Source organism: Oncorhynchus gorbuscha, linkage group LG04, assembly GCF_021184085.1.
Source record: "Oncorhynchus gorbuscha isolate QuinsamMale2020 ecotype Even-year linkage group LG04, OgorEven_v1.0, whole genome shotgun sequence".
NCBI classification, from domain to species: domain Eukaryota; kingdom Metazoa; phylum Chordata; class Actinopteri; order Salmoniformes; family Salmonidae; genus Oncorhynchus; species Oncorhynchus gorbuscha.
In genome coordinates, this window is record NC_060176.1 from 38,105,181 (window position 1) to 38,393,538 (window position 288,358).

The following is a 288,358-nucleotide window of genomic DNA, read 5'->3' on the forward strand; positions in this document are numbered from 1 at the left end:
ACACAAAAGAACTGTCAATCTCCCTCGGCCTGGGGCTCCATGCACGATCTCACCTCGTGTAGTTGCAATGATCATGAGAACGGTGAGGAATCAGCCCAGAGCTACATGGGAGTATCTTGTCAATGATCAAGGCAGCTGGGACCATAGTCACCAAGAAAACAATTGGTAACACACTACACTGTGAAGGACTGAAATCCTGCAGCACCCGCAAGGTCCCCCTGCTCAAGAAAGCACATATACATGCCCGTCTGAAGTTTGCAAATGAACATCTGAATGATTCAGAGGACAACTGGGTGAAAGTGTTGTGGTCAGATGAGACCAAAATGTAGCTCTTTGGCATCAACTCAACTCGCCGTGTTTGGAGGAGGAATTCTGCCTATGACGCCAAGAACACCATCCCCATCGTCAAACACGGAGGAGGAAACATTATGCTTTGGGGGTGTTTTTCTGCTAAGGGGACAGGACAACATCCCCGCATCAAAGGGACGATGGACGGGGCCATGTACCATCAATCTTGGGTGAGAACCTCCTTCCCTCAGCCAGGGCATTGAAAATGGGTCCTGGATGGTATTCCAGCATGACAATGACACAAAATACATGGCCAAGGCATCAAAGGAGTGTCTCAAGAAGAAGCTCATTAAGGTCCTGGAGTGGCCGAGCCAGTCTCCAAACCTTAATCCCATAGAAAATATGTGGTGGGAGCTGGGAGAAGATCTGCAAAGAGGAGTGGGACAAAATCCCTCCTGAGATGTGTGCAAACATGGTGGTTTGCAAGAAACGTCGGACCTCTGTGATTGCCAACAAGGGTTTTGCCACCAAGTACTAAGTCATGTTTTGCAGAGGGGTCAAATACTTATTTCTCGCATTAAACTGCAAATCAATTCATAACATTTTTGACCTGCATATTTCTGGATTTGTTGTTATTCCGTCCCACTGTTCAAATAAACCCACGATTAAAATTATAAACGGATCATTTCTTTGTCAGTGTGCAAACGTACAACATCAGCAAGGGTATCAAACACATTTTTTCCCTCAATGTATGTTCTACTTGAGAAATACTTCAATACTACTTGAGAATACCATCATACTCATGTTTTAATATATTGCTATCGTTAAAAATACATGTGCATTCCGTTACTCTACAATGTTTGTTTGTTGGTTGATAGTGGTACTCTAACACGTAATATTCAACAAAACTTATTTTCTCAAGTATTTTCCTCAACTATCATAATTTCCTTCCATTACATTCTAGGGCTTTTGTCATAAAATCAAATCTGAGTAAGCTTTGGGAATTTTGTGGAGCCTCCTGTCTCCCAGAACCACAGCTGTGCCTGTCGCCCTCTGATCCTCACACGATTCATACCTGATATGTAGTGGAAACGCTGGAAAGCTGCTGCCCAAGGACGGATCTTTGAGGCGTTTGTTGGAGTACTGCACTACAGAATTCACTCTCTCTTTTTCTCTCTCTCACTCTCTCTACACCTTAAAGATGTTGTTTACAGTTGTCAATCTAAATATGTTAAAGGCCACCATTCTGTCTTAAATGGAATGCTTGAATGTTAGTAATTGTGTTTTAGGATATTGTGAAGAAATGATCAATCTATGCTGTAGGTGATGGAGGGTGCATTGGCTCAATCTTCTCTCTCTCACTCACACACACACAAACTGCAGCAAAACCACCAACACATCCCACAATCAAAATTGTTACAGATAAATTGAAATAAAAACACGAAATCCACCCTCTGTTCTTTGTTCCTTGTAAACCAGCAGGATATAACTCACCCCTTTCAATTTCTCAACATACTGCTTTGTCAAATTCTTATTAAAAGGTAATTTGATTGGGTTGTCGAACCCATTCCCTACCATGACTTTATAGAATTGAAATAGCTCAAAAGCATAATGCAGCCTGATGGCATGCCGCGCACATCCTCAACCATCGTCTCTCTTCACTTGTTCTCTCATTAGAATTTCATGCCGTGACGGTAAGATTCTGTTCTTTCCCCCTCGATTCCTTCACTCAGAAGAGAACATGGATTTTGCCCCTTCCCACCTCCCTCCCCCTCTTCTCTCCCTCCGCCTCACCCAGCTAGTTATGACTACAATTCACCCTGTATCGACATTGAGCCTCCTCTCATATTCCTCTGAAATTAAAAGTTGAGTTATATGGGAGCTACTTGGCTTTAACAAACAGAAATACAGTACCAGTCAAAAGTTTGGACATATCTACTCATTCAAGGGTTTTTATGAATTTTTACTATTTTCTACATTCTAAAATTACAGTGAAGACATCAAACCTATGAAAAAACACACATGGATTCATGTAGTAACCAAAAGTATTAAACAAATCAAAATATATTTGAGATTTGAGATTCTTCAAAGTAGCTACCCTTTGCCTTGATGACAGCTTTGCACATTCTCTTAACCAGCTTCATGAGATAGTCACCTGGAATGCATTTCAATTAACAGGTGTGCCCTCTTAAAAGTTCATTTGTGGAATTTCTTTCCTTCCTAATGCGTTTGGGCCAATCAATTGTGTTGTGATAAGGTAGGGGTTGTATACAGAAGATAGTCATATGTGGTAAAATACCAAGTCCATATTATGGAACAGCTCAAATAAACAAAGAGAAATGACAGTACATCATTACTTTAAGACATGAAGGTCAGTCAATGAGGAAAATTTCAAGAACCTTGGAAGTTTCTTCAAGTGCAGTCGCAAAAACCATCAAGCGCTATGATGAAACTGGCTCTCATGAAGACCACCACAGGAACGGAAGACCCAGAGTTACCTCTGCTGCAGAGGATAAGTTGATTAGAGTTAACTGCATCTAAGATTGCAGGCCAAATAAATGCTTCACAGAGTACAAGTAACAGACACATCTCAACATCAACTGTTCAGAGGAGACTGCATGAATCAGGCCACATGGTCGAATTGCTGCAAAGAAACCACTACTAAAGGACGCCAATAAAAACAAGAGACTTGCTTGGGCCAAGAAACACGAGCAACAGCTATTAACCACCGGTCCTGGGATTCATCATTACGCACACCTGGCATCAATCATTACGCACACCTGCACGTTATCATGATACTCACCTGGACTCCATCACCTTCCTGATTACCTCCCCTATATCTGTCACTCCCTGGTTCTTTCCTCAGTCAGTATTGTTCCTGTGTTTATGCGTAGAAGGTACTGTTATGTGAGAGAGTGAAGGAAAAGCAGCGTGAAGGAAAAGCAGCCAACAAGTGCTCAGCATATGTGGGAACTCCTTCAAGGCTGTTGGAAAAGCATTCCCCATGAAGTTGGTGGAGAGAATGCCAAGAGTGGGTGGCTACTTTGAAGAATCAAAAATATTAAATATATTTTGATTTGTTTAACACACTTTCATAGTTTTGATGTCTTCACAATTCTACAATGTAAAAAATAAATAAAAACTCTTGAATGAGTAGGTGTCCAAACTGCAGATGTCCAGAGTATGACAGAGACTGTACAATTGGGGATCAAATATAACCTGTAATATTGAGATGGACGCAAGCACTCCAGCTGGTAATGTTGTGTTTTTCTCATTTTAATTGAGTACCTGAGTACAGAACTGAAATACAGTACTTGTATAGTAACCTCAACCTAATTGCTGCGTGCATTAAAAGTAAGCCGGCTGGTGGACGAGACTACTTCTACAGTTATACAGCTACATTCCCACAGCACTGCTTCCTTTATGTAGGTAGAAAATTATATACAAAGTACTCAACATTCATCCCCCTTATGAGAGCAATCTAGTTACATAATGAGTAATTATTAGCCTGGTCCTGTGACACAAATACACCGTGTGTTAACCTGGTGGAACTAGCCTGATCGCTGTGTATATTGTCATTAGCGGAACACTGTTTCATAAGAGGCCATCTCATTGGAGAGAGAAATTATCTTCTGGTGCCTATGACCTCTCGACTGGGCCCCTCAATGGCACATCAACACAACCCACACAGCCTGATGAAAAAGAGAGTGGTGAGGTTTTAAAGAGTGGTATGTTCTGTGGGACTGACCTCGAGGGTGAGAACTTGGATCAATAGAAAGGGAGCTGCTTACATAACCAACAGAGCAGTCACCAAGGTGGGTATAGCTAGCTAGAGTACAAACCCATAACCCTACTCATGGTGGGGAATCATTTGCTCAGCTGGATTTGTCCTGAGGAAACACATTACCACGAGAAAATGCAGCTTTAATAATGGGAACGATTGCTCATGGCCCCTCTTAAGAACTATACCCTGGCAAATCCCAGACTCGTCTTTGATGGGCTTTAACTGAGCTATTTTGGACTACTTTAATGGAAGCGTAAGACAAAGTATGTCCAGAAAGAAAGCAAGAGTTACAGCCGCCCCTGTGCTATTTATGGTTTCACAAATTCCATTAAAGATCCTGCTATTTTCCTTCCGTGCCTTGAGGTTTAAGAGGTTGAGAATGTAGCAGACAACAGAAGCAAATACTTAAAAACAGCCATTGGCCTTTCCTATTTCTTGAATCAGTGAGGGCTACTCTGAGCCTAATGTGTGTGCCAAGTGCCTCACAAATTGTACCCTATTCCCTATATAGTATGGGCTCTGTTCAAAAGTATATTGGGAATAGCGTGTCAATTGGGATTCAGACAGAGTACCTCAGGAACACTTTTAAGCTGCTCTGATTGACAGGAACAACTGATCTGGGATCAGATAACAACAAATGGGACAAAGATAGTTCTCTAATATTTTAACTGCATAGTTATTTCTTAAATAAGAGAACAAAACAACTATTCATCTATTCGGTATTGAATAATCAGAATGAATGATGAGAGTTGGGAACAGATGTTGTCGTAGGGACTAAGTTTGATGAACTTTTTAATCCAATACTGCCCATCCCCAAACATGCTTTTTCACTGCAGTCTCTCCCCACTGGGCACTTTAGTTTGGATTTAGGATAAAAGTTGGGTAAAAAAAAGATGGGCCAATTTATTGCCTACCTCTCTACTCTTCTACATTTGCACACACTGTACATATATATTTTTCTTTATTTTCTTTTGTGTTATTGAGTGTATGTTTGTTTATGTGTAACTCGGTGTTGTTGTTTTTGTCACACTGCTTTTCTTTATCTTGGCCAGGTCGCAGTTGTAAATGAGAACTTGTTCTCAACTGGCCTACCTGATTAAATAATGGTGAAATAAAAATGAATAAATAAAACATGTTTTGACCATGACAGTTTACAATCCAGGGTTACTCCAAGCAGTTTAGTCACCTCAACTTGCTCAATTTCCACATAATTCATTACAAGATTTAGATAAGATTTAGCGTTTAGTGAATGATTTGTCCCAAATTCAATGCTTTTCGTTACTTATTTCTTGCCATCCATTCTGAAACTGACTGCAGCTCTTTGTTAAGTGTTGCAGTGATTTCACTTGCTGTAGTAGCTGACTTGTATAGTGTTGAGTCATCCGCATATATAGACACACTGGCTTTACTCAAAGCATTTACTAATGGCATGTCATTAGTAAATATTTTAAAAAGTAAGGGGTCTAGACAGCTGCCCTGAGGAATGCATGATTCTACCTAGATTATACCTTTACCTGATTCTATCTCTGTGTTCTGTTAGACAGGTAACTCTTTATCCACAATGTAGCAGGGGGTGTAAAGCCATAACACATCCATTATTCCAGCAGCAGACTATGATGGATAATGTCAAAAGCCGCACTGAAGTCTAACAAAACAGGTCCCACAATCTTTTATTCATGGATTTCTTTCAGCCAATCATCAGTCAAAAGTGTAAGTGCTGTGCATGTTGAATGCCCTTCTCTATAACCGTGCTGAAAGTGCTGAATGACTTTTGCTTCCCTCCAGGCCTGATGGCACACACTTTCTTGTAGGCTTAGATTAAAGGTGTGGCAATATTGTCCACTATTATGCTCAGTAATTTTCTATCCAAGTTGTCAGACCCTGTTGGCTTGTCATTGTTGATAGACAACAATACTTTTTTAACCTCTTCCACACTCACTTTACGTAATTCAAAATTACAATGCTTGTCTTTCATAATTTGGTCAGTTATTCTTGGATGTGTAGAGTCAGCGTTTGTTGCTGGCATGTCATGCCTAAGTTTGCTAATATTAGCAATAAAAAAAACATCAAAAAGCAATTTCATTTAAGGTACTTCAAAGCTTTTTTTTTACTACCATTCTCTATATAATTGATCTTTGTTTCATAGTAGTTTGTTCTTTTCATTCAGTTTTAGTCACACGTTTTCTCAATTTTTGATCTGAGAGACTAGATATAAATGGCAGAGGTTTCACTTGAACATGGGAGGGGACAACAAGATTAAAGACAATATGTAGGCTTCTAGCTGCTTCATATGATCATGTGGGATGATTTTTCACGCTTTGTTTTCTATTGCAAAATGCTGTAAGTCCTTAAATCACAGCATAACTCAAACAGCTTATGTAGCTATTGGCCTATAGTTACTTTATACAGTATCATCGTGGGATGAGCCCCATTTGTTGGTTTGTCATTCTATTGTAAACTGAAAATGCCCTCTCTTTGCTGTAAACAAAATAAAACATTTTGGTCATTCAAGTGATTAACAGGAACATTAGAGATATGAAACACACTAAACTAATCTGGAAAGACTACAGCTAATCGGCTTGCTGTGTTGTGTTTGCAAAAACACAAGTGCCTAACATGTTTGGGCAGCCGCCACTGCTAACACTAATACACTGAGTGGTCCGATTGTTATTTTGTTGCTTTGTGCCGTTTTCTGTCCCCATCTCTGGCGGGAGATAAAAGCTCTCATTTATGAGCAGAAAGAGAGAAAAAAAGTGTTCCCGCTCATCTCCAGAGCAAACAAATCAAATTATAAGAGCCTGTTACTTTGTCAAGCATTTCCTCTTTTATCTTGCACTGATTAAAACTCCCGTTGGAACCGTGCGAAGACACACTCGGCTGCGATTGTTGATAATGTTTTGAAGTCGCTGCAGTGAGTTAGGAAGCAGGGAGTAGGGAGGGGGCAATGACTTCAAATGGCAATCTAACACGAGATTTATGTTTTTGTCCCTGTAGGCAAAAGGAGAACGCTTAGCTCATGTTCATGAACAATTGCAGTTCTCATTCTTGGTAGCAGAGCAAAATACTTGACTATGTCACGCCCTGATCTGTTTCACCTGCCCTTGTGATCGTCTCCATTCCCTCCAGGTGTCGCATATTTTCCCTGGTGTATTTATCCCTGTGTTTCCTGTCTCTCTGTGCCAGTTCATCTTGTATGTTCAAGTCCACCAGTGTGTTTTTCCCGTGCTCCTTTTCTAATTCTCTCTTTACTAGTCCTCCTGGTTTTGACCTTTGCCTGTTTTTCTGGACTCCGTTCCCGCCTGCCTGACCATTCTGCCTTCCCTGAACTCGAGCCTGCCTGCCATTCTTTACCTCTGGAACTCTGAACTGGTTTTGACTTATTTCCTGTCCACGACCATTCTCTTGCCCTCCCCTTTTGGATTGTTAATAAACATCTTGGACTCTAACCATCTGCCTCCTGTGTCTGCATCTGGGTCTCGCCTTGTGCCCTTATAGACTAGCTAGACACCATAATCCATCATGCATCTTTAGGCTATTGTTAAGCAGGGAGTAGAGTGCTCTAAACAAAACACAAAATCTACATTTGACAGCATGGTTTACTTATCTCAACTAAGTTTGAGTCTGTTATTGCATAAGCATTGTATCTCTTGAGAGAGTTGGGGGGGGGGCAGAGACAGTAGGCAGGTTTCCATTGACCCAGGTTTATTCTACAAAAGCAATTTTTCTAAAGATCAACAAAATGTTGAAAGGGGTGGATTTTAATTTTATCGAACCTTCTTTATTGTGACAAATTATGATGGAATGGTGTTTATTGATTTTTGGGGGGGCTGAATTCATTTAAAGTGGGTCATATGATGTCAAACGTAACTATAAAGCCCCACTCCACATTTAACTCTAAATGCCTACTGCTTGCGAAATACATTTTTTCAACTATGAAAAATAAAAGTTTCCTTGCAGGGCAAGGATTGTCCTGACTTTCAAGAATGCCGGAATTACTTTGTCTTTCTTTTCTGGTTGGTTGGCAAGTTTCACCATCCAATTATTTCAGATCTAGAGGAGTGCAAGTTCCTTTGGCACATGAGAATTATTAGAATATGGCAAATCTTTGTCAATTATTGCATTCTATCCTTGCTGGCTTTCGCAGGCTACCTGAGATATGGAACAGAGAGGTGGGAGGGCATACAGGCTATGGACAATTTTTTAAATGCGTAATTTGCCTAAATGGGTCATGGAAACTCTTCAACCACTACATTTCTATTTGACACTAGGTGTTTTTTTTTATAGGTGTGACGCCATTATGTCCAGCTGTTTTGGTCGACACAAGATAGTTACATTTGAAACACACCCTAGCAGGGAATTGTTGCATCTATTTTCTATGGGAACTTTCTAAATGTCGACTAAAAATCACTGCACAAGTGAATGGAAACAGCTACTGACAGAGATAGCGAGAGACACAGAAAGAGAGGGAGGGAGAGAGAGAAAGAGAGAGAGACAGACAGAGTGCGAGAGGGGTGGGGAAAGAATGACATTCAGTCACTAATAATGTAATAAAAACAACATTTCTCTGTGATTTACTCTCTGCATATCATGTGCTATTGTTTGAAGGACGAAAAATGCAGCGACCTGTTTGTAGAAAACATAGCGATATATAGGCCTACAGTAGATACACAACACATTATAGATGTTATAGTCATTTATAAGACCATGCAGATGGGAGGAACTCTAGTTACATCTCCTACATGCCTCGAGTGTCTCGGGACTCGGGAGCAACAGCTGGTGCCGGGTCATAAAGTTGATCCATATGTTGTGTATAAGCACTCAAGGGAGAAATAAACAACGCAAGCTGATTGCAACAGCACCATTGTCCTTGGTGCTGAAATGCGGCTGAGACTTTGGCAGCGAGAGATCTGCGTTTATCTATCAACACACAACACTTCAAGGGTGTTAACTATGACTTTAGGGAGTTATCAGGGAGCACATTTTTTATTTTCATGGAATATGCAGTTGTTGAAACTGTTGCGCTGGGTTCTAAAGAGGCTACAAAGACACACACCAATATCCGACCTAAAACAAACAACGAATTCAGCTAAAATAGTGTGGCAAATTGGTGTATATCTACACATTTAGCTACCCCACTCTTACAGAGTAGCTAAATGGACTAGGAAATTGTTGTCAATTTAACATGGCTGTTTACTCGCATTGTCTGCAACAACAAATATATTTCTGAAACTTTCAATCGAGTTGTCTGAAAATGTTTTAAGATGTGGTCCTGCTTATATTCAAGTAATGCAAAGCTTCAGATCTTAATCAAATACTTTGTGCTACACTTTCAATGATAAAATACCAATCTGAAATATTACACATGAATATATTATTTCCCTCAGGGTTGTGCATGGTGTTTTTTTTCTTCAAAGTGATAATTGCAGTTATCAAATATGAGAGATTATTTGCCTTGATCTTGTTATTCTTAATGGCATAATTTCAGAAAAACTATCATGCCAGTGTTCAATGTTGATTACATTGTACGCTACATTGATCTATATGCTGCCATAGGCATACATGTGGTGTTCTTTGAATACATCTTGCATGTATTTTTAAAGATCAAAGAAATATACAAACAAACAGGCTAGGTCTAACTACATAGGTCTAACTACATACGGCTAAATGCTAGTTTAGAGGCACATATATGGAGCAATTTCAGTGCCAACAGAAATTGTGTTTGAATTTTATAATTTATAATTTGTATTAGGATATTGAATTTTAATTTAATATGTTTGAATGTTTAATGCACAAATTTATAAATATCATAAATTTGACTAGTATTTCATCATTTGAGACTGAATTGAATTAATTTTGCATTCAGTTTTCAAAATCTATATTTGATTGAATATTCAAATTTGATATTTCTATATTCAGTTTCAATATGGTAATTATTGCATTCATTGTTTACAAACCATCATGGGGCTAACACAGCCTAGTGACATGCAGGAGACCTGGTTCGAACCCAGTCAATCACAAGAACAAGATTAAATAGGTAGTGGAGAGGCTATCCTTAGAAGGACTATAACTGGGCATTTCAACTATATTCTTATAGGGGCCAGATTTGAGTTTTCTAACGCAGCATGCCATCATAGAAGGGAACAGAAGGCACGTCCTTGCTCCAGAGAGTAGTAGCTTTCAGGAATAGTTCCTAGCCAAAATGTATCAAACACTAGAGCCAAATTAATTGAAGGAAAATAAATTGAACATGCCACCTTGGCTTCAGAAACTTACGACAGTGAGCGTTTGAATCTATCTGTTCTCCTCTACATGTCCTGGCTTGCAAAGTACCGGGACGTTGTCTCTGGCTTTGAATCTGAATTTAGAGAACTGAATTTGAAAACTGCATCTGAGAAGTTGAATTTGAAACTTTGATAAACATGAAATGATAGTTTGTAAACTTGATACACAGACAATGAAAGCAATATCTACCATATTGAAACTGAATATTTAAATATTGAACTATATTGAAAGATCCTTAAATGAATAATCTTGCTCTTCTGTTACACACACACACACACACACTCTTTAGTCTGGTGAGTTAGTGACAAACTATAATGATGCTGACGCTAGCTTTTCTTTTCACGGATAGTTGAGAAATGGACCAATAATGTGTGTGTGATTAGGAGGCCCTGGGAGCCTCTCTGCCATGCCATCAGTCCTGCTAATGTCCAGGCTGGGATGCTTACAGGCCCCGGGTGTATTCACATGGGAGGACCGGTGGGAGGGGACAAACACTGGTGGTTTAAGAGAAGGAGAGAGAAGGAAAAAGAGACAAAACAGGTAGCCTGCTGGTTCCATTACCATATACTGTAGTCAACTTTTCTGCGAATGAGATTTGTAGACTGAATCATAAATAGACTGGATTATTAGGCTAGCAGAGTAACCAGGTGTAAAGGGGGAAGAAGGTCAAAAAAGAGAGGGGTTAAACATACTAGTATATCTGTCTGTGCTATAACATTTACACTTCAGACAGAGGCTTCCATAGGGAGTGTTTTCATAGCACACTACAATCACAACCAATTTATTTCTAATTATTATGGTGTTTGCTTTTCCAGATGTGTCTGAAGGTGAAATAATGAGTGTGCACTGCACAATCAACTTATCTTACATCCATGCAAGAACCGTGGCTTTCCTCCTCGATTTGATGCAAGAGTTTGCTGAGATTTATTCAACATAATCTACCACGTTTTCCAAGATAATCATCAGCTGCCTAAAATGACAGAGCGTCTATTGTATCATCTTTATATACAAAATATCAAAAATGAGGACATTTGGCTAAGAATTAAGACATGGCATATGCTCTGCCTGTAAATATATGGCAATATGTTTGTTTGAAGTGCTTTGTTCACAGGCAGTGCAGCAGACAAGCTGGTTGGTAAGAACACAAACACCAGTGAAATATCCCTGAGTAAACTCATCCAAGTGCTTACACTGCATATAAACAGCACAATTTTGCAACCATGTCAACAATAATTACACAGCAGTATCATTAAAACAGCCTCAATCAATAGTTTCAACAGACGGATGGTGCCAGAAACAGACACCTCACAAGTCCTCAACTGGCAGCTTCATTAAATAGGACCCGCAAAACACCCGTCTCAATGTCAACAGTGAAGAGGCGACTCCGGGATGCTGGCCATCTAGGCAGAGTTCCTCTGTCCAGTGTCTGTGTTCTATTGCCCATCTTAATCTTTCATTTTTATTAGCCAATCTGAGATATTGACTTACAAGATGGCGGAGCAGTCCTGTTTTGTTTGTCTTGTCCCGTCCCCTGTATATATCGCTTTCTTCGTATGCATTGTCTACTGCCGTTTTGGTTAGTGATTGTCTTATTTCACTGTAGAGATTCCAGCGCTGCTCAATATGCCTTAGCTAGCCATTTTGTTCCACCCCCAACACATGCGGTGATCTCACCTGGCTTAAATGGTGCCTCTAGAGACAAAACCTCTCTCATCCTCACTCAACGCCTAGGTTTACCTCCACTGTACTTACATCCTACCATACCCTTGTCTGTACATTATGCCTTGAATCGATACTTCCATGCTCAGAAATGTGCTACTTAGACTCTGTTCCGAACGCAATAGACGACCAGTTAATATTACCTTTAGTCATACTCTTACCCTACTCCTCCTCTGTTCCTCTGGTGATGTAGAGGTTAACCCAGGCCCTACAGCCCCCAGCATCACTCCCATTCCCCAGGCACTCTCATTTTTTGACTTCTGTAACTGTAAAAGCCTTGGTTTCATGCATGTTAACATTAGAAGCCTCCTCCCTAAGTTTATTTTTCACTGCTTCAGCACACTCCGCCAACCCGGATGTCCTAGCCGTGTCTGAATTCTGGCTTAGGAAGGCCACCAAAGAATCCTGAAATTTCCACCCCTAACTATAACATTTTCCGACAAGATAGAACCGCCAAAGGGGGTGGAGTTGCAATCTACTGCAGAGATAGCCTGCAGAGTTCTGTCATACTATCCAGGTCTGTGCCCAAAAACTTTGAGCTTCTACTTTTAAAAATCCACCGTTCCAGAAACAAGTCTCTCACCATTGCTACTTTTTATAGACACCCCAGCTGTGCCCTGGACACCATATGTGAATTGATGGCCCCCATCGATCTTCAGAGTTCGTACTGTTAGGTGACCTAAACTGGGACATGCTTAACACCTCGGTTGTCCTACAATCTGAGATAGTTGTCCTCAATCTCACAAAAATGATCAAGGAACCTACCAGGTACAACCCTAAATCCAAAACCATGGGCACCCTCTTAGATATCATCCTGACCAACTCGCCCTCTAAATACACCTCTGCTGTCTTCAACCAGGATATCAGCGATCACTGCCTCATTGCCTGCATGCGTAATGGGTCCGCAGTCAAACGACCACCTCTCATCACTGTCAAACACTCCCTAAAACACTTCAGCGAGTAGGCCTTTCTAATCGACCTTGGCCCGGGTATCCTGGAAGGATATTGACCTCATCCTGTCATTAGAGGACGCCTGGTTGCTCTTCAAAAGTGCTTTCCTCACCATCTTAAATAAGCATGCCCCATTCCAAAAAATGTTGAACTAAAAACAGATGGTTCATCCCAGACTTGACTGCCCTTGACCAGCACAAAAACATCCTGTGGCATTCTGCATTAGCATCGAATAGTCAGGAACCATTATACTCAGTCAGTTAGGAAAGCTAAGGCTAGTTTTTTCAAACAGAAATGTGCATCCTGTAGCATTAATTAGTTTTGGGACACAAGTCCATGGAGAATAAGAGCACCTGCTCCCAGCTGCCCAAAGCACTGAGGATAGGAAACACTGTCACAGAAAAAAAAATTCAGATAAATCTATGATAATCAATCATTTCAATAAGCATTTTTCTACAGCTGGCCATGCTTTCGCCCTGGCTACCCCTACCCCGGCCAACATCTCAGCACTCCCTACAGCAACTTGCCCAAAAGTCCCTCACCGCTTCTCCACCCAAATCCAGACAGCTGATGTTCCGAATGAGCTGCAAAATCTGGATCCCTACAAATCAGCTGGGCTAGACAATCTAGAACCTCTCTTTCTGAAATGATCAGCCAAAATTGTTGCGACCCCTATTACTAGCCTATTCAACCTCTCTTTCGTATCGTCTGAGATCCCCAAAGATTAAAAAGTTGCCACGGTCATAACCCTCTTCAAAGGGGGAGGTACTCAAGACTGTTATACTGTTATAGACCTATATCTGTTATCTCCAAACTGTTATAGACCTATATCCATCAGGCCCTGCCTTTCTAAAATCTTCATAAGCCAAGTTAACAAACAGATCACCAACTATTTAGAATCCCACTGTACCTTCTCCACTATGCAATCTGGTTCCCGAGCTGGTCATGGGTTCACCTCAGCCACACTCAAGGACCTAAACGATATCATAACCGCCATTGTGCGGTTCTTCCGGCGCCGAGAGAGATGGCCGCCTCGCATCGCATTCCTAGGAAACTATGCATTTTTTTTTTTTTTACATGTTATTTCTTACATCGGTACCCCAGGTCATCTTAGGTTTCATTACATATAGTCGGGAAGAACTACTGAATATAAGAGCAACGTCAACTCACCATCAGTATGACCAGGAATATGACTTTCCCGGAACGAATGCTGTGTTCTGCCTTTCACCCAGGACAACCGATTGGATCCCAGCCTGCGACCCAAAACAAAGACGTCGTAAAAGAGGTAAACGAAGCGGTCTTCTGGTCTGGCTCCGGAGACGGGCACATCGCGCACCACTCCCGAGCATACTTCTCGCCAATGTCCAGTCTCTTGACAACAAGGTTGATGAAATCCGAGCAAGGGTTGCCTTCCAGAGAGACATTAGAGACTATAACGTTTTTTTTGCTTCAAAGAAACATGACTCACTCGAGAGATGCTAACGGAATCGGTGCAGCCATCTTTCTGGTAAGAAGAGGGGCGGGGGCGTATGCCTTATGGTTAACGAGATGTGGTGTGGTCACAACAACATACAGGAACTCAAGTCCTTCTGTTCACATGATTTAGAATTCCTCACAATCAAATGTCAACCGCATTATCTACCAAGGGAATTCTCTTTGATTATAATCACAGCCGTATATATTCCCCCCCAAGCAGACACATCGATGGCTCTGAACAAACTTTATTTGACTCTTTGCAAACTGGAAACCACATATCCTGAGGCTGCATTCATTGTAGCTGGGGATTTTAACAAGGCTAATCTGAAAACAAGACTCCCTAAATTGTATCAGCATATCGATTGCGCAACCAGGGCTGGTAAAACCTTGGATCATTGCTATTCTAACTTCCGCGACGCATGTATGGCCCTCCTCCGCCCTCCTTTCGGAAAAGCTGACCACGACTCCATTTTGTTGCTCGCTGCATACAGGCAGAAGCTAAAACAAGAAGCTCCCGTGCTGAGGTCTGTTCAACGCTGATCCAACCAATCTGATTCCACACTCCAAGACTGCTTCCATCAAGTTGACTGGCATATGTTCCGCATCGCGGTGAACAACAACATTGACGAATACGCTGATTCGGTGTGCGAGTTCATTAGAACGTGCATTGAAGATGTCATTCCCATAGCAACGATTAAAACATTCCCAAACCAGAAACCGTGGATTGATGGCAGCATTCGCGTGAAACTGAAAGTACGAACCACTGCTTTTAAATCAGGGCAAGGTGACCGGAAACATGACCGAAGAGAAACAGTGTAACTATTCCCTCCGCAAGGCAATCAAACAAGCTAAGCGTCAGTATAGAGACAAAGTAGAGTAGCAATTCAACGGCTCAGACACAAGAGGCATGTGGCAGGGTCTACAGTCAATCACGGATTACAAAAAGAAAACCAGCCCTGTCACGGACCAGGATGTCTTACTCCCAGGCAGACTAAATAACGTTTTTTGCCCGCTTTGAAGACAATACAGTGCCACTGACACGGCCCGCTACCAAAACATGCGGACTCTCCTTCACTGCAGCCGACGTGAGTAAAACATTTAAACGTGTTAACCCTCGCAAGGCTGAAGGCCCAGACGGCATCCCCAGCCGCACCCGAGCATGCGACCAGCTGGCTGGTGTGTTTACGGACATATTCAACCATCCTTATCCCAGTCTGCTGTTCCCACATGCTTCAAAAGGGCCACCATTGTTCCTGTTCCCAAGAAAGCTAAGGTAACTGAGCTAAATGACTACCACCCCGTGGCACACTTCCGTCATCATGAAATGCTTTGAGAGACTAGTCAAGGACCATATCACCTCCACCCTACCTGACACCCTAGATCCACTCCAATTTGCTTACCGCCCAAATAGGTCCACAGACGATGCAATCTCAACCACACTGCACACTGCCCTAACCCATCTGGACAAGAGGAATACCTATGTGAGAATGCTGTTCATTGACTACAGCTCAGCATTTAACACCATAGTACCCTCCAAACTCGTCATCAAGCTCGAGACCCTGGGTCTCGACCCCGCCCTGTGCAACTGGGTACTGGACTTCCTGACGGGCCGACCCCCGGTGGTGAGGGTAGGTAACAACATCTCCACCTCCGCTGATCCTCAACATTGGGGCCCTAAAAGGGTGCGTTCTGAGCCCTCTCCTGTACTCCCTGTTCACCCACGACTGCATGGCCACGCACGCCTACAACTCAATCATCAAGTTTGCGGACGACACTACAGTGGTAGGCTTGATTACCAACAACGACGAGACGGCCTACAGGGAGGAGGTGAGGGCCTTCGGAGTGTGGTGTCAGGAAAATAACCTCACACTCAACGTCAACAAAACTAAGGAGATGATTGTTGACTTCAGGAAACATCAGAGGGAGCACCCCCCTATCCACATCGATGGGACAGTGGTGGAGAGGGTAGTAAGTTTTAAACTGAAGACAGCATCGTGAAGAAGGCGGCTCTTCAACCTCAGGAGGCTGAAGAAATTCACCAAAAACACTCACAACCTTCTACAGATGCACAATCGAGAGCATCCTGTCGGGCTGTATCACCGCCTGGTACGGCAACTGCTCCGCCCACAACCGTAAGGCTCTCCAGAGGGAAGTGAGGTCTGCACAACGCATCACCGGGGGCAAACTACCTGCCCTCCAGGACACCTACACCACCCGATGTCACAGGAAGGCCATAAAGATCATCAAGGACAACAACCACCCGAGCCACTGCCTGTTCATCCCGCTATCATCCAGAAGGCGAGGTCAGTACAGGTGCATCAAAGCTGGGACCGAGACTGAAAAACAGCTTCTATCTCAAGGCCATCAGACTGTTAAACAGCCACCACTAACATTGAGTGGCTGCTGCCAACACACTGACTCAACTCCAGCCACTTTATAATGGGAATTGATGGAAAATATATCACTAGCCACTTTAAACAATGCTACTTAATATAATGTTTACATACCCTACATTATTCATCTCCAATGTATATGTATATACTGTACTCTATCATCTACTGCATCTTTATGTAATACATGTATCACTAGCCACTTTAAACTATGCCACTTTGTTTACATACCCTACATTACTCATCTCATATGTATATACTGTACTCGATACCATCTACTGCATCTTGCCTATGCCGTTCTGTACCATCACTCATTCATATATCTTTATGTACATATTCTTATCCCTTTACACTTGTGTATAAGGTAGTAGTTTTGGAATTGTTAGGTTAGATTACTCGTTGGTTATTACTGCATTGTCGGAACTAGAAGCACAAGCATTTCGCTACCCTCACCCATCTGCTAACCATGTGTATGTGACAAATAAATATGATTTGGATTTGATTTGTCTTCAATGACCTGGCCAAGGCTTTCGACTCTGTCAATCACCGCATTCTTATTGGCAGATTCAATAGCCTTGACTTCTCAAATGATTGCCTCACCTGGTTCACCAACTAATTCTCAGATAGAGTTCAGTGTCAAATCGGAGGGCCTGTTGTTCCGGACCTCTGGCAGTCTCTATGGGGGTGCCACAGGGATCAACTCTTGGGCCGACTCTTTTCTCTGTATACATCAATGGTGTCGCTCTTGCTGCTGGTGATTCTCTGATCCACATCTACGCAGACGACACCATTCTGTTTACATCTGACCCTTCTTTGGACACTATGCTAACAAATCTCCAAACGAGCTTCAACGCCATACAACAATCCTTCTGTGGCCTCCAACTGCTTTTAATGCTAGTAAAACTAAGTGCATGCTCTTCAACCGATTGATGCCTACACCCTCCAGCCCGACTAGCATCACTACTCTGGACGGTTCTGGCTTAGAATATGTGGACAACTACAAATACCTAGGTTAGCTAGCCAGCTATTGTCGTTCTTTTAACGCAACGTAACGTAAACAACACTACTAGCTAGCCAGCTAGCCCCCGAATAGCAGCACTGTAGAAACTATTACACTCAACGGAACGACTCGATTAGTGTAGTGTCAACAACGCACCCACTGCCAGCTAGCCTACTTCAGCAGTACTGTATCATTTTAATCATTTTAGTCAATAAGATTCTTGCTACGTAGCTTAACTTTCTGAACATTCGAGACGTGTAGTCCACTTGTCATTCCAATCTCCTTTGCATTAGCGTAGCCTCTTCTGTAGACTGTCAACTATGTGTCTGTCTATCCCTGTTCTCTCCTCTCTGCACAGACCATACAAACGCTCCACACCGCGTGGCCGCGGCCACCCTAATCTGGTGGTCCCAGCGCGCACGACCCACGTGGAGTTCCAGGTCTCCGGTAGCCTCTGGAACTGCCGATCTACGGTCAACAAGGCAGAGTTCATCTCAGCCTATGCCTCCCTCCAGTCCCTCGACTTCTTGGCACTAACGGAAACATGGATCACCACAGACAACACTGCTACTCCTACTGCTCTCTCTTCGTCCGCCCACGTGTTCTCGCACACCCCGAGAGCTTCTGGTCAGCGGGGTGGTGGCACCGGGATCCTCATCTCTCCCAAGTGGTCATTCTCTCTTTCTCCCCTTACCCATCTGTCTATCGCCTCCTTTGAATTCAATGCTGTCACAGTTACCAGCCCTTTCAAGCTTAACATCCTTATCATTTATCGCCCTCCAGGTTCCCTCAGAGAGTTCATCAATGAGCTTGATGCCTTGATAAGCTCCTTTCCTGAGGACGGCTCACCTCTCACAGTTCTGGGCGACTTTAACCTCCCCACGTCTACCTTTGACTCATTCCTCTCTGCCTCCTTCTTTCCACTCCTGTCCTCTTTTGAACTCACCCTCTCACCTCCCCCCCCTACTCACAAGGCAGGCAATACGCTCGACCTCATCTTTACTAGATGCTGTTCTTCCACTGACCTCATTGCAACTCCCCTCCAAGTCTCCGACCACTACCTTGTATCCTTTTCCCTCTCGCTCTCATCCAACACCTCCCACACTGCCCCTACTCGGATGGTATCGCGCCGTCCCAACCTTCGCTCTCTCTCCCCCGCTACTCTCTCCTCTTCCATCCTATCATCTCTTCCCTCCGCTCAAACCTTCTCCAACCTATCTCCTGATTCTGCCTCCTCAACCCTCCTCTCCACCCTCTCTGCATCCTTTGACTGTCTATGTCCCCTATCCTCCAGGCCGGCTCGGTCCTCCCCTCCCGCTCCATGGCTCGATGACTCATTGCGAGCTCACAGAACAGGGCTCCGGGCAGCCGAGCGGAAATGGAGGAAAACTCGCCTCCCTGCGGACCTGGCATCCTTTCACTCCCTCCTCTCTACATTTTCCTCCTCTGTCTCTGCTGCTAAAGCCACTTTCTACCACGCTAAATTCCAAGCATCTGCCTCTAACCCTAGGAAGCTCTTTGCCACCTTCTCCTCCCTCCTGAATCCTCCTCCCCCCCCTCCTCCCTCTCTGCAGACGACTTCGTCAACCATTTTGAAAAGAAGGTCGACGACATCCGATCCTCGTTTGCTAAGTCAAACGACACCGCTGGTTCTGCTCACACTGCCCTACCCTGTGCTCTGACCTCTTTCTCCCCTCTCTCTCCAGATGAAATCTCGCGTCTTGTGACGGCCGGCCGCCCAACAACCTGCCCGCTTGACCCTATCCCCTCCCCTCTTCTCCAGACCATTTCCGGAGACCTTCTCCCTTACCTCACCTCGCTCATCAACTCATCCCTGACCGCTGGCTACGTCCCTTCCGTCTTCAAGAGAGCGAGAGTTGCACCCCTTCTGAAAAAACCTACACTTGATCCCTCCGATGTCAACAATTACAGACCAGTATCCCTTCTTTCTTTTCTCTCCAAAACTCTTGAACGTGCCGTCCTTGGCCAGCTCTCCCGCTATCTCTCTCTGAATGACCTTCTTGATCCAAATCAGTCAGGTTTCAAGACTAGTCATTCAACTGAGACTGCTCTCCTCTGTAGCACGGAGGCGCTCCGCACTGCTAAAGCTAACTCTCTCTTCTCTGCTCTCATCCTTCTAGATCTATCGGCTGCCTTCGATACTGTGAACCATCAGATCCTCCTCTCCACCCTCTCCGAGTTGGGCATCTCCGGCGCAGCCCACGCTTGGATTGTGTCCTACCTGACAGGTCGCTCCTACCAGGTGGCGTGGCGAGAATCTGTCTCCTCACCACGCGCTCTCACCACTGGTGTCCCCCAGGGCTCTGTTCTAGGCCCTCTCCTATTCTCGCTATACACCAAGTCACTTGGCTCTGTCATAACCTCACATGGTCTCTCCTATCATTGCTATGCAGACGACACACAACTAATCTTCTCCTTTCCCCCTTCTGATGACCAGGTGGCGAATCGCATCTCTGCATGTCTGGCAGACATATCAGTGTGGATGACGGATCACCACCTCAAGCTCCCGGGGAAGGACTGCCCGTTCCATGATCTCGCCATCACGGTTGACAACTCCATTGTGTCCTCCTCCCAGAGCGCTAAGAACCTTGGTGTGATCCTGGACAACACCCTGTCGTTCTCAACCAACATCAAGGCGGTGGCCCATTCCTGTAGGTTCATGCTCTACAACATCCGCAGAGTACGACCCTGCCTCACACAGGAAGCGGCGCAGGTCCTAATCCAGGCACTTGTCATCTCCCGTCTGGATTACTGCAACTCGCTGTTGGCTGGGCTCCCTGCCTGTGCCATTAAACCCCTTCAACTCATCCAGAACGCCGCAGCCCGTCTGGTGTTCAACCTTCCCAAGTTCTCTCACGTCACCCCGCTCCTCCATTCTCTCCACTGGCTTCCAGTTGAAGCTCGCATCCGCTACAAGACCATGGTGCTTGCCTACGGAGCTGTGAGGGGAACGGCACCTCAGTACCTCCAGGCTCTGATCAGGCCCTACACCCAAACAAGGGCACTGCGTTCATCCACCTCTGGCCTGCTCGCCTCCCTACCACTGAGGAAGTACAGCTCCCGCTCAGCCCAGTCAAAACTGTTCGCTGCTCTGGCCCCCCAATGGTGGAACAAACTCCCTCACGACGCCAGGACAGCGGAGTCAATCACCACCTTCCGGAGACACCTGAAACCCCACCTCTTTAAGGAATACCTAGGATAGGATAAGTATTCCCTCTCACCCCCCCCCTCCCCTTTAAGATTTAGATGCACTATTGTAAAGTGACTGTTCCACTGGATGTCATAAGGTGAATGCACTAATTTGTAAGTCGCTCTGGATAAGAGCTTCTGCTAAATGACTTAAATGTAAATGTCTGGCTAGACTGTAAACTCTCCTTCCAGACTCACATTAAGCATCTCCAATCCAAAATGAAATCTAGAATCGGCTTCCTATTTCACAACAAAGCCTCCTCCACTCATGCTGCTAAACATACCCTTGTAAAACAGACTATCCTACCGATCCTTGACTTCGGCAATGTCCTTTACAAAATAGCCTCCAACACTCTACTCAGCAAACTGGATGTAGTTATCACTGTGCCATCCGTTTTATCAGCAAAGCCCCATATATTATCCACCACTGCGACCCGTATATGTAGTGAGGCCTTCACTACATATTCGTCACCATACCCACTGGCTCCAGGTCATCTACAAGTCTTTGCTAGGTAAAGCCCTGCCTTATCTCAGCTCACTGGTCACCATAGCAACACCCATCCGTAGCACACGCTCCAGCATGTTTATTTCACTGGTCATCCCCAAAGCCAACACTTCCTTTGGTCACCCTTCCTTTCAGTTCTCTGCTGCCAATGACTGGAAGGAAATGCAAAAAATAAATAAAAACAAATCGCTGAACCTGGAGTCTTATATCTCCCTCTAACTTTAAGAATCAGCTGTCAGAGAAGCTTACCGATCACTGTACCTGTACACAGCCAATCTGTAAATAGCACATACAACTACCTAATCCCCATATTATTTATTACGCTCTTGCTCTTTTGCACCCCACCATCTCTACTTGCACATTCATCATCTGCACATCTATCACTCCAGTGTTAATGCTAAATTGTAATTATTTCGCCACTATGGCCTATTTATTGCTTATATTTTTTTCTAATGTATTATTGAATTTACATTTGTTTATGTGTAACTCTGTGTTGTTTTTGTAGCACTGTTTTGCTTTATATTGGCCAGGTCGCAGTTGTAAATGAGAACATGTGACGAGTTTCAGAAAAAAGGTATTTGTTTCTGGCCATTTTGAGCCTGTAATCGAACCCACAAAATGCTGATGCTCCAGATACTCAACAAGTCTAAAGAAGACCAGTTTTATTGCTTCTTTAAATCAGCACAACAGTTTTCAGCTTTGCTAACATAATTGCAAAAGGCCTTTCTAATGAAAAATTATCCTTTTAAAATTTCTGAAACTTGGATTAGTTAAAACAACGTGCCTTTGGAACACAGGAGTAATGGTTGCTGATAATGGGCCTCTGTACACATATGTAGATATTCCATTAAAAAGCTACAATAGTCATTTACAACATTAACAATGTCTACGCTGTATTTCTGATCAATGTGATGTTATTTTAATGGACAAAAAAAGTGTTTTCTTGCAAAAACAAAGACATTTCTAAGTGACCCCAAACTTTTGAGCAGTAGTGCAAGTATTCAGACCCTTTACTCAGTACTTTGTTGAAGCACCTTTGGTAACGATTACAGCCTTGAGTCTTCTTGGGTATGGCACACCTGTATTTGGGGAGTTTCTCCCATTCTTCTCTGCAAATCCTCTCAAGCTCTGTCAGGTTGGCTGAGAAGCAGAGCATTGCTGCACAGCTATTTTCAGGTCTTTCCAGAGATGTTCGATCAGCTTCAAGTCCGGGCTCTGGCTGGGCCACTCAAGGACATTCAGAGACTTGTACCGAAGCCACTCCTGCATTGACTTGACTGTGTGCTTAGGGTCACTGTCCTGTTGGAAGGTGAAATTCCACCCCAGTCTGAGGTCCTGAGCGCTCTGGAGCAGGTTTTCATTAAGGATCTCTCTGTACTTTGCTCCATTCATCTTTGCCTCGATCCTGACTAGTCTCCCAGTCCATGCCGCTGATGCCACCACCATGCTTTAACGTAGGGACGGTGCTAAGTTTCCTCCAGATGTGACGCTTGGCATTCAGGACAAAGAGTTCATGGTCTGAGAGTCTTTAGGTGTCGTTTGGCAAACTCCAAGCAGGCTGTCATGTGCCTTTTACTGAGGAGTGGCTTCTGTCTGGCCACTTAACCATAAAGGGCTGATTGGTGGAGTGCTGCAGAGATGGTTGTCCTTCTGGAAGGTTATCCCACCTAAAGCTCTGTCAGAGTGACCATCGGGTTCTTGGCCACCTCCCTGACCAAGGCCCTTCTCAAATCAAAATCAAATCAAATCAAATTTTATTTGTCACATACACATGGTTAGCAGATGTTAATGCGAGTGTAGCGAAATGCTTGTGCTTCTAGTTCCGACAATGCAGTGATAACCAACAAGTAATCTAACTAACAATTCCAAAACTACTGTCTTATACACAGTGTAAGGGGATAAGGAACATGTACATAAGGATATATGAATGAGTGATGGTACAGAGCAGCATACAGTAGATGGTATCGAGTACAGTATATACATATGAGATGAGTGTGTAGACAAAGTAAACAAAGTGGCATAGTTAAAGTGGCTAGTGATACATGTGTTACATAAGGATGCAGTCGATGATGTAGAGTACAGTATATACATATGCATATGAGATGAATAATGTAGGGTAAGTAACATTATATAAGGTAGCATTGTTTAAAGTGGCTAGTGATATATTTACATCATTTCCCATCAATTCCCATTATTAAAATGGCTGGAGTTGGGTCAGTGTCAATGACAGTGTGTTGGCAGCAGCCACTCAGTGTTAGTGGTGGCTGTTTAACAGTCTGATGGCCTTGAGATAGAAGCTGTTTTTCAGTCTCTCGGTCCCAGCTTTGATGCACCTGTACTGACCTCGCCTTCTGGATGATAGCGGGGTGAACAGGCAGTGGTTCGGGTGGTTAATGTCCTTGATGATCTTTATGGCCTTCCTGTAACAACAGGTGGTGTAGGTGTCCTGGAGGGCAGGTAGTTTGCCCCCGGTGATGCGTTGTGCAGTCCTCACTACCCTCTGGAGAGCCTTACGGTTGAGGGCGGAGCAGTTGCCGTACCAGGCGGTGATACAGCCCGCCAGGATGCTCTCGATTGTGCATCTGTAGAAGTTTGTGAGTGCTTTTGGTGACAAGCCAAATTTCTTCAGCCTCCTGAGGTTGAATAGGCGCTGCTGCGCCTTCTTCACAACGCTGTCAGTGTGAGTGGACCAATTCAGTTTGTCTGTGATGTGTATGCCGAGGAACTTAAAACTAGCTACCCTCTCCACTACTGTTCCATCGATGTGGATAGGGGGGTGTTCCCTCTGCTGTTTCCTGAGGTCCACAATCATCTCCTTAGTTTTGTTGACGTTGAGTGTGAGGTTATTTTCCTGACACCACACTCCGAGGGCCCTCACCTCCTCCCTGTAGGCCGTCTCGTCGTTGTTGGTAATCAAGCCTACCACTGTTGTGTCGTCCGCAAACTTGATGATTGAGTTGGAGGCGTGCGTGGCCACGCAGTCGTGGGTGAACAGGGAGTACAGGAGAGGGCTCAGAACGCACCCTTGTGGGGCCCCCGTGTTGAGGATCAGCGGGGAGATGTCTCCCCCAATTGCTCATGATGGTCGGGCGGCCAGCTGTAGGAAGTTCCAAACTTGTTCCATTTAAGAACGATGAAGGCCCCTGTGTTCTTGGGCACTTCCAATGCTGCATAAATTAAATTAGGTATTAGATGAGGGGACAAAATACAATTTAATATATTTTAGAATAAGGCTGTATGGTAACAAAATATTTTTTTTAAAGTCAAGGGGTCTGAATACTTTCTGAATGCACTGTATTCTGAGGCAGAGCAGAGTGGTTGTAAAATAGACTAATGGCAACAGATGTGGTGTTCCATAAGACATTACATTTCTAACATCTACCACAGACTGCCAGCCTATAACAGGACGTGATGGGAGAGGAGAGACATTGTCTTGATGCTTCAAATAAGTAACAACTGCCCTCCCTCCTGATTCCACAACAAATAGATGCATTTCCTGAACAAAGCAGGAAACAATACCTCTCATTGATAACAGAGGGGATGTGCACGACAAGTGAGGTCCTGTAATGTATAACACACACATTCACAAGCAGGCACAGAAACACACACACACTGCCTTCTGCAATAGCCCTGACATAGCTGTGCACCAAATAGCCTTTGAACAGCCAAGAGGAGAGGCAAAAACAATTACCTGACAAGTGAAGGAAAGGAGGGAGACATATAATATCATTAAACGGTTGGCGTGTGGTCTTGGAAAAGATCATTGGAGTTCATTTCGCTCAATTTTAATAAAGGTAATGAAGGGAGCAGTTGTCGCATCACACAACTCTTCTCTTCCCATTATCTGGTAACTATAGCAGCGGGATGGCAGCGGTGTGTGCCTGTGTGTGTGTGTGGGCGTGCAGGATGGCGGTGTCTGGATGATGCAGCATGTAGATTTGATGTAGGAGAGAGAGTGAGTGTCACATGTAATCATTAGGAATGGGACAGGAGTGACAGACGAGGACACACACAAACACAGTCATTAGGACTGGGGTATGGTGGGAGTGACATGCTGAATACGGGGAGCAGAGCCATTTACATACGACTCCAGTGGGGACCATCAGTAAGCGGGCAAGGCCCTAGGAGTCAAGCGACACCAGCCAGAGAGAAGGAGCGGACACTAGGGTGTACGGGGAGGGACGAGGAGAAAGAGGAGGAGGAAGGGGAGGACGATAAGAGGAGTCACAGGGAGGGAGTTGGCCCCTGTAGGAGCACCAGCCAGAGAGAAAGAGCAGAGATTAGTGCGTATCGGGAGGGAGGAGAAAGAGGAGGAGGCAGGAAGAAGGAGGGGATGGTGGAGGAGGAAGAGAGACACAGGGATGGATGGGTCCTTAGGAGGAGCAGTAGCACCAACCAGAGAGAGAGGAGGACAGTCACAGCAAACAGAGTAAGAGAAGAGCCACAACTCATCCCGCCCCGATAGGACGGAAGCAACAAACTGACATCCAGCCTGTCTGTCATGAGGGTTCTGGAACCATTATCACCTATCAGGATTGAGGGAATGCAGCATCAGCAACCAGCCCGACAACCAACACACTGCTCTCACATTCACACAGGCAGACATTCTCCCAATCAATGGGCTTTAATGACGTCCATTTTCCCTCTTTCCCCTTCAATAAAGCCAGGAAAATGTCCCCAGGTCAATAGCTGCTAATAGCGGTATGTGAGAGGGAAATGTTTCATGCAGTGTCTGGGGAGCATTGAAGAAGGAAGAGTGTCGTTAGTTTGGTGTCACACTCGTCTATTACCTATATAATAGCCATGAGAGGGTGTAGATGGTCCCTAAATATGTCTTCTAGGGCCGGGGATTAGCTGTATTTAGCAGACTAATCTCAATTTATTGCCTTAATTACATGGTATTTTCCCCCCGTTATTTAACCAAGTCATTGAGAACACATTCTCTTTTACAATAACGACCCGACCAAGACAAGGCAATAACCTGTGCAGCAAAGAAGAAAGGTGAGGAGATTACAAAGCACCCATTTCCTTAAAAAAAAAACAGAAAAAGCTAAATACATATTTACAACACATTTCATTAAAACACAGGGGACACAACTAATAGCTACTGACCCTAAAAGCAGTCACAAGGCTAGATAACCAGGTCATGTAACACTGTTAATGAAACTGGGGGTGGAGATGAATTGGTTGGGTTTGAAATCCTGCCAGACTTTATTCCAGTCAGTAGCACCAGTGTTGAAATGTTTAGGAGCCAGAGTTGGAGCAGGATATGGTTCACGTTTTACTTTCACCCACCCCTCCACCTTTAGTATCCATTGTTAGTAAAGGACGGTGGTGTTGACATTGACATAAGAGTGTTCTAGGAGTGTATCGATTATCCTTGACGCTGCCATCCCTCACAGTCATTCAACGAGAGAGGCTTGACCCTACGGTAAACTAGTCTCCATAGGCAGACTGGTTGCCTCCCACAAAGTATCCAATGTTCCAGCATACGTGTCTGCACATAATAGAACATCAGTTTGGCATAAGAGGAACTAAGTCACTGCCGTAGCTGTGTGTATCCCCACACCACATTTTCATTATTGAATCAGGCAAGTCAGTTAAGACTAATTTCTTATTTACAATGACGGCCAACCGGGGAAGAGTGGGTTAACTGCCTTGTTCAGGGGCAGAACAGATTTTTACCTTGTCAGCTCAGGGATTCGATCCAGCAACCTTTCAGTTACTGGCCAAACGCTCTAACCACTAGGCTACCTGCCACTAGTTTGCATCAATTATCTTCCCTAAAAATCACTGCCAATGCTTTGCCTACCAACTTTGGTTTCGAATTGCGACATTGTTGCATGTCTGCCTCATGATTTGTTGGGACAGTGGTCTGTCTGAAGAGGACCCACCTTTTCCTTAAAGTTACCAAAAGAGTATGTATGTCATATCCACCAGACCCTAGTCACTGCTGTTGCCTAGGGTCGTATTTATGAGATTAATGGTAAACAACAAAGAGTCCTGTCTGTCATGCAGTACTATGATCTCAAATGATGACACTATCATTTATAACATACAATGACTGAGGCTGGAATTCAATCCGATATGCCATCTTAAAAAAGAAAGAAAGAGGAGGGAGTGTACCTGGTAGCAGCAGTAGTAGGTTAGCCCAAAACCCCTATGTGACTTTGGTGAAAAACAGCTACTTTTTTAATATGACGACTGTATGGGTTCAACTGAATCAAGCCCTACGTCATCAGCTTGCTTTTATCATTTTTTTTTTTTAAAGAGTGAAAGAGGGCAGATTTCCTGTCTGTCTGTCACTATGTTGAAAGCAGACGCAGGCTTTTGAAGGACATTTATAGAGAACATACTCCATATGCCCGCGCCTCCCAAAAGGCCAGACCTAATCTGTCTTCAAAAAGCGAGAGACCTTTACTGAAGGGCCCCTGAAGACCCCTGTGGTTTCTGCAGTGCTGCTAGTGTGTGTGTGTGTGTGCACAAATGCGAGTATGTGCTGGTACAAGCTCATTCAGACTGATGACTCCATGAGAGAGGCTGTCATCAAAGACATCTGTACCGACCTAACATCTATCCCTCAACACTATGACAGTGTCTATGTCCCAATGGCACCCTATTTCCTATTTAGTGCATTGCTTCTTTTGACAGGGGCTCTGGTCAAAAGTAGTGCAATATAGGGAATAGGGTGCCATTTGGGACACTGCCACAGTCTCTCTCCTGCTCTCACCCCTGGCCTTACTGAATAATATATGGAGGAAGCTGAGACGTGGCCGCTGAGGGGTAGGGTGAGGAAAGGAGTTGGTATTCTGATTCCATTTGGGTGCACAGGGTTCCTGGTGACAAGAAAGCTGTCCAGATATCCCTCCCTGCCCCATCAGATCAAAATCAGAACAATAGTGATCTCACTTTCTCCAACAGGACCCAAAGTCATTGCTAAGGTTATTTCTTAAAGTGGCATGCATGCTCCAGAACATTGCAAGCTGAAGTATGTCTAGGGCAATGTCTGAGTAGAGGTTAACTAGTAAAATCACTGGTCAATTTATGCCCAGTTTAAGACAGTTCTGAATAAATGAAAGTATGAGGAGAACAGAATAGTTACCTACTTTATCCTGCAAACATAAATCTTACAAATAGCTTTCTGGAAAACGTACTAACCTTGAAATGACAAAAACCTTGTTCAAAAGACTATTATTTCACTCTCAAATGGAACTATTCTGAATGCCACGACATGTACTATGGCAGAATTTTCTACGGGTATTTATTTATTTTAAAAGAATACTGTATACAGGCACCAACATTATGTTCTGCTGCCAGGCAACCAAATGTGAATTCTGTCCTCTTCTGACTTTTCTTTGATCTCTATTCTCTCCTCAATGAGTTGTTTTTGTTTTGATGGTGACATATTATTATAAACCAAGCCAAGCTCTTGAGCATGCTTTAAATATAAAATAAAATATGCAAATTAATATAGTCACACTAAGAGAATAGACTCCCACTCAATGGACGATACAGAAATGTAATGCTTGTATTTCGCACAACATACCACCAGCTTCCATTAGAATCTAAAGATGATTGTTTTTAAATCTAACAAAAATAACTGTCTCAAAATAGGGTGTGAGTGTGAAAACACTGCACATGTATCAACTCAGACAAGGTGCAAGGCATAGTACTTGATAGTAGACATTAAACTTGTTGATTATCATTAGGCATTTCTCTTTGATTTAGAACCTCTTCACACTTAAACTTTTCATAAAAATACCATCAGCTTTTCTATTACTCAAATGCAAACTTGCGTACTTTCTACGTCTCGACTACCATCTCTGGAAGAAGCGCATGACACTCGCCCAACAGTTGCACCGCTTGAAGCAGGGCAGCATAAACAGAATTGTCCAGTTGAGCCAACTATCCTACATGACATGAATGGTAATAGTAGAGCAATGTTTTTGAAACAGCTGAAATGTATAGATATTTTCCTGATATTTAAAGAATTGTGTTTCATTGAGTTAAGTGAAATTGCAGAAACAGCCTGTTATATTCTGAAATTGTCGCAGTAGCTGCCTGCTGGACTGAGTCACTTACATTATGGAAGCCCATCCCCCACCACCAGAAACATGTCAAATGTAGATCATACAAATAGGATATGGTTTTCCTAGGGCCATAGTAATACATCAGCTGTGCTGTGCTACGATGGGACCAGATTTGTTTTCTAATCAGGTCATAAGGTTCAAATTAAACTCCTGGCCCTAGGCAGGATGAAAACAATAAAACAGTTTACAGACAAATCAAAATCAAATTGTCACATGCTTCGCAGATAACAGGTGTAGACCAACACTGAAACATGAGAAATAAATAGTAGTCCGGGTAGCAATTTGATTAACTATTTAGCTGTCTTATGGCTTGGGGGTAGAAGCTGTTGGTTCCAGACTACTGCGATTGAACAAAACTAACAGGGCTGAGCTCACAGTATGCAGGGTTGCATTGTGTAGGCCTTCCCAGCTAGCACATTTGGTTCCTTGGAAGTTGTGGGATAGAATGTTTTTGGTTTCCCATTGGTTCTGGGAACAAAGCCATACATTTCCTGACCGGTAAATTTTTTTTTTTTCATTCTGAGAACAAAAGTGAACATTGCCTGTTCTGAGAAAACATTTTTTAGATTGCAGGTAGGTACTGTTTTTCTGTGCTCCATTTGATTTACTTAACAAATAAGAAACACTCAGAATGTGCACTTATAAATCATAAATTTTAATCAAAATACAGCTGTAGACAGAAGTCAAAGATCAAACATCACCCAATACAACTGATGTCTCTCATGAGTTCTGCCCCATAGGAAAAGTCCAAGTTGCTTTTATCATGCCTGTAGTCAACCCCCTGTGATGTTATTGCATATGTCATTACCTGCTACTCCTCAGACCAAGCCCATGCATACACAGCTATACTAACTTGCAAGAGATACAATAGTTCCAGTGTTTTCTAAGGCCTCGGCAGTAAATGTCCACTCCTCCAAGTTGATTTATAGAGGTATGTCTGACTAGCCTCTTATCTCTTCTACTCCCCTGCAGGGCTCTTTGTTCATCTTTGTAATGCTTTCTCACAGACCCCATTTCTTTATAAGAGGCAGAGACTTAGAAAAGATTGGAACAATTCTTAAACCATACAATGAATATATATATTGTTCATCTGTAGTCTAGGGCCCTATAAATGTAGAGGGGTCCCATAGCCCCGCTCCTTCTATTAATACAACATACGAATAACCAATTATTATAATACATCAAACATTTGGTGCAGCCCCTATCATGACCCCATCAGTACTGTGAATGTTTTACGATGGTTCCCTGAATGTTTTCCTAGGTGGTTTTAATCTTCTGAGAACATGTTTCAATCAGTATTTTAATAACCCTCCTAGCTTAGATTAGAAGCAGAGAAATTTAGCATGTTGACAAATGAGGAATTTGATTTAATATTTTGGGTGGCAGGTATTCGACTTTCACTTATACCCACATTTTCAGTCGCAATTTGCTTTTACCACATGTAAAGACTTGCACGATATTAATTAAAATGAAGCCTGGTTTGTTATAATGTTGTAAGTTAAGCCTGTACTTTTATATTCAGATAAGAGGGTTAACCGTTAATTTTTGATAGGCTAACGTTACTTGATGAAGACACACTGTAATATCCTCTGTGCTTTAGTCTTGAAGCTGAAATGTAATATGTAGCCTACATACGAGAAAATAAAGCCTTTAATTGCTAGCACATACATGCTTGTGAATGGTTGCATTAGTCAAGAGTGTAATATGTTGTGTTTCATATGTAATATGAAAAGTCTGTCATTGTTGGATAGTTTATGATTACTGGCTAGTAGAGGCTACTGTGATATTTATGGTCAATCTGAGATTTGGACCAAGAATGTTTAGTTTCCAGTCATAATAAAAGGCAAGGCCAGGTTGTAATGTGAATTGAAAAGTAGAATTATCTTTCGCCACCAAGCTCCTCAGACTCTCCTTCATATCTCGTAGCGAGAATAGGGTTAGAGACATACACACACAGACGGATAGGGAGAGCAGTGGTGTGTATTCATGGATGCCAAGGGAGCCAGGCTGCCCCCAAAAAATGTATCAAAAGAGATTAACTTTAATTTATTGTTAGTCCTCTCTGTGTTTCATAATTTCCCTTCAATTCACAAGAGGCTGAATGTATTTCACCGGAGAAAGCATCTGAGCGAGCGAAACAGCGTCCCTCTGTCTCTGTATGTGTAGCCCATCTATCGGATTCTGTCTGGTCAAAATTAGGAGGACATTGTTGCCCCCTGTAGGCTTGGATGCAAGGGAAGCCAGTGAGCATTTGGCCTCCATTGCTAAAAAGTATCAAATAATATCCAATCGGTGTTGGGCTAAACTGAATGAACTCAACTTTGAATGGTCCTGGCGCACCAAGATAAAGTGTCAAGGGAAACTTGAATTGTTGCATCTCGTTGTGTCATTGTCCTCCGGTGGCTAACTAACTAGTTAAAATTAGCCCCTTCCTAAATTAGCCATGAATGGAGATACAGATTTGGACATGTGGAATACTTAATTCTCCGTACTGGCCAATGATAAAGGCGATTTTGATCCAAACATAAATTCATACATTGTTGTGCCCCTGGCCTGAGATAGGAGATCAATATGTAGCTAGATGTGGTAGGCCAATGTTAACTAGCTGTCTTATTGTTGCACATGAAAAGGAAGTTAAGCTAGCGAGCAGGCACTTTAGCCAAGTAGGTTAGGACAACAAAAATTAAAAGCGTGCACTGTATGACAGAGAGACTGTTTTGCCAACATGAAAGAAGATGGCATTGGCGTTTCTCTGCAAGTAGGGTGAGTCAACATGTTTTTTCTACTTGCACGAACGCACACAGAAATCAGAACCATGGCCAGCCACATCATATTTAGCTTATGTTGGACAAAAGTACTTTTAGTATCTTTTAGTTGTCACTGCATTAGACTAAGCATAGGTGATTTGATGTTGAAATGGTGCTGGAATAGTAGAGGCAACTCATGTTTTCTTTGCAACTTGAGTTAACTCTCCATGGTTCTAAATCAAGAGTTGTTTAGTAGTCCGAAAATGTCAGAAACATCACCCACGTACAGCTACTTAGAAAGAGGCGGGGACAGAGAGGAGGGTGGAGAACAGGGAGTGGTGAGGGAGGGAGACATTTTCTCTGGAATGTTGGAAGCTATCAGAACTGACATGTAACCATAGACATTCTCAAATCTTTATCTCTGTGCCTGTTGACCTGCATCTGTTGATATCTACCATCTGAACCCTAGCAGCGCATTGGAAAGAGGTGCCTCTCTGTTACTTTAACAAGAGGAAGATATGGTCCGTCACGTTTACAAAATGGTCCACTAGGCCATGGATTGGCTGTTTTCTTCAATTGGTAGGAGACATATTTTGGTTTTGGTGACAGCTGGATTGGCACTGCTTTGTAATTCCTTTGTAAGAGCAAGCATCTATACTGTCTGCCTTCTTGACAATTGCTTGTTGCATAATAACCAAGGCCCTTGTGATTCAGAGAGAAATCTGCTTCTCAAATGGTACTCTATTTCCTATATAGTGAACTACATAGGGAACAGGTTACCATTTGGGATAAAAATATGACTCGATGTGCAGGAAAGTCAATTGAGGGGAAAATCAGTCACCGCAAATGACAAGTGCAATGATCATCACTCTATCAAGGATGCCCGATTTTGTACTGTGTTGTACAAAGGTTTTCAGGTACATGTCAGTGAGTTGCTAATAAAGGAGAGTTTTCAAATGGTCTGTTTACAAACAAATCATTAAGAAAGTGTAATCATAAATGGAACAAGCTTCATGATTTGCTGCAATCACAGTAACCTCTGGGGGAAAAATATTATAATATTTATGCTGGGAGTACACAGGTGCCCAGCCCGTGTACTCCCAGCAGAGGGAGCCAACGTCATGGCACGTACCTCCCCCCTATCACCAACCCCCGGTGTAGACCTCCCGGGATACCACTATGTGGTATCGACATTGGCTCCCTCTGCTGGGAGTACACGGGCTGGGCACCCCGACACGGATGACTCCAAGTAGAGGTAATTAGGGGAGAGTGCCAACCAGCTGTGGAGGCCACAAAGGGAGCCCCGTGGCACACTGCGGGAGAGAACAGAGAGACAAACACAGAACAGAAGCTGAGAAGAAGGACCGAGCCAAAGCTACGTGATTTCATTATGTTAATTGTATTGCCTAGTAAAGTCGTGTTTGCTGAGTAGAACCTCCCCCTCGGTGTTAATCTCTGCACGCTCAACCCAACACCCCACAGTTTACCACAAACGGTGGAGAATGCAGGCAACGCAGTAGCTTTGGGTGCCGTGGAGTCAAGCGTACAAAGGAACTGGTGGCTCAGTTTATCCTTAGCCAGCATAAGTAACAGGCTCCCCAAGGGGAGAGTGCCAGATGCGCGTGGGGCTGTTTCTATCCTGCCCGTGCCCATTCTCCCCGGTAGAGATTTCCCTCTTTTCCAGGCACTGTGGAGGAGGGACCTGGGGAGGCACGCACACGAGGTAGGAAGGAGAGGAAAAAGGACTGTCACCTGTGCAACCCACGCCCCGCAGCGAGGTGTCCACTGGGCCCGAGATGAACCCGGATGAAGGAGATGAGAATGCGCCGGGAAGCGAGCCATTGTCTGAGGACCTCAGGCTCCTCTTCTTGGAGGTGGAAGCACCAGACGGACCTCCTGACATGGGAAAGTCTCACGGGTCAGTTCGAGATGGGCCGTTCGAGAAGACCCCAACCTCCAGAACGTGAGGGGCCAGGTGATTGCGGTGGATGGCATGCTGTTACCTGGGGTAAGGGAGTGACGCTAACCCAACTTCGCCATCAAGCATAATTTATTGTAACAGGTAGTAAAGCACAAAGGGGAGACAAAAGAGTTGTTACCCATACCGACCCTGTATGTTAGGACTGTCTAGCAGATCGGGAAACGGTTCCACTGGCCCAGAGTCAAGCACGCCTTGGAGGACTACTGCCGTACCTGCCCGGAGTGCCAGATCACAGCTCTGAGGGCACATTATAGAAACCCTTCAGTTCCCTTGCCCATTATAGGGGTGCCGTTTGAGCGGGTGGAGATGGATTTGGTGGGAGATGGATAAAGCAGATGCTGAAGAAGGTCATCGAGAGACGGGAGGAACTGGGACCAGCTGATACCCCACGTGATGTTCTCGGTGCGCGAGGTACCCCAAGCGTCCACTGGGTTCTTCGACATTGAGCTCCTGTATGGCCATCAGCCCCGTGGACAGCTGGAAGAGCTCAGAAAGTTGGTTCAGCGGAATACGGCCGTGTTCTCCGAGGTGCCAGGGCCCACGGATCTTGTGGAACATCATATCACCAAACGTCCGAGTGAAAAAGTGAGTAAACGGCCATACCGGAAGCACAGAGAGCAGCGGTCAAGTGGGAAGTGACAACAATGCTAGAGATGGAGGTACTGGAGGAGTCACAGTGAGAGGTCTAGCCCTATAGTGCTGGTACCGAAACCGGACTGAACCGTCCGCTTCTGCAATGACTTTCGGGGCCTGAACGAGGTCAGTAAATTCAACGCCTACCCCATGCCCCGGGTGAACGAACTGATCGACCGCTTGGGGAAGGCAAGATAAGTCAGCACCCTGGACTTAACGAAGGGGTACTGGCAGGTTCCGCTGGCAGCGACCTCCTGTGAGAAGACCGCCTTCTCCACCTCAGGGGGTCTATACCACTACCGGGATCTTCGTTTCGGGCTCCATGGGGCCTCAGCAATCTTTCAGCGACTCATGGACACCGTCCTGCGCCCGCACTTAGTAAGCTGCTGCTTATTTGGATGACAATCGTGCATAGTGACAGTTGAGAGTCCCATCTCTGTAGGTTACAGGCAGTGGTGGACGCGCCCTTGGGATGCGGGGCTAACTGCAAACCCCCACAAGTGAAAGCTGGGCTACGCCGAGCTGGAGTCCCTGGATTATCAAATCGGAAGGGGAAATGTGAAGCCGCAAGAGGAAGAAAAAAAACGCTGCCATTAGGGAATGGCTGGTCCCCCGAACCAAGAGGCAGGTGAAGTCATTCCTGGGGTTAGCAGGCTACTACAGTCAATTTGTACCGAACTATGCCACAATAGCTTCTCCCCTCACAGACCTAATGAAGGCACGTCTACCCCAAACAGCACCGAGGTGGTGTTCCACTATGTTCGCAACCGGTACTCATCACCTTGGAATTCTCAAAACACCTCCTGGTCCAGACAGACACGTCTGACACAGGGGTAGGGGCTGTCTTGTCCCAAGAGCAGGAAGGTAAGGCGCACCTCATGTATGTCAGCAGAAAGCTCCTCGATTGTCGAGGAGTGCCTCGCCGTGAAGTGGGCACTGTACACCCTCATGTATTACCTCAAGAGGAAGTTCACCCTGATCACTGACCATGCCCCCCCTTATGCGAGTGGCAAGAGGTAAGGACACGAATGACAGTGTCACCCACTGTTTCCTATCCTTATAGCGATTCTCTTTCATCTACAGTTCTGGGGCCCAGCACGGCAATGCGGACACCCTCTCCAGGAGGGATGCAAACCAAGCCCTGAGCACGCCTCCCTCCTGGTCCATAACACCATCTCCTCCATGCTTTACGGTTGGAAATACACATGCAGAGATCATCCGCTCACCCACGTGTCTCACAAAGACACAACGGTTGGAACCAAAAATCTCCAATTTGGACAAATGTCCACCGTTCTAATGTCCATTGCTCATGTTTCTTGGCACAAGCAAGTCTCTTATTAATGGTGTCCTTCAGCAGTGGTTTCTTTGCAGTAATTTGTCCATGAAGACCTGATTTACCCAGTCTGCTCTGAACAGTTGATCCTGAGATGAGTCTGTTACTTCTCCTCTGTGAAGAATTTATTTGGTCTGCAATTTCTGAGGCTGGTAACTCTAATGAACTCTGGGTCTTCCTTTCCTGTGGCGGTCCTCATGAGAGCCAGTTTCATCATAGCGCTTGATGGTTTTTGCAACTGCACCTGAAAAAAAAAAACGTTCAAAGTTATTGAAATTTTCCATATTGACTGACCTTCATTTCTTAAAGCAATGAGAGACTGTCGTTTCTCTTTGCTTATTTGAGCTGTTCTTGACATAATATAGACTTAGCCCTATTTGGTAAAAGACCATCTTCTGTATACTACCCTACCTTGTCACAACACCACTGATTCCAACACATTAAGGAAAGAAATTCCAGAAATGTACTTTTAAGATGGCCCACCTGTTAATTGGGCCGCTCACGGACATTCAGAGACTTGTCCTGAAGCCACTCCTGCATTGTCTTGGCTGTATGCTTAGGGTCGTTGTCCTGTTGGAAGGTGAAACTTCACCCCAGTCTGTGGTCCTGAGCGCTCTGGAGCAGGTTTTCATCAAGGATCTCTGTACTTTGCTCTGTTCATCTTTGCCTTGATCCTGACCAGTCTCCCAGTCCCTGCCGCTGAAAAACATCTCCACATTATATGCTGCCACCTGCCACGCCAGGTTTCCCTCAGACGTGAAGCTTGGCATTCAGGCTAAAGAGTTCAATCTTGGTTTCATCAGACCAGAGAATATTGTCTCTCATAGTTGAAGTTTAGGTGACTTTCAGCAAACTCCAAGCGGGCTGTCATGTGCCTCTTACTGAGGACTGGCTTCATCTGGCTACTCTACCATAAAGGCCTGATGTGGTAGAGTGATGCAGAGATGGGGAGAACCTTCCAGAAGGGAAACCATGTCCACAGATGAACACTAGAGCTCTGTCAGAGTCACCATTGGGTTCTTGGTTACCTCCCTGACCAAGGCCCTTCTCCCCCGATTGCTCAGTTTGGCCAGGTGGACAGCTCTCAGATGAGACTTGGTGGTCCCAAACTTCTTCCTTTTAAGAATGGAGACCATTGTGTTTTTGGGGATCTTCAATGCTGCAGAAATGACAAGTGTGTGTTTGCGCCTTTTCAAATCATGTACAATCAATTGAATTTACCATGGGTGGAAGCATCTCAAGGATAATCAATGGAAACAGGATGCACCTGAGCTAATTTGAGTCTCATAGCAAAGGATCTTAATACTTATATAAATAACTTATTTCAGATATTTAATTGGCAAACAAATCAACCATTTTTGCTTTGTCATTATGGGGTGGTGTGTTTAATACATTTTAGAATAAGGCTGTAACATAACATTAAATAGTACACGCAAAACACCAGTCTCAATGTCAACAGTGAAGAGGCGACTCAGGAAATCTGCCAAGAAGGCCAGCATCCCTATGTCCAGTGACTGAGTTCTATTGCCCATCTTAATCTTTTCTTTTTATTGGCCAGCCTGCAACTCTGCCTAGAAGGCCAGCATCCCAGAATCACCTCTTCTCTGTTGATGTTGAGACTGGTGTTTTGCGGGTACTATTTAATGAAGCTGCCAGTTGAGGACTTGTGAGGTGTCTGTCAAACTAGACACTACTGTACTTGTCCTCTTGCTCAGTTGTGCACCGGTGCCTCCCACTCTTTCTATTCTGGTTAAAGACAGTTTGCGCTGTTCTGTGAAGGGAGTAGTACAACGTTGTATGAGATCTTCAGTTTCTTGGCAATTTCTCACATGGAATGGCCTTCTCAGAACAAGAATAAAGAGACAAGTTTTTTTTTAAAAGGGTGTTTATTTCTGGCCATTTTGAGCTTAATCGAACCCATAAACTGCTGATACTCAACTAATCTAAAGAAGAACAGTTTTATTGCTTCTTTAAATCAGCACAACAGTTTTAAGCTGTACCAACATAATTGCAAAAGGCTTTCCTAATGAACAATTATCCTTTTAAAATGTCTAAACTTGGATTAGCTAACACAACGTGCCATTGGAACACAGGAGTGATGGTTGCTGATCATGGGCCTCCGTAGATATTCAATAAAACCCTTCATTTTAAATCAGCCGTTTCCAGCTACAATAGCCATTTATAACATTAACAATGTCTACACTGCATTTCTGATCAATTTGATGTCATTTTAAAAATTGACATTTTTTGCTTTTCTTTCAAAAACAAAAGGACATTTCTAAGAGACCAAACTTTTAAAACGGTAGTGTATATCTCCACACAGAGGTTGGAATAATACTTTTGAGACCGCCTAAAATTAGCCTGCTTTTTGGTGGGGTGGAGTTTTGGCCTGCCTGGTGGCATCAAGGCTAAATAAATAACCAAGTGCTAAACTAGTTAATAGACCAATAAGAAAGAGTTCCAACCCTCTCCGCCAGTAACAGCTAGTTTTCAGTTTTCCCCTCCCCACCCAGACAGCTCTATAAAATTTGAGTGGCAGAAAACATGGACAGAATCATGTAATGCAGACATTAAATCCAAATTCAGCAACATTCAAAATATGTATTGAACTTAGAAAATCAAGTAAATGTATTGAACTTCATTATTTGCCCATGTTAATCATAAGACATGAACAAAATGTACACAAGAATTCCTGTGTGCACGTTGTGCGCCTATGTCTAGTCTACTCTTTGTGTAGCCGTTAACGATAATGCAAATGATAACTGTCTGCAAATAGATGGAAAGGCTTTCCTAAAAACCTTCAATTAAACATTAACAAAAGAGAAAACAGAATGAATTTTCACCCTGAAATACTTAAATCTGATTTTATAGGACCTCTCTTAAGACCAAAGGCAAGTCTAACAGATAGCACTGAGCAAGAGAGCTTTGGGTTGATGCGCCACACACACACACACACACACACACACACAGGGTGGAGTGAATACAGTTTAAGGAGAGGAAGAGGCTGCCACATACAGACACACAGTAGGAGGCTGCTGGGGTAGGGGGGGTGAAGCTGATGGATTTTAATGATGCCTTGGGTGTGCCTTTATGCACACAAGCAATAACCACAGTGCAAAATGTCTAATGACGGTTTCCCAACACATACACAGTGGGTGGAAGTGATGCTGATTTTCATTTACTAGCCCATTTATAGGCCACTTGGTGATAGCGCAGTCAATATGCATTTTCAACAGCCAGCTCCTTAAATCAACATCATCCATGAGAGCTTTCAGTGCTGCAGAGCAATATGTAAATATATGGCTCTGGCCTAAAACAATGGTCCTGTACTCAACACATGTGGATTTTTACACTCACTGTCTGCCCACGTAGCAGATTCTATTGTCCTCAACCAAAGTGTCCATGTCGGTTTCCCTCTGAGCCAGCGAGTGTGTGTACGTGTTAACAGCAGCAGTCACATGCAGGTTTGGTCAGATAGCTCGCTGAGATTAGGCTACAGAATTTAATCAGACGTTTAGACACATCACTCCGGTTTCAGTTTTAGGAACCATGTGGTGTAGAGCTCTGTATCCAACAAAGTGTCTCAGAGTAGGAGCACTGATTTAGGACCAGCTTTGCCCTTCAGATCATGAATACGACAGGAGGAAACCTGGTCCTAGATCAGCACTTCTACTTTGAGAAGATATGTAATACAGGTTCTGAACAGGTAATTACACCAATTTAGAGAAGACTGACGTCAGTAGTACAGCAGGGGAATGGCAATGTCAATATTCACACTCCTGCTCAAAGCCCCCTTTACACTTTGCTCTGAAATATCTGCAAATCACAGAGATGAGCCATTGATCCAGGATCAATTAAAAAATGGCTTGGGTGAAAGCGAACATGCGGTAGTTAGATTTGTGACTGCAGACACGCGCCAACAGTAGATTTGACTGATGGTGCGCACAGAGAAAGGCCCAGCCAGCAGAAAGATGTCCACAGTAACAATGGCTATCAAGTAAATGCTCTGCCATTAGCATTGCTACCCCATCGCAATCCACGAAGAGACAAATTCTTGATTAAAACCAACTAGACAGGGGAAAGCCATTTGTTACAGGCTCATTTAAAAAAGGACAGAGACACTGAGCACTCTGATCACATATGGGGCTTCCACAAACAGAGGTCAGGGCCTTGCATTTAGCGCAGACTAAGCAGCAAAAACACATTAATTGCCGATCCTTGAAAGGACGCTCCATTATGCGAGGCAAACAAACCTCTCATCGGGTTTAATTCAGATGAGGGGTGTAACGGAGACATGAAATAAACAACAAAAAGGCACTGAAGACATTGATGAATATTACTCCTGGCAAGGGGAGACTAATGCGCAGGGCCTATTGATTCAGAGTGTAAAGGTTGGGAGAGGGGGGGGGACAGACATTGGATTCTAGTGGGGAAGGACTTGTCAGCCATTTCTACCTCAACAATCAGGGTCATAGATTTGAGATGGTGAGGCAACAGGTAAGGTAGAAACTGAATATGACTGTGTTGGACTGTTCCCCGAATAGCCATACATTTAAAAACTAGAAAATGGTGCTGTTTTGCTTTTCCTCAAGTAGTATTTTACTTGGGGACTTTTACTTGAGTCATTTTTTTATTAAAAAGGTATTTTTACTTCTACTCAAGTATGACAATTGGGTACTGTTTCTACCACTGCTCAACAGTAAGTACAATGCATTCGGAAAGTATTCAGACCTCATGAGCTTTTCCATATGCTACATTACAGCCTTGCTCTAAAATGTATTAAATAGATTTTCCCCCCTAATAATCTTCACACAATACCCCTTAATGACAAAGCAAACATATGGTTAGAAATTTTAGCAAATGTATCTTTAAAAAAATGACCTGCAAGATCACATTTATAAACAGTACTAGTCAACCTTGGACAGGAATATTCATTCAAGGGTTCTTATTTATTATTGATAATTTTCTACATTGTTGAAAAATAGTGAAGACATCAAAATAATAAAATATCACATATGGAATCATGTAGTAACCAAAAAAAGAAAAGATATTTCAGATTCTTCAAATAGCCACCCTTTGCCTTGATGACAGCTTTGCACACTGGCATTCTCTCAACCAGCTCCATGAGGTAGTCTGGAATGGAATGCATCAATGAATGCATCAAATAGGTGTGCCTTAAAAGTTATAATAATAAAATGTATTGTCACAGACATGGTTAGCTGATGTTATTGCATGTGAAGCGAAGTGCTTCGAATTCAGGCAGTGCAGCAATATCTAACAAGTAATCTAACAAGTAATCTAACAATTCCACAACAACTACCTAATACACACAAATCTAAGTAAGAGAGATGGACATATAAATATTGGAGGAGCAATGACTGAGTGGTATAGGCAAGACCCAATAGATGGTATAAACACACATTTGTGGGCCTTGTATGCATGACTGAATTTAGAGTAGCAGTGATCCAGTGTTTTGCCAGCCCGGGTACTACAATCAATATGCTGATTGACTGACATTTGATTTGTTAAAATCTCCAGCTACAATAAATGCAGCATCAGGATATGATTTCCAGTTTGCATAGAGTCCAGTGAAGTTCATTGAGGGCCGTCGTGGAATCAAGCTTGAGGGGGGATATACACGGCTATGACAATGACCGACGAGAATTCTTGGGAGATGATATACAGTCGGCATTTGATTGCGAGGAATTCTAGGTCAGGTGAACAAAGGGACTTGAGTTCCTGTACATTGTTACAATTACATCATGAGTCGTTCATCATGAAACATACAGCCCAGCCCTCCTTCGCAGAGAGATGTTTATTTCTGTCGGTGTGACGCACAAAGAACTCCAACAGCATTACAGTTTCCGTGAAACAGAGTATGCTACATTCCCTGATGTCTCTCTGGAAAGCAAACCTTGTCCTAATTTTGTTTACCTTGTTATCTAGAGACTGGACACTTGCGAGTAATATATTCAGAAGCGGTGGGAGGTGTGCACGCCATTGAAGTCTGACCAGAAAGCCCCTCAAGTCTACATCATCTGCGGCAATGTTGTTTTGGGTCAGCCTCTGGAATCAGTTTGAATGCCATGGTTGGTCAGAACAATGGATCAACTTCGGGAAAGCCATATAAATGGTCGTAGTGCTGGTAAGTTGACGCCTCTGATATCCAATAGTTATTCCCGGCTGTATCTATAAACACTTAAGGTTACCTGGGCTGAAAATATAAGAAATAATACATATAAAATACTGCAAAGTTTACGGACAAGCCAATCAGTTGTTTGTGACAAGGTAGTGGTGGTATACATAAGATGACCCTATTTGGTAAAATACCAAGTCCATATTATGGCAAGAACAGCTCAAATAAGCAAAGAGAAACAATAGACCATCATTACTTTAAGACATGGTCAGTCAATGCGGAAAATTAAGCACGTTGAAAGTTTCTTCAAGTGCAGTCGCAAAAACCCATCAAGCTCTGATGGAACTGGCGCTCATGAGGACCGCAACAGGAAAGGAAGAACTCGAGTTACCTCTGCTGCAGAGGTTAAGTTCATTATCGTTACCAGCTTCAGAAATTGCAGCCCAAATAAATGCTTCGGAGTGTTCAAGTAACATCTCAACATCAACTGTTCAGAGGAGACTGCGTGAAATCAGGCCTTCAGGGTAAAATTGCTGCAAAGAATCCACTACTAAAAGGACACCAGTAAGAACACTTGCTTTTGCCAAGAAACACGAGCAATGGACATTAGACAGTGGAAATCTGTCCTTTGGTCAGAGACCAAATGTAAGATTTTTGGTTCAAACCAGTCTTTGTGAGACGCCAAAGAGGTGAACTCTGCAAGTGTGGTTCCCACCGTGAAGCATGGAGGTGGTAGTGCTTTGCTTGCGACACTGATTTATTTAGAATTCAAGGCACACTAAACCAGCATGGCTACCCCAGCATTTTTCAGCTATACGCCATCCCATCTGGCATGCACTTAGTTGGACTATAAATTTGTTTTTCAACAGGACAATGACCCAACACACCTCCAGGCTGTGTAAGAGCTATTTGACCAAGAAGGAGTGTGATGGAGTGCTGCATCAGATGACCTGGCCTCCACCTCAACCAAATTGAGATGGTGTGGGATGAGTTGGACTGCAGAGTGAAGGAAAAGCAGCCAACAAGTGCTCAGCATACGTGGGAACTCCTTCAAGGCAATCCAGGTGAAGCTTGTTGAGAGAATGCCAAGAGTGTCCAAAGCTGTCAAGGCAAAGGGTGGCTATTATGAAGAATCGAAAATGTATATTTTGATGTGCTTAACACTTTGTTTTAACACGATTCCATGTGGATTATTTCATAGTTAATATCTTCACTATTATTCTTCAATATGGAAAATAGAAAAAAATGAAGAAAAACCCTTTAATGAGATGTCAAACTTTTGACTGGTACTGTTAAGTTTTCCGACCCTTTACTCAGTACTCTGTTGAAGCAACTTCAGCAGCGATTACAGCCTCGAGTTTGACACTACAAGCTTGCCACACCTGTATGAGGAGTTTCTCCCATTCTTCTCTGAAGATCATCTCATACTCTGTCAAATTGGATGGGGAGCATCGCTGCACAGCTATTTTCAGCTCTCTCCAGAGATGTTCGATCGGGTCCAAGTCCGGGCTCTGGCTTGGCCACTCAAGGATATTCAAAGACGTGTCTTGAAGTCCCTCCTGCGTAGTCTTGGATGAACCTGAGCTCAATTTCTGGTCTCATAGCAAAGGGTCTGAATACTTTTGTAAATAAGGTGTTTCTTTAAAAAAACACAATTTCAAAATTCTAAAAATCTTTTCACTTTCTCATTACTGGCTATTGTTTGTAGATTTGTCAACTCAAAGGCAATAACATCTTTAATAAATGGAACGCACAAAACGTACAATTAGAAATTGTTAGGTTTCATCTTCCCAGCCAAGTCCAATAGCTATTCCACGAGTGAATTAGACTCATCTAATGTCAATATCACAGATACAAATTAAAACCTTAAGTCAAGTCAATACATTATATATTTTTTTATAAGCAATAAAAAGGTCAATATAACAGGAGCAAAAAAACTATAAACAGACAATTTACCAGATGAAGAGACAATATGAAAATGTTGTGTCCATTTCCCCCTCCTCCACGTATTGATGGTGCAGTTCAGATGTCGCTCTTAGAAAATATGGCATGATTCCGGCTGAACGGCAGAGCAAGGAAACTGTTACAGAAATGTGTTAAGTGTAGAAAGAAATGTTAGTCCTATCCATCAGCTTTGAGCCCCTATGCACTTGTGTAGATCTGAGAGGAGTGGATAGTGTACACAAAATGGAAATAGTTCAGAAGTCTCTCAGGCATGGTGGAGCTATTACAAAATGTCTTATACCAGGGCAATCCATTCCTTTCAGCTCTACACAAAGCCTACAGGCTATTTGTAACAGGGCTTGAATCATGACAATAGAATAAAAACCTCTAGGTAAAATGGTTCCACCTGTGCTGGAAGATGGCCAAAAATTTAAAAAGAAATTTTAAAAATGTTCAAAAAAAATATAATGGACAGAATGCTTGGTTACAGTCTTGCTCTTCCCTTCCAGTGGTCCTGATTGGTTGCAACTAGGGATGCAAGATAGATCTGTGAGCATATCAGAAATCTACCGATATTAACTAAAAATGCCAACATCGGCATTGGCCCCATGTCTAGTTTAACGACGATGTGCAAAACCGATTTCAAAGCTGACGTGTATACCTATATAATGTAGGAAGATGACGTAATGACACCACGAAAAACACAGCGCTACACAGAAAAGAAGAAAAATACTAAGCGCACACTTCCAACAACTAAACATCTGTTCCAAGATCGGCTTCACCCAATGTGGTATGGATCTGAATTTTTTTATACTTTAGAACTGGAACTCCAAATCAGTAGCTAGCCAGCTAACTAGTTAGTAATCAGTTAGCTTGGACATAAGCCAGCCTCGTCGGGACAGCCTCAGTCTCTGTCCCGAAGCAAGCACCAGTTAGCCTGGAGCTAGCCTCCAGCTAGGACCATCTCCCGGCTAGCTGAAGAGATCCATCAGCCAATTCCTGGGCTTCAATACCTCTTTTGCCAATTGGCCTGGACCACTTTACTGCCGACACGGAGCACCGCCGATCCATCACGACTGATCTGCCGACGACAGCGTTCGAGGGGGTTTCTACAGGCTCTTCCGTTGATGTCCCCCGCAGGCCCATCTGCTTGCCCCGGCCTGCTAGCTGTCTGAATCGCCATGTCTCCAGCCTAACTACTCACTGGACCCTATGATCACTCAGCTACACATGACTCTCCCTAATGTCAATATGCATTGTCTACTGCCGTTTTGGTTAGTGATTGTCTTATTTCACTGTAGAGCCTCCAGCCCAGCTCAAAATGCCTCATCTAGTCATTTTGTTCCACCCCCAACACATGCGGTGACCTCACCTGGCTTATGATGCCTCCAGAGACAAAACCTCTTATCCTCACTCAACGCTTAGGTTTACCTCCACTGTACTTACATCCTACCACACCCTTGTCTGTACAATCTGTTCTTCCGTGCTCAGAAATCTGCTCCTTTTACTCTGTTCCCAAACGCACTAGACGACCAGTTCTTATTGCCGTACACTTACCTAATCCTCCTCTGTTGATGTAGAGGTAAATCCAGGCCCTTACAGCCCCCAGCATCACTCCCATTCCCCCAGGCGCTCTCATTTTTTGACTTATGTAACCATAAAAGCCTTGGTTTCACGCATGTTAACATTAGAAGCCTCCCCCCTAAAAAAAAACACTACTTCAGCACACTCCGCCAACCCGGATGTCCTAGCCGTGTCTGAATCCTGGCTTAGGAAGGCCACCAAAGAATCCTGAAATTTCCACCCCTAACTATAACATTTTCCGACAAGTTAGAACTGCCAAAGGGGGCGGAGTTGCAATCTACTGCAGAGTTCTGTCATACTATCCAGGTCTGTGCCCAAACAAATTGAGCTTCTACTTATAAAAATCCACCGTTCCAGAAACAAGTCTTTCACCGTTGCCGCTCGTTATAGACCCGATTCAGCCCCGAGCTGTGCCCTGGAAACCATATGTGAATTGATCACCCCCATCGATCTTCAGAATTTGTACTGTTAGGTGACCTAAACTGGGACATGCTTAACACCCTGGCTGTCCTACAATCTGAGATAGTTGCCCTCAATCTCACACAAATTATCAAGGAACCTACCAGGTACAACCCTAAATCCGTAACCATGGGCACACTCTTAGATATCATCCTGACCAACTCGCCCTCTAAATAGACATTTGCTGTCTTCAACCAGGATCTCAGCGATAACTGCCTCATTGCCTGCGTGCGTAATGGGTCCGCTGTTAAACGACCACCCCGCAACACTGTCAAACACTCCCTTAAACACTTCAGTGAGCATGCCTTTCTAATCGACTTGGCCCGGGTATTCTGGAAGAATATTGACCTCATCCTGTCATTAGAGGATGCCTGGTTGCTCTTCAAAAGTGATTTCCTCATCATCTTAAATAAGCATGCCCCATTCCAAAAAAATGTACAACTAAGAACAGACATAGCTCTTGGTTCACTTCAGACTTCACTGCCCTTGACCAGTACAAAAACATCCTGTGGCGTTCTGCATTAGCGTTGAATAGGTCGCAGTTGCAAATGAGAACCTGTTCAACTAGCCTACCTGGTTAAATAAAGGTGAAAAAAAATATTATAATAAATCAGGTCAGGAACCAATATACTCAGTCAGTTAGGAAAGCTAAGGATAGCACTAATTCCAAAAAGTTTTGGGACACTAAAGTGCATGGAGAATAAGAGTGCCTGCTCCCAGCTGCCCACTGAACTGAGGATAGGAAACACTGTCACAGTCGATAAATCTAAGATAATCGAGAAATTCAATAAGCACTTTTCTACAGCTGGCCATGCTTTCCAACTGGCTACCCCTACCCTGGCCAACATCTCAGCACTCCCTGCAGCAACTTGCCCAAGCACCTTAACCACGATGAAGGTCTTAAACGATATAACCTCCACCGATAAAAGTCAGTACTGTGCAGCCGTCTACAACCTGGCCAAGGCTTTCGACTCTGTCAATCACCGCATTCGTATCGGCAGAGCCAATAGCATTGGCTTCTCAAATGACTGCCTCGCCTGGTTCACCAACTACTTCTCAGATAGAGTTCATTGTGTCAAATCGGAGGGCCTGGTGTCCGGACCTCTGGCAGTCTATGGGGGTGCCACAGGGTTCAATTCTCGGGCCGACTCTTCTCTGTATATATCAACGTTATCGCTCTTCTTGCTGGTGATTCTCTGATCCACCTATACACCATTCTGTATACATCCAACCCTTCTTGAGACGTTGTGCTTACAAAACTCCAGAGCTTCAACGCCATACAACATTCTTCCGTGGCTTCCAACTGCTTTTAAAATGCTAGTAAAAATAAGTGCATGCTCTTTAAACGATGTCTGCCCGCACCCTCCCGCCTGACTAGATTCACTATTCTGGACGGTTCTGACTTAGAATATGTTGACAACTACAAATACCTAAGCGTCTGGTTAGTGTGAACTCTCCTTCCAGACTCACATTATGTATCTTCAATCCAAAATTAAATCTAGAATCGGCTTCCTATTTCGCAACAAAGCCGCCTTCACTCATGTCGCCAAACATACCCTTGTAAAACTATAATACCGATCCTTGACTTCGGCGCTGTCATTTACAAAATAGCCTCCAACACTACTCAGCAAACTAGATGTAGTCGATCATAGTGCCATCCGTTTTGTCACCACCACTGCGACTTGTATGCTCATTGGCTGGCCCTCGCTACATATTCATCACCAAATCCACTGGCTCCAGGTCATCTATAAGTCTTTGCTAGGTAAAGCCCCACCTTACCTCAGCTCACTGGTCACCATAGCAACACCCACCCGTAGCACGTGCTCCAGCAGGTATATTGCACTGGTCATCCCCAAAGCCAACATTTCCTTTTGCCACCTTTCCTTCCAGTTCACTGCTGCCAATGACAGGAACGAATTGCAACAAAGGAAATGACTGAAGCCTTATAGCTCCCTCTCTAAATTTAAGCATCAGCTGTCAGAGCAGCTTACCGATCACTGTACCTGTACACAGCCAATCTGTAAATAGCACACCCAACTACAGCATCCCCATATTATTACTTACCCTCTTGCACCACCAGTATCTCTACTTGCACATTCATCATCTGCACATCTATCACTCCAGTGTTAATGCTAAATTGTAAATATTTCACCTCTATGGCCTATTTATTGCCTTACCTCCTCGCCTGACTCTTCTACATATGCACACACTGTACATTGATTTTCTACTGTGTTATTGACTGTACATTTATGTGTAACTGTTGTTTTTGTTGCACTGCTTTGCTTTATTTTGGTGTGTGTAACTTTTAACTAGGCAAGTCGGTTAAAGAACAAATTCTTATTTACAATGACGCCCTACCCCGGCCAAACCCAGAAGACACTGGGCCCTATGGGACTCCCAATCATGGCCAGATGTGATACAGCCTGGATTTGAACCAGGGACTGTAGTGACACCTCTTGCACTGAGATAGACCGCTGCGCCCGTTTGCGTGTTAACTATTTAACTGCACTAGAATGCTTAAAAGGCCGCAAAAGTGTTAAATATCGGGTATCGTTTTATTTGGCAAGGAAAATATCAATATTGGGCAAAAATGTTATATCAGTGCATCCCTAGTTGAAACATCAGGAAGTCATTGAGGAAACTTCCTCAGGCACACAGTAGGGCAGGGGATCAACATGAGGGAAGCCACATAATTTACTTACAAAAAGAGAGAATGAGGGAGATGCTATAGAGATGGATGGAGAAACAGAAGGAAGGGGCATGTGTTCTATGCCGCCGACCGCCGTCGGATGACAAACGCTCCTCTCTGCAGTTGTCCCAGGTAGATCCTCATCTTTGTGCTGTCAGTGGTCTTCCTCACCCAGATCTGTGAGGGGGAAACAGAACAAATTACTCATTACCTCGCCATGCAATAAGAAAGAGCATCTGTAGGGGAAAATCACAAGTTCAGTGGATGAAAAAGCAGCAAAAATCTAAATGTCACACAATTCCTAACATTCCACCGCATTTTAAATCATGCAGTCTAAGATTCCAAAACTGTAGAAGACATACGCCTAAAACGCATAACTGTAGCTGTGTAGCCTGGCATCAGATCAGTTTGAACTTGAACTACACTGAACAAAAATAAAAATGCAACAATTTCACAGATTATACTGTGTTACAGTTCATGAGGAAAAATCTGTCCATTTCTATCAATTACACCCTGACCTATGGATTTCATGACTGGGAATACAGATATGCATGTGGGTCACAGATACCTTAAATGTAGGGCCAAAAACCAGTCAGAATCTGGTGTGACCAACTCTTGCCTCATGCAACATCTACTTCAAATGGAGTTGATCAGGCTGTTGATCGAGGCCTGTGGAATGTTGTCCCGCTCCTCTTCAATGGCTGTGCTTAGTTGCTGGATATTGGCGGTAACTGGAACACGCTGTCGTACATCGATCCAGAGCATCCCAAACATGGGTGACATGTATACAGGCCATGGAAGAACTGGGACATTTTCAGCTTCCAGGAATTGTGTACAGACGCTTACGACATCGGGCCTTACATTTTATGCTGAAACATGAGGTGATGGCGGAGGATGAATGGCACGACATGGGCCTCAGGATCTCGTCACAGTATCTCTGTGCATTTAATTGCCATTGATAAAATGCTATTCTGTTCATTGTCTGTAGCTTATGCCTGGACATACCATAACCATGGGCACACTGTTCACGTTGTTGACATCAGGAAACCTCTCACCCACACAACGCCATACAAGCTGTCTGCCACCTGCCCGGTACAGTTGAACCGGGATTCATTGTGAAGAGCACACTTCCCCAGCCATCGAAGTGGCCATCGAAGGTGAGCATTTGCCCACTGAAGTCTTTTAGGTCAAGACCCTGGTGAGGACAACGAATACACAGATGAGCTTCACTGAGACGGTTCGTGCAGAAATGATTTGGTTTTGTAAGCCCAGTTCTATCAACTGTCCGGATGGCTGATCGCAGGTGAAGAAGCCCAATGTGGAGGTCCTGCTCTAATGTGGTTACACATGGTCTACGGTTGTGAGGCTGGTTGGACATACTACCAAACCTTCTAAAATGACATTGGAGGCAGATTATGGTAGAGAAATTAACATTACATTATCTGGCAACAACTGGTGGACATTCCTCAAGTCAGCATGACAATAGCACACACCCTCAAAACTTGAGACATCTGTGGCATTGTGTTCTGTGACATTTTAGAGGGGCTTTTCATTGTCCCCAGCAAAAGGTGCATCTGTAATGATTGTGCTGTTTAATAAACTTATTGATATGCCACACCTGTCATGTGGATGGATTATCTTGGAAAAGGACAAATTCTCACCAACAGAGACGTAAACCAAATTTGAGAGAAATAAGCTTTTAGTGAGTATTGATCATTTCTGAGATCTTTTATTTCATCTCATAAAAGATGGGACTAACACTTTAAATGTTGCGTTTATATTTTTTGTTCAGTGTAGTATGCAAGGACTAAAGACAGCCGGTAGCCTGGTCTAAGATATTTGTGCTATAAGGGTCTGACACCCACCTCGTTTGTTCCCACAGAGCTGATGACACAGCTGATCTTGGTATTCTCCTTTGACTCCAGGTAGATGGCTTGGCCCTTATGGTACCTGACAGGGTCAAGACAAGAACAAAACTACATGAGCCAAAAAAAAACTGTAGCAATTAAACACTTCATGCTGGAAAAGAAAGTATGATCATTATCTTACCTTGTTTTCAGTGGCCATTTCAGACATTTCTAAGCAGTGTCCTTAAAAAAACGGACATTTAAATTAAAAAGGCAAAATATTTAAATGTAGTTCCTCTAATGTTTAATCGACTGACATTGAGTGAGGGGGTAAGAGCAGGGATCAGTCCATTCAGGTAAGAATGTCATACAGTACCAGACAAACGTTTGGACACCTACTCATTCAAGGGTTTTTCCTTTATTATTACTATTTTCTACATTATAGAATAGTAGTGATGTCATCAAAACATATGGAATCATGTAGTAACCAGAAAAGTGTTAAATATAAAATATATTTTGATTTGTTTAATATTCTTCAAAGTAGCCACCCTTTGCCTTGATGACAGCTTTGCACATTCTTGGCATTCTCACAATCAGCTTCACCTGAAATGCTTTTCCAACAGTCTTGAAGGAGTACCCACATATGCTGAGAGCTTGTTGGCTGCTTTTCCACCACTCTGTGGTCCTACTCATCTCAATTGGGTTGAGGTCGGGTGATTGTGGAGGCCACGTCATCTGATGCTGCCCTCCATCACTCCTTGGTCAAATATTCCTTACACAGTCTGGAGGGGTGTTGGGTCATTGTCCTGTTGAAAAACAAATGATAGTGGGACTAAGCACAAACCAGATGGGATGGCGTATAGCTACAGAATGCTGTGGTAGCCATGCTGGTTAAATAAATCAGACAGTGTCACCAGCAAAGCACCATCAGACCACCGCCATTCTTCATGGTGGGAACCACACATGTGGAGATCATCCGTTCACCTACTCTGCTTCTCACAAAGACACAGTAGTTGGAACCAAAAAAGTCAAATTTGGACTCAGACCAAAAGGACAGCTTTCCATCAGTCTAACGTCCATTGCTCGTGTTTCTTGGCCCAAGCAAGTCTCTTCTTATTGGTGACCTTTAGTAGTGGTTTCTTTGCAGCAACTCAACCACGAAGGCCTGATTTATGCAGTCTCCATTGAACAGTTGATGTTGAGTTGTCTGTTAATTGAACTCTGACACTTATTTGAGCTGCAATTTCTGAGGCTGGTAACTAATGAACATATCCGCTGAAGACGAGTTAACGCTGGGTCTTCCTTTCCTGTGGTGCTCCTCACGAGAGCCAGTTTATCATAGCGCTTGGTTTTTGCGACTACACTTGAAGAAACTTTAAGTTGAAATCTTCCAGATTGACTGACCATGCTTAAAGTAACGGACTGTCGTTTCATTTTGCTTATTTAAGCTGTTCTTGCCCAAATATGGACTTGGTCTTTTACCAAACAGGGCTGTCACAATACAATTGATTGGCTCAAACACACTAGGTAAACAAATTCCACAAATTAACTTGAGGCACACCTGTTGAATGAAATGCATTCTAGGAGACTATCTCATGAAGTTGGTTGAGAATTCCAAGCGTGTTGCAAAGCCGTCAAGGCAAACGGTGGCTACTTTGAAGAATCTCAAATATATTTTGATTTGTTTAACACTTTCTTGGTTACTACTTTATTCCATGTGTTATTTGATAGTTTTGATGTCATCACTATTATTCTACAATGTAGAAAATAGTAAAAAATAAAGAAACCCTGGAATGAGTAGGTGTGTCCAAACTTTTGACTGGTACTGCACACACATTATCTATTTAATGTAATTTTAAAAGGTAATCTAACAGAATCTGCTTGTCCTGTATGACAGCCAGCCAGGTAATCTTGGATTATCATATATCTGTCTGGGGAGAGTCATCCTGAGGTAAGAGCAGAAGCAGGTGGAACAGACTAAACAGACAGTAATCACTTTGAAAGGAGATGTAGATAGTACATTTCCCCATGGACGTGGTATATCCAGTATCCTCACCAAAGCCATATAGTTTCACGGTTAACAACAGAGTGAGACTGATAGCAGCAAGCACTACTTAGTGGTCCATCACCTGAGCCCCTCCTCATTTCAAAATTTAGAGGCTACATGAAAGTCATGGAAAAGGAACACATTTCAAATTTCCACTCTTCAAAAGGAATTATTCATTGACGTTTGATGTCCTATGCAGAGAGCACTAGACTCTCCATCTCTACCCAAAGGGCCTGAGAGGACAGATTATCCAAGTAAAGCCAACATTCAGTCCTTTCTGTCAGAATGGCCAATGCCATGTTCATGCTTCATGATAGTGGAATGTAAATCCATGGTAGCAGATAACCTTTCTCTACTGACCAGAGGGCAGATAGTATTTTGTAGGTAAGTTCACTAAAACCTTTGCAGACATGCCAGAAATACAGCCAGTAAAGGCTACAATTCTTGTTGTATAGTATTTATACGGGTGTGTGGCCATCTAGTGGCTAATAAGTCAACTGCATCATGGATTAAAAACTCAATATTCTATAATAATAAACAGTTTAGTAGGTCACATGTTTCGCCCCATTTTTGGGGATTTAAAAAAAAAAAAAGTGTGAATAAAAAGGACCACAGTGGACCTAAGTTTGACTTTATCAACCTAAATGAAAATCCCCTTTTTATTCTGCATTTAAAAAAAAGTGTAATAAAACAAATTAAAGTGAAAATAAACAAAGGCCATTGTGATTGAACAAGCTTCGCATGCAATTACATTAAACTTAAATTAAAAGCAGCCTCGGATAGCCACCGGTCCCTTTTAAAAAGGGGTGGCAGGTAGCCTAGTGGATAGATTGTTGGACCAGTCAGTTACCGAAAGGTTGCTGGATCGAATCACCGAGCTGACAAGGTAAAAATCTGTCGTTCTGCCCCTGAACAAGGCAGTTAACCCATTGTTCCTAGGAAGTTATTGTAAATAATAATTTGTTCTTAACCGACTTACCTATTAAAAAAAATAAAAAACATTTCACTGCAATTACATGAGATTCAAGGCGTGAGAGTGGTGCTGAAGCTCGAAAATCAGGGGTGCATGATTGGCAGCCAAGTCTGACTTTTGATGGATTTGTCATTACAAATGTCTATACTGTCACAAACAGTGTGGTAGTATTGAGTTTTCAAAAATGTATTAAGCAAAAGCTGTGTGCATTAAGGAAAGATGGGCTTCTATTTTAGCCACACGTCTCCAATAACCGCTGGTGTGTTTAGTAAGTGCAGAAACTACTGGGCTATTAATCGAAGTTTTAAAGTATGCATGTACCGTGCATTCAGAAAATATTCTGAGCACTTCAAATTCCCCAAATGTTCTGACGTTACAGCCTTATTCTAAAATTGATTGAAGACATTTAATTCCCTCAAATCTACACACAACACCCCATAATGACAAAGACAAAACATGTTTTATTATATACTGCTCAAAAAAATAAAGGGAACACTTAAACAACACAATGTAACTCCAAGTCAATCACACTACTGTGAAATCAAACTGTCCACTTAGGAAGCAACACTGATTGACAATCAATTTCACATGCTGTTGTGCAAATGGAATAGACAAATTATAGGCAATTAGCAAGACAGCCCCAATAAAGGAGTGGTTCTGCAGGTGGTGACCACAGACCACCCACTTCTCAGTTCCTATGCTTCCTGGCTGATGTTTTGGTCACTTTTGAATGCTGGCGGTGCTTTCACTCTAGTGGTAGCATGAGACGGAGTCTACAACCCACACAAGTGGTTCAGGTAGTGCAGCTCATCCAGGATGGCACATCAATGCGAGCTGTGGCAAGAAGGTTTGCTGTGTCTGGAGCCGCTACCAGGAGACAGGCCAGTACATCAGGAGACGTGGAGGAGGCCGTAGGAGGGCAACAACCCAGCAGCAGGACCGCTACCTCAGACTTTGTGCAAGGAGGAGCAGGAGGAACACTGCCAGAGCCCTGCAAAATGACCTCCAGCAGGCCACAAATGTGCATGTGTCTGCTCAAACGGTCAGAAACAGACACCCACTCCATGAGGGTGATATGAGGGCCCGATGTCCACAGGTGGGGGTTGTGCTTACAGCCCAACACCGTGCAGGGCGCTTGGCATTTGCCAGAGATCACCAAGATTGGCAAATTCGCCACTGGCGCCCTGTGCTCTTCACAGATGTGCTCAGTGTGAACCTGCTTACATGTGACAGACGTGACAGAGTCTGGAGACGCCGTGGAGAACATTCTGCTGCCTGCAACATCCTCCAGCATGACCGGTTTGGCAGTGGGTCAGTCATGGTGTGGGGTGGCATTTCTTTGGGGGGCCGCACAGCTCTCCATGTGCTCGCCAGAGGTAGCCGGACTGCCATTAGGTACCGAGATGAGATCCTCAGACCCCTTGTGAGACCATATGCTGGTGCGGTTGGCCCTGGGTTCCTCCTAATGCAAGACAATGCTAGACCTCATGTGGCTGGAGTGTGTCAGTAGTTCCTGCAAGAGGAAGGCATTGATGCTATGGACTGGCCCGGCCATTCCCCAGACCTGAATCCAATTGAGCACATCTGGGACATCATGTCTCGCTCCATCCACCAACACCACGTTGCACCATAGACTGTCCAGGTCTGGGAGGAGATCCCCCAGGAGACCATCCGCCACCTCATTAGGAGCATGCCCAGGCGTTGTAGGGAGGGCATACAGGCACGTGGAGGCCACACACACTACTGAGTCTCATTTGGACTTGTTTTAAGAAAATTATATCAAAGTTAGATCAGCCTGTAGTGTGGTTTTCCACTTTAATTTTGAGTGCGACTCCAAATCCAGAACTCCATGGTTTGATAAATTTGATTTCCATTGATAATTTGTGTGATTTTGTTGTCAGCACATTCAACTATGTAAAGAAAAAAGTATTTAATAAGAATATCATTCATTCAGATCTAGGATGTGTTATTTTAGTGTTCCCTTTATTTTTTTGAGCAGTGTATTTCAGCAAATGTATTAAATATATATACACTTTTTTTTTTTAATACCTTCACTATTCAGACCCTTTGCCATGAGCCTCAAAATTGAGCTCAGGTGCATCCTGTTTCCATTGATTATCTTTGAGATGTTTCTACAACTTGATTGGAGTCCACCTGTGGTAAATTCAAATGATTGGACATGATTTGGAAATACACATGCCGGTCTACATATTGTCCCAGTTTACAGTGCATGTCAGAGCAAAGACCAAGCCATGAGGTTGAAGGAATTGTACTTAGAGCGCCGAGACAGGATTGTGTCAAGGCACAGATCTGTGGAAGGGTACCAAAACATTTCTGCGGCAATGAAGGTCCTCAAGAACACAGTGGCCTCCATCATTTCATAAATGGAAGAAATTTGGGACCACCAAGGCTCTTGCTAGAGCTGGCAGCCCATCCAAACTGAGCAATTGGAGGAAAACGTCCTTGGTCAGGGACGTGACCAAGAACACGATGGTCACTGACAGAGCTCCAGAGTCACTCTCTGTGGAGATGGGAGAACCTTCCAGAAGGACAACATCTCCGCAGCACTCCACTAATCCGGCCAGATGGAAGCCACTCCTCAGTGAAAAGGCAAATGACAGCCGCTTAGTTTGCCAAAAGTCACCTAAAGGCCTCTCAGACCATGAGAACGAAGATTGTCTGGTCTGATGAAACCAAGACTTAACTCTTTGGCCTTAATGCCAAGCGTCACCTGACACCATCCCTACGGTGAAAAATGGTGGTGACAGCATCATGCAGTAGTGATGTTTTTCAGCAGCAGGGACTGGGAGACTAGTCAGGATCGAGGGAAAGATGAACGGAGCAGGGAGATCCTTGATGAAAACCTGCTCCAGAGTGCTCAGGACCTCAGCCTGGGGCGAAGGTTCACCTTTCAACAGGACAACAACCTTAAGCACACAGCCAAGACAACACAGGAGTGGGCTTCTGGACAAGTCTCTGAATGTCCTTGAGTGGCCGAACCAGAGCGCAAACTTAAACCCGATCGAACATCTCTGGAGAGATCTGTTTTTGCTTTGTTATTATGGGGTATTGTGTGTAGATTGGGGGGGGGGACAATTTAAGCCATTTTAATACGGCTATAACGTAACAAAAAGTGGAAAAGTCAAGGAGTCTGAATACTTTCCGAATGCACTGTATGTACCATCTCTTGTCATAGTAGAGCTTTCCTTCTTCGATGCGGGCTTCATAGCGCTGTGAAGGGGCCTCTACTGGAGTGGTGGGCATATGGTCTGGAGAAGACGGAGACACTGGGGGAGAAAACATGGCATGAGAACACAAATCCATCTATTCATTTCAATGTAAATAGTTAACTTACTAACACGGCCTGGACAGGTTTTTATATTAAACAATGGTATCTAAAATTAAAATAATATTTTCTGAGCTAAAATCCTTTAATAACTTGATGTACTCTCATTTTATCTGAATAGGTCTTCAGACTAACTGAAACAATCATAAGAGTAGTAAAACCTGGATGCTTGGGGGACTTCAGCTGCTTGTTCAGTGTTCGCAGATCTTCCATTATCTGTTCGTCTGTTAGCAAATAGTTTAACTGAGGTGTGTCTAGTTAAGGACAACTCATATCATAATTTGTACCCAGATACTCCAAATAATATTTCTTTAAATAACATCTGTTATAACAGCTGTGCAAATTAGAAATGGGAAATGTACTGTAACTAAAGAATAAGTAAAGACAAGATTGTTATTGAAGACAGATGGATTCTGCACAGCGCATAGCTCGGGTCAAACCTTATATAAACAAGCAGAGAGTTGTAAAGGATATCAGGTGCAGGTTTCCTTCTTTTGTCTGGAATGGGGACTGGATCGTTGGGTCTCCTCCTCAACTTCCGGGTCATGATGGTTTTCACCTCCATAGAATCTAAAGGGAAACAAACCATGAGCTCACTGCAGCTGACACTCAAAGAAATAACTAAAACAGATTAAATGTATATCAGTATATTGATAACTATAATATATGTAAAGTATTTTCATTACGTAAAGTTACATGACCTTACAGGTTTTAATAACATTACTGCACAGTAACAAGATCATCAGCTGAGTGATTAGAATGAAATATGCACATTTTGAGTAAGAGAACACAATGCATCTAAGACTAGGCCATTTTAACTGGCACCCATGTTAATACCAAGGCTGTGAGATCTGAGATTGGCTTAAAAGCTCTCCCTCTCATCTCTAAAACACTTCCACTGCATGAACATAAATAAATTAGCCTACATAGTCTTCTTTCCTCAAATTTTTTCTCTTTCTCTCATTCTTTTTAATCCCCACATGAGGAGGGGGAGATTTCTCTGTTATCTTTTTCAGTGATTCTCCTTACCGCCGGTCAACTCCATTGTTAATTTCTCATTCTCTATCATCTTCTTCTTCTCCTCCAGCTCAGAAATTAAATTTTCCTTCAGCTCAACCTTCTTATCATCAAACTCCTTCACCGCCGCTTTTTTCTCTTTGATGTGGTTCCTTTCCACCTGTTCTGTCTGTGATAGACAGAAAAAGAGAGGAGGAGAGGTCCAGGGATGTTCACTGTGTCAAAAGGACATCATGGCAGGCTAATTATCCAATGGAATTACAATGTCAAGTAATAATATCAAACATGTCTGACCTCGAGTTGGAGGAAGAGATCTGTAGGAAACAGACAACACAACGGTAACGCTCATGTTAACTGAAACATTAGTTACTCCCTATATGTCACATTGACTTGTCACAAAACCTGCACATCCTTGGGTGAGTTTCAAGATCAAATTATAAAGAATATGGACTCTACACGTGGAAAACGACTACAACACCCATCTAGTTCAAAAACAGTGCACAGAGATCTTACCAGCATTGCGAAGTCTCTCTTTATATTGCTGGTCCAGCTTCTTCATTCTCTTCTGGTACTCCTGAAGTGTTCCTGCAGAGATGAGAAAACAGCATGTAACGTCCAACGTTCAACCAATTTTTGCAAGGAACAACACTACCACTGAAGTGTCATCGTAACAGTTGTGTCAAATGATAAAGGTCTGTGAAGCTACTACTTCAGCATGTTGAGGGATTTATGACATTGCATATCAAATAGATTGTTATTACAGTGAGGATGATTAATAGAGTATAGGATAGGCCAAATTCATAAATAAAGTAGCCTTGCACATGCCTTAGCTTGCGCGAGACAGAACAGCTCATAGGAGCAGGAGCCTATTTCTGTAGCGTGAGGCAGCTTTATGTACAAATATACCCCATGGACAGGATACTAGTCTATCACAGGGATTTACCGCCAATCTATCTCCGAGATGCATCGGGTCCCATTTTTACAGTCTTGGTTATGACTCAGCTAGGACCCAAACTCCCAATCTCAGGACGGACACTAACCACAGGGCCACGGAGTAGGTTGAATTCATAAATTAAAGGGCTCCCGAGAGAGGCAGCGGTCTAAGGCACTGTATCTCAGTGGTAGAGGCGTCACTACAGACCCTGGTTCAATATCACAACCGGACGTGATTGTGTGCCGCTCTATGGGACTCCCAATCGGCCCAGTGTCTTCCAGATTTGGATGGGGGTAGGGCGTCATTGTAAATAAGAACTTATTCTTAACGGACTGGCCTAGTTACATTTCAAAAACAATAAAATAACTGCAGTGAGGATAATTAGAAAAAGTGACATTACCTTCTTGGAGTTGCGTCAACTGCCTTTTCAATGATACCAACTTGTCTTTGTACATCCTGCAACAAAACAAACATGATTATCACAACCAACTACTGTATCTGTACATTTAGTCCTTCAAGATGAGGCTACATTATGAACATCCCATTTGGTCCATGTTGTCATCTATTCCAGGGCTCTCCAACCCTGTTCCTGTACAGCTACCCTCCTGTAGGTTTTCACTCCTACCCCAGTTGTAACTAACCTGATTCAGCTTATTAACAAGCAAATTATTAGAGTCAAGTGCTCTACATTAGAGTTGGAGTGAAGGACCTAGCGCTCCAGTAACAGGGTTGGAGAGCCCTGATTAATCTATCCAGCGTAACCATGCATTTTGGGGAAAACTCACTGTTCTTTAATTTCCACATAGTCATCCTCGTTGTGTTTCGCTAGGTCAGTTTCACTGGCGTCTTCAGTGTCTGAAAAAGGGCAAAAAAGCCTGATGTCAGTTATTAAAGTATACTAGCTATAAAGTATACTAGCTATAACCTTAAACCTAAAGTACCAAATTAGGCAATATCATATGGCATGCCAAGACATTTTCAGAACACGTTGGTCAATCACATTCCCAAATCAATGATATGAATACTTTTAGGACATGCGGTCCTCCATAAAGAGACCGGAAATCGTAGTAACGTTAGACTAATAAAAACATATGCACACAGTAAAGTTAACATTATTTGCGTCACCCATGACTCGGATACCAGCCATTTGTTTAAACTTACATAAACGCATACCAAAACACAGAAAAACGAGGTGCGGAGGCTGATAAAAGGGCACAGGTTCCCCCCCACTGATACATTCAAATATAGCTTGGGTAGTAGCTAAGTTAGTTTATGTCATAAGATAAACTAGGTAGTTCGCTACCTAACTGACTTAGCAGGCTACTACGGTCACAAGCAAAGTGGTAAACTAGCACGCTAGACATTCCGCGAACAACCTGGCTCGTTTGTATCAACAACTTCTCGCTGAAACGTCGCAGAAAGAAATGTACCACGGCAGAAAGCTACCGAATCGAGTAATTGGCCGTTTCTCATTTGATCATCCAACTAATTCTCAATGACGAACTGTTTACCTTGAGCGCCGAACGTTTGCCGCATGTTGACTTGCTAGCACAGTTGCTATTGCGTAGCTGATGGAGCCAAGTTCCAGGCGTGTGGTGTGATGTGGCAAGCTAACGTTAACTAGCTTAGCAACGACTCACTCGGAAGACTTGGTTAGCTAGCTAATTAAGCGAGTTTCTTTAGATTCAATCTCGTGAGCTTGACCTGTGTTTTGCAGAACGTTGCGTGACATTACCTACCTAGCCACCCTGACTCGTTAGTCAACTAGCAAACGTTGGTTGCCAAGCTACTGAGCTTGCCAGCGCAAAGGTTTTGCCGGTTACTTGTCAGCTGATTGTACTTGAACGTTAGCTAGATAGCTACTAGTCGACAAAAATTACGCTAGCTAGACAGTTTAAAAATGGATACCTTACCTTTGACAAAACAACTATCCATCAAAGTCAGTTAACATTGTTGGCTAGCGTCATTGCTGAATTTTTGAATGAGTTTGGCCGGACCTCAAAATCTAACTATCCAACCACCTTCATCGACATGCAAGGATAATTACAAAAATAAAACACGTTTCATATATTTCACACCAAGAATGTGTCAGAACAGGCCAATCAATTAAATCATAGGTGGTAAAGCCATTTTCTTGTCACATGTCAATGTTCTAACGTTACTGAGAATTACTGCCTGCCCTGACTTGTTCCTAACTTTTCTACTAATATTTTTAACATTTACATTTAAGTCATTTAGCAGACGCTCTTATCCAGAGCGACTTACAAATTGGTGCATTCACCTTATGACATCCAGTGGAACAGCCACTTTACAATAGTGCATCTAAATATTTTAAGGGGGGGGGTGAGAAGGATTACTTTATCCTATCCTAGGTATTCCTTAAAGAGGTGGGGTTTCAGGTGTCTCCGGAAGGTGGTGATTGACTCCGCTGTCCTGGCGTCGTGAGGGAGTTTGTTCCACCATTGGGGAGCCAGAGCAGCGAACAGTTTTGACTGGGCTGAGCGGGAACTGTACACGAATCAGAAGCCTGTGGTGTAGTGATGGGTCGTTCGCGAACGAGTCGGATCTAGAGCCGGTTCGCATATCAGAAGAGCCTAATCTATTTATACACATAAACAAATGAAGATATGAATAATCAAAATATTTTAATTAATATAATTAACTAATTCAAAATACGAAATAAACGAATAATAAGCTAAATGCTCAAGCGCACACAAATTCGTTCTGACCCTCTGCTCAGACTAACAACCTCACCTGTTCCGGTCAAATCAGACACAGTGTCAACCAATGACCAAATATGCGTGAGGGAGGGCCGAGCCAACTCACTCAGTCACACACTTAGCAGCAGAGGAGAGAGGAAGGACAGCTGGAAAAACAACAGCTGGAAAATTAGTCAGAAGCACAGTAGCATTTGGATGCATTTTAATAATGTAGACAATGTTAGAGCACGGTGTAGAATTTGCCGAAACAAAATCTCATAAAGCCAGTTCTACGCACAACCTACTGTGAACTGTGAAGCTAGCTTTAGCGAAGCTTCGAGAAACTAGCGAGCCTGCTAGTGATAGTGTTGGAGCCAGTACCTCCACACGTGGAGATGTATCCACTCAGTTAAGTAGGCCTACTCCGCAACCCACAGCAACACAGTCTTCTATGGACCTGTTTATGCCAAAGTCTGTAGCAAAACACGGCCAAATTGATATTGCATTGGCTAAAATGATTGCCACCAATTTCCAACCATTTTCGATCGTGGAGGACCGCGGTTTTGGAATTGTGAACATTGGATTTAGACTATTGCTATCATTTCTAAGCAGGAAACCCTTTCAAAATCACTTATTCCACAACTGTGGCTTCAGTGCGGGAAAGAGTCCAAAAAGCTACTGCAGTTTGCCTGACTGCTGGACATCAAGGGTAACCAGTTCTTACATGTTGGTTACATGTCACTTCAATGAAGATTTCTCGATGTCTAGCTGTCTTGTGGACTGCTTTGAGTTCAGCGACAGACACCTCAGATAACTTGGCAGAGGAACTGTTGAGTGGCCAGAGAATGGCAAGTAGATTGAAAAGTCGTCTGTTGTGTTAGCGACAATGCAGCAAACATAACCAAAGCCATAAATGTTCAAATGGACCCACCATCCATCTCTTGACCACACAATCAACCTGATTGTAAGAGATGTTCTGAAGGTGATGAAGCCCACTGTGGACAAAGTGTAAGCAGCTGTGGAATACTTCCAAAGGAGCACAGTAGGTGCTGAAAAACTCATATCTACACAACGCCGGATGGGGATAGCTGAGCTAAGGCCTAAACAAGACTGCACTACAAGGTGGAATTCAACATTTTATATGTTTAAGCGGTTTCTTGAGTCAAAGGATGCCATCATCTCTACTCTGGCCATTGTCAATGCACCTGTCGATGCTCTGACCCAAGAGGAATGGGAGGTGGTGGAGGAGGTGTGCAGAGTCCAGGAACCATTTGAGCAGGTCACTGTGGAGAGGTACAGTAAGCACTTATTACTACATCATTATTTAATCCAGTATTATATGTATGAGCAGTAGATGACAATGTAGTATCAGTAGACAAAACATGAACTAATAAGTTACTGTTCTTTTTTCAGCTATGTGACAGCCTCAAATTATATTCCTGTGTCTGCAGCGAATCACACCCAGCCACTAGACAGAAGCAAATGTAACCACAGGACATGCGACAGAGTTGATGGACACCCTATTTTCATCAATGGACAGAAAGTTCCACAGAATGGAATATAATCACGTGCTATCAGAAACCGCTGCACTTGACCCCAGGTTTAAGAAGTTAGCCTTCAGTGATGCCAGAGCGATTGATACGGCTCTTCAAAGAATAACCTCAGCAGCAGGGAGGGACAGCCCCAGCAGGCTCAGGCACCAGGAAGAAGAGTAATCAGATGGAGCAGAAGCACCAGCAGTAGTGCCACAAATGTCTGCTGTTTGGATGCTGTTTGACGAGAGAGAAACTGGGGATGCAGCACGAAGGAATCCCTCAGCAGATGCCATAATGGAGGTCCGATTTGGAGGAGCCCATCCTACAAAGATCTGCAGATCCTCTGAGCTGGTGGAAGAACAAAGCCTCCATCTACCCACGGCTTATGAAAGTCATGACAGGGAGACTGCATAGTGGCCACATCTGTTCCATCTGAGATGGTCTTCTCGAAAACGGGACAAATAATTACTGAGAAGACACCGCATCAGCCCCTCAAGTGAGGCAGCTTGCATTTCTGAATGCAAATCTCTCATAAAAGCAAAATATGGTCAGCATTGCTGTGTGCTGCTGGTTATAACATGGCACTAAAGAAGAGATAAGAGGGACTAGTTTAATGTTTTAAGTGGGTTGCTGCAGTTATGCACATTTATTAATTTCTCTTTAATATGGTGCAATATTCTATTATGTTGTTCAGATTGTATTTGTTTTGAATGGTTAGATTTCTATGCACTTTTTATATACATTAAAAGTTATACTTTAAATGCAAATGTTTAGTAGCATTCTTTTTCATAAACCAATGCATTTTTAAATAGAAGGTAGAATATAATTTCATTTAGTTCATTTACATGAACTGCAAGACTCAATAGAAGACAAAACCAGGAACAAACCAAAAAAGACGGGCTTTTGAAAAATTAACTATTTTTCATAAAATTGTACAGTTATCTTAGCTAGTTGAATTGCTAGCAGAATTGTTTACTTGTTGCTAAGCAGTTGCTAGGGACTCTCCTGTAAGAAGCTAGCTAGCTTACAAAGAATAACAACAAAAATATCTAGTTAACAGAAGAAAGGAAGACAAAATAAGGATAAAAGAAGGACAGAAGAAAAAGGAAAAGAAAGAGGACAACAAAGTGAAACAGTCAGCACTTCTATTGCAACTTCGTATTTCGTCGTCCTAACGTAGTCTACACTGCTATCTGCCCAGCAGCTAGCCAGCTAGCAAACGTCCACCGTCTACCGAATAGCAGCACTGTAGAAACTATTACACTCAACTGAACGACTTGATTAGTGTAGTGTTAGCTAGCTACATAGTTGTCTTTGCTGTCTTCGTATCCAAGATAATTGTGTAGTTTAGAGCGTGTAGTCTTAGAGTGATTATCTTAATTTACCGAGGTTAGCTAGCCAGCTATTTGTCGTCCTTAACGTAGGAGACTCTGCTAGCTAGCCAACAGCTAGCCAACGTCTACTGAATAGAACTTCCGCACTCAACAACCCGGTCGCATTCCGCTTCGCTCCACAGGTAGTATCACATTTTTCATTTTTTTTCAGATTTGTTTGATCGTAGCTAGCTACATAGCTAGCTACATAGCCGTCTGTGTATCAAAGATAATTGTGTAGTCTAGAGCGATTTTCTAGGTTAGCTAGCCAGCTATTGTCGTTCTTTTAACGCAACGTAACGTAATCAACACTGCTAGCTAGCCAGCTAGCCCCCGAATAGCAGCACTGTAGAAACTATTACACTCAACGGAACGACTTGATTAGTGTAGTGTCAACAACGCAGCCACTGCCAGCTAGCCTACAAAGTCAACAACGCAGCCACTGCCAGCTAGCCTACTTCAGCAGTACTGTATCATTTTAATCATTTTAGTCAATAAGATTCTTGCTACGTAAGCTTAACTTTCTGAACATTCGAGACGTGTAGTCCACTTGTCATTCCAATCTCCTTGCATTAGCGTAGCCTCTTCTGTAGCCTGTCAACTATGTGTCTGTCTATCCCTGTTCTCTCCTCTCTGCACAGACCATACAAACGCTCCACACCGCGTGGCCGCTGACACCCTAATCTGGTGGTCCCAGCGCACACGACCCACGTGGAGTTCCAGGTCTCCGGTAGCCTCTGGAACTGCCGATCTGCGGCCAACAAGGCAGAGTTCATCTCAGCCTATGCCTCCCTCCAGTCCCTCGACTTCTTGGCACTGACAGAAACATGGATCACCACAGATAACACTGCTACTCCTACTGCTCTCTCTTCGTCCGCCCACGTGTTCTCGCACACCCCGAGAGCTTCTGGTCAGCGGGGTGGTGGCATCGGGATCCTTATCTCTCCCAAGTGGTCATTCTCTCTTTCTCCCCTTACCCATCTGTCTATCGCCTCCTTTGAATTTCATGCTGTCACAGTTACCAGCCCTTTCAAGCTTAACATCCTTATCATTTATCGCCCTCCAGGTCCCCTCGGAGAGTTCATCAATGAGCTTGATGCATTGATAAGCTCCTTTCCTGAGGACGGCTCACCTCTCACAGTTCTGGGCGACTTTAACCTCCCCACGTCTACCTTTGACTCATTCCTCTCTGCCTCCTTCTTTCCACTCCTCTCCTCTTTTGACCTCACCCTCTCACCTTCCCCCTACTCACAAGGCAGGCAATACGCTCGACCTCATCTTTACTAGATGCTGTTCTTCCACTAACCTCATTGCAACTCCCCTCCAAGTCTCCGACCACTACCTTGTATCCTTTTCCCTCTCGCTCTCATCCAACACTTCCCACACTGCCCCTACTCGGATGGTATCGCGCCGTCCCAACCTTCGCTCTCTCTCCCCCCGCTACTCTCCTCTTCCATCCTATCATCTCTTCCCTCTGCTCAAACCTTCTCCAACCTATCTCCTGATTCTGCCTCCTCAACCCTCCTCTCCTCCCTTTCTGCATCCTTTGACTCTCTATGTCCCCTATCTTCCAGGCCGGCTCGGTCCTCCCCTCCCGCTCCGTGGCTTGACGACTCATTGCGAGCTAACAGAACAGGGCTCCGGGCAGCCGAGCGGAAATGGAGGAAAACTCGCCTCCCTGCGGACCTGGCATCCTTTCGCTCCCTCCTCTCTACATTTTCCTCCTCTGTCTCTGCTGCTAAAACCACTTTCTACCACTCTAAATTTCAAGCATCTGCCTCTAACCCTAGGAAGCTCTTTGCCACCTTCTCCTCCCTCCTGAATCCTCCTCCCCCTCCCCCTCCTCCTCTCTGCAGATGACTTCGTCAACCATTTTGAAAAGAAGGTCGACGACATCCGATCCTCGTTTGCTAAGTCAAACGACACTGCTGGTTCTGCTCACACTGCCCTACCCTGTGCTCTGACCTCTTTCTCCCCTCTCTCTCCAGATGAAATCTTGCGTCTTGTGACGGCCGGCCGCCCAACAACCTGCCCGCTCGACCCTATCCCCTCCTCTCTTCTCCAGACCATTTCCGGAGACCTTCTCCCTTACCTCACCTCGCTCATCAACTTATCCCTGACCGCTGGCTACGTCCCTTCCGTCTTCAAGAGAGCGAGAGTTGCACCCTTCTGAAAAAACCTACACTCGATCCCTCCGATGTTAACAACTACAGACCAGTATCCCTTCTTTCTTTTCTCTCCAAAACTCTTGAACGTGCCGTCCTTGGTCAGCTCTCCCGCTATCTCTCTCAGAATGACCTTCTTGATCCAAATCAGTCAGGTTTCAAGACTAGTCATTCAACTGAGACTGCTCTTCTCTGTATCACGGAGGCGCTCCGCACCGCTAAAGCTAACTCTCTCTCCTCTGCGCTCATCCTTCTAGACCTATCGGCTGCCTTCGATACTGTGAACCATCAGATCCTCCTCTCCACTCTCTCCGAGTTGGGCATCTCTGGCGCGGCCCACGCTTGGATTGCGTCCTACCTGACAGGTCGCTCCTACCAGGTGGCGTGGCGAGAATCTGTCTCCTCACCACGCGCTCTCACCACTGGTGTCCCCCAGGGCTCTGTTCTAGGCCCTCTCCTATTCTCGCTATACACCAAGTCACTTGGCTCTGTCATAACCTCACATGGTCTCTCCTATCATTGCTATGCAGACGACACACAATTAATCTTCTCCTTTCCCCTTCTGATGACCAGGTGGCGAATCGCATCTCTGCATGTCTGGCAGACATATCAGTGTGGATGACTGATCACCACCTCAAGCTGAACTTCGGCAAGATGGAGCTGCTCTTCCTCCCGGGAAGGACTGCCCGTTCCATGATCTCGCCATCACGGTTGACAACTCCATTGTGTCCTCCTCCCAGAGCACTAAGAACCTTGGCGTGATCCTGGACAACACCCTGTCGTTCTCAACTAACATCAAGGCGGTGGCCCGTTCCTGTAGGTTCATGCTCTACAACATCCGCAGATTACGACCCTGCCTCACACAGGAAGCAGCGCAGGTCCTAATCCAGGCACTTGTCATCTCCCGTCTGGATTACTGCAACTCGCTGTTGGCTGGGCTCCCTGCCTGTGCCATTAAACCCCTACAACTCATCCAGAACGCCGCAGCCCGTCTAGTGTTCAACCTTCCCAAGTTCTCTCACGTCACCCCGCTCCTCCGCTCTCTCCACTGGCTTCCAGTTGAAGCTCGCATCCGCTACAAGACCATGGTGCTTGCCTACGGAGCTGTGAGGGGAACGGCACCTCAGTACCTCCAGGCTCTGATCAGGCCCTACACCCAAATAAGGGCACTGCGTTCATCCACCTCTGGCCTGCTCGTCTCCCTACCACTGAGGAAGTACAGTTCCCGCTCAGCCCAGTCAAAACTGTTCGCTGCTCTGGCTCCCCAATGGTGGAACAAACTCCCTCACGACGCCAGGACAGCGGAGTCAATCACCACCTTCCGGAGACACCTGAAACCCCACCTCTTTAAGGAATACTTAGGATAGGATAAAGTAATCCTTCTCACCCCCCTTAAAATATTTAGATGCACTATTGTAAAGTGGCTGTTCCACTGGATGGCATAAGGTGAATGCACCAATTTGTAAGTCGCTCTGGATAAGAGCGTCTGCTAAATGACTTAAATGTAAATGTAAATTTAATAATTTAATTAGAATTGTTTTAACATCAATTATAGTCAAACTATCGCAAACTGTTTTGACTTGGAAAAAAATACAAAACATGTTTTTTTAAAGAGCCGTTAGGGAGCCGGCTCTTTTTGGTGAGCTGAGCAGACTCACTGAAAAGAGCTACTGTGTTGTTGTTGATTAAACTGGCCAGTCTTTTTTTGTTTTGTATTTTTTTCTATTAAGTAACAAAACAAATACAATCACAGAAATATACAAACAACCATAAACCTAACAGTGTTACATATCGAGATTGTCATGTCTCTTGTCAGAAGGCACGAACCAAGGTAAGTGTTCATGATAAATGTATTACTCAAAATACTCAAACAAAATAACCAAGAGTAGAAACAGTCCTGTCAGGTGCAGACACTAAACAGAAAATAACTACCCGCAAAACCCAAACGAAAAAGGACAACTTCTATATGATCCCCAATCAGAGACAACGATAGACAGCTGCCTCTGATTGGGAACCACACCAACATCGAAATAAAGAAACTACAATGCCCACCCTAACCATGATAGAGAATAAAAGCCTCTATGGCCAGGATGTGATGGTGATACATTTTCAATTTGTCAAAAAGGTTTGATACCAATTGCTTTTTGGTTTTTACACTTACTGATAGAATTTAAATGTAATTTTGAAATTTTCTTAGACAAATGTGTAAAGGGGTTTGTTCTCCACCCACTTCATTTCATGGATAAATTGTCTGCCATGAAAAATACACAAAATACCAATTAAAGTTAAATCAGGGTCCATATCATTTGGATCAAATTAAAACAATATAAGAGTCTTTCAAATGAACATTAATAGTAGCTAGTTTCTTTTAAAATAAAATATTTTAACTCAACCCAAAATCTTCTGACATAAGAACAATCCCAAAATAAATGGTCAAGAGTCTCTGGGCTACAACCACAAAATACACGTTATCAATAGTTATTTTGAAACTGTATAATAAAGGTTTTTACAGGGTAGATTCTTTGAATTAGTTTATGATATTTCTTTCACCTTTTTAGATACAGTATTTCCCAGAAAACAACAAGACTCTGTTCAAGTTCACTTGTCCTAGGGTTACATTCTAGTATATTCTAGCAGAGGGAATAGTAACATTTGACAGTTATCTTTTATACACGTTATTACATGTATAGTTTAAAATGTCAATTCATTATAGTCGTACAGAGGCTACAAAATCCTCAACAGTAGCACTTGGAGTACTGTTATATTCTCATAAAAGAAGAATAGCACCTTTAGGGACAGCTCTAACAACTATTTGACACTCCTCTGGATTTGTGTGTTCTCATAAATTCTGGATAATCATATAGTTGTCCATCATTATTCAATCATTGTTTAACCCAGATAATGCTGTTGTCAAACCAGTTATGGAAAAACAAAGACTTGTTTTTGTATCTTATGTCTATTATTCCAGATTGTATATCTATGTGGGGGGAAATTGTGTTTGTACATGAGGTTCCAAGTTAGAAGTACTTGTTTATGAAAGTTAGCAAACTTAAGAGATCTAACCACATCAAAGTTGCATTTGAGCAAGAATTCTAGACCACCAATCTTTTGGAATATTACATTTGGGACTATATTCCAAATGCAATCCTTATTTCTTAAATAGTTTTGTATCCATTTAAACTTAGATTATATTATAGGTTTTAAAATCCAGAGCATTCAACCCTCCCTCACTTTGGGTTCTACATATTACCGTTTTTCTTAAATAATGAGGTTTAGTCCACCATATGAAGTAAAATAATTTAGTATCAGCCATTTTAGTTAGAGGAACATCCAAGGCAAGGGAGGTAAACACCAACCTTGATAGACCTTCAGATTGACAAAAGTACACGTCCAGATAAAGAAAGCTATCTTAATAACCAGCAGTTAAATCTCTTTACAATTTTCTCTACAATACGAGAAACATTTAAGTTGTCCCTTTCTTTCTGATCGTTGCTAACTTTAATACGAAGATATATGATCACATCTTTTACAAGGATATTACATAATGAGTTTAAGGTCACATTTTTTCAACGCAAATAAATCGCATGTTCTAATATTCAGGGATAAACCAGATACACGTGAGAAGGCATTAATACATTCAATAGCTTTCCTGACTTCAATATGTTATTTTTTTATTTAAAATGTAGTGTCAACAAATTGTGAATATTCTCTCTTTATCTTGTATCTGAATACCCCTAAAACTATACATATTGATATTTTGCCATAACTTGTGTGACCCCAAAATATAAAAGCTGGGCATCCTTGTTTAATTCCGCGCCTAATGTCGAATCTCTGTGAAGTTCATTGGGATAATTTAACAGAGTTGTTACTATTATTGGAAAGTGTCTTAACTACACTTCGAAAATAGACCAACCCCCAAAATCGAAGTCTCAAAAATAAAATGTTCAACTGTATCAAAAGACGTAAAATTGTACAAATAAAGCTATATTCCATAATGTGTGGTTAGCTAGTTAGTTAACTACGGTACTGTAGCTATCGTTACATCGTTGCTCACGCTATCGTCAGCTCAAACGTACTGCCTTTACAGTTCAATGGGAATGAGTTTATAAAAATATTAAAAAGTTAATATATTTTTTTTTAAATCCAACGTGAATTAATGTTCCTTAGAAAATAAAACATGTGTAACGCGTTAGCCAGCTAAAGCTAACTAAACGAGTCAGTGAACCTAGCTAGTTTAGCTAACGTTACCTTCTTCCGAGTCTATTCCTCTGAAGCTTCGATCATCGTCCTCGTCCACACTATCAAGTTCTTCTTCATCATTGTAATAATCTACCATCGGTGATAGTAAAGTGGAAGCCATATGATGGCTAGCTAGTAAAATTGTAAACAAACGTTAGATAAACAATCGATTTGAATTGCTGTACATAACAAAACAGCGCCTACGTCTGTTAAGACCCCAATATATGTGAGATGGCCGCCAACGCGCCTGACCAAAATCTAAAATTCACAAAACTAAATTTATATTTTTTGGGGGTGATTTTATCACACCGTTGTGGTTAAAACATGTACTAAATGAATCACGTGTACGTTAAATAGCCGTTTTCCCTATAACTGCACCTGATGTGTGTTGTCTAAGTAGGCATTTACGAGGTCACTCCTCGTGTAGAGCGCCACGATTTTCGAGGTGTTGTTGTTGTTGTTGTTGTTGTTGTTGTGATTGTTGTGATGATTCTTCTTCTATAGTATTTAGAGGTGCATGCCGCCACCTACTGCGTGGGGTGAAAACTGGGGAACTTTAACGCAGAAAACACAGGGGGAAAAAATAAAACATAATGCATTGTTTCAGCCATAAAGTCCTTGAGATCCAAAAGTATTTTTGTTGCATTCACAATTATGTCAAGTTTCTTCGATTTCTTGCTAGTTTTACTTGTACAATGTATCACCTGCACAATAAACACAACAAAATAAACCTTCTAAACTTTCAGCACTTCAGGATCCCTCAACTGATGAACAACACTTTCTGCAGGCTGCGGGGCATCCATTGACATTTCTTACTCATTTGCACTTGCTCCTTCTGCCATTTGCCTGCCTCTGTATAGGAGACTTGGTGAAAAGCTCAGATTCTTGCTACTTCGACCTCCTTCACCAATACAGGGCATTCCTGGAACTCGGGAACGTGGTTTCCACTTGCCACAAGGCCCAACTTTTTAAATTCAAGACACTGTAACAGTCCCTTCCAGACTCCTACCACCCACCAAAGGACGTTGGAGTACAAAAATGTGTTAACCACTTAACCAAGGATCTAAATTTAACCTTGTGTAATACCCTAGATGCAGTCACACCTCTAAAAACAAAAAACATTTGTCAGAAGTAATTAGCTCCCTGATATACAGACAATATCCGAGCCCTAAAGCAAGCTTCCAGAAAATTGAAACGGAAATGACGCTCCACCAAACTGGAAGTTTTCCGAGTAGCTTGGAAAGACAGTACCATCCAACTTTTTTTTTTACTGTCGCGTAGCTAACTAAAAAGTAGCATTCCCAAGAGAGGATGGCCTTCACTTCAGCAGTGATGAATTCATGAACATTTTTGATAGCAAATTACGGACTCCTCTTTGAATCTGCATATTTCTCCAAAACTCTGTTGTCCTGAGTCTGCACAGAACTGCCAGGACCTAAGATCAATGGTGTCCCTCAAGTTTTTTAATCCTGTATCTCTCGACACATTCACGAAAATAGAAATGACCTCTAAACCTTCCAGCTGCCTACTGGACCCTATTCCAATGAAACTACTGAAAGAGCTACTTCCTGTGCTTGGCCCTCCTATGTTGAACATAATAATTGGCTCCCTATCCTCCGGATCTATACCAAACTCACTAAAAGTGGCAGTAATAAAGCCTCTCCTGTAAAAATCCTAAACTTGACCCGGAAAAAAAAGAAAAAGATTGGCCTATATCGAATCTCCCATTTTTCTAAAACATTTTGAAAAAGCTGTTAAGCAGCAACTCACTGCCTTCCTGAAGACAAATAATGTATACGAAACGCTCCAGCCTGGTTTTAGACCCCATCATAGTACTGAGACGGCACTCGTGAAGATGTTAAATTACCTTTAAATGGCATCAGACCAAGGCTCTGTATCTGTCCTCGAGCTCCTTGACCTTTTTGCCGCCTTTGACACCATCGATCACCAAGTTCTTTTGGAGAGATTGGAAAGCCTAATTGGTCTAAATGGACAAGTTCTTGCCTGGTTTAGATCTTATCTGTCGGAAAGATATCAGCAGTGTTGTGTTCGATTCACCTGAAGTGAGACAGATTCAAGACCGGAGGGGGGGGGGGAGACCGAGTCAAAACCAAGTCTGGGAGGGGGACAAGGGGTCCCTAGACCGAGTCAAGACCAAGACCCGAAAAATGCCAGAGTCCAATTTAAGAACATGATTGAATTTTTGTCAAATCGACACAGTAATAAGAGTTCAAAATGTCCAGTATTTCTGTGTTCATATTTCAGAAAAAAACATATGGAAAAGACATTCAGAATGGTGAAAAAAGGCATGCTGAGGGAAATTATTATTATTATTATTATTATTACTAACTCAAACCCAGTGGGAAACAATGAGGGCCTTTAAAATAAAATATGAGTAACTCCAATTCTATTATTATTTTCAATGATGTTCTGATTTAATCTCTTCAGTTTTTATTGGAAAGGAAATGGTTAACACAGAAGCGAGGCAAAAATATCCAATCAGGATTTTTCTTTGGTGGTCTCTGGGGAGAAAATTCTATCTAGCTAAATCAGCCATTGGCTAGGAAAGAGGGTGGGAAGAAAAGCCGATCAAGGATGGGTGTGACGGGGAGGAGATGGCAGAAACTTAAGTTTTGTTTGAAATTGCTAGTGAGTCGGGTGAAGCTAATAGTACAGAAAGTAGGAATGAGTGGGTTACATTGGCAAGAAAAAGAGAAATGAGAAGTAAAAGCTGTAGTGGGAAAATAGGAAACCACTAGACATGTTTTTAGTCGGAGTGAAGGTTTTGGATCAATGCTACTTGGGAAACATTCCAAGGAAAATCTGAAATGTGTTGGAGGAAAGTGTGGTGTCGGTGAGAGACTTCAGAAGAAGTCTCAAAAAGATGGAATGTTTCTTGTATGGATTTTCGTAGCCGGGCACCTATCAAGGGGGTTATTTCTGGGGTTGCGTAAGAAATAAAGGCAGAGTATATTACTGAAGACATTGATGGAGTGGTTGGTGCACGTCAACTGACCTGTATGGTAAATAAATTCACTTCATCCATGCTACTGCTCTTTGAAGAGTCTCTCCCTTCTCATATAGAGTTAGGATTCATGTCCTGTAAGATTTTTTGTTTTTTTGTGCACAATCCCCTTCAGTGTCATAAATCTCAAGTGTGTGCAGAAGGGAAGAGTATTGTATGCCAGATGAAGTGAAATGCTGCAACTGTGGAGGTGAACATTCACCTGAGTTCCTGGAATGCTCCGTTAGGGTGAAGGAGAGTGAGGTGGCAAGGGTAAGGAGTGTCCAGCGTGTCTCCTTTTTTGAGGCGGTGCAAAGATTGGAAGGAATGAGTAGCGAGGAAGAAACAATTGTAGTAGTCATCACCATGAGCAGTAATGGGTTTTCATCAAACAAGGGATAGTGAAATACTACATGTTAAAAAGGTGGACTCTTTACGTTTTTGGGGTCTTTGTGATTTCAGAGCCGAGGCTGTGCAAGAAATCCTGTCGGTGAGTCTTCTGCCATCACAGGCCCATGAGCCTGTGTAGGGATGTATTTTGGAGTGGACTGTGATTGAAGAAGTGGGATGGGTTTTGTCAGTTGATGTGTTTAATTTTGAATTTTGTATGGTGTCATTTTCCCCCTTTCCTGCAATGTTTTTTGTTTCTTATTCAATCCCACGTCCAGCTGGTGGCGGTAATGCACCATTAACATTGGATGCCCATCATCGTTAACCCGCATCGAAGAAGAAGCCATTGATTGGCTAGGCCATCAGAAGCTAGATAGAAGGCATCTGCCATTTAACTGTATTAGGGCAAACTTTGTGAGGGAATAAACCAATCACATTGTGACTTCTGAAGGGTGGGACCGTTTTTACAAAGACAAATGGAAACTTCTGCCTTCTCAAAGGCCAACAGGTCACTGTGCAATTGCAAGCTGTAGTTTTCCCACAGACTAGTAAAGCCATCTTTTGTTATAGGCTAGGTTGCAGTGGCTGCAGCAGGTGTTATTGAAGAGGATGTTGTTTGTCATTTGTTAGCTTCTCCCTTTTCAAGAATAACTTTCAACAAGAAGTTCATTTTCAAATTATTGTCATCTGTTGAGTGGAACTGTGTTTGTTATTGGAGCTAGCCATCTCTTTGAAAATAACATGTGTGAAACATTGTTGCATTTAAACTTTAGGTCCCTAGTTACTTTGTGCTTAATGTGAAATGTTTTGTTGTAATGGAAAGTAATAATTTAGATCAATTGGTCAATTTTGATTGGGAAATGCTTAGCCTAATGGTTGTGTTTTGTATTCTTATTATAGGGACCTACTGGCTTATTATGTCCGAAGGAACGGACTGCTTATCCTTTAACATCATGCTGTGTTTGACTGCTGTCTTTCCATCGGCCCTATGCAGTGGTGTCGTGGTGCCTGGAGAAGTGGGTATACTCAAATTTTGGCTAAGATTTCTCAAATGGCCCACCCAGTGAAGGAAAGGCTCCTTATGTGAAAAGTTTTCCTATATATTTAAACACTCAATCACACAAAAAAAAAAAATACATTTGTTGTTTTTCTAACTAAGTCCACAACAATGCTTAAACCAAATAAGGAGACCATTTTGGAGAAGTGAGGAGTATTTTTGTAATAATAATGTATTCTTTATTTGTTTTTGCTCAATCTGATTTAGTGGGCCTGGCTGACTAGTGTGTGGGCATGTGTCCAGGCCCACTCACGCCCACGCCCCTGATGCAAACAGTACATGATGACTGACCTGTGCATCACAAAAAGCCTTTGGACCAAACTCATTCAATACATGGTTTGCATACCCATTGTTGCCTTAGTTAGTGTTTTCTATCTACCCTACCGATGACATTCTTCTGTGAGCTCCATGCCAAATCCAATTGGTCTTGCTGCCTGCAGATGATATTCCGCTGAAACTAGGCTACGTGTGCTTTGCGCATGTGACTTTATTTCACGTACTTTGTGATTGTGTAGGTTAATTTGTGCATGATGGTACTACATAGATTGTACTACATAATTGATAAGTCATATACCTACACTACTTTGATATGCATCAGTGGGGATTAAGAAGTGAGTATAAGCAATGCTCACTGGGAAAAAAAGGTGGTTATATGATATATACAGTTGGAGTTGGAAGTTTACATACACATAGGTTGGAGTCATTAAAACGTGTTTTTCAACCATCCCAAAACTATAATTTGTTAACAAGAAATTTGTAGAAGGTTGGTTAGGACATCTACTTTGTGCATGACACAAGTCATGTTTTCAACAATTGTTTACAGACAGATTATTTCACTTATAATTCACTGTATCACAATTCCAGTGGGTCAGAGGTTTACATACACTAAGTTGACTGTGCCTTTAAACAGCTTGGAAAATTCCATAAAATTATGTCATGGCTTTAGAAGCTTCCGATAGGCTAATTGACATCATTTGAGTCAATTGGGGGTGTACCTGTGGATGTATTTCAAGGCCTACCTTCAAACTCAGTGCCTCTTTGCTTGACATCATGGGGAAATCAGCCAAGACATCAGAAAACAAATTGTAGACCTCCACAAGTCTGGTTCATCCTTGGGAGCAATATTCAAATGCCCGAAGGTACCACGTTCATCTGTACAAACAATAGTACGCAAGTATAAACACCATGGGACCACGCCGCCATCATGCCGCTAAGGAAGGAGACACATTCTGCCTCCTAGACATGAACGTACTTTGGTGCGAAAAGTGCAAATCAATCCCAGAACAACAGCAAAGGACCTTGTGAAGATGCTGGAGGAAACAAGTGCAAAAGTATCTATAGCCACAGCAAAACGAGTCCTATACCGACATGACCTGAAAGGCCGCTCAGCAAGGAAGAAGCCACTGCTCCAAAAACCGCCATTAAAAAAGCAGACTATGGTTTGCAACTGCACATGGGGACAAAGATCGTACTTTTTGGAGAAATGCCCTCTGGTCTGATGAAACAAAAATATAACTGTTTGGCCATAATGACCATCATGATGTTTGGAGGAAAAAGGGGGAGGCTTGCAAGCCGAGCGGGGGTAGCAGCATCATGCTGTGGGGGTGCTTTGCTATACAGGAGGGACTGGTGCACTTCACAAAACAGATGGGCATCATTAGCAAGGAAAATTATGTGGATATATTGAAGCAACATCTCAAGACATCAGTGAGGAAGTTAAAGCTTGGTCGCAAATGGGTCTTCCAAATGGACAATGACCCCAAGCATACTTCCAAAGTTGTGGCAAAATGGCTTAAGGACAACAAAGTCAAGGTATTAGAGTGGCCATCACAAAGCCATGACCTCAATCCTATAGAACATTTTTTGGGCAGAACTGAACAAGCGTGTGCGAACAAGGAGGACTACAAACCTGACTCAGTTACACCAGCTCTGTCAGGAGGAATGGGCAAAAATTCACCCAACTTATTGTGGGAAGCTTGTGGAAGGCTACCTGAAATGTTTGACCCAAGTTAAACAATTTAATGGCAATGCTACCAAATACTAATTGAGTGCATGTAAACTTCTGACCCACTGGGAATGTGATGAAAGAAATAAAAGCTGAAATAAATCAATCATTCTCTCTACTATTATTCTGACATTTCACATTCTTAAAATAAAGTGCTGATCCTAACTGACCTAAGACAGGGAATTTTTAAAAACTGAACGTATTTGGCTGAGGTGTATGCAAACTTCTGACTTCAACTGTACCTGCACATAGCATCTACTACACCACTAGCCCTTTGTGTTTTACAAAATTGCACTTCTGCGTTGGTATTACAGTTGCTGTTCTTTCAGTATCATGACCTAAGACCTAGGTCCAATAGATATAAAGACTGTTCAGGAATGAATGTATCAAGAAGTGTGTGTGTGTGTGTGTGTGTGTGTGTGTGTGTGTGTGTGTGTGTGTGTGTGTGTGTGTGTGTGTGTGTATATGTATACAGTTGAAGTCGAAGTGCATCACGTCATGCCAGGGTTTTTTCCGCTATACTCGACTTGAGTGGGTTGAGTCACTGACTTGATCTTCCTGTCCGGTTTTGCGCCCTTTCGGGCAAGTGAATTGGAGATCTTCATGGGCTATACTCACTCTTGTCCCAGGGCAGTAAGTTGGTGGTCTGTTGATATCCCTCTAGTGGTGTGGGGGCTGTGCTTTGGAAAAGTGGGTGTGGTTATATCCTGCCTGGTTGGCCCTGTCCGAGGGTATTGTCGGAAAGGGCCAAACTGTCACACCTCCTCCTCCTCTATTCTTCTGTAAATTTTGGCAGCTAACTTTAAGGTGCATTACTGCCAATAACTTAACTGGAGTGTGGACCAGAGACAGGGAAGGTCTAAATCCTGGAGGCGAAAGAAACCCACACCTGTTTAGGCGAGGTGCTGGCTAGTAGAGTAGAACACTTGAAAAAGAAAAGGAGCTCCGCACACTCTAGGAGCTCAGATGCAATAATTTAATAACCTAATAATTTTAATAACATATTAAGGTCTAAATGTTACCCAATATTCTTGTCTCCCTAAGGAAACAAAATATATAATTAAATACTACACCCCCTGAAGATTTCTCCAGCAGTTCATTTAATTTTGGCTCTTCAACCTCATTACGCCTCAAATCTAATAAATCGCTCCTTTTCCCTCCCATACTTCTGGCACTGAAACAAAACATGTTCCACTGTCCATCTCCTCCTGACAATGATCAAACCTCCCAGTCGGATGTTTCCCCACCAATTTCAATGTACTATTGAGCCTTGTGTGTCCCAGTCTCAGCCTTGTGATTACACTTTCCTCCCTTCTCTCTCAGCCTGATGACCTCCCTGCCCCCACCTGTTCCTGAATCTTATACAAGTGTCTTCCTTTTCCACAACCCTTGCCATTTTGTTTTTAACCACTATTTTTAATTAACCTCATGGCTTCACTGATTTGACAATTCCATCTCAACATTAGGATATTTAAGAGCCTGCTTGGTGATAACTTGCCATCCTCATTCCCCTCTACTCCCACATGAGCTGGTACCCATAGGAACATCACAAATACCCCTATCTATCTCACCTTATACAAGCACTGCAAAACTTCATACAACACATCCTGTCTGCTAAGAGGCAAATTAATTTAAGCTCATCAGTGCTGCACAGGAGTCCGAGCAGATGACTACTCTGTCTGACCTCACCACCTCCACACACTCTGCAGCCAAGAGTAGGCCCATCAACTCCATTGTGTAATCAGATAAATTACCTGTTGCTCTTTTTATCACTGCCACCTTAAAACTCAGGAACACTAAAAGCTGCACCTGTCCTTCCTGCTTAGGGTCCTTAGATCCATCTGTGAATATATTCAAGAAAGTATAGTATTGTGTTCAATGTTCACGTACAATTGAATCTACTCCTTCCTCAACAGCTCTTACCCTCTCAATCAACCCTAGATATATCACTGGCTTAGGGAGCAACCAAGGTGGGATAGCAGAAAGAACCACAGAGGGGCTAAACTCTCTCTCTCTCTCCATGCCATTTGCCTATCCACCCAAAACTTGTATTCAGATTTTGTTCATGTTCCCAGCACTGTGAGCACCTTTTTCTGTAGACTGTGTAACAATATGTTGTTGTAGATTTACTCAATATGTCATGGTTAGCTGTTGTCTTCTTAATTTTAACAGCATCACTCCCAACTCTACCTGCACCGCTGCCACTGGAGAGGTCCTGAGTGCTCCTCAAAATATTCTCAAGGCTTGGGTCTGGATTACATATTGCTTTTTTTAAAGATGCCTGAGCTGCTGATCTATATGCTACACTTCCATAATCAGTGATGACCTTAACAGCGCTATATATAGCATTTAACTCCATTCTATCTGCCACCCACTCCATTCCTGATGGGCAACACATCACATTCAATATTTTTTTTCCCTTTAACAACTACTCTGTTAATATGCTCTGTCCATGTCATTTGAGTGTCAAACCAGACCCCCAGGAGCCTAAACACTCCTATCCTCTCCAGATTCCTTCCATACAACTTCAAGTATATTTCCACCCCAATATCCCTTCTAGAAAACTTCAACTGAAAACTTGAAGCCCCACCCGAGGGACCACTGCTCAACTTCACTGATTGCTTCTTGAACTTTCCTGGCTGTATGGGCAAAATGTATTTAGCTCTTCCACAGTGCCCCGTCATCCACAAACAATGACCTCTCAATATCAGGTCTCACCTGGTAGAATACATCATCATTATGGAGAACAACAAAAATTACTTGACACTTCCCTGGGGGTACCATTATCTACCTCATAGCTTTCTGACATAGAGCTCCCCATGTATTGATTGCCCAAAAATGAAATCATTTATCTAGTTAAAAACCCTTCCACCATCCCCCATCATATCCAGCTTTAAGTAGGCCTTCCTTCCAAATCATAGGCCTTCTTAATAATGAAGAAAACAGCTACAACCACCTCCTTATTTGCCTGTGCCTTCTGTATTACTGACTCAAGTTACAGTACAGGATCCATCGTTCCCCTGCCTTTCCGGCACCCACTTTGATTTGGTGATATTAGTCGTCTACTCTCCAGAAAGTAAGTCGGCTTTTCCGTTATCATCCTTTCCATAAGTTTACATACACGAGATGCCAACGCTATCGGCCAATCTCTTGAAGGACTAGTAGGTTCTTTCCCTGGTTTCCATATCGGCACTACAGCCTGCTTCCAACTCCCAGGTAGTTTCCCTTCCTGCCACACCTTATTGTATAAAGGCCCAATACTTTCCCCATTCCCCGTCACTGAACTGAGCCATTATGATGTAACACATCTCATCATTTCCAAGAGACGATAAAGAGTGCAGTAGCTTAAACTGGGTTATCTCAGCCAATGATCCTCCTCACTACTGATTATGTTTCTTTATACTGAATCAGGTGCTGGTAATTATGGGACCTTTTCAACATTCTGAAAGCCCTGATACTATTCTTCACAGCTTCTCTACACTCTTCAGACCACTAGGGAACTGTGTTACTCTTTCTCCCCCTTATACCTATAGGAATCACCTGCCTTGCGGCCCCTACTATTGCTCCTCTTACGCGATCATTTACTGTGTCTATATTTGAATCCTGATCAAATATCGCTTAACTCCTGAAACTGACCCCACTCCGCTTTCCCAAATATCCATCTCCTCAATCCATTTCCTACTGAATCTTCTAGCCTCATTCCTACAATACACATGATATGATAGTGATCACTACCCACTGTAGATTTCTCCCAAACACATCTGCCTGCCGTTGAACTTCAGTTAGATCCAGAGCAGATGAATTTGTAGTTACTGGGTCAGTCCTTGTTCACATACCATCACTCACAAGCCCTTTCTCATCAAGTAGTTCCTCCAACACTTGTCTATTGACATCAGTCTGTAACCCTCCCCAGAGCGTACTATGAGCATTAAAAACCCCACACCACATCATCTGTCTCCGATCTTGACCTTCTACATTCCCAAGGGCCATCAACTCTCTTACACAGGTTGTAAAAGTTCACTATACCATGTTCCCAACCACACCTCTACCTGTTCAATTCCCTCTCCCACATGCCTACACTACCGGTCAAAAGTTTTAGAACACCTATTCATTCAATGGTTTTTCTAAAATGTTACTATTTTCTACATTGTAGAATAATAGGGGAGTGGCGCTAGTATGTTGGAGTGAACGGCTGTTTGAGAGGCTCCTACAACTACCTACGAAACAATCTGACTTAACCTACTTCATCGCACTTTTTACATGCATCTCTTTTTAATACAATAGTTTAACTTTTTATGTCAACATGTTGAGTAATAGGCGACTAAAGGACAAGAAATCTCCACCGGAGGCCTCCTCCCCACCAAACAACGAGACGGCCATGGCGGAAGGCACAGGTAATAACATGACACTTTCAGAACTTACCCTGGCTCTGGGAGAACTATGTGTTGCCATAGCTGAGGATTTCAAGGCTGCTATTGATGAACTGGGCTTAAAAATCGAGAGCACCATTCGAAAAGTTGCTTCGCAGGGCCAGAACATTGTCGACCTTGAAGGCTTCTGAATTCAATGCTGGTAGGATCGACAAGTTCGAGAAGCTATGCACATCTTTGCAGGACATTGCACAGAGGCTTTCCGTGAATGTAGTCGACTTGGAGGGCCGGTCAAGAAGTCATAACCTTCTCATTGTTGCTCTGGCAGAGGGAGTGGAGGCTGGCTCTCGACCCAGCAACTTCTTTGGCAACCTACTGAGGGATACAATGGAATCGGAAGTTTTGGCTTCTGATCCGCAGCTGGATGTTCAGGAGTCTTATGGCTTAGGGGCAGAAGCTGTTTAGTAGCCTCTTGGACCTAGACTTGGCGCTCCGGTACCGCTTGCCGTGAGGTAGCAGAGAGAACCGTCTATGACTAGGATGGCTGGACTCTTTGACAATTTTTAGGTCCTGGATGGCAGAAAGCTTGGCCCCAGTGATGTACTGGGCTGTACGCACTACCCTCTGTAGTGCCTTGCGGTCGGAGGCGAGCAGGTACCACGCCAGGCAGTGATGCAACCTGTCAGGATGCTCTCGATAGTGCAACGTTTTGAGGATCTGGGATCTGACCCATGCTAAGTGTTTTTGGTTTCCTGAGGGTGAAAAGGTGATGTCGTGCCTCTTCTAGACTGTCTTGGTGTGCTTGGACCATGTTAGTTTGTTCGTGATGTGGACGCCAAGGAACTTGAAGATCTCAATCTTCTCCACTACAGCCCCGTGCTTGGTCCTCCTTTTCCTGTAGTCCACAATCATCATGATGAGAGAGAGGTTGTTGTCCTTGCACCATACGGTCAGGTCTCTGACCTCCTCCCTATAGGCTGTCTTGTTGGTGATCAGGCTACCACTGTCATCGGCAAACTTAATGATGGTGTTGGAGTCGTGCCTGGTTGTGCAGTCATGAGTGATCAGGGAGTACAGGAGGGGGGGGGGGCTGAGCACGCACCTCTGAGGGGGCCCCAGTGTTGAGGATCAGCGTGGCGGATGGGTTGTTACCTACGCTTACCACCTGGGGAGTGGCCCGTCAGGAAGTCCAGGATCCAGTTACAGAGGGAGATGTTTAGTCCCAGGGTCCTTAGCTTAGTGATAAGCTTTGAGGGTACTATGGTGTTGAACGCTGAGCTATAGTCAATGAATAGCATTCTCACATAGGTGTTCCTTTTGTCCAGGTGTGAAAGGGCAGGGTGGAGTGCAATAGAGACGGTATCTTCTGTGGATCTGTTGGGTCGGTATGCAAATTGGAGTGGGTCTAGGGTTTCTGGATTAATGGTGTTGATGTGAACCATGACCAGCCTTTCAAAGCACTTTATGGCTACAGATGTGAGTGCTACGGGTCAATAGTCGTTTAGGCAGGTTACCTTAGTGCTCTTGGGCATAGGGACTTGGGTGGTCTGCTTGAAACATGTTGGTATTACAGACTCGGTCAGGGAGAGGTTGAAAATGTCAGTGAAGACACTTACCTGTTGGTCAGCGTATGCTCGGAGTAGACGTCCTGGTAATCAGTCTGATACCGATTATTGGAGGACTAAAAAAAGCCGATACCGCCTCCCGGGTGGTGCAGTGGTTAAGGGCGCCGTACTGCAGCGCCAGCTGTGCCACCAGAGACTCTGGGTTCGCGCCCAGGCTCTGTCGTAACCAGCCGTGACCGGGAGGTCCGTTGGGCGATGCACAATTGGCCTAGCATTGTCCGGGTTAGGCCTAGCTAATCTCGGGAGTTGATAGGCTTGAAGTCATAAACAGCTCAATGTTTGAAGCACAGTGAAGAGTTGCTGGCAAGCGCACAAAAGGGCTGTTTGAATGAATGCTTATGAGCATGCTGCTGCCTACCACCCCTCAGTCAGACTGCTGTGAGCGGACCAAGTAATTGGGCATCACTCTAAAGCGGGAAGGTGGAATAAACGAGTCAGGAGTAGGTTTTCTTGATTTAACACAGTTCTCTATTGAGGGCATTTGGTCAACAAAAACATTTCAACATAATCAATGAAAATCTTCCAAGGAAAAAAACATACATCTTCTTCTCCAGATGAAACAGGAACACAATAGGATTATCTTTAAGCTACAACAAAAAGTCACGGGATTGTCACCGTCTTAGTGGTTCTTCCTGGATAGCTCCTCTCTCTCGGTGGCCATCTTCCAGAGATAGTTTCCCCCCCCCTCTCTGCTGGTTCCATTCTCTCTCTTATAGGGGAAGGAGAGTATGTCATTAGTACCGTCAGCTGTGCTTAATTGCCTCTGGTTACCTTGTCTCCCATGTCTTGTTGGGCTACTATCCATGAGCCCAGCCTGCCCTCTGGTGGTCCTTCCACATACCTTCCCCCCCAGGACCGAACCGGAGGGTCGGGCGCTTTGGATAAAAGCGTCTGCTAAATGGCATATATATAGATATATATATACATCTATATATATATCCTTGGCTAAGTCGAGGATTCCTCGACAGGGTCTGCCATAGAGCAAATCAAACGGAGAGAATCCAGTGGATGCCTGGGGTACTTCTCGCAGGGCAAACATTAAGTGTGGGAGAAGCATGTCCCAGTTTTTCCCGTCTCGGGACACCACTCTTCTCAACATGCTTTTAATCGTTTTGTTCAAGCGTTCACACAACCCGTCTGTTTGAGGGTGGAATATGCTTGTACGTATCTGTTGAACCTGATATAACCGACACAAGTCCTTCATCAACCGGGACATGAACGGGGTTCCTTGATCAGTTAAGATAGTCTTGGGGAGGCCCACACGAGAGAACATCAGGAATAACTCCTTGGCAATTCCCTTTGACGACATGTTACGCAGGGGTATGGCCTCCGGGAACTTGGTAGCGTAATCTATAACCACTAGGATGTATTCGTGTCCTCTGGCGGATTTTGGGAGGGGTCCTACGAGGTCCATAGCTATGCGTTCAAAGGGAGTCTCTATGATGGGGAGAGGAATCAAAGGGTTACGTAGGTGTGGCCGTGGGGCTGTACGTTGACATTGATCACAAGTGCTACAATACCTGGCCACATCCCGGGTGACCCGGGGCCAACAGAATCTCTGCATGATTCTGTCAATAGTCTTGTCTCGTGCCAGGTGTCCTCCTAGGACGTGGGAATGGGCTAACTGTAGAACTGTATCCCTGTATGGCCTAGGCACCATTAGTAATTCCTGGTTTTCCCCCCTTCGTTGTACGACCCAGTATAAGAGATCCCGTCTGATTGCATAGTAAGGAAGAGGGGGCTCACCTGATCCGTCGACGTTCCTCCCGTCGATCACCTTCACCTTCCTCATGGCCTCCCTTAGGTCTGGGTCTCTATGCTGCGAGGTGATAAACTGTCCCTTTAATTCCTGGGGCAGGTCAACCTCGGTAGAGGGATATGGAGGTTGTTCCACATCCCCATCAGGGGTGACCGAGGAGAATCCCTTCCAGGTTCTCTCCTCAGATGGAGCTTCAAATATATCCCTTAGCGCCTGGTTGCTCCTTCCTTCCTGCGTTGTGTATAGCCCTTCACATGTGTCTTCATCGGTGGTTTCTTGGAATATCTGTCGTAAACGTTGGGTCGCTATTTCTTCCTCTGCTGCAGAGGACGAGGACGTGGCTACGTCTCCTTGTAGGACTACTACCTCGGGCTTGGATTTTCTCTTCTTTCCTGTCCCCCTTCTTCCCGTGCATAACGTCATCTGCCGAAGCTCCTTATATAGGGGACAGTCTCTCCTGATCAATAATGGCACCTTCAGCTGCGGCACTTTCCCTGCCCTGACTGTACACCTTCCTTTTGGAGTGAGAATAGGCAGATTCATAGTGGGGTAATAGTGGGTGTCTCCATGGATACAGGATACGGCTACTTTGTCTGGTAGCAGTGTTGCGGAGGTCACCATCCGCTCCTCTACTAACGTAACCATACTTCCCGAGTCGAGAATAGCTACCACATCTTGTCCTTCGACTCGCACCGGAATCTCTGAGGCTGGGGCTATCTCTGCTAACCAACAGTGTTGATCCTGCCCCCTCAAAACGGGATGTGTGGAGGTAGGCAGTGATGACTCCGTGACCATGGGCTCATCCTTGCTAGGACATTGTGGGGCATAATGGTTGGGAGACTGACATTTATAACACCGAACCTGCTGTGTGGTGGCTGACTTCTCCCACCTCCGGGGGGGGCTTGGACGTTTCGGTGACGGGCGCGCCGGGGTAAGTCATGGTACGGGATTGGAAGACTCCTTCCGTTCCTCCTTGTCACTTTTTAACAACTCCCCTGTAGACCGATATGTTTCCACCGCCTGGGCTATGTCGTCGGCTGACAACGGGTTGGCTTGCCCCACAACCCTTTTTAAGTCACTGGGTAATTCTCTCAATATCTTGTCCACTACGAGAGTCTCTATCACATGTCCTACTCCCTTTCCAGGTTCTAGCCACTGTTTCGTCAGTCGTATTAATGCGAAGATCTGGGCACGGATGGGTTGATCAGCTGTATAGGTCCATTGATGGAACTTTACAGCCCTATCTCTGGCAGTCAGCTGGTACCGGGACAGGATCTCGGTTTTTAATCGCCCATAGTCCGCAGCTTCGCGGGAATCCAGGTCAAAATAGGCTTCCTGAGCGACCCCGGTCAAAAGAGGGGCTAATGCGCTCGCCCATTCTGTGGGCGGCCACTCTTCCAAGGTGGCCGTCCTTTCGAAGGTCATGAGGAAGGCCTCAATATCATCCTCCTTGGAGAGACGAGGTAAGATGGCGTGAGCAGCCGCTCTTGGCTTAACTCTAGGTGCTTCTCGTCGGCTCAGCTGTTGTTGCAGGAGTTCTATGGTTGTCTGCTGTGCCGTGATCAATTGTTGTAGTAGGGCGTTATCCATCGTTCTTGAATGGTTCCTCCGGGTCTACTGGAAGAATCTTGATTTACTCACTTATCCTTGTGTCACTCGTCCACCTAATGCCCGCATCCTCCACCAATGTGAGCGGACCAAGTAATTGGGCATCACTCTAAAGCGGGAAGGTGGAATAAACGAGTCAGGAGTAGGTTTTCTTGATTTAACACAGTTCTCTATTGAGGGCATTTGGTCAACAAAAACATTTCAACATAATCAATGAAAATCTTCCAAGGAAAAAAACATACATCTTCTTCTCCAGATGAAACAGGAACACAATAGGATTATCTTTAAGCTACAACTAAAAGTCACGGGATTGTCACCGTCTTAGTGGTTCTTCCTGGATAGCTCCTCTCTCTCAGTGGCCATCTTCCAGAGATAGTTCCCCCCCCCCCTCTCTGCTGGTTCCATTCTCTCTCTTATAGAGGAAGGAGAGTATGTCATTAGTACCGTCAGCTGTGCTTAATTGCCTCTGGTTACCTTGTCTCCCATGCCTTGTTGGGCTACTATCCATGAGCCCAGCCTGCCCTCTGGTGGTCCTTCCACACTGCTCTATCAAATCAAAGACATAATTATAACATAATAACACACAGAAATACGAGCCTATGGTCATTATTATGGTCAAATCCGGAAACTATCATTTCGAAAACAAAACGTTACGTATTTTATCTAATGGGTGGCATCCATAAGTCTAAATATTCCTGTTACATTGCACAACCTTCAATGTTATGTCATAATTACGTAAAATTCTGGCAAATTAGTTCGCAATGAGCCAGGCGGCCCAAACTGCTGCATATACCCTAACTCTGTTGCACAGAACGCAATAGAAGTGACACAATTTCTCTAGTTAAAAGAAATTCATGTTAGCAGGCAATATTAACTAAATATGTAGGTTTAAAATATATACTTGTGTGTTGATTTTAAGAAAGGTGTTGATGTTTATGGTTAGATACTCATTGGTGCAACAACTGTGCTTTTTTGCAAATGCGCTTGTTAAATAACCGTTTGGCGAGGTAGGCTGTGATTCAATGATAAATTAACAGGCACCGCATCGATTATATGCGACGCAGGACAAGCTAGATAAACTAGTAATATCATCAACCATGTGTAGTTAATTAATGACTATGTTAAGATTGATTGTATTTTACAAGATACGTTAAATGCTAGCTAGCATCTTAGCTTGGCTCCTTGCTGCACTCGCATAAATAGGTAGTCAGCCTGCCACACAGTCTCCTCGTGGAGTGCGATGTAATTGGCCATAATCGGTGTCCAAAAATGCCAATTTACTGATTGTTATCAAAACTTGAAATCGTCCCTAATTAATCGGCCTTTCCGATTAATCGGCAACCTCTATGTACGTACAGTCCCTGTGGGGATGACGTCATCAATGCACTTATTGATGAAGACAGTGATTGATGTGGTGTACTCCTCAATGCCATCGGAAGAATCCCGGAACATATTCTAGTCTGTGCTAGCAAAACAGTCCTGTAGCTTAGCATCTGCTTCATCTGACCACTTTTTTTTATTGACAGGTGCTTCCTGCTTTAATTTTTGCTTGTAAGCAGGAATCAGGAGGATAGATTCATGTTCAGATTTGCCTAATGGAGGGAGAGCTTTGTACATGCTCTTGTCACCGTGCCTGTATGGGCCAACGTCCTCAACCAGTAATCATCTGTTGTCACAGTTTCAAGACCAAGAATCTTATCCTGCATGAGGCTTGAAAGAGGGGTAACTTGTTACATAAAGGACATTCCTTCCGTGTCTATGATAACACGCCCGGTGTGGCAAAGCAACTTGCTGGCTACAGGGAAGTCATGACCAGTGGCGACCCGGCATTCAGGGCAAGTGGGGCTGAGCCCCACATTTTTAGGTAAAATAATATTTTTGAGGTGGGTTTGCCTGTTTTGCTTGTTAATTTGGCATTAATACGTGTTACACATCAGTTTGCCAAAATAAATACATATAGTGTTCACGGTCGTCATAATGAGGAGCGTGGTAAGCGTACATAACGTACATAACTCTTTAATGAAAGAGAGAACACTGAACTAAACGAACCGTGAAGCTATATGGCTAGTGCAGAACAGGCAACTAAACATAGAATATAACCCACAAAATACCCAAGGAATATGGCTACAGGCTAAAGTTAATAAAGCCGCATACAAACATGGTCTCATTTTTGCTTTCTTGAGTAACACCGTACCCAAACTGGCCGTGCGCATCCACACCAATCCTGATCACGACACGCAGGTTGAAATATCAAAACAAACTCTGAACCAATTATATTAATTTGGGGACAGGTCAAAAAGCATTAAACATTTATGGCAATTTAGTTAGCAAGCTTGCAGTTGCTAGCTAATTTGTCCTATTTAGCTAGCTTGCTGTTGCTAGCTAAGTTGTCCTGGGATATAAACTTTGAGTTGTTATTTTACCTGAAATGAAAGGTCCTCTACTGCGACAATTAATCCACACATAAAACGGTCAACCGAATCATTTCTAGTCATCTCTCCCCCTTCCAGGCTTTTTCTTCTTTGGACTTTATATGGCGATTGGCATCTAACTTACCACGACGACCAAACAAACACAGTTCCTTCTTCAATCACCCATATGGGTATCTGCTTCTATAAACCAATGAGGAGATGGGAGAGGCAGGACTTGCACGGCGCTCAGCATCACAAATAGAACTGACTTCTATTTTAGCACTTGGTAACGCAGACACTCGTTGGCACACGCACAAGCAGTGTGGGTGCAAAAATTGAATAACATTTATATTTAAATGTATTTTGCAACGCTCGCGCACGCGACACGACGGTGTGGTCAGTATGTAGCAGCTCCAAAATGCAAGTGTTGCAGCCTAGATCAGTGCTTTCTGTAGTGGAGGTCAAGTCAGCAGAAAATACCAAGCATTGTGCCTGATTGACAGAAAACTGAGCCACTCATGGGACAGTATATCACCCCTAAGTCTAAGGTTAGAGTTAGAAAATTTTATCCCCTTGGGTTCTGCCATAGAGTTTTATTATAAGTGCCCCTCCAAAAAGGTCTAAGGTCATTGGCCACAGATTGACATCAAATCACATTATATCTACAGTAGCATTGATAGTACCTCCAAATTCTTAGCTAGCAATCAAACATTATTGGTCACATATACATGGTTAGCAGATGTTAATGCAAGGGTAGCGAAATGCTTGTGCTTCTAGTTCCGACCATGCAGTAATATCTAACAAGTAATCAAACAATTTCACGACTACTACCTTATACAGACACAAGTGTAAAGGAATGAATAAGAATATGTACATATAAATATATGGATGAGCGATAGCTGAACGGCATAAGCAAGATGCAGTAGATGGTATAGAGTACAGTATATACATATGAGATGAGTAATGTAGGGTATGTAAACATTATATATAGTGGCATTGTTTAAAGTGACTAGTGATACATTTACTACATCCAATTATTAATTATTAAGGTGGCCAGAGATTTGAGTCAGTATGTTGGCAGCAGCCACTCAATGTTAGTGATGGCTGTTTAACAGTCTGATGGCCTTGAGATTGAAAAACAGCTTCTGTCTCTCAGTCCCAGTTTTGATGAACCTGTACTGACTTCGCCTTCTGGATGATAGTGGGGTGAACAGGCAGTGGCTCGGGTGGTTGTTGTCTCAGCTTAGAGTGCTGATCTTGGATAAGTTTCTGGCTTTTTAGAACAACGAATATGATAACATGGATAGGGGGGGCCTTATCCAAAATCAGCACTCCTACTTAGTACAGGCTGAAACAGATTGCCACCCAGTAAGAGGTGGACCCATAGAGTAGCGGGTAAAAGTAACAACTGCACTACTAGGTCCAGTTAGAGGGGGTGATGACTCAGTGGAAACGGGAAAATAATACAGGTTTATTGCCAGCCTCATACACCAGAATTACAGGAGAAACAGGAAGTAGTGATATAGGAAGTGTGACATGGTATCTATAGAAGACAGGAATATTTATTACACAGTGGTATAGCTAAAGATATACCAATAGTAAGAGTATTAGCAGATAACATGGAATACAATAACAAGGCTATACCAATAGAAATGTCAAGTGTACAGCAGGAGGATATTCATAGGTATGCGTAATGGCAGGCTATAAATGTGATTTAACACATAAGATTGATAAAATCTAGCAAGGAATAGGAAGCAAGCTAACATGGTAAACAACTTAACATCCTATACCGTTAACAATGTAGCTTAGCATGTTAGAATTCCGGATATCATGAGGGGCCGCCATCTTGGAATGGTCACATTATAATAACTGGAAGTGGCGGGTACGGAAACGCATGTTGGCCAGAGGCCATATTGAATATGGAAAAATAACCTTGCGGCCATCTTGAACCTATAGGTTTCAATGGAAAGTAGAGTAAATATTGGCCCAACAGAAAAATGATTAATAACGCGACCATAAGGGGATAAACTGGCTATGTAACATGATATACTACAGCAACATGATATTGATATCGCTACCAACTAAGTTACATCAAGTAACAATAATGACTATAACAGCACATACAGAAAGTAACTATAAAAGCACTCTGGCTGCAAAGTCCATTTACTCTGGGCAGTGACACACACACACACACACACACACACACACACACACACACACACACACACACACACACACACACACACACACACACACACACACACACACACACACTAAAGTAGTCCAGAGGTTGTAGCGCAAAAGGTGTTCACCAGTTGTAGTCCTTGGATGTGGAAGTCCAGATGTGAGGGTGCAGTTTGGATGCGCCTGTGTCTCTAATCTCCCTGTACAGCTGGAGTAGGCTGAGGTTAGAGCAGCCTAAACTGGTCCAAACCAGATCCCTCCTTAATGGTGATTGGTTGCGTCAGTCTGGTGATCAGTGATATTTTCAAGGCTAAATGGCAACCAATCAGAGGTCAGTTGACCAAGGTCAGGGGAGGTGAGAGATCTTCAGCCAGACACATCGGCACTGGAATGAGGGGAGGTGTCAATGAGGAGAGGTCTCGGTATGCATCTGGACCCTGACACCTCTTCTGATGAACATATAAAAAATATTTCAAAAGCAGCCTTTTTCCATCTTTGTAACATTGCAAAAATCTGATATTATTATTATTTTTTGTCCAACAATGATGCAGAAAAGCTAATCCATGCTTTTGTCACTTCAAGATTAGACTACTGCAATGCTCTATTCCCCAGATACCTTGACAAGGCACTACACAAGCTTTAGCTAGTGCAAAATACTGCTAGAATCTTGATGAGGACCCAAAAATGTGATCATATTACTCCAGTGCTAGCCTGGCTTCCTGTTAAGACTAGGGCTGATTTCAAGGTTTTACTGCTAACCAACAAAGCATTACTTGGACTTGCTCCTAAATATCTCACCAATTTGTTCCTGCTGTACATACCTACACATATGGTATGGTCACAAGACGCAGGCCTCCTTATTGTTCCTAGAATTTCTAAGCAAACAGCTGGAGGCAGGGCTTTCTCATATAGAGCTCAATTTTTAAGTCTTTATTGAAGACTCATCTCTTCAGTACGTCCTATGATTGAGTGTAGTCTGGCACAGGGGTGCGAAGCAGCACGGGCCTGACACTAGAGTGACGAACCACCCTTGCTGTCTCTGGCAGGCTTGCGCTTCGTGCAGCAGTGGAGACCTCCGTGGGCTATACAGGGCCTTGGCTCAGGGTAGTAAGTTAATGGTTTGTTTTATACCACTTTGATGTTGTGGGGGATGTGCTTTGGCAAAGTGGGTGTGGTTATATCCTGCCTGGTTGGCCCTGTCCGGGGGTAAATTTGGACAGGGCCACAGTGTCGTCGCTTCCTCTTCACACCAAGACCTGAGCCCTAGGACCATGCCTCAGGAATACCTGGCCTGACGACCCCTGGATGTCCCCGTCCCCAGTCAACCTGGTCGTGCTGCTGATCCCGTTTCTGCTGTTCTGCCTGCGACTATGGAACCCTGAAACTGTTCACAGGATTTGCTACCTGGAAGTGCTGCTGATCCAGTTTCTGCTGTTCTGCCTGCAGCTATGGAACCCTGACCTGTTCACCGGTTGTGCTATCTCGCCCGGGACCTGCTGTTTCGTCTCTCTCGCACTCTCTCGCTAACCAAAGCATAGGTATTAGCTTGGCAGCCAATGCAAGTCTAAAGGTCCGTCAAGGAGCTTATGCAAACTTGGTTCCGAACCACCCCCAGACCATAATACACATGCACTATGGGATGCATCTCTGCCTGGTGCGCATACATTTTCATTTAAAAAACCCTGTCAAAACGCATCACTGCTGCCCTGGCCCCCTGGACTGCAAGGGAGCCATGAGGCATATTCATTTAACCCAGTTGTGCCCTGTAATAATGGGAATTGATGGGAAATGATGTAAATATATCACTAGCCACTTTAAACAATGCTACCTTATATAATGTTACTTACCCTACATTATTCATCTCATATGCATATGTATATACTGTACTCTACATCATCGACTGCATCCTTATGTAATACATGTATCACTAGCCACTTTAACTATGCCACATTGTTTACTTTGTCTACACACTCATCTCATATGTATATACTGTACTCAATACCATCTACTGTATGCTGCTCTGTACCATCACTCATTCATATATCCTTATGTACATGTTCCTTATCCCCTTACACTGTGTATAAGACAGTAGTTTTGGAATTGTTAGTTAGATTACTTGTTGGTTATCACTGCATTGTCAGAACTAGAAGCACAAGCATTTCGCTACACTCGCATTTAACATCTGCTAACCATGTGTATGTGACAAATAAAATTGGATTTGATTTGATTTGAATTTGTTGCCTGTTTTTTGGATCTATCATTCTCAGGTACAACACCAGATGGCAGTGTCACCTCAGATTTTATGAACACTGCCACGTGACACATTCGGTCAGAATTGACATATTTCTGTGACCGACATTCACGACTTCAGTGTTCAATTAACATGTTCGTTTGACGTGGGCATGAATAATGGACTGAGACCTCATACAGTCTGCCCAAGTATTCATGATCGTCTTTAACATTTTATATTTATTTAAAGCAAAGGAAGGATGTCTGTGATGATCGCCTATAGCAGATAACCGATTAAATTGTTGTCCTCTTCTGTGACTCTGAACTCGATTGTTTTGCCTTGTAATAAATTGGCCATAATATTATGTCAAATTGTGTCGAGTTAAATGTCAAATTTGACAAGAAGCGATCTGATCAGTGCACTTTATTGATCAATAATCAATGGACATTATCTACACAATTGTGGCACATATAGGGGAAGAAAGGTTGAATGCTTGTTTTTGTGCCAAACCATAAAATTTCTGGAGGTGCATCGAACTGCTTCTTGACACAATCTACGAATTTATTTTTCAGCCTGTCAAACTAGCTGTCAGTGACGAGGGGCTGTACTCGTGTGTTAGCAGAGGACTCTCGAGCCCTCATTCAGGAAGTCCTGACAACTCTTCAGAAAGTCAAGTCATCTCCTCCGGAGTTGGACTAAATGTTATTGGAGACGTGGGATTCATCACTGGTCAGTTTTTACATTGGTTTATTCATGATGTGTATATCTTATTGATTTAAACGTTTTACTGTTGTAATTTGCTGACCTCATGCAGTACGAGAGACACTTAAGTTCCTACAACGCTGCCATCGTGCCTTAGTTTCCACAAGCTGAAGTCGAAGTATGTTACTGTGAATTGAGTATTTCCTAGTCATGCTACCAGGCTAATGTTGATTCGTCTTCATCATGACTCATAGCTTGCCAGATAACATGACTTACTGCCAAAGTTAAGATTGGAACGCATCTGTTGTATTAACGTCAGTCTGTGACCAGAGGCAGCCAGTGGAGTGCGTATGGTAGTTAAACTGTGCAAGCCAGTTAATAACTGTTCTGTTGGTTACACCTGCTCGCAAAACAATTCTCACTATCGGTTTCATTGAACATTGTTTGTACATACAAGGCTATTTAATCGATGAAAGTATTGCTTGGCAAATGAGGAACAGAGGACGCGTTTTCATAAAAGCACCTGAGCTCATGGGTAAGTGTATTGCCAACAAATGACAAGCCAGTGTGGTACGCAAACTGAATCGCTTGATAAATAGTACACCATGTTTTCAAACCTGTATTCAGTTGCTCAAAAGCATTTCAACTTTATTTTGCTGTCAATTTTTAAAATGGTCATTTTGTTCCAAGAGACGTTTTACTCGATCATTGGCGAGTTGTCTCGAGACAGATGGGTCTACAGTGTAGCCAGACTGTCTGGCTGTGACAGACTGTTTTCCAGCAGACACATTGTTGCGAGTGAACGCTCTACAACCATCTACTTGATCATTTTCTGGACATTCTACGATTGATTGATTGCCATACATCGACGACGAAGGCATAGCGCAATGCACATGTTAGACAATGTCAATGGAATGAGCCGATATAGGCAATACAGTAACTGACAGACAGAACAAAAAGTACAGTACGCGAGTCTAGTGCGCCTATTCTATTTGTGCTCGAAGCAAATGTTGGACTTGTGTACACTGGGTAGGCTAGTTTAATGACATTGACGGCTACATTCAAAACATTATTCTCTTTTCATTTCCCGTCTTTTGTCATTCGTGCAATGATTTCAAACAGAGCTTAGCCACTAATACAGAGCTTTTGTTTCCGTAATCTGCAGAAAAGTAAATGTAGGTTAACATGACCCGCTTGAAATGAATGATTTTAAATGGCTAAAATAGCAGCCAGTGGAACAGCTTACAAAAAGCAACCCGACTTCATGATGTCATCGCTTTATGTATACAGCTTGAGTAGCAAACTAACAGATATGTTATTAATGAACATGCAATAGCTTGCAATTTCCCAAGATATTGCCTTAGCCATGTGAGGTCATGAACTACCATATTTAGCATATTGGTATTCAGAGCTTGTCTTGTTTATTCTGGTTGCCAGGTGTATGTTGAAACCATATTCGTCTTTTAGATGGGTTTATTTATAAATAAAAAACAACAACTTGCGTTAAAGGAAACAAATTAATTCATAAATAAACATATTATTTCATTACATAAATTGCATAAGCCTATGCTTTCCCATACAGTAACCTCAAGTAGGCCATCTAGGTCATCAGTAAGTCTCTGGTTCTGAGAAAGAAGTAGCTATGAACCAAAAGTTAGTGCCAGGCCTACTTTTCGTTCCATAAGGATGCCTGCATCGCCTGGCTATCTAGCTGATAATACTGGTATCTAGGCCAGTTAAATGTTTATTGTATCAGGATGAATGTTTAATTGAAGACAATAGCCTGAAATAGGTGTGTGTGGCCAAAGTTCAACTGAACTTGCCCTTTCAAATAAAATTTTATTTGTCACATGCGCTGAATACAACTTTACCGGGAATTGTTTGCTTCAGAGCCCTCACCAACGATTCATAGTATAAAAAAACACACAAGGAATAAAATGCATAAGAATGAAGCTAAATATTTGTATTTTACCATTATTTAACTAGGCAAGTCAGTTAAGAACAAATTCTTATTTACAATGACTGCCAAACCCAGACGATGCTGGGCCCAATTGTGCACCGCCCCATGGGACTCCCGATCACGGCCGGATTTGATTCAGCCTGGATTCTAACTATATACAGGGAGTACCACATCAGTGTGCAGGGGTACAAGGTATTTGAGGTAGATATTTACATTAAGGCATGGTAAAGAGACTAGGCATTAGTATGGATAATGAAAGTAAGAATTAAGAACAGAGTATATGATGAGTGTGAAAGAGTCTTGGTGGTATGTTTATAGTGCCTTCAGAAAGTATTCATACCCTTGACTTGGTCCACATTTTGTTGTGTTACAGCCTGAATTCAAAATGGATTAAATATATATTTTCTCACCCATCTACACACACAGCCCCATAATGGCAAAGTGAAAACAAGTTTTCACAAAATTTGGCAAATGTACAGAAATATTTGATTTACATAATGATTCACACCCCTGAGTCAATACATGTTAGAATCACCTTTGGCAGCGATTACAGCTGTGACTATTTCTGGGTAAGTCTCTAAGAGCTTTGCACACCTGGATTGTACAATGTTCGCACATTATTCTTTGAAAGATTATTCATGCTCTGTCAAATTGGTTGTTAATCATTGCTAGAGAGCCATTTTCAAGTCTTGCCATAGATTTTCAAGCAGATTTTAAGTCGTATGTAACTAGGTCACTCAGGAACATTCAGTGTTGTCTTTGGTAAGCAACTGCAACTATATGGGTCCTTGTATTTTAGGTTATTGTCCTGCTGAAATTTGTCTCCCAGTGTCTGTTGGAAAGCCACCTGGACCAGGTTTTCCTCTAGGATTTTGCCTGTGCTTAACTCTATTGTTTTTCTATTCATCCTAAAAAAATCCCTAGTCCTTCTGATGACAAGCATTATCCATAACATGATGCAGCCATGCTTGAGAATATGAAGAGTGGTACTCAGTGATGTGTTGTTGGATTTGCTCCAAACAATGCTTTGTATTCAGGACACAAAGTACATTTCTTTGCCACATTATTTGCATTTTTACTTTAGTGCCTTATTGAAAACAGTATGCATGTTTTTGGAATATTTTTATTAATTACAGGCTTCTTTCTTTTCATAATGTCATTTAGGTTAGTTTTAGGGATGCACAATGAACATATCGGAATCGGCCGATGTCTGTTTAATTTAACGCCGATGTGCAAAACCGATGTCAAAGCTGACATGCATACCTAATAAAACGTGGTACATGACTAATGACGCCACGTAAAATGTTGTGCAACACAGCATTCCTAACCTAGCCCACAGTCTGCTGTGTGGATCAAGCAGTCAACAAGTCAAGCAGTCATTTGAAAGAGTAAGAACATTTCAGCGAGACAACTCAAAGGCGAAATCCATTAAATCCAAGATAATGGAATTCATTGCCCTTGACAATCAACCGTTCTCTGTCGTGGGTGATGTTGGCTTTCGCCGACTGGTGGAGCACCGGTACACACTACCAAGTGCGCTATTTTTCAGATGTTGCCCTACCGGAGTAACACATTAATTGCGTCACTGTTTTAAGCTTCATGACATACTGTCATATTATGGAAAGCCATTTGGATCTTTGCGTGTCAAAAAAGATACAGTAGCGCTGTGAAGCTGTACAAAACAATCTGCAAACACCGGCCACAAACGATGTGTTTACAATACCATGTTGGTAATAAAGCATAATTTGTTCGACCGCAACTTGTAGGGTAGCTAGTTTTAGGTTAGTACCTAGCTTGCACCAATACAACAAGCCTGAAAACAATGACCAGTAGAAACTGCAGTCATTTTCATTAATCTTAGCAATGATTTAGGAATCCTTATGAGTAAGTATTTGCTTGGTTGCCACTTGGTGTTCTCCTATTGAAATGGCACTTCAGTTCATGAAAATAAATAGCCAGCCAGCTACTTAACCCTGTTGCCCAGAGCTAACGTTATAAGCAGCCAGCTAGCTTCATCTGGCTAGTGAGGCTCAACCGGACCGGGTTATGTGTTGTGAAGCTAGCCACAATACGGATTAGGCACAATAGTGGAATTTGTGGTTTACCTTCAAAATAAAATAACGTTATTGACAGTGATGAGAATACAATTTTATTTTGAAGGCTAAAGCCCACTGTTGTGGCTAATCCTTATTGTGGCTAGCTTCACATAGATGGGTCTGACCACCATTAATCAAATAAGAACTGTCTTATAAATTAGGGTTATTTTAGATGACACCTAGCTATATAGTTTGCTAGTTAGCTATAGCTGCTGAAACAGATTTGTCATTTTGCCATGTTTTTGGGGAAGAACATTGACAGAACATTGACAGCACTGTAGGTGCACAAGACAACATTACCAGCATCATAGCATACGTATCGGTGAATCGTTGTGACATGAAATATGAGTGATAGTTCTTACACAATGTAAAAAAAAACAAGAACGTGTTTAATTATTATGTGACGTGCAGTCATATTCAGGTCCTGATTGGTCAACAACTGTTATTTGACATGCAAAGACCCAAACGGCGTTCCATAAGTCCTGGTTGAGAATGAAACGACTGATCAAATGCACAATGAAACGGCACAGCAAGTAAGTGAAAGAAATGGGTTTTGATTGTGTTTTACTGGTATTGGAGACATACGTAAATGTCAACAAAATAACTTTTTTTGTGTGTGTAACCTTTTATTTAACTAGGCAAGTCGGTTAAGAACAAATTCTTATTTACAATGATGGCCTAATCCGGACAAAGCTGGGCCAATTGTGTGCTGCCCTATGGGACTCCCAATCACAGCAGGATGTGATACAGCCTGGATTTGAACCAGGGACTGTAGTGATGCCTCTTGCACTGAGATGCAGTGCCTTACATCGCTGTGTGTGTGTTTAACTAATTAACTGTACTAGAAGGTTCAATGCTAACTAGCTAACATTAGGCTATAGCTAGCTTTGCACATGGCTCTTTCTGTCAAAATTAGATATAATATGTAATATCTCAAAATGTAGTTAGACTGTTTTACATCATTCATGGATGGACGTGTCTCCTGTTGCCATGGTTGTCCTTAGTTTGAAGATGTAATCCGGAGACAGGTGTTTTCTCCGTCTCCTTAGCTATCATCAAATTCCACAGATTTTCAAAACTTGGTCCTCCAGAAAGTGGAGAGCAAAATTTATGCTGTTTTGATACACGATACATAAAACAAAAAAAGCTGCGTTAGACAGAATTACCTAGACCTAGGTAAGATGCTACATGGCAGACTGATCTCCCAGCATGTCAAGCCCACTCATGATCTCTACCAATCATGGCTAGCTGGAAGGTTGGTGTCTTTTTAAACCAACTAGGCTCGTAATACATTTGTTTTGGCTTTTTCTGCCCAATTTCGTGGTATCCAAATTGGTAGATACAGTCCTGTCCCATCGCTGCAACACCCGTACGACGGACTCGGGAGAGGCGACGTTTGAGAGCCGCGCATCCTTCGAAACATAATAATATAATAATATAATAATACATAACCCAGCCAGTCCTCATGAGTCCTCACGAGAGCCAGTTTCATCATAGAGCTTGATGGTTTTTGCGACTGCACTTGAAGAAACTTTCAAAGTTCTTGAAATGTTCTGGATTGACTGAATGTCTTAAACTAATGATGGACTGTCGTTTCTCTGCTTATTTGAAATGTTCTTGCCATAATATGGACTTGGTCTTTTACCAAATAGGGCTATCTTCTGTATACCTCTCCTACCTTGTCAGAACACAACTGATTGGCTCAAACGCATTAAGATGGAATGCAATTAACTTTTAACAAGGCAAACCTGTTAATTGAAATGCAGTCCATGTGAATACCTCATTAAGCTGTATGAGAGAATGCCAAGAGTGTGCAAAGCTGTCAAAGGGTAGCTACTTTGAAGAATCTCAAATTTAAAATATATTTTGATTTGTTTTACACTTTTTTGGTTACTACATGATTCCATATATGTTATTTCACAGTTTTGATGTCTTCACTATTTTACAATGTATACAATAGTAAAAATAACGAAAAACCCTTGAATGAGTAGACGTGTCCAATCTTTTGACTGGTACTGTATGTCTTGTGAGTGTGTGTATAGTCAGTATAAGATAATTAAATGTTTACACTGACTAACAATTCAGTAGTTTTATGGCTTGGGATAGAAGCTATGTCAGAGCCTGTTCTTCCAAGAGCCAATGTTCCGTTACCGTTTGCTTGACAGTAGCAGAGTGAACAGTTTATGGCTTTGGTGGCTGAAGTCTTTGACAATTTCCTCTGACACTGCCTGATATAGAGGTCCTGGATGGCAGGGAGCTGTCCCCGTCATGTACCGGGCCGTCCGCACCACATCTGTAGCTCTTGAAGGCGGTGCATTTGCCATACTAAGCGTGATGCAGCCAGTCAAGATGCTCTCGATGGTGCAGCTGTAGAACTTTCTTCCATTCACCGCCCCCTGTCATCTGAACACTGTTAGTTTAGCTTGTCTGTTGAATATTCCGATGTGACATCCTCTCTGCCTCCCAAATGGCTCTGTATATAGTGCACTACTTTTGACAAAGGCCCATAGTGCACTACATAGGGAATAGGGTGCCATTTGGGATGGGGTGCCATTTGGGATGCACCCTGTCACTGACATTTTGTGTATCCATGATCTTTTGGCTGGTTCAATGGTTGTGAGTATATGGTATGTGTGCATTACATACAAGTGGCGGTCAGAGAGAGGGAGAGAAAGAGACTGAGCTTGTGTCTCAAATGTGCACTATAAAGGTAATAGGGTGCCAACTTTTTTGACCAGGGCCTACTACTTTTGACCAATGCCCAAATGGAATTGGGTGCCATTTGGGACAATGGCAGGCCCAGCCTCCAGGTCTCTCTCCCAGGCAGGCATACTCTATTTCAGGGGGAGGTTTATACACTGGCAACAAAAATTAAATACAAAAAAAGTATTGCTCTGAAACTCGAAATTGAGCTAAGCATCCCGTTTCCATTGATCATCCTTGAGATGGTTCTACAAATTGATTAGAGTCCAGCTGTGGTAAATGCAATTGATTGGACATGATTTGGAAATGCACACACCTGTCTCTGTATAAGCTCCCACAGTTGACAGTGCATGTCAGACCAAAAACCAATCCATGAGGTCGAGACAGGCTTGTGTCGAGGCACAGATCTGGCAAAGGGTAACACAATATTTCTGCAGCATTGAAGGTCCCCAAGAACACAGTGGCCTCCATCATTCTTAAATGGAAGAAGTTTGGAAACACCAAGACTCACCAACCACAAAGACAACCTGACACAGCTTGAGAGAATCTGCAGAGAAGAATGGGAGAAACTCCCCAAATACCTATGTAAATGTGGTATTTCTGTTTTTTTTTTTTTTTAAATGTATTTTTCCTTTGTCATTAGAAGGTATTGTGTGTAGATTGATGAGGGGAAAATAAAACAATTTAATCCATTTTATAATGACACTAACGTAACAATGTGGAAAAAGTGAAGGGGTCTAAATTCTTTCCGAATGCACTGTATGTCAAACAGCGATTAAGGTTAACGGCAAATCACTTTTAGTGTAATCCTGAAAAGGCTAATTTAAGACCAGCGAGCAGTCAGCCACTAAGCAGGTGAGCAGAGCTACAAGGGCCAGCATGTGGCCTGAGAGGACCTGGGCCCATTCTAATTAGCACTGATAACAGTGCTCCAAGGAAAGCCTCATCTCTAGCGCTCACTCTCTTTCTCACCTTATGTCTTTCTTTCCTCCCACTGTCACTCTACCCCCCCAGGGATATACATCTTACCTTTCAAGACGATTCAATAGATACATGGGCTCCAATACGGTGCAGGAACGATCCGTTTTAGTTTGAAACTATTCGATGCGATACTGTTTGATTAGAGGAACGAATCGATGTGATGTGCAAATAGTCTGGGAAGCAATTTGATTAGCTGTTCAGGAGTCTAATGGCTTGTGCATCGGTTTGAGTGTGTTAAGAACTGCAATGCTGCTGGGTTTTTATGCTCAACAGTTTCCCATGTGTTTAAAGAAGGGTCCACCACCCAAAAGACATCCAGCCAACTTGACACGACTCCATTGCGTCCCACAGTTAACATGGGCCAGCATCCCTGTGGAACTCTTCTGACACCTTGTAGAGTCCATGCCTTGACAAATTGAGGCTGTTCTGAGGGCAAAAGGGGGTGTCAACTCAATATTAGGAAGTTATTCCTAATGTTTTGTACACTCTGTGTATGTAGTCACCTGTAATGGAGGCAGACTAGTGGTTATCTGCCACCTCACTAACAGATAAGGGGGGTGGGGGGAAAATGTAGCCTATGCTTTTTCTCTCCTCATACTTTTGATCCAAAATCACCATCACCCGCTTGTCTTTTTTCCAGATGTAAGAGTTTCAACTCGTAATGTATCAATATTTACAGTGGGGCAAAAAAGTATTTAGTCAGCCACCAATTGTGCAAGTTCTCCCACTTAAAGATGAGAGGCCTGTAATTTTCATCATAGGTACACTTCAACTATGACAGACAAAAAGAAGAAAAAAAAAAGAAAAAATTAAAAATTAATTTATTTGCAAATTATGGTGGAAAAGGATTTGGTCAATAACAAAAGTTTCTCAATACTTTGTTATATACCCTTTGTTGGCAATGACAGAGGTCAAATGTTTTCTGTAAGTCTTCACAAGGTTTTCACACACTGTTGCTGGTATTTTGGCCCATTCCTCCATGCAGATCTCCTCAAGAGCAGTGATGTTTTGGGGCTGTTGCTCTGCAACACTGACTTTAACTCCCTCCAAAGAATTTCTATGGGGTTGAGATCTGGAGACTGGCTAGGCCACTCCAGGACCTTGAAATGCTTCTTACGAAGCCACTCCTTCGTTGCCCAGGTGGTGTGTTTGGGATCATTGTCATGCTGAAAGACCCAGTCACATTTCATCTTCAATGCCCTTGCTGATGGAAGGAGGTTTCACTCAATCTCACAATACATGGCTCCATTCATTCTTTCCTTTACACGGATCAGTCGTCCTGGTCCCTTTGCAGAAAAACAGCCCCAAAGCATGATGTTTCCACCCCCATGCTTCAGAGTTGGTATGGTGTTCTTTGGATGCAACTCAGCATTCTTTGACCTCCAAACACGACGAGTTGAGTTTTTACCAAAAAGTAATATTTTCGTTTCATCTGACCATATGACATTCTCCCAATCTTCTTCTGGATCATCCAAATGCTCTCTAGCAAACTTCAGACGGGCCTGGACATGTACTGGCTTAAGCAGGGGGACACATCTGGCACTGCAGGATTTGAGTCCCTGGCGGCGTAGTGTGTTGCTGATGGTAGGCTTTGTTTATTTGGTCCCAGCTCTCTGCAGGTCATTCACTAGGTCCCCCTGTGTGGTTCTGGAATTTTTGCTCACTGTTCTTGTGATCATTTTGACCCCACGGGGTGAGATCTTGCGTGGAGCCCCAGATCGAGGGAGATTATCAGTGGTCTTGTATGTCTTCCATTTCCTAATAATTGCTCCCACAGTTGATTTCTTCAAACCAAGCTGCTTACCTATTGCAGATTCAGTCTTCCCAGCCTGGTGCAGGTCTACAATTTTGTTTCTGGTGTCCTTTGACAGCTCTTTGGTCTTGGCCATAGTGGAGTTTGGAGTGTGACTGTTTGAGGTTGTGGGCAGGTGTCTTTTATACTGATAACAAGTTCAAACAGGTGCCATTAATACAGGTAACGAATGGAGGACAGAGGAGCCTCTTAAAGAAGAACTTACAGGTCTGTGAGAGCCAGAAATCTTGCTTGTTTGTAGGTGACCAAATACTTATTTTCCACCATAATTTGCAAATAAAAAAATAAAAAATCCTACAATGTTATTTTTGGATTTTTTTTCTCATTTTGTCTGTCATAGTTGAAGTGTACCTATGATGAAAATTACAGGCCTCATCTTTTTAAGTGGGAGAACTTGCACAATTGGTGGCTGACTAAATACTTTTTTGCCCCAACGTGTGTGTGTGTGTTTTCTCTCATTTATTATGCTGTGTTTAAGTGTAGCGCCATCGTGCTTATCTGTGTTAGACAAGGGCTGATGGAATGACCCTATACACTTTTATTAACCGTGAGAAGCACACATTTTGACAAATGAGACTCCGTATGTGCAATGCAATAACTGGCAAAGGCCTGCCTCCCTTCCCCCATTGCCTATAAACTGACATCCTGTGTACTTCCTGTGTATAGGGCACTGTAGGCCTCCCTGAGTTGGTGGCGGGGGCAACCTGTTGCGAGTGAGTCCCTGCGAGTGCATTGCATTCACATTTCCTCCTCCCCCTCTTCTGCTGATGCGCAACACAACTCTGTCATGCGTCTAAGCTGAAAGCCTTGAACTTGTTTCTCTTCTTTCCTTCCCCGCCTCTTCCCTCCTGCCATGTGAGAGGAGACTTACTTTTGAAAAATATATATTAAGGGGATGGATTTCGAGAGGGAGAATCGTCAGTTATAGCCGTGTGTGTGCATACAGTGCCTTCAGAAAGTATTCAGCCATTGACTTTTTTCACATGTTATGTTACAGCCTTATTCTAAAATTGATTACATTGAGAAAAATAATCTACACACAATACCCCATAATGACCAAGCAAAAACATGTTAGACATTTTTGATAATTTCTAAAAATTTAAAACCCAAAATATCACATTTACATAAGTATTCAGACCCTTTACTCAGTACTTTGTTGAATCACCTTTGGCAGTAATTACAGCATTGATTGTTATTGGGTATTACGCTGCAAGCTTGACACACCTGTATTTGGGGAGTTTCTCCCATTCTCTGCAGATCCTCTCAAGCTCTGTCAGGTTGGATGGGGAGCATTGCTGCACAGCTGTTTTCAGGTCTCTCCAGAGATGTTCGATCGGGTTCAAGCCCGGGCTCTGGCTGGACCACTCAAGGACATTCAACGACTTGTCCCGAAAACACTCCTGCATTATCTTGGCTCTGTGCTTAGTCGTTATCCTGTTGGAAGGTGAACCTTTGCCCCAGTCTGAGGTCCTGAGTGCTCTGGAGCAGGCTTTTATCAAGGATCTCTCTGTACTTTACTCCGTTCATCTTTCCCTTGATCTTGACTAGTCTCCCAGTCCCTGCCGCTGAAAAACATCCCCATAGCATGATGCTGCCAACACCGTGCGTCACTGTAGGGATGGTGCCAGGTTACCTCCAGCCGTGACCTTTGACATTAAGTCCAAAGAGTTTAATCTTGGTTTCATCAGACCAGAGAACCTTGTTTCTCATGTTCTGAGTCTTTAGGTTACTTGGCAAACTCCAAGTGGGCTGTCATATGCCTTTTACAGAGGAGAGGCTTCCATCCTGCCACTCTACCATAAAGGCCTGATTGGTGGAGTGCTGCAGATATGGTTTTCGTTCTGAAAGGTTCTTTCATCTCCACAGAGGAACTGTAGAGATCTATCAGTGACCATCGGGTTCTTGGTAACCTCTCTGACCAAGGCTCTTCTCCCCTGATTGCTCAGTTTCGCTTGGCAGCCAGCTCTTGATGGTTCCAAACTTCTTCCATTTTGGAATGATGAAGGCCACTGTGTTCTTGGGGACTTTCAATGCTGCATAATGTTTTTGTTTTTTACCCTTCCCCAGATCTGTGCCTCGACACAATCCTGTCTTGAAGAGCTATGGACAGTTTCTTCCAGCTTATGCCTTGGTGTTTGCTCTGACATACACTGTCAACTGTGGGACCTTTATAAAGACAGGCGTGTGCCTTTCCAAATCATGTCCAATCAATTGAATCTACCACAGGTGGACTCCAAGTTGTAGAAACATCTCAAGGATGATCAATGGAAACACGATGCACCTGAGCTTAATTTCGAGTCATAGCAAAGGGTCTTAATACTTATGTAAATAAGGTAATTCTGTTTATTTTTAATAAATTAGCAACAATTTCTAAAAACCTGTTTTGCTTTGTCATTATGGGGGTATTGTGTGTAGATTGCTGAGGCTTTTTTTATTTTTACTTAATCCATTGTAGAATAAGGCTGTAACGTAACAAAATGTGGAAAAAGTCTAGGGGTCTGAATACTTTCCGAAGATATATGCGCCAAGACAGTAGCAAAGCACATCAAATATTAAAGCGTTGCACTGTCAAGCTTAATGTTCTGCTCTGATCTGGGCTGTCTCCCAAATGGCACCATATTCCCTTTATAGTGTACTATTGTTGACCAGGGCCCATAGAGCTCTGGTTTAAAGTAGTGTACTATATAGGGAATAGAGTGCCATTTGGGATGTAGATCAGGTTTAACTATAAGAATGCTTTCTCGGATGACTAGGAAAATTATGCTCCTCCAATCTAAGTATCCTACTTTTTCCTTTTAACACTCTAGGCCTCTAGAATGCTGCTGTAGATGACTAAGAACTCATTTTCCCACACATTTCAAGCAGACATGGCTCAAAAACAAATGACAATTACAAGTTAACTTTGTTTTAAAGAGCACAACCTCTTCTATAATATGGCACCAAAATCATGGTAATAAGAATACCATAATTTTGCCTTCCCTTGTGTAAAGACATTATCAGACAATTGTTAACACTATACAAAAAAGAGTATTTAAATTGTAGTACATTAGACTAAGTTACTCAAGTACAATATTATTTACATATTATAATAATAAACCAAAATGTGACCAGATAACAATATTTCAAAACCCACACAAAGTAGGCTATTTGATTGACAATGATTACTTCTGTAACAATGTAAAAATGCAACAAAAAAAATATAAAATGTCTCAAGATTTAGTACAAAATATAGAAATAGTTGCCTACTTTGACAATTCAGTGAATGCAAAACGTTTTAGATGGAGAAATATTCAGAAAAACTCAATGTACCAATTATTAGATCTGTTCAGAGACCATTTTAGTATACTATTTCCCTAATAATACAGTGCCTTGCGAAAGTATTCTGCCCCCTTGAACTTTGCGACCTTTTGCCACATTTCAGGCTTCAAACATAAAGATATAAAACTGTATTTTTTGTGAAGAATCAACAAGTGGGACACAATCATGAAGTGGAACGACATTTATTGGATATTTCAAACTTTTTTAACAAATCAAAAACTGAACAATTGGGCGTGCAAAATTATTTAGCCCCTTTACTTTCAGTGCTGCAAACTCTCCAGAAGTTCAGTGAGGATCCCTGAATGATCAAATGTTGACCTAAATGACGATAAATACAATCCACCTGTGTGTGATCAAGTCTCCGTATAAATGCACCTGCACTGTGATAGTCTCAGAGGTCCGTTAAAAGCGCAGAGAGCATCATGAAGAACAAGGAACACACCAGGCAGGTCCGAGATACTGTTGTGAAGAAGTTTAAAGCCGGATTTGGATACAAAAAAGATTTCCAAAGCTTTAAACATCCCAAGCTGCACTGTGCAAGCGATAATATTGAAATGGAAGGAGTATCAGACCACTGCAAATCTACCAAGACCTGGCCGTCCCTCTAAACTTTCAGCTCATACAAGGAGAAGAATGATCAGAGATGCAGCCAAGAGGCCCATGATCACTCTGGATGAACTGCAGAGATCTACAGCTGAGGTGGGAGACTCTGTCCATAGGACAACAGTCAGTCGTATATTGCACAAATCTGGCCTTTATGGAAGAGTGGCAATAAGAAAGCTATTTCTTAAAGATATCCATAAAAATTGTTGTTTCAATTTTGCCACAAGCCACCTGGGAGACACACCAAACATGTGGAAGAAGGTGCTCTGGTCAGATGAAACCAAAATTGAACTTTTTGGCAACAATGCAAAACGTTATGTTTGGCGTAAAAGCAACACAGCTCATCACCCTGAACACACCATCCCCACTGTCAAACATGGTGGTGGCAGCATCATGGTTTGGGCCTGCTTTTCTTCAGCAGGGACAGGGAAGATGGTTAAAATTGACGGGAAGATGGATGGAGCCAAATACAGGACCATTTTGGAAGAAAACCTGATGGAGTCTGCAAAAGACCTGAGACTGGGACGAAGATTTGTCTTCCAACAAGACAATGATCCAAAACATAAAGCAAAATCTACAATGGAATGGTTCAAAAATTAACATATCCAGGTGTTAGAATGGCCAAGTCAAAGTCCAGACCTGAATCCAATCGAGAATCTGTGGAAAGAACTGAAAACTGCTGTTCACAAATGCTCTCCATCCTACCTCACTGAGCTCGAGCTGTTTTGCAAGGAGGAATGGGAAAAAAATGTCACACTCGATGTGCAAAACTGATAGAGACATACCCCAGCTGTAATCGCAGCAAAAGGTGGCGCTACAAAGTATTAACTTAAGGGGGCTGAATAATTTTGCACGCCCAATTTTTCAGTTTTTGATTTGTTAAACATTTGAAATATCCAATAAATGTCGTTCCACTTCATGATTGTGTCCCACTTGTTGTTGATTCTTCACAAAAAAATACAGTTTTATATCTTTATGTTTGAAGCCTGAAATGTGGCAAAAGGTCGCAAAGTTCAAGGGGGCCGAATACTTTCGCAAGACACTGTATATGTAGGATAAATTCATATTTCACACTCACTTTTTAGTGTTTGCATTTCACCTAAAACTTGCCATGGAACTTCTGGAAGCATGGCCTTACATTATCTGCAAACCATTTCACACCATTTCACACTTCTCTGGAGCTTGACCTCCATAATGGCCTTGGAAGTTTCGATTGGCCCTTACTGTGCCTCAATAATAGATGTTGGCGTCAAGCAAGCCTCTCACCAGAGGAATGGAGGAAAAATAGTTGTCTGCATAAAGCTGGTGGTGTGACAATAGGTAGCCTCTTATGAGCTCCATTACAACTCTGTAGGCTAAGCTGAGCTCTTTTGCTTCATCCCCGCATGTACCTACTTAGCTGCTCAAACCGGTTGTGTGGCATTTTGATAGCTATATATGGAACCCTGAGGGCTGCATCAGTAGCCAATGAGAGGGTAAGCGGTGGATGCCCACAAGAATATTGATGCCTATGAAGCATTTAATCTCCTCTTCAAACGTGCCAAACCATAATGGGGAGGCATTGGATGTGTTGGCGGACAGGTTTGTGTTAAGAAAAAACGGACTCCTACTACTGTTTTAAAAACAACTCCAAAACCCCTGCCACTGTCACTTTAAGCCAAGGCTGTGTGGTACAAGGGTGAATGGTGGGACTTGGGGCAGAAGCACTTCATGGAAAGTTAGTCTCCCCTCTGATGTGCTCTTGCTCCTCCACTTCCTGTGCTTCTTGCTCCTCCACTTCCTGTGCTTCTTGCTCTCACTCTTCCGCCTCTCAACTCTACTCTCCTCTCCCTCCTCTTCACTCTCCTCTCTCTCAACTCTACTCTCCTCTCCCTCCTCTTCACTCTCCTCTCTCTCCTCTTCCTCTCTCCACCCCTCCATGCGCCTCATCTCTAACTCCTCTTCTTCCCTGCCTTCTGCTGCTGAGCCCTGACTCTCCACATCACTTCCCTCGGTTTCACTGACCAAGGAGGAGAGAGTGGGAGGAACAAAAATCTCAATCGCTCTTTCACTCACACACACTCTCTCCTTACCTTTCTTTTTCTCAGCTGCACACATACTATCTAATAATCAACACTTAGGGCAGTGTTTCCCAAACTCTCCTCGGGACCCCAAGGGGTGCATGTTTTGTTTTTTGCCCTAACACTACACAACAAAGCTTGATGATTATTTGAGTCAGCTGTGTAGTGCTAGGGCAAAAACCAAAACATGCACCCCTAGGGGTCCACAGGACCGAGTTTGGGAGACCATGTCTTAAAAGGTTAGTTACAACACACCTCCTATTAAACACACCATAACACAACCATGTGGTACCCCAGGAAGAGTAGCTGCTGCATTTTCAATAGCTAATGGTAATCCTAATAAACTAAATCATGATGCTATACAGAACTTTCATTCAACCAACCAATCAATCATCAATGAAAATGATTTTATTATGCCCTTAGTGGCCAGATTGTTTCTCAGTTCATTGTGTGCACACAAAACGATGTTCCTAGATTATAACCGTAAAGGCGATATATGGCACACACACTTCAAGACCCATGGTCAGATGACTTAGTTAGCTATATATATATGCCATTCAGCAGACGCTTTTATCCAAAGCGACTTACAGTCATGTGTGCATACATTCTACGTATGGGTGGTCCCGGGGATCGAACCCACTACCCTGGCGTTACAAGCGCCATGCTCTACCAACTGAGCTACAGAAGGACCACAGGATCATATATGTGACCGACCGCCTTGATTTGGTCTTATGTAGGAACATTTGCAATATTTATTTTAATTTTTACATTGGATAAAAGTAGAGACTCAAAGTTAGAAAGTTACATGTCATACACTGCAGTTGGTGGGTGGGCGTCATTGGGCGTGCAATGGTTGCGCGCCCAATGGTTGTGGGTGAATACAGAAGCACGCACCACTTTTCTGTTTATTTTTTATTATTTTTTGAAACAAGTAGTTTTTCATTTCACTTCACCAATTTTTACTATTTTGTGTTTGTCCATTACATAAAAATCCATTTAAATTACAGGTTGTAATGCAACAAAGTAGGAAAAACGCCAAGGGGGATGAATACTTTTGCAAGGCACTGTAAAAGGAAATCAAGGTATATATTTTATGAATGTATGTAATTTGCAAAGATGACAAACCATCAGATAAACACATTATTCTAATCTCTATTTTTTTTGTCTAGTTAGTTGGTTGTCTGTATGGCTAACGTTAGGTAGGGAAAGTGACAGCTTGACGCTTCGAGCGCGGCACACATTTACAGCTACACAACTTTTCTAGCTTGACAGATTATCCTGACAGTTCCCTAAATAGTTAGCTAGCTATAGCAAGCAGCGTGAGTCGTTTCCATGTGAATTACTTTGGTAAAAACAAGACGAAACAACCAACTAGTTAACTGACTATACTGGACCTACAGCTAAACACTGTTCCACTGCTGATGTACTCACCTGTATCAACCCGGTGATCATGACAGGATTTGCTAACCTGAGTGCTACTCCCTAAATTACACAGCATCAAACATCGACAACACCAAAAGCATATCTGCAGTTTACTTATTTCACTCACCTCTACGTCATCACTTCTAAAGTCCAAGGATGTGTCTGAATCATTTTCACCAACCAACATAAACACAGCATCTTGCACAGTGAAAGTAGAGTCCGCTTCGGGCCTTTCAATTTGAGTAATGAAGTGGGACAAAATACTAAAAAGTAATGACGGCATACCTTGTTTCTGGTTGATAACAGCCATGCGAATAAGACACCAGGTTGTTGGCAAGTTAATTTTGCAATATTGACCAAGATATTAATGTTAGAAAAACCAGACCTTACGCGGCTGCTATAGTAATTTAAAGAATGTCCATCGAAGGCCGATATGGGTTCTAAAGGGTTATTTAATTATGATTTGAAAAGACCGCAAACCCTGCATACTCTGGTGGTTTGAGGCGAGAGGTCTGGTCGTGCAAAAGCAGACAGGTTGTCCCAAATGGCACCCTATTCCCTATATAGTCCACTACTTTTAACCAGGGCCCATAGGCTCTGGTTAAAAATGGTTCACTGTATAGGGAATAGCCAGGGTGCCGTTTCGGATGCTGAGTGGGTACAGATGTTGGGTAACGGGTACTCTGCCAGCACCACTATATTTAATTATCAATATTGACCGCATCCTACTACCACCTCACAATAGACACCCTATTCAGAACGGGTGTTACTTTAGGTCACTGTACGGGTGCCATGAAGGCAACATTTGTTTGTGTAATGAGGTGATCTGCTACACACCCGACCATTTTGTTAGGAAACGTGCAGGTGATACACAAGTGAAAAAGGTGTCTCTGCACACAGATGCAATTTCAGTATGTAATAGCCAAGAGATGCCATTTCAGTCTCACTTTAAACATTTAGTCAGTATGTCTAATGACCTTCGTCATTAGACATACCTATTGTTTGTTTGAACACCAGACCAGAAAGCTTGCCAGCCATACTGTCAGCCTAATCAAAGGGGGGTGTGTGTGTGTGTAAGATTGGATGCTCTGTCTGCTCTGGTTTCATGCCTAGCTTCTTCTCCCTCTCTCCTAATGTGCTGCTCCACTGTTTGTTTCAATGCCTGGAGGCCTAGCTGTCGCTCCGAGACATCCCTTCCCCTAGTTCTCTCTTCATCGTCTGGTGGAAAGTGTGCATTTGCCTCTTGGATGGATGACTGTGGAAAGAAGGAAGGAGTCACTGGGACATGTGAATGTGTCTGCTTATGGCTCATCATGGTCCACCAGTTGCCCCAGTCAAACCTAAATCACATGCAGGGGCTAGTTGAGCACACTCATGGGGAGAATTTCAATTGTATTTCCTTGTGTCCTCTTCTCGACTCCTCAAAAGACATTGGATGAGAAGGTTTGAGGGTGAGGAGAGTGGATGTGACTCATGCGGAATCAAATAAATACATTTGAGATTCAACCTATGGTCACTAAGGAAGGTATGGTATGTGTCTAGTGATTGGGAATGCTGTCCCAGTGACTGTACTCCAACCCACACTCCAGAGGATCCATCCATTCTCAGTGTCTTTCTGAACTGACCATTTTAATCTGAAATACTTGGTTGGAACTTTGGGTGCAGCTGTCATCAGACAGGAACACAGAGCTGTGGAGCAGATATATTCAGTAGAGCAGCAGAGAAGCAGCCATTGAGACTCTAATGTAGGCTAACCAACGGCTATGTACATATGCCGACCTATTTGCGCCAGGCAAATGTCATAATTTTCTTCCACACCAATGTAGACTCTAGCTAGTCTCCTGGCTGGCTTGACATTTAATTCACCTTACCTACCCCCTATCTTTACAGATATAGAACAGATTTTCTGCTGGGGGGAAAAAAATGCTCTGTGAATCTGTCCCCCCTCTGCCACGAAGCTGCCTGTGACTGAGCCTACATGTGGGAATGTGCATCTCCCCCTTCATGACCGATTCGATACGCATCTAGATACATACCCCAATACGATACAGGAACGATAGTTTTAGTTTGAAATGATTCAGTTTGATTAGGGGAGCAAATTGATACAATTCGATGCACTAAAATGTTTAGCATGAACTGATTCAATTTCCATTTAAAATTAATATCTGCTGCTGATGGGAGCTCAGAAGCTGGGCCTCTCTGAGCTGGATCTGTCTGAGAACTGCTCTAAACTGTGTGTGTGTGCGCGCATGCATCAATGGTGTGTGTGTAGGCACCTGAGCTGAGCCATAGGGCAGACTGCACCTAACACCCCACTATCAGATTAGGAGTGGGGGCAATTTATTATTTTTGTCCCCCCACTTTTTTATCTGAAATCACCATCACCACAATTTTTGCAGATTAAACCATGTTTTAAGGTACTTCCATGTTAATGTTTATATTTAGAAATTAGCATGGCATTTAGAAAATTAATATAATGCAGCTTTGGATTTGATCCCAAACTCAAAAGTGAAGGTTATGACCATTTGGAATTTTAAAGTGAGCTTCTCCCGCTCTGACCAGTGAATGAATGTGACCATGCGCAGCTGGCAAATTATTGCTGTAGGAAATGACCATGTTCATGTGAAAATGACTTAATACACTGACTGTTTAAAGCAAAACTACCTAAACTATTTATTATGGAGAACTTTTAACAATTAAAATAAAATCGGAATGATTGAAAAACCCCGATCAGCAGTTGGATGTGAGTTTGTCCATTCTGGTAGATTATACAACTCTGGTAAACAGTTTTTTAAAGTGCATTTGGTAACAATGACCCAGCAAATTATATTTGTCGTCACTCAACTAATAAAGCCTATGATTTGATATTGCAAAAGTCATTTTTACAAGCATTTGAATGCAAGAATAGCCTATTAAACAGTGTTCAGTCGCTTTGGATAAAAGCGTCTGCTAAATGGCATATTATTATATTATATTATTCACATTAGCCGTTTTGAAATTACTCCCTGTTTATTTGCTTATCTGTTTGAGAATCTGTTCATTTTTCCTGCAGTCTGAATGGCCAAAAACGCACATGGCATAGGATATTTCAAACCACCTGCGAAGTCAGGTTAAATTATTTAGACTATTATTCGACATATCTTGTTGCTTGCTAGGTACTCTGACAGTTTGACAGGAACGTGTGGTAGATAGCCATTTAGCACATTATTAAGCTAGTTATCTACAGGTGAAGTTGGAAGTTTACATTATGCCTTAGCCTAATACATACATTTAAACTCAGTTTTCATTGCCTTTAAATTGTTTAACTTGGGTCAAATGTTTCGGGTAGCCTTCCACAAGCTTAAAACAATAGGTTGGGTGAATTTTGGTCCATTCCTCCAGACAGAGCTGGTGTAACTAGGTCAGGTTTGTAGGCCTCCTTGCTCGCACACACTTTTTCAGTTCAAAGCCATTTTGCCACAACTTTGGAAGTATGCTTGGGGTCATTGTCCATTTGGAAGACCCATTTGCAGCCAAGCTTTAACTTCCTGACTGATGTCTTGAGATGTTGCTTCAATATATCCACATAATTGTCCTCATCATGCCATCTATTTTGTGAAGTGCACCAGTCCCTCCAACAGCAAAGCACCCCTATAACATGATTCTTCCACCCCCGTGCTTCACGGTTTGGATTGTGTTCGTCGGCTTGCAAGCCTCCGCCTTCTTCCTCCAAACATAACAATGGTCAAACAGTTCTATTTTTGTTTCATCAGACCAGAGGACATTTCTCCAAAAAGTACTAGATTTTTCTCCATGTGCAGTTGCAAACCGTAGTCTGGCTTTTATGGCGGTTTTGGAGCAGTGGCTTCCTTGCTGAGCGGCCTTTCAGGTTGTTGATTATAGGACTCATTTTACTGTGAATATAGATCCTTTCATACCTCCAGCATCCTCACAAAGTCCTTTGCAGCTGTTCTGGGATTAAGTTGCACTTTTCACACCAAAGTACATTCATCTCTAAGAGACAGAAAGTGTCTCCTTGAGCGGTATGACTGCTGCGTGGTCCCATGGTGTTTGTACTTGCGTACTATTGTTTGTACAGATGAACGTGGTACCTTCAGGCATTTGGAAATTGCTCCCAAGGACGAACCAGACTTGTGGAGGTCTATAATTTGTTTTCTGAGGTCTTGGCTGATTTTCCCATGATGTCAAGCAAAGAGGCACTGAGTTTGAAGGTAGGCTTTGAAATACATCCACAGATACACCCCCAATTGATTCAAATGATGTCAATTAGCCTATCAGAAGCTTCTAAAGCCATTACATAATTTTCTGGAATTTTCCAAGCTGTTTAAAGGAACAGTCAATTTAGTGTATGTAAACTTCTGACCCACTGGAATTGTGATGGTGAATTACAAGTGAAATAATGTCTGTAAAAAATTGTTAGAATAATTACTTGTGTCATGCACAAAGTAGATATCCTAACCGACTTGCCAAAACTATAGATCAACTATAGAACAATAAATTTGTGGAGTGGTTGAAAAATGAGTTATGACTCCAACCTAAGTGTATGTAAACTTCCAATTTCAACTGTAGCTAGCTAGTTTACTGCTGCGGCTAGCCACAGAGTCACGTTTGAAAGTTGGACCGTCTTATCTTTTGAGGCTCAAAGTGTTCTAACACATCGATTTTGAACATTCAAAGCAACTGGGAAACGCCCATGGCGTGCTACAAAACTTCTGAGTGATAGGAAGCACAAGCACCACCAGCAATCAGCCGACACCACTGTACTATACCACATACTATGACAACTAGCTTAGCCTTGTCAGCAAATGACTGTGGCCTGAACACACTCAAATCCGATTTGGTCACTTGTATCTTGTTGTTTGGACAGTCAGTAGTCCAAAACGGATTTGAAAAACAGAACTGAATTGAGCATGAAGGCCTGCAGTCTGAGCAAGGCTTTAGAACAGGGATATGCCTACATCTCGTTAGCACGAGCAGCTGTGTCTCCAGCACTGCGCGCAGTCGTTATGACAGTCCTAAGCAGTTACGTGCACAAACGTTTGATAGACTACTGAACTGAAGGAGGGGGACGCATCAATTTAATCACGAGATAAGAGGTATTTTCGGGAATAGAACAATGCGAGTTAAAAACATTAGAAATCCCCAGTTCACTAATGTTTGAATCGGTTTTCTGACCTATGCATGTTGGCATCTTAAACATTTGTAGCGGGACTGAAACGCATCAGTGAATCCTTACATCTCTACTATATTGGCAGAAAAGCAGTAGGTCTAGGCTTGTCATACTGTACATCTACTGCTCTTCTCCCCGTATGTGTTCTTCGAGTGCGTAGACGTGTACAACCCGCTCAGTCATGATTCATGAGAGAGGCATTCTTGGCAAATCGGCCTACAATGACTGGGTGAGGGACGCAACGCTAGCGAGGAACTTAATTGCTACCTTTCCAGTACAAAATGCGCTGCCTCAGATTTTCTGCTGGGGGGGAAAAACGCTCTGTGCGTGTTTGCATCTGTCCCCTCTCTGCCACGAATGCTGCCTGTGACTGAGCCTACATTATGGAGCCATACTGTACTTGCTCAGTTGAATAGGCCGCCATGGTTGTCATCACCCAGAGAAAGAGGCATGGCTGACGATTGTACTTGTCTTCTCTGCCCACTTGTAGGGTAAGGCCACTTCTTTATATGTCCACAGATTACTACATTCCAAATGAGTCTACTTAAGATATTTAGCCCCCCCCCCCAATCGTCTAAATATCCTCTCTAGTCCTTCTCACTTACTCCTCCTCGCTTCCTCTCCTTGTTTCCTCTCCTTCATCAGTACTGATCAGAAATACATTTACCCGCTGACTGATCTGAAAGCCAGACGATTAATGAGCGGTCTTCCACCATATTGTTTTCCCTCATCAAGTATTTTCCCGATTAAGGGAAGGAGATGGGAATGAGAGGAGGATGAGAGCATGAGATTTTTTTGGACTTTTGAAAAAGAGACATAGCTGATGGCTGTACTTGTCTCCGCTCTGCCTACTGTGCTGCTGTGCACTGCCCCTGGGCCTAGGTTTAATTTAGCTCATTAGAATAAGGCAGAAGCTCAGTATTTTTTTAGACCGCATATACCGTATAGAGGGCCTGTTGAAAAATGTAAGTGTCATATGGCTTTTATGTGCCATGCTGCGTGCGGTTGGATTCCCGAGCAAACCAACCGAACCCACAGCGGAGTAGCTAGCAGCTACAGTACGAGCTTCTAGCTAGCTAGCATTGCAGAGAGGAGATGCCAGCTTGGTTTAGAGTAGGTGATTGTGATGGACACATTTGCTGATGTGAGTGGGAAGTGAGGTAATGCACTGCGTTGGTCGGTCGTGGCGGATGGTTGTCTATTTTTGGGCTCTCCCTCAGTCTGCCTAAAGCGCTTTGCCTTACCATCACTCCACCACTCCACAACAGAGCTACTCGCTTCTCTGGCTGGCCAACATAAGCTTTTAACCTGTTCTAATCTTATGAAGTGTCCTTTTTAAGAGAATCATATTTGATTATTTATTGGTTGGTATAGCTGGAGTGGCACTGTGACCAGATGGTGGCAATAATGTAGCCTTCCCTCATTTATAGTGTGCTGCTGACTTGTATTCTTTTAACGATATGTTTTGTAATTTAGCGATACCTACATAAAGCTGACTCTGGGCCTGATGATGTAGGTCAAGATGCTTGATCATCATCTGTTGGAGTTGGTTTCCCAGGGCAAAGACTAGGTCCCTTTCCAAGCTCTTTCACTCTCTGTGCCCTGGTCTCTCGGTGGATGTAGCCCTATGTAATGCTGGGACTGGATATTCTCCATTGGGTCAAGTGGAGATTTGCCTGGCCTATGATGAATCTGGGGAGACTGCGTCGTGCTCAATGGGAGCCAGCAGTGAATCAGGCTAAATGTGATTTTATTTAAGTCTCTGACTCTCTCGCTCTCTCTCATTTTTTATTTTTTTGCCATTCCTGGGACTGAATATGCAGGAAACAATCGTGTTTGTCTGTGTGTGTGTCAGTTCCCTCTCTTTATCTATAATGCATCACAATGCCAACAAATACATTGAATTTAACCCCCTATTTTGAACCACTGGGCTCTACTTCTGTTGTTTTGCAGTCTTAGTAACTTATATGTTGGACTTTAACATTAGCCCTCCCATAATTGCCACTAGGATCCTTTTTTATTAAGCATTGTATTTGAATGTTGTTCTAGAATCTATTGAATGGTGTTTTCATGCTCTGAGTAAGCAAACACAGTTCATATGTAAAGGGTATTATATTATCCTTTTCTTGCTTAGTAGTCCATACTGCCTATGTTTTATATGCCTTTGTGAGTCTGAAGAGCCTGAGGTTGAACTGAACAATAGCCCAATTAAACTGTGACTCGCTGTAAACTGTGCCATCCTCTCTCTCTCTTTCTCTCTCTCTCTCGCGGACAGACAAACACACATTTTGTTGTTCTATCCTCGTGGGGACCTAAAATTAATTTCCATTCATAATTTAAAAAATCCTAACCCTTAAACGTAAACCTAACCCTTATCCTAACTACTATCCCTAAAGCTAACCACTAACCCCTTAACCTTACTCTAACTCTAAACCTAACCCCTAAGCTTAACATAGCCTTTGTCCTCATGGGGTTGTGGGAAATGTCCCCACGAGAGAGAATTTTCCTCATTTTTACAATCCTTTTGGGGATTTTAGATCCCCACAAGGATAGAAGAACCAACTCACACACACACGGGAATAGATGTGCTGCTCCACACAGCTGATGGGCTCTGAACCCTACATAAATTATTCTGTAGGAAATGTGATTTTCTGAGAATCAGAGTGAAGGAAACGGAGCAGGCAAGACAAAGAGAACCAACAGACGGCCAATCTCTGCCTCATCCTGCACACTGGCCTTTATGACCTCACAGTCCGCTTAATACTTCCTGGTATTATGGCCAGAAAATATAATGGACATAAATGCCCCTTTATTAAGGAAAACCTCACCTGCATCTGAAATGGAACCTTATCCTCTAGCTTAGTGCACTACTTAGTGGTCTTTTATCCAGTCGAGAATATTGCATTATATAGGGAATAGGGTACAATTTCGGACGCATGGAACCCTACTCCCTATATACGGTATGAAAGTGTCTTCGTCCTAGGTTAGGGCTGGGCGATATATCAAATTAACTAGTTTGTTTTAACGTGATATTCCAAATGCCTGTATCACAAGAATCAATTATAATTTTTTGTCCGCTTGTTCTCTTTTTTTGTTGTTGTCTTGTTTCCTTCGCTCCTTTTGCTGTGACTGTGCACCTTCCCATTTAAACACACACACACCATACTCCTCCCCCTGCCACTCACAACAACAAAGATGAAAGCACTTGTTCCTCTCTGACAAGCGGTTTCAACTCGCTATTTGCATTTGAGGTTTGGTCCAACAGAATCTCTCATATGGACATCGAGACATTATTTTACTGTAATAGATGAGAACTTAAACTTTCCAACGATTCCCTGTTTATGTCTCAACTCCTCAAATTGTGCGATAAGCAGATCCTACTAAAATGGGAGTATCAATGAACATTGATTTTGCTAAACGAATGTGCCGTTTCTGTCGTGCGCTGGTACCGCTAGCAGCATTTTAGCCACAGACTTGTACTAACTAGCTATCTAGTCTGTGTTTTTATAAATTTGAAATGAATATAAATCTCAATAATATAAGTAATTGGCAACTCATTCTGAGAAATAAGGTAGGCCACTTGATTTCAACATCTGAACAAAGTGGACAAGCTAGCATGCTGTTCAAACAGTTGCAGACAGACAGAAGGGTGTGCATATAACAATTTAACTGTTATACATTGTTAGTTAGCAAATAGGTCCAAGTTGGCTATACTTGAAATATAAAGATTAGCTGGATATTCTCTAGCACATGGGCTTATGCTTGAGAGAGAATGCCTGCTACAAGTTGGTAATTATTAATGAATGTGCATATGCATGGTTCTGGTTAAATTTGTAACAAAAAAGGACATTTTTATAAACAGACATGAAAGAAAGATCAGTGATTATTACCAAAAAAGCAGGTTAAACTACTTTTAAAAAATAATTACATTATTATTCGGTCTTATGGTTGAGGAAGCCTTTTAATGCATTTGGAAAGTATTCAGACCCATTTACTTTTTCCACATTTTGTTATGTTACAGCCTTATTCTAAAATTGATTTTTTTTTAATTTCCCCCCGAAATAATCTACACACAATACCCCATAATGACAAAGAAAAAAATATTTTTAGAAATTTTTGCAAATGTTTTAAAATTAAACAACTGAAATATCATATATACATTGGGGCGGCAGGTAACCTAGTGGTTAAAGCGTTGGGCCAGTAACTGAAAGGTTGCTAGATCGAATCCCCAAGCTGACAAAGTAAAAATCTGTTCTGCTCCTGTTCCTAGGCCATCATTGTAAATATGAATTTGTTCTTAACTGACTTGCCTAGTTAAATATATATTTTTAAGTATTCAGACCATTTACTCAGTACTTTATTGAAGCACCTTCGGCAGCAATTACAGCCTCGAGTCTTCTTGGGTATGACGCCAGAAGCTTGGCACACCTGTATTTGTGGAGTTTCTCCCGTTATTCTCTGAAGATCCTCTCAAGCTCTGTCAGATTGGATGGGGAGCATTGCTGTACAGCTATTTTCAGGTCTCTCCAGAGATGTTAGATGAGGTTCAAGTCCGGGCTCTGGCTGGGCCACTCAAGGACATTCAGAGACTTGTCCCAAAGCCACTCCTGCGTTGTCCTGGCTGTGTGCTTAGGGTCATTGTCCTGTTGGAAGGTGAACATTCGCACCAGTCTGAGGTCCTGAGCGCTCTGGAGCAGGCTTTCATCAAGGATCTCTCTGCACTTTCCTCCGTTCATCTTTGCCTCGATGCTGTCCAGTCTCCCATTACCTGACGCTGAAAAACATCCCCACAACATGATTCTGCCACCACCATGCTTCACTGTGGGGATGGTGCCAGGTTTCCTCCAGATGTGACGTTTGGCATTCAGGCTAATGTGTTAAAAATTGGTTTCATCAGACCATTGAATCTTGTTTCTCATGGTCTGAGAATCTTTAGGTGCCTTTTGGCAAACTCCAATGAATTTTACTGAGGAGTGGCTTCTGTCTTGCCACTCTACCATAAAGACCTGATTGATGTATTGCTGCAGAGATGGTTGTTCTTCTGGAAGGTTCTCCCATCTTCACAGAGGAACTCTAGGGCTCTGTAAGAGTGACCATCTGGTTCTTGGTCATGTCCCTGACCAAGGCCCTTCTCCCCCTAATTGCTCAGTTTGGCTGGGCGGCCAGCTTAAGGAATAGTCTTAGTGGTTCCAAACTTCTTCCATTTAAGAAGATGGAGGCCACTTTGTTCTTAAGGACCTTCAATGCTGCAGAAATGTTTTGGTACCCTTCCCCAGATCTGTGCCTCAACACATCCTGTCTCTGAGCTCTTTGGACAATTCCTTCGACTTCATGGCTTGGTTTTTGCTCTGACAATGCACTGTCAACTGTGGGACCTTTTTATATAGACGTGTGTGCCTTTACAAATCATGTCCAATCAATTGAATTTACCACAGGTGGACTTCAATCAAGTTGTAGGAACATCTCAAGTATGATCAATGTTAAAAGGATGCACCTGAGCTCAATTTCAAGTCTCCTAGCAAAGGATCTGAATACTTATGTAAATAATTTTAAAATATATATTTTTTTATATATATTTGCAAAAATGTCTTAGTGAAAACAGGTTATGTCATTATGGGGTATTGTGTGTAGATTACTTAGTATCTTTATGTATTTAATCAATTTCAGAATAAGGCTGTAACTTAACAAAACGTTGAAAATGTCAAGGGGTCTGAATACTTTCCGAAGGCACTGTATATTTACCCTAGGTATAATTTCACAAGCCCTGAATTCATTAGATTATTGCTGACTGTTTCAAATGCAGGGCATTTGTCTTTTTTTTTATTTGACAACAAAGCTTATTTAGATAGTAATTCCTGGAAAATGCTGTGTCACTTTCATAGCATATAGTGCTATACTTAAGGAATAGGGTGCCATTTCATACACATCCCTAATCTATTATACCCCTGTGATATTCAATGGGAGAGTGAAGCCTAAACTGTGCCTTAGTGGAAATGGGAGAGCCCCATGAGCCGTGCTCTCGGTATATTGAGCCTTAGGGGCAGTGCTCTCGGTATATTGAGCCTTAGGGGCAGTGCTCTCGGTAATATTGAGCCTTCGGGGCAGTGTTCTCTGTATATTGAGCCTTCGGGGCAGTGCTCTCTGTATATTGAGCCTTTGGGGCAGTGTTCTCTGTATATTGAGCCTTCGGGGCAGTGCTTTCTGTATATTGAGCCTTCAGGGCAGTGTCCTCTGTATAGTGAGCCTTCGGGGCAGTGTTCTCTGTAAATTGAGCCTTTGGGGCAGTGCTCTCTGTATATTGAACCTTGATGCTGTTCTGCTCCCTGTGATATATTTTGCTCTTCTGAATGAAGTGGCTCTCCATGACTAATTCAGGGCCTTGTATTTCTTCATGAAATATTTGCAGTACAAAGAAGATTTACCCAATGAATTATTGAAGTGAAACACAAGAGGAGATATGGTGTGCGTGTGCGTGTGCGTGTGTGTGTGTGTGTGTGGTCGTCTCCCTGGATGCTTGACCTAAGCAGAGCATGTGCTAGATCTCATGAGGGTGGGAGGTTGGTTGGGGGAGATTGTGGGGAGAGGGGCAGTGGTAAAAGTGCTGGTGATCCTCTGAGGAGGTTGTTAGCCGTGGTGGCTAGCCAGGCAGAGAAACGCTAACTAGGAGGATACACATTTCCAGTACACAGTCACAATTGCTAGTAGCAGTGCTAATGTGTCTAATTCTTCCAGCTTCTTCAGATATTGCTCCCCATTTGATTTCTATGAACCACTGCCAGAGTGGAGCTAAAGCACCATAACAGCATATTGTATGTGGGGTATATTATTATTTGTGACCTGGCAATTTCACCCTTTAAAACCTCTTCAATATAATGGCAAAACAGACATACCCAAAATTAACTGCTATTCATGTGTAATTACATGATTGTGACATGCAAAAACGTGGTATATTTGGAAAGAAAACATCTGGGAGATTGTGAGGAAATGATCAGAAGATAGGAGTTACATAGTTCAGAATACACAAGATCAAGCACACAATGTTATTTTTGTTTATTTTGAAAGTAATCTTTCATTGACAAGCTATAAGTGAATTATTAATGACTAGAGCTAGAAACACATCAGATGGCTTCCACAACATATGAACAATATATAAAAAATGGGATTGATAGACCTAAAAACTAGAAATAGGCAGATATTTTACTAAGTGATGTCAGGTGTGGTCGCGGGACGTTTCCAAGTCTCTCTGAGCCAGGTAGCGATAGTTTGCATTACGCATAAAAGATACTAGGCCTTGCTTTGCTTTGTCCCACCCAGGTCAACGGTATATCCCTGGAAAGCTTATGTCATTGGCTACAAGAATGTCAATGTGCATAGTAGCCAATACACTGTGTAATGGATGCCTACAGTGCGTAAGCAGGCAACATCATATTTTTGATGAGCAAAGATAGTCACTTGGGACGTTCGAAGTTGCTATTAAGTCATACGTCATCAGATAACATTGGCAATAGGCTAGTTGTGTTCCTACCAGCCTAAGGATTCATTTGATACCCCCCCCCATGTAGCTATAGCTCAAGCACAGACCAAATTGAAGCTTACATTGTAAGATGTTTGGTGAAAACTTTGTGTAAAATAAATATTTTGACTCTCGGCTGGTGATCAATAATGGTAGGTCACAGGCAGACAGAGAAGAGATGCTTATGGTCTGTGGAGTCCCGGCTTTCGGTGTGTATCCAACGTATTTCGTGTTTATTTTGTTTATTTCGTTTACGCTACCCGGAATGTTGGTAGCATCCACCTTGAAATGAGGTTGTTGGCTCGGCCTGCCCATATACATTCGTATGGTAGTAAGTCACAAAATAGTTTGAATGCACCAGTCAATAGCCAAGATACTCAGCTTCCGCAGACACCCTGCTTCTCATACCAGACTGAATTGATTTAAAAAATATAAAAAAAATCTAACAGGGTCCCCAAATATGGGGACTTACATTTTAAGAGGTTCACCCTTAATTTCCCATGTTGGGATAAATACAGTTGTGTTGAATTGACAGAGGAAAGGTGGAAGGTTGGATAGGCAGAAAGGATGACACCAGAGACGGTCATAACAGATAAATATGAGCCATAGAGTGATGATATCGAGGATAGCCGACCACAGAGAAAGGTTAATGTGTACAAGAGCAGGCACTTCACAGCTGACTGGCTTGGCTGTACACTGGCCAGAAGAGAGGAGGGCTATTTAAAGATGCAACAACTAGGATGGGTTGCTACTAAATGACTTGGATTTTGCCTTTTGATTCTGGACAACGTAAGAAAGTTGACATGAAAAACAATATAACATGAGAAATGGCATAGTGGGCCCAATAGGGAAATAAATTGTCATACATTTGACAAAATTATATAATTACTCCTGTCTATGTACTTCACCAGAAAGCATGACTTGGCCACAGAGGAGTCGAGGATCATTAGCTTCTTTAAAAAAATAGTTGTGGATCGTTTCAAATCACAAGCTCGTAGGCCTATGCCTATTTGGCAAGTGTGCGTAGCAATAGGCCTAGCTGACTTTTGTTGCGGCTGTTACTGAAAAGCATATAAAATCTGTGTGAAGATAGCGTCTTGAGTATAATTAAACATTTTCAGGCAAGAAGAAGAGGGGTGTGGCGAAGATATAGGCGAGTTTCTCTCCAGAATGGCTCAGCTGTCTGCCGTCAATTCTTGCGTGTTCATTGTGTGAATTGTTTGACCTTTTGATTGATTGTTTATTTTGATCAGTTCCCCATTTACATATGTCATCAATAGTAAATTTACCGTTAATCTCCGTCCTTTGGTTACATACTGCCTGTATTCATTTCTAATTTACCGTTCTCATTCTCAGAGTGGAAACTTTGTTTGCACAGTTCACAACCTGCTACACTTGTGAGAAACACGTTTCGGTTCATTTCATAACAATCTTTTCCAAATGTGTACTTTTTTTTGTCTTTTTGTTTGGATTGTGAGCAATGAGCATGTCTGGTTTCTCTGTCTTGATAATGTCGAGGGAGCTCGTGTGCCTGAGCACGCGTACAAGTACCTGGCCTGCTGGCGGGAATCTATCAAAGTGCCCATTTGGGGATGTCTGATTTCTGATTGTCTTTACTCACCATGTTTTTATGCATGGGCTTTTCTGCAACAGTTTCATTTACCAGCTTTTCATTTTTTTTGTATCTGCCGAAAGCCGGCAGTTTGCTGGCTTAACGGAAACCCTGACACACACACACTCATACTCACTGAGGTGAAAAGATGTTTTGACGGCTGAGCGCACAAGGAGAATTGTGTGCATGTGCCTGTTTGTGTGTGCAGTGAAGATGGGGGGGGGGGGTAGTGGGGTTAAGGTGGTTCTAATGGTACTCACTATACCAGGAAGTCCGTGCCTGTAGTGTCTTTGTATAGGCCGGTGTCACTCACTCACTGCTAGTCATTTTAAAGGGATCCATCAATATTTCAGTGCCTTAGATTTAAAGACTCCATGGTTAAATACAGTTCTACAGCATATTGAAGCGTATTGATTGATTTTTTAAAATGTAATGGTCCTCAGTATTACACGTCAGTAAATTACCCCTAGCATGATGTTTCCTAGCGTAAATCATTTCCAGGGAACTGCACAATTACAGTGGCACAATGCCACATTAGCAATCATACCTCAGTCAATACTACTACTACTACCACCGGGTGTTAGCCTACCTAGAAACCATTGTGGGTCAAATAATACGTAAATTCACACAGCACCATAGGGCTGAATTCTAACCGTTTTATTGAGAGACACGATGATGCTGGGATGAAACCGAAACAGTGCAGCTGTGAGAAAAAAAGAGAATCTCCTAGCTGTAGAGTTCTGAGCTTGCATTAATTCCCAAATTAATTGCAGGCAGACTTTACAGGGATAAAAGCTGAAATCCCAGCCCTAAACCCATGGGCCTTCTCCCTCTCCTCTCTCCCCTGTAAACTCCTAACCATGATGTACATAATTTATACTGTCAGTGTATATTAAAGAAACAGGCGGCGCAGAAGAGCACGGGGGAAATGACTCAGTGGCCTAGATGCAATGTTTCCTTTTTGGCGTTTCCTCCCACCCCTCTCTCTCTCTCTCTCTCTCTCTCTCATTCTTTCATTCTGTAGCTTTTTTGTTTCCTCTCTCCACCTCTCTCTCTCTTGTGCACACTTGTCTATTTTATTCCCTCTTCATCTTTCTCTGTTCTCTGTCATTCTCCATTTCTGTCTTTTTATGCCTGTGTTGATCATTCTCTCTTGTCCTTTATTTTTCATTCTTATATATATATTTTTTTTTTCATAGGAGAACTAATGCAAGGATGTAGGCAAGGCTTGCTACATCGTCATGCCTAGGCCATGTCTCGATCCTTTTCATTTGCGCAACACACAACACTTGCACCTTGCTTTCACAACCAACCACTTCAATGGTACGTTTTCTCTTCAGGTCAAACTCGTCTGTTGACTTGCGTCTTCGCTTACACGCTTGTTTGCAAATTGAATGAGAGTGCACACCACACGTATTTCCCTTGTTTGACAGACGTAAGGAGGAAGTTGCAGGGGATATTTTTGGCGGTTAAATTTTGCATGTCTACAGAATGTTTTTTTTGTTTTTTTTAACCAAAATCAACTGCCTCTTTTCAAAATGTCTGCCCCCTTGTTGGAAGGGTGGCTATAAATCTACTTCATCCAGCATATTATAAAGTTGATAGAGCTGAAAATATGGTAGTTCATAAATGTTTGCCAATTGAATCACAACCTTTCTGAGAGCTCAGTGGCTGGCTGGTCACAGCATGACATCATTACACCCACTTCAGGAACAAGGCAGAGAGAGAGAGAATCTGGGGCTGTCTCTCAATACTATACATTTTGCTTCCTTTCCTTCATTTGCACTTATGAAACTGACTGTAAATTCCCAATATGTTCTAGTGCTGTTCTCCATATTGCTGTCCCATATCCTGTGTGGAAGAGAAAAAGACACTATTGAGATTCACTCCTAGTATCAATGCGCTATCAAGTGTGTGTTCCGATCAGTACAGGGGAAGGTGAGGAAAGCGACGTTAAACTATTGAGATGGACTCTAGGTCCAACCTTTTCTCCTACTGAACTCCATACTGTGGATTAGTCAATGAAATCCAACTCCTGTCCTCTCATCCTGCCCTAGATACGCCACCCTCTCCACCAAACCCCAAATCACACGAACAGATCTAGTCGTGACAGATCTAGTCGTGACAGATCTAGTCGTGACAGATCTAGTCGTGACACCTCATCTCGTTGCAGCGGGACATTGACCCCGTTAACACACTGATCTAATGTGTCGAGCCAAAGTGTAGTATCTGTTCATTTGATATTTTAAATATTTAATGGTGTAAAGCTCATGAGCGGCTCTGGGTTTGCGTGTATGCCAGAGCCTGCCCTGGGATTTGTACTGTGGTGGGTTTTGTCTTTTTGCACTGCACATGATTCTGTGCTCGCTGTGAAACACGATTTGCATCCTAAATGGCACCCTGTTCCCTATATAGTGCACTGCATTTGACCAGAGCGCTATGGGTCCTGGACATAAATAGTGCACTATACAGGGAATATGGTGCCATTTGAGGTGCAGCCGTGCAAGCAGACCGCTATTAATCTTCCTGGTTCTCTTGATTGGAAAATCCTGTTGGGCTTTAGCATCAGAGCAGCCCTCTACTCCAGTCCCCCTCCCCTTCATCCTCCTCTCTGAAACTAGATCAGTTAGTGTGCTAGTGTGTGTTGGGACACAAGTGGAATTGTGTGTGTAAATTGTGTAGGTGTATGTTATAATATAGTGTGTACAGGAGTGTTTGTGTTTGACTGTGTGTACACAGTACTGTCCAGTGTGTGTGTGTGTTTGCTCATCCACACACTCTTCTCATGCATTTTACATGGCCTAGTGGGAGCTGTAGCAGCAACTTGACTCACTGGCTTCTGTAGACATTTCAACACAAGCACTTGTTATGGTTGTGTCAGGGGCATCCATGGGACTGTGTGTCTACTCCTCCCCCATGTACTGTATCAGCTTTGCAGTTGGTAGTTGGCAGAGCTAGGCAGGCTTGTAGCAGCCAGCCTGTCAGTCGATGCTGAAGCTGCCTGAAACCAAACCCTAGCCATGACACAGTGGGTGTAATTCATAGTTAATCCATACACAGTGACGGATTCACATGGGGCAGATTTTATACTGCACCACTCGCCAGTATCTCGTTTGCAGGGCTGTTGAAAATCGATGTGGCTGGGAATTGATAGCGTCATAAACAGACCTAGGGTCATTGCCCAGTCCTAGTCGATGGCAATACAGTTGAGCTGTTTTCCACACTGATGGGAATGAGTACTTAGCAAATGGTCTGATGTTCATTTCAATGGACTTGCTATATCTCTAACTGCAAAGGCAGCCCCGTGTCAAACCATGGCTGTCAATCAGAAGACTGGGATCCAGTATGGGAATTACAATGACCTCAATATCCCCAGTATGATAGTCTTGGGTGGGGTACATCTCCGTAGTCTAAAGTTGCTTCCTCCTTGTATGGATCCTGTCAGTTAGAATGGAAAATGCAATTACCTCCATGACCCTATTAATGCAGTAGTCTCGGATTGGCTGCGTCTAATAGTCTGAGGTGGCTCTGTCTGCAATGATGTAGCAGAGTTGGACAGGCTGGCTGGAAGAGGTTGGTCAGTTCCAAATGTATTTAATCCCAGTCAATTCAGGAAGTGAAGCGGACATGGACTTTCAATAGCCAAAGCAAGAGAACAGCAACATGGGGTAATTTGTTCAGCTTTGAATTCCCCATCATATTTACTAAAGTCTAGTTCCTTCATTAACTGGAATTGATGTGCAAATTGAGGTCAAGTGAAGTTTCTCCCTCGACTGATCTAGGGTCAGCCATGCATTTTTTCCGTATTGGTGAAGGTTAGGATTCAAGGGATAAGTAATCTGATCCTAGACCTCTTTACCCAGAGCAAAGGAATTGACTTCAATATAGGACTTCAGTTTCTTATCCTGCTAAACTGGATTTCGATGACAATGGCCAGCTCGTGAATTAGATCCATTGGTCTGGTTAGGATGGTGATTGAGAGATTTGGCAATTAAAGCCTAACCTCTTTTAGAATGTCATTAAGACTTACTTACCTCATGCCAACCTTTTGGCTTAATGCCCAGTCAACCCCTGATTTACAAACAGTCCATTCATCAAACCCCCCTGATCAACGGTCACTACTCCTGGGAGAGGCAATGGAGGACATAGCCTAATTCGACAGTAGGAGGAGTAAGTAGCCTGGTGTTGGCTAAACTACATGTGATAACCTTTACTAATGGATAAATACATAGTGTGGCCTAATGGCCTCCACGCTGTATTAGGCCATAGCCAGTTACAGAAAACCACATGCATTAGGAGTTTGTCACATAGTCAGGAAAATGTCTTGGCCCTAAGAGAGAGAGTATATCAGTCTAATAGTTGGGCTAGTTTATGTATGAATTATTATTCCATTCTGTTTTGGTAAGGTCATCTTCCCAGAGAACCAAACTGTCAGTGAAAAGTTCACCAAATATTTTGGGATCTGTGACGGTGGTTCGCCCCCGTATGATGACGTGAGTTCACTCAGGCCTCGGGATCCTGTCTCTGACGAAGGGGGTGTCATGTCAGGGGACTGCTCCAACGTGTGGGTGTGTAGGCGGGCCACACAAACACACAAACACTGTTGCCCTTTTGCTGCCTCTGCTTGTTTACCAACCTGCCAGCAGCAATCATGAACAGGCAGTACACACACACACACACACACACACACACACACACACACACACACACACACACACACACACACACACACACACACACACACACACACACGATCATCATAGCCTACAGTTTTGACTTCATCCCAATCAGAGCCGTTTTGGAATTGTAGGTCACGGTAATTAGCCAGTCCAATGTACACAGTCATCGACATAACTGTTGGGTTAAAAATAAACACGTGGCTTTTTTTCTGCAGCTTTAATATTACTTTTCCACTTTGTTAATATCAGTAGCATTTCATTATTATTCTAGTATACAAATTAAGAACTGTCAGATTGGAGAGGAATTCTGAAAAATACAGATTCTGATTTTTTTTTCTCCGATGCACCAAGTCCGATGTGTTTTTCCCTCTACTTTTCTCATCAATTTGCATAACGCTGCGGTGGTCATTCTCTGTGGCAATATGGTGTTCAAAGTGGCTAGAGAGGACGCAGCAATGGGAGAAAAGTCATATATACTACTGGAAAAATGTGCTTCTTAAAATATTAGTTTACAGGCTATGCATCCTATAGGATGAATCATGAAAGGAGCTTGGTGACAGATCATTCAGTTGCAACCCATTTCATGAGAGCGGAAATGCAAAACTGGCACCTGTGGTCAAAGATGAAATCCAGACAAGCTAGGCCTACTTTAGGAAGCTTTCGGAATGGCGATATTAGCGAACTCGCACACGCACACCCACCTAAAAGGACCATCCATCAATCAAAGCCGACTCGCATACATAAGCAAATCACATTTTGTCCTTTCGCAAAAATGTATTAAAAACCTTGCCTTAGCTTCAAATCCTTTCTGTACGATATCCCCCCAAAATGATAGGATCATGCTAAATCAGTGTAGCCCATCATATACATTGACGAGGACATTTTTAAGAAGGTTATATAGAGACAGCTGTGATGGGCATGAAGATGAAATTGAATCCCCGGCAAGGTGCCCCTGAGCAACAACTGCACCCGGGCACTGGTGACGTCGATTAAGGCATCCCCCTCGTACCTCTCTGATTCAGAGGGGTTGGGTTAAATGCGGAAGACACATTTCGGTTGAATGCATTCAGTTGCATTCAACCAAAACGACTAGGTATCCCCTTTCCCTATAGTATTTATCAGCGTTGATTAGTCTATAAATTAAGAAAAGATTCCGTATCAAATTATACCATACCAGATAGGATTGGCACATTGTCCATTTGACACAACACTAGCACATTCTAGGCCTTCAAGCATGAACAACCTTGTCGACTGCTGTTGAATAATTAATGAATAGGCAGACACATCCGACATTTAAAATATCTATTTATTTACTTGCAAGCAATGAAAATCTGCATTGTATAAAAGAAAGTTTACACGTCAAACTATTTGTTTTACTGAAGTGCTATAGCCTAAGCAGGGCTCTCCAACCCTGTTCCTAGAGAGCTTCCATCCTGTGGTTTTTCGCTCCAATCCTAATCTAGCGCACCTGATTTGATATAATTAGCTGGTTGATAAGCTGAATCAGGTTAGTTACAACTGGGGGCGGATTGAAAACCTACAGGAGGGTAGCTGTACAGGAACATGGTTGGAGAGCCCTGGCCTATAGGCGAGCGCTTCTACACCCCCGCGCATCTAGCGGATTAGCTTCTCGAGCATCAAACAACAGTTGGAAAGACTAGGAGTTATAGACCATTTAATAGACAGACTATAGAAGCAAATCAATTGCTTATAATTATTAGTAAACACGCGTTTAGGTGAAGCTTATCTACGTGAAGATAAAGTTAATACAAATGAATAAAAGGCCTATTTAAACGGTTTTGACGGTTATTATAATTTTCATGGTGGCCTTCATCCACAAATCAGTTACACGGTTATTCAATTACAGTCACAGCCCTAATCCCAGTCCCCAAGCACCTTTTCCAATGCTGGGTGCGTTCTAGTACTTCACTTGCGGAGTCCGAGATGAGAGATGTGTTTGTGTTGGCTTGATCTGTTACACTGAACTGGAATAAGTGTGTCAGTGAGTGAACAGATTAGTGTGTGTGTGTATGTATGTGTGTGTGTGTGTGTGTGTGTGATGCCAGTGGAAAATTACAAAGTTTAGAGGATGACAGTCAAGGCTGCATTTCTATTGTCATTTATCAGAATAACTGTTAGGCCAGATTTTTTCCGTTCTACTTTTACAGTGCATTTACTTTTTGGTGCAAGACACACACACACACACACAGTCTTGAGTCTTCCTGCATCTGTGTGTGTCTGTCTGTTTGTGCGTGACTGTGTGTGAGACTTTTGGAGCAGAGATGTGCTCCCCTTCGCCCTGCATCTGGCTCTAACTAAACTATAGTTACAGGAGCAGGGTGAGCGAGAGGGCAGGTGCAGAGAAACCATAAAGCCTCCCCTTCACTCCCTACACATGGGGTACTTATTTTGTATTTTGTATATTCAAGTTGGAAAGACAAATCTAGGTTAGCTCCAGCCCTGGGGTGGAAGTAGATGTGTTTTTTCCCCCCCTCTTGCTCTCCTGGGGAAAATGACTAGTTGTTGAAGCACACAACTCCAAGAAACACAGATTGAGTGTTATTTTGCAAAAGTCATCTTCAAATCCCACGCCACCGTGTGTATGTCAGGCCAGTGATTCAGCTAAGCAGAGGTGGTAGTAGATGCTCAGAACTCCTATCTACTGCCTTGCCCTTGTGCAGTGTGTATGTACGCCATCGTGTAGGCTGTTGATGAAATCAAAAATGGAATCAAAGTTGATTCATCATGTGCACAGGAACCAGCGGGTGTAAACGGTAACAGTGAAATGCTTAGTTGCCGCTCGCCATCAACAGTGCAGAATAAATGTAAAGCAGCAAAGCTAATCAATAGACAGTAAGTAGATGAATAAGAAAAAAAGAACCGAACATGGAGGAGGCTATAGTAGATCTTGAAATAGATGACCCTACAGCCCACTATCAGTGCCCTATGGATTCTCTGACTGGATGCATCTCAACAATGAAATGTTGCTTCCTCTACCCAGAGAGAGGAGACGTGGAGAGGAGGTGCTACTTTGGACTTTGAGATGCACCTTCCGCTTCTCTCCCAATCCCAAATCTTGCATCATTCCTTTCTCCCTCCTCTATTCCTTGCCCATCCTTCCCTCTCTTCTTCTCTCTCACTCTTTCCTTCTCAGTCTTTCCTTCTTTCGTTTCCCTCCTATCCTCTCTCTCTCCTCTATCCTCCCTCTTCTCCTCTCTCACTCTTTCTTTTCCCTCCTAAAGATACTTTTGAGTCATTTTCTACTAAGGTAGGTCACCCAGTAAAATTATACTTGTGTAAAAGTATTTGGTTTAAAATATACTTAAGTATCAAAAGTAGAAGTAGAAATAATTTCTAAATCCTTTATATTAAGCAAACCAGATGGCACCATTTTTAGAAAAATGACGGAAAGCCACGGGCACACCAACATTTAGACAAAATTTACAAACGGAAGCATGCATGTTTAGTGAGTCCCCCAGAACAGAGGCAATACGGGATGTTCGGTTGAGAAGTGTGTGAATTTAACTATTCTCCTGTCCTGCTAAGCATTCAAAATGTAACGAGTACTTTTGGGTGTCATGGAAAATCTATGGAGTAAAAAGTACAACATTTTCTTGAGTCTAGTGAAGTAAAGCTAGTCAAAAATATAAATAGTAAATTAAAGTACAGATACCCCAAAAAAACTACTTACAGTTGAAGTCGGAAGTTTACATACACTTATGTTGGAGTGAATAAAACTTGTTTTTCAACCACTCCACAAATTTGTTGTTAACAAACTATAGTTTTGGCAAGTCGGTTAGGACATCTACTTTGTTTATGACACAAGTGATTTTTCCAACAATTGTTTAGACAGATTATTTAATTTATAATTCATTATCATAATTCCAGTGGGTCAGCTGTTTACATACACTAAATTGACTGTGCATTTAAACAGCTTGGAAAATTCCAGAAAATTATGTCATGGCTTTAGAAGCTTCTGATAGGCTAATTGACATCATTTGAGTCAATTGAAGGTGTACCTGTGGATGTACAGTGGGGCCCAAAAAAGTATTTAGTCAGCCACCAATTGTGCAAGTTCTCCCACATAAAAAGGAGAGAGGCCTGTAATTTTCATCATAGGTACACTTTAACTATGACAGACAAAATTAGAAAAAAAATCCAGAAAATCACATTGTAGGATTTTGAATGAATTTATTTGCAAATTATGGTAGAAAATAAGTATTTGGTCAATAACAAAAGTTTATCTCAATACTTTGTTACATACCCTTTGTTGGCAATGACAGAGCTCAAATGTTTTCTGTAAGTCTTCACAAGGTTATCACACACTGTTGCTGGTATTTTGGCCCATTCCTCCATGCAGATCTCCTCTAGAGCAGTGATGTTTTGGGGCTGTTGCTGGGCAACACGGACGTTCAACTCCCTCCAAAGATTTTCTATGGGGTTGAGATCTGGAGACTGGCTAGGCCACTCCAGGACCTTGAAATGCTTCTTACGAAGCCACTCCTTCATTGTCCGGGCGGTGTGTTTGGGATCATTGTCATGCTGAAAGACCCAGCCACGCTTCATCTTCAATGCCCTTGCTGATGGAAGGAGGTTTTCACTCAAAATCTCACGATACATGGCCCCATTCATTCTTTCCTTTACACGGATCAGTCATCCTGGTCCCTTTGCAGAAAAACAGTCCTAAAGCATGATGTTTCCACCCCCATGCTTCACAGTAGGTATGGTGTTCTTTGGATGCAACTCAGCATTCTTTGTCCTCCAAACATGACGAGTTGAGTTTTCTATTTTGGTTTCATCTGACCATATGACATTCTCCCAATCTTCTTCTGGATCATCCAAATGCTCTCTAGCAAACTTCAGAAGGGCCTGGACATGTACTGGCTTAAGCAGGGGGACACGTCTGGCACTGCAGGATATAAGTCCCTGGCGGTGTAGTGTGTTACTGATGGTAGTCTTTGTTACTTTTATCCCAGCTCTCTCCAGGTCATTCACTAGGTCCCCCCGTGTGGTTCTGGGATTTTTGCTCACTGTTCTTGTGATCATTTTGACCCCACGGGGTGAGATCTTGCGTGGAGCCTCAGATCGAGGGAGATTATCAGTGGTCTTGTATGTCTTCCATTTCCTAATAATTGCTCCCACAGTTGATTTCTTCTTACCAAGCTGCTTACCTATTGCAGATTCAGTCTTCCCAGCCTGGTGCAGGTCTACAATTTTGTTTCTGGTGTCCATTGACAGCTCTTTGGTCTTGGCCATAGTGGAGTTTGGAGTGTGACTGTTTGAGGTTGTGGACAGGTGTCTTTTATACTGATAACAAGTTCAAACAGGTGCCATTAATACAGGTAACGAGTCGAGGACAAGAGGAGCCTCTTAAAGAAGAAGTTACAGGTCTGTGAGAGCCAGAAATCTTGCTTGTTTGTAGGTGACCAAATACTTATTTTCCACCATAATTTGCAAATAAATTAATAAAAAATCCTACAATGTGATTTTCTGGAGAAAAAAATGCATTTTGTCTGTCATAGTTGAAGTGTACCTATGATAAAAATTACAAGCCTCATCTTTTTAAGTGGGAGAACTTGCACAATTGGTGGCTGACTAAATACTTTTTTTGCCCCACTGTATGTAAATTTGACATTTCCTGTTTTTTTATGGTAAGTTAGCTAACATTTCTAAAAACCTTTTGCTTTGTCATGATGGGGTATTGTGTGTGTCTAAAGGGAAAAAAACAATTTAATCAATGTTAGAATAAGGCTGTAACGAAACAATATGCGGAAAAGGTCAAGGGATCTGAATACTTCCTGAAGTCACTGTATGTATGAGAAAAATGTAAAACATTTAATCATGCCATATAATTGTGAGTTAAGCCAAATTTGACTTTTGAACTAATTTAGACTTGCCTAAAAAAGGGAGTGAATACTTATGCAGCTATTTTATTAATTACATTTTTATTAATTTGTGTAATTGTGATTTTCTTTTCACTTTGACATTATGAAGTATTTTGTGTAGATCAATGACAAAGAATTACAATTGCGTCTAATTCAATCGCACTTTGTGACACAACAATGTGAAAAAAGTTCAAAGGGGTATAGACTTTATAGGCACTATGTCTAAAAGACACATCTGGATTCCGAATTTGTCAGGATATTGTGCACATCCACAAAACTGCAACTATGGAAATGTTCTGTATTCTCATTAACGGGTATTCAACTCTTACCCCACGAGGTCCAGAGCCTGCTGGTTTTCTGTTCAAATTGCGCACACCTGGTGTCCCAGGTCTAAATCAGTCCCTGATAAGAGTGGAACAATGGAAAAATGCAGTGGAGCTGGCTTCGAGGTCCAGAGTTGAGTTTGAAGGCTCTAGAATAATAAAAAAAATGTATCATGTAAAGATATCCCCTGATATGGACTCCTTTCACCCAGTGTCTTCTGACACTAAGGTTAGGCTACCGTTTTTAGATTAGACACCGGTCAAATGGGTCTAGACCAGAGTAAGGGTCAAGGTATTTTTAGTACTCTATGAGGAGCAGCAGTACTGTAGTAGCACTGTAATTATAGTAGCACCCCACCTCACACTTCACTCCCTATTGACTCAGCTGTTTACAGCTGCCTGCCTGTCATAGGTGCTTGATCAGGTATGATGGCGTGGTCTTTTTTCTCTTTCTGTCTCCTTTTCATCCATATCGCTCTCTCTCTCTCTTCCTCCACTTTCTCCCTCTGCCTTCCATCTGTCCATACCCCTCCCCTTCTCCCGCACTCTCTAAATCCCTCTCTCCTCCATCCCTTCTCGCCCTCCCTGATTCTTTAAATGTGTAATGATCCACTGAATGGCACTGGGACACATTCTCAACTGAATGTGTAAAACTAGCTGTGAGTGATTGTTTAAATATTTATTCCATTGGGTGTGGAGTGATAGGGCACTTTGCTTGTTTGTTTCATTCATGTTGTGTGTGTACTCTACGTTTGAGGACATGTCTTGCACTTACTCACACACACTAAAACACTACACACTCACACACACACACACACAAACCCTGCACACACCGCATTCAGCCAATCACATTGTTGTATGTGGGTGTACTGTGTATCCGTTTGACTAGTTTTGCACTTATTCACACATGCAAACACACACAGGATAACACCCTGTATTCCAAAATGATGACCACAGCCATATTGATCTCAACAAACAACCTCAACTTGGAATTGAGAGGTCATCTTTTCTCTGACCCTAAAGAAGCTCTATGGCTTTAATATCCAACTATACTTTGCTCAGGGTGAGAGATGGAGGGGGATAGTGGCCCGGTAAGTTTAACGTTTGTGTGAGTGAGACCGTGTGTGTTTATTATTGAGTGTGTGAGTGCCTATGCTCCCAGAGACGAGGTGTTGCATGGGAGGTGTTAAAGAACATGGAGCAGTCCCTAGAGCCTTGCCAGAGCAGATACGTTTTTAAGCTGGGCCAGGACTGAATATTGCATATTACCACTTAGATGGATAATATATAATAATAATATATGCCATTTAGCAGACGCTTTTATCCAAAGCGACTTACAGTCATGTGTGCATACATTCTACGTATGGGTGGTCCCGGGGATCGAACCCACTACCCTGGCGTTACAAGCGCCATGCTCTACCAACTGAGCTACAGAAGGACCACAGGATCATATATGTGACCGACCGCCTTGATTTGGTCTTATGTAGGAACATTTGCAATATTTATTTTAATTTTTACATTGGATAAAAGTAGAGACTCAAAGTTAGAAAGTTACATGTCATACACTGCAGTTGAGGAACAATGGGAAAGTAATTCTGCTTTGAATGTTGATAAACTTGTCACCCCACTTTTGAGAAAATGGCCCTTGAATATTTGGAACACCTACTGGATAGCTCTTTTTTTGTCTACACCCATTCAGCATCATTCACACCCTCTTAAGCCTTAACCCCACCCATCTATTTAAGGATTCACATGAGGCCATGTGGTAAACACATGCTATATCAAATCAAATAAGTTTATCTGTCACATGCATAGGATACAGAAGGTGTAAACGGTACAGTGAAATGGGTTGCAATATCAAAAACATAAAGTGTCCAGATATAAATTATTGATCATTATTTGATTACGCTTACCCGACACACTTGTCGAATTGATGGGTGAAGAAAATGCTATAACCCCCTCCAGCTCCATCTAGCTTAGTGGATGGGTCACTATTGTCTAGACATGTACACACGTTCATGAAGTACAATCGAAAATCCTTAATCACCACCAGACACACCTGGCAAATTTGATGGGTCATGTAATAATCTGGCCAAAGTGGAGTCTTGTTTAGACATGTAGCTAGCTAGATAAACAATGAACCGGCATAATCCCAACTCATACTACTACCAATACAAACGGATTGTCATAGCTGTTGTGTGAATCTGCATGTAGCTAAAGCTAACAAACTAGGTTCAATATTAGCTAGCTAACATTGGGTTATAACTAGCAATGCAAATGGATTTCTGATTAGAATAATAATACTACACAGATCATACAAGTAACGTTAGCTAGCGAGCCAGCAAGCTATCGTTTGCTAGTTAACTAACAGTATGTTTTACATTGCAATGAAAATGACTTTCTGACAAAATTAGGAACTTCTAACTGAAAATGTAGCTCGACTCTTACCTGTATACATGGATGAACGCTTCACGACAGACTAACCATTTAACTCTGTTTTGTTTGTAGCTACATCTTGTTTGGCCAGCGTTGTGTCAAGTCACTCCGGTTCACACTGAATGTAGCAAAACTTTTGTCGTTCTCGATGGCTAATGTTATACCTTTCAAAAACGGAGTGGTTGAAAGGACTGGCAACACATACTGAACAGCTCACGTTACAAAAGCATTCTACATGCTTAACCAACCAGGTTTGCAATTTAACAATTGTATTAGTATTTATGGATGGAATACACATTTGTTATTAAGATTCATTAAAGTTCACGTTCCAGAAGGGATTTCTGCCTAAAAAAGCATTTTTGATTTAAAAAAAAAATGTTAACGTTAAAATGCCTCTCCTGTGAAGTAGTGACGTGCAGCATACGCCTAGTTTCTTGAAACGAGTCACACACACACACACACACACACACACACACACACACACACACACACACACACACACACACACACACACACACACACACACACACACACACACACACACACACACACACACACACACACTCTATTAGTAGCTATATTAACCCCTGGTGAAGTGGTCACACATAGTATAGGTATATTACTGTAAAGGGAAAGTGAATTGTAGAGGTGGGCCTTTGTTGGGTAGAAGTCGTGGGGCAGTGCCTGTATTCATAAATGCAGGGCTTCAGAGTAGTAGTGCTGATCTAGGATCAGGTCCTCCGTGTATTCATCATGATCTAAAAGGCAAAACTGATCCTAGAGCGTTTAATGAGATCTATTCTAGCCTAACTCCCATGATTTGTAGTGAATCTTCATAGAGTAGGCATATTATGTTCAGTGTCACTAAGCTGTTGAGTTGTGCGCTGCTCAGACTGCTCTGAAAATCTAAAATATTCTGCTTTGTAGCAGGAGACTGTGTGTGTGTTATTATTCACCCTATCTGAGATGAGTCACTTCTATAAAATCCCAGCTGGCACCAAAACAGGACTCTGAGAGTTAACTGCCATGTTTGTACATGCTGTAATCAACTGTAGGCCTACATCATGTGTTGGTACAGCTGTGTCAAAAAGCAAGCATTGGTCAAAACAAGCTTTGATTGGTTTAGACGCATTTTAAGGCGTGCTTTAAGTAAAAAGCTGTTTTACAACAGGTAGGTCTACAACACAAAAATAGGCTACTTGTTTTCTGTTCTGAGTATGATCCCTGTGCATCCACTGTCCCATCAGCCCAGCCAGGCAATTTGTTAACTTGATCTCAACTGTGAAAAGCATTATTTCTCCTTACTTCTAGCCTAACATGTGGTTTGCAACAACGTGGGCTTGTACAAATGTTGCTGTTTGCCTCCTCACCTTTGCATCATTGTTTCAATTTTGAACAGCGATCTCCACTGGCCCATATGAACGTGTCAGGACAGACAGCTTTTCTGATGCTGGCAAAATAATGCTTTAGCATACTTTATATATATATATATTATTGACTGTATTACTCTTATTGACTGTGTTTGTTTATTCCATGTTATTCTCTGTTGTATGTGTCAAACCGCTTTGCTTTATTCTTGGCCAGGTTACAGTTGTAAATGAGAACTTGTTCTCAACTAGCCTACCTGGGTAAATAAAGGTGAAAAAAATTAAAAAAAAATATGCAAAGACGTGTCAATCGAATAACAAGTCAAACTAAACGAAATGCAACTGGTTTGGTGTCTCTCCAGCTAGCAAAATGGAAGAGCTTGCATAGCATCATCTAGTGGGTGATTGAAATAAATAAATTGTCAGTGTTATGATTACAATAATTGCCTTTTCTGTAAAATGGCCTTGCAGTAGGCTACAAGTGTAGACTGTATTTCTGCTTGATGAGTATCGATGATTGACGCACTATATTCAGCACCATTGACAGCGCTATCACTGTCAGCAGCAGCACTAGCAGTGCCTGCCTGCCCAAAGCAACCTGCCAAAATGGACATTGCCAATCGAATTAACAACACAGAGGTGTTGGATGACAACGATGCCAATCAAACGAACGACCTGTCGGTTTGAATGATAGTAAATCAAACTAATGACCAGTTGGCCCTAGATTTGTGTTTGGTCTATATTCTCATGATGAAATAGTAGCCTGTGAATACATTTGATCAAAATATTGTTTTTTATTTAATTGGTAACTCATTGTAAAAAAAAAAAGCAGTTTCCTAAACACATTTTTTTATCACTGTTAAATAACATTTTTTTGCACAGCTGTGCTGCTGTGGTCTTAGATGCAAGGTGCCAGCAAAAAAATGTGTAACAAGCCATCTCGTGAACAATTGCTTCAATTCACATAGTAGGCCATGCCAAAAACAAATCACTGTCTCTGTGGCCCTACCGAAGACACTGACACACACACACACACACACACACACACACACACACACACACACACACACACACACACACACACACACACACACACACACACACACAACCATCCTTCTTTCCTATCTGTCCTCATGTGACACTATAACTTTATACCGTCCCCTTGCCCATACCCGGGCGCGAACCAGGGACCCTCTGCACACATCAAGTCACCCACAAAGCATCGTTACCCATCGCTCCACAAAAGCCGCGGCCCTTGCAGAGGGGAACTACTACTTCAAGGTCTCAGAGCAAGTGACGTCACCGATTTGAAACGCTATTTAGCGCGCCTCCACCGCTAACTAAGCTAGCTGTTTCACATCCGTTACACTCACTCAGACACATTCAGCCAGGCTGTGTCTCTGTTAGCCAATAAGTGTCTGAAAGACATCTGTGCGGGTACACTGTCTGTCCTGCTCATAGATCACACACACACACACACACATGGTTACACACACACGGTTACACACCAATAACAGTGTCTGAAGGCCATCTCCTGCCATTGGCTACGAGGCCTTCTCTGACCTATCTCTGTTAGTTACATCACCCAATATAGGACCCCCTCTCTTTCCCTCGTTCCCTCTCTTGCCCTTTGACCACTATCCTCTTCTCCTCTTCTCCCCTCTATCTCTCTTTCTCTCTCACTGTCTCTCTGAGGAGAAGAGTTGAGGACTGAACTTTCCCGAGGCTCCTGCCTCCTGCGTCAGTTTTGGTTATAAATCATGCAGCAACACTCACAAGAAGCACAATACAATTTGATCACTTTCCTTTTATTTTTCAATCTTTTTATACCAAACCGTATCCTGAGGCTTGTGGTATCGAACAGTAATAAGTCGTTTGGAGAAAAGAGGAACTAGTTCTCTGAGTAAGAGGTCAGGGGTCCTTGGTTGAATAATAGTCTATTTTTCTCTTGGCTGATGTTGTCTGGGTGGGTGTTCATAATGTGTTGTTGTGGTGTTTGGCCACTGACAACATGACCAGAATCTAGCTAGGTGCCATAACAGGGTTGTTCATGTGTCTTTGTGGATGAGGATGTTCCACCACCTGTCAACTCAGTGTATGATAGGACTGCACTATACTCTAGTCTGAGCGATTTAGTATTTTTTGAGATCGTTTCGGTTCCATTCTTTTTTTTTAAATCATGGTTTTCGGTTGCGATTTAAAACATATATATTTTTAAATGCTGTAACAACACAGAATAAAACCAGTGTTTCCCCTATGTGCAGGAATAGTTTGCTTTAACAACTTGAGAAAATCAGATCTGGGTTAAAATAGATTATGTACTTATTTTCTGTGTATTTGAGTATTTTAAAATAATAGGCGTGTCGTCTGGGTATGCAGTCGTTGGAAATAAGAATTTTGTTCCCCTTGCCTAGTTTAATAAAGGTAAAAAATATATAAATATATACAATGCTAAAAAAAAATGGGGAACACTTAAACAACACAATGTAACTCCAAGTCAATCACACTTCTGTGAAATCAAACTGTCCACTTAGGATTGATTAGACAATACATTTCACATGCTGTTGTGCAAATGGCATAGACAACAGGTGGAAATTATAGGCAAGAGACCCCCCAATAAAGGAGTGGTTCTGCAGGTGGTGACCACAGACCACTTTGCAGTTCCTATGCTTCCTGGCTGATGTTTTGGTCACTTTTGAATGCTGGCGGTGCTTTCACTCTAGTGGTAGCATGAGGCGGAGTCTACAACCCACACAAGTGGCTCAGGTAGTGCAGCTCATGCAGAATGGAACATCAATGCGAGCTGTGGCAAGAAGGTTTGCCTTTGTCTGTCAGCATAGTGTCCAGAGCATGGAGGCGCTACCAGGAGACAGGCCAGTACATCAGGAGACGTGGAGGAGGCCGTAGGAGGGCAACAACCCAGCAGGACCGCTACCTCCGCCTTTGTGCAAGGAGGAGCAGGAGGAGCACTGCCAGAGCCCTGCAAAATGACCTACAGCAGGCCACAAATGTGCATGTGTCTGCTCAAACGGTCAGAAACAGACTCCACGAGGGTGGTATGAGGGACCGACGTCCACAGGTGGGGGTTGTGCTTACAGCCCAACACCGTGCAGGACGTTTGGCATTTTCCAGAGAACACCAAGATTGGCAAATTCGCCACTGGCGCCCTGTGCTCTTCACAGATGAAAGCAGGTTCACACTGAGCACATGTGACAGTCTGGAGACGCCGTGGAGAACGTTCTGCTGCCTGCAACATCCTCCAGCATGACCGGTTTGGCGGTGGGTCAGTCATGGTGTGGAGTGGCATTTCTTTGGGGGGCCGCACAGCTCTCCATGTGCTCGCCAGAGGTAGCCGGACTGCCATTAGGTACCGAGATGAGATCCTCAGACCCCTTGTGAGACCATATGCTGGTGCGGTTGGCCCTGGGTTCCTCCTAATGCAAGACAATGCTCAACCTCATGTGGCTGGAGTGTGTCAGCAGTTCCTGCAAGAGGAAGGCATTGATGCTATGGACTGGCCCGCCCATTCCCCAGACCTGAATCCAATCGAGCACATCTGGGACATCATGTCTCGCTCCACCAACAGACTGTCCAGGAGTTGGCGGATGCTTTAGTCCAGGTCTGGGAGGAGATCCCTCAGGAGACCATCCGCCACCTCATCAGGAGCATGCCCAGGCGTTGTAGGGAGGTCATACAGGCACGTGGAGGCCACACACACTACTGAGACTACTGAGACTGACTTGTTTTAAGGACATTTTAAGGACATTACATCAAAGTTGGATCAACCTGTAGTGTGGTTTTCCACTTTAATTTTGAGTGTGACTCCAAATCCAGATCTCCATGGGTTGATAAATTTGATTTCCATTGATAATTTTTGTGATTTTGTTGTCAGCACATTCAACTATGCAATGAAAAACGTATTTAATAAGAATATTTCATTCATTCAGATCTAGCATGTGTTATTTTAGTGTTCCCTTTATTTTTTTTGAACAGTGTATATCCAAATGCATTCAAATATTCATTGAACACAGGTCTGTGGAGAATCACAATTAGGCTGTACAGCCAACTCCTTGATAAGTGCGCGTTGAATAAGTGCAAACAATTTCACAACATTTCGAAGCACCAATGCATTGATCAGGAGTCTGACTGTATTTAAGCTATGTGATGTGTAAAGTGTTTTTTGACCACATTCTTTAAGCATATCCTCTCCCATTTTGTGTTCCCACAGGTTTTCCCCCATCTGTTCCAGTCATGGAGCAGCGGAGTGGGCTGTAGACCCACTCTGAGCCCAGAGAACAGCAGCAGCCCCTCATACACTTTCTAAGGTAATGTGGTCGTCTAGCACTAATAGAACATTTTTGTCCAATGCCACCTCCAGGTAACCTATATTCAGACTAGTCTGTACTGTATGCGTTCTGTGCCAGAATCATCAGAGTCAACCGTCAGAACATGTCCTCACAATCAATATTCAATCCATTCTGATCGATAAATGTATTCACTTTGAACCATTTAGTCCTTTGTCAATCAAGCCTGCTCCCTCCATATTGTATTGCAACCAGGCAGGCGACTGTAATGGTTGCTCATCTCTTGCTGCTCTACATACGAGAGCCGGCGTGATGCTGCTGCCTTCGTGAACCAATCACTCAGAATTCAACTCTTCTCTGGGAGAAGAGAAACAAGCTTTCTCTTGCCACAGCTTGCTCCAGTTTCTCTCCCCCCACACACACACAGACCAATATCGCTCGGGGGAAAGCTGGCTGCTGAGTCAGAGTAGTACAGAGCCCAGGCAGGGGGGGGGGGTCCTGGGGAGGGAAAGAGTGGGAGGGAGTGTCCCTATGTGTGTCTGTGTGAGATTGAATAAAGTGTGTTATTTTCAAGAACACATGTACTCATTTTACATTTCAGTCATTTAAACATGCTCTCTAATCCAGAGTGACTTGCTCAAGATATTTCAACTAGTTGGCTTGGGGATTCGAGCCAGCAACCTTTCGGTTACTGGAATGACACTTAGCTGCTAGTCCACCTGCCACCAGGGCTGATGAGTCCAAGGCTGTCTGTCTTGATTAGTATGGCTTTAATAAAGTGAAGTGATTCGCTATGGGAATAAATACCATAGTAGAATACCATATGAAAAGCCCTAATTCTACTCTGTTATGTCATGGTATCATGAAGTAATTTTCACTCTTTCTCTCCTTCCTTCCTGCTCTCTCCTCTCTCTCGCTATCTATCCCACCATATGTTATCTCAGCGCACAATTTGCCAAGTTTATCTTTTTTCTTTTATTAGAAGTCCCCGGCTGCATTTGAATCCGTTAAGAATTCCCACAGTCTGTATAATTCCTGATTCCTTAATGCGGAGGGCCGTGAGCCGCTAAACCCACTGCCTTCGCATTCAACTCACTCGTAGGAGTTCAAATGGAATACACAATCATTGGGAGAGATGGAGAGAGGAACAGAGGAGAAGAGAGGGATGGAGTGAGTGAGAAACAGCCATTGCATCCTCCTGAGAGAGAGAGAGAGAGAGAGAGAGAGAGAGAGAGAGAGAGAGAGAGAGAGAGAGAGAGAGAGAGAGAGAGAGAGAGAGAGAGAGAGAGAGAGAGAGAGAGAGAGAGAGAGAGAGAGAGAGAGAGAGAGAGAGAGAGAGAGAGAGAGAGAGAGAGAGAGAGAGAGAGAGAGAGAGAGAGAGAGAGAGAGAGAGAGAGAGAGAGAGAGAGAGAGAGAGAGAGAGAGAGAGAGAGAGAGAGAGAGAGAGAGAGAGAGAGAGAGAGAGAGAGAGAGAGAGAGAGAGAGAGAGAGAGAGAGAGAGAGAGAGAGAGAGAGAGAGAGACTCAGAGAGACTCAGAGACTCAGAGACTCAGAGACTCAGAGACTCAGAGACTCAGAGACTCAGAGAGATTCTCAGTCCATCTACATCAATCTCACTGTACCAGGCAGCTATCAGCAGAGTAGAGCTCTGGCATATGTGTTACTGCATGTGTGTGAGTAGCCGTGTATGTGCACGCACATCCATGCGTGTGTGCATGTCAGAGCAGAGCTATATAATATTCAGCAGCCTGATGGTGGTCTTTCATAGCAACACGTTTAGAGATGAATTAGTAATGGCAGTGCAGGGAACTCACAGCGTGAGAAACAACTGTGTGCATGCTTGCATGTGTGTTTGGACAAGAGGAGATGTGAGGGCATGTCTGTTTATGAATATTCGTAATGGGAGGGTGTGTGTGCGTGCATGCGCCCGATCATCATTATAACTCTAATAAACTAGTCCATCGCAATTACATTACCTCCCCCTCTCGCTCTTTACCCACACGCCTACCCACGCACACATATAGTGCCTTCAAAAAGTATTTCTCCCCTTGACCTTTTCTACATTTTGTTTTTGGAAAGTGGGATTTTTGTTTTAATTTTTGGACAACTATATTACACAAAATACTCTGTCAATGTTTACTAAAAATTAATGAAAAATCAAACACGAATATTTCTTGATTAGATGGGTATTCACACCCCTGAGGTAATACATGTTAGACACCTTTGGTAGCGATTACAGCTGGGAGTCTTTCTGGGTAAGTCTCAGAGCTTTGCACACCTGGATTGTACAATATTTCCCAATTATTATTATTTTTTTAATCTTCAAGCTCTGTGAAGTTGGTTGTTGATCATTGCAAGAAAGCCATTTTCAAGTCTTGCCATAGATTTTCATGCCAATTTAATTCAAAACTTTAGGTCACTCAGGAATATTCAATGTTGTCATGGTAAGCATCTCCAGTGTAGATTTGGCCTTGTGTTTTACGTTATTGTCCTGCTGAAAGGTGAATTTGTCTCCCAGTGTCGGTTAAAAAGAAGACTGTAGCAGGTTTTCCTCTAGGATTTTGCCTGTGCTTAGCTGTCTTCCATTTCTTTTTATCTAGGCTACCCGGGGCGCCAGGGTAACCTAGTGGTTAGAGCGTTGGACTAGTAACCGAAAGGTTGCAAGTTCAAATCCCCGGGCTGACAAGGTCGTTCTGCCCCTGAACAGGCAGTTAACCCCCTAGGCCGTCATTGAAAATACGAATTTGTTCTTAACTGACTTGCCTAGTTAAATAAAGGTACAATAAAATATTTAAACTCCCTAGTCCTTGCCGATGACAAGCCACATGTTTTTCCAGTATTACTTAAGTGCCTTGTTGCAAACAGGATGCATGTTTTGGAATATTTATATTCTGTACAGGATTACTTCTTTTCACTCTCATTTAGGTTAGTATTGTTGAGTAACTACAATGTTGTTGATCCTAGGGCTGTTGCAGTGACCGTGTTACCGCCACACCGGCAGTCATGAGTCATGACCGCAGTAAAATTCTAAATGACTGTTGAGTCACGGTAATCTCCTTTTATGCACTCTGGACACGTGTTAGTAGTATCCAACTCGCTAACGATCATCAGGTAGCTAATGGCCGGGTACTCCGGGCTTGATTGTCCCTCTAACCACTCTGACATCAATGCAAATGCAATTGAAAATCACATCAAACACTTATCATTAAAACAGTATGTGCTTTTAAAACTCACGTCACTGTGATTGATCAATTTGAAGAAAGAAGTTCAACAGCAGATTGAAACTGAGTGTAAAACATGGTTGTTGTGGATGTTATTTCAAAGCCTAGCACATGAAATGGACAGAGCTTTTTAAGGTGATAATTAATTCAAAACTACTATATGCATATTATAGTTTATGCATAATCAAAGTCCAAAATAAAATCTGAATTAAAATAATGATTGTGCTGTTACACAATGCATAGCCAAGACATATTACGCATGGTAGAAAAACATTTAAAAAATGATTTGAAGTCTTTGGTACATAATTGGTAGCTTAAATTAAACAAATTCAGAGTTGGCCTACAATTAAAGTGAATTTGTATTTTATTTTGAATAGCCTAGTAAAAGGGCATTTTTTAAATATTTTCATTTATATGCTGACACTTTTAGCTACAGAAAATCTCACCACCGAGCGTCTCCATCTTCTCCCCTCATTCCTTTCTAAAGCGGGCAGAAAGAGGGCTGTCAACAGTTTAATGAAATATGTTTTGTTGTGAAAACATGTTGATGTTCCTGGACAGATTTAACTTGGTTTCCCAAATGAAGGACTGGGTAGCTGCAGGAACAGGGTTCGAGAGCCTATGGAAGGCTGCATGCTCATCAAACAGTGCTTGATGCATTGAGGGAATTAACCGGAATAGACTTCCAGACATGAGTGAAACATTTAAAAATGGCCGCCATTCCAGTGCATACAGATGACTTGTATTTTGTCTCCTGCCCATTTGGTAATGAGCCATTCTAAATCAAAACTATTTTTTCAAATGAGTAAAGACTAGATTAAATTGAGAGTAGTCTGATGGGAGAAAATGTGATCACTTGAAAAGGGAACAGTGGGTGCAGCCTATAGCCCTATCATGTAACCCATATCATATATCCTTTTGATTTCTAAGGCATTCTAAGGTTTGTATCATTCTCAGCTAAAGTTGCCAAATAACTCTAAATCTAGCATATAAGAGCGGTTTCAAATGACCACTTTTACGCTCAACATAGCCACTTCATATGTGCACTCGCACAAATATCCTTTCTATTTTATTCAGCTAACCTCAATTATACGTCATCTTAATATAAAACCACATGATATAAAAAAAAATGCCACGGGACTTAAGCATATCTTGTCTGCTAAGTGAGCAAGCCTATAAGTGCACAGCCAGATAACATTCAGTAGGCCAACTCATATTCTGTTCTTCCTGAAATACACTTTTTTCATATCATGTTTCTTTAGACCTGCCTAAAATAAAGTTGATTTATTTTGATGGTGTATATTCAATTGATTTGTTAGACTTTTTACATGTAATGTTCCAAAGGCGGATATCAGCTGCTTGCATGCATGGATGCTAAACATGTTTGTTAATTAACGGTGAATTACCATGTTACCGACCAGTCTTTTGCATGACATTAACCCGGCTTACAAAATGTCAAGACCGCCACCGCCCTTGTTGATCCAGCCTCAGTTTTCTCATATCACGACCATTAAACTCAGTAACTGTTTTAGTGACTGGGTGTATTGATATACCATCCAAAGCCTAATTAACAGCTTCACCATGCTCAAAGGGATAGTCAGCGTCTGCTTTAAAAAAAAAATGTTTACACATCTACCAATCGGTGCCCTTCTTTGCGAGGCATTGAAAAATGTCTTTGTGGTTGAATCTGTGCTTGAAAATCACTACCCAATTGTGGGACCTTGTAATTATCTGTTTGTGTGGGGTACAGAGATGGGGTAGTCATTCAAAAATCATGTTAACCCCTCTAATTGCATACACAGTGATCCCATGCAGCTTATTATGTGATTTGTTAAGCAAATTTTTACTCCTGAACTTATTTAGGTTGGCCATAACAAAGGGGTTGAATACTTATTCACTCTAGACATTTCAGCTTAATTTTTTAAAAGAATTTCGAAAATGTTCTTACAAACAGATTTCTACTGACATTATGTGGTATTGTATGTAGATCAATGACACACAAAATCTAAATGTAATCCATTTTAAATTCAGACTAATGCAACAAATGTGGAACAAGTAAGGGGGTGTGAATACTTTCTGAAGGCTCTGTACTATATGCACCCACTCATTCATTCACGCGGACCCAAATGCATGCTTGTGCACTCCCCCATACACACGTGAGCATATTTACACACACACACACACACACACACACACACACACACACACACACACACACACACACACACACACACACACACACACACACACACACACACACACACACACACACACACACACACACACACACACACACACACACTCATCGAAACCGCTTCCCTAAACACCTCCCTTAGCACAACGGCATTCATAGATCCTCAAATTATTCCCGAACACACACCAAACGGTGTAAGTGGGTAGAGGGAGGACAGGGAAGCAATTGTTGAACCAACCCAACAGCACTGTTACAACCTGTTGTTGCTTCGTTGCGTCATATCACACATTTCTACTGAGAAGGAGAGGAGCAGGAGGAGAGCAAAAAAAGAGGGAAGAGAAGTGTCCCATGAGTGAGCATGTGGCTTATTCATTTTCTCCATTTCTATCTCGGACCCTCTCCCCTCTCCTTCTATCACTGAGTGGACAAAACATTAGTACTGACTGGGTGAATCCAGGTGAAAGCTATGATCACTTATTCATGTCACTTGTTAAATCTGTCTAAAAGACCAGTTAAAGAATGAAGTCTTGAGACAATTGTGACATGGATTGTGTGAATGGGCAAGACAAAAAGATTTAAGTACCTTGGAACGGGGTATGGTAGTGGGTGCCAGGCGCACTGGTTTGAGTGTGTCAAGAACTGCAACGCTGCTGGGATCCTCACCCTCCACAGTTTCTCGTGTGTATCAAGAATGCTCCACCACCCAAAGGACATTCAGCCAACATGACACGCTGTGGGAAGAATTGGAGTCAACATAGGCCAGCATCCCTGTTGAACACTTTCGACACTTTGTAGAGTCTATGCCCACGACTGAGGCTGTTCTGAGTGCAAAAGGTGGGTGCATCTCAATATTAGGAAGGTGTTCAGAATGTTTTGTGCACTCAGTGGCTTTGAAACCTTTTGAAACCCCTACCACGTGGGTAAAATCACTGATGCTCTCTCTCTTGTGCGCTCTTCTCTCTCTTTTATTTTCTCTCTTTATCTCACCTCTCTGTCTCTGTCTCTCTGTGTTCTTTTATCTGGCGGTAGCTGTCTATCCAGATTGAGCGAGGGGCTTACGTCAGGTTTTATTTGAAGCTCTTACTGGGGAGCCCGACCAGGATGATGCAATGAAGAGACACACACACACACACACACACACACACACACACACACACACACACACACACACACACACACACACACACACACACACACACACACACACACACACACACACACACACACACACACACACAGTGTGTTTTCCCTGTTGGCATGTCGGAAGGGCCAGTGAACGATTGCAGGATGTTTGAATACATTATGATTTTCTATAGCTAAAGGGTGTATTTATCGTTCTACGTAAGGTCTATAACAGCAGAGGCCAGTAAGAAACATGGCGCCTATTTAATTCAGAACAATCTGACCATGAACTGAGAGGTTGCCAGTAGTTTACTCTCTGATATCAGTGGTGGAATGAATCAACGTTTTTAAAAACGTCTAACCCATATTTTTCACAGGTTTTGCAAAGCAGTAATTATGTAAGTTGTATGTGTGAACTGAACTTTAGTTTAACAGAGTAACGCTTCATTCTAAAAAGCAACGGTTCCTTGTGTATCCTTTAGGGGTTCTTCAAATTGAAACTGTGGGGGAACCCCTATAAGTTCGAAGAACCCTTTTAATGGGTCCTCGAACCATTTGAATAACCTTTTGCGGCTCATTTTTGAACTAGCCCCTTCACCTAATTATTATTGTTATTATTCATAGTAATATGCATAACACTAATATCAATAACACAATATTTGAGTTGTCAGTGTTTAATGATTTTAGTGGCAAAGCAGAATAAAAAATCAAAGTATGAGGTAAACTCCCAGCAGGGCCCCAAGTCCAATGGGTATATCCACTGGTGTGTTGCTATTGATGTTCTCCGCATCCATAGCCAGAATGATTTTTGCAGTGCACGGTGAATCAAACGGGCTTCCTGTTATATTCATCAGAGGTGTAGGGAGGGTGAAGTCTGTGAATCCCCAAAATAGTCATTATACAGATCATTAACAAAATATGCACACGACAGCATTCATACCTTGTGAATGAAAAAAATAAAATGTTTTGATAATGTTTTTCACCTTGTCCATAATGTAACAGGCCTACGGGATGAGGTAAATGTGATCTGCATAACATACCAATAGACATACCTCTTGTGTGCCTCCTCGTCTGTATACCTACAGACACAAAAGTGAGCAGTTCAGTCATCCTCACCCAATACAGCTAGCCTTCAACACATTCTTATAGCCTACATATTCTTACCTCTTTGTTGGTTGATATCCATTGAATTGTGTCCTTTTTTCTATTAAAAAAAAAAAAGATTGGCACAAATATAAAAAGATCGATGGTATCATCATAAAAAGATATCAATTTGGACATACATGGGACAAACCTTAAATTGAGGATATCTTACAAATGTTCAGTTAAGTGCCTGCGCCTGTTGTTCTTTCAACTTCAAATCCAAATATTTCAGTTGGGCAGTTAGGTTCCTGCAAGAATCCCCAACAACTAAGGAGGTTCCTTGATGAACCCCACCTCCTATAGGGTTCTTGGAATAACCTTTTTGGGGGGCAATTTTCAGTGCCAAGAACCCTAAGGTTCTTCAAAAAAACTGAGAGGATCTTTTTGAACCCATCATGTTTTGAGTGTATAGCAAGAATCTAACACAATGCACAGTATTGTAATGTACACATTAGAGCCCTTGTACCCAGGCTGTCATGCATCGAGAAGAGGGCACAACAAAGCCTAGGAGACTGAAAAGATTTGTCATTGGTCTTCAGATCCTCAAATGGTTCTACAGCTGCACCATCGGGAGGATCCTGACTGGTTGCATCACCAACTGGTATGGCAACTGCTCGGCCTCCAACCGCGTACGGCCAAGCTTCCTGCCGTTCAGGACATCTATACCAGGCGGTGTCAGAGGAAGGCCCAAAACATTGCCAAGGACTCCAGCCACACTAGTCATAGACTATTCTCCCTGATACCACACGGCAAGCGGTACCGGAGCGCCAAGTCTAGGTCAAAAAGGCTTCTTAACAGCTTCTACCCCCACGCCATAAGACTCTTGAACAGTTAATCAAATGGCCCCCCCATTTTTATGCAGCTGCTTCTCTCTGTTTATTAACTATGCATAGTCACTTTAGCTCTACTTACATGTACATATTACCTCAATTACCTCGACTAACCGGTGCCCCCGCACATAGACTCTGTCCCGGAACCCCCTGAATATAGCCTCACTACTGTTGTTTTATTGTTGCTCCTTATTTATTATAATTTATTTTTTCTCTTATCTGCATTGCTGCTTGTAAGTAAGCGTTTCACTGTAAGTATTCCACGGATGTGACAAATACAATTAGATTTTATTATGGATACTTCCTACATATCCTATCTGTTTTTCACACCGTAACGTCCTCAAACTCAACTCTGGACCTCGAAGACCGTTTCACTGCATTTCTTTCATTGTTCCTCTCTAATCAGGGACTGATTTTTGACCTGGGACACCAGGTGTTTGCTATTACCCATTTAATACCCATCGAAAAATGAAATTCAAATAATAATAAAGGAGGCGACAAGGACAAAACAATATAACTTGAAACTAACGTAAACCCCCTACAGTGGTAACAAGGTTTTCAGATATATTTTTGTATCTGGAAAGAAGACATAACTCTTTAATAAGAAGAAACTCGTGAGAATTATGATGACGATGTTGAGTGTCTGTGTGTGTTCCTGTCTCTGCCTGTGTACACCGTGTTTTTCTGCCTGTGTAAAAAAAAAAAATGTATGTGCGTAATCACGTGGCCCTCTGCTCTCTCTGTCTGTGTGTCCGTCCCTCCCTCCAATGAGATTAGGGGTTCTCCCATGGAAGTCATGGATGTTGAAGGCTGACCGCAGTACTGCAGGCATTGTTAGCAGAAAACAGGATCCCCAATTATAGTGAATGGAAAAAAGTAAATCTTCGTGTAAATTAAAACAATTAATTGAATACAATCATGATACCAATAATTGCTTTAAATACTCCAGGTGTATGTCCTTGAACCGATTATTTTAAAATTGAACACAGAAGATATAAGGATAATTTAGTTGCAAATACCAGCCTGCAGTACCCCAGTCGGCCTTCAACTTTAGTTACTCAATGAGAGGGGGCAGCAGTGAGCTAGCCTGCAACGTCACTTCCTGGAGTAGCTCAAACTGCGCATGTTAAGTGTCCATGAGATGCCATCTTAACTGACTTAATTTGGCTTCAATGCGCTATTGAGTCTTCACATGGGAGGAATGGTGTCACGTGATCGATGGCATTGTTCATTTATATATACAGTCATTGGTGTGTCACTAACTGGAACAAAGCTCAGGCTATATGTCACATGTTTGGTGGCCCAGCTGCAGTCTGGTGATTCACAACAGCCATACCTGCTGCTGCTAGCCTGTGCATCTGAGTGTGTGTGTGTGTGCGCATGTGTGGAAGTGATGCACCAATGACTCACGGTGATCGAGCTGTCCAGTTTGTGTGGGTCTGTGAGTGTATGTGTGTGTGTATTTTCCTCCAACTGTGTGTCTGATCTTCTGCTTGGATGAGCAACAGGAGCAGACAGTGAGCAGTCCATGCCTTACCATCTTCTTCTGCCCCCTAAACCCTGCCAACTGTTCATGTGACATACACACACATTCAGCTTGTAATTCCTAGAAAGAATCAGGTTATATGGGGATGAGTAGGATATGGGAGCAGACAAGGTTGTACCGATTCAGACTGTGTGTATGTGCATGTTTGTGTTGGTCTTTAGGTCCTGATTGTAAATGTAATCTCTATGCTGTGTGTAGGCGTCCAGTAACTCCATCATACACGTGTCTGTGTGTGTGTGTGTGTGTGTGTGTGTGTGTGTGTCTGCTACATGGATTGTGCCTTTCCTGACAAGCTGCTTAAATACCAGCCCCTCATGTCACGCCTCGGCTATCAGTGCAAGCTCGCTGTCCCGGCCATGTTCACAGGCTGATAGTACGTGACCTTCAGATAGCAGGCCTGCATAAGACGAAGCAGCTAGCAAGTTACTACTCGGTGTCACCAGTTATGGGCAGCATTGCTGTGTGGAGACGGTGCTATTTGTTTCCTTAGGTGTCCAGATGTCCCTGTCCTGAAATGTTTGAATGCTTATTGTATGAATTATGATTTGTGGATTCATAAAGTATTTAAAATTGTGTGTGTGTCTTCCAACCAGGTAGTGATCATAAATGCTGTCTGTCTGCACTGTTACGTCCTAACTTATTACCATCTCTCTCTCTCTCTCTCTACTTTTTGGCATGGGAAACATGTGTACATTGCCAAAGCAAGTGAAATAGATAATAAACAAAAGTGAAATAAATAATAACATTTTTACAGTAAACATTACAGTCACAAACATTGCAGATTCTAGTAACTCTCTCTCTCTGTATGTTTCCTCTCATCCAGGTGGGTATGGTAGATGCCCGGCGCGTGGATGAGGAGCAGCAGCTGCAGTGAGGTGGAACATCGCGGTAACCGCGGTACCGTCTAGCCCCGCCCACCATGCCCTCGTCCACGCGGAAGGGAGCGCTGAAGGACCCCGAGCTGGCCGACCTCTTCTTCAAAGATGACCCCGAGGAAGTCTTCTGTGACCTGCACGAGATCGGCCATGGCAGCTTTGGGGCCGTCTACTTTGTGAGTAGTACCTCAGGGCTGGATACTAAATTAAATTATGTGTAACTCAGAAATTTTAATTTTGTAAATTTAAATTAAAACATTTTATTTTTTAAATGTAACCTTCATTTAACTAGGCATTACTGGGAGATTTTTCACAATACATTTAGTACTTAGATAGAATTTGAAGTTATTGACCAACCATTGAACAGGGCCTATTTCATTTCAATTTCTCAACCAATGGAGATGCTTTCATGGCGATTGTCAATTGAAAGTGCTATTTAGTCCAGGACTGGCCCTGGTCAGTGTGTGTGTTATATGCATTGGGTGAGTGCAATCCCTACTATTCACTGTCAGGATCATGTTAGACATCCAGTCTAGCTGTCTGTGGCTATAGATTTCAGAGTCCAGGGACAAGATCACTCGCTCTCTCAAGGTTGTCTAATAATAACTCTGCTGCCATTTCTGTTAAATTCAGTCTCTGCCGCATTTCTTAATCTGGTCGTCACTAATGACAGAAGGCCTTTAAATCTAAATCAACGCAGAGCGGGAGAGAGGGGAGGATGAATCTGCTAGCACCAATCACTCCATCCCCCCTTCACCCCTCTCATCCCTCCTTCTAGCCCCTCTCCTCCTTTTCCTCCTCCCCTCCCTCCGTCCTCTTTCTTTCAACCCTCCCTCCATCCATCCTTTTCCCCCACCCCTTTCTTTCCACCTCCAACATCCCTTTCCTCCCCCACTCCATCCCCCAGCCTGTCCATATGCAAGGCTTGGGGGGAGAGGGATAAACGGAAGCCTTTCCTCCTAAGACAGCTGTTCTGCGCGTTAAGTGGCGAGGCCAGCTGGTGATGGATGGATGGATGAATGGATGGATAGATAGTAGGGCAGGCAGGAGATTTTACCTGGCCTGGTTGACTGACATTAGAGCTCCTCTAAGTCCAGTCATCTACCGGACAAGGCTACATTCATAGAAATATACTTATTAGAATGGGAAATGGTTTTAAAGTGGCAATCTGGATTCGAGGTCAATGGCTGTGTATCAATAATTTAACATTCCAAAATGGATATACCAATCCCAGAGTAGCCCTTTAAAATGTTCCAGTCAAATTGCCATAGTCTGAAGGGATTTGCCCATTCTAGTAATTCTATTTATATGGCTATGGTACTGTATGTCAGCATGCCACGTGATGAGGACGTCAGTCTTGTCTGGCTGATTTGGCTGGCTAGTATGAAATCCTGGTGCCTTTTTGGTCATTGATACACTTCTTTACCCGCTGTGAGCTACTAGGATAGCTATCTGCAAGTGTTTGCTAGCTGCTGTGGCTAGCTCATAGCTCTACTATGCATTCACATTCCTTCTGACCAAAGGCATGTGTATGGGGGGAAATTACTGAAATGGAATGAGGCACCATCAAAGTTTGTATGAGGAAGCCATCCATGTGTTCTAAAAGCCTTAGGGGTTTTAACACGCGCAATGTGCTAATTACTGTGTGGTTAAGTACCTAGCTCGCTAGCTTCTCTGTTGAGTTGCTTGTTTCCTCTATGCTTGTTTTCTTCTATGCTCATATTTGTAACTACAGGGAGTTTCCTACATATGTTTAGTATTGGCATGTTTTGAGGAGACATTTGATTCTTGTTTCCCATTTACCCTCATTTGACCCAGAGCCATATATAGAGTGGCTACATCTCAGTCATATGACCCACTTTGACCAGTTTTTGGCTACCAACTGGATTCTAGCCAGCTGTTAAATATAGGCCTATATCCTGTATCCAGACTACAGCTGTGTGTTTCTATGAGAAATGCCTGTTCTCACATTCACCTTTCTCTCTCGCTCTACATTTCTTTTCCCTCCTCTCACTCACTCTCCTCCTCTCCTCTCTCTTGCCTACTCTCACTGCCCTCTACTCTCCCTCAGGCCAGAAACTCCTACTCCAACGAGGTGGTGGCCATCAAGAAGATGTCCTACAATGGCAAACAGACCACCGAGGTGAGAGGACTGCAGCCTTTTGCTCACTTTAAACACAAGTTGAACTAATTTAGCACTCTGTCTGCTTTATCAGTCACACCTGAGGCCTTGAAACGGAGGTTAAACAAGATGAGAGGACAACTAATACAAATGTTTTGAACTCCCTCTCAAACTCTTCCCTCTATGGCCAATGGGACGGTCACAACTCAGGACTTGAAATGGAGGTTCAACATTCCATGGGCAGTCCCTTCCTCTGGCCGCTATGATGGTCACAACTTGGTATCTTTTAAATCACAACCTGGCCACTGGAATGGTCACAACTTAGGCCTTGTAGCAGAGGTCAAATGAGACGAGAACAACTAACACAAACACTTTGAAATTACACACTGTTCCCACTCTGGCCACAGTATGGTCACACCTAAGGGCTTTAAACAGAGGTTCAACATTCCCTGCGATCCACAAGGCCTTGGGTTGGGGTCAAGGGTTGGGTTCAAACTCCTCTCTTGTGTAAATGGAACTGACCTATCCATAAACCCACTGCCCTGGCCAATATGTCATGGCCAACATGCTGTGAATAGGGCTCTTTGCAGATGTGTTGATGTTGTTGACTCTTACACTCTCTCTCTCATTCTCTCCCTCCTTCTCTCCTCAGAAATGGCAGGACATCATTAAGGAGGTCAAGTTTTTGGAACAGCTGCGCCATCCAAACACAATTGAGTACAAAGGCTGCTACTTGAAGGATAACACTGCCTGGGTCAGTGGAGTGTGGCAGAGCTGCAAGGGAAACCACTTTTCCCCCCCTCTTCATCAGGCTGCTTCTATCTTTCTTTCAACTCTTTCTTTCTTTTCATCTCTCACTGACTCTCTTTCTCATAATCTCGCTCATTCTCTTTCTCTCTCGGTCTCACCATTTTCTATCTTTCCCATTTTTGTCTCTCTCTCATCCCTCTTTTGCATAGTTTCTCTGATGCTCTGTCTTTCACCATTTGTCTCCTTCTCTAAAACCTCCCTTTTACAACATGGTTTATGTCATGACCTTTTAGAATATGCACCAACCACTTCCAGTGTAAAAGTCGTTAGGAAAATCTCTTTGCGCTTGACAGCACTTTCTCTAATTTTTTGGTTTCCACCACCTCTGCTATGATGGTAATAAATGAGGCCTTCCTTGTTTTTGTCTGAGTCATTATATAATAGATATTTGGGGTTGTTGGCCATTTGTTTAAGGAGGCAACTCTCAATCTTGTGTGTGTTTTTGGGTGTCCACTTGTCTCTGACCTATGACCTTTCTGTCTCTTCCAGCTGGTGATGGAGTACTGCCTAGGCTCCGCATCAGATTTACTAGAGGGTGAGTAGTAAACACACATCCAGCGCGCACACACACAAACACACACACATACTTATTCACCTAAACACACACAGTTCATTCAAAGAGAAGTTACAAAATCGCAATGAGAATATCGGGGTTCTTTTTGAGCATGTGCTTTATACACCCATTAGTAATGCAACATTCATGGTAAGCAAGGAACCTTTTCTCTAAACAGGGTGTGTAATATTCCACTGTGAATGTTCCTGTTCAGGGTCTCCAAATATTCTGCACCTTGGCCTACGTGATATATTTAGCACTTCTGTTTGTGTGCCATGACAGTTGGCTGGTTTTGACCTATTTGTGTGTGTGTGAAGCACTTCTGAAATTCCTCCACTGTAGTTCTGCTTCCTTCGACTCTAAGGCAAGGCGTCGCTCTGCTAGCCTGGTCCCAGATTTGTTCGTGCTGCCTTGCCAACTCATATTGTCATCAAGTTGGTAAGACCGCACAAACAGATCTGCGGCCAGGCTTTCAGAGCAGCAATCCACCCACCGGGAATGTGTTTTATATAACCCTTTTATCCCAACCCTGTTAGACTTTACACATTTAACAGATGCTTCTGGGGTTCGTTGTTGTGTGTCATATCAGGAAGGGCAGATTGCTTGTCTCTAGAAAGCACTGACGCTTTTCCCCCTTGATGTATTTTCCTCCATTCCAGTTCATAAGAAACCGCTCCAAGAGGTTGAAATTGCTGCCATAACCCACGGTGCCTTGCTAGGACTGGCTTACCTCCATTCCCATAATATGATTCACAGGTGAGCTTCCGGTCTACCTGTCTTCCCATCTTCCCCCTCGTTAAAATGTTTGTCATCAACATCTTAAATAAGCCCCCCCCCCCGCTTCTCCTTCACCCAAATCCAGACAGCTTATGTTCTGAAAGAGCTGAAAAATCTGGATCACTACAAATCAACTGGGCTAGACAGTATGGACCCTCTCTTTCTAAAACTATCAGCCAAAATTGTTGCTACCCCTGTTACTAGCCTGTTCAACCTCTCTTTGATTAGAAAGCTGCCGGGGACACTAGACCCAAACTGTTACAGACCTATATCCATCCTGCTCTGCCTTTCTAAAGTCTTTGAAAGCCAAGTTAACCTCTAGCGACGAGCAATCCCGTATCCGGGAGTGTAATAGCCTCAAGCACATTACCATAACGCAACTTTTCCTATTCATGAAAATCGCAAATTAAATGAAATAAATAATTTCAAACACAAGCTTAGCCTTTTGTTAACAACACTGTCATCTTAGATTTTCAAAATATGCGTTACAGCCAACGCTAGACAAGCATTTGTATAAGTTTATCATGGCATAATGCTATGCTAGCTCTGCTGGCAGCAGGCAACATTTTCACGAAAATAAGAAAAGCAACCAAATTAAATCATTTACCTTTTGAAGAACTTCGGATGCTTTCACTCAGGAGAATCCCAGTTAGATAGCAAATGTTCCTTTTTTTTGTAGGCGAAATAACTCCCGTTTTGTTCATCATGCTTGGCTGAGAAATCAACCGGGAAATGCTACCATTACAACGGCAAACTTTTTTCAAAATGAACTCCATAATATCGACAGAAACACGGCAAACGTTGTTTAGATCCATCCTCAAGGTGTTTTTAACATATGTATTCGATAATATATCCGTTGGTTTCTCATAAGAAACGATTGGAAAAATGGCTACCTCAGTATTTTACGCAAGGTTTTCTCCGGGAGACACCATGCGACCACTCGCCCTATATGGTCTCTTACAGCCATTCTCCAATGGAAATGCCTAAAAAGACGTCACAATGCTGTAGACACCTTGGGGAAAACGTGGAAAACGTAAGCTGACTCCGAGCTCCTTCACAGCCATATAAGGAGTCATGAGGCGGTTTCAAAAAATGCTGCATTTCCTGATTGGATTTTTATCTGGGTTTCGCCTGTAACATCAGTTCTGTGGCACTCGCAGACAATATCTTTGCAGTTTTGGAAACGTCAGTGTTTTATTTACAAAGCTGTCAATTATATGCATAGTCGAGCATCTTTTCGTGACAAAATATCTTGTTTAAAACGGGAACGTTTTTCATCCAAAAATTAAAAGAGCGCCCCCTATAGCCAACTAGTTAACAAACAGTTCACCGACCATTTCGAATCCCACCGTACCTTCTCCACTCCTCTTCTCTGGTTTTCAAGCTGATCATGGGTGCACCTCGGCCACGCTCAAGGTCCTAAATTATATCATAACCGTCATAGATAAAAGACAGTACTGTGCAGCAGTTTTCATCGTCCTGGCCAAGGCTTTCGACTCAATCACCGCGTTCTTATCGGCAGACTCAATAGCCTTGGTTTCTCAAATGACTGACTCGCCTGGTTCACCAACTACATCTCAGATAGAGCTCAGTGTTGTCCAGACCTCTGGCAGTCTCTATGGGGGTGCCAGAGGGTTCAATTCTCTGGCCTATTCTTCTCTCTGTATATCAATGATATCACTCTTGCTGCTGGTGATTCTCTGATCCACCTCCTACGCAGACGACACCATTCTGTATACATCCTGACCCTTCCTTGGACACTGTGTTATCAAACTTCTAAACGAGCTTCAACGCCACACAACACTCCTTCCGTGGCCTCCAACTGCTTTTAAATGCTAGTAAAAGTAAATGCATGCTCTTCAACGATTGCTGCCCGCACCCTCCTGCCCGCCTAGCATCCCTACTCTGGATGGTTCTGACTTAGAATATGTGGACAACTACAAATACCTAGGTGTCTGGCTAGACTGTAAACTCTCCTTCCAGACTCACATTAAGCATCTCCAATCCAAAATTAAATCTAGAATCGGCTTCCTATTTCGCAACAAAGCCTCCTTCACTCATGCTGCCAAACATACCCTCGTAAAACGGACTATCCTACTGATCCTTGACTTCGGCGATGTCATTTACAAAATAGCCTCCAACAGTCTACTCAGCAAATTGGATGTAGTCTATCACAGTGCCATCCGGTTTGTCACCGAAGCCCCATATTCTACCCACCACTGCGACTTGTATGCTCTCGTTGGCTGGCCCTTGCTACATATTCGTCGCCAAACCCACTGGTCATCTATAAGTCTTTGCTAGGTAAATCCCCACCTTATCTCAGCTCACTGGTCTCCATAGCAACACCCACACATTGCACACGCTCCAGCAGGTTTATTTCACTGGTCATCCCCAAAGCCATCACCTCCTTTGGCCACCTTTCCTTCCAGTTCTCTGCTGCCAATGACTGGAAGGAATTGCAAAAATCACTGAACCTGGAGTCTTATATCTCCCTCTCTAACTTTAAGCATCAGCTGTCAGAGCAGCTTACCGATCATTGAATCTGTAAATAGCACATCCTCACCTCATTCCCATATTATTATATTTTTTGCTCTTTTGCACCCCAGTATCTCTACTTGCACATCATCATCTGCACATCCATCATTCCAGTGTTAATGCTAAATTGTAATTATTTCGCCACTATGGCCTATTTATTGCCTTACCTCCCTAACCTTACTACATTTGCACACACTGTACATATATTTTTCTATTGTGTTATTGACTGTACGTTTGTGTAACTCTGTGTTGTTGTTTTTGTCTCACTGCTTTGCTTTATCTTGGCCAGGTCGCAGTTGTAAATGAGAACTTGTTCTCAACTGGCCTACCTGGTTAAATAAAGGTGGGGAAAAAATACAAAAAATAAATAAATGTAAACACTTTTGAGCTCTTGCTGAGACGAGATATGTGGTGCCTCTGGTCTCATTGTTAAGTAATAATGAACTCATCAGAGAGAACATTCTTAGAGTTGTCATCTGCCAACCCTAATCTGTATTTCAATGTGCATTCCAACAGGCCCTTTTCTTGAACATCACTTACGGAGAATGTTATGTGAAACCTTTATCATTTTACCACCATGGCCCATAAAGACAAACATTACTGTTTTATCATGTTAAAAGTTCTGAAACCGAAAGGAAAGAAAAATATATATTTATTCACCACATAAATTGTGAGATTGTATGCCTCCCCAAGTACAGGCCTAAATAAATGTCTGCTCCTCTCACTGTTCAGCTGAGCTCAAGGAAAGGCCTAAATAAATGTCTGCTCCTCTCAATCTTCAGCTGAGCTCAAGTACAGGCCTAACTAAATGCGTGCTCCTCTCACTGTTCAGCTAAGCTCAAGTACAGGCCTAAATAAATGTCTGCTCCTCTCACTGTTCAGCTGAGCTCAAGGAAAGGCCTAAATGTCTGCTCCTCTCACTCTTCAGCTGAGCTCAAGTACAGGCCTAAATAAATGTGTGCTCCTCTCACTGTTCAGCTGAGCTCAAGGAAAGGCCTAACTAAATGCTTGCTCCTCTCACTGTTCAGCTAAGCTCAAGGAAAGGCCTAAATGTCTGCTCCTCTCACTGTTCAGCTGAGCTCAAGTAAAGGCCTAAATAAATGTGTGCTCCTCTCACTGTTCAGCTGAGCTCAAGGAAAGGCCTAAATAAATGTGTGCTCTGAACCATATCCCACCACCCTATTCTAACCCTGTTTGACGTGTCATCGCTTATTTTTTTTCTCTCTCCAGAGATGTGAAAGCTGGAAACATCCTGCTAACTGAGCCAGGCCTGGTCAAACTGGCAGACTTCGGCTCTGCCTCAATCGCCTCTCCTGCCAACTCCTTCGTAGGAACACCTTACTGGTCAGTACCTACCATTTTGAAGGTAGAGTCAGCGATATGACATAGATGCATAAAGTAAACAGCATAGTGGGTCAATTTCCGCAACAACGAAGAGCGCTGAAGCACGAGGCTCAACTTCTCCGCTGTTTTGGTCCTGTGGCTACCATGTTGTAAAAGTGTGAAGTGAGCCCGTGTACATGCGCATATCCTGTGTTTGACTGTGGGAGCGAAGTCTTGCATCTTGCTCATCCGGTGCTGCTCTTGGCAACATCATTTCACTGAGTCTACCTTTAACAATACCTCAACCCTACACTTTACTGGTCAGTACCTCAACACAGACACAAACACCGTACTGCTCAGTATCACCACACTAACATAATATATAGCTAGCCTAGTAGTATATAACATAGCTTTGCCTCTATAGCCTCTCCTGACAACTCTTTCGTAGGGACACCTTATTGGCCAATATCTTAAAGTCTTAGGGATGAGGTAGTAATCATGTAGGAATACACTGAATGTACAAAACATTAAGAACACTTTCCTAATATTGAGTTGCACCCCCCCATGTAGACTCCAATGTTCCCCACAGTTGTGTCAAGTGGCTGGATGTCCTTTGGGTAGTGGACCACTCTTGATACACACGGGAAATTGTTGATTGTGAAAAACCCAGCAGTGTTGCAGTTCTTGACACAAACCGGTGTGCCTGGCACCTACTACCATACCCCGTTCAAAGGCACTTCAATATTTTCTCTTGCCCATTCACCCTCTGAATGGCAAACATACACAATCCGATTTTCTCAAAGCTTAAAAATCCTTCTTTAACCTGTTTCCTCCCCTTCATCTACTGAAGTGGATTTAACAAGTGATCATAGTTTTCACCTGGATTCACCTGGTCAGTCTATATCATGGAAAGAGTAGGTGTTCTTAATGTTTTGTACACCATGTACATTGTGCCAATGTTAGTGGTCAATATCTTAACACTGATGCAGTGTAAAGCTATATCTTGTGTTGTATTTGTATACTCTTGTATGTTCTTGTAGCTGTTATTTGCCTAGGTTCATCTCCATTGAGACCTAGTCCAAAACATCTCCTTTGTGGGAATTCTGTAACATACTTGTCAGTACCTAACACACTACAATGGGGCATTTCCACACCAGTCCTGGGGCCTCCCCAGAATGCACATTTTTGTTCCAGCCCACCAATATCCCATTTGATTCAACTACTCGAGGCCTTGACGATTAGTTGATTAATTGAATCACATGTTCAGCTGGAACACGAATGCGGGACGCACTGGGACCAGATGGCTATGCATCATCATTTACAACTATTTATTATGTTAAAAAAAACAATGGTCATTCACAGACCCTCATAGTAACGCTGGAGACAAACAAGCAAACAAACAAAACATAGGGAGAACTCCCAGAACACTGTGTCGATTCTCCTGATACTCTCTATTCATGACACGCTAAGCTCACAGTGTGCTACTTGTATCCAGCCAGGCTGTTAATTCGACACATAACGTACACCCTCCAGTCTTCCAGCAGCACATTACTCTGACCTGAGCTTCTAGCTAGGCTATCACTGCATACCAAAGGGACTTTAAGATATCCAGGCTTAACAGATTATGAATTTCCACAAATTGAACACTGGTGGTTAATTACTGACACGTGTGTGTGTGTGTGTGTGTGTGTGTGTGTGTGTGTGTGTGTGTGTGTGTGTGTGTGTGTGTGTGTGTGTGTGTGTGTGTGTGTGTGTGTGTGTGTGTGTGTGTGTGTGTGTGTGTGTGTGTGTGTGTGTGTGTGTGTGTGTGTGTGTGTGTGTGTGTGTGTCCCAGGATGGCCCCGGAAGTGATCCTAGCAATGGACGAGGGCCAGTATGAAGGGAAGGTGGACATCTGGTCCCTGGGAATCACCTGTATTGAACTGGGTTAGTGTGCATCTGTTTTTACTGGCTTATTTACATTTCCGTCATTGAGCAGGCACTTTATCCAGAGCAACTTAGTCAGTGCATTGGTACGTACAGTGCCTTCGGGAAGTACTCGTAAACCCTTGACTTTTTCCACATTTTGTTGTGTTACAGCCTGAATTTAAAATTGATTACGTTTAGATTTTGTCACTGGCCTCCACACAATACTCCATAGTGTCAAAGTAGAATTATGTTTTTAGAAATGCTTACAAGTTAATAAAACATGAAAAGCTGATATGTCTAGAGTCAAAAAGTGTTCAACCTCTTTGTTTTGGCAAGCCTAAATAAGTTCACACGTAAAAATATGCTTAAAAAGTCACATAATAAGTATTGGACTCTGTGTGCAATAATAGTGTTTAACATGATTTTTGAATGACTACCCCAGACATACAATTATCTGTAAGGTCCCTCAGTCGAGCAGTGAATTTCAAACACAGATTCAACCACAAAGATCAATGCCTCGCAAAGAAGGGTACTTATTGGTAGATGGGTAAAAAAAAAAAAAAGAATAGCAGACGTTGAATATCCCTTTTAGCACGATGAAGTTATTAATTATACATTGGATGGTGTGTCAATACACCCAGTCACTACAAAGATACAGGGGTTCTTCATAACTCAGTTGCTTGAGAGGAAGGAAACTGTTCAGGGATTTTACCATGAGGCAAACAGTTAATTGAGGATGGATCCACAACATTGTAGTTACTCCACAATACTAACCTAAATGACAGAGTGAAAAGTAGGAAGCCTGTACAGAATAAAAAATATTCCAAAAGCAGGACAATAACGTAAAACACAAGGCCAAATCTAAACTGGAGTTGCTTAACAAGAGGACATTGAATGTTCCCGAGTGGCCTAGTTACACTTTGACTTAAATCGGCAAAGAAAGTCTATGGCAAGTCTTGAAATTGGCTTTCTAACAATGATCAACAACCAACTTGACAGAGCTTGAATAATCTTTAAAAGAATAATATGCAAACATTCTACAATCCAGGTGTGCAAAGCTCTTAGAGACCTACCCAGAAATACTCACAGCTGTAATCGCTGCCAAAGGTGATTCTAACATGTATTGACTCAGGGGTGTGAATAAATATTTCTGTATTTAATACATTTGTTTTCACTTTGTCATTATGGGATATTGTGTGTAGATGGGTGAGAAAATACATCTATTTAAGCCATTTTGAATTCGGGCTGTAACACAACAAAATGTGAAATGCGTCAAGTGGCACTGTGCCACTACTGTAGTTCGCTCCCCGTCCAGCATTGTCCTGCAACTAGTGTACATCTCAGAAGGCATCGTTACTTGTTAGGAAAATTAACTTTTTATGGCCTTCCTCAGAATGTCAAAGAAACAAACAGACATAGCTAGACCATCTTGGACTTCCCCATCTAGAGAGAGCAGTGACACACTCCTGACTGACACATGACAGTTGATTCACAATGTTGCTCAATCATGTGTTTGTCATGTGATTACCATGGCCCCTTGTGTGCTACATGTGTACACACACACACACACAGATACACACACAGACAGATAGAATAACATTGTCAAGGTCAAAATAATATATGATCTTTCCTCATGTTCAACCAGATATGATGACCCCCTCCCTTTCTCTCTCTTCCTCTTTCTTTCTCTACTCCCCCTTTCCATATCTTTCTCCTTCTCTCGACCTCTCTTCCTCTTCATAGCGGAGCGCAAGCCTCCCCTGTTCAACATGAACGCTATGAGTGCCTTATATCACATCGCCCAGAACGACTCTCCCACGCTGCAGTCCAACGAGTGGTAAGTCCTCACCATCCCTCTGCTGAGCTGTGTGACCACACACACACACACACACACACACACACACACACACACACACACACACACACACACACACACACACACACACACACACACACACACACACACACACACACACACACACACACACACACACACACACACACACACACACACACACACACACACACACCCTCTCATTTCCCTGGAAGTCCCAGTCTGTCTCTTGTGTAATTACCTGAGGGGCCGAGCTAAGGCCTTTCCTATTTAAAGAACCAAGCCTCAGGCTAAACTCACAGGCTACTACTGTACTGTACCATACACCAAACCACACTCTGCGGGAGGGAGAGATGAAGGTAGGGCGTGAGGGAGGAATGAGAGTGGGAGGGTGAGACCGATAGATGGGAGGTAGGCAGAGAGAGGCCTGTCTCCCTGGATGGAGACAGACAGCTAGACAAATGCAGGCTTGGAGGCAGAGAGTGTGAGGGGAGGAAGAGGGAGACTGTTGATGCCCTTTGAATTTATGGTGTGATGACTGCCAGGCAGGTCAAGAGGAGGATCCAGTCAAACATGACTCTGTCAACATTTACAATGTCATGATACTACAGGGGGGGGTTGTACTCTACTTGACCCAAATAATGATGGATATAGGACTTTTTTCTGTTTTTATTGAACCATTTAACCTTTATTTAACTAGGCAAGGCAACTAGACTGATATGGCTCTAGGAGTACATTCCTTTCAACAAATAAAGAATCTATAACACAGCTAAAACAAGTTGCAGCATTTGCATGAAGGTGTAAGTGTTGTGTTTATTTTCATAGTCCACGTTCCTTACTGAGAAAATCGATTTGTGTGATTCCAGAAACCCAAAGCAAACAGATTCACAAGTAGCACATAGCATATTTTGACAAATTAGCATTAAAAGCAAGCCTTAGTCTTGTACTGAAGAGAGTGTGTGTGTGAAGCAAGGTTATGGTCCTCCCATAGAGATACAATATGATTTAGTTTTCTATTTCACACACACACACACACACACACACACACACACACACACACACACACACACACACACACACACACACACACACACACACACACACACACACACACACACACACACACACACACACACACACACACACACACACACACACACACACAGTAGTCAGTGTATTGTTGGGGGTGCTCCAAATAGGCCTCTATAACACAGACAAATCAAATGTTATTTGTCACATGCGCCGAATACAACAGGTGTAGATCTTACAGTGAAATGCTTACTTACAAGCCCCTAACCAACATGATGAATAGCTATAGAAGCACCCTGGCTTTATCCTGACTGAAAGGTGGGGACGTGGATATACATTCCCCTATGTATGTGTTTGGACAGTGAAGCTAAAACTTTTAGGCTCTATACACCAACCAGCATTTTGGATTTGAGATCAAATGTTTTACCCGTTTTGAAAAGAAAGCTCTTTGTGGTCCCACCATTTGACGGTATCATACGTATTTGGACAAATTCAATTCGTGTATTGAATGTCGTCCAACGTTTAGTATCTGGTCCCCTATTCCTAGCACACAATGACTACATTAAGCTTGTGACTTCTCAAACTTGTTGGATGCATTTGCAGTTTGTTTTAGTTGTGTTTCGGATTATGTTATGCCCAGTAGAATTGAATGGTACATCATGTGTTGTCATTTTGGAGTCCCTTTTATTATAAATAAGAATGGAATATGTTTCTGAACACTTCTAAATTAATGTGGACCCAACTATGATTACGTATAATCATTAATGAATCATGAATAATGATGAGTGATACATTTAGAGGCATAAATGTCACCCCCCCCCCAAAAAAAAACATTCGAACCTCCCTTTTATTGGTAATGGTGAAAGGTTAGCATGTTTTGGGGGCATGATCTTTATGCCTCTAAATGCACTCATCATTATTCACGATTCATTCAGGATGACCTGTAATCATGGTAGCATCCACATTAATGTAAAAGTGTTCAGAAACATATTCTATTGTTATTTACAATAAAAGTGACTCTAAAATGACACTACATTATTTACCATTCATTTCTACACAACCAAAACAGACTCCAAATGCATCCAACAAGTTTGTATAGTCACAAGCTTGATGTAATCACTGTGTGCTAGGAATATGGGACCAAATACTCAACTTTTGATTAGATTGAAAGGGCTACAAGTGAATTTGTCCAAATACTTATGACATCTTCAAATGGAGGGACTAGATAAATAGTGTTCACTTATAAAAGGTCAAATGGATATGTTTGAAAATACAATCAAACAAAGGGTGACATTCTGTACTGTCAGTCACCTCATTAACGATTTAGCTTCACTGTACAAATAAATAAATAAATATTTTTTATTTCACCTTTATTTAACCAGGTAGGCAAGGGAGTGTATATATTTTTACATTTGAGTAATTTAGCATGCACTCTTATCCAGAGCGACGTAGTTAGTTAATGCATTCATCTTAAGATAGCAAGGTGAGACAGCTATTGCCTTTTATTCCTGTCTAATCATGGTTGTATTCTGTTTTCTTCCAAATCCTTCCACCTCTTCACCTCCACTCCATCTCTCCTTCCCTCATCTCTCCATCGCTCCACCTGTCCATCTCTCTATCTTTCTACAAGGTCGGACCCCTTCCGGAGCTTCGTTGACTACTGCCTACTCAAAATTCCTCAGGACAGACTCTCGTCGGGGGAGCTGCTGCGAGTGAGTGCACTTCCTGTTATCTCTGACAGAGGCTGTGGCCTCACTTCCTGTGTCCAGTCTCTCAAAGACCATCTGGATGAATGCTTCCAAAATGGCACCCTATTCCCTAGTGAGAGAGTTAGACTCACAAATATCAACCACCCCCAGCTATGCTACATACGTTTGGAGTGTAGAGCCAATAGAATAAAAAATGCTTCACTGTCCCAATAATTACAGAGGGCACTGTAAATGCACTACTTTTGACCCAATGGGACCTGGTCAAAAGTAGCACACTCTGTAGGGAGCCATTCAGATACAGCTGATGATTCACTGCCTCCCACAGCTGTAGAGAAAATAGGAATGAAAGATTCCACAGGGGTTAAGATGTGGTGTTCACATATGCACACACACACACACACACTGATCCCACAAGGGTTAGGGTTTTGTTGTTAAGCATCTTTGAACCCTTTTTTTTGTTTGTTTTTAACTTGCGCTGTAGTACACCTCGTGTTGGAGGTTCATAAGACATCCATAGTGTGTGTGTGACCATATCCCCTTGACACACAATGAAAGCTAAAGTCAGACTGACTGCCCCCACAGACCCATGTGTTACAGTACAAGATCAGTCAGTTGTGTGTCAAGGTATTCTGCTAGCTAGCCTTTGTTTGTACATCCTGATTGGCCAATCCTGTGTGTGTGTGTGTGTGTGTGTGTGTGTGTGTGTGTGTGTGTGTGTGTGTGTGTGTGTGTGTGTGTGTGTGTGTGTGTGTGTGTGTGTGTGTGTGTGTGTGTGTCTGACCATGTAATGTAGAGTTGATCTTTTTGTTTGTTTGGCTGAGAAGTAATCCTATTGGCCTGCTAAGAGTTTTATGTTCTTGATTGGTTGTCACACTCTCTCACTGGCGTGTCGGTCTTACCTGGCTGCCCAAGGAGGGGTTAGTGGGCTAGAGGGGATGAGATGGTGGGGGCTTGTCTGGAGATCTGGGTAGAAGTAACCCTTATCCCTTAGGTGCAGATCTAGGATAAGCTTTCCCTCTCCCAAATCCTAACCTTCATTATTAGTGGGGAAAAGGCTAAACTGACCATAGATCAGAGTCTCGTAGGCAACTTGCTCCTAATCTGACTCGGGGCAGGGGGCATCCAGATCACCGCCCCTCAAGCCCCTGATTAATACAAACACACACACACTCATTGCCCTCTGCCCCTCTTTGAGCTCTTTAGGAGAAATCAGGTCACTAATCTCTTTCCCTTCAGGTTCCACTTCCTCAATATAGAGTCAAACTTCGCTTCCCATACTCCTTTACTCCTACACCCAACCAAAACTACACTACCACACTGTTCCCACGATCTTTGGAGAATCGCATGGTTGGGTGCATGCATCGAAAAAATGGGTGAGGAAAATGTAATGGGGTGAAGGGAAAGGAAGACAAGAATCCCATCGGTCCGACTCCGTTCATGGTCCCCAGGATAGTTTTTTTTTGTTTTTTTTTTCGGGAAAGGATTACTCTGAAGATTAGTCCTCTCTCTCTTTTTATATCTCTCTCTCTCTCTCTCTTTTATATATCTCTCTCTCTCTCTCTAGCCCCCTGGTACATGGCAGCTCTGGTTTTCTCACTCACACTTTCGCTCCGCTCCCTCTGTCCGTTTGTATGAAAACGGGAAAATGTTTCCCCTCTATTTCCAGACGATGATGTCATCCTTCTGAATCAGAGAGTCCATTACAATACTCCAGCCAGAATCTGTCAGATAGAAGGGAAGGTGTGTAGGGCGAGACATACATGGTCGTTTCAGCCCCCAAGTGGTTGCATACATTGCATTTCCACTAAGCAGTCATTTAGCGCTACCGGTCAGTCCCATATGAACACTATTGGATGGAGTATTTTCTTTTTACACATTTTTTTCTTTTTTCTGGTAAGCCAGCACAATAAACTCTATCTAGGTTGAATAACCAACAGGCGCCCTCTAGTGACCAATGGGAAAAGAGCGAGAGAGAAATAATAATCACATCGAGTATTGATATATTATTGATATACAAAACATGTTTATAATACCATGGATTTATAGGGCTGTGTTATATCAGATTAAACATTTAAAAGAGGTCTTCCCCCATATTGTGGACCTGTTTCTACACTTACCCTGACTGCCCTGTCAACACCCTTAGACTATTTATTTGGTACATATCTTACATATGTACATACTTTATAATCAGACAGTCAAACAGACAGACACTGTGTATAACTTCTGCCCTCTTTTGCTCCTGTCCACCTGCAGCATGACTTTGTGTATCAGAATCGCCTCCTGCGGATCCTCATGAATCCTAACCTCTAAGCCCTCCGCCCTCTCTCCTCTACCCAGCATGACTTCGTCCGTCGGGAGCGTCCCCCACGGGTCCTCACGGAGCTCATCCAGAGGACCAAGGATGCGGTGCGGGAGCTCGACAATCTGCAGTACCGCAAGATGAAGAAGATCCTCTACCAGGAGAAACACAACGGACCCATGGGGGAGAGCCAGGAGGAGGAGGAGGTGGGCTAAACACCACTTAAACAAACCATGTTCACCAAAGATAAAATGAGTAGCATATGTGTGAGGATAGATTTTGCTTCTTGAGTCAAGAAAGGCTTAAACCTCAACTGAACTATTCCTGTTTGGCACAAAAAAAGATAACGGTCACAGAGGAGGAATATGTGTCTCAGAGGTCAGCAAAGGTTGACACGGAGAAGATACCTATTCTTCTGTTTACAGGTCTTGAACCAGGCCCACGGGTAAAGTAGTACTCACACATTCGAAGTAATGTCAAATTGACCATTAACACCCATTTGTCTCAAACAAGGCCATTTCAGACAGATAAGACAGTAGCTATGTCCTATAGTCATGTGTGTCTGGCCTAACCGGGGCATTATGCTTGAGTGTGTCACACAAATAGAAGCGTGTGGCACAAAAGTGTTTGTGTGTCTCCCACAATTCCCTTACTGAATACTGATCCCCATCTCCTGCTTCTGTCTGTCTCCAGGAATCTGAGCAGGCCAGCTGTAAGATGAACAGCCTGGGCAGTAATCACTCCATCCCCAGCACCTCGGTCAGTACAGGTAGCCAGAGTAGCAGCATTAACAGCATGCAGGAGGTCCTAGACGAGAGCTGCTCCGACATGACCATGATGCACCATGACTACGACAGCACCCTCGAGTCCTCCGCACACACCAAGAAGGTAACACTGACAGAGCGAGAGGGAGAGAAACACACACACACAAGCTAGCAGACACACGTGTGTACACAGGAAGAAGGTAAGACTCATCTATCACTATCAGTGAACCGCCAGGTAGTCACCCACTCCAAACCTACTCACGTCCTCAAGGATAGCACAAACAAACAGGAACACACATGCCAATAAGCTACTGCTCATCTAGTACCCTCAGCCAGCAGCCACCTACACCAAACTTCAACCCACGTCCTCAAGATTGACAGCTCTCAGGGGTGCATCAACACACAAACAGGAAGACTCGCACTAACGAGTGAGCTTCCACACGATCACTCCAACCCACGTCCAAAGAAACACACAAACACACACAACCCACCTCTGAGGTTGATCATACGATCATACTGTTCACAAACAAACCTAGCGCTGTTAAACATTGACACCATGGAAACCAGACACATTTTTCTCCCGCTCCAAAATCCTGCTTAGCTTGATTCCTATAAATATGCTCTTGATAGACACACACACACACACACACACACACACACACACACACACACACACACACACACACACACACACACACACACACACACACACACACACACACACACACACACACACACACACACACACACACACACACACAACACGGAGATACACAGAGCCGGAGTTCATCAGTGCTGTGAATCACACCCTCAGAACAAAGATGCCCTCTCTTCTCCTCTCCGCTGGCGTCTCCATGCAGGCTGAGGTTGACACACTGCTGAATGCCTGACATTCACTCTGAATACTCTTTGTCTCGGGCATCGTAGCACAACACACACACACACACACACACACACACACACACACACACACACACACACACACACACACACACACACACACACACACACACACACACGTGCGCGCTTCAAACAGCAGCAGATTATGAGCTGCCTGTCATTCCTCATCTTTAGCCACGTCTTGTTCCTTGTCTTTGTCCATTTCATCTGCCTGCGATGACGGACTGTTATTAAAAATGTCACTTGGTGTCTGGGTTGACGATGTGCCACAAGACAACCGTGGGTGTAGCAGAACATGAGGAGGTGACAGACTACTGTCTTGTCTATAGATTATAGTTCCTTTTCTTATGTAACTGGTCATGAACTATGTACTGTAGTGAAGTGCAGTATCGGCATTATGGCAATAAAAGATTACTCAAGCTCCAGGTTTATACTATAACCATCACACTTCGGGTTGAGTTTAATCCAAAACCTGTTCAGTACCATCCAAAAGTGCCCCTGGATTTTGCCATTTTCTCATCTGGTTCTGTACACAGTGAAAGTTATACTATTGTAGTGACAGGCCATGAAACTCAAAAGTGTATCTTCTCTTTCGTCAGGACCACGGGTATAACTGGGATGATGGTGTGAAACGTGACCACAGGCCCGAGCTGAGACCAGCCTCCTCAGACAAGAGCCAGGCACACAACTACCGCCACAACAACTTTTCTACCATCAAATCAGCATCGCTGGTAAGGGTCGACACACCTTTGTCTCTCTAGCTTCATCTGTCTCACTCTCTCTGTGTCCACTATCCACCATCAAATCAGCATTGCGTGTAAGGGCTAACATCATAGTTTTGCTCTCCCTGGGTGACATCATGTCTCCCCCATTTCTCTGTCCATCTTTCCCTCTTTTTTTCCCCCTTTGTCCGTCTCTATTTCCCTTTGCGTGTCTTGCTCGCTATCCTTCTCTCTCTCTAGCATCCTCCTTCTCTCCCCTTCCTCATTCTTCTCATTCTCTTCCTATTGTTTTCTCTCTCCTCTCTGTACTTTCCTTCCTGTCCTCCCCTCCTGCTCTTTAATATTGCTCTCGCCCCTCCCTCCCTCTCACTAGACCCCTTTGTCTTCTCCCGGTCCTTCACTATCCTTCCGTTCGCCTTCACCTCCTCTTCCCCTCCCTCCCTCTCTTCTCTCCTGTACTTTTCCCCTCACTAATATCAGTCTCATACCCCCTCTGGTTGGGGGGGGGGGCAGGCAGTATGGAGTAATATTACCATCCTTGCCTTTCTCTTTCTCTCGCCCTCTCCATGTCTGTTGTCATGGTTACAGGGCTCCAGTAAGCAGCTATCTAGAGTGGTAATGGTGTCTAAGGTCTGTCTACCACTAGTTTTAATTGTAGTATTTGTTTCCTTCCGATCTCCTGGTTTCTGGACTAGCTATAGCACTGGGGGAACTGGGAGGAAGCAGGGTTTCTGTGTGTCTATGTCCTTAACATGCCATGTGTTACAGAGCTTTACTGACTGATAGTGGAGTGTTTTCCACCGGTTAGTGCTTTCTTTGTCATTTGTCAATACGGACCCTTTCTTTGTTGTTGACAGTGTTCATCAGTTAATCCGAGTTAATTGGCTGTTTTAGTTCTTCTCCAAAAGAGGCAGGTTATAGTTGCATTCAGACAGCGTGTCGTCTGTTGCTGCTGCGACGACTCGATGACATCATCTCTTTCTGGCTGGCGCGAGGCAAGCACACGGCCCCAGATGGACCCTGCACGGCTCTCGCTCAGACTGGAAAGAGCAGGTGGAGGGAGGAAGGGAGACAGGGAGAGGGGGAGGGAGACAAGGAGAGGGGGGAGGGAGGGAGAGGGGGAGGGAGGAAGGGAGACGAGGAGAGGGGGAGGGAGGGAGAGGGAGGAAGGGAGACAAGGAGAGGGGGGGGGGAGGAAGGGAGACAGGGAGAGGGGGAGGGAGGAAGGGAGACAAGGAGAGGGGGAGGGAGGAAGGGAGAGGGGGAGGGAGGAAGGGAGAGGGGGAGGGAGGAAGGGAGAGGGGGAGGGAGGAAGGGAGAGGGGAGGGAGGAAGGGAGAGGGAGGGGAGGGGGGGAGGAAGGGAGGAAGGGAGACAGGGAGAGGGGGAGGGAGGAAGGGAGACAAGGAGAGGGGGGAGGGAGGAAGGGAGACAGGGAGAGGGGGATGGAGGAAGGGAGACAAGGAGAGGGGGAGGGAGGAAGGGAGAGGGGGAGGGAGAAAGGGAGACAGGGAGAGGGGGAGGGAGGAAGGGAGACAGGGAGAGGGGGAGGGAGGAAGGGAGGGGAGAGGGGGAGAGGAAGGGAGAGGGGGAGGGAGGAAGGGAGACAGGGAGAGGGGGAGGGAGGAAGGGAGAGGGGGGGAGGGAGGGAGACAGGGGGAGGGAGGAAGGGAGACAGGGAGAAGGGGGAGGGAGGATAAGCAATATATAATGACAAAGAAAAAGGGAGGGAGAAGAGATGAGCGGCTGGGATGAACAGAAAAGAGGAGAGAGAAACAGGCAGACAGACAAGAGAGACAGATGGAGAGGGAGGGAGAAAGACTGAAGAAGAAAGAAAGCGAGAAAGAGCGGGAGAGAGGAGAGACCGACACAGACAGACAAATGGACAAGAGAGCGAGTCAAGTAGGCAGAGAGGAATGAGACTGAAGGCAAGATAGAAAGTGAGAAAAAAGCGGGAGAGGAGAGTGTGGTGTGCTCTGTCTGGTCTCACTGAATGAAGTGTTAGATGGCGGTTAAGAGGAGAGAGCAATGGGGGGGATGGAGAGGGAAAGAGAAGAGAGGGATAGTGAGCCCCATCTGGAGGAGAGAGGGATGAATGGGGTTATTACAGGTCAGCCAGACTGGGGAGACCGAGAGATGTTAATATAACATAGCATGTATTAACACTTTTTATGCCCATCTGAGATCTGTATATGTTTTGGTTTAGTCCACATATACAGTACTTTAGTTTGTTTATTTACATTAGAATATTTATGGCTCTATTCTATAGACAATGCTAACAGTTTCAATCCAACCATGCTTTGCTAAATGTTGCACATGTCAGTTACGTTTGGGTGTTGCACCAGTCATACACTAACAAGAGTTTAGATGTGGGCAAAGGAAGGGGCTTGCCTTTTGTCGACCGGAACGTTGGTTGGCAGTTTGTAGACGGATGAATCTCAAAGGTTTTGGTTCTTAGTAACAGTCCCCTGTTTAGAATGTCAGTCTATCTAGTGGTCTTCTATAGGGACAGAGACCGAGAGGGATCTAGAGAGAGAGGGGGAGAGAGAGAGAGGAGAGAGAGAGAGAGAGAGAGAGAGGGAGAGAGAGAGAGAGAGAGAGAGAGAGAGAGAGAGAGAGAGAGAGAGAGAGAGAGAGAGAGAGAGAGAGAGAGAGAGAGAGAGAGAGAGAGAGAGAGAGAGAGAGAGAGAGAGAGAGAGAGAGAGAGAGAGAGAGAGAGAGAGAGAGAGAGAGAGAGAGAGAGAGAGAGAGAGAGAGAGAGAGAGAGAGAGAGAGAGAGAGAGAGAGAGAGAGAGAGAGAGAGAGAGAGAGAGAGAGAGAGGACCGAGGTCCTCTCTATGGGGACAGACGGAGATGTAGAGGCCCCAAGCTTATCCACAGGAAGAGAGGACTACTGTCTGACGGGGGCATTCTGAGGCCGCTGTTTCTTCTCTTCATCCTGATCACTTCACCATATGTCACTTAAGCTCTGTTTCCCCTATCCACTCCTCAAACACTCTTTTGGCCTTTTTATTTTTGACAAAATTCTAAAAACCTGTTTTTGCCCTGTCATTATGGGGTATTGTGTGTAGATTGATGAGAAAAGGGCTGTATAACGTAACAAAGTGGGGAAAGTATAGGTCTAAATACTTTCCGAATGTTAACACAGAATAAACACAAAATAAATCAAACTTTACACACAAGACTCCCTTGTTTAACCAGATCATTGACTTAGTGGCTGACCTGACAAACAAATACAACAAACAAATAAACCAACCAAAAGGTCCTTCCACCATTGTGTCCCAATGTCTTAATAACATTTGACCTGGAAGTGTTCCCTCTGGAGCGTGATTCCCTCCTTTGAGCCAGGCTGTGTGAATGGCGGTCACATGACGTGACTTGGCCCTTGGTGGCAGCGTGGCAGAAAGCAAGTGACTAGGATTGGCTCTGCATTACAGTAGGGGTATTGATTCAGATAGATTAGGAGGGGATCTCCCTCTTTCTCACCCTCTCTCTCTCTCATTCTCCCTCTCCTTTTCTCAGCCCCCCCTCTCTGTCTTCGTTTCTGACAACACTTCTCCTCACCCTCTCTCTCTCCCTCCTCTCCCTCTCTCAATGAGGCTTTCATGTGACCCACCTGCTGAACGAGCGCCGCTCGGCCCCCAAAGAGCCCCCTCTGTTCTGCCTTCCCATGGAGCCCGCTCCCTCTCCCTCCCTCATTCACAGTTCACACGCCTGCCCCTGTGTTGCTGCCCCTGTGTTGCTGCCCCTGTGTAGCCCACAGCCGCCGTGTTTGTCCAACGTCGTTTGTCTAAACGTAAACCAACCAGCGCAGTTCTTGCCGATTTTGTTGCTGGGTTGGGTAAAGCTGAGCTGAGGGGTTTGGGTGTAGGAAATGCCACACAGGGTTTCTGGATGCTTGCGCGGTTGTTGAACATGAACGTCGCCATGATGCTTGGCCTTAAGAAGATGAGTTATGAGAAGATGAACGACTACTATGGGGACCTGGATAGTCCCTTTTGTCAGGTTTGTTTTGTCCTCAACTCTTTATATTGTTGTGATTTTGATTTACTTGGCTTAAGCCCTTGGCACCTATAAGGAACATAGGCCATTGACAAATGTCTTCCATCTCACTCTGTTTTGGGCTAGTTTTTACAGGTTTTGCACCTGTTAGATTGTTGTGAGGCTGGTAATAACGCAGTGGTCAAGAGCATTGGTGTTGGTTGGCTTTGTACTGTGTAGGGGGATTGATCAGTCGGCAGGGTGGTGTTATAAGCTAAGCGGTCGGTGTGACTTTGTTAAAGCCTCTCAAACCTCTTTAACCAGCTCTGTCATATTGAGTGTTTACAATGTACATCTTTGACTGCCAGATTAAGATGTTTTTTGTTGCGTTGTCCTGTTTCTTCTTACAGTATTAACTCCATGCTCTCTAGCTTGGTGTTGCTTTGATGTTTCCCAATGTTTATCCGGGCTTTGGTAATGCATCCAATGTTTGCAGTTAGATGTCACTTCATTCATGGTTCACATTAGATCTTAGTCCACTCATAAGGTAAATCTATGCTGAGTAACCAGTTAGAATGAAATCAAATCTGCATGAACAGGGAACTGCTAAACCTTGAAGACCAAATGTGGAGGTTCTCCTAGCGTAGCATGGTATACCTGCTCGGGCTCCGTTCCAGTGTCCCCACTAGTGGTGGCCTGCATACCATCCATTTCCTGTATACCACTCCTGGCTGTACACCTTCACTCTTGACCTCTGATCTCTGCCCTCATTGGCCTCACTGAACCTTTCCTTTCGCCAGGTGACCAAGCAGATCCATGAGCATGAGCAAGAGAATGAGCTGCGGGAGCAGATGTCGGGGTATAAACGTATGAGACGGCAGCACCAGAAGCAGCTGATCGCTCTGGAAAACAAGCTGAAGGCTGAGATGGATGAACACAGACTGAAGCTGCAGAAGGAGGTGGAGACCCAGGCCAACAATGCCTACATAGAGCTGGAGAAACTGGCTAAGAGACACACCGTCCACTGTGACAAAGAGGTAGGTTTGGTTGGGGGGGGGGGGTCCAGGGAGGGGAGTGGTTGGGGGTCCTGACCTAGAGAATCTGGCCTGTCCTAGAGAAGTGCCATGCCGTCCTCACAGAAAAGGTGTCTGGGGAGGTGGTGTTAACCTTCTTACTTTGGGGAGAGGGCAACTCACTCATGTTATGGGTTGGGCATTGCTGCCACCCAATGTCGAGTGGAAGTTAAAAAGCGAACTAGGTCATCTGTAACTCTGCAGACTAGGCTAACATCCATGATCCAGCATGCTCTCCTTGTCATACAAGAACACCTGGAGGAATATAAGCCATAACAACATTAGGCATGTGTTTTCTCGCTCTGTTCCTCTCTCCCATATGAGGCCCCTTCACAGCTAACTAACATCTCTGCCTATCTCTCCCCCTGCCATCTTAACTCCCCTCAGATGAAGACGACGTCAGCAGACGAGAAGAAGTTCCAGCAGCAGATAGTGGCCCAGCAGAAGAAGGAACTCACCACCTTCCTAGATAACCAGAAGAAGCAGTACAAGCTCTGCAAGGAGAAGATTAAAGAGGTCCGCAACGCTATGTTTGTTTATGTCCTCTAGCCAGCCCCTGTTTCCTGCCTCTAGCTGTGTGTCTGTTTGTGTCCGCTAGCTAGTACTGTACCCCCTTTTCCCCTGCCTCTTGTATAGTATGACTGATCTCAGCACCCTGAATCACAACAGACAACAGAATGATACATTTGGTACGCTGTGTTTTGTGCTGGATGGAATCAGCCCTCCTCCAAATACATACATACATACATACATACATACACACACAAACCTGCAAATACACAAACATACACAAGTACAGTATTTCCGTCATGCCTTTTACTGAGAAGGAGCTGAGTTTGGGCCTCCCGAGTGGCCCAGCGGTCTAAGGCACTGTATCACAGTGCTAGAGGTGTCACTACAGATTCGGGTACGAACCCGGACTGTGTCACAGCCGGCCGCGACCGGGAAACTCATGAGGCAGCGGGTCAGGGGAGGGTTTGGCCAGCCGGGTTGCCCTTGTCCCATCGTGCTCTAGCGACTCCTGTGGTGGGCCGGGCGCATGCATGCTGACACGGTCGCCAGTTGGGCAGTGTTTTCTCCGACACAGCTGGCTTCCGTTTTTTAAAATGTATTTTCATTTTTATTTCACCTTTATTTAATCAGGTAGGCCAGGTGAGAACAAGTTCTCATGTACAACTGCGACCTGGCCAAGATAAAGCAAAGCAGTGCAACAAAAAAACAACACAGAGTTACACATGGGATGAACAAAAGTACAGTCAATAACACAATAGAAAAATCTATATACAGTGTTTAAAAATGGAGTAAGGAGGTAAGGCAATTAATAGGCCATAGTAGCGAAGTAATTACAATTTAGCAAATTAACACAGAAGTGATAATGTGCAGATGAAGATGTGCAAGTAGAAATACTGGTGTGCAAAAGAGCAAAAAGTAAATAAAACCAATATGGGGATGAGGTAGGTAGTTTGGTGGGCTATTTACAGCTGCAGAGATCGGTAAGCTGCTCAGATAGCTGATGCTTAAAGTTAAGCGAGCAGTGTGTCAAGAAGCAGAGTGGCTTGGCAGGGTCGTGTTTCGGAGGACACACAGCTCTCGACCTTCGCCTCTGCCGAGTCTGTACGAGAGTTGCAGCAATGGGACAAGACTGTAACTACTACTTGGATATCACGAAATTGGGGAGGAAAAGGCAGTTTAAAAAAAAAGAAGACCTTAGTCACCCCTCCTACTCACTGCGCGCGCACACACACAAGTTGTGTTTTTGTTTCTAAGAACATTGACACACTATTTCTCAAAACTGGAGCCATTGTTGTGGATTGTTACATCATGTTTCGTTTAGTGACAGGAACTAGGCCATCTCCGTTAGCAGGCATTGTTGGCCTGGATTGATATATATCCCAACAAACTGTAGGTAGAGATGAGTCATTCCACACAGAAAGATCAGGGATCTAATACACTTAACAAAGTGTTTTAGCTTGAGACATGGATTCCTTATATAGTGCACTACCAAAAGTAGTGCAATAAAAATGTAATAGGGTACAATTTGGGATACAACAATGGAATTATCATAACATCCATGAAACCGAATGGGGACAGACACTAACTGTAGCAGTGCAGGATACTGAGGGGAGGATGGCTCATAGTAATGGCTGGAATGGGATCAATGGAATGGTGTCAACCATTGGAAACCACATCTTTGACACCATTCCATTGACTCCATTCATCCTATCCTCAGCAACCTCCAATGATCTGGAGGGATCAAAAACTGAATTTCTGTGATGCATATGGTGACAGAGGGACTTCTGGCTTCTCCGACAGCTACTGATCATTTATTTGACTCTGTTTTCTATTTTACTCTTGTTTTCTACACTACTATACATTTAGATAGTTCACCCCAAAATGTAAAATATGTCTGTATTTACACCTCAAGTGTTTGAGTGAGTGTGTCTATAATTCCCACTATCTATTGCTGTCCTTTTGCCTGAAATACATTCTTAGATAATGAGATGACCTGCTGCACACCTGACCATTAGTCCAAATAAAGATGTAGGAACAAAGTACAGTGCTGTGAAAAAGTATTTGCCCCCTTTCTGATTTACTCTATTTTTGCATTGTTTTGATACTGAATGTTCTCAGATCTTCAATCAAAACCAAATAATAGATAAAGAGAACCTGAGTTGACAAATAGCAAAATATATTTATACTTTTTTTTTCAATTTCTTGAATTAACATAGTTATGCAACACTCAAGTCCCCTGTGTGAAAAATGAATTGCCTCTTTACGCTCAATAACTGGTTGTGCCACCTTGTAGCTGCAATGACTGCAACCACCTGCTTCCTGTAGTTGTTGATTAGTCTCTCACATTGATATGGAGGAATTTTGGCCCACTGCATTGAATCAGAGACATTTGTGGGTTTTCAAGCATGAACTGCTCATTTCAAGTACTGCCACAACATCTCAACTGGGATTAGGTCTGGACTTTAACTAGGTAATTCCAAAACGGTTACTTTTTAGCTATTTTGATGTAGACTTGTTTGTGTGTTTTGGATCATTGTCTTGCTGCATGACCCGGCTGTGCTTCAGCTCACAGACGGATGGCCTGACATTCTCCTGTAGAATTCTCTGATACAGAGCAGAAAGGATGGTTCTTTCTATTAAGGCAAGTCGTCCAGGTCCTGAGGCAGCAAAGCATCCCCAAGCTATCACACTACCACCACCACCATGCTTTTAGCCATTTTGATGCAGACTTGATTGTGTGTTTTTGATCATTGGTCCCATTATAACTGGCGAAAACCAAACACTACATTCCACAATAAAAACCTCATACCAATGGTCAAGCATGGTGGTGGTAGTGTGACGGTTTGGGGATGCTTTGCTGCCTCAGGACCTGGATGACTTGCCTTAATAGAAGGAACCATGAATTCTGCTCTATCAGATAATTATTTTATTTTTTTCATTTTTTTATTTTATTTAACTAGGCAAGTCGGTCAAGAACAAATTATTGTTTACAATGACTGCTTACCCCAGCCAAACCCAGAAAACGCTGGGCCAATTGTGTACCGCCCTATGGGACTCCCGATCACTGCCAGATGTGATGCAGCCTGAATTCGAACCAGGTACTGCAGTGATGCCTCTTGCACTGAGATGCAGTGTCTTAGACTACAGGAGAATGTCAGGCCATCCGTCTGTGAGCTGAAGTGCAGCTGGGTCATGCAGCAAGACAATGATCCAAAACACACAATCACTTCTACACAAAATGGCTAAAAAGCAACAAATTTGAAGTTTTTGAAAGGCCTAGTCAAAGTCCAGACCTAATCCCAATTGAGATGATGTGGCAGGACTTGAAACGAGCAGTTAATTCTTGAAAACCCACAGCAGTTCTGCATGGAAGAGTGGGCGGAAATTCTTCCACAGCGACATGAGACTGATCAACAACTACAGGAAGAGTTTGGTTGGAGTCGTTGCAGCTAAAGGTGGCACAATTATTTATTGAGTGTAAGGGGCAATTACTTTTTCACACAGGGGCATTGGGTGTTATTAATAAATTAAATAAGTATGGCTTTGTTGTGTTATTTGTTCATTCAGGTTCCCTTTATCTAATAATACGTTTTGGTTAAAGATCTGATAATATTCAGCATCAAAAAATATGAAAAGGTTGAGAAAATTGTGTATACATGTTTATTAACCTTAATCTGTCTTCAATCTCCATCCCTTCAGGAGATGAACGAAGACCACCACACCCCTAAGAAGGAGAAGCAGGAGCGTTTGTCGAAGCACAAGGAGAACTTGCAGCACAGCCAGGCTGAGGAGGAGGCCCATCTCCTCGGCCAACAGAGAGTCTTCTACGACAGGAACTGCAGAGGCTTCAAACGCAAAGTCATGATCAAGAGGCATGAGTTTGAACAGGAGCAGATACGAGAGGTACAGTGTATAGATGTACAGATAGATATTTCAAACGAGAGGCGAGGAGGAGTGGATGACGTGTGGAGAATCAGTGGGATGTGTGTTTTCTTTTGGATGTACACACATTTTAGTTCAAGTTCAGTCTGTAGTGATGTGCAGTGAAAGTCACATGTCCAACTCCACCTGATTATCGATAACATTCACATGGTCAATGTTGTAACATGAAAAGCAATGTTCTTGCCAAATCGTAGACTTCTTTGACCAATACCAGTATTCCAATTGTTTTGTGAAAAACACAGAGAATGGGTTTTGCATCTCGTGGAAAGCAGATTAGAAAGTATAAGCAAGGCAACAATGCAGTAATCTCCTAATCTGCTCTGTAAATCAGGAGGGGGGGGGGTAGGACAATATTAGGAGGTCTGAGACCTTATATGGGTGTCCACCCGAAACCTAGGGGCACATTAGATGATACCCTAAAACTAGCCTGGTCCAAGATCTGCTTGTACTGTCATGTCCACTCAGCACAAACAGCCCTGGGACCAGGCTACCAAAACCCAGCCAGCCCTGAAACTGCTCCTCTCATATGCTTGAAGGATAGAAATAAGGGAGATTTTTAGGAGTATTTGGATATAGTGTCTGTGTGTTATTGCCAATTGTATGGTGGCACTGTTGTGCTTGAGATGTTATTTACCTAGTGACATTGTCATAGCATAGTAGAACAATAGGAACCTTGAAAAAGCAGAAAACAAATGCACAAAGAATTGAAGTGTCGTCTTGTGTCTGCGATGTCCATAAGGGCAACACCACGTGACACTGATGCTCCAGTCCTTTCTCATACAAAAGCAAAGTTTGTGTCATGGATGACCATTTATAATTCCCATCTCTTCCTCCCTCTCCTCTCCTCCCCTTCCCACTTTCTCTCTCCATTTATACCTCCCTATCTCTCAATATCTCTCGCTCCCTCCCCCTCTCTCTCCCACTCTGATCAGGAGCTGAACAAGAAGAAGACCCAGAAGGAGATGGAGCATGCCATGCTGATCAGACACGATGAATCGACCCAGGAGCTGGAGTATCGTCAGCTGAAGACCCTTCAGAAGCTCCGCATGGACCTAATCCGCCTTCAGCACCAGACAGAACTGGAGAACCAGATAGAGTACAACAACCGCCGCGAGAGAGAGCTTCACCGCAAACACGTCCTGGAGCTACGGCAGCAGCCCAAGAACCTCAAGGTGCGGGTGAGGCCAGGAACAGATTGCAAATGCAACCCTGGGAATGTGATGGCTACATTGGTAGCTACATTAGGTGTTCTCCAGGATCAGGCTCTGATCTAACCAGGTAGCAGATTATATAGAGCAAGACGCAGTGAAATAGCAGACCATTAACCTCAAGGTGAGGGTTAGGGGTGTGCAGCCAGTGCACTCAGTCCTGGAAAAGGGGAAATCCTAACTGTTGGCTACAAAAGACTTAAATGTTAAAACCATTGCATTCATCAGAAGTTGAACCATATTGCGACAGGCAAAGAACATACAGTAGAAATGGAATGTAATGGGTCAACAGGATGCCTCAAATCCATCTGTGTGTGTGCTTGTGTTTAACACTCTCCTCATTCACCTCGCCTGTTCCAATCTCCATCTCCACCAGGCCATGGAGCTGCAGATTAAGAAGCAGTTCCAGGACACGTGTAAGGTCCAGACCAAGCAGTACAAGGCTCTGAGACACCACCAGATGGAGGTTACGCCCAAGAGCGAGCACAAGACGGTGCTCAAGGCCCTGAAGGAGGAGCAGACCAGGAAACTGGCCATCCTGGCTGAGCAGTACGAACAGAGCATCAACGAGATGATGGCATCGCAGGCGGTGAGTCGGCACAAAATGGAGAACGGGTGTTTTGATGACCGAGTTGGGATTACTAACAACGTTTTTTTTGTAACTAAGAAAGTTCACATTTGATCATTTCCTTTGACAATCTCAAAGAACTAATTCATATAAATGTCACAGATCTTATTAATTTATATCTGACATTAAGAATAGTTCCATATGGGAATGAAATAATCTTAGGCCCCAAGGCATAGGAGATTTAGGTCGTTGTAGGAGTTTGTAACCCTCTTTGCTTCTCTTATTCCCATCACTCGTCCGGTCTCTTCTTCTATTTCCTTTTCTCCTCACTTCTTCCTCTCTTTTCTCTTCTCTTCACTGCCCCTCTCCCTTCATCTCTTTCACCACTCTTATTCTATTCTCTCTCCCACCCTCTTTCCTCCCCCTCCCCTCTCCCTGTGTTTCCTTTTCTCTCACTCTCTCTTTATTCCCCCTTTCCTCTGTTGGGTTCTTCTCTTTATTCCCCCTTTCCTCTGTTGGGTTCTTCTCTTTATTCCCCCTTTCCTCTGTTGGGTTCTTCTCTTTATTCCCCCTTTCCTCTGTTGGGTTCTTCTCTTTATTCCCCCTTTCCTCTGTTGGGTTCTTCTCTTTATTCCCCCTTTCCTCTGTTGGGTTCTTCTCTTTATTCCCCCTTCCTCTGTTGGGTTCTTCTCTTTATTCCCCCTTTCCTCTGTTGGGTTCTTCTCTTTATTCCCCCTTCCTCTGTTGGGTTCTTCTCTTTATTCCCCCTTTCCTCTGTTGGGTTCTTCTCTTTATTCCCCCTTCCTCTGTTGGGTTCTTCTCTTTATTCCCCCTTTCCTCTGTTGGGTTCTTCTCTTTATTTCTCCCCGTCAGCTGCGTCTGGACGAGGCCCAGGAAGCCGAGTGCCAGGCTCTGAGGCAGCAGCTGCAGCAGGAGATGGAGCTGCTGAATGCCTACCAGAGTAAGATCAAGATGCAGACCGAGGCCCAGCACGACAGAGAGCAGCAGAAGCTGGAGCAGAAGGTTTCGCTGCGCAGAGCCCACCTCGAACAAAAGGTAGAGGTGTCGAGGGGGGAGTGACAGACTGATATGGAGAGAGAGACCGACCTATACAGACGGACACACACACACACACACACACACACACACACACACACACACACACACACACACACACACACACACACACACACACACACACACACACACACACACACACACACACAGAACCCACCTCGAACAAAAGGTAGAGGTGTCGAGGGGGGAGTGACAGACTGATATGAAGAGAGAGACAGACCTATACAGACGGGGACACACGCATACACACGCACACACACAGAACCCACCTAGAACAAAAGATTGAGGGGTAGGGAGGAGCAAAAACAGACACAGATACCCAGACAGATGCGCAGAACGCAGACAGACACAGATATACACACACACATACTCACACTCATGCAGGCAGAGCCTTTGCGGAGCACAATGTGCTGGAAGCAGAATCAACATGCACCCACAGAGACAGACTTCACTTTCATTTGACACACATTTCACTCTACTCATTTGTAACTGAGGCCCAAAAAATGTGTCATGCACTCCGTTTTGGTTGCAAAATCCTATCATGTTAGTGTTGTGTTAAAAATGAATAATTGATTTAGATTGATTTAGATTATGTAACATGGTCCTCCATAACAAAAAGACTTTACTTACTATTGTATTAATTGAGTCATTGAGTCATGCACTCCTTTCTGTGTTCTTCAGTCTGGTGTCACAACACCTTCTCTTTCACCTCTTCTCCCCACTCAATACTTCTCCCGTACACCCCTGTTGACAATTTACATCTGAACAGTGGATGCTGATGGCCTGGCATTGCATACATTCAAATCACTGTAGGCCACTTTATCAGTCAGAATAGATTTTTTTATTCTTGAATAATATGTTTTTCCAAGGCAATGATGTCATCGCTATATATCGCTCCTTGATAACAAAGGAACATGCAGCCCTGATCCAGTTTCTGTTGCCCAGGCAGTAGCCTACAGTAGTATCATTACAGTATTATGCAACCAGTGGTGGTGTGGCGCCATCTGGTGCCTATCTGTTGCCCTGCAGGCTTTCTGGATCAGGTGACGTCATTGTTAACCCTGTATCAGGATTGTATTCATCAGGACACGCAACTGAAGATACTTTAAATTGTTATGCAACGGAAAACAAAAATGTGCATTTCTTATTGGACCAGTTCAGGTGGTCCCTCCCTGTTTCAGTTTGTCTTTTTCCATTTGGTTCATAATGAACACACCCCACACTTATACGCTTCCAGAGAAGTGCTCACTGCTGATTTCGATCCACTGTCTAGATGGCGTGTCTCAGGGGCCAGATGTAATCTGTATCTAGAGGCTTTATGGAATGGAATCAATCTGTACCAAACGCCGAAAATGAAAGATGAACAGCTAATATTTATTGATCTAAGATGCAGACAACGACTGTAATGGATTGGTTGACAGTAAATTGTGTCTGGCTCTACTCATGGCTAGTGCAGGGATATTTCTGTCTGTAGTTAGTTGACGGAGTGGTTACAGAATTATGCTGAATTTCAAATCAACACTGACCCAAAAATCTAAGCTAAGCAAAAAACGGAAAAGGCCTGCACACACACTACAGTGGCCCTTGCACAGGTCGAACTCTGCAATACTCATACCTTACTGGTTCCAAATGCTCTTGCTTCCACTAGTTTAATTAACTAAGTTGTGGTTTTGTAGATTGAAGAGGAGCTGGCTTCCCTTCAGAAGGAGCGTACAGAGAGGATCAAGCACCTGCTGGATCGCCAGGAGAGAGAGATCGACACGTTCGACATGGAGAGCCTCCGACTGGGCTTTGGTAATCTGGGGGCCCTGGACCCCCCCAAGGATGACTACAGATGACTAGGTCAGCCCTGGTGACCTCGTCTTCGTCGTCTGGTGTGACGACCCTCCTGTTCCTCCTCAGCCTCGTGACCTGGTCTGGTTTTGGTTGGACCGGGCAGTTAGGGTCTTTAGCTACTGATTCCCACACACACACACAGCTACACACATAAATGTGTGTACACACACACACACACCAGCCACATACAAACCAGCCCAGTGCCTGCGCTGGTCTATAGCCAACGGGCCCCCCTCTCTCGTGGTGTCCGTTACAAGATGACAAAAAAATGCTGGATAACTTCCGAGGTTGTCTTTGTTTTAAAGAATAACATTACATTGTCACGGTGTTCCTGTTTCTTGTGCAATGATGACACTTTTAGTGTAACTGAAAGTGGAAACCAGAGGGAGAGAATAAGAGGACAATAGGAGTGAATAGTATCGTGTTGCTCAATGATCATGCATTAGAGGTTAATAATTTGTTCAAGCTGTGCAAAAACCTAAAGCTGAAAAACTAAAAACAAACTGGTCCTCCTTCTGCAGCCTTATTGTCTTCTTGTCCCTGCTTCCAGTTCCATCAACTCTTTTTGCTTTTTATATTCATCAGGAAATTTTTATGGAAAATTTAAAGCAATTTGATAGGTTGAGAACATGTTTAAAGTCATAGTCTACGTAATGGTACAGTAAATAAATGTGATATTGACGTTGACATGAGACACTGAAGAGGGAGACTTGCAATTCACCCTGATACCACTGTATCATACTGATTCTCTGCACTGGCAGGTAATGTGAATACCACATGGTTGAGTCATGACACACTATTCCCTATGTCACGCAGTACTTTTGGGGCTCTGGTTAGTGCACTATATAGTATATAAAATAGTGCACTATGTAGGGAATAGGGTGTCATTCCAGACACAGACACATGTGAATCCCTACTCCCAGGTAGCACAAAGGGCTTTGTCGGGGCTTGGGGAGGGACATGTATTTTGTGTGTATAGAAGGATTTTTTTTGGAGAGCTTTTACTTATTTTCGTATTGTACTATTTTAACTGTTACTCAAATCGATTTAAAATAATAATAATGACATTTTTCCTCCTTCCTCTTCGTTCAGTATTTGAAAGTCGAATCAATCGGGCAAATGGGTTTCTTGCTCTGACATTTCCAACTGAAATGAATCCTTATTTTTGCTGTAACCTCCACACTCTACAAGCTGTGTATTTTCTTATAAACCAGATGAGTAAAATAAATGCTTTATTATTGCATGCACTTTAATTGAGTTTTTTGGGATTAAGAGAGAGCATGAGTCTGTCATCCAAGCTTTTAATTATATTTGTAAATAAAGTGCTCATCACACAAAGGTTTGACCTCATTGGATGTTTATTTTATTGTCATATTTTCCTCATCCGCACATGGTAGAGAGACTCCTCACACTGCAATCTATACTCCCATGTCGTTTATTACTATGTTGTATTTAATAGATGATCATTTATTAGATCCGACTGGTTACAGTAAAGTATATGTTAAATAGATAAACAGCACCACAATGCTAAAAAGTGCAAGGCAGTAAATATGTATTTTTTTCTCACATATACTGTCAGCTGACATTGATTGTTCTTTTACAGATACAGGTCAGCTTGGCCACATTCAATGTCCGTTACTGAATGCATTTTCTATTTTTTGGAATTGTTCCATGGCTTGTGCAGGCTCGGGTTTAATTTTCAGGGGCACTTCGGCACATTTTCATATGAATTATCTGCAGCACCATTGCCAGTGTCTACAAAAAGGAAAACTGATTCTATAGGGAGTAACTAATTCAAACTGTAAACGCACTAGTAAAATGAGAATGCTTACAGAGAATAGAACACAACTCTAGATTGAGTTGTTTTATTGTGACTGATCATGGGGATAGTGAGATGAATTTTCAATGGGGTCATAATGAGAAAATATAGGTCATTGCTCACCGTACACAATGGTAAAGTAAGCGAGTGGCACAAACAAACAAGGCTTAATTGTTGGGTTTTCTGTAGTTTAGCTACATAACGTGAAGCCCACGATACTCACAAGTCAATTTATATTGCAGCCAATTTCAGGATACTCATGTATCTCACAAGTCTGTTTATTTTCCAGACAGTTGTTCATGGAGTTTAGGGACATAGTCATCCTATTCTGGATGATAGCAGGTCCCAGCTACGGGAGTTCCCAAGCCCGTATGTCTGTCGAAAGACTTGGATCTTGATCTTTCCAAGGTTGTCTCCGGAGAGGTTGGTGAGGACCGGCTCGGTGCAGAAGAGGCAGCCTGACTGCTCATAGACCAGACATACCTGTGTAGACATGGAGGACATATGGACAGGACCAGTGATGTGACATGGTCAATGATGGATAGAGGGTGTTGGTATACTCTAAAAGGATTATGGAAGGAGTAAGTTACCCCCATACCACTTCAAAGCAGTTATTTTCCTGAAAGAGGAAATGCAAGGACTGATTCCGGGGGGCTGCACACTGGATTTGGTTGCACAAAAACAACACAAGGTGGCAGACAGAGGCCTGACTTTTTCTTCAGTGGAGTTTATCTGAGGTTGGCATTCAATGTTATGGTGCATTACCGCCACCTACTGTACTGGAGTGTGGGCCAGAGAGGGAGGAACTAAATCCTACCTTGCTAAGTTTGCAACACTGCACTGAGGTATAGGTGTCACCTAGCTAGCTGGCAGCCTCCTTCTACAGTGGGGTTTTTCAGTGGTTAGCATCCAATGTTGGTGCATTAGCACCACCTATTGTGCTGGAGTGTGGGCCAGAGACAGCGTTAGCCACCTCAATGGCAGTGGGCACAGGTGAAGGACACTGTAGGGTACCGGTGCCTTGGCTAGCTACTCCCCTTGCCGTAACAGAACTGTGGGAAAGCAGTGCTGGGTGGGGGGGGTGCATTACCACCAGCTACTGTGCTGGAGTATGGGCCAGAGACAGCATTAGCAGCCTCAATGGTAGTGGGCTCGGTATGTAGAAAGTGACACGAAGTGGGGGTGGCATGTAGTTTTATCAGACATTGGCAGTAGAATGGCCTTACTGAATAGCTCCATGAATTTCAACGTGGCACTGTCACCTTTCCAACAAGTCAGTTGATCACATTTCTGCGCCGCTAGAGCTGCCCCGGTCAACTGTAAGTGCTGTTATTGTAAAGTGGTAACGTCTAGGAGCAACGACGGCTCAGTCTCGAAATGGTAGGCCTCACAACCTCACAGAATGGGACTGCTGAAGCGCGTAAAAAATAATTTGTCCTTTGTTACAACACTCACTACCACGTTCCAAACTGCCTCTGGAAGCAACATCAGCACAAAAACTGTTAGTCAGGAGCTTCATGAAATGGGTTTCCATGGCAGAGCAGCCGCATATAAGCCTAAGATCACCACGCGCAATGCCAAGCGTTGGCTGGAGTGGTGTAAACCACCTCAAGCTGAACTTCGGCAAGACGGAGCTGCTCTTCCTCCCGGGGAAGGACTGCCCGTTCCATGATCTCGCCATCACGGTTGACAACTCCATTGTGTCCTCCTCCCAGAGCGCTAAGAACCTTGGCGTGATCCTGGACAACACCCTGTCGTTCTCAACTAACATCAAGGCGGTGGCCCGTTCCTGTAGGTTCATGCTCTACAACATCCGCAGAGTACGACCCTGCCTCACACAGGAAGCGGCACAGGTCCTAATCCAGGCACTTGTCATCTCCCGTCTGGATTACTGCAACTCGCTGTTGGCTGGGCTCCCTGCCTGTGCCATTAAACCCCTACAACTCATCCAGAACGCCGCAGCCCGTCTGGTGTTCAACCTTCCCAAGTTCTCTCACGTCACCCCGCTCCTCCGCTCTCTCCACTGGCTTCCAGTTGAAGCTCGCATCCGCTACAAGACCATGGTGCTTGCCTACGGAGCTGTGAGGGGAACGGCACCTCAGTACCTCCAGGCTCTGATCAGGCCCTACACCCAAATAAGGGCACTGCGTTCATCCACCTCTGGCCTGCTCGCCTCCCTACCACTGAGGAAGTACAGTTCCCGCTCAGCCCAGTCAAAACTGTTCGCTGCTCTGGCTCCCCAATGGTGGAACAAACTCCCTCACGACGCCAGGACAGCGGAGTCAATCACCACCTTCCGGAGACACCTGAAACCCCACCTCTTTAAGGAATACCTAGGATAGGATAAAGTAATCCTTCTCACCCCCCTTAAAATATGTAGATGCACTATTGTAAAGTGGCTGTTCCACTGGATGTCATAAGGTGAATGCACCAATTTGTAAGTCGCTCTGGATAAGAGCGTCTGCTAAATGACTTAAATGTAAATGTAAAGCTCGCCGCCATTGGACACTGGAGCAGTGGAGACACGTTCTCTGGAGTGATGAATCATGCATCTGGCAGTCCGACCGATGAATCTGGGTTTGGTGGATGCCTGGATAACGCTACCTGCCCGAATGCAGAGTGCCAACTACAAAGCAGTAGCAGTGCATGGGTAAAATTACTGGAGAAGTCAACCCCCCCCCACCATATTACAACCTAAGTGCTATGTAATTGTGATGTTTGCTCTATAAATACTGTTAATTCATGCTTTGTGACCGTGATTTCCAGGTCAAAACAGAGTTTTTAGAAATTTCTACAAGATATAACATAATATAACATTTACATAAGTATTCAGACCCTGTACTTGTACTTTGTTGAAAAACCTTTGGCAGCGATTACAGCCTGGAGTCTTCTTGGGTATGACGCTAAAAGCTTGGCACACCTGTATGTTGGGAATTTCTCACATTCTGCGGATCCTCTCAAGTTCTGTCAGGTTGGATGGGAAGCGTCACTGCCCATCTATTTTCAGGTCTCTCCAGAGATGTTTGATCGTGTACAAGTCCAGACTCTGGCTCGGCCATTCAAGGACATTCAGAGACTTGTCCTGAAGCCACTCCTGCATTGTCTTGACTCTGTGTTTAGGGTTGTTGTCCTGTTGGAAGGTGAACCTTCGCCCCCGGTCTGAGGTCCTGATTGCTCTGGAGCAGGTTTTCATCAAGGATCTCTCTGTCCTTTGCTCCGTTCATCTTTCCCTTGATCCTGACTAGTCTCCCAGTCCCTGCCAATGAAAAACATCCCCACAGCATGACGCTGCCACCACCACGCTTTACCGTAGTGATGATGCCAGGTTTCCTCCAGAAGTGACGCTTGTCATTCAGGTCAAAGAGTTAAATTTGGATTTTATCAGACCAGAGGATCTTGTGTCTCAAGGTGTGAGTCCTTTGTGCCTTTTGGTAAACTCTAAGCGGGCTGTCAAATGTGTTTTACTGAGGTATGGCATCCGTCTGGCCACTCTACCATAAAGGCCTGATTGATGGGGTTGGCAGAGATGGTTGCCCTTCTGGAAGGTTCTCCAATCTCCACAGAGGAACTCTGGAGCTCTGTCAGAGTGACCAACGAGTTCTTGGTCACATCCCTGACCAAGGCCCTTCTCCCCCGATTGCTCAGTTTGGCCAGGCGGCCAGCTCTAGGAAGAATCTTGGTGATTCCAAACTTCTTCCATTTAAGAATGATGGGGGCCACTGTGTTCTTGGGGACCTTCAATAATGCAGAAATGTTTTGGTACCCTTCCCCAGATCTGTACCCCGACACAGTTGCTTTGACCTCATGGCTTGGTTTTTACTCTGACATAAACTGTCAACGGCGGGACCTTATATAGACAGGTGTGTGCCTTTCCAAATCATGTCCAATCAATTTAATTTACCACAGGTGGACTCCAATCAAGTTGTAGAAACATCTCAATGATGATCAATGAAGACAGGATGCACCTGAGCTCAATTTCATAAGTAAGGTATTTCTGTTTAAAGATGTTATTAAATTAGAAAAAATGTCAAAACCTGTTTTCACTTTGTCATTATGGGGTATTGTGTGTGGATTTTTTTGTTTGTTACCATTTTAGGATACGGCTATAATGTAACAATATGAAAAAAGTCAAGGGGTCTGAACACTTTCCGAATGCACTGTGAATATATACAGTTGAAGTCGGAAGTTTACATACACTTAGGTTGGAGTCATTAACTCGTTTTTCAACCGCTCCACAAATTTCTTGTTAACAAACTATAGTTTTGGCAAGTCGGTTAGGACATCTGCTTTGTGCATGACACAAGTAATTTTTCCAACAATTGTTTACAGACAGATTATTTCACTTATAATTCACTGTCACAATTGCAGTGGGTCAGAAGTTTAGATACACTAAGTTGACTGTGCCTTTAAGCAGCTTGGAAAATTCCAGAAAACTATGTCATCGCTTTAGAAGCTTCTGATAGTTTAATTAACATAATTTGAGTCAATTGAGGTGTACCTTGCGGATGTATTTCAAGGCCTACCTTCAAACTCAGTGCCTCTTTACTTGACATCATAGGAAAATCAAAAGAAATCGGCCAAGAACTCAGAAAAAAAATTGTAGACCTCCACAAGTCTAGTTTATCCTTGGGAGCAATTTCCAAAGACCTATAGGTACCACGTTCATCTGTAAAAACAATAGTACGCAAGTATAAACACCATGGGACCACGCAGCCATCATACCGCTCAGGAAGGAGATGCGTTCTGTTTCCTAGAGATGAACGTACTTTGGTGCAAATCAATCCCAGAACAACAGCAAATGACATTGTGAATATTCTGGAGGAAACAGGTAAGTATCTATATCCACAGTAAAACGAGTCCTATATCGACATAACCTGAAAGGCCACTCAGGAAGGAAGAAGCCACTGCTCCAAAACTGCCATAAAAAAAGCCAGACTACGGTTTGCAACTGCACATGGGGACAAAGATAGTACTTTTTGGAGAAATGCCCTCTGGTCTGATGAAACAAAAATAGAACTGTAAGCCATAATGACCATCGTTGTCATGCCACGGGGGTGGCAGCATCATGTTGTGGGGTGCTTTGCTGTAGGAGGGACTGGTGCACTTCATAAAATAGATGGCTTCATTAGAAAGGAAAATTATGTGGATATATTGAAGCAACATCTCAAGACATCAGTCAGGAAGTTAAAGCTTGGTCGCATAGGGTCTTCCAAATGGACAAGCATACTTCCAAAGTTGTGGCAAAATGGCTTAAGGACAACAAAGTCAAGGTATTGGGGTGGCCATCACTAAGCCATGACCTCAACCCCATAGAACATTTGTGTGCAGAACTGAAAAAGCATGTGCGAGCAAGGAGGCCTTACAACCCTGACTCCGTTACACCAGCTCTGTCAGGAGGAATGGGCCAAAATTCACCCAACTTATTGTGGGAAGCTTGTGGAAGGGAACCCAAAACGTTTGACCCAAGTTAAACAATTTAAAGGCAATGCTACCAAATACAAATCGAGTGTATGTTAACTTCTGACCCACTGGGAATGTGGTGAAAGAAATAAAAGCAGAAATAAATAATTCTCTCTACTATTATTCTGACATTTCACATTCTTCAAACAGGGGTGATCCTAACTGACCTACGAGAGGGGATTTTTAATAGGATTAAACCATTTTTGGGGTCTTCCTCTGACACTGCCTAGTATATAGGTCCTGGATGTCAGAAAGCTTGGCCCCAGTGATGTACTGGGTCGTACTCACTACCCTCTGTAGCGCCTTATGGTCGGATGCCGAGCAGTTGCCATAACCAGGCGGTGATTCAACAGGTCAGGATGCTCTCGATGGTGCAGCAGTATAACTTTTGAGGGTCTGGGGACCCATGCCAAATCTTTTCAGTTTCCTGAGGGGGAAAAGGTGTTGTCATGCATCTTCACAACTGTCTTGGTGTGTTTGGACCATGATAGTTTGTTAGTGATGTGGACACTCTCGACCTGCTCCGCTTCAGCCCCGTCAATGTTAATAGGGGCCTGTTTGTCCCTCATTTTCCTATCGTCCACGATTGTCTTGCTCACATTGAGGGAGAGGATGTTGTCCTGGCACCACACTGCCAGGTCTCTGACCTCCTCCCTATAGGCTGTCTCATCGTTGTTGGTGATCAGGGTTACCACTGTCGTGTTGTCAGCAAACTTAATAATGGTATCGGAGTCGTGCTTGGCAACTGCGGGTGGGTGAACAAGGAGTACAGGAGGGGACTAACTAAGTATGCTCCCCTGAGAGTCCCCAAAGTTGAGGATCAGCCTGGCAGATGTGTTGTTGCCTACCCTTACCATCTGGTTGCGGCCCGTCAGGAAGTCCAGGATCCAGTTGCAGAGGGAGGTGTTTTAGTCCCAGTGTCCTTAGCTTAGTGATGAGCCTTGTGGGTACTATGGTGTTGAACGCTGAGCTGTAGTCAATGAACAGCATTCTCACATAAGTGTTCCTTTTGTCCCGGGTGTGTGCTCAGTCCCCTCCTGTACTCCATGTTCACCCACGACTGCATGGCCAGGCACGACTCCAACACCATCATTAAGTTTGCAGACGACACAACAGTGGTAGGCCTGATCACCGACAACGATGAGACGGCCTATAGGGAGGAGGTCAGAGACCTGGCCGGGTGGTGCCAGAATAACAACCTATCCCTCAACGTAGCCAAGACTAAGGAGATGATTGTGGACTACAGGAAAAGGAGCATCGAGCACACCCCCATTCTCATCGACGGGGCTGTAGTGGGTCAGGTTGAGAGTTTCAAGTTCCTTGGTGTCCACATCAACAACAAACTAGAATGGTCCAAACACACCAAGACAGTCGTAAAGAGGGCACGACAAAGCCTATTCCCTCGGGGAAACTAAAAAGATTTGGCATGGGTCCTGAGATCCTCAAAAGGTTCTACAGCTGCAACATCGAGAGCATCCTGACCGGTTGCATCACTGCCTGGTAAGGCAATTGCTTGGCTTCCGACCGCAAGGCACTACAGAATGTAGTGCGTAGGGCCCAGTACATCACTGGGCCAAAACTGCCTGCCATCCAGGACCTCTACACCAGGCGGTGTCAGAGGAAGGCCCTAGAAATTGTCAAAGACCCCAGCCACAGACTGTTCTCTCTACTACCGCATGGCAAGCGGTACCGGAGTGCCAAGTCTAGGACAGAAAAAGGGCTTCTCAACAGTTTTTACCCCCACGACACAAGACTCCTGAACCAGTAACCAAACGGTTCCCCGGACTATTTCCATTGTGTGCCCATCCCCCCCTCCCCCTTTTTTACGTTGCTGCTACTCTCTGTTTATTATATGCATAGTCACTTTAACTATACATACATGTACATACTACCTCAATTGGCCCGACCAACCAGTGCTCCCGCACATTGGCTAACCAGACTATCTGCATTGTGTCCCACCACCCGCCAACCCCTCTCTTTACGCTACTGCTACTCTCTTTTCATCATATATGCATAGTCACTTTAACCATACCTACTAACATACTACCTCAATAAGCCTGACTACCCGGTGTCTGTATATAGCCTTGCTACTGTTATTTTCACATTTCTTTTTAATGTTGTTTTATTTCTTTACTTACTTACCTACACACACAAACACATACCTTTTTTTTCGCACTATTGGTTAGAGCCTGTAAGTAAGCATTTCACTGTAAGGTTGTATTCGGCGCACGTTACAAATAAACGTTGATTTGATTCCAGTGTTTAATTGCTATATTGTAATTACTTTGCCACCATGGCCTATTTATTGCCTTACCTCCCTTAGCTTACCTCATTTGCACACAATGTATATAGACATTTTTTCTACTGTATTATTGACTGTATGTTTGTTTATGCCATGTGTAACTCTGTGTTGTTGTATGTGTCGAACTGCTTTGCTTTATCTTGGCCTGGTCACAGTTTTAAATGAGAACTTGTTCTCAACTAGCCTACCTGGTTAAATAAAGGTGAAAAATTAAATATATATATTTAAAATGCCCCTATGCACAAAGGGAGATCCATAAAGAAATGGTTTGTTCAGATTGGTGTGGAAGAACTTGACTGGCCTGCACAGAGCCCTGACCTCAACTCCATCAAACACTTTTGGGAAGAATTGGAACACCAACTGTGAGCGAGGCCTAATCATCCAACATCAGTGCCCGACCTCACTAATGCTCTTGTGTGGAAGCAAGTCTCTGCAGCAATGTTCCAACATCTAATCGAAAGCCTTCCCAGAATAGTGGAGGCTGTTATAGCAGCAAAGGGTGTACCAACTCCATATTAATGTCCATGATTGTGGAATGAGATATTCGACGAGCAGGTGTCCACATACTTTTGGTCATGTAGTGTAACTGTTAGTTGTTTTTTAACAAAAATGTAACGTTAGACGTTAATGCCCTAGTTGTATATTTTCGGTTAAAATCACTACAATACATGTGCTTTAGCTGTCACCCTGGCCTGATATTGGTTACACTAGATACTTCCCTAATGCGGCACGCGAATAAGGTGTCCTGTGTTGTCGGCTTGCAGCGTATACTCTCTGGAGCAGTATTGACTCTTATGGTGAAATCCAGATAGTTATGCCTACTACCATCTGTGTAGGCTGCTATCCTACTTGAAATAAAATCAAGTGAGATGGAACAAATTGGAGATGGTGATCAAATCCAGATGGTGACCAATACTTATTGTTATTACGCCCTCGCCCTTCGACATAATCACTTTACACGTTTTAATAAGTGCTAGATAACTAGGTTTAGCCAGATAACAAGCACTATGCGGCAATCGCGCCGCCATGAATTTCTGGATGCTAAAATTCTAATAGTTCGAATAATTTCAGTTTGTGACAAAACAAGCAGTCATTGTGTAGATATTCATTTTACCATCTTAACCGGTGAGAAATATATTTTCCATAACCTAAAATATATTATTTTCAGCAGTTTGAAGTTGGTGTACAAAGCCGAAAGTAAAAGATGCAAAAACGAAACAAAAGTTCGGGAAGCATAGAAATAGAGCGCGTAGAACACATTGTTAGACTTGTTGTCATTGAGAATGACATATCTATTACTCTGTCTATGTGAATTTGGTCTGGTCGCACAAAAGGTTACATATTGCAACTGGGTAGGGCTTATCCGGACAACTGACTGAACCGTTTTGTCTCCACACTCGACATGCGTCATCCATTTGGGCACGAGGCGTGTCCATAATGCCTCTCCCGGAGTAAACAGCCAGGTAGTCAAATAGGTTAAACTATGTAGCATGTGGCGGTTCCATGGAAAAGAGACATGTTACATTATGACCTATGTATCTATTATTTCCTCTAAGCAGTCTCATGTAAACTACGTGTCGAGTTGTCTTGTGTCATAGCACGTACAACAGGTAGTCAGGTAAACTGCTGACATTGGCAACCAAGCTTTTGTTTAACATGAAATCGGGCTATACAGCAGGAATAATCATGAAGGCATTCTCAGTTGCAATTTTTCTTCTTCTGTTCATGGATCAGACAGGTGAGTGTCCACTTGTGACATGTTTATGAATAGACTATGTATCCTAAAAGGTGGACATAGCCTATTAAGTGATACAGTGAAATTAGTTTATATTAGGTCAATGTTTTGATCTATGTGGTGCTCACTTCTACTATTTGATCATCGTCTCATCTCTTGCTTATTGTTTTTATGAAATTTGCAGCAAATGGGCGCTCAGATAAAACTACTGTAATTAAAACTCTGGGGGCGAATATTCTACTTCCGTGTTGGAACACTGCGATGAACGTGACTCCCTCCTTCACGCGATGGATGCAGAATGGACAGGTTATCATTGTCCGAAATCATTCCACAATTCTAACACCTTCAAGTGAAGGGCACCTGACGATAATGTACAATCAAAGCTTGTACATCAATGGACTAGCTTTATCAGATGAGGGGATATATCTTTGTGATTCCTTACCCCATGACAACAACACTCAATCAAGTCTGACATTGCAAATAGTCAGTAAGTATATGTTTCCTAATGTAACAGTGTTTGTGTTGGTGTCATTCTTGTATAATGACTTGTATATACATTAAATTGCCAAAAGTATGTAGACACAGATTCAAATGAGTGGATTCGGCTATTTCAGCCTCACCCTTTGCTGACAAGTGTATAGAATCGAGTATTTTGGTCTATTGCTCCTGGCTCCAAATTCCTTGAAACTGGTTCTTCCGGAATATTTCCTGCAGTGGCTAGTTTTGTGGATAACCGTTACTGTAGTAGTATGTTCATGTATCCTGTAGCCATTTTGAATGAGCGTGATAAGATGGTATTTGCGGTTGATCTTAAATACTATACCTTGAAGAGCGTTGAAATGTCTGATATTAACCAATAAGGACTGAGAAGGATCTCTAAAGAGAATGCCTCGTGTGTATGTTGTGCTATCATGTGTATGTTGCTCAATAATGAAACACTGTAACAATGCTTGATTGGGGATAATGTGAACATTGTATTCACGTGGAATGTGTATGCCTACTAAACAACCTTATGTTGACCTCTGTCAGGTGGTCCTGGCAATGGCATCACAGACATCCACCCAGCCACAACCCTTTCCAATGGAACCCTCATCGCCCACAGGGGTTCCACGGTGTTGTTCAACTGCTCCAGCTGGTCCTATCCCTCCCAGCGTCTGTCCTGGGGTTTTCAGGGTGTGGCATCAAGAAATGACTCCCTGACAGCGGGCAGTGGGTCCTGGCTGGACTTCAGGATAGAGGACATCCAACCCACAGCTCAGGGGAACTACATATGTAGAGCCCAGAACTCAGTTTCCCAGAAGGAAGTTGGCTGGAGCAAAGAGCTGCTTGTATACTGTAGGTGGCTATAAGGGTAATAGACTCACTTGTCTCTGATACTGGGATCTGTCTTCTGTGATTGCCATGGGTTTAGTGATAATAAAATGAAATAAAATCTCAATGTCATTACTGTTTTGTTTATCTGCAGATGCCACTGGCCACCAAATGGTGCCCTAATTGATTAGATTAACCAAAATAATACATCTTATTATCATAAAAATCTAAATGGTACCTGGTTTGTTATTACTGTGTAATTACTCAAATACCAAATCAATTCTACACCGTAAAATGAACTGCTTCAATTTCTCCTCTAGATTCCCCAGAGAAGCACCCGGAGTGTCAGTGGAATATTGGGAAGGACCCGTCCCTTGTCCAGTTTAACTGCAGCTGGTTTGGAGGCTACCCCTCTCCCACATTACTCTGGGGGGAGAAACATCAAGTACCATTGAGCCAGGGGAACCAGGTGTTTATTTGTGTGGTTTTTTTTGGTGGACAATTTAAAAACAAAATTTAATGGGATACAATGCATTTGAAATCATTGATGGTAACACAAAAGTGTAACAACTTATTTCCATTGTGGTCCTCTTAGGTGGCTGGACAGCTGATGGAGTCGGAGGTGACAGACCGTCTAGTGGTAAATCTGAACAGGTCGTTGTTGTTCGAGGGGCAGATGCTGAAGTGTGATGGGCATCATCCTATGATTAGTACTGAAGACGAGAAGTTCTGCTCCTTCACGCTCAGTAAGACATACAAGAGACACCTTGCAAACTAGTCAACATCTGCTATGATTGTTTACTTTTCAGATTTATGGTTTCTGTAAATCAAATCAAATCAAATCAAATCAAATTTTATTTGTCACATACACATGGTTAGCAGATGTTAATGCGAGTGTAGCGAAATGCTTGTGCTTCTAGTTCCGACAATGCAGTGATAACCAACAAGTAATCTAACTAACAATTCCAAAACTACTGTCTTATACACAGTGTAAGGGGATAAGGAACATGTACATAAGGATATATGAATGAGTGATGGTACAGAACAGCATACAGTAGATGGTATCGAGTACAGTATATACATATGAGATGAGTGTGTAGACAAAGTAAACAAAGTGGCATAGTTAAAGTGGCTAGTGATACATGTGTTACATAAGGATGCAGTCGATGTTGTAGAGTACAGTATATACATATGCATATGAGATGAATAATGTAGGGTAAGTAACATTATATAAGGTAGCATTGTTTAAAGTGGCTAGTGATATATTTACATCATTTCCATCAATTCCCATTATTAAAATGGCTGGAGTTGGGTCAGTGTCAATGACAGTGTGTTGGCAGCAGCCACTCAATGTTAGTGGTGGCTATTTAACAGTCTGATGGCCTTGAGATAGAAGCTGTTTTTCAGTCTCTCGGTCCCAGCTTTGATGCACCTGTACTGACCTCGCCTTCTGGATGATAGCGGGGTGAACAGGCAGTGGTTCGGTGGTTGATGTCCTTGATGATCTTTATGGCCTTCCTGTAACAACGGGTGGTGTAGGTGTCCTGGAGGGCAGGTAGTTTGCCCCCGGTGATGCGTTGTGCAGTCCTCACTACCCTCTGGAGAGCCTTACGGTTGAGGGCGGAGCAGTTGCCGTACCAGGCGGTGATTTAGGATGCTCTCGATTGTGCATCTGTAGAAGTTTGTGAGTGCTTTTGGTGACAAGCCAAATTTTTTCAGCCTCCTGAGGTTGAATAGGCGCTGCTGCGCCTTCTTCATGACGCTGTCAGTGTGAGTGGACCAATTCAGTTTGTCTGTGATGTGTATGCCGAGGAACTTAAAACTAGCTACCCTCTCCACTACTGTTCCATCGATGTGGATAGGGGGGTGTTCCCTCTGCTGTTTCCTGAAGTCCACAATCATCTCCTTAGTTTTGTTGACGTTGAGTGTGAGGTTATTTTCCTGTATTGCAAATACTGTAGAAAGACGCCCTGAAACGTATCAATGTTTAGTTCACTTCAGTTCAGTTCAACTCTTTTTTATTTATTTCAGCTTATAAACAACTGTATGGTTTCTGCAACTGTACAAAGCTCAGAATGTTAGCCAGGTATGAAACCATTCAGTGGCACACAGCAAGTGTGTTTTTGCAATTCAAGAAAGGCGTGCCGAGGGATATTTTGAAGCGTTATCTTAGCACCATGAAAGTTTACTCAAACAATGAAAAAGTGCCAAAGAATCTCTTACTCAGCCACACCTCTCCAGTGTGTGTGTGTGCATCCTTATATCTAATATAAATGTTAAAAAAATGTTATCTGTTATTTTAACGGTTAAGTTGACTGAGAACACATTCTCATTTACAGCAACAACCTGGGGAATAGTTACAGGGGGAGAGGAGATGAATGAGCCAATTGTAAACTGTGGATGATTAGGTATGAGGGCCAGATTGGTAATAAAGCCAGGACACCAGGATTAACACCCCTACTCTTACGATAAGTGCCATGGGATCTTCAGTGACCACAGAGAGTCAGGACACCTGTTTAACATCCCATCTGAAAGGCAGCACCCTACACAGGGTAATGTCCCCAATCACTGCCCTTGGGATATTTTCTTTAGACCAGATGAAAGAGTGCCTCCTTACTGGCCCTCAAACACTACTTCCAGCAGCATCTGGTCTCCCATCTAGGGACCAACCCTGCTTAACTTCAGAAGCAAGCCAGCAGTGGGATGCAGGGTGGTATGCTTCTGGCTCAATTGTAATTATGTGTAATTATATCCCTGGCCCAGTCTAACACCGTGTCCTTCTGTAGCTCAGTTGGTAGAGCATGGCGCTTGTAACGCCAGGGTAGTGGGTTCGATCCCCGGGACCACCCATACGTAGAATGTATGCACACATGACTGTAAGTCGCTTTGGATAAAAGTGTCTGCTAAATGGCATATATTATTATTTATTTATTATTATTCTTCTCATCTCCCAGAGTCTCCCTATCCGGAAGGGGAACCACTGGTCACAGCTCTCGAAGGCACCAACATCACATTAACCTGTAAAGAGTCCAGCTCCCTGCCTCCAGCCCTCACCACCTGGCAGAGGACGGTACAGCAGGAGGACGTGGTACCCAGCCCCAAGTATGTCCTGTCAGGACAGGGCCCCACCTTCACCCTCACCATAGTCAACATCACCAAGCAGGACGAGGGCCTCTACTTCTGCAGGAGCGAGAACCCACTGATGGTCCGCGAGCTAGAGATCTATTTAACAGTTAAAAGTGAGTTAAGACTGAGTTGAGTGTCGGTGCGTCTGTGTGTGTGCATGCGCCTAATTTTCCTTCCTGTAAGAAAATTGTGGGACTATGGGAAATTGTATAGAAAACTTATCTAGAGATTGATTATGGCCCTAGTGATAGTTTGTTTATAATCATAAAGGTCAGGTGTGGGGGATCTTTATCAGAACAAAACCATTTATGAACATGCTTAGTGCATCACTGCCTGGTATGGCAACGGCTTGGCCTCTGACCAAAGACTCCAGCCACCCTAGTCATAGACTGTTCTCTGCTACCGCACTGCAAGCGGTACCGGATCACCAAGTCTAGGTCCAGGAGGCTTGAAACTGCTGCTACAGTTTCAACTGTTCAATCGTTCTGCCTGAGGCTATGGAACCCTGACCTGTTCACCGGACGTGCTACCTGTCCCAGACCTGCTGTTTTCAACTCTCTAGAGACAGCAGGAGTGGTAGAGATACTCTGAATGATCGGCTATGAAAAGTCAACTGACATTTACTCCTCAGGTGCTGATCTGTTGCACCCTCGACAACCACTGTAATTGTTATTATGTGACCCTGCTGGTCATCTATGAACATTTGAACATCGTGACGATGTTCTGTTATAATCTCCACCCGGTACAGCCAGAAGAGGACTGGCCACCCCTCATAGCCTGGTTCCTCTCTAGGTTTCTTCCTAGGCTCTGGCCTTTCAAGGGAGTTTTTCCTAGCCACTGTGCTTCTACACCTGCATTGCTTGCTGTTTGGGGTTTTAGGCTGGGTTTCTGTACAGCACTTTGAGATATCAGCTGATGTAAGAAGCTTTATGAATAAATTATATTTAATTCTAAACAGCTTCTACCCCCAAGCCATAAAACTCCTGAATATCTATTCAAATGGCTACTGGACTATTTGCATTGTCTCCCGCCCCCCCTCCACTTCCCTCTCCACACTGCCACTCTCTGTTGTCATCTTTGCATAGTCACTTTAATAACTCTACCCAGATGTACATACTACCTCAACTAACCGGTGCCCCCCGCACATTGAATCTGTGCCGGCACCCCCCTGTATATATATATATATATATATATTTTATTTTACTGCTGCTCCTTAATTACTTGTTACTTTTATCTCTTATTCTTATCCATACATTTTGTTTAAGCTGCACTGTTGGTTAGGGGCTCGTCAGTAAGCATTTCACTGTAAGGTCTACTACACCTGTTGTATTCGGTGCATGTGACTAGTAACATTTGATTTGATTTGTAATAGAGGTATAGACACAGAAGACCATACTTATGAACAAAACCTAACAAAGGCAGGTGCAGGAAGGTAGCAAGGCAACACCTTCTTTGGAATGTCGATGAACCTGTTGCCTCTCCTTGTGAGAGATTCTTGTACATTCATGTCCCTTTAGCGACATGTAAACATGCCTAATGAGAGACGAAAACCTGTCTAATCTAGTTTTTTCTTTTTTTTTCTCAGCCTCATCTCAATACACTGGAGCAATCATTGGGATATTCCTAGCCATTTTGATCGTAGGATCTGGGATTGTTATCGCTAAAACAGTATATTCCAGCCGTGACCGAATTTGCCTGGGTAAAACCTTTTTTCCCCATGAATTGCATTGTCCCTTTTGTTACAAGAGCTTTTAAGTTAGCTTATCTGTCCTTGTTTATTATTGTGTCATTTCATGAAAGGTGAAAGAAAAAGATCCATCAACCTAACCTTAAAGATAAGATATACTTTGATGACGACTGACTTGGAAAATTACTGACTTGCTCAAATATATATTTAAATACTAACAGCCAAATTTGATTACAGGTAATGGATTTGAGCGAATGGAGGAGGACAGGGAAGATGTGTTGAGCCTGGTAGAGTCCGATGAAGAGGTGTTTCCTGAAGCAGTACCCAGACTGCCACCTCTATCTCTGACTAACGGACACAACACTACTACACTTGTACAAATACATCGAATCTCATCCAGTAAGACATGAATCTAGCTGCTCCCTGCTTGTAGAAGGGGGGATTGCCACTGGGGTACTAGCTGCATATAATTGTTTTGAAAAGGTGTAGGCCTGTTCTATATTACATTATGAAGGCAAGTAATGTGATTGTAATGTTGTCATTGCATGTATCTGTAATATACAGTTGATAGAACTGTAACTATTCTGTTTCTGTTTTGTATTGACCTCATGTTGTATATGCAACTCAAACCCAAATCTGTAACCCATCTCTTTTTCAGATGACCATGAAGATGAAGAAATTGTTGAACATCCATTACAGCTAGAACATACAGATATGGAAGAACTTGTCACATTTTAGGTGTTGGAAGATTGTTTTAATGTAATGTTTTAAAGAATATCAAAGATAACATTTTACTACCTATGAAACTGTGAAAAAGTGTAATTATTGGTGGTTGGCTTTCACAGTAGCCAATGTAGATGTATGGGTCAGCTTTTTATCATCCATTTCACTTTTTTGGCTGATGAATTAATAATTAACAGGGTTATTTAAATTAATTGTTGCCATTCCTCTCAAATGACATTCTTCACAATAATGTAACATTTCATAACATTTTGTATCACTCAAACACAAAATAAACCTGAATTTAAAAAAAGCATAGGCAGGGTGAGTTGCACCCCCATTTGACCTCAGCACAGCCTCAATTCGTTGGGGCATGGACAAAAAAAAGGGTGTTGAAAGCGTTCCACAGGGATGCTGGCCCATGTTGATGTCAATGCTTCAGTTGTTTCAAATTGGCTGGATGTCCTTTGGGTGGTGGACCATTCCTGATACACACGGGAAACTGTTGAGTGTGGAAGATCCAGAAGCGTTGCAGTTCTTTACACACTCAAACTGACTGCCACCTACAACCATGCCCCATTCAAAGGCACTTAAATGTTTTGTCTTGCCCATTCATCCTCTGAACGGCACACACAAACCATATCTCAAGGATTAAAACTCCTTATTTAACCTGTCTCCTCCACTTCATTGTCACTGATTAAAGGGGATTTAACAAGTGACATCAATAAGGGATCATAGGATTCACCTGGTCAGTCTATTTCAGGGATACTCAACTCTTACCCTACGAGGGCCGGAGCCTGCTGGTTTTCTGTTCTACCTGAGAATGAATTGCACACACCTGTTGTCCCAGGTCTAAATCAATCCCTGATTAGAGGGGAACAATGAAAAAATGAAGAGGAGCTGGCTTCGAGGTCCAGAGTTAAGTTTGAGCGGTCTATTTCATGGAAAGAGCAGGTGTTCCTAATGTTTTGTACACTGTTTTGCTCTCTTTATTAATGAACAACGTATACAGTTTACAAGTTGTAATGAGCAGGGGTGCAACTTTAGTTTAAGAAGTGGTGGGAACATAATTATTTTTTGTATCCAGTTGGATAAACACTCCAAACAGCCTACCCGACGTCCCGAGGCGTCCGCATGGTCCTAAAGTTCACGGTGCCCCATTTTGTATGACATTACAATGATAAAAATGCAATTTCAAAATGTGGGGCGGACATGTCCCTGTGAATGAGTATGCTTATCAATAGATCAAACAAGCCCATGACGAGTCCATGTTACTTAATAGAAAACAAGGGCACGTGTGGCAAGGTAGCCAATCATATCGCATTGGAGGGATGGAATTTTACTGTACAGGAAATCAGATGAATTCTTCCTTGACTTACATTCCTCTACCGAAAGCTTAAAAAAAACACTATTTGGCTATATCACGTCATTTAGCGTTCCGAATATACAGTATGCGCTCTATTTTTCTCTCTGAATATGGCATTTTAACATGGGATTATTGACTAGACGTCATTGTTAGATAATCAGGAAGTATAGACAGTAACCCGACCAAGAATGTGATAACCTGCTTCCGTCAACATCTAACATTTGCAAAAATGTGTTCATTGAAAGACAACAATCGGCGCATACGGCCAGGTACGTTCCATTTTATTTATAGGACTATAATAAAACAATATACAGGTAACTGCCAAAATAAAGGAAACACTTGAGTAAATTAGGGTTCTGGCGGCTCTGTTATGGTGTGGGGTGCATTTTGCTGGCATGGTTTAGGTCCACTGAGGGCAAGGTAAACGCCAATAAATACATACACAGCCGTACTGAGTGATCACCTTCAACCTATGATTAATCATTTCTATCCTGGTGGGAGTGGTTTCTTCTAGGATGACAAAGACCCCATTCAAAGGGCACAAGTGGTGGTCAATGAATGATTTGATGAGCATGAAAACGATGTAAAACTAGATTCAGCTGCGGGACGATTTACTCTTTGAGCGGATGGTCAGGAGACGGACATAATTACCAATAGTTTGTAGACTGCAAATTGACCGCAAGAAGCCCACACAGATGTTATAAAACAATAATTTCAAACTTTGCTTTCATGTGTATATGATCACATATCTCTGTATTATGGGTATGGGTGGGAATACTTTGGAACAGATTTCCAAAATTAAAATCACTTGGAGCTGATTTGCTGGTGTGTTATTTTTTATTTGTTTTTGGGGGGGGGGGGGCAAAGAAAATGGGGGCTGCCAGTTGGGGAACCCTGATGTAAACCATATCCCATGATCTCAACTCAAATTAACACTTTGATTCTTGTGGAATAATGGTGTAGAATCCCTCCAATAGAGTTCCAGACACTTGTAGAATCTATGCCAAGGCTGTTCTGGTGGCTCGTAGGGACCCTGTTAACACACCTTATGTTTTTGTTTCCTTTCTAGCTTTCAGAAACAGTCAATCCCATGTAGAAGTTGGGAGAAAGGAAAGGGAAAAATTGCCAACTGAACAGCTGGTGCACTAACAAATATACTCAGCAAAAAACAAAACATCCTCTCACTGTCAACTTTATTTTAGCAAACTGAACATGTGTAAATATTTGTATGAACATAACAAGATTCAACAACTGAGACATACAGTGAACAAGTTCCACAGACATGTGACTAACAGAAATGGAATAATTTGTCCCTGAACAAAGGGGGGTAAAAATCAAAAGTAACAGTCAGTATCTGGTGTTGCCACCAGCTGCATTAAGTACTGCAGTGCATCTCCTCCTCATGGACTGCACCAGATTTGCCAGTTCTTGCTGTAAGATGTTACCCCGCTCCTCCACCAAGGCACCTGCAAGTTCCCGGAAATTTCTGGTGGGAATGGCCCTAGCCCTCACCCTCCGATCCAACAGGTCCCAGACTTGCTCAATGGAATTGAGATCCGAGCTCTTCGCTGGCCATGGCAGAACACTGCCATTCCTGTCTTGCAGGAAATCACGCACAGAACGAGCAGTATGGCTGGTGGCATTGTCAGGAGGTCATGTCAGGATGAGTCATGTCAGGATGAGCCCTCAAGAAGGATACCACATGAGGCAGGAGGATGTCTTCCTGTAACGCACAGCGTTTGACAACAAATGCTGTGACACACCTTCCCAGACCATGACGGACCCTCCACCTCCAAACGTTGTTGCGGTGATGTCTGGTGAGGACCTGCCTTACAACAGGCCTACAAGCTCTCAGTCCAGCCTCTCAGCCTATTGCGGACAGTCTGAGTACTGATGGAGGGATTGTGCATTCCTGGTGTAACTCGGGCAGTTGTTGCTATCCTGTACCTGTCCCGCAGGTGTGATGTTCGGATGTACCGATCCTGTGCAGGTGTTGTTACACGTGCGATCGATTGTCCATCCTGTAGTGCTGTCTTAGGCGTCTCACAGTACGGACATTGCAATTTATTGCCGTGGCCACATCTGCAGTCCTCATGCAGCATGCAGCATGCCTAAGGCACGTTCACGCAGATGAGCAGGGACCCTGGGCATCTTTCTTTTGGTGTTTTTCAGAGTCAGTAGAAGGCCTCTTTAGTGTCCTAAGTTTTCATAACTGTGACCTTAATTTCCTACCGTTTAAGCTGCTAGTGTCTTAATGACTGTCCATCAGGTGCATGTTAATTAATTGTTTATGGTTCATTGAAGCACGGGAAACAGTGTTTAAACCCTTTACAATGAAGATCTGTGAAGCTATTTGGATTTTTACGAATTATCTTTGAAATACAGGGTCCTGAAAAAGGGACTTTTCTTTTTTTGCTGAGTTCATGTGGAATATTCACTCAAATGTACTGTATTGTGGTAGTCCAACAACAGACATTTTTTCTATTCTAACTTCTCGCTTCTCACAGCTTCCGATGGGCTGATATTGGAATTGAAATCCGCCCACCCTCCATCGCTTGAGGGGCGCGCTGGCTGCGAGACGTGGAGCGTTGATTTCTCTCCAGATGGATCCTGGTTTGCATGGTCCATGGGACACGGGATTGTGTGGGTGATTGCCTGGCCGCTTCGGCATGATAAGTATGTCGAGCCTTTAAAGACTATAGGCCTGTAAATATTCATCCTTCCTTTCTTCCTTCCTTCCATTCTTCCTTGCTTCCTCTCCTTCCTCATTTGAAGGTCTTGATGTTATTCATCAGCAACTCTTGAGTTTTATTCTTCATTTGTTTACTGTCAATGCTTGTCCATATAGGGTCAATAGGGTTGAGATTGCCCTAGAGAGCAACAGACAGGACAAGACCCTGAACTGTGGTCAGACAGTGTGGGGGCTGGCGTTTGGACCACGTCCATCAAAGACACCAGCACCTGGAGAAAAAGCAGCATCCTGTGAGAGAGAATCATCCAGACTGCTTCTGGCAACTGGCTTAGAGAATGGAGTGATCAAGATATGGGATGTTGAAACTGGTGGGATATGCAACTTAGGACACTGCTCTATTTCATTTATTGACCACATGATGCCAAGTCTCTAATGTTAACGTGCAACTCACAGTGCCCTGATTACATTTTCAGGTCAGCCTCGGTTTGACCTCAAAGGACATGAGGGTATTGCAAGGGACCTGGTCTTCACTCCCAACGAAAAGCTCACCCTTGTATCATCCTCTCGAGACAAAACCTTAAGGATATGGGATCTAACCCAGAAAGGTCCACTATTGTTATACATCTAAAAGCATTCCCCCAAAGGACATTTCTCTCATCTTCTTCAATGCTGAAATTCATGTTAATTTTTATTGCATATGGAATTTACCTTAAACTTCTATATACGGTATCTTTTTCTCTGCCCTCCATAGGTGAAAAGGAGCCACATGTCCTCTCTGGCCACAAGGACTGGGTCAGCTGCTGTAGTGTCTCACCAGACTGCAGCATGATCGCATCGGTCGGCAGGTTTGACAGAGTGAGTTGCCCCTCAGCAGAGGACTCTCCAAGAGAACCACAATAGTTGCTGAAACCGTGCTGAAAAGGAAATGTCTGAGCAAGCAGAGTTTGGTTTGACTCAGCATGGTAGTATGAAACGGCCATAAAAGTTTTTTTATTTTACCAGATGGTGTGTCTATGGAGTCTGCGGTCATACACCTTCATCAGGAACTTAACGGGGATCAACCACAAGACATTCTACCTGTTAGCTTCCTGTGACTTCTCTCCCGATGGGGCACTGCTCGCCACTGCAGCCTTCAGTGGTTCCAGTTGGTGGATTGATCTGTGGGATCCCTACACTGCACAGAAATTGTCTTCTCTAATGTACATCTGTGTGGATAATGATTTGATATGTGTAGCAGGATAATGGTGTGATATGTGTGGTGCATTAGTTGACACATTGTTGCTTTTTCTTTCCAATAGGGATTGCTCTGAGATGTATGGACAGAACCAAATCTCATCATTGAGATTCTCCCCCGAGGGTTTGCAACTGGCCATTGTTACTGAAGACAGGTAAGAGTTTAGTTAAGAGCTTTGCACCCTTCTCAACAAATTTAAAAGAGAAAGTGCTAGGCCTTCTGTTTCATGTGTTTCACAGAGCCCTCCAGATGTGGGAGCCAGGACAGAGGGGTATGGTGATGCAGACCAAGGAGGACCGTACCTCCAATGGGCTGTGCTGCAACTTCCATCCACAAGGGGAGTCGTAGCCACAGGGTAGATTTACTTTACTGGCTCATTCTCATTAGAATAACTTGATACAAACATGAGCCTCCTACAAATCAAACTTTATTTGTCACATGCGCCGAATACTACAGGTAGACCTTACCGTGAAATGCTTACTTACAAGCCCTTAACCAACAATGCAGTTCAAGAAAGATATTTACCAAATAAACTAAAGTAAAAAATAATAAAAAGTAACAATAAAATAACAATAACAAGGCTATATACAAGGGGTACCGGTACCAAGTCAATGTGCAGTGGTACAGGTTAGTCGAGGTAATTTTGAACATGTAGGTAGGGGTAAAGTGACTATGCATAGATAATAAACAGTGAGTAGCAGCAGTGTAAAAACAAAGGGAGTCAATGTAAATAGTCTGGGTGGCCATTTGATTCATTGTTCAGCAGTTTTATGGCTTGGGGGTAGAAGCTGTTAAGGAGCCTTTTGGTCATAGACTTGGTGTTCCGGTACTGCTTGCCGTGCAGTAGCAGAGAGATCAGTCTATGACTTGGGTGACTGGAGTCTTTCACCATTTTTTTGGTCATTCCTCTGACACCGCCTAGTATATAGGTCCTGGATGGCAGGATGCTTGGCCCCAGTGATGTACTGAGTAGTACCTTACTACCCTCTGTAGAGACTTACGGTCAGATGCCAAGCAATTGCCATACCAGGCGGCGATGCAACCGGTCAGGATGCTCTCAATGGTGCAGCTTTAGAACTTTTTGAGGATCTGAGGACCCAAATCTTTTCAGTCTCCTGAGGGGGGAAAGGTGTTGTCCTGCCCTTTTCATGATTGTCTTGGTGTGTTTGGACCACTAACTCGTTTTAGATGCATCCAAGCTCTGTCAGGCCTGGATATAATCAACTATGAATTACAAGGGTAGAGTTAATAACATTGGAGAGATGGGGAAGACAATACCCCCTTATTTCACACTGATGTGAGACTGTTGAAAGCAATTTCCAGAGGGCTTTGTGAATATGGTCCGAATTATCACAGGTGTCTGTAATTATTATTATTATATATATATATATTTAAAAAAACACACATTTTATTTTACTGTCTTTGTATTCAGTACACTGTTTTGGCGTCAAACTGGTGGCAGTTGTGAAAAAAGTCAATAGTTAGAAGAGTTCCAGAGTTAATTGATAATGCCATTGTAAGGTCGACACTTTTTTCATTAATTAGGCGATTTTCTCTTGAACCATATGGTCTATCTACTAGAAACTCATGGACAATATGGACACAGATATGAAAAATGAATCATATATGAATACGGTTTTTAAAAGTTACTCAAGTATAAATTACCAAAGTTACGATAGATTGCCAAAAAATGTATGTTAATTACCAAAGATTACTATAGTAAAATTACCAGTAGCTTTGCAACCCTAGTCTGACAACAGCTTATAATCAGCTGAGGGGACGGCAAAATAAACTAATGTTGGGAAGGAACGCAATTGCGCATTAGATGACACATTCTAATTAGGATGAGCCTTGTATGCTGATATTAGTTACTTACTACATACTAAACCGTACGTTCTGCAGTTTAGGTAAGTAGTGGGCAAGACAGATTTTGCACACGACACCCAATGTTGTTGCAGTTTGTCTTTTTAGAAATTAGTCTTATTTCGTTAGCATATCCATGTAGGAAGGTTAAAACAAGGCAAACAAATTGGCTAATACCCTGTGTGTTATTGTTGCAGGACCAGAGATGGCCACGTGAGATTTTGGATGGTTCCCAGGTCAGTGCCCAGTCTGTGCCACCTGTGCCGCTCCGTCCTGCGCCACTCAGTCTCCACACACCAGGTGGAGGCCCTCCCCATACCACGCAGGATCCTGGAGTTCCTCACCTACAGAGACATCCCGGACCACTCAGAAGCACGATCTGACCGCTCCTCGGATGAGGAGGAATAATGACTTTTGGAATGGGTGGAGGGAATGTTTCTGGACTCCATTTGTAATGCATTTGAGTTGATGGAAGTATTGACTTGACTAATAATGGAACAGTCAAAGGAGGAGAGATTATTATTTGCCTCGTTTACAAATGCATAAAAAGTTTGTGGGAATGTTGTCTGACTGAAATGATGGGACTTTTTAGGACCTTGAGTGGAGTGGATACTTTGTGGTTTAAACAAAATCAGTCATGTCTGATCAGCTGTTTGTCCGAGGAAATTCTCAGGATGTCAATGGAAATTCACCTGGATGCAATTAGCTAGTGATTATACAGATGAACTAAAAAAAAAAATTGCACCAAAAAAATGGAAGTTACTAGATCTATATTTTGTGCTACGGATATATTATAGTATGTAAAGTGACATTTGTGTAATTTTGCTGAGAGTAAATATACATTTTGTATTGTGTAAATTGGTCTATTAAATCATAATTCCATGACAGTCTAAAAAATACACAAATTACAATTTTATTAAACAGAAATTCAACTTAATGGACATAAAGGAATATTGAGCAAACGGGGACAACACAAGTGTGTCTTTATGACGTTAGTCTCAAGAGTTCTCTCCCCTGTCGCTTTCATTGATAAATGTTATATTTTAGTGAACAGGGTACGCAGGCCTTTTGTCCCAGCCCAACACTAGCACACCTGACTCAAGTAAACATGGTCTCGACCAGCAATGTATTAATTGCATCAGGTGTGTTAAAGATGGGCTGGAACAAAATCATGCACACCCCGTAGCTCTCCGAGAACTTGGTAGGTGACCAATGTGTACTAGATCAGGGGTTCCTAAACTTTTTCACTCAGGCCCCACTTCCAGCAATGGGGAGCATCTGCCCCCTCCCGCGTTTGCGCCATGACTAGTTATTTGGGAACAAGCACTGTTCATGACACAAACTGTTCACACCCCTCTTGTTGGAGAGAAAATGTGGCAAGTTTAAAGCTTTTTTCCCTGCAATTCAAACATTTTGCGAAGGGGTGCAGAGAAAATGTTGCAGTTTTCAATCATTCTCTTGGAATTCTATAAAATGTTGCCATGTCTAATGTGTATTTATGTTATTTGAGTCTCAAACATTACAACAAAATCTATGGGCTAAAAAAACATTAGCTGACATGGACATTTCTGAAAAGTTATAAATAGCTCTAAAGGTATGCAATGACTGAAATAACAAGAGGAAAACTGATGATGCACTACCCATTTTTGAAATTACATCTTGTGCATTCTCCTATTACACCTTTCAAGAGTAAGTTGAAAGGTGCACCGATTTCCTGAAAAATAAAAAATATATATGGGGGGGCACAGTTTGGGAAGCACTGTACTAGAAGGTTGTGACTGTTTGGGGACCGCTGGTCTTGGTGGCATCATTGACCCAAATCTCTCTCTCATCGAACTCAACTGGGTCTTCTCGTTGAGTCCCAAGGCCAGCCGGTACCTATAAGAACAAAACACATTATCAAAAAAGTGTACCATATTAGTCATCCTAATTCACATTTAACGGACGCTGTTTTCCAAAGTGACTTACAATTTGTTGGGTATATAAGCAACAGCAATACTGAAGATACAGTGGGGCAAAAAAGTATTTAGTCAGCCACCAATTGTGCAAGTTCTCCCACTTAAAAAGATGAGGCCTGTCATTTTCATCATAGGTACACTTCAACTATGATGGACAAAATGAGGGAAAAAAATCCAGAAAATCACATTGTAGGATTTTTAATGAATTTATTTGCAAATTATGGTGGAAAATAAGTATTTGGTCACCTACAAACAAGCAAGATTTCTGGCTCTCACAGACCTGTAAGTTCTTCTTTAAGAGGCTCCTCTGTCCTCCATTCGTTACCTGTATTAATGGCACCTGTTTGAACTTGTTATCAGTATAAAAGACACCTGTCCATAACCTCAAACAGTCACACTCCAAACTCCACTATGGCCAAGACCAAAGAGCTGTCAAAGGACACCAGAAACAAAATTGTAGACCTGCACCAGGCTGGGAAGACTGAATCTGCAATAGGTAAGCAGCTTGGTTTGAAGAAATCAACTGTGGGAGCAATTATTAGGAAATGGAAGACATACAAGACCACTGATAATCTCCCTCGATCTGGGGCTCCACACAAGATCTCACCCCGTGGGGTCAAAATTATCACAAGAACGGTGAGCAAAAATCCCAGAACCACACGGGGGGGACCTAGTGAATGTCCTGCAGAGAGCTGGGACCAAAGTAACAAAGCCTACCATCAGCAAGGGCATTGAAGATGAAACGTGGCTGGGTCTTTCAGCATGACAATGATCCCAAACACACCGCCCAGGCAACGAAGGAGTGGCTTCGTAAGAAGCATTTCAAGGTCCTGGAGTGGCCTAGCCAGTCTCCAGATCTCAATCCCATAGAAAATCTTTGGAGGGAGTTGAAAGTCCGTGTTGCCCAGCAACAGCCCCAAAACATCACTGCTCTAGAGGAGATCTGCATGGAGGAATGGGCCAAAATACCAGCAACAGTGTGTGAAAACCTTGTGAAGTCTTACAGAAAACGTTTGACCTCTGTCATTGCCAACAAAGGGTATATAACAAAGTATTGAGATAAGCTTTTGTTATTGACCAAATACTTATTTTCCACCATAATTTGCAAATAAATTCATTAGAAATCCTACAATGTGATTTTCTTTCTCATTTTGTCTGTCATAGTTGAAGTGTACCTATGATGAAAATTACAGGCCTCTCTCCTTTTTAAGTGGGAGAACTTGCACAATTGGTGGCTGACTAAATACTTTTTTGCCCCACTGTACATAAGCACTTACTCAATATCTGCCAACTTGATTAGCAAACCCATCCGAAACACAGGAGGAAAGTCCACTGTAAGAAACCAAAATACATGGTTAATTTATACCAAAGAAGTGTTTCAAATACCTCAAAACCTCGCATCTTAAAATGAACAGGTGTAGCAACGTCACTCTTTGATCCTACGCCTCAGACCGGCAGCGTCGATGATGCGGAACATTCAGCCGGGATGACACCAGTATCTCGAAACTCGTTAGTATCATGGCAAGGAAACAAAAAAAGTGGATTTAACTTCTTCAGGAAAACAGCCCTAGAGTTGGGCTGTTTCTTTGGAGTCTTATTTATTTTCTAAGCTATAGCACACTACTTTTTCCATAGGTTTTTAAAGTACCAAAGAATTAGGTCTGCTTCATGGTGACCCATGAAAAAAATATTACGATACTGATATTGTAACAGCCCTAGTAGCTATGCAACTATACTGAATTAATGTATCTACCACACGTGTGCAGACAGTCGCATGTTTTTTGGGAAATGTACACATACAATTCAATGCATACCTTGGATACCTTCAGAAACTATTCAGACCACATTACTTTTTCCACATTGTTAAGTTACAGCCTTATTTTTAAATTGATACAATTATATTTCCCCCTCATGTACACACAATACCCCATAAATGACAAAAGAAAAAACAGGTTTTGAAATTGTATCTAATTTATTACAAATAAAAAACAGAAATATTATATTTACATAAGTATTCAAAACCCTTTACTCAGTACTTTGTTGAATCACCTTTGGCAGCGATTACAGCATTTATTCTTCTTGGGTATGACCCTACAAGCTTGGCACACCTTTAATTGGGGAGTTTCTCCCATTCTTCTCTGAAGATCCTCTCAAGCTGTCAGGTTGGAGCGTTGATGCACAGCTATTTTCAGGTCTCTCCAGAGACGTTTGATTGGGTTCAAGTCTGGGCTCTGGCTGGGTCACACAAGGTCATGTCCCGAAGCCACTTCTGTTTTGCCTTGGCTGTTTTGCCTTGGCTTAGGGTCGTTGTCCTGTTGAAGGTGAACCTTCACCCCAGTCTGAGGTCCTGAGCCCTCTGGAGCAGGTTTTCTCTCTCTGTACTTTGCTCCCAGTCTGCTGCTGAAAAACCTCCCCACAGCATGATGCTGCCACTACCATGCTTCACCATAGTGATGGTTCCAGGTTTCCTCCAGAAGTGATGCTTGGTATTTAGGCCAAAGAGTTCAATCTTGGTTTCATCAACTGAGGGACCTTATATAGAAAGATGTGTGCCTTTCCAAGTCATGTCCAATCAATTGAATTTTCCACAGGTGGACTCCAATCAAGTTCTAGAAACAGCTCAAGGATGATCATTGGAAATAGGATACACCTGAGCTAAATTTCGTGTCTCACAGGAAAGGGCCGGAATACTTGTGTAAATAAGGTGTTTTTTCCCCCATACATTTGCACACATTTCTAAAAAACAGTTTTTGCTTTGTCGTTATGGGGTATTGTGTGTGGATTGATGAGGAAAATGTTGTTAAAAATATATATATTTTCGAATAAGGCTGTAGCGTAACAAAATGTGGAAAAGTCAAGGGGTCTGAATACTTTCCGAAGGCACACACACACAGAACGCACTGCAACTGCCTCTGCAACGCAATGCTGTAAGGCAAACACAGTGTTCTGCTGGAGATGAATATACTTCTGGTGTACCAAAACGCAATGGCGCTGTCGGTCTGACCCCCCCCACACACCGTCCTTGTCTGACCAGGAAGGACACCTTATTCCAAACAAAACATGTTAAATCTACAATCAAGACAGGGCTGAGGCATCAACCAATCTCCTTAAGTCACAGGAGACACCTCTCCATAGGGAGAAAGATCCCCATTCTTCTTCAATGGCTTCACTTCATCCAGGAAGACATCCAGCTAAGAACCCTGCCGTGAAATGGCCACAGTTTGAATGTCAAAGGAATTAGCTTCGGTGGAGTCTGCCCCAAATGGTTCTCAATCAATAGTAGGTCCTTTACGTTTGCACAATGAAGAGACGTAGCAGAGTGAAGACCCTGGGTAATACCAAGGGACTGGACGACTACAATGAAAAGACACAAACTATTATTTCTGATAGCCATCGTAACAAATTACTGACTGTAATTCTGTATGTCTTTCACTTTGTGTAATGAATTTCAGATATTTTCAAGCAATCATGAATATTAAGTTATTGCCATGTCAACCACAAGGAAATTACATGAAATGTAAATAGATTTTGTGACTGCACAAAGAAGGTACAGACCGTTATGGACATAATATATATCTATATCTATATGAACAGAACCTAATTAAACCACACCTTCTTTCACACCTGGACTCGAGTGAGTGAGTGATCTGAAGCTTGGCCAATCAGACTTCAACACAGATGAATAAGTATACAAGTGGATTGCCTTACTTTCCTCAAATGCATTTGTGTATTGATTAATGTACTGCACTTTTTAGGGACCGGACTCCTACAGTGAAAATGCTAATAGATCACTAGATCATCATCTGGGCTCCCGAGTGGCGCAGCGGTCTAAGGCATTGCATCTCAGCGGTGGAGGCGCCACTACAGACCCTGGTTCGATTCTAGGCTGTATCACAAGCCTTGAGTCCCATAGGGCGGCACACAATTGGCCCAGCGTTGTCCAGGTTAGGGTTTGGTCAGGGGTAGGCAGTCATTGTAAATAAGAATTTGTTCTTAACTGACTTGCCTAGTTAAAATAAAGGTTAAAATAAAATACATGTAAAACCACTTATTACATTATCACCATTGCCTCTTTATATATCGAGGACACCTCTTTAATATACCCTACAGAAGTGTATCATAAAATTGATGAGAATTATAAATAACTATTATACTAAATATACTATTCCGGAGACACCTGAAACCCCACCTCTTTAAGGAATACCTAGGATAGGATAAAGTAATCCTTCTCACCCCCCTTAAAATATTTAGATGCACTATTGTAAAGTGGCTGTTCCACTGGATGTCATAAGGTGAATGCACCAATTTGTAAGTCGCTCTGGATAAGAGCGTCTGCTAAATGACTTAAATGTAAAATGTAAATGTAAACTATGAAGTCCTCTATGGTAAGGCCTGATGAATCTGCCAAGATAGTTACGTAAGAACAGAAATACATAACCTCAGAAATAAGACAATTATTCATAATCATAAAAAACTAAATCTCGCCATATTGTTCATTTCAATGCTAAATCGTAGCAGTAGTGGTGCGTACCATACTACCGAGGGCAAGCCATTCCTCCTACCGTGAAAACACCGGTAGTCATGGCAACCGCCAGGGGTCTCTCAGGACACCAGACCAAGAAAACATCTAGCCACAGTGCAGATAGTATCAAATTCTGGCCTGGTAGGTCTTCTCTCATATACTGTGTCTGTTTAGAATAGATCTACCAAATATAACGTGACAATATACATTGCCTTCGGAAAGTATTCACACCCCTGGACCTTTTCTACATTTTGTTATGTTACAGCCTGAATTAAAAATGTATTAAATTGAAATTTTGTGTCACTGTCATACACAATACCCCAGTACCCCGTAAAGTGTAATTATGTTTTTGGAAATGTTTACTAATTAATAAAACATTTTAAAAATGATATGTCTTAAGTATTCAACCCCTTGGTTATGACAAGTCTAAATACTTTTACGAGTAGAAGTGTGCTTAACAAGTCATAATAAGTTGCATGGACTCACTCTGTGCAAAAATAGTGTTTAACATGTTTTTTGAACAGTTACCTCATAAACAAAAGGTATCTGGACGGTCCCTTAGTCGAGCAGGGAATTTCAAACAAAGATTTAACCACAAAGGTTTTTCAATGCCTTGCGAAGTATTGGAAGATGTGTAAAACATTATTTATTTTTTTAAGCAGACATCATTAATAACACTTTGGATATCAATACACCCAGTCACTACAAAGATACAGGAATCATTCCTATCTCAGTTGCCGGAGAGGAAGGGAACTGCTCAGAGACTTCACCATTAGGACAATGGTGACTTTAAACAATTACATGGCAGTAATAGGAGAAAACTAAGCATGGGTAAACAACATTGTAATTACTCCAAAATACTAATCCAATTGACAGAGTGAAAAGAAATAAGCCTGTACAGAATTTAAAAAATATTCAAAAACATGCTGTTTGCAATAAGCCACTTAAATACAACAAAAAAATGTGGCAAAGAAATGTACTTTATGTCCTGAATACAAAGCATTATGTTTGGGGCAAATCCAACACAACATGTCACTGAGTACCACTCATCATATTTTCAAGCACGGTGTGGGCTGCATCATGTTATGGGTATGCTTGTCATCGTCAAGGATTAGGGAGTTTGAGGATAAAAAGAAACGGAATAGAGCTAAGCACAGGGAAAATCCTAACGGAAAACCTGGTTCAGTCTGCTTTCCAACAGATACTGGGAAAAAATTAAAATGACCTTCGAGTAGGACAACAACATAAAACACAAGGCCAAATATACACTGGAGTTGCTTACCAAGACGATGTCCCTGAGTGGCCTAGTTACAGTTTGACATAAAATGGGCTTGAATATCTACGGCAAGACTTGAAAATGGCTGTCTAGCAATGATCAACAACCAACTTGACAGGAGGTCCTACTCCAGTCTCCTTTTGACCTCGTTAAACACCCAATTTACTTAACAAAGGGTACATCTCAATAGATGGTCCAGGTATGATCTGACACCAGTGGGTAGGCCTTTCCTATTTTGTCCTCTATTGTTCCTCAAGCAAGTGGGAGGCTGATGACATCACATCGGACCAACTCCTTACATTTACATTTAAGTCATTTAGCAGACGCTCTTATCCAGAGCGACTTACAAATTGGTGCATTCACCTTATGACATCCTTGAATGCCTTACTCCTTAAAAGTTTGCAGTTGTGTAAAAAAAAAAAAAAACACTATTCTGCTCAAAACATATTGTTTTACCTTTAATGTGTACATTATTTAGGATATCGCTTTTCAACACGAACATTAAAAACATCTCTGGAGGACGTCTTTAAAGCTATAATCCTTAGTTGCTACATCCATTTTTGGACTTATACATTAATGATATATATCCATTGATTCTTGGAGAATATAACATAAATACCTCATGAGCTTAGTTCAACTATCATACCCCATCAGAAACCAAAATATCAGCATGTTTTACTCCAATGTTGATAAACAATGTAAAGAAAAACAGTATAGCCTCAAAACATGATTAAAACTCAAATGTTGATATCATGGATGGTTAGTCCTTGCATCCGTAGGCAGCTCGGTCTATGAATTTGACAGTGGTTACATTTATCCAGGCCCATCCCTCAGCTTTTTACCAAAACAGTGACATTTTGAAATGAAGGATTCTAGCTTTAACCTACACTGTTCTGTAAAAAAGTATAAATGACTGTTCCTGTATGCAGAAAACCCTCACAGACCTTCTCACAAGGCAGGTTCTTGAATTAGCTTATTTAATTGCCTGCCGATGGGCCATCAACTGTGGGCTTCCCATTGTATTCAAACTGGTTAGGTAGGTTTATGCTACCAGAACATTTTACACCTGTCCCAATGGGCATTCCACAAGCAGAAGTCTAGACTTTACCGAAAAGTGAACATTCACACAGTTGCAATGTATTTTTTCAAACTGATACATCAATATGAAATTGAAAAAATGCTACTAATATCGATATTCCATATTGGTGACCATCACTAGTTAATACATTCATTCATTTTGATCAGCAATAAAAAACTGAACACTGTGATGCAATTGACTACATTTAGCTACACACTGGTAATAGGTTTTTCCGTACCTGCAGTACGTTGAGTGATCTTCTCATGTCTCCCGATGATAGGGTCACAATAGCTTTTATTCCATCTGGAGTTATATCAATGCTGCGGGGACAAGATCAGACACGCCTCTGATTAAAAGGCAACAATAAAACCCAGCACAGAGTGTCTTTCTGGGACACTAAAAGCCTGCCCCTCCAGATACCCTCGGGCCTCTCTAGACCCCCTCACCTCTCCTGTTGGATAACATACTCCAGCCTGGGGATCAACTGGTCCTGAGACAGGAAGGAACCTGGTGCATCTGGAGTTACAGATCAGGCAGAACGCGTGTTCTCTGTGTACTTCTCAATGACTGTAGGAGTGGAAGAGCGAGGTGGAGGAGATCGATAATGGAGAGGAAGCAAGAGGAGAGGAAGGGAGAAATGGATGTCAATGTTCTGAAGATCAGCAGACATAACCTCATAAAAATGTAAAATACAAAATATTAACCCGCTGTTAAATCAGTGGGATCTGTTACAAGCAATTGCAGCACATTCATATTGTAAATCATAAGCAGTAATAACAGGGTAATATGCAGTATCCCCCTCCTAAATGCATTCAACATTTTGTTTGTCATCTCTTATCTCATGTTACAGTAAGCACATCTTTTAATCAGTGAGGATGACTGGAAATGACTGGATAGCTGGCAGGCAGCTCATTTGGCCAGTTGGTGCACAGCAGGTGACCACATCAAAGCAGATGGTTACCTCGCCGCAATGCATTCCGGGCATCCCGGGTCATAGCATCGGCCTCGTCCAGTGTCACCAACTTGAAACCCTTCTTGGAAGACAAAAACAAAAAAATAAACACACATTTTGTGAATTGAAGTAAGGGCTGCCTGTGTAGGATACGGGGACTTTAAATAATCATGTGTTCAAATCAAATCACATTTAAATTGGTCGCATACACATGGTTAGCAGATGTTCTTCCGAGTGTAGCGAAATGCTTGTGCTTTTAGTACCAACAGTGCAGCAATATCTAACATGTAATCTAACAATTACACAACAACTACCTAATAAACACAACTCTAAGTAAAGGAAAGGAATAAGAATATATATCTATAAATATATGGATGAGCAATGACAGAGCGACATAGGCAAGATGCAAAAGATGGTATAAAATACAGTATATACATATGAGATGAGTAATGCAAGATATGTAAACAATATTAAAGTGGCATTATTAAAGTGACTAGTGAACCAATTATTAAAGTGGCCAATGATTTAACAACTGTATGTAGGCGGCAGCCTCACTGTGTTAGGGATGGCTGTTCAACAGTCTGATGGCTTTGAGATAGAAGCTGTTTTTCATTCTCTCGGCCCCAGCTTTGATGCACCTGTGCTGACCTCACCATCTGGATGGTAGCGGGGTGAACAGGCAGTGGCCCGGGTGGTTGTTGTCCTTGATTATCTTTTTGGCCTTCCTGTGACATCGGGTGTTGTAGGTGTCCTGGAGGGCCGGTAGTTTGCCCCCGGTGAATCGTTGTGCAAACCGCACCACCACCAGGAGAGCCTTGCGGTTGTGGGCTGTGCAGTTGCCATACCAGGCCGTGATGGAGCCCGACAGGATGCTCTCATAGTGCATCTGTAAAAGTTTGTGAGGGTTTTAGATGACAAGCCAAATTTATTCAGCCTCATGAAGTTGAAGAGACGGTGTTGCACCTTCTTCACCACACTGTCTGTGTGGGTGGAACACTTCAGTTTGTCCGTGATGTGTACTCAGAGGGCCCCCTCTGCTGTTTCCTGAAGTCCACGATCATCTCCTTTGTTTTGTTGACGTTGAGTGAGAGGCTGTTTTGCTGACACCACACTCCGAGTGCCCTTACCACCTCCCTGTAGGCTTTCTCACCGTTATTGGTAATCAAGCCTACTACTGTTTTTTCGTCTGCAAACTTGATGATTGAGTTGGATGAGGGCATGGTCACGCAGTCATGGGTGAACAGGAAGTACAGGAGGGGGCTGAGCACGCACTCTTGTGGGGCCCCAGTGTTAAGGATCAGCAAAGAGGACGTGTTGTTCCCTACCTTCACCACCTGGGGGCGGCCCGTCAGGAAGTACAGGACCCAATTGCACAGGGTGGGATTGAGACCCAGGGCCTCGAGCTTAATGATGAGCTTTGAGGGTACTATGGTGTTGAATGCTGAGCTATAGTCAATGAACAGCATTCTTACATAGGTATTCCTCTTGTCCAGATGGGATTGGGCAGTGTTATGGCGATTGCATCATCTGTGGACCTATTGGAGAGGTAAACAAATTGAAGTGGGTCTAAGCACTTCATGATGACAGATGTGAGTGCTACGGGGCGATAGTAATTTAGTGCAGTTACCTTTGCCTTCTTGGGTACAGGAACAATTGTGGCCATCTTTAAGCATGTGGAGACAGCAGACTGGGACAGGGAGAGATGGAATATTTACGTAAACATACCAGCCAGCTGGTCTGAGCATGCTCGGAGGACGCGACTAGGGATGCTTTCTGGGCTGGCAGCCTTGCGAGGGTTAACACGTTTAAATGTCTTATTGATTCCGATTGGTCAGACCAGCGTTGAATATTACTTAAAACGGGTACATCCTGTTCGATTTTATGCCTTTAGGAAGGAACAAATTGGAGTCGTGGTTAGATTTGCCAAAAGGAGGGCGGGGGAGGGTAGCAGTGGTTCAGAGTAGCAGTGGTTCAGAGTTTGCTGATAGAATGTAGGTAGCCTTGTTCTCAAATTTACTTTGTTAAAGTCCCTCGCTACAATAAATGCAGCCATAGGATATATGGTATCCAGTTTGCATAAAGTCCAGGGAAGTTCATTGAGGGCCGTGGTAATGGCTTGAGGGGGGATATACACAGCTGTGACATTAACAGAGGAGAATTCCCTTGGGAGATAATACGGTCGGCATTTCATTGTGAGGAATTCTAGGTCAGGTGAACAAAAGGACATAAGTTCTTGTATGCTGTTACAATTACACCATGAGTCGCTAATCATGAAACATACATTCCCTTGTCCTTGCTGAAAAGACTGGGAAACTGATTGCGATGCGGTAGCTAAAAGACCTACTTCTCTAAAATGATTATTGTTAGGGATTGTAAATGATTTACCGATATGGATCGTTTAAGATAGGAGTGTGCCGGGTCCACGGGAGCCCAAACCGATCCAAAAGTTGCATGCGTCAATCAGAAAATTAATTCAAACATTATGAACCGCCAGTTCACTAAAATGTTTTACTCATTTAATTGTACCCCCCCTGAAAATACGTCTAATCTTTTGTGACTGAATTTATGCATCATCTCACCCATTTGCCAAAATTGAATTAAGCATGTAAATGTGCATGACAGTCACTGATCTTGAAGTCAGTTAACAGCTGTGCGCACAGAGCATAGCTGCTCGTGCCAACGAGAGATAGGCTTATCCCTGATCTAATATTTGTACATCTGTGCAGCACCTTCCGCATTCAAATGCTTGTAAAATGGCTTTCGCAATGTCAAATCATAGGCTTTATTAATTGGGTGACATTCAATGTAATTTGCTCGGTCATTGTTACCAAATGCGGTGTAGAAAATGGTGTTTTACCAGTGAAGTTGTGTAGGTTAGGCTATCGGAGTGGACGCAACTCACATCTAACTGCTGATTGGGGCTTTTCGATTGGCGTGTTCACCATAAGAAATAGCTTTGGCAGTTTTGCTTTAAACAGTCGTCAGTGCATTGGTCATTTGTACATGAACAGGGTAAAGTTGTAATTTCACAAGGACAGCAATAATTTTGGAAGCTGCACTCGGTTGGAGCGGGAGAAGAGCTCTGCTCCATAAAGTTTCAAGAGGTCAAAACCCTTCACTTTTGAGAAGTGGCCGAAATCCAAAGCTGGTGTACCAAAACGCAATGACGCTGTTGATCTGATTGAGGAGGTAGAGCAGAGTCACCCCCCCCCCACGACCACACCGTGTGACTAGGAAGGACACCTTCTTCCAATCAACATATACAGTCAACACAGGATTGAGGCGTCTACTAGGGCAGCAAGTAGCCTAGCGGTTAGAGCGTTAGGCCAGTAACCGAGCCAACAAGGTGAAAAATCTGTTGATGTGCCCTTGAGCAAGGCACTTAACCTTAATTTGCTCCAGGGGCCCCCTACTACCATGGCTGACCCCATAAAACAACACATTTCACTAAACCTATCCAGTGAATGTGACAATAAATCTCCTCAATTCATAGGAGACAACTCTCCATGAGGTTAGAAAGATCCCCATTCTTCTTCAATGGCTTCACGTCATCCAGGAAGACACCCAGCTAAGAAAGAACCCGGCCGTCAAATGGCCACAGTTTGAATGTCAAAGGAATTATCCTCGGTGGAGGCTGCCCCAAATGGTTCCCAATCAATGGGAGGCCCTTTACGTTAGCACGACAAAGAGATGTTGCAGTGTAGGCCCTGGGTGATACCAAGGGACCGGATTGCTAAAGTGAAAAGCTGCAACAAAAAAAACACAAAAACCTTATATTGTACTTTTTCCAAAGGACACAGAGTTCCAAAGAGTATTTCTGATATCCATCATAACAAATGAATAATTGTGTAATTATGAAACTTTGTGTAATGAATTTGAGATATTTTTGAGCATTCAATAGATCTGAAGTTATTAGCATGTCAATTTTGGTATGCAAGGAACCACAAGGAAATGACAAGAACATTGAAATAGGTTTTGTGACTGCACAAAGAAAGTACAGACTGTTATAGCCATAATACGTTATGAAAAGAACCTAACTAGACCACACCTTCTTCTGCAACTGGACTCAAGTGGGAGTGATTGATCTGAAGCTTGGCCAATCAGACTTCATCACAGATAAATATCTGTGTTATGTTAATTGGCTAAGTCAAAGCTAATTTCTAAAGATAAATATTAACATTTTACTTGCTAAAATAAATGTATCTGCTAAAATGGCAAGTGAATCAGTGGGTGATGGGGATTTCAGATTGCCTGTCCCCCAACTAATCTGATAGTGATAGATGCTCAGTCTGCCCTAATGCTCAGCTCAGGGTCATACACACACCATACACTGTAAAGCACTCACTCACACAAACAGTGTGTCACTCAGCTCAGAGAAGTCAAATCAGATAGATCCAGTTTAGAAAGGCCCAGCTCCTGAGCGCCATCAGCATTTAATATAGACTGTAAAATGAATGTGTCCATGCAACAAATGTTAGTGCATCGAATCGTTTTGAATCTTGAACCGAATCGCATTGATTCCTTCCACTAATCAAACTATTTCACTGAATCATTTCAAACTAAAATAATTGTTATGTTATCGTATCGGAACCCATGTATCAAGATGCGTACTGAATTGTGCTTGAAAGGAAAGATTCACATCCACTATTATTATTGTCTTACTGAATATGGTCCTGGTGCTGGCAAAACTCAGGATGGGTCCTCAAACAACATCAACACCTCGGTCGTCGGACACGTTTAGCTAAAATAAATGCATTAACATGTAAGAACAATAATTTGTTATAACAGATACAGTGCATTTGGAAAGTATTCAGACCCCTTGACCTTTTCCACATTTTGTGGCGTTACTGTAAGGAGCGACACCAGAGATGAGAAGCAGGTACAGGATGTTGAACATTTAATGCGGAACAAACAGGTAACAGGACAGTAACAGCGTCAGCACACGGGTATACAAAGACATACAAACATTAATGCAAAAGCAGGGAACAGAGCAGGGAACCAGACAGATATATGGAAGGTATTGACAGAGGTGATTGAGCCCAGGTGAGTCCAATAATCGCTAATGCGTGTGACGGGGGGAAGGCAGGTGTGTGTAATGATGATAGCAGGAGTGCACAATGCTGGGGAGCCTGGCGCCCTTGAGAGCCAGGGGAGGAAGAGCGGGAGCAGGCTTGACAGTTACAGCGTATTCTAAAATTGATTCAATTGTTTATTTCCCTCATCAATCTACACACAAAACCCCATGATGACAAAGTGAAAACAGGTTTTTAGACATTTTTGTAAATTAATTCAAAATAAAAAACAGAAATATCATATTTACATAAGCATTTACTCAGTACTTTGTTGAAGCACCTTTGGCAGCAATTACAGCCTTGAGTCTTCTTGGATATGACGCTACAAGCTTGGCACGCCTGTATTTGGGGAGTTTCTCCCATTCTTCTCTGCAGATTCTCTCAAGCTCTGTCAGGTTGGATGGGGAGCGTCGCTGCACAGCTATTTTCAGGTCTCTCCAGAGATGTTCGATCGGGTTCAAGTCCGGGTTCTGGCTGGGCTACTCAAGGACATTCAGAGACTTGTCCCGAAGCTACTCCTGATTTGTCTAGGCTGTCTGCTTAGGGTCGTTGTCCTATTGGAAGATGAACATTCACCCCAGTCTGAGGTCCTGAGTGCTCTGGAGCAGGTTTTCATCAAAGATCTCTCTGTACTTTGCTATGTTCATCTTCCCTCGATCCTGACTTGTCTCCCAGTCCCTGCCACTGAAAAACATCCTCACAGCATGATGCTGCCATCACTGTAGGTATGGTGGCAGGTTTCTTCCAGACGTGATGCTTGGCATTCAGGCCAAATAGTTCAAGCTTGGTTTCATCAGACCAGAGAATCTTGTTTCACATGGTCTGAGAGTCCTTTAGGTGCCTTTGGCAAATTCCAAGCGGGCTGTCATGTGCCTTTTTCTGAAGAGTGGCTTCCATCTGGCGAATCTACCACAAAGGCCTGATTGGTGGAGTGCTGCAGAAATGGTTGTCCTTCTGGAAGGTTCTACCATCTCCACAGAGGAACACCTAAGGCTGTCAGAGCAACCGTCGGGATTTGCTCTGACATGCGCTGTCAACTGTGGGAACTTATATAAACAGGTGTGTAACTTTGCAAACATTGTCCAATCAATTGAATTTACCACCGGTGGACTCCAATGAAGTTGTAAAAACATCTCAAGGATGATCAATGGAAAAAGGATGCAGCTGAGCTCAATTTCGAGGCTCATAGCAAAGGGTCTGAATACATTATGTAAATAACGTTTTTTTTTGTGCAAAAAAAATCTAAAAACCTGTTTTCGCTTTGTCATTATGGGGTATTGTGTGTAGATTGATGAGAAAATAAATACATTTAATCAATTTTAGAATAAGGCTGAAACGTTACAAAATGTGGAAAAAGTTAAAGGGTCTGAATACTCTCTGAATTCACTGTAAATTGGAACATAACCTTGATTGCAACCGAGAACAATTCTTTATGCCCCACACTAACATTTAAATGTTAAGAATCAATCTAGCTGACTGGAAAACAGGACAACCCTCAAGTAAAGTGTTATGAGCGTTACATTTATTTCTGATAATTCTACGTGCTGAGTTGGAGCGTACCTCCAAGACCATAGCGTTGAACTCATTGTCCTTGTCGAGCTGCTTGGCAGTACCTAGAATAGTAGACGACTTCCCTGTACCTGGAGGTCCATAGAAGAGATGTGGCAGTCTGTCCTCACTGATAAACTTCTGGACTGAAGAAAGCCAGGGTTGTTACATAGAAATTATGCAAAACATGTTATAGTTCATTTGAGCATGAAAACATTATTTGGAATACATTCACTTGAACCATACAATTGAATTGTGGCTGGAATGGATAAGGGTCAGGTTTTCAATAGTAGTTCCGTCCCTGCTGTTTCAAAGATTAACAAAAACATACTTACTGGTGCTTAATATGTTCTTGTGAGAAATCAAGTCATCTAGGGTCTGTGGTCTGTATTTCTCAACCCTAAAAATATGTGCCAAAAATGTCAGCCAGCATCCGCACATAGTGCCTACATTAGAGTCAGGGAAGCGGTGGTGGGAATAGAGAGCTGCATTCCTGCTGAAAATATGAAGAAATAAATGTGTCCAACAGATTAATTCAAACGGTTGTCTTTCTGTTTAGTATGCATTATATATTGTAATAAAAGCACATATTTGTCATACTATTCAAAACTCTCAAAGGAAAATTCTGCTTCAAGTTCAGTAGCCTACCTTTCTTCTCTTTTGTTGGGTGTGCGAGATCAAGTGCGCCTTTATGTGTGGTCTCACTTAAATAGTCTGTAGACTAGGATATATGAGCGGAGAAGCACGGTGCAGTTGTCTTTAACTTCCTAAATATGAGGGGTTTTTATGCCATGTAAATCCTTGGTCTTTTGGGTCACTTAAGTCCAAATAGTGTAAAAAGTAGAGGTTGACCGATTAATCTGAATGGCCGATTTCAAGTTTTCATAACAATCTGAAATCTGTATTTTTTGGGCGCCGATTTAAAAAAAATGTTATACCTTTATTTAACTAGGCAAGTTAGTTAAGAACACATTCTTATTTTCAATGACGGCCTAGGAACGGTGGGTTAACTGCCTTGTTCAGGGGCAGAACGACAGATTTTCACCTTGTCACCTCGGGGGGATCCATTCTTGCAATCTTGTATCCTTGCAGTTAACTCGTCCAACGCTATAACCACCTGCCTCTCGTTGCACTCCACAAGGAGACTGCTACACAAATGCAGTAGAAGCCAAGGTAAGTTGCTAGCTAGCATTAAACGTATCTTATAACAAAACAATCAATCAGAATCACTAGTTATAACTACACATGGTTGATGATATTACTAGTTTATCTAGCGTGTCCTGCGTTGCTTATAATCAATGCAATGCTGGGAGATGATTTCACAAAAGTGCATTTGCGAAAAAAAGCACAATCGTTGGAGGACTGTACCTAACCATAAACACCAATGCCTTTCTTAAAATCAATACACAGAAGTATGTATTTTTAAACCTGCATATTTAGCTAAAAGAAATCCAGGTTACCAGGCAATATTAACCAGGTGAAATTGTGTCACTTTTCTTGCGTTCATTGCACGCAGAGTCAGGGTATATGTAACAGTTTGGGCCGCCTGGCTCGTTGCGAACTAATTTGCCAGAATTTTACGTAATTATGACATAACATTGAAGGTTGTGCAATGTAACAAGAATATTTAGACTTAGGGATGCCACCCGTTAGATAAAATACCGAACGGTTACGTATTTCACTGAAATATAAAACGTTTTGTTTTCGAAATGATAGTTTCCGGATTCAACCATATTAATGACCAAAGGTTCGTATTTCTGTTTATTATGTTATAATTAAGTCTACGATTTGATAGAGCAGTCTGACTGAGCGATGGTAGGCAGCAACATGCTCGTAAGCATTCATTCAAACAGCACTTTAGTGTGTTTTGCCAGCAGCTCTTCGCAAGCACAGCACTGTTTATGACTTCAAGCCTATTAGCCTAATGGCTGGTGTAACCGATGTGAAATGGCTAGCTAGTTAGCAGGGTGCGCGCTAATAGCGTTTCAAACAACACTCGCTGAGACTTGGAGTAGTTATTCCCCTTGCTCTGCAAGGGCTGCGGCTTTTGTGGAGCGATGAGTAATGCTGCTTCGAGGGTGGCTGCTGTCAATGTGTTCCTGGTTTGAGCCCAGGTAGGGGCGAGGAGAGGGACGGAAGCTATACTGTTACACTGGCAATACTATAATGCCTATAAGAACATCCAATAGTCAAAGGAATATGAAATACAAATGGTATAGAGAGAAATAGTCCTATAAATACTATATTAACTACAACCTAAAACCTCTTACCTTGGAATATTGAAGTCTCATGTTAAAAGGAACCACCAACTTTCATATGTTCTCCTGTTCTGAGCAAGGAACTCAAACGTTAGCTTTTTTACATGGCACATATTGCACTTTTACTTCTCCAATACTTTGTTTTTGCATTATTTAAACCAAATTGAACATGTTTCATTATTTATTTGGGGCTAAATGTATTTTTATTTATGTATTATATTAAGTTAAAATAAGTGTTCATTCAGTATTGTTGTAATTGTCATTATTACAAAAAATAAAAAATAATAATAATTATCGGCCGATTAATCGACATCGGTTTTTTGGGTCCTCCAATAATCGGTATCGGTGTTGAAAAAAATCATAAATCGGCCGACCTCTAGTAAAAATAAATCAATATAAAATATTTTGGATTGAAAAACACTTTCTTTGTAAACATTAACGACTAAAATAAAGTATGCAGAAAAGATAATGGACCTATATTTTTTTATAATATTGCACTGCATGAGGCAAATGGTAGTCACACCAGATACTGACTTGTTAAAACATTTTATTTTTTAGGTATCTCTGACCAACAGCTGCATGTCTGTATTCCCAGTCATGTGAAATCCATAGATTAGGGCCTAATTTATTTAAATTGATTGATTTCCTTATATGAACTGTAACTCAGTAAAATCGTAAAGAAATTGTTGCATTTTACTTTATATTTTTGTTCAGTATACATGCCACGCCCCCACTACATTCTGTGCCCTCTATGTGTCACTAACTACATGTCGCGCCCACTGCCATTGAGGCTGCTAGCGCCACATCTGGCCAGCATCCAGCACAGTAGGTGGCAGTAATGCACCAACATTGGATGCCAACCACCGAAAAAACCCACCGAAGTAGGCTGCTAGCTAGCTAGGCTAGGGGACGCCGGTACAGTGTCTTTTGCCCCCGCCTGCCGAACACTGATTTTCCGCAATTCTGTTAATGTTGTGGCAAGGGAAGTAGCTAGCTAGTGTAGCCAACTCAAATCACATTGATTCCTTCCACTAATCAAACCGTATTTCACAGAATAGTTTCAAACCACCAGGTAGTGATTACCCTCGCTGTAACGCCTCGGTCACACCAGCATGCGTTTTGGTACACCATAAGTACATTCATTTCCATGAAACGCTGTTGTTTGTCTTGCAGCATTGTGTTGCAGAGGCAGCTGCAGTGTGTTCTGTGTGGTGCGTATGTTGGATTTATCGAATATATGCATCAAATTGTATGCATAGACGGCTTGACAGAAATGGTAGCAGAAGGTGAATGTTGAACTTTTGTGGCACAGTGTGTGCCGGCGTCCTAGCTAGCTAGCAGCCTCAGTGGCAGTGGGTGAAGCATGTCGTTTATGACGTGTAGAGGCCCCCGGCATGTAGTAAACGCCATCTGCAGGTAGACCCTACTCTAAAATTCAGGCAGTAGGAAGCTCTTTCATCCATTATATGCAGATGATACAGTCTTATACTAAACTGGCCCCTCCCCGGATTTTGTATTAAACGCTCTAAAACAAAGCTTTCTTAGTGCACAACAAGCTTTCTATGCCCTTAACCTTGTTCTGAACACCTCAAAAACAAAGGTCATGTAGTTTGGTAAGAAGAATGCCCCTCTCCCCACAGATGTGATTCCTACCTCTGAGGGTTTAGAGCTTGACGTCGTCACCGCATGCAAGCATTTGGGAGTATGGCTAGACGGTACACTGTCCTTATCTCAGCACATATCAAAGCTGCGGGGTAAGGTTAAATCTAGATTTGGTTTCCTCTATCATAATCGCTCCTCTTTCATCCCCTGCTGTCAAAATAACCCTGATTCGGATGACCATCTTACCCATGCTAGATTACAGAGACATAATTTATAGATCAGCAGGTAAGGGTTCTCTCGAGCGGCTAGATGTTCTTTACCATTCGGCCATCAGATTTGCCACCAATGCTCCTTATAGGACACATCACTGCATTCTATACTCCTCTGTAAACTGGCCATCTCTGTATACCTGTCGCAAGACCCACTGGTTGATGCTTCTTTATGAAACCCTATTAGGCCTCACTCCCCCCTATCTGAGATACCTACTGCAGCCCTCATCCTCCACATACAATACCCATTCTGCCAGTCCCATTCTCTTAAAGGTCCCCAAAGCACACACATCCCGTGGTCGCTCCTCTTTTCAGTTTGCTGCAGCTAGCGACTGGAACCAGCTGCAACAAACACTCAAACTGGACAGTTTTATCTCCATCTCCTCATTCAAAGACTCACTCATACTGACAGTTGTGGCTGCTTCACGTGATGTATAGTTATCTCTACCTTCTTGTCCTTTGTGGTGTTGTCTGTGCCCAATAATGCGTGGCATTACAATGCGGCGGTACAGATGGAAGTAAAAGTGATCTATTGGGAAGGACCATACAGAGGTCAAAATGATCATGACGGTTGTGTAAATGGAAATGTGTCTCTTGTAAGAATGACACTGGGACAATTCATCATTACTACACGTGGGTACTGCAAACCAGCCAACATAATGGCGTGCAAAATCAATACACACAACTGTTCTGTGCATAATTTAGCATGCCATCATGCTGGGCAAGCTAGTGATTTGAAATCAGTACTCTATATGAAAACAACCAGTTCAATGTATTGATGTTGCTAGAGATGAATGTGACAGAAGAATAGAAATAAATGAATTGTTGTAATGCGCCATTGTACGCGCCAGTCTGTTGGTAGCTCTGCCAGCCTATGAAACCCGTAAAACGACCAAAGAATAACGTTCATCTGTTCTAATATTAGCTTTGGTCGAACAGGGCTCAACTGGTCTTCGCCAATTGACCTTGCGAAGCACGTGTGCATCACGTACGGAAAATGGGGTTTAGACATCGGGAAAAAACAACATACTGCAAAACGCATGTGCATCTGTAGGTCATATGGCGACTGCGCCCTTTGTCACGCCCACCTAAAGCCCGTTTTGATTCAGAAAAACATTATATGAAACATTGACAGGAATGAAATATTAATAACACATATATTTTACTCAGTTTGCAAATTGTTCCGCTTCTAAATGTTATGTAAAATGTAGCTCAAGTCAAGTGTTTGCTCTCCTATATTTCGCCCCAACTCTACTATCTTTCAAACTACCTCTACCCTATTGGCTGATAAAGCCCAATAATACCGATAGCCTAATACATTTGGTTACGTGAGAATCTCTTTTGAGCATTTTGATCTTGACTAGGGGTTGAAAAATTGCTGGGACCGGGACTGCGTCACATACATTTAACACAACACTGCGGGACCGCGGTCGGGCTAGGGACCAGTTCTTGCTAGAGCTGGTATGTGTCGGACAATAAGTCAGGGAGCGGTACGAAAAGTAACGTCATATTCATTGACATCATACATGCATGGTAAGATGTTCATGAAAATAACGTTTACAAGTCAGCGAAAATACACATCACACACAAGCGAAACATTGATTGAAGTTCGGCGAGCTACAGTAGCTAAAGGTTTCCACTAGATAACACAACCACAGTCATTACACAGCCACAAAATAAACATTGGCTACAACAATTAGCTATGTCTTCATTTATGAATAAAGATAGACATAAGATTAGCAGTGTGGTTACGTCTAAAATCATTTTAAGGAGATAACTTGTAGAAATGGGCGGGGTTTAGCCAGAATTATGAGTTTGTGGCTGTGTTAACTAGTGACAACCCTAATCCTGCTAAACGTAACGTAAACTACCTTGCTGGCAACACGTAAACTAGCTAGCTGATTCAACTTACCACGGCAAATTTCTTGACTGCAACGGTATCTTGCTAGTCGTTGCCATTTGAATCGTTGATTTAGTTAGCAAGAAAAGACTGCTTCACTAATCGGCAAAAAATTCTTGGCGCGCTCCACTTCAACAAAATGTGTTTTACGTCACTAAACTAGGTTTTACGGCATGTTTGCAACCAATCGTATCCGTTTATTTAATGTGGGCGGAGTCAAATTAATCTTTATAATATTTCGCGGCAAGCCTCCATTTCTTTTCCGACGACGTACCTCTCCAAGCAGCAGCTTTTCTCGTTCTGTTCGTAAAAGACAAAGAAACATGTCCGACGAAGGAAAACTTTTCGTCGGTGGCCTGAGCTTCGACACCACAGAGCAATCTCTTGCGGAAGCTTTCTCCAAGTACGGAAACATCGCAAAATGTGATGTCATCATGGACAGAGAAACAGGAAGGCCTCGTGGATTCGGCTTTGTGAAGTACGACAATGCCGAGGATGCTAAGGACGCAATGGAGGGAATGAACGGTCAGTCACTTGACGGCAGAACCATCCGTGTGAATGAGGCAGGCCAGGGTGGCGGTCGTGGTGGCGGTGGAGGAGGCGGTGGATTCAGAGGTTCCCGAGGCGGTGGTGGATATGGTGGTGGTGGCGGTGGTGGATATGGTGGCGGCGGTGGCCGAAGCTATGGTGGCGAAGACCGGGGTTACGGAGGTGGTGGCGGATACAGGAGCGGCGGCGGTGGAGGAGGCCGAGGCGGTGGATACTCCTCCGGCGGTGGCTACAGGGACAATAATTAGGGCCTAGGGAGGCTACGGGTACCTCTTGGGGCTCCTAAATGGACAGTTACGACAGCTAGCTATGCTGTAAACGAGTAACACTCCGATTCAAGATCATTTGGCTGACTCTTCAAGAAATGTCCGTGTTGACCGAAAGACTTTTGTTGTAATCTTAGTCCTATTCTGTGTTTAAGTATCTAGCTCGAGCATCTTTACATTTAGCCACGTGTGTCGGCCATTGATTTACAAACCATGTTCATGGTCTTGCCCAATAACATTCCACCTGGGGGCGATTTTGTATTTCTGGTCTGTGTATCACCAACATTTAAGATTATTTTTTGTCAATTGTCTTCATTGCGCCTATTAAAACGATTTGTTGAAACAAAGTATCTCACCAGTCATTAGTGAAGCCATTCTGCCATTTTAAATTAACGAAAAAGCGTTTATGTGATGTATTACTAGTTACGGTTTTTGTGCATTTTATTCACTACAGATTTACCACATTCAAGAGACCGGTCCTTTAACGACGAAAAGGACTACTCACTCGAAAGTAGTACATGGGGCATATTCTGCCATGGTCATATTTTAGCTAAATGACCACGCGGTGTTCATAAATTTTACATAGTATTGACGCCCATTCTCAAACAATACGAATCTCAATCCGGAAGTAAAGCGGAAGTGGTCATCACTTTCAGCGGTGCTAGGGAAATTTTCAGTTCAACGGTGAATAAACAAAAACACGCCAGAAGCTACTTTGTGATAAGCGTGTCTAGTTTTCTACCGAAACGCCAAAGGCTTAAAATTAAGTTAACATTTCCATTGTAGAGTGCATTGTTGGGTGAGGTTACCCCCTGCCATTGTGGCCCCCCTGCCAGTTTTACCTAGTTACCAAAGGCAAAATGTTGGAGGTCAAGTTTGAAAACTAATTGTAAGACATTGTGGACCAATGTATACTGCCATTTGGATTGTACAGACAGGTATGCTAATCATTTGTGAATAAATTTGACTCACTGAAATGCATGCAAATGTAGCACTTAGATGTGCTCTTATCAAAAAGGATTGACATTTGTCTTTTAATCTGGCAGTTGAATCAAAGTATTTGATTCAAGAGTCAAAATAGGGTGCCAAAAATCATTAACCCAAAGAATCCTGTCTTGTTGGAGGCTCAGACAGCCTACCAACTCTTTTGATTGCCTGTTTGTGCTTGATTAGCTGTATTTCTGATCATATACTGTACATTAGGCACAACACAGACCTCATTCTAGAAATCACTAGAAACTGGGCAACAATGAAGGTGGATTCAGTATCACTTTTTAATTGTGTGATGAGTGATTTCCAGCAGGCAGCACAACACACAGCACCATGCCTGTTCAGTCCAGCAGTGAGACACAATGCTGTCTGTCTCTGCATGTGATGGAGGAAATGTCATAAATCACTGATTCCCCACTACCCTGCCTCATTCAAGATGACACTCACTTGTAAACGGTCTATATCGCCCCCCTGTTTATTTTCCCCCACCCACAAGAGAAAGAGCTGTCATAAAGTATAATTCAGTGAGAGATGTTGGCCTGGCCTACTCAGGCTCACTCAGCGTTCTGTGATTGAATTTGGACAGGCAGGCAATAACTGTTGCAGTTCATTTGGAGTATGCAATTGTAACATAAAATGTATGGTTATTGTGTGTGTGTGCAGTGGAGGGTAAACACAAGTACTTTTTTTTGCACAACAGCTTGCTCATGTTTTATGTATTGAAAGTATAAACTTTTTTCACTGCACTGCAAGCAGTGATCAGTTATTTTTACTACCACATCTCTGTGTGTGTGTGTCGATTGACCAAGATACAAGTAGCCTTACAAGGGCAGTTTTTAGAAAAGCCTAGATAAAAAAAATATCCCAATTTGGTTTGGTGAAAAATGACATACAGGCCCTACCAGACTGACAATACATTACAATTATAATGTGGAGCTGATGATGGAAACTACCTACTGGTATGAAGTTAAAACAGAATACACGCTCACTGCACTGATATAATCTCGCGATAACTCCTCATACACGCAGCATCACTCGCTGATGGTGCCCCAAACGGTGCCCCTCCCTTCTCCCGCAGCTTCCATGGGTAATGCTGTTGCTGTGGATTTGATTGACGTGAAACATGTCGGTGTGGTGGTGGGAGCGAACCGGGATGCAGCTGCTGGCATGTGTGACGGTAGAACCTGTACCCAATCCACACAGCATCACTTTTAAAATGATTATAAGAAGCTGCTTTAGTGTTATTGATCAGTTATGATTTTTATTTGAAATGAACAAACAGAACGCTGACTGGATTTATTAGATAAGGCTTGATCGGTTGTGTTCTGACTTGTATTTCTGTTGAGGAGGTATAGCCTAGGCTATCTGCATAATATTTTTTGACGATATAGCCCTCTGCATCAGTACCAGGCTCAATCAGAAACACCTTGATGAACCACCACCTGGAATACAAGGACTATTACAATGAAGTCGACTTTCACATAGATCACATCTCGTTTCTAAACCAGTGTATATAATAGATTATAACACCACGTTGGCTGGCGTTTTGCAGGGTACTTTATTACATGGAGCTATTTCCACCTTTTTGTCCCCGATTAGAGTATTTTTTGTTGAAGTACACATAAAAACGACCACTGCTCGCAAACTATGGACGAGGAGAATATGACAAAAAGCGACGAGCAGCAATTGAGTTTGCAAAAAGCTTTGCAGCAGTGCGAGTTGGTTCAAAATATGATAGACATAAGCATTTCCAGCTTGGAGGGTTTGAGGACCAAATGTGCCACATCCAACGACTTGACACAAAAAGAAATACGAACGCTGGAGGTAAGGAAAAGCACCCATTCTGTAGAATGAATAGGCTACGGCTACATTGAGGCTAACCAAGCTATGCATTTGGATCTAAATCAATGTGGGGTTGGCTGTCACGTCTGTCAATCAACATCAATGTACATTATTCAATGTCGTTGAAACGGCTGACTACTATACAATTGGAATACTGTGTTATTTATATGTTATATGCCTACAGCCTAAATGTGTTTTATGCAGTGTAATAAATCAAGAAGCTGTAGCTGCAGTGAGCGAGCTGTTGTGGGCTTGCGCATTCTGCAGGTGGTGGAAGGAAGGTGGAATGTTCAGCTTTAGCACCGTGCACTCTTCTCCACCCGAATTCTCCATGAGAACTTTGAGGCCTAAACATGATTTGTGTATGATATATATTATTATCGTCATCATTGCCATTATCATCAGCTCGCGCCTCTATTATCCGCCAGGCTATATTGCCACGACTGTTATGCAAGTGTGTATTAGTGAAATTGCTTCAAATTGTCATCTGATTTAATTGGCCCACAGGGTATTCCGTAAATTGCGTTATGTAATGGCCAGGATATTATCCAAATCCAATGTTGTGTTTTTTAATATCAAAACATAGATATATTTGTTTGTCAAATTAATAAAATAGGGTCTGCATACCCTGTGTACATTTCAGATGCACTTAGGCCCCAATGTGGTTGAGACTACGTAGACATTCCCTGGTGTGTTCCAGGCGGTGATTTCAAATGGAACTATATAAACCCGAGGCCCAATGTGATGGGACTTGATGTGTGTGAGTAAAATAGGGAAACTTCATTATCCTAAACATGATGAGATGGCATTGGCCTGCAATAAATGTATAATGACGTTTACGTAAACACAGATGAAGGAATAGTATGCATATACTGTTTGTTTATTAACTTAATCATGTAGTTTCCCTTTCCCCACTCATACAAGGATAACAAATCCACATCTGTCACTCATATGGGCTTCATATGTATATAGGCACACCATTTTACAATATATTTGTAGGGATACTGTAAGTAGGCCTAGAGGCTGGAGTTGAATTGATTTTCCGTGTGGAGTAGATATTGAAAACATACAGTATGGCCCTAAAACTAGGCCTTCAGTATGGCCACAAATGAACTCATTAGCCTACATCTTAGTGTGAATAGAACATGCTGAATAGATACCATGATATGTCTAGCTGCCACAATTATTTGATCTAACAGAAGTTCACAGTGTGAATTTCCTCTCTCCCTAGCTACCAACCAAAAACACGACTTTGAAATGTAGGGCTAATAGTTTGACTCAGCGAAACTGTGCTGTGTCATGCAGGTATCTTCAGTCAGGAAAATCATGGTCGCATTAAAAACAAACAAAAATAATTTCTACCATTGGCAATGGGCCTCTTAAGGCCCATTTAGGTGTAGTGTATGTGCAGGTGTTTGCATGCACATTGTTTGGGCCTTCTGAGGCAGAGGGCACAGTAGATGATTTACATAAAGTTGCCCTTCTTCCTGATTAGTTCTAATAGCATTTCATTAACATGATGTAATAATGTATTCACAAGTTGTCACGCCTTAGTCTTAGTGTTTTGTGTTTTCGTTGATTGTTTGGTCAGGCCAGGGTGTGACATGGGTTGTTTTGTTGTATTTCGTATTGGGGTTTTGTGGTTATTGGGATTGCGGCTGAGTAGGGGTGTTGTATGGGCTTGGCTGCCTGAGGCGGTTCTCAATCAGAGTCAGGTGATTCTCGTTGTCTCTGATTGGGAACCATATTTAGGTAGCCTGGGTTTCGCTTTGTATTTCGTGGGTCATTGTTCCTGTCTCTGTGTAGTTTCACCAGATAGGCTGTAATTAGGTTTCACGTTCCGTTTTGTTGTTTTTGTATTTGTATAAGTTATGTTCATGTATCGTGATCCTTCATTAAAGATCATGAGTAACAACCACGCTGCATTTCGGTCCGACTCTCTTTCGACAAACGAAGAACGCCGTTACACAAGTGGTCAAGCAGTTGCCTGTCTCGCAGGCTGTTGATGTAAGAACTTTATGAATACATTTCATTGACTTATTATTTTTTTTGATTGGTTGATTGATTGTGTTGGACAAAAGCTTTAGATTGTATACATTAAAAGGACAATCTGTGATTGGTACATCCATTTTTTGGACTTTTCAATTAATGACATACAGTGCCTTCGGAAAGTATTCAGACCCCTTTACCCTTTCCACATTTTATTACGCTACAGCCTTATTCTAAAATGGATTAAATTGGTTTTTACCCTTATCAATCTTCACATAATACCCCATAATGACATAGCAAAAGACATTTTTGTATTTGGAGAGTTTCTCCAATTCTTCTCTGCAGATCCTCTTAAACTCTGTCAGGTTGAATGGGGAGCATTGCTGCATAGTTATTTGAGGTCTCTCCAGAGATGCTAGATTAGGTTCAAGTCCGGGCTCTGGACGGGCCACTCAAGGACATTCAGAGACTTGTCCCGAAGCCACTCCTGCGTTGTCTTGGCTGTGTGCTTAGGATCATTATCCTGTTGGAGGGTGAACAGTCTCAGGCCCTGAGTTCTTTGGAGCAGGTTTTCATCAAGGATCTCTCTGTACTTTGCTCCATTCATCTTTGCCTCAATGCCGACTAGTCTCTCCGTCCCTGCCACTGAAAAACATCGCTACAGCATGATGCTTTCATCACCATGCTTCACTGTAGGATTTAGTGCCAGGTTTTCTCCAGACGTGATGCTTGGCATTCAGGGCAAAGAGTTCAATTTTGGTTTCAACAGACCAGAGAATCTTGTTTCTCATAGTTGGAGAGTTTTAGGTGCCTTTTAGCAAACTCCAAGTGGGATGTCATGTGCCTTTTACTGAGGAGTGGCTTCCGTCTGGCCACTCTACCATAAATGCCTGATTGGTACGATATGGTTGTTCTTCTGGAAGGTTCTCCCATCTCCACAGAGGAACTCTGGAGCTCTGTCACCATCGGGTTCTTGGTCACCTCACTGACCAAGGGCATTCCCCCCGATTTATCCTTTATGGCCGCAAGGCCAGCTCTAGAAAGAGTCTTGGTGATTCCAAACTCCTTCCATCTAAGAATGATGGAGGCCACTGTGTTCTTGAGGGCCTTCAATGCTGCAGAAATGTTTTGTGACCCTTCACCAGATCTGTGCCTAGACACAATCCTGTCTCGGAGCTCTACAGACAATTCCTTCGACCTCCTAGCTTGTTTTTTGCTCTGACCTGCACTGTCAACTGTGGGACCTTATATAGAGAGATGTGTGCCTATCCAAATCATGTCCAAATCAATTGAATTTACCACAGGTGGACTCCAATCAAGTTGTAGAAACATCTCAAGGATGATCAATCAAAACAGGATGCACCTGAGCTCAACTTCAAGTCTCATACCAAAGGGTCTGAATATTTACGCAAATAAGGTATTTTCTGTCTTTTATTTTGAATACATGTGCAAACATAAAATAAAATAAAACTGTTTTCGCTTTGTCATTACGGTGTATTGTGTGTAGATTTCTGAGCAATTTTAGAATAAGGCTGTAACGTAACCAAATGTGGGAAAAGTCAAGGGATCTGAATGCTTTCCGAAGGCACTGTATACCCTTTTTATTTATTTTTTACATATAGCTGTTGTACCCCTTCAAGCCCTAAACATAAACTTGTTTTACTCCATTGTTTGTAAACAATGTAATGTAAACAAACATTGTAGGCCTAGCGTAAAAACATAGTTGAAATACATATCATGGAGTCCTTGCATCTATGGCTTTGTCTATGACATTGGTTACATTTCTCCAGCCCCATCCCTCAGCATTTTACCATAACAGTGGCAAAAAGTGATGGCGTTACAGTATGTATGCTTTGTTATTGTTTGACCTGCAGATTGCCCCTTTACCTTGTCTCCTCCAAGTCGGGTCAAGTGTGTAGACTCATTGGCAGGTGACTTATGCACTTATAGCAGAATCATGTACCAGTTGCACTCCATAGATCTTTGCTGCACTTGTTGCTTCTTTGTTGAATTTCGGACAAAGTCCTGTGTTAACCCTGATATATGCATTATTATAGAAACTACTATTTTGAATATGAAAGCATCTAACCATTGCAATTTTGGGATATTACTTACTTTGTAAAATGTCCACCTGCACTGTTCAGTACTTTGAATTTATTCTTACATCACAGATTTGAGGAGCTTTGGGTTCACTTAGATTTTTTACTTGTGCACAAAAGAGCTGTCTTGACCTTTTGTGCAATGCTAATTTGAAGGACAATTGAACCATTGTTAAACCAAAGTTATCATTGTACAGGAGGTTTCTGAATGTTTGGATGGCTCATCTAATGTACTGTGGGGCGGTTTCCCTGGCAGATTAAGCCTATAGCCCTGGACTAAATAGCACTTTCACTGGTGATTCTCCTTTGAGCTTGCTTTTTATTCCAGAAATAGGCCTGATGTGTGTCAGAGTATGTTTCCCAGTATCTCTCTGTTGTAAAGTAAGATGCACGTGGGATAGGTTTGACTATACTGTATCTCAGATGCCTTTTTCATCATATAAGATTTTGATTAGGTTCTCAGAATCAGATTCACTTTTATTTGCCAAGTACATTTACATATACCTGGAATTTGACTCAGTGAATTGGTGCTGCTAGCAATAGACTACTGTACAGACAAAACACAGACAGAGGAATTTACACAAATTCAACAAACAGAAAATACAAAATAAACACAAACAGAGTACAGGCTGATTTACAGTGAGGATATACAATTTGCAGTGGGGATATATTTATATATGCAGAGGGAGGGGTGCTGCCATGACGTGTATATATCCAGTGCATAACCAGTGTTGTGCAGAGGTCTACATAGTGCAAACGCAGTATGGTGAAGTTATTCGTTTTGCAGGTCAACGATGGCAAGGAGCAGTGTTTGGCACAGAGTGCAACGTCTCTTTATCCCTATGAGCCCGATGGCCGGTTGGTGAGGGCCACAGCACAGGGGAAGAAACTGTTCGGATGGCGGGTGATTTTGGTCATGATTGACCTGAACCATTTGTCAGAGGGGAGTTTTTGGAATATGGGATGTCCGGGGTGGGCGTGGTCGATGATGATCTTTACGGCACGCTTCCTTGAAATCTCCTCACCCTAGTTATGAGCTCAAACACACTCACGGGGACCTAGGATTAGTGTGAAAAGACAACCTTCACACAAACCAGTGTTTACTTCTGTTTCTCTGGCGGTATTGACTGCTACTTGCCCACTTTTGCCATTCACCCCTTGAATAATGGAGTCTTCTCCTATTGAAAACAAGCTTTTGACCTAGTCCTAAAAAAATTACAATTGGACAGAGGATGATTCATACACCACTATCCATGCCCATGAACAAGAGCTTTAAAACATTTGGTACAACTAAAGATGTGGGTAGAAACTATCTAACCAATAAAGTATTCTCATGGCAATGCGAACACAGGAACAAGTGTCTATGAATCTGCCAAGCTCCTTAGAGACCTACTGACATATAAAAGATTCACATTGTGGAGGTTCAGTGTTTCAGACTTAGATAATTCAATTGCTGTGTGTAATGAGTTCGAGATAGCAGTCCTCCTTCCTCCCATGGGAAATGTCATGAAATGGAATATTGCTAGATTGTTTGTTTTTTTATATTTACTTTAATAACACTTGCTCTATGCACTGTATTGTACAATGGCTTAGACCTGTTTCAGTAATTGTAGTGCTAGTGGCTAGTGGTTGCAGTTCATTTTTGTAGTGTATTTTGGTAGTGCACTGTAATAGGAAATAGGGTGCCATTTGGGACGCGCCACCATAGCTTCACCAAAGGGACGTTTCATTATTTACGATTCAGTTTATTTTTTCTAATGGTTAAAAAAAGGAAATAGATGGTAATCAGTGTGTTTATCAATGTCAATCCATGCCAGGGGCAGGGTAAAGTGGAGAGATGTACCGTCGTTCAGTTTGTCCACGAATTTGTTGTTGTTCTATTGATATATTGGCACAGCCAGTAAAGGACATTTAATTGAGAGTGAATTATCTCAAATTGCCTTGAACAAATAAATGATAGTTTCATAAAGGCCTAGAGAAATTCTGTTTTGGTTTAAAGTTTATACATTTTGACCAGGTAAGTTGACATAGAACACATTCTCATTTACAGCAACGACCTGGGGTATAGTTACATGGGAGAAAACAGGGGAGGAATGAGCCAATTGGAAGCTGGGGATGATTAGGTGGCCTTGATGGTCAGATTGGGAAGTTAGCCAGGATGCCAGGGTTAACACCCCTACTCTTATGATGAGTGCCGTAGGATCTTTAGTGACCACAGAGAGTCAGGACACCCGTTTTAACGTCCCATCCGAAAGACAGCAGCCTACACAGGGAAATGTCCCCAATCACTGCCCTGGGGCATTGGGATATTATTTTTTGGACCAGAGGAAAGAGTGCCTCCTATTGGCCCTCCAACACCACTTCTAGCAACACCTGGTCTCCTATTCAGGGACCGACCAGGACCAACCCTGCTTAGCTTCAGAGGCAAGCCAGCAGTGGGATTCTGGGTGGTATGCTGCTGGCAAAGTGGGTAGAGACCTTTAATGTGCTTCTGCAAATACACCAGAAGTCACAGTCATTATTTTATATAGCTAACTTCCTGCCGTATATCCTGTTCACAGAACTGATATGCAAATATTATTATAACCATTATTTGCAGTAGTAGGAATTAGAAGGTCATGTGTAGATTGTATTTTCAACCAGCAACTACCAGGAAATAACAATGATCACATTTTTTTCACTCTTTTACAGTGTTAGTTTCATCAGCTGTTGTCCAATATTTTTTTTATTTTCTTATTTTACCTTTATTTTACTAGGCAAGTCAGTTAAGAACAAATTCTTATTTTCAATGACTGCCTAGGAACAGTGGGTTAACTGCCTGTTCAGGGGCAGAACGACAGATTTTGTACCTTGTCAGCTCAGGGATTTGAACTTGCAACCTTTCGGTTACTAGTCCAATGCTCTAACCACTAGGCTACCCTGCCGCCCCAATAGTCAAAACAGGGAAATGCATTTTTACTGCACTGAACCTTTAACACGTGTGATTAATGAACATGGGCAGAGTATGGAATAGATGGATCTCACTTTTTGAGAGTGCAGTTTTGGTAGTTGGTAGTTTATCCAAACTACACTATACAGGGCATTCGGAAAGTATTCAGACCCCTTCCCCTTTCCCACATTTTGTTACATCACAGCCTTAGTCTAAAATTGATTAAATAAAAACATTTCCTCATCAATCCTCACGTAATGACAAAGCCAAAACAGGTTTTTATAAATGTTTGCAAATGTATTAGAAATAATAAACAGAAATACCTTGTTAAAATAAGTATTCAGACCCTTTGCTATGAGACTCGAAATTAAGCTCAGGTGCACCCTGTTTCCATTGATCATCCTTAAGATGTTTCTACAACTTGATTGGAGTCCACCTGTGGTAAATTCAATTCATTGGTCATGATTTGGAAAGTCACACACCTGTCTATATAAGGACCCACAGTTGGCAGTGTATGTCACAGCAAAAACCAAGCCATGAGGTCGAAGGAAATTTCCGTAGAGCTCCGAGACAGGATTGTGTCGAGGTACAGATCTGGTGAAGGGTACCTAAACATTTCTGCAGCATTGAAGGTCCCCAAGAACACAGTGTCCTCCATCATTCTTAGATGGAAGAAGGTTGGAACCAGCAAGACTCTTCCTAGAGCTGGCCGCCCGGCCAAACTGAGAAATCAGGGGGGGGATGCCCTTGGTCAGGAAGGTGACCAAGAACCCGATGGTCACTCTGACAGAGCTCCAGAGTTCCTTTGTGGAGATGGGAGAACCTTCCAGAGGGACAATCATTTCTGCTGAACCCCATCAATCAGGCCTTTATGGTAGAGTGGCCAGACGGAAGCCACTCCTCAGTAAAAGGCACATGACACCTAAAGGACTCTCAGACCATGAGAAACCAGATTCTGTGGTCTGATGAAACCAAGATTGAATTCTTTGGCCTGAATGCCAAGTGTCACACCCGGAGGAAACTTGGCACCATCCCTACACTGAAGCATGTTGATGGCAGCATCATTCTGTTGGGATGTTTTTCTTGAACCCGATCAAACATCTCTGGAGAGACCTGAAAATAGCAGACAGAGCATGAAAGGATCTGTAGAGAAGAATGAGAGAAACTCCCCAAGTACAGGTGTGCCAAACTTGTAGCGTCTTACCCAAGAAGACTCGAGGCTATAATCGCTGCCAAATGTGCTTTAACAAAGTACTGAGTAAAGGCTCTGAATACTTTTTTATTTTATGAGAACAAGTTCTCATTTACAACTGCCAAGATAAAAGCAAAGCAGTGGGACAAAAACAGCAACACAGAGTTACACATAAACAAATGTACAGTCATTAACACAATACTTATGTGAATGTAAAATTTCATTTTTTAGTTTTTAATACATTTGAAAAAAAATCCAAAAAAACGATTTGAAATGTACTGCTCTAATGGACTATGATTCCATGCATCCAAAACTTTTGGTTGTGCTCCTCCATCTCTAACTCACACATGTCCCTCTGTCCCCCCCTGCAGGGAAAGCTGGTGAAGTACTTCAGTCGCCAGCTGTCCTGTAAGGTGAGAGTGGCCTCACAGGAGGACAGCACTGAGCTACAGGACTTCCCCAGACTGGGACACTGGTTCCGCATCGTCAACCTGAGGAAGGAGGTCACTGAGGTACATTGATTTACATCTACGTATCACTATCATTGCAAGGAATACCATCTTACTAATAGCCGATGGTCTGCAAAACTTGTGCCAGTAAGGGAAAACAAGAAAATAGTTATGTTTTTAGTATTGAAATCCCTCTGGCAGTAGGTTGAAAGACACTGTACGGGTCTGGGCCAGGGGTGTTACACTGGTAGTGTAGCCGATCTGAAATGGCTAGATCGTGCTCTATGCAAGACAGAACCTTTTTCATGGGTGACTTTTCTTAACATTGAATTTAAACATAGGACTAGAATAAGGCTCAGACGGCTTTCACTTCTCTTCATGAGGATTGAGTGGATCTAAATGAATAACTGCTATAGGCCGGCCGTACATTCAGGTCGGCTGCCACCAACAAGGTTGTTGTCATAAATGCGACATATCTATACAGGACACTTCTATATGGGACAAATCAAACTGATGCATTCAAATGTTTTTTAATAAATGATGGGGTGCAACATGGTAATGTCAGGAATTTGACACAAACATGTCAGGTATAACGGCGGGCTATATAACCACTTGATCAAAAGATTCAAATTGGGATTTCAGCAATATAATAATCAAGACTTTATTTGACAAAGGAGAAAGATTTGTTGGGGCAAGGAGAGGGACGGAAGCAACACTGTTACAATAGGAATGGAGCCACTCAGTGTCAGTGGGTCTAGACCAGGGCCTATATTTACGAAGTGTTTTATGGTAGGAGTGCTGATGTAGGATCAAGGATTTCCAAGTCCATATAATGATGAGCATGTAAAAGGCAAACCTGGTCTTATGTCAGCGTTCTCTGATACTCTTTGTAAATACAGGCCCAGGAGTGTTAGTAGTCTGCTGGTTTTCGTTTTCTTCCCTTTAAATCAGTGTCTGATTTAGACCTGGGAAACCAGGTATGCTGACTCCCTGTGTGGGAGAAATTATAACCTGCAGTCACTATTGCCTGCAATAACTGGAATTTGACTTATAGTACTTGAGTGTTACCCTGGGTGCCAGTCTGTTTCTGATTTTTTGCCAGCTCCTTAATGGAATTGTCAATGACAATGGAGTAGGCAAAAGCACAAACAGATCTGGGACCAGGTTACTTGTGTGTGTTCTGTAGGAGATGGATCCGGGCGACGTGTCTCTGGAGGGGCTGCTGGAGATGAGTGATGAGCAGGTGTGTGAGGCCATGGAGAAGTTTGGAGCCAACGACGAGGAGTGTGCCCGGCTCAACGCCTCTCTGTCCTGCCTCAGGAAGGCCCACCAGTCAGGTAGAAATCCCTGCACACACGAAAGGGAGGGAGAGAGGGAGAGAGAGAGAGAGAGAGAGGGAGGGAGAGGAGGGAGAGGGAGGGAGAGAGGGAGGGAGAGGGGAGGGAGGGAGGAGGGAGGGAGGGGGAGGGAGGGAGGGAGGGAAGAAAGGCAGACAGTGGGGACAAGTCAGGTAGGGCCCTAACACATGCAATCGCTGAGGAAGGGACAGAGAGAGGAAGGGCACTCTGGAATGTAACCGTGACTCTTCTCCAGGTAGTTATTGCCTCAGCCAGTTATTGGGGAGCTTTCAGTTAGTGTACTATACAGTAGCCATTCCTGATCTCGCGAGCTTACATATGTTTCGCTACAAGCTACACGCAAAACATATTTACCTAGCTCATGCGATCAGGATGGTAAGTACTAGGCTATCTATACGTACAATTCATGAGGAGTTTTCATAATATGGTGAATGTCGCCCCCTGTTGACCAGATTCTGCAACATATTATGAATTCAGTAGGTTGCAATCTGAGAAATGTCCATTCAGTTCTGCTAGTTTATTGTGTTGTGTTAGTGCTGGACTGGGGCAAAATCCTGCAAGGTTCAAATAATACAGGGCTTGATTTGGCAAAAGCCCAGAATGGATCAGAAAGGGAAATATCTAGAAAATATCTAGGGGATAAATGATCGATATTGAGTCATTATTAACTCTTGCCATTATTGTATTAATTCAGCATTAGTCTCTCTGCCCTCATATACTGTAACAACTAGAGCTAGTCAACCCCTTATCTGTGACTGAGTGATATTCTCATAGTAGTCTTGTCTCCTCATTCCTCTCCATGGGTGTATCTCAATTGTTAAAAGGCTCTCCTAGCCTCCTTTTCTTAATCTCCACTGTTGTAAAATAATCAGACAGGTGAAACATTTTGCTTTCACCTGTCCAGTGTTTTCAGATTAGCATAGATGAAGGGTGGATACGAGGAGAGGAGGCTGCTGTAGATCAGTGGTTCCCAACCAGGGTTACTAGGACCCTGGGGGTACTTGGCCTATCCACAAGGGGTACTTGAGAAGATTCATGAGACCATAGGCCTACTGGTAAAATGCACACGAGGGGATAATGCACACGAAGGGGTACTTCAGTGGTACTCAGGGCAGAGCAACATTTTGTTGGTGGTACTGTAACTGAGAAAGGTTGGGAACCACTGCTGTAGACTATTGTGATGCACCCTCTGAGCACACAGGGCATTTAGTCCAATGCTACTTTGTCCAATAGAGGGCAGCACAGACCACATGTTTATTTTCTGAACTGAGCACCATAGTGTTGTAGTGTTGCGGGCTGAACAGAAGGGGGCACTAGACCACCAGGAAACCAGCACTATCACTCGGTTTGATAACCTGTTATATGCGTGTGTGTTCTTCCTACACACACATACACACACGCACACACACCTAAATGTTTGAATCAATGCCCATCAGATGTGTCTCTCATATGTTTCACTGGGAATACTTTAGGACATGTTGTCAAGCCAAGCTGAAAAGAGTTGCTTTGTCACCCCAGTGTTCTCCTCATTAAAGCCATAACACACAGTTTTCTTTTCTCCAAGTGAAAAAGGACTACAGATCTTGCTTCAGGAAAACCTGTTCACGTACCAAACTGTTGTCAGATAACACAACGCCCCGTCGGCCCAAATGCTCATCATCGGCTCACTTCCCTTCCCTCCTTTGATTTTACACACAGCTAACTCCAGTAATAATAATAATCATAATTAATTGGATTTATGTAGCACCTTTTTACCAACTGAGGTACACCAAGTGCTTTACATAAAGGGGAAGGGGGAAACACACTTCATCCACCACTAATGTGTGGCACCCACTTGGGTATTGCACGGCAACCATTTTTTGTTCCAGAACACTCAGCTATCAGGTGGAGCGGTAAGGAGTGATATATGCCAATTAGGATTGAGGGTAAGATTAGGTGGCCATGATGGAATGGGGCCAGGTCACCAGAATTAACACCTCTACTTTTGTGTGTGTGTGTGTGTATATCCAGCCACTATCTCACCCAGAGCCTATTCAACACCCACAGGTTACAATGAACCTGCCTACTGCCCTGCGTAGGGTGCCATGGGATTTTTAATGACCACAGAGAGTCAGGGCATCCGTTTAACGTCCAATCCGAAAGATGGCACCCTACGCAAGGCAGTAGGCAGGTTCAATGTAACCTGTGGGTGTTGAATAGGCTCTGGGTAAGATAGTGGCTGGATACACACACACGCGCGCACACGCACACACATGCACACGCACACACACACTGGTCTAGCCTGGTCTGTGTGTCTGTTCCTGAGGCATGATTAGATTGTAGCCGGTAGCTGATTGGTGACTGAGTTCTGACTTCCTCCACAGGAGCCGGTAAGGCGGTAGGACGCCCATACAGGGTCCAGCTGGGTGTGTGTGTCCTTGTGTTTGTCCTTCTTCTGTGTGTATGTTTTGTGTCTCTCTCTCTCTCTCTCTCTCTCTCTCTCTCTCTCTCTCTCTCTCTCTCTCTCTCTCTCTCTCTCTCTCTCTCTCTCTCTCTCTCTCTCTCTCTCTCGTTCTCTTTCTGTGTTTGTGCGTCAAGCATGAAATAGATTCAACCCAGCCCAACTCACCCCAGCTATACATTAGATAGCAATGCACAACATGGATAACTAAGACTGTAGCTCTGTGTTATACAGACAGTTCCATTAGAAAATGCTTCTACTACTGCTGTGCTTGTTCTCCAGTCCTCCTGGTTCACAAAGGCAGCAAAAGGCGCTGGACACACAGACACAATTGTACGGGCACACACACACACATATTAATGGACTCTTTTCAAATGGATGGCTGGGGAGAGGTGTGAATGTAATAGCAACACCACACACTGCGCTGCTGCTATAATGGCCACTCATACTCAGAGCGAAGGGGAGAGAAAGGCCTATTCTATCTCCCAGCCCTTTCTTTAAACCCTAAAGGGAAAGAATATAACCATCGCTACACCATCACGGTCAGCCACCACTTTTAAATATTACATTTTTTTTGTTGAAATGATCTGAGAGGAACGGGGTCCGTTGGGAGGATTCGTCATCGTCCTCTATGGAAGCCTGTCTTTGTAACTCCTACGCAGAACATGAATACGCAGAATATTCTCTTGCCTCGAATCACATGAAAAAGTAATAATTGTCACATTATTTTGTAAGGACTCTTAAGGCCATCGTAGACTTTGTTGGCCAGCAGCAGCAGACAGTGACTAGTGAAAACCTTGTGGTGTACAGGATTTGTAACCGCACTCAGACTCTTCAGCTTGAAAAAATCTCCACCCGCACAACTGAATTGCTAGCTTTTTGGTGGCGTAGCTGGTTAAGATGTTTTCAAAAGGGATGGTTAAACGCCCCACTGGGCACATTACGTCATTTCAATGTGGCTAATCGGGTAAAATTTAGTTGAGACGTTGATCAATGAGATTACAACCTATATTCACCCACTGATAAAGACAGCTAAAAGTTAGATGAAGATCCAATGTCTAAAAGCAAAAACAAATGTCCGATTTTTGGTTTAGTTGTCACCAAAATATCTATTACTGCGCTTTCAACCATTTTAAAAGCACAGCAAAGTTCAAATGTTTAGATATTAGAGATACTCTGAGATACTCTGAATGATCGGCTACGAAAAGCCAACTGACATTTACTCCTGAGGCGCTGACCTGTTGCACCCTCGACAACCACTGCGATTATTATTATTTGACCCTGCTGGTCATCTATGAACATTTAAACACCTTGGCCATATTCTGTTATAATCTTCACCCGCACAACCAGAAGAGGACTGGCCACCCCTCATAGCCTGGTTCCTCTCTAGGTTTCTTCCTAGGTTCTGGCCTTTCTAGGGAGCTTTTCCTAGAAACTGTGCCTCTACACCTGCATTGCTTGCTGTTTGGGGGTTTAGGCTGGGTTTCTGTACAGCACTTTGTGACATCAGCTTTATAAATACATTTCATTGATTGATTGATTGATTAATGCCATAAGAGATTCTGTGCAGATTATTACAGGAATTGCGACGATCTCTGCCGACCTCCGCTTTATATGATTAGATAAGAAGAAATGTAGTTTTTGTAACATCAAAATGTGGCCGTGGATGTGTTATTCATTTTAAGGTTGAATGTTACATTAGTTTGTAAGATAGATCTACTGATCTACTGTAATCAAAGGTAATATTGAATTGTGTTTGGTTGACAGTGCAACTGTCATGTTTTGTCATTGGTTATCATGTCTTATCTCTGTGCTTCCCTTCTATTCGTTTCCCTCTGCTGGACTTATTAGGTTCTTTCCCTCTTTCTATCCCTCTCTTCCCCTCCCTCTCTCTCTCTCTCTCTCTCGCTCTCTCTCCCTATCGTTACGTTCCTGCTCCCAGCTGTTCCTCATTCTCCTTAACTACCTCATTTACTCTTTTCACACCTGTCCCCTATTTTGCCCTCTGATTAGAGCCACTATTTCTCCCTCTGTTTTCCGCTTCTGTCCTTGTCGGATCCTTGTATGATGTTCGCTGTTCTGTGTCCTTGTCTCGCCCTGTCGTGTTTTATCTTCTTCAGATGCTGCGTGTGAGCAGGTGTCTTAGTCTGCTACGGTCGGTGCCTTCCCGAAGCAACCTGCAGTCTATGGTCGAGTCTCCAGTCAGTCCTCGCAACTACGAGTGGATTTCAGTTTTTCCTGTTTTGTTTTCTCCTTGATATATCCAGGATTATTACTTTTGTCATTTACTGGAATAAAGACTCTGTTTTCGTTAAGTCGCTTTTGGGTCCTCATTCACCAGCATAACAGCAACCACATATCAACATTTACATGCATCTTCTGCTTGGATAGTTCCATCTGTGCCACTGACTGAGTCTGGATTTAATTCCAGTTTGTTTACAAATGAATAATTGATAGTTTCGATTCAAGTCTCCATCTCAACCAAAAATCGAAGTTCTAGAATATGACTAAATCAAATCAAACTTCAAATGAACGTTAAATAAACTATTCTTCATCTTCTTCATATGTTGATATTTGTTTGCGTTGACAACCAAATATAATTCAATATCCCTAAATATCATTACATTTGAAATCAACCAGAGTTTGAGACCCTAAAGCATATTGTGTTGTCTATTTTTAGTTTAATTCCTGGTTTAATTCCAACAATTGCTGTTGATGACTTTGCAAATGCTATATACAGTTGAAGTCGGAAGTTTACATACACATAGGTTGGTGCCACTCCACACATTTCTTGTAAACAAACTATAGTTTTGGCAAGTCGGTTAGGACATCTACTTTGTGCATGACACAAGTAATGGTTCCAAAAATTGTTTACAGACAGATTATTTCAATGTATCACAAATTCCAGTCGGTCAGAAGTTTACAGACACTAAGTTGACCGTGCCTTTAAACAGCTTGGAAAATTCCTGAAAATTATGTCATGGCGTTAAAAGCTTCTGATAGGCTAATTTACATCATTAGAGTCAATTGAAGGTGTACCTGTGCATGTATTTCAAGGCCTCCCTTCAAACTCAGTGCCTCTTTGCTTGACATCATGGGAAAATCAAAATAATTCAGCCAAGATCTCAGAAAAAGAATTGTAGACCTCCACAAGTCTGATTCATCCTTGGGGGCAATTTCCAAACGCTTGAAGGTACCACGTTCATCTGTACAAACAACAGTACACAAGTATAAACACCATGGGACCACACAGCCGTAATACCACTCAGGAAGGAGACGCGTTCTGTCTCCTAGAGATGAATGTACTTTGGTGCGAGAAGTGCAAATCAATCCCAGAACAACAGCAAAAGACCTTGTGAAGATGCTGGAGGAAACAGGTACAAAAGTATCTCTATCCACAGTAAAACGAGTCCTATATCGACAGAACCTGAAAGGCCGCTCAGCAAGGAAGAAGCCACTGCTCCAAAACCTCCATAAAAAAGCCAGACTACGGTGTGCAACTGCACATGGGGACAAAGATCGTACTTTCATCTGGTCTGATGAAACACAAATAGAACTGTTTGGCCATAATGACCAAGGTTATGTTTGGAAGAAAAAGGGGGAGGCTTGCAAGCTGAAGAACACCATCCCAACCGTGAAGCACAGAGGTGGCAGCATTATGTTGTGGGGGTGCTTTGTTTCAGGAGGGACTGGTGCACTTCACAAAATAGATGACATCATGAGGCAGGATATATGTGTAGATATATTGATGCAACATCTCAAGACACAAGTCAGGAAGTTAATAACGACATTTATTGGATATTTCAAACCTTTTTAACAAATCAAAAACTGAAAAATTGGTTGTGCAAAATTATTCAGCCCCCTTAAGTTAATACTTTGTAGCGCCACCTTTTGCTGCGATTACAGCTGTAAGTCGCTTGGGGTATGTCTCTATCAGTTTTGCACATCGAGAGACTGAAATGTTTTCCCATTCCTCCTTGCAAAACAGCTCGAGCTCAGTGAGGTTGGATGGAGAGCATTTGTGAACAGCAGTTTTCAGTTCTTTCCACAGATTCTCGATTGGATTCAGGTCTGGACTTTGACTTGGCCATTCTAACAACTGGATATGTTAATTTTTGAACCATTCCATTGTAGATTTTGCTTTATGTTTTGGATCATTGTCTTGTTGGAAGACAAATCTCCGTCCCAGTCTCAGGTCTTTTGCAGACTCCATCAGGTTTTCTTCCAGAATGGTCCTGTATTTGGCTCCATCCATCTTCCCATCAATTTTAACCATCTTCCCTGTCCCTGCTGAAGAAAAGCAGGCCCAAACCATGATGCTGCCACCACCATGTTTGACAGTGGGGATGGTGTGTTCAGGGTGATGAGCTGTGTTGCTTTTACGCCAAATATAACGTTTTGCATTGTTGCCAAAAAGTTCAATTTTGGTTTCATCTGACCAGAGCACCTTCTTCCACATGTTTGGTGTGTCTCCCAGGTGGCTTGTGGCAAACTTTAAACGACACTTTTTATGGATATCTTTAAGAAATGGCTTTCTTCTTGCCACTCTTCCATAAAGGCCAGATTTGTGCAAAATACGACTGATTGTTGTCCTATGGACAGAGTCTCCAACCTCAGCTGTAGATCTCTGCAGTTCATCCAGAGTGATCATGGGCCTCTTGGCTGCATCTCTGATCAGTCTTCTCCTTGTATGAGCTGAAGGTTTAGAGGGACGGCCAGGTCTTGGTAGATTTGCAGTGGTCTGATACTCCTTCCATTTCAATATTATCGCTTGCACAGTGCTCCTTGGGATGTTTAAAGCTTGGGAAATCTTTTTGTATCCAAATCCGGCTTTAAACTTATTCACAACAGTATCTCGGACCTGCCTGGTGTGTTCCTTGTTCTTCATGATGCTCTCTGCGCTTTTAACGGACCTCTGAGACTATCACAGTGCAGGTGCATTTATACAGAGACTTGATTACACACAGGTGGATTGTATTTATCATCATTAGTCATTTAGGTCAACATTGGATCATTCAGAGATCCTCACTGAACTTCTGGAGAGAGTTTGCTGCACTGAAAGTAAAAGGGGCTGAATAATTTTGCACGCCCAATTTTTCAGTTTTTGATTTGTTAAAAAAGTTTGAAATATCCAATAAATGTCGTTCCACTTCATGATTGTGTCCCACTTGTTGTTGATTCTTCACAAAACAATACAGTTTTATATCTTTATGTTTGAAGCCTGAAATGTGGCAAAAGGTCACAAAGTTCAAGGGGGCCGAATACTTTCGCAAGGCACTGTATATATAACATTTGATTACCATGATGACAATCCTGTGGTTGAAATTTCACCCTCGAAACAGCAGTTTACGTTGATGACTTTAAAAAAAATCTTATGTATTTTCCACGTAGATTCCACGTTCACAATACATTGACAAATTACATTGAACCAACGTTGATTCCACCATTTTGTGCCCAGTAGGGGGGTGTTTGCGGAGACAGAGGTCCCGCGTTTCAGTCTCTGTGTGAGCTTGTTAGTGGGGAAGACGTATGGTTAAGGAAGTACAGGGATGTCTGTCACAGTTGCATACATTAAAGGGTCAAATAGAGAAGTGTAACACATAAATGCATCGTAAAAAGTGAGTTAAGTAAAACACAGTAAATGAGAATGTCAACTATTAAGAACACGTAGAATAGCTTAGAATGGTTTATTACGCTAAAAACAAATGCATGGTGATTGTGGCTTTCAACAAAGCTCTTGGTTTGTATTTCAGCGCACAAGTTGCTTTAGTAATGACTCATATTATCCCAGCTAGGGGTTCGTCAGTTGGTCCTCTGTGTTGCTGCAATATCCACACATTCTATGACACAGCATGCCCCTCTTCAGGCACCCACACACACACACACACACACACACACACACACACACACACACACACACACACACACACACACACACACACACACACACACACACACACACACACACACACACACACACACACACACACACACACACACACACACACACACACACACACACACTGTAAACCCAACATCCTGGCTTGTCCTTACTAATCATATTGATCTAGTCCTAACGCTTAGAGTTAAGTTTACATGAGAGAGACAATTCGTGCCCTGAAGTCTCAGATTCAGTATCTGTCCTCACTCATCTTTTTGTCATTAAATGGACTGTCCCCACGCTTACCGTGCCTTAAGAACGGTTCAATTACACTCACTATTAATTGGCTTCAAATGCCATCTTTGAGTATAGAAAAAAAAGGAGAGGAGGAGATTAGGAGAGGAGAGCAGAGGCGTATGGGAGAAAGAGACATGGAGAGGAGATGACAGTACAGGAGAGGAAGAGAGGAGGAGTGAATGGGGAAGGGAAAGGAGGGAGCAGCGAAGTAAAGAGGAGAAGAGGAGAGGGAAGGATTATGGTAGAAGAGGAGAGGAGGAGTGGGATGGAGTATGGTAGAAGAGGAGAGGGATGGAGTATGGTAGAAGAGGAGAGGAGGAGATGGATGGAGTATGGTAGATGAGGAGAAGAGGAAATCTGTATGGGAGAAGGGACGAGAGGAGTATGGCAGAGGAGAGGAGGAGAGGGAAGGATTATGGTAGAGGAGAAGAGGAGAGGAGGAGAGGGAAGGAGTATGGTAGAGGAGAAGAGGAGAGGAGGAGAGGGAAAGAGTTTGGCAGAAGAGAAGAGGAGAGGATGAAAAGAGAGGACAAGCGAACAGGGGAGAGGAGAGAAGGAGTAGGGAAAGGAGAGCAAGTTTCTTCCATTTATGAGAGGAGAATGAAGAGCGAGAATAAGGGAGAGAAATGAGGGGATGTTCACAGATGCCAGAAGGTGGAGAAACACCTTTTAGATTACCTATCACCTGGACAATGATAGATTAGTTAGCCAACATAAAGTGCTATCTAGCTACTGATGATGTCGTAGAACCACAGTCGTCCACAGTCATCCAATTCAAAAGACGAATTAAAAAACAATCCTTCCAGGGATTCTTCCCGAGGAGCATATGGCATCCTTTCACAAAGGGTTTATCCCAAATGCCAACCTATTCACTACTTTTGACCAGAGCCCTATGGGCCCTATGTAGGAAATAGGGTGTCATTTGCCATGCAGCCTTATTATGGCAGTTTAATGGACCAGATAGAATCCCAGTGGCCTTTCTCTGCCATTTACCACACAACAGCCAAAGCCTGGTCCTAATTAGTCCAATTAGTATGCTGTTAACCACCTTTTCTCCCAACACTCTCCCCATGTAAAGATCTCCTATTGACAATGGGGATGTATAATGTGTTGGCCATTTACCAAAAATCATTATCTTGGATAATTACTCATACAGTACATCTCCTCTGACTGGTGTATTGTGGGGCTAAAGTGTTGTGAAGCACTATGGAGGTAATTCAGGCTACTGTACTGTATAGGGCCTCTGCTACTGCAAAGTGACAACACAGAGAACACTGGCTGCACATGCCAATCTACAGACAGGTGGAACCAAAGTACTAGAATGAATGGGCTTTGGAACATTTGTGAGCTATGGGGATTCATAGGGTGCAACATAACGCAATTGTAAGCTATTGGGGGAGTCTTGTTGAGCAATAGGGAGCCCCATAGAGAAGGACTAAATGGGATAAAGAAGAGCTAAATAATGAACAATATATATATTTTGTTGTTATTACAAGTGAGATCACATGAACTAACTGCAGTCGAGTTCTGTTAGAATTTTGATTGACCATTTGCTAAGACTCATATTGAATTGTATTCCCCTGTTCTATCTGTCATGTTTGTCATTTATTATCATGTCTTGTCCCTGTGCTCCCCATTCTATTCGTTTCCCTCTGCTGGTCTTATTAGGTTCTTTCCCTCTTTCTATCCCTCTCTCTCCCCCTCCCTCTCTCACTCTCTCGCTCTCTCTTCTCTCTATCGTTCCGTTCCTGCTCCCAGCTGTTCCTATTCCCCTAATCATCATTTAGTCTTCCCACACCTGTTCCCGATCCTTTCCCCTGATTGGAGTCCCTATTTATTCCTTTGTGTTCCGTTCCTGTCCTGTCGGTTCCTTGTTTAGAATTCACCGTGCTGTGATTGTGTATCGCCCTGTCCTGTCGTGTTTTTGCCTTCATCAGATGCTGCGTGTGAGCAGGTGTCTCTGTCAGCTACGGCCTGCGCCTACCCGAAGCGACCTGCAGTCTGTGGCCGCTTCTCCTGTTATTCCCCTCTACAGACTAGAGGATTTCTGTTATTCCCTGTTTGGACATTTCCTGTTAAGGATTCAGGATTTGTCGTTTTCTGTTTGGACTTGAATAAACTCTGTTTCTGTTAAGTCGCTTTTGGGTCCTCTTTCACCTGCATGACACTATCTGTCTGAGACTCATCTCTTACCAATCAGAGGATCTAAGCCATTGACTCATTTCCCGAAATGGCACGTTACCAGAGACACTTTGGAGGAGATGGGAAACTCCATTGGAATCATATTAACAGCCATTTTGTAAGTTGCCCATGTGTCATTAATAGGCCGCGTGGTGCATTCTGGGCGATTCTGGGATAAGGAGAGCACTCCTTCAAGGAGTGAATGGGACTCAATTGGGCGTAAACTCAAAAACCCAACATTAGAATGAATTTCATGAACAAGTACATTACAAATCTTTTCTGAGATGTGAGGTAATTAACTTGCTCTCTGTAATATCACATAGCTTTGGAATGGTGACATTAGTTATTTTAGAGGAAAATAGGCAGATTTCTCGACTGATAGCCTGACTTTGAGAAGGGATTGTGCGACGATTAGCTTAGCAATTGAATTATGCAGCATGACAATATGAATGCGATTTGTCGACAGTGTGATGGGTGGGGTGTTATATGTTCCTTCATTCATTGCTCAATAGGATTCTTATCTCCCCCTTTCTCTATCTCTGGCCTTACACACTTGTGTTCAGGCTCTGGCCTAACTCATTGGTTTCTGGGATGAATCAGAACAGTTTTTTGAATGAGTTCGCATACACACGATGAGGAGATAAATTCCAGACTCATCGTGGAGAAGAAACGTTAGTGGGCTTGGCGTTTGGCCAGAGTGAAGTGGATGGCTAGCCGAGCAAGTAAAATACTAGTATGGTTGGTAAATTAAAGGGCCAATAAGCAGTTGAAACAATAACAAAGCGACTCCCCGCCCCTGTTTCGGTAAAAAGCTGAGGGATGGAGCTGGAGAAATGTAACCACTCTCAAATTCATAGACAGCGCTATGGATGCAAGGACCATGTTTTGGGGCTATAAAGTGTTTGTTTACATGGACTTTGTTTACAAACATGACATGGGAGTAAAACCTGTCATGCAGGTGATAGAGGACCCAAAAGCGACTTAACAGAAACAGAGTTTATTCAAGTCCAAACAGGGAATAACAGAAATCCTCTAGTCTGTAGAGGGGAATAACAAGAGAAGCGGCCACAGACTGCAGGTCGCTTCGGGTAGGCGCAGGCCGTAGTAGACAGAGACACCTGCTCACACGCAGCATCTGATGAAGGCAAAAAACACGACAGGACAGGGCGAAACACAATCACAGCACGGTGAATACTAAACAAGGAACCGACGGGACAGGAACGGAACACAAAGGAATAAATAGGGACTCTAATCAGGGGAAAGGATCGGGAACAGGTGTGGGAAGACTAAATGATGATTAGGGGAATAGGAACAGCTGGGAGCAGGAACGGAACGATAGAGAGAAGAGAGAGCGAGAGAGTGAGAGAGGGAGGGGGAGAGAGGGATAGAAAGAGGGAAAGAACCAAATAAGACCAGCAGAGGGAAACGAATAGAATGGGGAGCACAGGGACAAGACATGATAATAAATGACAAACATGACAGTACCCCCCACTCACCGAGCGCCTCCTGGCGCACTCGAGGAGGAATCCTGGCGGCAACGGAGGAAATCATCGATGAGTGAACGGTCCAGCACGTCCCGAGACGGAACCCAACTCCTCTCCTCAGGACCGTAACCCTCCCAATCCACTAAGTATTGGTGACCCCGTCCCCGAGAACGCATGTCCATGATCTTATGTACCTTGTAAATAGGTGCGCTCTCGACAAGGACGGGAGGGGGAGGGAAGACGAACGGGGTGCGAAGAAAGGGCTTAACACAGGAGACATGGAAGACAGGATGGACGCGACGAAGATGTCGCGGAAGAAGCAGTCGCACAGCGACAGGATTGACGACCTGGGAGACACGGAACGGACCAATGAACCGCGGAGTCAACTTACGAGAAGCTGTCGTAAGAGGAAGGTTGCGAGTGGAAAGCCACACTCTCTGGCCGCAACAATACCTTGGACTCTTAATCCTGCGTTTATTGGCGGCTCTCACCGTCTTCCCCGCAGACAAAGGCAGACCGGTAATGAAGTCTAAGGCGATGTGAGACCATGGTCGAGAAGGAATGGGGAGCGGTCTGAGACGACCGGCAGGAGGAGAGTTACCCGACTTAGTCTGCGCGCAGTCCGAACAAGCAGCCACGTAACGGCGCGTGTCACGCTCCTGAGTCGGCCACCAAAAGCGCTGGCGAATAGACGCAAGAGTGCCTCGAACACCGGGATGACCAGCTAACTTGGCAGAGTGAGCCCACTGAAGAACAGCCAGACGAGTGGAAACAGGAACGAAAAGGAGGTTACTAGGACAAGCGCGCGGCGACGCAGTGTGCGTGAGTGCTTGCTTAACCTGTCTTTCAATTCCCCAGACTGTTAACCCGACAACACGCCCATAAGGAAGAATCCCCTCGGGATCAGTAGAAGCCACAGAAGAACTAAACAGACGGGATAAGGCATCAGGCTTGGTGTTCTTGCTACCCGGACGGTAAGAAATCACAAACTCGAAACGAGCGAAAAACAACGCCCAACGAGCTTGACGGGCATTAAGTCGTTTGGCAGAACGGATGTACTCAAGGTTCTTATGGTCTGTCCAAACGACAAAAGGAACGGTCGCCCCCTCCAACCACTGTCGCCATTCGCCTAGGGCTAAGCGGATGGCGAGCAGTTCACGGTTACCCACATCATAGTTGCGCTCAGATGGCGACAGGCGATGAGAAAAATAAGCGCAAGGATGAACCTTATCGTCAGACTGGAAGCGCTGGGATAGAATGGCTCCCACGCCTACCTCTGAAGCGTCAACCTCGACAATGAATTGTCTAGTGACGTCAGGAGTAACGAGGATAGGAGCGGACGTAAAACGTTCTTTTAGAAGATCAAAAGCTCCCTGGGCGGAACCGGACCACTTAAAACACGTCTTGACAGAAGTAAGAGCTGTGAGAGGGGCAGCAACTTGACCGAAATTACGAATGAAACGCCGATAGAAATTAGCGAAACCTAAAAAGCGCTGCAACTCGACACGTGACCTTGGAACGGGCCAATCACTGACAGCTTGGACCTTAGCGGAATCCATCTGAATGCCTTCAGCGGAAATAACGGAACCGAGAAAAGTAACGGAGGAGACATGAAAAGAGCACTTCTCAGCCTTTACGTAGAGACAATTCTCTAAAAGGCGCTGTAGAACACGTCGAACGTGCTGAACATGAATCTCGAGTGACGGAGAAAAAATCAGGATATCGTCAAGATAGACAAAAACAAAGATGTTCAGCATGTCTCTCAGAACATCATTAACTAATGCCTGAAAAACAGCTGGCGCATTGGCGAGACCGAACGGCAGAACCCGGTACTCAAAATGCCCTAACGGAGTGTTAAACGCCGTTTTCCACTCGTCCCCCTCTCTGATGCGCACGAGATGGTAAGCGTTACGAAGGTCCAACTTAGTAAAGCACCTGGCTCCCTGCAGAATCTCGAAGACTGATGACATAAGGGGAAGCGGATAACGATTCTTAACCGTTATGTCATTCAGCCCTCGATAATCCACGCAGGGGCGCAGAGTACCGTCCTTCTTCTTAACAAAAAGAACCCCGCCCCGGCCGGAGAAGAAGAAGGCACTATGGTACCGGCGTCAAGAGACACAGACAAATAATCCTCGAGAGCCTTACGTTCGGGAGCCGACAGAGAGTATAGTCTACCTCGAGGAGGAGTGGTCCCCGGAAGGAGATCAATACTACAATCATACGACCGGTGAGGAGGAAGGGAGTTGGCTCGGGACCGACTGAAGACCGTGCGCAGATCATGATATTCCTCCGGCACTCCTGTCAAATCGCCAGGTTCCTCCTGAGAAGTAGGGACAGAAGAAACGGGAGGGATGGCAGACATTAAACACTTCACATGACAAGAAACGTTCCAGGATAGGATAGAGTTACTAGACCAATTAATAGAAGGATTATGACATACTAGCCAGGGATGACCCAAAACAACAGGTGTAAACGGTGAACGGAAAATCAAAAAAGAAATAGTCTCACTGTGGTTACCAGATACTGTGAGAGTTAAAGGTAGTGTCTCAAATTTGATACTGGGAAGATGACTACCATCTAAGGCAAACATGGGCGTAGGCTTGTCTAACGGTCTGAAAGGAATGTTATGTTTCCGAACCCATGCTTCGTCCATGAAACAACCCTCAGCCCCAGAGTCAATCAAGGCACTGCATGTAGCACCCGAACCGGTCCAGCGTAGATGGACCGACATAGTAGTACAAGATCTAGATGAAGAGACCAGAGTAGTAGCGCTCACCAGTAGCCCTCCGCTTACTGATGGGCTCTGGCCTCTTACTGGACATGAATTAACAAAATGTCCAGCAACTCCGCAATAGAGGCACAGGCGGTTGGTGATCCTCCGTTCCCTCTCCTTAGTCGAGATGCGAATCCCTCCCAGCTGCATGGGCTCAGTCTCAAAGCCAGAGGAGGGAGATGGTTGCGATGCGGAGCAGGGAAACACCGTTGATGCGAGCTCTCTTCCACGAGCCCGGTGACGAATATCTACCCGTCGTTCTATGCGGATGGCGAGAGCAATCAAAGAGTCCACATCTGAAGGAACCTCCCGGGAGAGAATCTCATCCTTAACCACTGCGTGGAGTCCCTCCAGAAAACGAGCGAGCAGCGCCGGCTCGTTCCACTCACTAGAGGCAGCAAGAGTGCGAAACTCAATAGAATAATCCGTTATGGACCGTTCACCTTGGCATAAGGAAGCCAGGGCCCTAGAAGCCTCCCTACCAAAAACTGAACGGTCAAAAACCCGAATCATCTCCTCTTTAAAGTTCTGGAACTTGTTAGAGCAATCAGCCCTTGCCTCCCAGATAGCTGTGCCCCATTCTCGAGCCCGGCCAGTAAGGAGTGAAATGACGTAAGCAACCCGAGCTCTCTCTCTAGAGTATGTGTTGGGTTGGAGAGAGAACACAATCTCACACTGCGTGAGAAAGGAGCGGCACTCAGTGGGCTGCCCGGAGTAGCAAGGTGGGTTATTAACCCTAGGTTCTGGAGGCTCGGCAGGCCAGGAAGTAACAGGTGGCACGAGACGTAGACTCTGGAACTGTCCAGAGAGGTCGGAAACCTGAGCGGCCAGGTTCTCCACGGCATGGCGAGCAGCAGACAATTCCTGCTCGTGTCTGCCGAGCATGGCTCCTTGGATCTTGACGGCAGTGTAACGAGCGTCTGAAGTCGCTGGGTCCATTCCTTGGTCGGTTCCTTCTGTCATGCAGGTGATAGAGGACCCAAAAGCGACTTAACAGAAACAGAGTTTATTCAAGTCCAAACAGGGAATAACAGAAATCCTCTAGTCTGTAGAGGGGAATAACAAGAGAAGCGGCCACAGACTGCAGGTCGCCGGGTAGGCGCAGGCCGTAGTAGACAGAGACACCTGCTCACACGCAGCATCTGATGAAGGCAAAAACACGACAGGACAGGGCGAAACACAATCACAGCACGGTGAATACTAAACAAGGAACCGACGGGACAGGAACGGAACACAAAGGAATAAATAGGGACTCTAATCAGGGGAAAGGATCGGGAACAGGTGTGGGAAGACTAAATGATGATTAGGGGAATAGGAACAGCTGGGAGCAGGAACGGAACGATAGAGAGAAGAGAGAGCGAGAGAGTGAGAGAGGGAGGGGGAGAGAGAGGGATAGAAAGAGGGAAAGAACCAAATAAGACCAGCAGAGGGAAACGAATAGAATGGGGAGCACAGGGACAAGACATGATAATAAATGACAAACATGACAAAACCAGCTTAGATTTTGGGTTCTGATGGGGTACGGCAGTTAAACTAAGCTCACGAGGCATTAATACACGATGCTCTTCAAGAATCAGTGGGTACATATCATTAATGAATACCAAGGAAATGGATACTCTAAGACGTGGACTATTCACACTATTCATCAGTTACATGGACGTCTGCAAACCATTTTGGATTAAGCAGGTCTTGTGTTTAATTAATGGCTGGGCTGTGATTTGATCAGAAGCCTTTGGTAATTTGACTAAAATCCTCCTCAGTATCGCAGGCTTTGTGTGTGCGTGTGCGTGCGCGTGCGTGCGTGTGTGTGTGTTTTCGTCGTCATCTATATTTACAGACCCCATGTCAGTTTACTGGCATTCAAGGGTGAAGAAGGCTCTTTGATGATTTCGAAACATTTCAAGTGAGGAGATGCCAAACTTTTTAATTTCGAGTGGCTTGTTTGTCGTACGTTTCTGCTAATGAAGGAGGCTCGATCGTGCGTCATCTTCAACCTTCTATTCCTTTCTGAGCAGTTGAGGAGCGCTCCGTCTGGCTCTTTCCCTGTTGCATCCTGGTCTTGTCTGAGGAGCTTGGTGCACTGTGCAGCACACTTTCAGAGTCCCCACAGTGTGTGTTTGAAGTGCAGGAAGGAGGCTGGTGCCTCTCCAGGAGAGAGTAGAGCACAGAGGTACTCCATTAAACAGGCCGTCTCCACCCCAATACCCCCGTATACTGTTTAACCCCGTATACAGTTCTCCTCGATCATTAGAAGTCTCTCTCATCTCAGGGGTTAACTCATGTGGGCTTATGCATGAAGTTGATTAACATGCAACACCATGAGTAACTATGTGCAAAGTTGTGTTATTGTATGTTGAGACTGAGTGCAGCACTGATAGTGATTGTGTGTAGGAGAGCCATGCAAGCAGGCAGTCCACTGTAGCCTATGTGATCTGATCGTAAACCTTCCATAGTGTTGTTTATCTGAACAACAGATCATTACGTCCACCATAGAACTGCAATGACTAATTCTAATGTCCAGTGCAGTGTGAACTCTGGCATGGCTGTAAAATACCCCTCTAAAATACAGACTTTTCCGCTAGTCGTGAGGGATGTCTTTTAACAACCAACCCGTCTCCCAGTCCCAGTCTGTGCCTATGAGTGGACACATCCCTTAGGACTCCTATAGTCTGTGTACACTGAGTGTACAAACATGAGGAACACCTTCCTAATATTGATTTGCACCCCCTATTGCCCCCAGAACAGCCTCAATTTGTCAGGGCATGGAATCTACAAGGTGTCGAAAGCATTCCACAGGCATGCTGGTCCATGTTGTCTCCGCATAGTTGCTGGTCCATGTTGACTTCCCACAGTTGTGTCAAGTTGACAGGATGTCCTTTGGGTGGAGGACCATTCTTGATACACACAGGAAACTGTGGAGTGTGAAAAAACACACTCAAACCGGTGCACCTGGCATCTACTACCATACCCCGTTCAAAGGCTTTTAAATCTTTTGTCTTTCCCATTCACCCTCTGAATGGCACACATACACAATCCATGTGTCAATTGTCTCAAATCCTTCTGTCTCCTTACATTCATCTACACTGATTGAAGTGGATTTAACAGGTGACATCAATAAGGGATCATAGCTTTCACCTGGATTCACCTGGTCAGTCTATGTCATGGAAAGAGCAGGTGTTCCTAATGTTTTGAACACGTAGTATACACTGTACTCTACTATCCCGGGGACACTGTTTGTCTCTCGCTGTGCGTGGGTGGAGTGTTGTGCGTGGTGTGTGTGTGTGTGTGTGTATATACAGTACTGTCCTGAGGAGTGTCTCAGTCAGACTCGGAGGGAACATGTACATTTGCGCTGAAGATAAACTTTGATCCCTCCCTAAGACGAGAGGCCTTAAGTCGCTCACTCTTGTTACTTCAGCCCTCACCCTCTCTCTCTCCCCTCCCAATGTGTCTCCCTCTACTCCACATCTCTCTATCTCTCTCCTTGTCCCTCCAGAAGTCTCTGGTGGGCTTGTCTTGAAACATCACAGGGAAGAAATACTCCTAAGGAATACTTTTTTTCCTTCAAGACTTTTGGGAGATTGCATTAGCCATTAGTGTTGTTGAGCTAATTCAGATACGGCATTCAGATCAGAGTTGAGTTTTAGAGACTGTGATTAGTACAATGGCTGGGTCTCTGATGGACAGAAAGAGAGAGGAAACAAACAATATTTTCACCATCTTTTTATCAAATCAATTAAACGTTTGTTTCCTTCTCTTTTCTTTCAAGAACAACTCGAGGATGACTCATTGCCCAATAACGGAGGTGAATATTTCCATTTAAGCTGAAAATATAATTTCTCTCTTCTCTGCTCTCCCAAACCAAACTCCTCTGTCTCACTTATTCAACATGAACCTCATCTCCAGCTTCTCATCTGATGTTTAGGGATCAAGGTGGATGTGGTTAATCAAGCATCCCTCTCCTCCACCCCTCTCCTATCTGAGCCCATGCTACATTACGTCTGCTATTGATGTCAGATCCAAGCTCTCTCACTTTTTTGCTCTTATCATCAGGCCATTTCTTTCTAATCAAATATGAGTTTTTATTATCCTTAAATGACATGTAGAAATGTAAATAATTAAGCAGGGTCAATGTATCAGGTAATTGTTTGTGGTTAAATGTTATCTGTAACATTTTCCTTCTTGTTTCTCCTTCTCCTCCTCCACAGCAGGCAGCCATGCCAAGCAGGACTGGTCCATCCAGTGGCCCACCTCTGAGTCTGGCAAGGAGAACACTCCCTTCCCCTCTCCAGAACCCAGCCAGTGGGTCCGCTTCCAGCTCTCCCAAAGCCCCATGGTCCAGGCCAAGTACAACCAGCAGCACCACAGCCAGTGCCACAGCCCCCAGTCATTGCTACCCTATCCGTATGGCCCCTATGTCCAGCCAGACCGCCTCACCGTGGACAGCCACCTGGGACTGGGGGCCTTCCCCCCCATGGACACGGGTCATCGATCCCTGCCCCCCTCGCCCCGTCAGAGGCACTTTGCCCACACCCCTCCCCGGACTCCACTGGTGGTGAACACCATGACCCCCCCGGGCACGCCCCCCATGAGGCGCAGAAACAAGGTGAAGGCCCCCGGGACGCCCCCACCGCCCAGCCGAAAGCTCATCCACCTGCTGCCGGGCTTCACGGCGCTGCACCGCTCCAAGTCACACGAGTTCCAGCAGGGCAACCGCATAGGTCTGGAGGCAGCTGACCTGCAGACACTCAAGTGAGTCTTTTTTTATTTCATTTTTTTTTTTTAAACATCTGGATCCTTTAGGTTAGAAACTCATTTTGCAAAAGACCACACAGGGTGACCTGCCCACATGATACAACAGCCATTTTGAGTAAATTGTCAGTAATGGCAACTATTGTGATAAAGTGTTTGACTTTTGTGGGGTTATTGGTCGACTACAATAACAATTGTGCTTTTGGTTGTGATTTTAGAGCAGTTTGTTTGTTGTACCAACAAGTTTGATTCTGCTGGGGGACAAGGGTTTCAATGAGTTTATGGATATAGAGAGAGAGTCAGTACAATAAAACTAAAGCATGGACCTCCTGAGTGGCATAGTGGTCTAAGGCACTGCATCGCAGTTGCTAGCTGTGCCACTAGAAATCCTGGTTCGAGTCCAGGCTCTGTCGCAGCTGGCCGCGCCCGGGAGACCAATAGGGCGGCACACAACTGGCCCAGCGTCGTCCAGGTGAGGGAAGGGTTTGACCGGCAGGGATGTCCTTGTCCCTTCGATCCGATTCCTGTGGCGTGCCAGGACATTGGTGTGGCTGGCTTCCGGGTTAAGCGGGCATTGTGTCAAGAATCAGTGCGGCTTGGTTGGGTCGTGTTTCAGAGGACGCGTGGCTATCGACCTTCACCTCTCCCAAGTCCTTACGGGAGTTGCAGCGATGAGACAAGACTGTAACTACCAATTGGATACCATGAAAAAGGGGTCAAAGTTACAAAAATGTTTTATATGTTTTTATAAAGCATGTACAATTATATATAGTGAAGTTAACTTGCTTCAAGAGGTGGTCCACTTGAGGCACACTTTAAACTTTCAGAATCTGATTTCTAGCCCTCTGATACGGAAAGTATTTTAAAAAAATAGTAAGATTAAGTTCTATTTAAGACAGAGGCCACTCCCAGGAAAACAACTGAATCTTGCATTTACTGTCAAACTGTTTTAATAAAATAAGAATAATATTAAGATAGACTTCTATATAAAAGAGAGGAAGAGGGCACTCATAGGAAATTGTGTATTGTCTCTAACTGCATTTAATAAAACACTTAGACAATAAATGCAAGATGGAGCTCCTTTCTACTTCTCTCTCTATCTCTCTCACTCACAGTACTTTATTTACTCCTCTATCTTCCTGCCCGAGGCCTAATCAGCTTAATTCGTTCAGTTGAATTCACGTCCACCAGCGCCCGTCGAAAAACAATGGCCTGTCAACAGAACGGAGATAACAGAGAGCTTGGCTGGGAGCAAGGCGCTGAGTTCCTGACCAAACCGACCGCGCGTCTGGTCTGGTGCAATGCTGATCAGATCAGATCAGCTTGTATCCTCTACTAACGGGCCAGGCCAGAGAGGATCCACCAGAGTACCTAGGGTAATCAGGAACCATCAGCAGTCAGGAAAGGAGTGCCCCTCAGGAGAGTAACAGTCATTTTTATAATACAATTATGACAGTGGCCCATCGTTGCCTACTTGGTGAGTTAATATTTGGAGGTTATATTCCTTCTTTATGACCGCCATCTGGGTTGTGTTCTGCCCCAGTTTGTGTGTGTTTGTTTGTGTTTGTGCACGTACTTGTCTTTCCTGTGAGATAGTGTATACGCAGGGCAGTGAATAGGGACTCACACAGCATTAGAGAATTGATTACCGGTCCCTGAGCACTGATAGACTGCAGGCTCAGAGTTAAGGTCTCTAATCAATGACTGTACAGGACCATGCCTGGAAACACTAGGATTCATCTGGACCAGACCTGGGTTCAAATACTATTTAGGGTATTTCAATTACTTTCAAAGACATTTGGAAGTAAGTATTTGTTGTATTTTTTATTTGAAAAGACAAGTAGTTGAATTTGAATCGACTCAGTACTGGTACTCCCTGTATATAGGAATGCTATTTTTATTCGTTATTCACTGGTGTTTATTCCTCCTGTCACTATTTCACTTTGTATTTATTTTTTCATCTTTAACTCTGCATTGTTGGAAAAGGACGCGTAAAAGTAAGCATTTCACCTGTTGTTTACGAAGCATGTGACAAATCAAATTTGATTTGATTTCATAACAAATTCTCAAATACACACGTATTTGAACCCAGGACTGATCTGGATACAGTGGGGAGTAGCATAGTGCAGTGTTTCACTAACCTCTCCTCAGGTTCCCCCAGCCAGATATACTGTTCCAATCTATTCCTGAACTAGCACACCTGATTGAACTAGTGGACTAATTATTGAAAGCATAGGAAACACTGGCTTAGTGCTGTTCCTCTGCTTGCATTATACATGGCACACAGAGGATAAGTAGAAGTCTACATTTGGTTCAAAGAGCTCAGTTGTTTCTCCTAATATGATTTCATGTTTTGTTCTACCTTTATTTTTCAGTCTCTCCTTAGAATAGTAGGGGCAAACCTTGGGCAGGTACAAAGTAAATATGGCCCCTTGTTCTTCAGTGGGTTATACACGGAGTATACAAAACATTAGGAACACCTGCTCTTTACATGACAAGGCACACTTAACCAGCATGGCTACCACAGCATTCTGCAGCGAAACACTGTCCAGGCTGTGTAAGGACTATTTGACCTAGAAGAAGAGTCCTGCATCAGATGACCTGGCCTCCACAATCATCTGACCTCAACCCAATTGAGATGGTTTGGGATGTGTTGGCCCACAGAGTGAAGGAAAAGCAGCCAACAAGTGTTCAGCATATGTGGGAACTCCTTCAAGACTGTTTGAAAAGCATTCCTGTTGAAGCTGGTTGAGAGAATGCCAAGAGTGTGCAAAGCTGTCATCAAGGCAAAGGGTGGCTACTTTGAAGAGTCTAACATATAAAATATATTTTGATTTGTTTAACACTTTTTTGGTTACTATATTATTCTATATGTTTTATTTCATAGTTTGTATGTCTTTACTATTATTCTACAAAGTATAATAAAGGAAAACCATTGAATGAGTAGGTGTGTCCAAACTTTTGACTGGTAGTGTATATTCTATAACAAGTTGTTACATTAACAAGAAAATAGCTTCAAGTGTTGTGTCCAAATACTGGTGGAGTCACCTAATAAAAGAATGGACAGCCTGACCATAGAGGTCCAGGACCTGAAGAACAGTTTGCTCTTCTCCCAGGGTCAGCTCGATGAGTTTAAACAGGAAAACGGAAAGGTGACAGCAATCTGTAAGTTATTGAGAAAGGACATCAGTTCTGAATGTGATTCCATTATAACAACGATTGAGAAATCTGATTATCTAAAGGGACAATCAAGGTGGAACAACATTGTTGTGGACGGAATTGCAGAATCTCATTTACATTACATTACATTTAAGTCATTTAGCAGACGCTCTTATCCAGAGCGACTTACAAATTGGTGCATTCACCTTATGACATCCAGTGGAACAGTCACTTTACGATAGTGCATCTAAATCTTAAAGGGGGGGGGGAATACTTATCCTATCCTAGGTATTCCTTAAAGAGGTGGGGTTTCAGGTGTCTCCGGAAGGTGGTGATTGACTCCGCTGTCCTGGCGTCGTGAGGGAGTTTGTTCCACCATTGGGGGGCCAGAGCAGCGAACCGTTTTGACTGGGCTGAGCGGGAGCTGTACTTCCTCAGTGGTAGGGAGGCGAGCAGGCCAGAGGTGGATGAACGCAGTGCCCTTGTTTGGGTGTAGGGCCTGATCAGAGCCTGGAGGTACTGAGGTGCCGTTCCCCTCACAGCTCCTATTACCTGGTACTTCCTGTATATAGCCATGTTATTACCAGGTACTTCCTGTATATAGCCATGTTATTACTACTCCCTGTATATAGCATATATATATATATATATATATATATATATATATATATATATATATATATATATATATATAGCCATGTTATTACCAGGTATTTCCTATATATAACCATGTTATTACCAGGTAGTTCCTGTATATAGCCATCTCCACATGAGACCTGAGGACAAAGTGAGGGAAATGATCTCGGAGATACTAAAGATGGACCACAGGAAGATTGAAGTGGAGCACACCCACAGGATTAGAAAACCCACCACTAGCCCAGGTGACAGGCATGACAGTGGTCAAGTTCCTGAGGTTCAAGGACAAGGTATCTGTTCGGGAAAGAACCAAGAACCTGAGAGGATTGTACATCTTCCTCAACGAGGATTAACCTGAAGCTGTGCTTCAGCGAGTGGAGCGAGTGGTCACATCGGCGCTTCGCTCCCGCAACTTTTTACATTTCATTATATTTCATTATTGCACAACGGTTTGATTTGTCTAATCTTAGCAATTTCTTCTCAGCTAGCTACATAGCCGTCTTTGTATCAAAGATAATTGCGTAATTATCGTATTTCGCCGTCCTAACGTAGTCTTCACTAGCCAGCTAGCTAACGTCCACTGATTAGCTGCACTGGAGAAACTATTACACTCAACTGAACGACTTGATCAGTGTAGTGTTAGCTAGCTACATAGCTGTCTTTGCTGTCTTCGTATCTTCGTTCCAAGATAATTGTGTTGTTTAGGTTTAGAGTGTGTAGTCTTAGAGTGATTATCTTAATTTACCGAGGTTAGCTAGCCAGCTATTTGTCGTCCTTAATGTAGGAGACTCTGCTAGCTAGCCAACGCTAGCCAACGTCTTCTGAATAGAACTCAACAACCCGGTCGCATTCACAGGTAGTATCACATTTTCATTTCATTACAGTACAACTGTTTGATTTGTTTGATCGTAGCTAGCTACATAGCTAGCTACATAGCCGTCTTTGTATCAAAGATAATTGTGTAGTCTAGAGCGATTTTCTAGGTTAGCTAGCCAGCTATTGTCGTTCTTTTTAACGCAACGTAACGTAAACAACACTACTAGTTAGCCAGCTAGCCCCGAATAGCAGCACTGTAGAAACTATTACACTCAACGGAACGACTTGATTAGTGTAGTGTCAACAATGCACCCACTGCCAGCTAGCCTACTTCAGCAGTACTGTATCATTTTAATCATTTTAGTCAATAAGATTCTTGCTACGTAGCTTAACTTTCTGAACATTCGAGACGTGTAGCCCACTTGTCATTCCAATCTCCTTTGCATTAGCGTAGCCTCTTCTGTAGCCTGTTAACTATGTGTCTGTTTATCCCTGTTCTCTCCTCTCTGCACAGACCATACAAACGCTCCACACCGCGTGGCCGCGGCCACCCTAATCTGGTGGTCCCAGCGCGCACGACCCACGTGGAGTTCCAGGTCTCCGGTAGCCTCTGGAATTGCCGATCTGCGGTCAACAAGGCAGAGTTCATCTCAGCCTATGCCTCCCTCCAGTCCCTCGACTTCTTGGCACTAACGGAAACATGGATCACCACAGACAACACTGCTACTCCTACTGCTCTCTCTTCGTCCGCCCACGTGTTATCGCACACCCCGAGAGCTTCTGGTCAGCGGGGTGGTGGCACCGGGATCCTCATCTCTCCCAAGTGGTCATTCTCTCTTTCTCCCCTTACCCATCTGTCTATCGCCTCCTTTGAATTCCATGCTGTCACAGTTACCAGCCCTTTCAAGCTTAACATCCTTATCATTTATCGCCCTCCAGGTTCCCTCGGAGAGTTCATCAATGAGCTTGATGCCTTGATAAGCTCCTTTCCTGAGGACGGCTCACCTCTCACAGTTCTGGGCGACTTTAACCTCCCCACATCTACCTTTGACTCATTCCTCTCTGCCTCCTTCTTTCCACTCCTCTCCTCTTTTGACCTCACCCTCTCACCTTCCCCCCCAACTCACAAGGCAGGCAATACGCTCGACCTCATCTTTACTAGATGCTGTTCTTCCACTAACCTCACTGCAACTCCCCTCCAAGTCTCCGACCACTACCTTGTATCCTTTTCCCTCTCGCTCTCATCCAACACCTCCCACACTGCCCCTACTCGGATGGTATCGCGCCGTCCCAACCTTCGCTCTCTCTCCCCCGCTACTCTCTCCTCTTCCATCCTATCATCTCTTCCCTCCGCTCAAACCTTCTCCAACCTATCTCCTGATTCTGCCTCCTCAACTCTCCTCTCCTCCCTCTCTGCATCCTTTGACTCTCTATGTCCCCTATCCTCCAGGCCGGCTCGGTCCTCCCCTCCCGCTCCGTGGCTCGATGACTCATTGCGAGCTCACAGAACAGGGCTCCGGGCAGCCGAGCGGAAATGGAGGAAAACTCGCCTCCCTGCGGACCTGGCATCCTTTCACTCCCTCCTCTCTACATTTTCCTCCTCTGTCTCTGCTGCTAAAGCCACTTTCTACCACGCTAAATTCCAAGCATCTGCCTCTAACCCTAGGAAGCTCTTTGCCACCTTCTCCTCCCTCCTGAATCCTCCTCCCCCTCCCCCTCCTCCCTCTCTGCAGACGACTTCGTCAACCATTTTGAAAAGAAGGTCGACGACATCCGATCCTTGTTTGCTAAGTCAAACGACACCGCTGGTTCTGCTCACACTGCCCTACCCTGTGCTCTGACCTCTTTCTCCCCTCTCTCTCCAGATGAAATCTCGCGTCTTGTGACGGCCGGCCAACAACCTGCCCGCTTGACCCTATCCCCTCCCCTCTTCTCCAGACCATTTCCGGAGACCTTCTCCCTTACCTCACCTCGCTCATCAACTCATCACTGACCGCTGGCTACGTCCCTTCCGTCTTCAAGAGAGCGAGAGTTGCACCCCTTCTGAAAAAACCTACACTCGATCCCTCCGATGTCAACAATTACAGACCAGTATCCCTTCTTTCTTTTCTCTCCAAAACTCTTGAACGTGCCGTCCTTGGCCAGCTCTCCCGCTATCTCTCTCTGAATGACCTTCTTGATCCAAATCAGTCAGGTTTCAAGACTAGTCATTCAACTGAGACTGCTCTCCTCTGTATCACGGAGGCGCTCCGCACTGCTAAAGCTAACTCTCTCTCCTCTGCTCTCATCCTTCTAGATCTATCTGCTGCCTTCGATACTGTGAACCATCAGATCCTCCTCTCCACCCTCTCCGAGTTGGGCATCTCCGGCGCGGCCCACGCTTGGATTGCGTCCTACCTGACAGGTCGCTCCTACCAGGTGGCGTGGCGAGAATCTGTCTCCTCACCACGCGCTCTCACCACTGCTGTCCCCCAGGGCTCTGTTCTAGGCCCTCTCCTATTCTCGCTATACACCAAGTCACTTGGCTCTGTCATAACCTCACATGGTCTCTCCTATCATTGCTATGCAGATGACACACAACTAATCTTCTCCTTTCCCCCTTCTGATGACCAGGTGGCGAATCGCATCTCTGCATGTCTGGCAGACATATCAGTGTGGATGACGGATCACCACCTCAAGCTGAACCTCGGCAAGAGACGGAGCTGCTCTTCCTCCCGGGGAAGGACTGCCCGTTCCATGATCTCGCCATCACGGTTGACAACTCCATTGTGTCCTCCTCCCAGAGCGCTAAGAACCTTGGTGTGATCCTGGACAACACCCTGTCGTTCTCAACCAACATCAAGGCAGTGGCCCGTTCCTGTAGGTTCATGCTCTACAACATCCGCAGAGTACGACCCTGCCTCACACAGGAAGCGGCGCAGGTCCTAATCCAGGCACTTGTCATCTCCCGTCTGGATTACTGCAACTCGCTGTTGGCTGGGCTCCCTGCCTGTGCCATTAAACCCCTTCAACTCATCCAGAACGCCGCAGCCCGTCTGGTGTTCAACCTTCCCAAATTCTCTCACGTCACCCCGCTCCTCCGTTCTCTCCACTGGCTTCCAGTTGAAGCTCGCATCCGCTACAAGACCATGGTGCTTGCCTACGGAGCTGTGAGGGGAACGGCACCTCAGTACCTCCAGGCTCTGATCAGGCCCTACACCCAAACAAGGGCACTGCGTTCATCCACCTCTGGCCTGCTCGCCTCCCTACCACTGAGGAAGTACAGCTCCCGCTCAGCCCAGTCAAAACTGTTCGCTGCTCTGGCCCCCCAATGGTGGAACAAACTCCCTCACGACGCCAGGACAGCGGAGTCAATCACCACCTTCCGGAGACACCTGAAACCCCACCTCTTTAAGGAATACCTAGGATAGGATAAGTATTTCCCCCCCCCCCCTTTAAGATTTAGATGCACTATCGTAAAGTGACTGTTCCACTGGATGTCATAAGGTGATTGCACCAATTTGTAAGTCGCTCTGGATAAGAGCGTCTGCTAAATGACTTAAATGTAAATGTAAATGTAATAAAATAACTTATTCCAGCCATGAAAGCTGCCAGAACGTGTGGGGACATCCACTATGACAGGCTCATTGTCCACCCTCCCTCCCAAAAGTCTGGAAGGCAGGAGAGAGCCAAGCCTATGGGTTCTTAGCTTCAACCCCACCGCACACACACCTACACATAAACTGTTCTTTTCCCTAAGATGTCTATCTCTGAGAAGCTAGCCAGAAAAGGGCTGAAAATAGCCCATATTAATATATGTAGCCTTGGAAATAAGGTTAATGAAATCAATAACTTGTTAACATCAGATAACATTAATATCTTAGCCATTTCTGAGACTCACTTAGAAAATTCCTTTGATGATACAGCAGTAGCAATACAAGGATATAACATCTATAGAAGAGACAGGAATTCTTATGGTGGAGGATTTCTTGCTATATACTGCGCATTCAGAAAGTATTCAGACCCCTTGACTTTTTCCACATTTTGTTACGTTACATGCAGTCAAAAGAAAAATCCTCATCAATCTACAGTTCACACAATACCCCATAATGACAAAGCAAAAAGTCATTGTAACGGTTGTCCTTGTAACGGTTGTCGTCGGGAGAAAGAGAGGACCAAGGTGCAGAGTGGTAAGTGTTCATCTTATTTAATGAAAAAACTGAACACTGAATAACAAACAACAAAGAAACAACCGAAACAGTTCTGTCTGGTGCAGACACACAAAGACTGAAAATAACCACCCACAAAACACAATGGAAAACAGGCTACCTAAATATGGTTCTCAATCAGGGACAACGATTGACAGCTGCCTCTGATTGAGAACCATACCAGGCCAAACACAGAAATAGAAAATTATAGACAAACTAACATAGACAACCCACCCAACTCACGCTCTGACCATACTAAAACAAAAGACAAAACAAAGGAACTAAGGTCAGAACGTGACAGTCCTATAGCAATGGGTCTGAATTCTTACGTAAATTAGGTATTTCTGTTTATCATTTTGAATTAACTAGCAAACATTTCTAAAAGCCTGTTTTCGCTTTGTCATTATGGGGTATTGTGTGTAGATTGCTGAGGATTTATTTGTATTTAATACATTTTAGAATAAGTTTAATGTAAGAAAATTTGGAAAACAATTGCTACAATTTCTAAAAAAGTTTTTCTGCTTTGTCATTATGGAGTATTGTGAGTAGATTGCTGAGGAATTTTATTTCTTCCACTTTTTGTTAATGTAAAGACTTATTCTAAAACGAAACAAATAAAATAATGATAATGTGTGTGAAATGCTTAATAGTGTATGTGATGTAAACATAGAGGTCTACTTTCTTGGGGCCTGAATATTGATGGATTTTCATCAAGTTGTCCACACAAGAGGAATATTCTCAGTGTAACCCATTGGATGCAGTGATCACAATATAGTGGCTATATCTTGGAAAGCCAAAGTTCCAAAAGATGGGCCTAAAATAGTGTATAAGAGATCATACAAATGATTTTGCTGTGACTCTTATGTGGATTAATTTAAAATATTTGTTGGTCTGATGTGATTAATGAGGAGTATCCAGATGCTGCACGTGATGAATTTATGAAATTGCTTCTTTCCAATTATTGATAAACATGCACCTGTTAAGAAACTGACTGTTAGAACTGTTAAGGCTCCATGGACTGATGAGGAAATGAAAACTGTATGGTTGAAAGAGATGGGGCAAAAGGAATGGCTAATTAGTCTGGCTTCACATCTGACTGGCCTGCTTACTGCAAATTGAGAAATTATGTGACTAAACTCAATAAAAAGGAGAAACTGTATTATTAAGCCAATATCAATTATATCAAAACTTTTGAGTACTTTAAATAAAATGATGGGCAGAAAGACAAATTCTACTCCATCGAATTAGATGGCATATTTATCACAAAACCATTTGATGTTGGCAATTATTCTGATGATTAATGAATCATTGGCAAAATGGCCTAACTGAGGCAGGAAATGCCAACAGCGAATATTGAGCCATTGTATTCATGCATTAAAAAAACAAATAATGAAAGAAAAGCAATGTATGTTCAAATTTTGTAAAGTTAGTGTTGGAGAGGTTTTTAAAATGATTGTTATTGATCAATAATGACAACCTCCTGGCATTGTCAACTTAGATGAAATGCTACCGAGGATGGTAGCTGACTCTATGGCCACTCGTATCCGTCATATCTTTAATCTGAGTCTACAGTGGTGGTCACCAACCTTTTCTGAGTAGGTACACTTCAACTGTGAGAGACGGAATCTAAAACAAAAATCCAGAAAATCACATTGTATGATTTTTAAGTAATCAATTAGCATTTTATTACATGACATAAGTATTTGATACATCAGAAAAGCAGAACTTAATATTTGGTACAGAAACCTTTGTTTGCAATTACAGAGATCATACGTTTCCTGTAGTTCTTGACCAGGTTTGCACACACTGCAGCAGGGATTTTGGCCCACTCCTCCATACAGACCTTCTCCAGATCATTCAGGTTTCGGGGCTGTCGCTGGGCAATACAGACTTTCAGCTCCCTCCAAAGATGTTCTATTGGGGTCAGGTCTGGAGACTGGCTAGGCCACTCTAGGACCTTGAGATGCTTCTTACGGAGCCACTCCTTAGTTGCCCTGGCTGTGTGTTTCGGGTCGTTGTCATGCTGGAAGACTCAGCCAAGACCCATCTTCAATGCTCTTACTGAGGGAAGGTGGTTGGCCAACAACTCGCGATACATGGCCCCATCCATCATCCCCTCAATACGGTGCAGTCGTCCTGTCCCCTTTGCAGAAAAGCATCCCCAAAGAATGATTTTTCCACCTCCATGCTTCACGGTTGGGATGGTGTTCTTGGGGTTGTACTCATCCTTCTTCTTCCTCCAAACATGGCGAGTGGAGTTTAGACCAAAAAGCTCTATTTGTGTCTCATCAGACCACATGACCTTCTCCTATTCCTCCTCTGGATTATCCAGAAGGTAATTGGCAAACTTCAGACGGGCCTGGACATGCGCTGGCTTCAGCAGGGAGACCTTGCATGCGCTGCAGGATTTTAATCCATGATGGCGTAGTGTGTTACTAATGGTTTTCTTTGAGACTGTGGTCCCAGCTCTCTTCAGGTCATTGACCTGCCGTGTAGTTCTGGGCTGATCCCTCACCTTCCTCATGAACATTGGTGCCCCACGAGGTGAGATCTTGCATGGAGCCACAGACCGAGGGTGATTGTCCGTCATCTTGAACTTCTTCCATTTTCTAATAATTGCTAACAGTTGTTGCCTTCTCACCAAGCTGCTTGCCTATTTTCCTGTAGCCCATCCCAGCCCTGTGCATGTCTACATTTGAAGCCTGATGTCCTTACACAGCTCTCTAGTCTTGGCCATTGTGGAGAGGTTGGAGTCTGTTTGATTGAGTGTGTGGACAGGTTTCTTTTATACAGGTAACGAGTTCAAACAGGTGCAGTTAATACAGGTAATGGGTGGAGAACAGGATGGCTTCTTAAAGAAAAACTAACAGGTCTGTGAGAGCCAGAATTCTTACTGTTTGGTAGGTGATCAAATACTTATGTCATGCAATAAAATGCAAATTAATTACTTAAAAATCATACAATGTGATTGTCTGGATTTCTGTTTTAGATTCCGTCTCTCACAGTTGAAGTGTACCTATGATAAAAAATTACAGACCTCTACATGCTTTGTAACTAGGAAACCTGCGAAATCGGCAGTGTATCAAATACTTGTTCTCCCCACTGTAGATCAATTAGTAATACTCAATATAATACTCAATACTCTAGTAATACTCAATTAGTATTTGGTAGCATTGCCTTTAAATTGTTTGGGTGATACCTGGGTGTCCAGCGGTGAGGGATGTGTGTGCCCAGGTCAGCAACCGATCTCTGAACTCCGTGGGGACGTAAATGCGCCCCGGAAGGCAGGTGGCAGGAGCAGGTTCCCTCTCCAGAGCCTGGCGGATGTCCATATCTACATCCCAAAACACAGGGCCATCGATACAGGAGGACCGATTGATGGGCTGGCGGACACTCACAGGGCCCTCCACTGACGTGGAACCACAGGGTGCAGGAAAGCGGGTCCTACAACATCCTGGTCCCCTAGCTGTAATCCTCCTCTCTGACCAGGATAAAGTGGGATTATGGAGTTGGAGCCATGGAAGGCCAATGATGACTTTGTATACGGGTGTGGAGGGGATGAGGAAGGGATTGCTTTCCCTGGTGCTTGGTCCCAGGGTGAGGTTGAGTGGAGCTTTAACGTGCGTAATAGTGCCGGATCCCAGTGGTCGCATATCCAATGCTTGGACTGAAAACATAAAAAATAGAGAAGAGCGGGTATGAGGTGATGCAGGGAGGAGGCAATGGCCTGGTCAATACATTTTCCTGTGGAACCGGAATCCACTAGAGCTGTCGAAACAATAGATGACGGACAGCCAGCTAGTGAAATCGATAATAAAAAAGGTCTGGCGGAAAGTGATGATGATGGATTACTCACGCCTAACCCAGGAGACCGCTGATCACAGGGCCGTTCCTCTGCTCTCGTGGATTCTGGATTGGGACGTACCGGACACCGTTGAAGCTGGTGACCCTCCTGGCCACAATAAGGACAGAGCCCCAACTGTCTCTGATGGCGTCGCTCAGCCGCGGGGAGGCTTGTGGCCCCTACCTCCATGCGTGGGTTCAGGCTCTGACTCAGAAAGGTCAACAAAGAAGGTAGAGAGGCGATGGGGGTGCGATTGCAATGAGTATGTACAAGGTTAGATTGTCATCTCGGCATGCTAACTCCATCTGGACCTCTTCTCGCAATCCTCTTTTGAAGAAGGGTCATTCCATACGCTGTAGCTGCAACTGTCCGAAAGGTGAGCGTGTACTCCTCCGTGGTCTGGCCATCCTACCGTAGTTGAAGTAAGCGCTCCCCCCCCCCCTTGTCTCTGGTGGATGGTCAAAGACCCCCCTGAACAGAGGCATCAACCACTCATAGGAACCCAGCTCCTCCTATCCTCTCTCCCAGACGGCCATAGCCCACACCAACGCCCGTCCGGTCAGCAGGGATATAACCGTGGCAACCTTGGACCTCTCGGTGGTGGGGGTACCCATCTGATGAGTGAAATAGAGGGAGCACTGGCGTAGGAAGCCACGGCATTTGGATGGAGACCCGTCATATTTGTCCAGGAGGCACAAACGGGCATCGCTGACCTGGGTGGACTGTTCGATGGACTGGGGTGCTGGTTCGCTGGGTTGACTTGTGTTAGAGAATTCTCCGCTTGTTGGAGGTGACGCACTCAGGGGAATGTCGTGACTTTGAAGAATGCGGAAGACCTCATCCATAGCTGTCCCCATTTGTGCAAGCTGGCCGTGGTGTTGGCAAAGTAGTTGTCCCTGTTCGCTGACCATCTTGGAGATATCCTGATTAACTGCTGCTACCTTTTGTTGAGTTACTATTCTGTAACGTCGACACAGGGAGTCAAGAAGCAGGTGCAGTTAGTGAGTTTAATGATAATGAACGTGGGGGATCACGTGACCCTTGAACGAGTTGGCTGCATGAACTAAGTAGTTTCCAATTCTTAATCTTACCTCCACTTCAAGTTTAAACTCCTCTAGCTTTAGTTAAAAAGGCATGGTGGCTACAAAAGGCGACATTACAGGTGACATTTTTACCCGGACTCGAGCATTAGTGGCGGAAAAAGCCTCCAAGAAGCAGCTTGCTTCAGAAAAAACTAGCGCCATTAGCCAGGAGCAAGAGGACCGCGCGCAATCACCATACGTTTCCTGAGATTCACCGACAAGGAACGAGTCCTACAGGCGGCAAAAATCAACACCATCACAGTGGGAAACGTCAAACTCACTTTACACCAGGACCTGTCAGCTGGAATACGCCGAAAGCGCAGAGAGTTTGACGAGGTGAAAAAATACTCCATTGACCGAGGCATCTTTAGGGGATTCAAATACCCAAACGAGCTCAGGATTCTTCACCAAGGAGCCCTGCGACACTTCAAAACTCCCGAAGAGGCAAAACGTTTTTTGAAGGACAATCCTGGTCACTGAGAAATGGACCAATGACTAAAAGTGATTGCTGTTATTAGTAAAGGAGGTAAGACAACATATAGCCGCCATCCAAAGACCCACCCGCCCTGCTAAATGCCATTATAGCTGTCTAATTTATATTTATTTTCCTTTAGCTGAGAGGGAAAGGCTCTATAGCCTAACCTAGGCCTACTAACGTTTCAGCCTACTTTTATTTCCCTTTTTTGTATTACTATTATTTGTAGTTATCATTTTCACATTGGCCATCACCATTTGTAGGCTGTCGATTACGACACATTTACAGACCTAACGAGAAGCTCAATGTGTCAATTTTATGCCAATGGCCTTATCCTGTTGATATTACCTTTTAATAAAAACAAACAACTTATCCTATAGATCCCTCTTAAGGATTTGCCCCAACATTCTTGTTTTATTTGGTCCAAACGATTAGCCCTACGTCCCCTGAGGGAGGTATATGTAGGCTGGGCTATTGATTTTATTTTCTCCCTCTTTTTTTTTAATGTGGTCTGGACAGGGGACATTGTCACTTATTCAATGCGGGGCGGAGAGGATGAGGCATTTCTATGGTGGGGAGGGGGTGACGTGCGTTGCTAACTGTTCACATATTTGGGGGAACACAGAATTGAGTCTGAGCGTGGGGGTAATAAAACTAAAGGGATGTGTCGAGTTGTTTGGGAACTCGGCTGGGGTGTTCAGAGATTATTATTTTATGTACACCATTTATTTTTCTTTCATGTGATCGCAGCTGTAACTATTATCCACCTTTACCCAGAGATGACTTGCACTAGAGTTCCATTACTGTTCGATGACGTTGACTAGTACCTTAAATCTATTGACATGGAACTGTCAATATGCAATAAAATAGAATATGCAATAAAATAAAATATGCAATAAAATAGAAAAAGATACTATGTGCTCTACAAAAGGAAAAAGCAGACATTAGGCTTTTACAAGAGACACACCTCTGTGATGCTGAACATGCCAAACTCCACAGAGCTTTGGTGGGACAGGTGTATTTCTCATCTTTCAAATCAAACAGCAGAGATACAGCCATACTTATCCATTCATAATTGACAAAAACATATCTGATCCGGAGGGGAGATTTATTTTGATAACTGGATCACTGTATGGGCAACCAATTACTATCTTAAACATATGTGCCCCTAACACAGATACTCCTGTCTTCATGTTAAAAATGATAACCCTGTTCAATGAGCATTGTGTCTCCTTTGGCGTGGTGGCCGGAGATTTTAATTGTACCCTCAACCCAACCCTAGACAAATCCTCATAAGTCCCCTCTACAAATCCTAGATCTGCAAAGATGTTGAACTCTCTTACTAAAGAGATGGGACTGATAGATATCTGGAGAGAGACTAATAGGTCATCTATGGACTATACATACTACTCTAATGTCCATAACACTTACTCCCGTATAGATTACATTTTTATCCCAAAGATTTTCAGAAGTTCAGTCACGTGTACAATCGGACCCATAGCACTTTCAGATCACGCCTTTGTCCACCTCCGCTTTGACCTCTGCGAAAACATTCCGAGGTCAAAGAGCTGGAAATTCAACACCTCCATGTTATCAAACGAACAAAGCGCTCCATACATTGGTAACTACATGGATAGACAACTACACACAAGACAACAAAGATTCTCCTGTTTCTCCGGCCACAATGTGGGACGCTGCCAAAGCCACACTAAGAGGTAATCTAATTGCATATGCTTCCTCTAAGAAAAAAGCAATGGAAGCACACAGGCTAGATCTTGAGTGGGAGCTGGAACGCTGTGAAAAAGTACATAAACAATCCCCAGACAGCACCTCCTGAAGTCAACTTAAAGTAGCCAAAGCCAAACTGAATTTGGACTATACTCGGCAGTATTTCTGAGAAAGGAGGCTCCTCCTTTACTCCTTTGAAAATAATCTGGGAAAAGGACCTTGGTCTGACTATCAGTGATGAGTTACGGGCGAAGGTTTGCGACAGGGTATACTGCTCCTCTACTCATGTAAAAATGAAATAATCTAATTACAAATTTTTGTACAAATGTTATTACACTCCAATGAGACTCCATAGAATGAAAGCAGACATTTCTCTTAACTGTAAAATATGTACCTCTGAAAGTGGAACCTATATGCATGTAGTTTGGAGCTGTAGAGAGATTACAAGATTTTGGCAATCCATACATACTGCTGCACAGAAAATACTAGATGTACAGTTTGATATGACCCCGTGTCTCGATCTTCTTAATGCCCAGCAGTACTTTGTACTTGACCCTGACAGAAAAAATATGTTTATGACTATTACATACTTTGCAAATAAATGTATTCTTCTATTGTGGGACTCTAATACTTCTCCTACATTTAAAATGTGGATTTACCAGATTGTTGACTTTCGCCCTCTTGAAAAGGTCACTTATGACCTCCGCAAGAGACAGCCCAAGTTTGATAGACTCTGGTCTCCACTACTCAACTATTTTTCAAATTGGACAGAGTGAATGGGGTGATTAGGGAAATGAGCAGATACATGTTGTGTAAGGTGCTGTAAAAACATTATTTTTCGTCATCTCAGCTAAGGCTGGAAATAGCTAATAAGAACCTTGATAGTGCTGCTGCAAGTTTATATATATATATTTTATTTTTTTTATTATGTTTATTATAGTTTTATTATTATTGTTAGTTATTTCTTAAATATTTTTTAAGTCTGTCACATCTGTGAATGTGGAATGTGTTTTGTTGTTTGATTGAAAAACAAGAAAACATAATAAAACTTTTAATTTAATTTTTTAAAATAATGAACGTACAACCATACAAAACAAGAGAAACATCTGACAAGGAAACAACCAATACTACCTGATAACTGATAACAAAAGAGTGCTATATAAAGGGTATGTAATCAGGGAGTAATGAAGTCCAGGTGTGATTGATGATGAGACACAGGTGTGCATAAACATGGGTTGCCAGGACCGGTGGTTAGTAGAGGGGGGGAGCGGGAGTAGATGTAACAATACATCTACGCACAATACCCCATTATGTTACATCTACTCCCGCTCCCCCCCTCTACTAACCACCGGTCCTGGCAAAAACAGGTTATTATATTTTTTGCAAATGTATTATTAATAAAATCCTTAAATATCACATTTACATCATTATTCAGATCCTTTACTCAGTACTTTGTTGCAGCACCTTTGGCAGCGATTACAGCCTCGAGTATGATGCTACCAGCTTTGCACACCTGTATTTGGGGAGTTTCTCCCATTCTTCTCTGCAGATTCTCTCAAACTATGTCAGGTTGGATGGGGATCATCGCTAGATAACTATTTTCCGGTCTCTCCAGAGATTTTCGATCAGGTTCAAGTCCGGGCTCTGGCTGGGCCACTCAAGAACATTAAGAGACTTGTCCCGAAGCCACTCCTGGTTTTGGCTGTTGGAAGGTGAACATTCGCCCAGTCTGAGGTCCTGAGCGCTCTGGAGTAGGTTTTCATCAAGGATCTCTCTGTACTTTGCTTAGTTCATCTATCTCTCAATCTTGACTAGTCTCCCAGTCCCT

The 288,358-nt window shown here is 43.2% G+C and overlaps 6 protein-coding genes, 1 long non-coding RNA gene and 1 pseudogene across 16 annotated transcripts in view; 6 read left to right on the plus strand and 2 right to left on the minus strand.

The window, feature by feature from the left end:
* Nucleotides 1–44,243: 44,243 nt before the first annotated feature.
* On the minus strand, nucleotides 44,244–71,590 carry LOC124034039 (sin3 histone deacetylase corepressor complex component SDS3). Of its 8 annotated transcripts, none has more exons than XM_046346728.1 (13): nucleotides 71,386–71,590; nucleotides 63,270–63,347; nucleotides 60,151–60,220; nucleotides 59,766–59,821; nucleotides 58,945–59,016; nucleotides 58,726–58,745; nucleotides 58,444–58,600; nucleotides 57,889–57,984; nucleotides 57,576–57,662; nucleotides 57,250–57,355; nucleotides 51,067–51,151; nucleotides 49,215–49,378; nucleotides 44,244–44,584 (listed from the first exon to the last, which is right to left on the minus strand). In XM_046346728.1, exons 1-12 carry the CDS (start codon nucleotides 71,495–71,497, stop codon nucleotides 49,280–49,282), a joined length of 1,038 nt encoding a protein of 345 aa, XP_046202684.1. In that variant the 5' UTR covers nucleotides 71,498–71,590; the 3' UTR covers nucleotides 44,244–44,584; nucleotides 49,215–49,279. The 8 variants fall into 8 exon arrangements, with proteins under 8 accessions (XP_046202684.1, XP_046202685.1, XP_046202686.1 ...); XM_046346729.1 differs by having other exon boundaries at nucleotides 44,244–44,605; XM_046346733.1 differs by lacking the exon at nucleotides 44,244–44,584 and adding an exon at nucleotides 51,690–51,854 and having other exon boundaries at nucleotides 49,324–49,378.
* A 2,465-nt stretch (nucleotides 71,591–74,055) lies between these two features.
* On the plus strand, nucleotides 74,056–76,257 carry LOC124033209. The gene is made up of 4 exons (XR_006838336.1): nucleotides 74,056–74,399; nucleotides 74,843–74,870; nucleotides 75,671–75,786; nucleotides 76,035–76,257. It is a non-coding gene; the product is annotated as an uncharacterized LOC124033209 (long non-coding RNA).
* An 18,313-nt stretch (nucleotides 76,258–94,570) lies between these two features.
* On the plus strand, nucleotides 94,571–190,717 carry LOC124034040 (serine/threonine-protein kinase TAO3-like). Of its 3 annotated transcripts, none has more exons than XM_046346737.1 (21): nucleotides 94,571–94,748; nucleotides 144,891–144,987; nucleotides 155,846–156,073; nucleotides 157,969–158,040; nucleotides 158,672–158,773; nucleotides 159,319–159,364; nucleotides 160,042–160,138; nucleotides 163,925–164,038; nucleotides 165,852–165,943; nucleotides 167,669–167,762; nucleotides 170,419–170,500; nucleotides 172,835–173,002; nucleotides 173,490–173,684; nucleotides 175,060–175,191; nucleotides 179,963–180,199; nucleotides 180,623–180,751; nucleotides 184,448–184,651; nucleotides 185,623–185,862; nucleotides 186,275–186,487; nucleotides 187,340–187,522; nucleotides 189,220–190,717. In XM_046346737.1, the coding sequence occupies exons 3-21, from the start codon at nucleotides 155,942–155,944 to the stop codon at nucleotides 189,379–189,381; spliced, it is 2,694 nt and encodes an 897-aa protein (XP_046202693.1). In that variant the 5' UTR covers nucleotides 94,571–94,748; nucleotides 144,891–144,987; nucleotides 155,846–155,941; the 3' UTR covers nucleotides 189,382–190,717. The 3 variants fall into 3 exon arrangements, with proteins under 3 accessions (XP_046202693.1, XP_046202694.1, XP_046202695.1); XM_046346738.1 differs by lacking the exon at nucleotides 94,571–94,748 and adding an exon at nucleotides 95,026–95,256; XM_046346739.1 differs by lacking the exons at nucleotides 94,571–94,748; nucleotides 144,891–144,987; nucleotides 155,846–156,073; ... (9 more) ...; nucleotides 173,490–173,684; nucleotides 175,060–175,191 and adding an exon at nucleotides 178,879–179,186.
* A 9,625-nt stretch (nucleotides 190,718–200,342) lies between these two features.
* Nucleotides 200,343–208,208, plus strand: LOC124033210 (V-set and immunoglobulin domain-containing protein 10-like). Its single transcript, XM_046345174.1, has 9 exons — nucleotides 200,343–200,698; nucleotides 200,880–201,182; nucleotides 201,725–202,030; nucleotides 202,327–202,475; nucleotides 202,602–202,752; nucleotides 204,961–205,245; nucleotides 206,718–206,831; nucleotides 207,057–207,218; nucleotides 207,478–208,208. Exons 1-9 carry the CDS (start codon nucleotides 200,617–200,619, stop codon nucleotides 207,555–207,557), a joined length of 1,632 nt encoding a protein of 543 aa, XP_046201130.1. The 5' UTR covers nucleotides 200,343–200,616; the 3' UTR covers nucleotides 207,558–208,208.
* A 642-nt stretch (nucleotides 208,209–208,850) lies between these two features.
* On the plus strand, nucleotides 208,851–215,747 carry wsb2 (WD repeat and SOCS box containing 2). The gene is made up of 9 exons (XM_046344923.1): nucleotides 208,851–209,174; nucleotides 211,413–211,581; nucleotides 211,754–211,965; nucleotides 212,071–212,202; nucleotides 212,349–212,452; nucleotides 212,600–212,796; nucleotides 212,896–212,985; nucleotides 213,071–213,175; nucleotides 214,892–215,747. Exons 1-9 carry the CDS (start codon nucleotides 209,135–209,137, stop codon nucleotides 215,100–215,102), a joined length of 1,260 nt encoding a protein of 419 aa, XP_046200879.1. The 5' UTR covers nucleotides 208,851–209,134; the 3' UTR covers nucleotides 215,103–215,747.
* On the minus strand, nucleotides 215,592–237,405 carry LOC124034043 (annotated as a pseudogene).
* Nucleotides 237,367–238,291, plus strand: LOC124034041 (glycine-rich RNA-binding protein 1-like). The gene has a single exon (XM_046346740.1). The coding sequence runs from the start codon at nucleotides 237,453–237,455 to the stop codon at nucleotides 237,924–237,926; it is 474 nt and encodes a 157-aa protein (XP_046202696.1). The 5' UTR covers nucleotides 237,367–237,452; the 3' UTR covers nucleotides 237,927–238,291.
* Nucleotides 238,292–240,027: 1,736 nt separating this feature from the next.
* The window catches only part of LOC124032982 (kinase suppressor of Ras 2-like), a 182,130-nt gene continuing 133,799 nt past the window's right edge, over nucleotides 240,028–288,358 (plus strand). The window contains exons 1-5 of the mRNA XM_046344924.1: nucleotides 240,028–240,111; nucleotides 249,357–249,497; nucleotides 250,621–250,771; nucleotides 269,621–269,656; nucleotides 270,060–270,603. Coding sequence (XP_046200880.1) covers nucleotides 240,058–240,111; nucleotides 249,357–249,497; nucleotides 250,621–250,771; nucleotides 269,621–269,656; nucleotides 270,060–270,603 — 926 coding nt within the window. The 5' untranslated portion in view covers nucleotides 240,028–240,057. The remainder of the gene's footprint in view (nucleotides 240,112–249,356; nucleotides 249,498–250,620; nucleotides 250,772–269,620; nucleotides 269,657–270,059; nucleotides 270,604–288,358) is intronic.

Coding starts and splice junctions, on each gene's coding strand:
- LOC124034039 (XM_046346728.1), bottom strand. CDS start 71,497: ATGGCTTCCACTTTACTATCACCGATGGTAGATTATTACAATGATGAA. Junction 59,822..60,150: donor TATGTGGAAATTAAAGAACA/GTGAGTTTTCCC, acceptor GTTTTGTTGCAG/GATGTACAAAGACAAGTTGG. Junction 57,985..58,443: donor AACAATGGAGTTGACCGGCG/GTAAGGAGAATC, acceptor GTTTCCCTTTAG/ATTCTATGGAGGTGAAAACC.
- LOC124034040 (XM_046346737.1), top strand. CDS start 155,942: ATGCCCTCGTCCACGCGGAAGGGAGCGCTGAAGGACCCCGAGCTGGCC. Junction 173,685..175,059: donor CCTCCGCACACACCAAGAAG/GTAACACTGACA, acceptor CTCTTTCGTCAG/GACCACGGGTATAACTGGGA. Junction 180,200..180,622: donor CCGTCCACTGTGACAAAGAG/GTAGGTTTGGTT, acceptor AACTCCCCTCAG/ATGAAGACGACGTCAGCAGA.
- LOC124034041 (XM_046346740.1), top strand. CDS start 237,453: ATGTCCGACGAAGGAAAACTTTTCGTCGGTGGCCTGAGCTTCGACACC.
- LOC124033210 (XM_046345174.1), top strand. CDS start 200,617: ATGAAATCGGGCTATACAGCAGGAATAATCATGAAGGCATTCTCAGTT. Junction 201,183..201,724: donor TCTGACATTGCAAATAGTCA/GTAAGTATATGT, acceptor GACCTCTGTCAG/GTGGTCCTGGCAATGGCATC. Junction 205,246..206,717: donor GATCTATTTAACAGTTAAAA/GTGAGTTAAGAC, acceptor TTTTTTTCTCAG/CCTCATCTCAATACACTGGA.
- wsb2 (XM_046344923.1), top strand. CDS start 209,135: ATGTGTTCATTGAAAGACAACAATCGGCGCATACGGCCAG. Junction 211,966..212,070: donor GATATGGGATGTTGAAACTG/GTGGGATATGCA, acceptor TTACATTTTCAG/GTCAGCCTCGGTTTGACCTC. Junction 212,797..212,895: donor CAGAAATTGTCTTCTCTAAT/GTACATCTGTGT, acceptor TCTTTCCAATAG/GGATTGCTCTGAGATGTATG.